Raw genomic sequence first — 218834 nt, 5'->3', positions numbered from 1 at the left:
AATACACCCCCTAGGGGCGGCGGCTCCGCAACAACAAAATACACCCCCTAGGGGCGGCGGCTCCGCAACAACAGCAAAATACACCCCCTAGGGGCGGCGGCTCCGCAACAACAAAATATATACCCCCTAGGGGCGCCGTCTCCGCAACAACAGCAAAATACACCCCCTAGGGGCGGCGGCTCCGCAACAACAAAATACACCCCCTAGGGGCGGCGGCTCCACAACAACAAAATACACCCCCTAGGGGCGGCGGCTCCACAACAACAAAAATATACACCCCCTAGGGGCGGCGGCTCCACAACAACAAAAATATACACCCCCTAGGGGCGGCGGCTCCACAACAACAAAAATGATACACCCCCTAGGGGCGGCGGCTCCACAACAACAAAATACACCCCCTAGGGGCGGCGGCTCAACAACAACAAAATACACCCCCTAGGGGCGGCGGCTCCACAACAACAAAATACACCCCCTAGGGGCGGCGGCTCCGCAACAACAACAAAATACACCCCCTAGGGGCGCCGGCTCCGCAACAACAACAAAATACACCCCCCTAGGGGCGGCGGCTCCCAAAAACAAAATACACCCCCTAGGGGCGGCGGCTCCGCAACAACAACAAAATACACCCCCTAGGGGCGGCGGTTCCACAACAACAACAAAATACACCCCCTAGGGGCGGCGGCTCCGCAACACCAACAAAATACGGGTGACCCCCTAGGGGCGGCGGCTCCACAACAACAAAAATATACACCCCCTAGGGGCGGCGGCTCCGCAACAACAAAGAAATACACCCCCTAGGGGCGGTGGCTCCGCAACAACAAAATATACACCCCCTAGGGGCGGCGGCTCCACAACAACAGCAAAATACACCCCCTAGGGGCGGCGGCTCCACAGCAACAACAAAATACACCCCTAGGGGAGGCGGCTCCACAACAACAAAAATATACACCCGCTAGGGGCGGCGGCTCCACAACAAAAATATACACCCCCTAGGGGCGGCGGCTCCGCAACAACAACAAAATACACCCCCTAGGGGCGGCGGCTCCGCAACAACAACAAAATACACCCCCTAGGGGCGGCAGCTCCGCAACAACAACAAAATACGGGTGACCCCCTAGGGGCGGCGGCTCCACAACAACAAAAATATACACCCCCTAGGGGCGGCGGGCTCCGCAACAACAAAGAAATACACCCCCTAGGGGCGGCGGCTCCGCAACAACAACAAAATACATCCCCTAGGGGCGGCGGCTCCGCAACAACAAAGAAATACACCCCCTAGGGGCGGTGGCTCCGCAACAACAAAAATATACACCCTCTAGGGGCGGCGGCTCCGCAACAACAAAAATATACACCCCCTAGGGGCGGCGGCTCCACAACAACAGCAAAATACACCCCCTAGGGGCGGCGGCTCCACAGCAACAACAAAATACACCCCTAGGGGAGGCAGCTCCACAACAACAAAAATATACACCCCCTAGGGGCGGCGGCTCCACAACAAAAATATACACCCCCTAGGGGCGGCGGCTCCGCAACAACAACAAAATACACCCCCTAGGGGCGGCGGCTCCGCAACAACAAAAATATACACCCCCTAGGGGCGGCGGCTCCACAACAACAGCAAAATACACCCCCTAGGGGCGGCGGCTCCACAGCAACAACAAAATACACCCCCTAGGGGCGGCGGCTCCGTAACAACAAAGAAATACACCCCCTAGGGGCGGCAGCTCCGCAACAACAACAAAATACACCCCCTAGGGGCGGCGGCTCCGTAACAACAAAGAAATACAACCCCTAGGGGCGGCGGCTCCGCAACAACAACAAAATACACCCCCTAGGGGCGGCGGCTCTGCAACAACAACAAAATACACCCCCTAGGGGCAGCGGCTCCGCAACAACAAAAAAGAAATACACCCCCTAGGGGCGGCGGCTCCGCAGCAACAAAAAATAAATACACCCCCTAGGGACGGCGGCTCCGCAACAACAAAAAAATACACCCCCTAGGGGCGGCGGCTCCGCAACAACAAAATATACACCCCCTAGGGGCCGCTGCTCTGCAACAACAAAGAAACACACCCCCTAGGGGCGGCGGCTCCGCAAACAACAAAGAAATACACCCCCTAGTGGCGGCCCCTGCTGGTGGACAAGCCCCCAACCTGGAACGCACAGCTCGGTATTTTGCCGTGCTCTCAGGAGTCAGAATTAGAATGTTTCGTGTTTTCAGGATATTTTTGCTCCTGTTGATGGATTTTTGTCTCCAATGAATGTGGTGTTGGGTTAGAGGACAGATATATATACGCACAGTATCTGACAAAAGTAAGTACACCCCGCAGTGACATTTGTGTAAATCTTTTCTTCTCTCTTTTCATGTGACAACACTGAAGAAATGACACTTGTCTACAATGTAAAGTAGTGAGTGTACAGCTTGTATAACAGTGTAAATTTGCTGTCCCTCAAAATAACTCAACACACAGCCATTAATGTCTAAACCGCTGGCAACAAAAGTCAGTACACCCCTAAGTGAAAATGTCCACATTGGGCCCAATTAGCCATTTTCCCTCCCCGGTGTCATGTGACTCGTTAGTGTTACAAGGTCTCAGGTGTGAATGGGGAGCAGGTGTGTTAAATTTGGTGTTATCGCTCTCACTCTCTCATACTGGTCACTGGAAGTACAACATGGCACCTCATGGCAAAGAACTCTCTGAGGATCTGAAAAAAAGAATTGTTGCTCTACATAAAGATGGCCTAGACTATAAGAATATTGCCAAGACCCTGAAACTGAGCTGCAGCACGGTGGCCAAGACCATACAGCGGTATAACAGGACAGGTTCCCCTCAGAACAGGCCTCGCCATGGTCCACCAAAGAAGTTGAGGTCACATGCTCAGCATCGTACGGATGAGTCTATTTCCCAAACGACGCGGGCCAGTGAAGTGTGGTCACAGCGGTACAGAGCCTTCCTGCAGGTGTCGGTCCAGTGGGGGTCAGTCAGTGTCTCTGCTGGGTGAGGGGGCCACTCCTTATCTACACAGGTCGTCAGATATGACCGAGTCGCAGCAAGCGGGATGTAAGACGTCTGGGCTCCCCAGTCACAAGGACCCCACTTCTACATGTGCTTCCTTTGGGGACTTCTTTCCTTCAGACCCTCTCTGGCCTCCTCAGATGTGAGCCAAGTGGTGTTCGGGTCCTCGTGGGGAAGTGTCCAGAGAAACGAATACACCGAAAACCATTGTCACTCGTTTAGACCGAGGATGACATCTAAAATACTATACCAGAAGGGGGATGGAGGAAGGAAGAGGGATGGAGAGAGGAAGAGGGATGGAGGAAGAGGGATGGAGAGAGGAAGGGGGATGGAGGGAGGAAGAGGGATGGAGAGAGGAAGGGGGATGGAGGGAGGAAGGGGGATGGAGGGAGGAAGAGGGATGGAGGGAGGAAGAGGGATGGAGGGAGGAAGAGGGATGGAGGGAGGAAGGGGGATGGAGGGAGGAAGGGGGATGGAGAGAGGAAGGGGGATGGAGGGAGGAAGAGGAAGGGAGGAAGAGGAAGGAGGATGGAGGGAGGAAGGAGGATGGAGGGAGGAAGAGGAAGGGGGATGGAGGGAGGAAGAGGAAGAGAGGAAGGGGGATGGAGGGAGGAAGGGGGATGGAGAGAGGAAGGGGGATGGAGGGAGGAAGAGGGATGGAGGGAGGAAGAGGAAGGGAGGAAGGGGGATGGAGGGAGGAAGGGGGATGGAGAGAGGAAGGGGGATGGAGGGAGGAAGGGGGATGGAGGGAGGAAGGGGGATGGAGGGAGGAAGGGAGGAAGGGGGATGGAGAGAGGAAGGGGGATGGAGGGAGGAAGAGGGATGGAGGGAGGAAGAGGAAGGGAGGAAGGGGGATGGAGGGAGGAGGGGGGATGGAGGTAGGAAGAGGGATGGAGGGAGGAAGGGGGATGGAGAGAGGAAGAGGGATGGAGGGAGGAAGGGGGATGGAGGGAGGAAGGGTGATGGAGAGAGGAGGGGGGATGGAGAGAGGAGGGGGGATGGAGGGCGGAAGGGGGAGGGAGGACGAAGGATGGAGAGAGGAAGGGGGATGGAGGGAGGAATGGGGATGGAGAGAGGAAGAGGGATGGAGGGAGGAAGGGGGATGGAGGGAGGAAGGGGGATGGAGGGAGGAAGGGTGATGGAGGGAGGAAGGGGGATGGAGAGAGGAGGGGGGATGGAGAGAGGAGGGGGGATGGAGAGAAGAGGGGGGATGGAGGGCGGAAGGGGGAGGGAGGAAGAGGGATGGAGAGAGGAAGGGGGATGGAGGGAGGAAGGGGGATGGAGAGAGGAAGAGGGATGGAGGGAGGAAGGGGGATGGAGGGAGGAAGGGGGATGGAGAGAGGAAGAGGGATGGAGGGAGGAAGAGGGATGGAGGGAGGAAGAGGAAGGGAGGAAGGGGGATGGAGGGAGGAGGGGGGATGGAGGTAGGAAGAGGGATGGAGGGAGGAAGGGGGATGGAGAGAGGAAGAGGGATGGAGGGAGGAAGGGGGATGGAGGGAGGAAGGGTGATGGAGAGAGGAGGGGGGATGGAGAGAGGAGGGGGGATGGAGGGCGGAAGGGGGAGGGAGGACGAAGGATGGAGAGAGGAAGGGGGATGGAGGGAGGAATGGGGATGGAGAGAGGAAGAGGGATGGAGGGAGGAAGGGGGATGGAGGGAGGAAGGGGGATGGAGGGAGGAAGGGTGATGGAGGGAGGAAGGGGGATGGAGAGAGGAGGGGGGATGGAGAGAGGAGGGGGGATGGAGAGAAGAGGGGGGATGGAGGGCGGAAGGGGGAGGGAGGAAGAGGGATGGAGAGAGGAAGGGGGATGGAGAGAGGAAGAGGGATGGAGGGAGGAAGGGGGATGGAGGGAGGAAGGGGGATGGAAGGGGGATGGAGAGAAGAAGGGGGATGGAGGGAAGAAGGGGGATGGAGGGAGGAAGGGGGATGGAGAGAGGAAGAGGGATGGAGGGAGGAAGGGGGATGGAGGGAGGAAGGGGGACGGAGGGAGGAAGAGGGATGGAGGGAGGAAGAGCGAGGGCACCAGGCAGCTACATAGTTACATCCATAGTTAGTCTGGTTAAAAAAAAAGACACAAAGTCCATCCAGTTCAACCAATAAAAGCTAAAGAAAGGCATCTGAGAAAAGGAGGTGGTCGGAGGGGAGGGAAAAACCTGTCATATCCCACTGACTACTACCAAATGAGGTGAACCCTAAATTGCTAAGGACCTGGCCTCCACCCAAGCAGCCCAGATTTGATTGATTTTATTAGGGCATTTTCGGCTCATATAGGTAAGGTAGGGTGGAATCAATCACAAACCTTCACTGCGAGACCATGGGAAGGTCAGGCTGCTTCTATTTGGATAGAATGACCTTTCAGCTGAGTGTTGGGAACAACTGTGCCACACATTCCCTAAAGGGGTATCTTAGGATCCATGTCCACAGACAGGCCTCCCGTATAATTTAACTCAGTGACCACTTCCCTCCGGAGTCTTTGAACAAGGCGGCGTGACCACGCTAACCGCATAAACCACCCAATCAGACTGAGTAGGGTAGATCAGTGGTTCTCAGCCTTGTCCTCAAGTACCCCCAACTGGCCATGTTTGCAGGTTTTCCTTTTTCTTGCACAGGTGCTTTAAAGTCAATGGCTTGGTATTTTATCAATTCCCAAAACATGGCCTGTTGGGGGCACTTGAGGACAGGGTTGAGAACCACTGGGGTCGATCATCGAGAGCCTTTGGGGAGTATAATGAGCTGTATGGAGAAATGTGAGTTGAATATATCGGTCTCTAGCCGATATTACCAGAGGAATATATTGCTGGATCTCTTCATCCTAGGCCTCAGCAGTAGGTATGCCACCTTACCAGGTATTAAATAAGCGAGTTCCCTTACCAGTGTCCTTACTAGAGATTGTAAGGTTCAGGGACGATAGGATCTTGTATGCATTGCTGGAAATAAGGAAACTCTCCACCGTGTGGGACGTCACCACAGTGGGAACCTGACTGCACTGCGTGGCGCAGCTATAAGTAGCGGGTAAACAGTTGAAACGTGACTTTAAGACTAAGGAAAGGGTAGCAGTTATCTGTTTTTTTAATAGCAAACCTGGCCCATACATGAGGATCGGGCATGGAGCGAAGATGCGGCAATCGGGGGTTACCCCAAAGTGGGGTGTGAGGAGAGATCGCGTTTGTTTCACCGATCGCTGACGTTATCTGTCCCCACACCCTGACTGTGGTACATATCGGAGTCGTCATGCTGGGATTCACTTTTCGGGCCTCTTAGGGGAAATTAGAGAGAAATAAAATTTTTAGGAGATTAATCCTGCCCTCCGGGGAAACTAGCAGGGATCTCCACGCCTGACACCTAAAAGAGAAGTATGGCTTTGTATTTTTTTCTCCTGATTAATACATACCTAGGTGGATGCAGCATCGGTCCCCCACCGATCGCTCGGTTCTCTCAGCTCCCCGATCAGAGAACTGCTAACTGTCAATCAGCAGCTCTCTGCTCTGCCCCCTTCTTGCTCACTGGAGCGCTGAGCTGTGGGGTGGCCGGCTCAGGCTCTCAACAGCTCGCTGAGAGGCTGAGCCGAGTGTCGGTCCAGGGACCTGGCGGATCCCGACTTCCATTGTCGTGATGACAAGGAGCCTGGACTGACTTCTATGATGTCAGCAGAGAGCGGATTTCAGCCTGCTCTCTGCTGAAAACGGGTCACAAGAATGTAGAATGAACCTTACTCCTGTGATCCATAGGAGAAGTACAGCCAAACAAGCTTTCCCGTACTTCTCTGGATATGCATTATCAGTTGAGTAACAGGAAAGATCTCCCTGGATTTCAATCCCCAAGTATCTAAACTTGAGACCCAGGTCAGGGGAGTCTGACTGGGCCCCTTTAAGCTTTATTTCCTTTACTGCCTCTGTGTAATGCAAATCTGGATTCCAGGCAACTGGTTCCTCATCTGTAGGCTTCTGCTGTTGTTTAGAGGCGTTGATTTGGCTCAAGCGCTGGTCAGCGGATCGGCCACCCAGGAATGTCCTTACCAAGATGCCCTTTTGGGGGTGATCGTCTTTTTTGGTGCTTCTCTAGACAAGATCATAAAGAACATCACTGGTTGTAAAAGTACTTTTCTGCTTCAGGCTTGGAAGAATAAGGAGCCATGTCTTAACTCTTGCCTCTCCATAGCGCACAAACATATTTCTTTCTCGGACATCACGGGACACAGAGCCACAGTAATAACTGATGGGTTATATAGGTACCATTAGGTATTGGACACTGGTCACACCCTAATCAGGAAGTTCAACCCCCTATATAATCCCTCCCCCTTGCAGGGATACCTTAGTTTTTACGCCAGTGTCTTAGGTGTTGGACGTGTAAAGATGTCCTGTGCTGAGCTCCAAAGGGAATATCCTAAGATCCTATACTGGGGCAAGCCAGGCGAACTGGATCCATTCAAAGTGTCTTTTCTAGGCCGAATTGGATGGTACCCGGGCCTCGTGTCCGAAGAAACGAGGTTTTACCTGTAATGATTCTCTTTTTAGAGAGCTGGACCCCGTAGATCAAAAAATGGCTTTAGATCTCCTAATTTCTGGCTGGGTGCTTTACAGGGCCAGAACTGCAGGATCCCCCTATTCGTAGGGGGCCCCAGTCTCTGACGGTTTTTTCAAACGGAGCCCACCGTGAGAGGTGAAGATTGAGTCTGTACAACAGAACCCTTCAGCTGGATAAGGTAAGAGGAGATTCCACCGAATTTTTGAATTCTAGTAGGTTTTCTCCTTTAAGGTAAATGCATGCTATGCCTATTGTGACCACCGGGGGCTGCCAAGAGCACATACCTTCTCATGCTGATTTCTGTCTCAGCGTTCCACGCTGTACAAGCTCCTCCGACTGGCTCCAGGTAGGATGGGATGGGGGTTTTCTCCTCTGGGACATTCCCCCCAGGCTAGGGGGAGGCCGCAAATGGGCTGTAAGACGGTTTTTACACCGCACTGTCACCGCCGCCAGGCCGCCATTTGCATCATGCAGGCTCCATCCCTGCCAGCCTCTCTCCTTCCTCCTCCACCCCCAGCCTTCCTCCATACTTATTCTGGAAGGGTCAGGCTCGCGCGGGAGCGCTCGTTTTCGAAAAAAACGAAAGGGGGGGGCGGGGCGTCAGCACAGCGTCAGCGTGCTCAGACGCCCACAGTGCCAGAAGCATGGCTACTTAAAGCACACTTTACAGATGCTCTGAGCCTTGGAGGGACAGAGAGCTGACAGTTGCATGTAAGGTGGGACACAGGCATTCTCCTAGGCTGCATTTACTAAAGTAACACCAGACTGGGCATTTGGTAGCAGGGCTTTTAGCCGGACTACATCGCTCAGCAGTCAGTGTTCATTTTGGATACCTCACACCTTGTTGCTTTGCACTATGGGTAGAAGAGGTTCAAGTACCCCCAGAACCAGAGACACTAGGGGATCTCGTTCAGGTTCTGAGGACCCCCTGTCTGCAGCATCCTCCCCCCCTGAGGGGCCAGGGATGGCTGGACAGGGAGAGCCATTGGGGTCAGGGGCTACACCTGCTTCTGGCATTTCAGCCCCTGTATACATTACACAGGAGGTTTTTTCCTCAACCATTAATGGTCTAGAGGAAAGATTAATGGCCGTGATTACAGCTACACTTGGTGGAAGAAAACACACTAGGCCTTCCTCTGTTCCCCAAGACCCTCAGGAAGAGGAACTCTGGGATAAAGGAGAGGAATCTCTTTCAGAGGATCAGGATGGGACGGATGATTCCTCTTCGGAGGAATCAGGTGGAGAGGGACCCTCTGTGACTTCCCAAGAGGAGAAAGTCTTAGTACAGATCCTTACTGGATTGGTCCGCTCCACATTTAAGTTGCCCATATCTGAATCAGTTAAAGAACCCTCTTCTTCTTTGGGGTCACTGAAGCCTCCTCTAACAGCACATGCTTTTCCTGTTCATAATTTACTTGAAAAGCTCATTTATTCTGAGTGGGATCACCCAGATAAGCGATTTCTTCCGCCGAAAAGGTTTTCAACACTTTATCCTATGGAAGAAAAATGTATTAAGATGTGGGGAATGCCGGCCATTGATGCGGCCATTTCCTCTGTAAATAATAGCCTGACTTGTCCTGTAGACAACGCTCAGATGCTCAGGGATCCTGTGGATAAAAAGATGGAATCCTTATTAAAGGATGTTTTTTCCTTAGCAGGATCAGTGGCTCAACCTGCAGTAGCAGCGATTGGAGTCTGTCAATACTTAAGAGACCATGTTAAGCAGGTCATCAAAGTATTACCTGAACAGCAGGCCCAGGGGTTTGCTAACCTTCCAGCGGCCTTATGTTATGTTGTTGATGCCATCAGAGATTCTATCATGCAAACCTCTCGTCTTTCACTTGGGTTGGTGCATATACGTAGAATCCTATGGTTGAAAAATTGGTCAGCTGAAGCACCATGTAAGAAGCTCTTGGCTGGGTTTCCTTTTCGTGATGCAAGGTTGTTTGGAGAAGACTTGGATAACTATATCAAGAGAATCTCTTGTGGGAAAAGCACTCTCTTACCTGATAAGAAGAAGAGTAAGCGTCCCTCTTTTAAACGGACTCTTTCCCCAGCGCCAGGGGCTTCAGCCTCCAGGCAGTCACGACGGCCTCCTCCGTCTGGGGCAAAAAAAAAAGAGTCAACCCCAGGAACAAAAGAAGTCCTGGGGGAAGAAGTCTTCTAGACAAAACACTAAGACCTCTTCATGAAGGGGCGCCCCCCGCTCGCTCGAGTGGGGGGAAGACTGCTACAGCTCTCAAAGCTCTGGCAGGAGGACTTCCGGGACAGATGGGTAATCTCCACGGTAACCTTAGGGTACAAGCTGGAGTTCCAAGAATTTCCCTCTCCTCGTTTCCTCAGATCAAGTGTTCCCAGAGACCCAGAGAAGAAGCAGTCGCTCCTTCTAGCGTTAGAGCGACTTTTGTCGCAAGAGGTCATCAGGGTGGTTCCCACAAGGATCAAGGATTGGGTTTCTATTCCAACCTTTTTACGGTCCAAAAACCAAATGGGGGTGTCAGACCCATTCTGGATTTAAGAGATCTGAATCGATTCTTAAGGATTCAGTCCTTCCACATGGAATCAATCCGGACAGTAGTCTCCATCCTAAAGGGAGGAGAATTTTTGGCATCGATAGACATCAGAGATGCATATCTACATGTGCCCATTTTTCCTGCTCATCAGAAGTTTCTGCGCTTCGAGATAGGAGGGCGTCATTTCCAGTTTGTGGCTCTGCCTTTTGGGATAGCCACTGCACCTCGTGTGTTCACTAAGATCTTGGCTCCTCCTCTGGCCAGATTAAGGGCTCATATAACTGTCATAGCATACCTAGACGACCTGCTCTTGATAGACCGGTCGGTAGCTTCCTTGAACGGGAACTTGAGGACCACGGTCAAGTATCTGGAACATCTAGGTTGGATCCTCAACCTAGAAAAATCTTTCCTAAAACCAGTAAGAAGACTGGAGTATTTGGGTCTGATCATAGATACAAGCCAGGAGAAAGTATTTCTTCCTCAGGCAAAGATCACTGCTTTAAGGGAGCTGATTCTGGCAGTCAGGACCAAAAAGGGTCCTTCTGTCCGCCTTTGTATGAGGCTGCTGGGAAAGATGGTGTCTTCATTCGAAGCAGTTCCCTATGCTCAGTTCCATTCAAGACTACTGCAACACAGTATTCTGTCAACCTGGAACAAGAAGGTTCAGGCATTAGACTTTCCGATGCACCGGTCACATGTGGTGCGTCAGAGCCTCAATTGGTGGCTCATACCCGAAAACCTGCAGAAGGGCAAATCCTTTCTACCGGTCACCTGGACGGTGGTAACAACAGATGCCAGCCTGTCAGGTTGGGGAGCAGTTCTGGAACAGTCTGCGGTTCAGGGGCTATGGTCCAAGACCGAGAGGACCCTACCTATCAACATTCTGGAGATCCGGGCGATATACCTAGCCCTAAAAGCCTGAACTATCAGGCTACAGGGTTGCCTGGTCAGAATCCAGTCCGACAATGCCACAGCAGTGGCTTATATCAATCATCAGGGAGGCACCCGGAGCCGAGCTGCTCAGAAGGAGGTGAACCAGATCTTAGCCTGGGCAGAGATGCATGTGCCATGCATATCGGCACTTTTCATTCCAGGGATAGAGAACTGGCAGACGGACTATCTAAGTCGCCAGCAGTTACTCCCAGGGAAATGGTCTCTGCATCCCGACGTCTTTTGGGCCATATGCCAAAGATGGGGGGTCCCAGATGTAGATCTCTTTGCATCCCGATTCAACAAAAAGATAGACAGATTTGTGGCAAGGACAAGGGATCCTTTTATGCATTCTATTTATGCATTCCCGCCTATTCTGCTACTGCCACAACTCCTTCGCAGGATCAGGCAGGAAAAGAAGTCGGTACTTCTGGTGGCCCCCGCTTGGCCCAGGAGGTTTTGGTATGCAGAAATAGTAAGGATGACGGTGGGTTCCCCGTGGACCCTACCAGGACGCCCAGACCTGTTATCTCAAGGTCCAGTGTTCCATCCTGCCTTACAAACGCTAAATTTGACGGTTTGGCTATTGAGACCCACGTTCTGAAGAGTCGTGGGCTTTCAGGTCCTGTCATATCTACCTTGATCAATGCAAGGAAGCCAGCTTCCAGAATGATTTATCATAGAGTCTGGAAAGCTTATATATCCTGGTGTGAATCCAGGGGTTGGCATCCCAGAAAGTATGTGATCGGTAGAATTCTTGATTTTCTATAATTAGGATTAGAGATGAAGCTGGCCTTAAGTACCATCAAGGGCCAGGTCTCGGCCTTATCAGTATTGTTTCAACGGCCACTTGCTTCGCATTCTTTGGTCCGAAGCTTTATACAGGGGGTGACGCGTCTTAATCCTCCGGTTAAAGTGCCCCTAAACCCCTGGGACTTGAACTTGGTTCTGTCGGGGTTACAGAAACAGCCTTTTGAACCAATACGTCAGATTCCTTTGGTCTTGCTGACAAGGAATCTAATTTTTCTGGTAGCCATTTCTTCTGCTAGAAGAGTATCAGAACTAGCAGCTCTTTCCTGTAAAGAGCCTTATTTGATTATGCACAAGGATAGAGTGGTACTGCGCCCTCATCCTAATTTTTTACCAAAGGTGGTTTCAGATTTTCATCTAAACCAAGACATTGTTCTGCCTTCCTTTTTTCCAGATCCCTGTTCTCCGGAAGAGAGATCTCTACATTAGTTGGATGTAGTAAGAGCAGTCAAGACCTATCTGGAAGCAACTGCTCAAATTCGCAAAACTGATGTTTTGTTCGTGCTGCCAGAAGGTCCCAGTAGAGGACAGGCAGCGTCAAAAGCTACCATGTCTAAATGGATTCGACAATTGATTATTCAAGCTTATGGTTTGAAACAGAAGATTCCTCCGTTTCAGATCAGGGCACATTCCACAAGGGCTATTGGTGCTTCTTGGGCAGTGCATCACCGGGCCTCTATGGCTCAGATCTGCAAGGCCGCAACCTGGTCTTCAGTCCATACATTCACCAGATTTTATCAGGTGGATGTGAGAAGGCATGAGGATATCGCCTTTGGGCGTAGTGTGCTGTGGGCAGCGGTACGAGGTCCTCAGGTCTGATTACACCCTACTTGGTTGTGGTTCCCCTCCCCTCAGGTAGCATTGCTTTGGGACATCCCATCAGTTATTACTGTGGTTCTGTGTCCCGTGATGTCCGAGAAAGAAAACAGGATTTTTTATAACAGCTTACCTGTAAAATCCTTTTCTTTCGATGGACATCACAGGACACAGAGGTCCCGCCCCTCTTCTAATACACTTATATTGCTTTGCTACAAAACTGAGGTATCCCCAGGAAGGGGAGGGATTATATAGGGGGTTGAACTTCCTGATTAGGGTGTGACCAGTGTCCAATACCTAAAGGTACCTACATAACCCATCAGTTATTACTGTAGTTCTGTGTCCCGTGATGTCCATCGAAAGAAAAGGATTTTACAGGTAAGCTGTTATAAAAAATCCTGTTTTTTCACAGCCAAGGTTCCTTCACAAAAGAAAAGTCCACTAAACCCATTGCCTCTTCTGGTTCCAAGTGTATCTTTCAGCTCAAAGCCTTCAAGTCCACAGATAAGTCTCTGCATGAAAACCAAAGAATTTCCGAACTCAACTTACCAACCAGCCTGCGACCAACCAAATTAACCTGTCTAACAGTATGCGTTAAAAACAGGGCTTACGCATGTATTTGCAAATGTGTGCAACTAAACCCCTGTTTTTAACGCATACTGTTAGACAGGTTAATTCGGTTGGTCGCAGGCTGGTTGGTAAGTTGAGCTTGGAAATTCTTTGGTTTTATTTGACATGCGTTTGCCCTTCCAGTGCTCCTTACTGTGAAGACCAGTTATAGGTGGGGGCAGTGACCTTTTTTTGTATTGTTTGCATGAACGTGAACCCTCCACTTCCATATCTTAAGGTTGTAGGTCGTCTTCTGTTGTTTGTGGACTATTAGCTGTCTCTTATCATTGACAAATTGGTCCTGGGGGTGGTCTACTTCCAGCACCTTCAGATTGCTTCTTTTCTCTCCCCCTCAGTGTCTGGCTGACGTGCACTCAGAGGGCTTCTGGATCAGGGGGTGATATCCCTGGTACTACCCTCCAAAAGGTTCAGGGGCTTCTATTCAAATCTGTTCACAATTCCGATGAAGAACAGTGTTCATCTAGTTCTGGATCTAAAGGCCCTGAACAGCTTTCTGAAAGTATGCAAGTTTCAGATGTCAGTAGCTTCCCTACATCAAGTAGATCTCCTGGCCTCAACTGATATCTAGGAATCCTACCTCCACATTCCTATCTACCAAAGCCATCAATTCCTCTGGTCCATAATGGGGGACCTTCATTACCAGTTCATAGCCCTTCCCTTTGGTTTGGCGTCGGTGCCACGGATCTTTACCATGGGCTCGAGTTCATGCTCTCCTGTGGCTCTGTGGGATCTCAATTGTGGGCAATCTGGACAACCTGCTCCTGTGGGTAGAGTCTGTGTCAGATCTGGAACTCGATCTTTCAATCACAATCAGGTCATTGGAGGACTTTGAGTGGACACTAAATCTTCGCAAGTCAGTCCTTCTTCCTTCTCCTAGCTTGGAGTACACGGGTCTTGTTCTGGATACGGGGGTGGTCAGAGTTTTTCTCCCACTGGAGAAACTTCAGAAGCTTCGCCTTCATGTCCTTTATCTAGCCTCTCTGTGGTCTCCATCTGCTTTTGCATGAAGGTCCTGAGGCTCAAGGTCCCTTTCTTCAGAGCGGTTGCTTATGCCCAACCCCACACCAAGCCCTTACCGTGAAAGATTCCGGCCAAGTGGAACAGGGTCCTGAGGTCACTGGACCAGGCCATTCACTTGTCTGACCTGGAAAATGTGTCTCTGTCTTGGTGAATTTGTTCTCCTCCACTGCTGTAGATTGTTTCTATGGATGCAAGATTGTTACTATGGGTGCCAGTCTCTTCAGTTGAGGGGGGGTGGGGGTGGGTCACTTTTTGGTTCAAGGTTGATGGACTCCAGAGGAAACCAGGCTTCCGATTAACATTCTGGAGATCAGGGCAACCCATTTGTCCCTCTCCATTAGTACAGCTCTTCTCGAGAGTTGCTCCATCAGGGTCCAATCGGACAATGCCAAAGCTATAGATTACATAATCACTGAGGCAGCACCAAGAGACTCGGCAGCTGCTCTGGAAGCATCTCGGATCCTCGATTGGGCTGATTTCCATGTCCCAACCTAGTCCTCAGTCCACATTCTGGCAACTGACAATTGGCGGCCAGACTATCTCAGTCTTTAGAATCTGGATCAAGGGGAACGCTCTCTACACATAGAGGTCTTTCACCAGATTCAGCAACGCTAGCGCACGCCAGACATGGATCTTTTTGCATCCAAACTCAAATGGCAATTTCCCAGGTGTTTGGCCAGGACGAGGGATCCCTGGGCCAATGCATCAAATGCACTGGTGGCTCTGTGGGACAACTACTCCCTGATGTATGCCTTTCCTCTGTTGAAACGTCTCCCCCTGGTTGTTGTGGAGGATCGAGAAGGAGGACATGTTGGTATTTCTGGTGGCTACAGATTGGCTATGTCAAGCCTGGTTCGCAGATCTTGTTCATCTAGTTGCCGATGTACCCTGGTGTCTTCTGCTTGGTCCAAACCTTCTCTCTCAAGGTTTTTTTTTTTTTACAAACTTGCGTTCTTTATTGAAACAGTATGCAGGTGTACATTGCATTAATTTCATGGTACATATAGCAGGCGTAATCAGCATATCATAGATAACAGTTGAGTCAAGGCCTTACAATTTTGGAAAACAGGCAAGGTGATGGGTATGCAACAGGTACATTTTTGTATATAAGCTTACTTGTTATACATCAGTAATCTCAGTTGTTATAATTTTCTAGCGTTGTTATCTTTCTATTTTTATTTAGGCAGGTGGTGTTTCATCTAGTTCATCACATGTGGAGGCTTCGTTTAGCCAAATATCCCATATCTTGTTATATTTGGTGGGGCATCCCCTGTGAGCATAAATTTCTTTTTTATATGGCAGGAGAGCATTTATCAGTGCAACCCATTCCTTGACAGTAGGCGGTATTGCTCTAAGCCATTTCTTTGCAATAAGCACTCTGGCAATGAACAATGTTTCCTGAAGAAAAATATGATGAAATTTGTCTGATTCAGGATCTGGGAATACTCCCAGTAGACACTGTTTCGGGCATAGAGTTAAAGGGGAGCCCATGTTATCATGAATAAATTTAACTATTTGGGCCCAGTAGTTTTGTATTATTGGACAAAGCCAAAGGAGATGAAAAAATGTTCCCTGAGGGCTTGCACATCTAGGACAAAGTGAGCTCTGGTTAGTTTTAAATTTGGCCAGTCGTGTGGGGGTCAGATATGTGCGGTGTAGGATAAATAGCTGCGTAAGGCGGTCTGATAGTTTATGTGAGACTTTTTTGCAGGCTTCTAGGGCTTCTTCCCATTCCTCATCCTCCATCTCACCCACGTCTCCCTCCCAGCTCTCCTTTAGTTTATAGGCAATTGTTACCGCACCAGGGCGTATTAAGCATGAGTAGAATATGGATATTAGCTTTTGTTGATCTGGGCCATTTATCACAGCCAGAATATCCAATTGTTCCAGGCTAGGTGGAGAGTTTTGGAATTGGGTCTGTAGAGCGTGGCGAAGCTGGAGGTATCGGAAATGCATAAAGTTAGGGAGCCCAAACTGGTCTTTTAGTTGTTGGAATGATTTCAGTACGGTCCCGATGTACAGGTCTGCCAAATAAACAACTCCTCTAGAGATCCACAGCTCATTATCAGGTAAATGTAATAGTTCGGGTAGGCCTGGGTTGTTCCACAGTGGTGTCTGACTGTGTGTTGAGGGAATTTTAAGTTTGCGTCCAACAATCTCCCATATCTTACAGTAGTTATATAGTAACTACTATATATACATATTGTGTTCTCTATTCTCTCTAAGAATAAGCTGGAAGGGGTGGATGTGCATTTTTGCAGCTTGAGAGCCTATTAAAAGCATGAACCGCTCCCTATCACCTTTATCAATATGAAAGAAGTGGGATAGCTGTGCTGCTAAGTAGTACAAGTTGTAGTCTGGCAGCGCCGTGCCCCCTAAATCAGTGGGGTTTTTCAGCACCTGCCAGGACAACTTGTGCCGTGCTTTTCCCCACACAAATGTGTTTAAAATCACTTCTATAGATTTGAAAAATCTCAGGGGTATATAGACAGGAGCATGCCAAAATACATATAGGAACTTGGGTAACAGTATCATTTTTGTCAAGTTTACTCGACCCATAATTCCCAATGGCAGTCTGGACCATAGCTGTGTTTTAGTTTTTAGTGTTTGAAATAGCGGTTCCAAGTTTAGTCTGATATAGTCTGCTGGGGTGCATGTGATTTTTATGCCTAGATATGTAAATTCACTAACGCGCATCAGTGGTGAGGATGTCTGTGTCTCTGTTGGGGCTCCAAGATCCACAGGGAGTATCTGAGACTTTTCCCAGTTAATCTTTAGACCTGAATAGGTTCCAAATTGCTTGATAAGTTTGAGGGCCGTTAACAGGGAGTCACCCGAATCTTCTAGGTATAAAAGCATATCGTCCGCATATAGACTGATCTTTTCAATCAGTGGACCCCGGCTCAGCCCCCCAACCCCGGGGTGTTCTCTCAATGATGTTGCCAAGGGTTCCACCGCCAAGGCGTACAATAAAGGGGAGAGGGGACAGCCCTGCCGAGTACCTCTAGTTAGCGGGAATGTCTGCGACGTTTTACCATTGATCAAGATCCTGGCACTTGGAGCTTGGTATAGAAGCTGGATCCAGCGGATGAATTTAGGGCCAAACCCGAACCTGGCCAGACACTCCCAAAGGTAGTCCCATTCGACAGAGTCAAATGCTTTAGCAGCATCTAGGGACACTACCACTCTGGTGCCCATTTGGTCGTGTCTGGCCTGTAAGTTCATATATAGCCTACGTAAGTTAAACGCTGTATTTTTTGTCGGCATGAATCCGGTTTGATCGGGGTGTATAAGACTCAGGATCACCTTATTCATGCGTAGTGCCAGGACCTTGGCCAATATTTTTATGTCTAATTGTAGTAGTGAGATGGGGCGGTAAGATTCAGGGAGTGTTGGGTCTTTACCCGGCTTTAGTATGAGTACAATAAATGCCTCATTCATTGATTTAGGAAGGGATCCAGTTTCGAATATATAAGTAAATAACGCGTGGAGTTTGGGGGTTAAAATCTCACTGTAGGTATCATAAAACTCCAGTGGGAGACCGTTGGACCCGGGAGCTTTTGAAGAGGCGAGATGGGACATGGCTTCCGCAACATCATCTTTAGAGATGGGCGCCTCCAGTATCTCTATTTGAGGACTTGTTAATTGTGTGAAGGCTACATTGGATAGGAAGTCTGTTATTTCTTGTTTTGATTTGTTAGTTTTGGACGAGTATAGAGAAGCGTAGAAGGCGCGGAACACATCGACCACCCTGTCAGGATCCTGTATCATAACTCCCGCGTGATCTCGTAGAGCGACAACAGTAGGTGGCCTGTGTTCCATATGAGCCAAGTAGGCCAATAAACGTCCCGCGCGCTCTCCACACTCGTACACTTTTTGTTTAATGTAGAATATTTTCCTTTCTGCTCTTTCAAAGTGAAGCCCATTCACTATACGCATTTGTATTTTTACCTGATTCGCTGTTTCGGTGGAGGGATGTTCTGAAAAGGCTTTGTCTCCATCTGCCATAGATAGTTCTGCCTGTCGGATAATGTCATTTGACGTTCGTTTGTGTCTGGTTATTTTTTGTGCTAAAAGCATGCGGGCGTGGGTTTTGAACATGTCCCAAACTAGGTCAAAAGAGGCTGTGCCAGTGTTGGTACGAAAGAAGAACTCCCACTCCTCCCCCAGATTCTCCAACCCCGGGACAACTGAGAGCCAGAAGGGGTTAAGTCTCCATGTGTAAGAAGAGGAGGGGGGGCCCACCTCAAGTTCTATCCAACAGGGGGTATGATCTGAGAGAATGCGGGGGGACATCCCTGTTTTTTTAAGGTTTGGTGCCAAAGTGTTGGATATAAGGATTAAGTCGATTCTCGACATTGTGTTATGTGTTGCAGAGAAGCATGTAAACGTTTTTGTTAAGGGGTGGCGGGACCTCCAGGCATCTATTAGTCCCATCTCATCAATTAATTTCCCGAAGCGTGTGGGAGAAGGTGTATTGTCAATCGGAGGTGTCAGGGAAGTCCTGTCTAGGTGGTTGTCTAATACCGCATTAAAATCTCCCATCCACAGGGCTGGGATTGTGGGGAATTGTGCCATAAAGTCTAATCCCTCATTGATGACGTTAAACTGGAACGGGGGAGGTATATATATTGCCAGCAAGAGTACTTCCAGTCCGTTTAATCTACAGTGTATAAACAGAAATTTGCCCTGGGGGTCAGACCTCAGTGTCAACATAACAAACTGCGTTGTTTTGGCTACTAATATCGCCACCCCTCTAGAATAGGCTGAGTATGGGGCCTGGTAAACCCATCCCAGCCAAGGTTTTTTAAGCGAGAGCATTAATTGACCAGTTAGATGTGTTTCCACCAGGACCATCACCTGCGCCTGTTGCGCCTTAAGGTATGTCATAAAGGCATTCCTTTTGGATTTGTCTCTAAGACCCCGAACATTCCACGCTAAGCATTTTAGAGATGACATAGCATTGTGATCAAAACATATGCATAGCCCTCGGCCTGCGTCGACCCGTCCCAGCAACCGGGTGTACCCGCCCAATATCGCTGGGAGGCGTCCATCAGACAACCCGAAAGCATGCGAGCAGGTCTATCATATATACTTCTACACATTCCTGCCGGATCTGCATACCTTAGTAAAGTGTCACGTGTTACCATCAAAACAATAAGAACGATAAACTTAAAATTAAACAAAACATTGTTATAAACTATTGCACCGATCTGGCTGGGCTCCCCACTCCCCCCGCACAAATATGCGCGGGAGATGTGTTCCCAGACAGACCAGGGAAACTTATCTTGTGTAACGTTTACAGTATAAACCTGTATTGAAATAGCGGGGTCCAATACGGTTCCCGCGACTAACGGAACAAACATCCGCTGAAAAGCCAGCAACAGTGTGATGAAAGCTATCTTCAGGAGTGGGCTTAACAAAAAAGGTGGTAGGATAAAAAAACATAAAACAGTCACTGTATGCCCAGTCATTAAACTTTTGGGTGGGGAAGAGCTCGAGGTTACTCTAGACAATCGACAATCACAGTATAAGGCTTTGGGGTGAACAAGGGTCTCAAGAGGCGAAAGCGATGTGTCCATTCTAGGAGCTTAGGGGAAGAAGGGGAGGAGAGCTTGATAGATGGGCACAAGCCTGGTGTTGGAAATTGTTGTGGGGATCTCCCTTTGGGCTCGTATAGAAAAGTTCTGCGTCCCTCAGCACGGCCGTGCTGAGGAGATCAGCAAAGAGTGCTATACGCTTGATAGTGCTCAACAGAGAATAGCTGTACAGTTGTACGAGTATTGTCTCCAGTGGGATGATTATAAGCAAACCAGCCTCTCCCAGCGCCCCGAGCCATAGAAAGTACAGTGCAGTGTGTGGGGAGATGTTGCAAGGGGGGTTGAGATACCTTATCTGGAAGCCGGACGGAGCGTTTTGTTAGAAAGGAAAGAGCTCCATGACCTTATCACAGCCGTGACAAGTTGGCCGGCAGGAGTAGCTATTCTCCCGGTGGTGGGCGGCGAGGGGCAGCTCGGTCCTCCAGCCATGTGAACACTGCCTCCGGGGTATCGAAAAAGTGAGTGCGATCATCCCCCACCACGCGGAGCCTGACGGGAAATAACATGGCGTATGTGTAGTGTCGAATCCGGAGTTGGCGCTTTGCTTCGGAAAAGAGCGCTCTTTTCTTCTGCACCTCCGCTGAAAAATCCGGGAACACCTTTATTTCGGAGTTCCTGAAGGGGATGTTGCCTTTTAGCCTTGTAAGGCGGAGGATAGCGTCCCGGTCCCTAAAGTTCAGGAATTTAGCTATAAATGTCCTGGGGGGTGCACCTTGCGGTGGAGGCTTTGCCGCTAAGCGGTGCGCTCTTTCTACCACGAATGACGTTGAGAATTCTGTTCGTCCAAAGGTAGAAATGAGGAGGTTTTCCAAAAATGCTGGGGGATCTGAGCCCTCCGCACCCTCTGGCAGTCCCACAAAGCGGAGGTTACACCTCCTCAGGCGGTTCTCCATGTCGTCCTGCTTGGATAGAATGGAGTGGAGTTGTTGCTGTATATGATCTGTGGCCTGCTGCAATGGCGGCATTGCATCCTCCACTCTGCTGATTCGAGTCTCCGTTTCCGTGACCCGTTCCCTGAGCTTTTGTAGATCCTGCCTTATGAGGGACACATCGATCTTCACCTCCTCTATCTTGCAGGTCAGGGAGCTTTTGCAATCTGATATTGCCTCTAGGACCCGGGCTGTATCATCCGTCGTTGGCTCAGAGGAGGAAGATGCATCGGCGCCATTTTCACCTGAGTTCCCCTTCTCCTTCAGCCGGTATTTGTCGAGTTTTGCGATTGATTCTGCCGTTTTTTTCGGCGGCGACATAGTAGCGGGAGGTCAGTAGGAGAATATCTAGCTGTATAGGGGTAGAAAGACTACTGAAGATTGCAGGATTTTGAGGCTACGGATATTCCCTCGAGCGGAGCTCCCGTGTTGTGCTCCTCACACCATGCCGGTCCAGGCCACGCCCCCCTCTCTCAAGGTTTGAACTTCCACCCTGCTTTACAGCCGCTGGCTTTAACGACGTGGCTGTGGAAAGCCAGATTCTGAAGGATAAGGATCTGTCTCTCAGACTGATATTTCCATGAGGCTTCGACCCCAGAAGTCCACCATCTGGAAGTTGTACTTTGCATATTGCAATCACTGGGTTTTCATCCCGCTAGTTCTCTGTGGCCCGCCTTTTGGCTGTTCTGCAAATGGCATGGACCGTCGGATGGCCCTGAGTATCGTGAAGGGCCAGGTTTCAACCCTGGCCATATTCTTCCAATCTTCTTTGGCTTCCTTCCCTGGTCTGTACCTTTATCCAGGGGGTCACGCGTGTTGTTCCATCAATAAGACCTCCTCTACCGCCATGGGGCCTGAAGTTGATTTTATCTACCTTGCAAAAGCTTGCCTTCAAGAATATCCAAGAAATTCCTGTCAGGACACTCTCGCCTTTCTGGTGGCCATCATTTTGGCATGTAGGGTCTCTCAATTGGCAGCAACTGTTTTTAGTGCATCATAAGGATATGGTGGTAGTTTGGTCTTGGTTGTCCTTTCTGCCAAAGGTGGAATCGGCCTTTCATTTAAATGAGGACATCGTCTTGCCCTCTCTGTGTCCCAGTCCTTCTTCTTTTCCTAAGGAAGTAGCTCATTATTTGGATGTGGTTCGGCCCATTAGATTATACTTCAAATTTACCACTTACATTTGGAAGACTGATTCTTTGTTCATCGTCATGGATGGTCCTAGGAAAAGACGAACAACTTTGGCATCCACAATTTCTAGGTGGATTCTCTAGATGGTGGTTCGAGCTTATGCCCTTCTGGGCCAGGAACCTTTTTTTCCCATTACATCGTTGTATGTCCGGTACTGTCTAGGTAGATGACTTGTTGTATGTATCATACTGTCTTGGTAGATGACATGTATGTATGGTACTGTCTGGGTACACGACATGTATGTCCAGTACTGTTTTAATAGATGACATGTTGTATGTATGATACTGTCTGGGTATATGATCCGAGAGGTCCCTTCAAGATTGTCCCACCACCAAGGGGGTGGCTTATTTGGAGAGATTGTGGTGCGGAGACTCTTTGCAGGGCTACTGACATAGGAGTAGTAAGATCCAGATAGGTTGAGGCAGGTGAGTAGTAGCCAGGTCAAATAGGCAAATGGCTGGTACGTATTATAGTCGTAGGCTCTCAAGTAGCTGAAAAGACCTGGCACTGGCCACTTCAAAAGCTGGAGCCTACAGTAAATACTGTTCCTGGTCAGAGGACATGCCCAGCATTGTTACTGGGAGCTCTGCAAGTCCCAGAGGTAGTAGAGATACTGGAATACTTGACATAGATCTTGTGAGTACTGGAGATCCTAGGAATTCTGGAAATCCTCGAAGATCCGGCAGGTATTCTGTGAGTAGTGGAGGTTCCAGGAGTCCCAGAACTCCTGGAAGACCTGGCAGGGATCCTGTGGGTGCTGGAGATCTTAGAAATTCTAAAAATCCTGTAAGACCTGACATGGATACTGTGAGTAATGGAAGTCACAGGAGTCCTGGAGCTCCTGAAAGACCCAGCTGGGATCCTGTAACTGGAAATCCTAGGAATTATAGAAATTCTGGAGGACCAGGCATGGATCCTTTACGTACTGTGAGTACTGGAGGTCTCCAGAGTCCTAGAAGACCTGACAGGAATCCTTAACAAGTGGTCAGTTGAGATAAGGCTAACAGTTTTTTCCAGTAGGATGGCAGTAATACACAGGGATGCTTCCATCTGAGGCTTCTGTGACAGGTGATTTGGTGATCTCTCTTCCAGGAAGACGATATATCAGAGAAGGATGGCTGTCTCTTGTACCGCCCAGTGGAGAGGAGGTCAAACATCGCATGCTCTTCCTCTTCTCTGATGTCCTGGCTGTCACCTCATCTTGTCACCCCTTACACCCCATCAACGCCCATAAATTCTGCTGTCAGGCGATCTACCCACTGAGAGAATGCCGGGTGGAGAGAGTCCTGGGCCACACCCAGAGCCAAGGAGGGCTGATCAGTGTGAGTGTTACCTCCTCTCCATAAACCTTCCTATATCACCCAACTCTTACCTCCTCCTTGTTACCACCACCACCTTATCTCTTACCTCCTCCTTGTTACCACCACCACCTTATCTCTTACCTCCTCCTTGTTACCACCACCACCTGATCTCTTACCTCCTCCTTGTTACCACCACCTGATCTCTTACCTCCTCCTTGTTACCACCACCACCTTATCTCTTACCTCCTCCTTGTTACCACCACCACCTTATCTCTTACCTCCTCCTTGTTACCACCAACTTATCTCTTTCCTCCTCCTTGTTACCACCAACTTATCTCTTTCCTCCTCCTTGTTACCACCACCACCTTATCTCTTACCTCCTCCTTGTTACCACCTCCACCTTATCTCTTACCTCCTCCTTGTTACCACCAACTTATCTCTTACCTCCTCCTTGTTACCACCACCACCTTATCTCTTACCTCCTCCTTGTTACCACCACCACCTTATCTCTTACCTCCTCCTTGTTACCACCACCACCTTATCTCTTACCTCCTCCTTGTTACCACCACCACCTTATCTCTTACCTCCTCCTTGTTACCACCACCACCACCTTATCTCTTACCTCCTCCTTGTTACCACCACCACCTTATCTCTTACCTCCTCCTTGTTACCACCACCACCTTATCTCTTACCTCCTCCTTGTTACCACCACCTTATCTCTTACCTCCTCCTTGTTACCACCACCTTATCTCTTACCTCCTTGTTACCACCTCCACCTTATCTCTTACCTCCTCCTTGTTACCACCACCTTATCTCTTACCTCCTTGTTACCACCTCCACCTTATCTCTTACCTCCTCCTTGTTACCACCAACACCTTATCTCTTACCTCCTCCTTGTTACCACCACCTTATCTCTTTCCTCCTCCTTGTTACCACCACCTTATCTCTTACCTCCTTGTTACCACCACCACCTTATCTCTTACCTCCTCCTTGTTACCACCACCACCTTATCTCTTACCTCCTCCTTGTTACCACCACCAACTTATCTCTTTACCCCTCCCCCATATCTCTTCACCCCTCCCCCTAATCTCCTCCTTGTTACCACCACCTTATCTCTTTACCCCTCCCCCTTATCTCTTCCTTGTTACCACCACCTTATCTCTTTACCCCTCCCCCTTATCTCTTTACCCCTCCTCCTACTTCTGCTGCTTTAACCCTCCCCCTTTTTCTCAGCTTTCTTACCCCTCCCTCTTATCACTTCCCCTTTTACCCCTTCCCTTATACCATTGCCTATTTACTTCCCCTTATCTCTGCCCCTTTATCCCTCTTATCTCTGTACCCTTACCCCTCCCCCGCTAGCGCTCTCCTTTTACCCCTCCCCCCTCTTACCTCTGCCCCTCTAACCCTTGTTCCTTATATCTTGCCCCCCATTTCTCTGGTCTCCTGGGAACACTCCGACTCCTCATAGTCTTTCTGTTCACAGCTGTCCTTCAAGAGGGAGAAACTTCTTCTGATGTCATCTGATCAACAGGACATGAACAGCTGGTATGAGTGTCTGCTGACCGCTGTGAGGTGGGTTAGATCCTCAGCCCGGACTTTATATTAATAATAATCTGTATATCTGTGTATAGTATTATTATATAGAGAGGAGTATTATTACCATGGTGATGTCTGCTGACAGCGAGGGGTGAGAATTAGAGACTCAGCCTGGATTTATATATAATATAGTATTATTACCCCAGTGATGTCATAGAGGATGTAGAGTGATGTGATCTCCATATCCGGATGAAGGAGATTAGAACACTCTGAGATGTCCAGAAATCTGCGCTCTCTCTGTGTTTATCATTCATCTGAAAGGAGAAGTTCGGGGGATGGACACATGGAGGGTGATACTCTCAGGTCCCTCACAGATGGTGGGAATTCCATGGAAGGGGGTAGATAGAGGGGTTAGTGTCAGATTGGAGGAGAACAATGGTTGATGGACAACTTTTGTGTCCTAGAAAACTCCGCTCAGAGGGAAGTTCAAGTGCCGGAAGATCACAGAGTCATCCAACGATTCCAGAGGAGCCACCAAACACTTCTGTACCACCGAGAGTTCCCAAGAGACGTCATGTAAGGAAATAGATCTATTCCTCTACTCATCCGTTCCTCTACTCGTCTGTCCCTCTACTCGTCTGTCCCTCTACTCGTCTGTCCCTCTACTCATCTGTCCCTCTACTCGTCCGTTCCTCTACTCGTCCGTCCCTCTACTCGTCCGTCCCTCTACTCGTCTGTTCCTCTACTCGTCTGTCCCTCTACTCGTCCGTTCCTCTACTCGTCCGTCCCTCTACTCGTCTGTCCCTCTACTCGTCTGTTCCTCTACTCGTCTGTTCCTCTACTCGTCTGCTCCTCTACTCGTCTGCTCCTCTACTCGTCTGCTCCTCTACTCGTCTGCTCCTCTACTCGTCTGTCCCTCTACTCGTCTGTCCCTCTACTCGTCTGTCCCTCTACTCGTCTGTTCCTCTACTCGTCTATTCCTCTACTCGTCTATTCCTCTACTCGTCTGCTCCTCTACTCGTCTGCTCCTCTACTCGTCCGTCCCTCTACTCGTCCGTTCCTCTACTCGTCCGTCCCTCTACTCGTCCGTCCCTCTACTCGTCTGTCCCTCTACTCGTCTGTCCCTCTACTCGTCTGTTCCTCTACTCGTCTGCTCCTCTACTCGTCTGCTCCTCTACTCGTCTGCTCCTCTACTCGTCTGCTCCTCTACTCGTCTGCTCCTCTACTCGTCTGCTCCTCTACTCGTCTGCTCCTCTACTCGTCTGCTCCTCTACTCGTCTGTCCCTCTACTCGTCTGTCCCTCTACTCGTCTGTCCCTCTACTCGTCTGTCCCTCTACTCGTCTATTCCTCTACTCGTCTGTTCCTCTACTCGTCTGTTCCTCTACTCATCTGTTCCTTTACTCTTCTGTCCCTCTACTCGTCTATTCCTCTACTCATCTGTTCCTCTACTCTTCTGTCCCTCTACTCATCTATTCCTTTACTCGTCTGTCCCTCTACTCGTCTATTCCTCTACTCGTCTGTTCCTCTACTCGTCTGTTCCTCTACTCTTCTGTCCCTCTACTCGTCTATTCCTCTACTCATCTGTTCCTCTACTCATCTATTCCTTTACTCATCTATTCATCTATTCCTCTACTCATCTATTCCTCTACTCATCTGTCCCTCTTCTCATCTATTCATCTATTCCTCTACTCATCTATTCCTGTACTCATCTGTCCCTCTACTCATCTGTTCCTCTACTCATCTGTCCCTCTACTCATCTGTCCCTCTACTCATCTGTCCCTCTACTCATCTATTCATCTATTCCTCTACTCATCTATTCCTCTACTCATCTGTCCCTCTTCTCATCTGTTCCTCTACTCATCTGTTCCTCTACTCATCTGTTCCTCTACTCATCTGTCCCTCTACTCATCTGTCCCTCTACTCATCTGTCCCTCTTCTCATCTATTCATCTATTCCTCTACTCATCTGTCCCTCTACTCATCTATTCCTCTACTCATCTATTCCTCTACTCATCTATTCCTCTACTCATCTGTCCCTCTACTCATCTGTCCCTCTACTCATCTGTCACTCTACTCATCTGTCCCTCTACTCATCTGTCCCTCTACTCATCTGTCCCTCTACTCATCTATTCCTCTACTCATCTGTCCCTCTACTCTTCTGTCCCTCTACTCATCTGTCCCTCTACTCATCTGTCCCTCTACTCATCTGTTCCTCTACTCATCTGTCCCTCTACTCATCTGTCCCTCTACTCATCTATTCCTCTACTCATCTGTCCCTAAACCTTCCTCAGAGTCTGGAGTCCTCCCTACTGATAATGCCAAAACAAGGCCTCAGACTACTACAGACCATCCACATACTAGATACCATCATCATCATCATTCCACCCATTCATCATCATCATCATTCCAAACACCTTCATCGTCAATATTCCATCCATCCATCATTTATCATCCGCCTCATTCCATCCATCATTATTCTATCCATCATCATCATCATTATCATTTCATCCATCTATTTATTTATCATCATCATTCCATCCATCTTCATCATCATCATCATTATTCTATCCATCATCGTTCTTTCCATTCTCAGCAAGATGGATTTGATTTTAATCATAATTTTTAAAGAGCAACTGTCATCCCCCTTCTCTGACTCGCTGTTGGCTCCTCCTCTGACCCGCTATTGGCTCCTCCTCTGACCAGCTGTCGACCCCTCCTCTGACCCGCTGTCGGCTCCTCCTCTGACCCGCTGTCAGCCCCTCCTCCTCTGACCCGCTGTCGGCCCCTCCTCTGACCCGCTGTCGGCTCCTCCTCTGACCCGCTGTCAGCCCCTCCTCCTCTGACCCGCTGTCGGCCCCTCCCCTGACCCGCTGTTGGCTCCTCCTCTGACCCGCTGTTGACCCCTCCTGACCCTCTGTTGGCCCCTCCTGACCCGCTATTGGCTCCTCCTCTGACCCGCTGTTGACCCCTCCTGACCCTCTGTTGGCTCCTCCTCTGACCTGCTGTTGGCTCCTCCTCTGACCCGCTGTTGACCCCTCCTGACCCTCTGTTGGCTCCTCCTCTGACCTGCTGTTGGCTCCTCCTCTGACCCGCTGTTGGCTCCTCCTCTGACCCGCTGTTGGCTCCTCCTCTGACCCGCTGTTGGCTCCTCCTCTGACCCGCTGTCGACCCCTCCTCCTCTGACCCGCTGTCGACCCCTCCTCCTCTGACCCGCTGTCGGCCCCTCCCTTGACCCGCTGTCGGCTCCTCCTCTGACCCGCTGTTGGCTCCTCCTCTGACCCGCTGTTGGCTCCACCTCTGATTCGCTGTTGACCCCTCCTGACCCTCTGTTGGCCCCTCCTGACCCGCTATTGGCTCCTCCTCTGACCCGCTGTTGGCTCCTCCTCCTCTGACCCGCTGTTGGCTCCTCCTCCTCTGACCCGCTGTTGGCTCCTCTGACCCGCTGTTGGCTCCTCTGACCCGCTGTCGGCCCCTCCTCTGACCCGCTGTCGGCCCCTCCTCTGACCCGCTGTCGACCCCTCCCCTGACCCGCTGTCGACCCCTCCCCTGACCCGCTGTCGACCCCTCCCCTGACCCGCTGTCGACCCCTCCCCTGACCCGCTGTCGGCCCCTCCCCTGACCCGCTGTCGGCTCCTCCCCTGACCCGCTGTCAGCCCCTCCCCTGACCCGCTGTCGGCCCCTCCCCTGACCCGCTGTCGGCTCCTCCTCTGACCCGCTGTCGGCTCCTCCTCTGATTCGCTGTTGGCCCCTCCTGACCCGCTGTTGGCTCCTCCTCTGACCCGCTGTTGGCTCCTCCTCCTCTGACCCGCTGTTGGCTCCTCCTCCTCTGACCCGCTGTTGGCTCCTCCTCTGACCCGCTGTTGGCCCCTCCTCTGATTCGCTGTTGACCCCTCCTGACCCTCTGTTGGCCCCTCCTGACCCGCTGTTGGCTCCTCCTCTGACCCGCTGTTGGCTCCTCCTCTGACCCGCTGTTGGTTCACCGACAGTTCCTATCACTTTAATAGGACAGCTGGTGATGGGGCGGTGACACAACAAGGTGAAGGGCGTGGCGGCAGCAGGTGATTGGACGCCCACTAGCAGGCGCTGCCGTGATGGATCTGAAATGACAGGGCTCTTTATATGGAAGGAAATATTCTTGCTGGTAATTAGAATCTTTAATATTTGCAAACAAAATGAAAGTTTTCTATTTAGAATAATAAGCTGTCAGAACCGATTCAATCATACAGTTTGTAGTGTACATAGAGGAATGTTCCTGAACTTTGTTTTATCTGATGATTTCTGTGACATTGTGTGATCAATGCAGTGCTTGTTATCTCAGCTTGGATTCATTGAATGAGTTTACCAAAAATGTAAATATTGCAGAATATACAGCCTCATGCTACATGACTAAGCTCCATTTCATGCTGAATAAACTAAATTATTAACCACTTCAGCCCCAGAAGATTTACCCCCTAATGACCAGGCCATTTTTTGCGATACTGCACTGCGTCGCTTTAACTGACAATTGCGCGGTCGTGCGACGCAGTACACAAAATTTACGTTCTTTTTTTCCCCACAAAGAGAACTTTCTTTTGGTGGTATTTGATCACTTTTGCGGTTTTTATTCGTTGTGCTATTAACAAAAAAAAGATCGACAGTTTTGAAAAAAAATAAATACATTTTTTACTTTTTGCAATAATAAATATCCCCCAAAAAAAATCTTCCTCAGTTTAGGCCGATATGTATTCTTCTACGAAAAATCGCAATAAGCAAACATTGATTGGTTTGCGCAAAAGTTATCACTTCTACAAAATAGGGGATATATTTATGGAATTTTTATTATTTTTTTTTTTTTTTTTACTAGTAATGGCGGCGATCTGCGATTTTTATCGTGACTGCGACATTGCGGCGGACACATCGGACACTTTTGACACATTTTTGGGACATTTATATAGCGATCAGTGCTATACAAATGCACTGATTACTGTTAAGGATGATCTCGGGCGTGTTCGCACACCACACGTGTAGAGCCCGCCAGGAAGTCAGCACTGCGGAGCGCTAATCACAGGCAGTCAGACATTTCCCGATCTCTGCGGACAAAATCTCACTGCTTGTGATTAGCGCTGTGCCGTCTTCCTGGCGGGCTCTACACGTGGGGTGTGCGAACACGCCTGAGATCATCCTTAATTACTGTATAATTGTGACTGGCAGGGAAGGGGTAAACACTAGGGGGCGATCAAGGAGTTAAATGTGTTCCCTTGTGTGTTTATAACTGTGGGGGGAGGGGAGTGACTGGAGGAGGAGAGAGATCACTGTTCCTGATCAGGAGGAACAGCAGATCTCTCTCTAACTCCACTGTCAGAACGGGGATCTGCCTGTTTTCATTGACTGATCCCCATTCTGTCTCTCTGTGGAGCGATCGCGGGTCGCCAGCGAACATCGACTCCGGCGTCACGCAGTGGGCACACCCCCTATACCCCTTAAAGCGACCACCATATAGCTACGGCGATTCCCGCACGGGCGCCAACCTGCTGCAGTATAATGACGCCGGCTGATCAGCGAGTAGTTAATGTACCCAAAATAGAAAACTATCTTTAGATTCTTACTCCAAAAGCATTTTATTTAAATAAATTTGATAAAAATCTAAAAAATGCAATATATCCGGATCGGTGGACCCCCCGGGCCCCACTTTGTGGGAACAGCCTATAACGTTGCTCCTGGTTCTGGATCCTGCGTGGGGCCCTCACCTTTGCACTTGGGGCAGCGGATCGAATTAGTCACAGGGTGCTATATAGGTGTCCAGGGTCACAGTCTTATCACAATGGAATAATCCAGTCCCTGAAGACCCCTTTGGGGTATTCCCACCACAACAGGCAAAGCCTGGACTCTATATACAGTCCAACATCACCCAGAACTAAGACCCGGTCACCCATATCTCTGACTCTGGAATACACGACTGTGTTTGGAATGTCTTCATCTGACATTAGCGGCAAGGATGGGAAGTGTTATCATAATGGGGGATTTTAATTATCCAGACATAGACTGGGCGGAGGGAACCGCGCATTCATTTAAGGCTCACCAGTTCCTTAATGTCTTGCAGGACAATTTTATGGGTCAGATGGTAGACGCACCAACTAGAAATAAAACATTACTAGATCTACTGATTACCAACAATACAGACCTGATCACAGATGTGGAAATACGGGGCAATTTAGGGAACAGCGATCACAGGTCAATTAGTCTCAGTATAAATCACACAAATTGGAAACATAAAGGGAACACAATGACACTGAATTTCAAAAGAGCCAACTTCCCTAAACTACAAACCTTGCTAAAAGGCATAAATTGGGATAAAATATTAGGAACAAAGAATACGGAGGAGAGATGGGTTTGCTTTAAGAGCATATTAAATAAGGGCATTAGCCAATGTATCCCATTGGGTAATAAATTTAAAAAAGCGAACAAAAATCCTGGATGGCTTAACTCCAATGTAAAAATGCATATAAAAGCAAAGGAGAAGGCCTTCAAAAAATACAAGGTTGAGGGATCATCCACAGCATTCAGAATTTATAAAGAATGCAATAAGAAATGTAAGGGTGCAATAAGGATGGCTAAGATAGAACATGAAAGACACATAGCGGAGGAGAGCAAAAAAAATCCCAAGAGGTTCTTTAAGTATGTAAACAGTAAAAAAGGGAGGACAGACCATATTGGCCCCATAAAGAATGAGGAAGGACATCTGGTTACAAAGGATGGGGAGATGGTGAAGGTATTGAATTTATTCTTCTCCTCAGTCTTCACGAGTGAATCGGGGGCTTCAGTAACCAAAACTGCAGTGTTTATCCTCAGGACACAACACAGGAAGCACCTCCATGGTTAACAGAGGACAGAATTAAAATTAGACTTGAGAAATAAATCACCGGGACCAGATGGCTTGCATCCGAGGGTACTTAGGGAACTCAGTCAGGTGATTGCCAGACCGTTGTTCCTAATTTTTACAGACAGTCTACTGACTGGAATGGTACCAGCTGATTGGAGAAAAGCCAATGTACCACCAATATTTAAAAAGGGCCCAAAAAACATCCCTGGGAATTACAGACCAGTTAGCCTAACATCAATAGTATGTAAACTCTTGGAGGGGATGATAAGGGACTATATACAAGATTTTAGTAATAAGAACGGTATCATTAGCAGTAATCAGCATGGATTCATGAAGAATCGTTCTTGACAAACCAATCTATTAACCTTCTATGAGGAGGTGAGTTGCCATCTAGATAAAGGAAGGCCCGTAGACGTGGTGTATCTGGATTTTACAAAAGCATTTGACACAGTTCCCCATAAACGTTTACTGTACAAAATAAGGTGCGTTGGCATGGACCATAGGGTGAGTACATGGATTGAAAACTGGCTACAAGGGCGAGTTCAGAGGGTGGTGATAAATGGGGAGTACTCAGAATGGTCAGGGGTGGGTAGTGGGGTGCCCCAGGGTTCTGTGCTGGGACCAATCCTATTTAATTTGTTCATAAATGATCTGGAGGATGGGATAAACAGTTCAATCTCTGTATTTGCGGACGATACTAAGCTAAGCAGGGCAATAACTTCTCCGCAGGATGTGGAAATCTTGCAAAAAGATCTGAACAAATTAATGGGGGAGGGGCGACTACATGGCAAATGAGGTTCAATGTAGAAAAATGTAAAATAATGCATTTGGGTGGTAAAAATCTGAATGCAATCTATAGACTGGGGGGAGAACCTCTGGGGGAATCTAGGATGGAAAAGGACCTGGGGGTCCTAGTAGATGATAGGCTCAGCAATGACATGCAATGCCAAGCTGCTGCTAACAAAGCAAACAGAATATTGGCATTAAAAAGGGATCAACTCCAGAGATAAAACGATAATTCTCCCGCTCTACAAGACTCTGGTCCGGCCGCACCTGGAGTATGCTGTCCAGTTCTGGGCACCAGTCCTCAGGAAGGATGTACTGGAAATGGAGCGAGTACAAAGAAGGGCAACAAAGCTAATAAAGGGTCTGGAGGATCTTAGTTATGAGGAAAGGTTGTGAGCTCTGAACTTATTCTCTCTGGAGAAGAGACGCTTGAGAGGGGATATGATTTCAATGTATAAATACCGGACTGGTGACCCCACAATATATAAATACCGGACTGGTGACCCCACAATATATAAATACCGGACTGGTGACCCCACAATATATAAATACCGGACTGGTGACCCCACAATATACAAATACCGGACTGGTGACCCCACAATATATAAATACCGGACTGGTGACCCCACAATATATAAATACCGGACTGGTGACCCCACAATATATAAATACCAGACTGGTGACCCCACAATATATAAATACCGGACTGGTGACCCCACAATATACAAATACCGGACTGGTGACCCCACAATATATAAATACCGGACTGGTGACCCCACAATATATAAATACCGGACTGGTGACCCCACAATATATAAATACCGGACTGGTGACCCCACAATATACAAATACCGGACTGGTGACCCCACAATATATAAATACCGGACTGGTGACCCCACAATATATAAATACCGGACTGGTGACCCCACAATATACAAATACCGGACTGGTGACCCCACAATATATAAATACCGGACTGGTGACCCCACAATATATAAATACCGGACTGGTGACCCCACAATATATAAATACCAGACTGGTGACCCCACAATAGGGAGAAAACGTTTTCGCAGAAGAGAGTTTAATAAGACTCGCGGCCACTCATTACAATTAGAAGAAAAGAGGTTTAACCTTAAACTACGTAGAGGGTTCTTTACTGTAAGAGCGGCAAGGATGTGGAATTCCCTTCCACAGGCGGTGGTCTCAGCGGGGAGCATCAATAGCTTCAAGAAACTATTAGATAATCACCTGAATGACCGCAACATACAGGATATATAATGTAATATGACATATAATCACACAACATACAGAGATATATAATGTAATACTGACATATAATCACACAACATACAGAGATATATAATGTAATATGACATATAATCACACAACATACAGGATATATAATGTAATATGACATATAATCACACAACATACAGGGATATATAATGTAATATGACATATAATCACACAACATACAGAGATATATAATGTAATATGACATATAATCACACAACATACAGGATATATAATGTAATATGACATATAATCACACAACATACAGGATATATAATGTAATATGACATATAATCACACAATATACAGAGATATATAATGTAATATGACATATAATCACACAACATACAGAGATATATAATGTAATATGACATATAATCACACAACATACAGGATATATAATGTAATATGACATATAATCACACAACATACAGAGATATATAATGTAATATGACATATAATCACACAACATACAGAGATATATAATGTAATATGACATATAATCACACAACATACAGAGATATATAATGTAATATGACATATAATCACACAACATACAGAGATATATAATGTAATATGACATATAATCACACAACATACAGGATATATAATGTAATATGACATATAATCACACAACATACAGGGATATATAATGTAATATGACATATAATCACACAACATACAGAGATATATAATGTAATATGACATATAATCACACAACATACAGAGATATATAATGTAATATGACATATAATCACACAACATACAGAGATATATAATGTAATATGACATATAATCACACAACATACAGAGATATATAATGTAATATGACATATAATCACACAACATACAGAGATATATAATGTAATATGACATATAATCACACAACATACAGAGATATATAATGTAATATGACATATAATCACACAACATACAGAGATATATAATGTAATACTGACATATAATCACACAACATACAGAGATATATAATGTAATACTGACATATAATCACACACACAGGTTGGACTTGATGGACTTGTGTCTTTTTTCAACCTCACCTACTATGTAATATTGCAAATCCTTTCAAAGGACACTAAAATCCAACCAATCAGAGTTCAGTGTCAGCTGGGTGACCAGGTGATACATCACACTATTGGGTGCACACTTTACCACCACCTCCTCCTCCTTGATCTCCTATAATGTCCACCTTCTTCCATCGATTGATTACAAGACGATCTACACCTGGGTCACCACATACTCCCCTCTGGACACCCTATACTTTGCACCCTAATCTCCTGACTTGTAGACACGTGCACTGCCGAAAAATTCATTCATTTTCCTTTCATTTGTTGTTTGTTTTTGTTTTTTTTTTGTTTTTCGGGCCATTTGTTATGATCAAAACTCGTTATTTTGAAAATCTGAAATAATAACTTAACTATTAAATTATAGCTATTGGAATTTCCTTTCAAATTTGGCTGTTAGTGAACGTAACAAATTTATCCGAAGTTACGAATTCGAAATAACGAATGCCGTATCTAAAGGAATGGAACGTAACTAATTAATAATAATAAAAAGTTATTATTATTGTTATTTATTATTATTAATTTGTTACGTTCCATTCTTTTGGATTGTGGCATTCGTTATTTTGGATAATTCGTAACTTCGGATAAATTTGTATCCGTTACCTTCACTAATAGCCAAATTTGAAAGGAAATTCCAATACCTATAATTTAATGGTTAGTAATAGTTATTATTATTAGTTAGTTCTTTCGGATTTTGGGCTTTCGGATTGTCATTCTTATTTTCGGACTTTTGAATTTTCAAATATTTCCGAATTAACAAATTTGTTGAATTTTGGCAATGGAATTTTTGGAATGAAATGAATTGCACATGTCTACTGACTTGTAACTTTGGTGGAAACCAGGCGAAAGGGAGACAACCCTAAACAGCAGATGAAGATTTGTTGTGCCACTCAGAGTGACATTGTGACCCTTGGAGCAAGTCCAAACACCGGCCGCAGCATCCCATTCTACTTCTGTTTCTGGCACACAACAAGCGGTCTTTGTGACTAAAGCAGAATTTTCTACATCTATCTATCAAGTTCTCGGACAGATTATGAAAGTGATTGTAAAGCTTCAAGTTTTTTTTTTTAAATAACAAACATGTCATACTTACCTCCACTGTGCAGTTTGTTTTGCACAGAGTGGCCCCAATCCTCTTCTGGGGTCCTTCGGTGGCTCTCGTGGCTCCTCCCCGCATCGTATAATCCCCTAGGAGAAGTGCTCTCCGGGGGGTTACCTTGTGCTCCCGAGTCCATCATTTGGCGTCCATAGACGCTAAATGTAGGACTTGGCCCTGCCCCCTGAATTCTATCCAATGGAAAAGGTTTTCACAAAGAAGTGGGGTGTTCATGTGTTTGATCCTGCCGTCTCTGACCTAAACAGACATCATACTGTAATCACTGAAGATGTTCCATCTTTTAAAGATTCTGTGGACAGAAAATGTTTTTAAAAGCTCTCTCCGCCCTGGCATGCCCAACCCTGCAACCATCTTTTACTGCTATTTCAGTATGTCACACTGCAACTAACCGGACCAGGACAATGGACAATCAACATGATCCTGGCATGCCCAACCCTGCAACCATCTTTTGCTGCTATTTCAGTATGTCACACTGTAACTAACCGGACCAGGACAATGGACAATCAACATGATCCTGGCATGCCCAACCCTGCAACCAGCTCTTGCTGCTATTTCAGTATGTCACACTGCAACTAACCGGACCAGGACAATGGACAATCAACGTGATCCTGGCATGCCCAACCCTGCAACCATCTTTTACTGCTGTTTCAGTATGTCACACTGCAACTAACCGGACCAGGACAATGGACAATCAACATGATCCTGGCATGCGCAGAGGGTAAGACCCAGCCTAGAGAATGGAAAATCAGCCCTTGTTGGTTGGAACTGATTGGGAATCCTGGAGAAATGATGAGCGTACTAAAATAATTTGTGCAAATCAATGCAGGGACGGCGTCAGCCGGAGTGATCTGGGACTCCCTGAAGGCCTATCTCAGAGGTCTTTTGATCCAAAAAGTGGCAAGAATGAAGGGGAAATCTAGAGAGTGGGAAAGTAGGAGGGAGGTGACACAGGCAGAGAGGCGATATGTCAAGGACCCAACCCCAGACAGGCAAAAGGAGTGGCTAGACAAGCAACACGCCTATAAAATGGCTATCATAAGGAAGTCAGAGAATAGGCGAATATTCCAGAGGCAGTGCCAGTTTGGAGAAGGGGAGAGAGTGGGGTGTATGCTCTCCCTGCTGATCAGATCTAACACCCCTCCCTCCACTGTCTTGGCGGATAGGACATCAAGTGGGGAGATTTCCACTGCTGCGACAGAGATAATGCATACATTTAGCGAATACTATAAGTCCCCGTATAAGTCTAATAGGGGAGACAGTGGGGAAAAAATGGAAGGTTTTTTTCAGGGAATAACAATTCCCACCCTGACAGAGAGGGACGAAATAGATATAGAGGCACCTGTGACTCTAGATGAACTACAGCGAGCAGTAGACGGGATGTCCAACCAAAAGTCCCCAGGCTCGGATGAAATATACAATCGATACGGAGAGCTATTACTTCCAGAATTATTGAAGACATTGGGATGGGCATTAACCAATGGGAAACTTCCCACTTCAATGTTTGAAGCCACTATTATCGTAATACAGAAGGAAGGGAAAGACCAATTAGATTTTGCTTCTTATGGCCTCATCTCATTATTATGCATGGATGTAAAAATCTTGGCAACAGTGCTAGCAACCCGTTTACATCGATATATCCAGAAGCTTATATACCCCGATCAGTCAGGTTTTATACCTAACAGGTCAACTAGTATCAATATTAGACGAGTCTTCTTAAATATGCAGATTACAACAGATAACATGGGTTCCAGGGCCATCCAAGGCCTTCAATAGCCTAGAATGGGACTATTTATGGAGGGTGCTAGAGAGATTTGGGTTTGGCCCCTCCTTAATTAGCTGGGTGAAAATATTCTACAGGGAACCAAGAGCAAAAATAAAAATCAATAATGAATACTCGGAACTGTTCCAATTGGGGAGAGGAACGAGACAGGGTTGTCCCCTGTCCCCCTTGTTCGCCCTCACGATGGAACCACTAGCTATTATGACTAGATCAATGTTCAGACATACAGGGGTTCTGGAGGCAGACAGAAGAGGATAGGATAGCACTGTTTGCGGATGACATCCTGTTCTTTTTGGGAGATGTTGAGAATTCATTAGATACAGTGATACAAATGGTTGGAGAGTTCGGGCACTTTTCTGGATTGGTTATCAATTGGGAGAAATCGGCTTTGTTGCCGGTTGACCCACTTGTAACCAGATACCGTCGGGAACTCCCCACCTAAAAGTAGTCACAAAACTGAAATATCTGGGGGTTTGGATCACGAGAGATGTAAACCAGTATGTTAAGGACAACCTAGCCCCCTACTACTTAATCTAAAGCAAAGGGGGGATATCTGGAGCAGTCTCCCTTTATCTGTAGCAGGACGCTGCAATTTAATAAAGATGATATGGCTACCGCAGATATTATACCTGTTCCACAACTCCCCAATTTGGATAAGCCAGAAGTGGTTTAAAAAAAATAGAATCCCTTTTTAGGGAATTAATTTGGAAGAAGGGCCAATGCAGGATTTGTTTGCAAACTATGCAGATACCGGTTAAACAGGGGGGTATGGCGGTCCCGCATCCAAGGTCATATTTTCTGGCAGCCCAGTTGCAACACCTAGTGGGCTGTGGAATCCCAGGAGGGGGGAACCCCATTAGCAGTATGTTGATAATAGGGGCCCCACATAGTATATTGGTGGAGGTATTAGAGATGGCGCCATGTCATATACAGAAGATGGTACCATGTCATACACAGAAGATGTCACCATGTCATACACAGAAGATGTCACCATGTCATACACAGAAGTTGTCACCATGTCATACACAGAAGATGTCACCATGTCCTACACAGAAGATGTCACCATGTCCTACACAGAAGATGTCGCCATGTCCTACACAGAAGATGTCACCATATCCTACACAGAAGATGTCACCATGTCCTACACAGAAGATGTCACCATATCCTACACAGAAGATGTCACCATGTCCTACACAGAAGATGTCACCATGTCCTACACAGAAGATGTCACCATATCCTACACAGAAGATGTCGCCATGTCCTACACAGAAGATGTCACCATATCCTACACAGAAGATGTCACCATGTCCTACACAGAAGATGTCACCATGTCCTACACAGAAGATGTCACCATGTCATACACAGAAGATGTCACCATGTCCTACACAGAAGATGTCACCATGTCCTACACAGAAGATGTCGCCATGTCCTACACAGAAGATGTCACCATATCCTACACAGAAGATGTCACCATGTCCTACACAGAAGATGTCACCATGTCCTACACAGAAGATGTCACCATGTCCTACACAGAAGATGTCGCCATGTCCTACACAGAAGATGTCACCATATCCTACACAGAAGATGTCACCATGTCCTACACAGAAGATGTCACCGTGTCCTAGACAGAAGATGTCACCATATCCTACACAGAAGATGTCACCATGTCCTACACAGAAGATGTCACCGTGTCCTACACAGAAGATGTCACCATGTCCTACACAGAAGATGTCACCATATCCTACACAGAAGATGTCACTATGTCATACACAGAAGATGGCACCATGTCATACACCGAAGATGGCACCATGTCATACAAAGAAGATGGCGCCATGTCATACACAGAAGATGGCACCATGTCATACAAAGAAGATGGCGCCATGTCATACACAGAAGATGGCACCATGTCATACACAGAAGATGTCACCATGTCCTACACAGAAGATGTCACCATGTCCTACACAGAAGATGTCACCATATCCTACACAGAAGATGTCACTATGTCATACACAGAAGATGGCACCATGTCATACACCGAAGATGGCACCATGTCATACAAAGAAGATGGCGCCATGTCATACACCGAAGATGGCACCATGTCATACAAAGAAGATGGCGCCATGTCATACACAGAAGATGTCACCATGTCCTACACAGAAGATGTCGCCATGTCCTACACAGAAGATGTCACCATATCCTACACAGAAGATGTCACCATGTCCTACACAGAAGATGTCACCATGTCCTACACAGAAGATGTCACCATATCCTACACAGAAGATGTCACCATGTCCTACACAGAAGATGTCACCATGTCCTACACAGAAGATGTCACCATGTCCTACACAGAAGATGTCGCCATGTCCTACACAGAAGATGTCACCATATCCTACACAGAAGATGTCACCATGTCCTACACAGAAGATGTCACCGTGTCCTACACAGAAGATGTCACCATATCCTACACAGAAGATGTCACCATGTCCTACACAGAAGATGTCACCATGTCCTACACAGAAGATGTCACCATGTCCTACACAGAAGATGTCACCATGTCCTACACAGAAGATGTCACCATATCCTACACAGAAGATGTCACTATGTCATACACAGAAGATGGCACCATGTCATACACCGAAGATGGCACCATGTCATACAAAGAAGATGGCGCCATGTCATACACCGAAGATGGCACCATGTCATACAAAGAAGATGGCGCCATGTCATACACAGAAGATGGCACCATGTCATACAAAGAAGATGGCGCCATGTCATACACAGAAGATGGCACCATGTCATACACAGAAGATGGCGCCATGACATACACAGAAGGTGGTGCTGTGTCCTACACAGAAGATGGTGCCATGTCCTACACAGAAGATGGCGCCATGTCATACACAGAAGATGGCGCCATGTCATACACAGAAGATGGCGCCATGACATACACAGAAGGGGGCGCTATGTCCTACACAGAAGATGGTGCCATGTCCTACACAGAAGATGGTGCCATGTCCTACACAGAAAATGGCGCCATGTCATACACAGAAGATGTCACCATGTCCTACACAGAAGATGTCGCCATGTCATACACAGAAGATGTCACCATGTCATACACAGAAGATGGCGTCATGTCCTACACAGAAGATGTCACCATGTCCTACACAGAAGATGTCACCATGTCCTACACAGAAGATGTCACCATGTCATACACAGAAGGTGGTGCCATGTCATACACAGAAGATGGCGCCATGTCATTCACAGCCCCCCTATTATCTTTGTTGGGATTATTGAGGAATGGGTTAGGGTCTGCACCATACCCGGGGAATACTGTATGTGATGGAGATGTACTGTTATCACCATTTTTCTGGAGCCTTTATATAGCTGCCCAACCATGGTAATTTATTAGCTGTATGCTTCCGGCGCCGTTAGGCTTATTGTGGCTTTTGCACACGGCTCACCGAACCTGGCTGTATGACTGGAGGCCACCATAGACTTACATTATCATTCCTGATCTTTCTGGAAATTTACTCAGAAATTTGTTTAGACTAATAAAGTTTTGTATATTTAAATAGTTTATTAGTGTAATGATGTGTGTGTTCCCTCTACAGGTCAACATGCTGAGAGAAGATTCTGGAAATCCAGAAGAAGCATCATGGAAGCGAATGAGAGTCACTGAGCCGTATGTATATTCCTTCATATCTGTGACATAAACGCAAAGGTCAGCTAAATTTATCAGGGCCCCTCCCCACAAGTCAGCTACAGGTAGGTCGGTCACCACATAAAACCGAATATTACCCAAAACATCACAAGACTGATCCCATCAGGAGGATTGGCAGACAGAAACAATAGGTGACTCAATGGGAATTCACACCTAGGAGGTACACAATAGGAGAAAGACAGATTACTCAGAACAGCGGGAGACCTCGGCATTGGGTTGTATGGAACCTTCTGCTTTAAGTCGAGGAGGAGGTTGATATTGGACAATGGTCAGGGGTTATCGGGGGATGGTCAGGCTTGATATTAGACAATGGTCAGGGTCTATTTGGGGATGGTCAGGGTTAATATCAGGGGGATGGTCAGGGATTATTTGGGGATGTAAGTGTTGATATGGGGGTATGGTCAGGGTTGATATTGGGGGATGGTCAGGGATTATTTGGGGATGGTAAGTGTTGATATTGGCCAATGGTCAGGGATTATCGGGGGATGGTCAGGGTTGATATTAGACAATGGTCAGGGATTATCGGGGGATGGTCAGGGTTGATATTAGACAATGGTCAGGGATTATCGAGGGATGGTCAGGGTTGATATTAGACAATGGTCAGGGATTATCGGGGGATGGTAAGGGTTGATATTAGACAATGGTCAGGGATTATCGGGGGATGGTCAGGGTTGATATTAGACAATGGTCAGGGATTATCGGGGGATGGTCAGGGCTGATATTAGACAATGGTCAGGGATTATCGGGGGATGGTCAGGGTTGATATTAGACAATGGTCAGGGGTTATCGGGGATGGTCAGGGTTGATATTGGCCGATGGTTGGGGTGGCTCACAGGTGGAGATCTGCCCTTTATTTGATTTGGCCGTAGTTCACCTCGGTTGGGGCTCCCAATGAAAATATCTCTTTTATGAGTTCTCATTGACTTTTATTTATTTTTTTTAGAGTTGAAGAAAAGTCGGAGCCGCAATCACAGGCCGATAACGGAGCGGGGTGGAGATGTGTCGTTCTATAACCTGTCTTCATAGCAATGTTGGGTGGAGGGGTGGTTTGCCGTATTCTCCTCCACAGTGAAGATCTGGAGGCAGATATCCGCTGACATCTGGACTGTGTGGAGCCCTGTCTGCCCTTCCCCCGGGGGGCTGTTACTCTGTATATAATACTCTTCTCTGATTGGACGCTGGGTGTATATAAATGACGGGTGCAGGGTGTATATAGTACTGATTGGGACCCTGCATGGCTATAGTCACCTTGTGGTGGACAACGTATGATCTTCTCAGATGTGGTGACAGAACAGGACTGAGGAAATACCATTTATCTGTAAAACATGTATACAAAATATTGTAATAAAATTCTGTCAGACATTTCAGTGTCACTTTGTCTTCTCTTATATTCCCGGCCTATAGGACACCGAGACTCCTCCCCCCCATAGACTTCCCCGAGGAACACCGACCACCCCCCCATAGATTTCCCTGAGGAACACCGACCCCCCCCCCCATAGACCTCCCTGAGGAACACCGACTCCCCCCCCCATAGACTTCCCTGAGGAACACCGACCCCCCCCCATAGACCTCCCTGAGGAACACCGACTCCCCCCCCATAGACTTCCCTGAGGAACACCGACCCCCCCCCCCATAGACCTCCCTGAGGAACACCAACTCCCCCCCCATAGACTTCCCCGAGGAACACCGACCACTCCCCCCATAGATTTCCCTGAGGAACACCGACCCCCCCCCCCCATAGACCTCCCTGAGGAACACCGACTCCCCCCCCATAGACCTCCCTGAGGAACACCGACTCCCCCCCATAGACCTCCCTGAGGAACACCGACTCCCCCCCCATAGACTTCCCTGAGGAACACTGACTCCCCCCCCATAGACCTCCCTGAGGAACACCGACTCCCCCCCCCATAGACCTCCCTGAGGAACACCGACTCCCCCCCATAGACCTCCCTGAGGAACACCGACTCCCCCCCCATAGACTTCCCTGAGGAACACCGACTCCCCCCCCCCATAGACCTCCCTGAGGAACACCGACTCCCCCCCATAGACCTCCCTGAGGAACACCGACTCCCCCCCCATAGACTTCCCTGAGGAACACTGACTCCCCCCCATAGACCTCCCTGAGGAACACCGACTCCTCCCCCCATAGACCTCCCTGAGGAACACCAACTCCCCCCCCCATAGACCTCCCTGAGGAACACTGACCCCCCCCATAGACTTCCCTGAGAAACACTTGCTGGAACTCCGGCTGAACACCGACTCCCCCCCCATAGACTTCCCTGAGGAACACCGAGACTCCCCCCCCCATAGACTTCCCTGAGGAACACCGACTTCCCCAAGGAACACCGACTCCCCCCCCCCCATAGACTTCCCCGAGGAACACCGACTCCCCCCCATAGACTTCCCCGAGGAACACCGACTCCCCCCCATAGACTTCCCTGAGCAACACTTGCTGGAACTCCGGCTGAACACCGACTCCCCCCCCATAGACTTCCCTGAGGAACACCGACTCCCCCCCATAGACCTCCCTGAGGAACACCGACTCCCCCCCCCCCCCATAGACCTCCCTGAGGAACACCGACTCCCCCCCCATAGACCTCCCTGAGGAACACAGACTCCCCCCCCCCATAGACCTCCCTGAGGAACACCGACTCCCCCCGATAGACTTCCCTGAGGAACACCGACTCCCCCCCCCCCATAGACCTCCCTGAAGAACACCGACTCCCCCCCCATAGACCTCGCTGAGGAACACCGACTCCCCCCCATAGACTTCCCTGAGGAACACCGACTCCCCCCCCCATAGACCTCCCTGAGGAACACCGACTCCCCCCCCCCCATAGACCTCCCTGAGGAACACCGACTCCCCCCCCCATAGACCTCCCTGAGGAACACCGACTCCCCCCCATAGACCTCCCTGAGGAACACCGACTCCCCCCCATAGACCTCCCTGAGGAACACCGACTCCCCCCCCATAGACCTCCCTGAGGAACACCAACTCCCCTCCCCCTAGACCTCCCTGAGGAACATCGACTCCCCCCCCATAGACCTCCCTGAGGAACACCGACCCCCCCCCCATAGACCTCCCTGAGGAACACCGACTCCCCCCCATAGACCTCCCTGAGGAACACCGACTCCCCCCCCCATAGACTTCCCTGAGGAACACTGACTCCCCCCCCATAGACCTCCCTGAGGAACACCGACTCCCCCCCATAGACCTCCCTGAGGAACACCAACTCCCCCCCCCATAGACCTCCCTGAGGAACACCGACCCCCCCCATAGACTTCCCTGAGAAACACTTGCTGGAACTCCGGCTGAACACCGACTCCCCCCCATAGACTTCCCTGAGGAACACCGAGACTCCCCCCCCCCATAGACTTCCCTGAGGAACACCGACTCCCCCCCCCCATAGACTTCCCCGAGGAACACCGACTCCCCCCCATAGACTTCCCTGAGCAACACTTGCTAGAACTCTGGCTGAACACCGACTCCCCCCCATAGACTTCCCTGAGGAACACCGACTCCCCCCTATAGACCTCCCTGAGGAACACCGACTCCCCCCCCCATAGACCTCCCTGAGGAACACCGACTCCCCCCCCCCATAGACCTCCCTGAGGAACACCGACTCCCCCCCATAGACCTCCCTGAGGAACACCGACTCCCCCCCATAGACCTCCCTGAGGAACACCGACTCCCCCCCCATAGACCTCCCTGAGGAACACCGACTCCCCCCCATAGACCTCCCTGAGGAACACCGACTCCCCCCCCCCCCATAAACCTCCCTGAGGAACACCGACCCCCCCCCCCCATAGACCTCCCTGAGGAACACCGACTCCCCCCCATAGACCTCCCTGAGGAACACTGACTCCCCCCCATAGACCTCCCTGAGGAACACCGACTCCCCCCCCATAGACCTCCCTGAGGAACACCGACTCCCCCCCCCATAGACTTCCCTGAGAAACACTTGCTGGAACTCCGGCTGAACACCGACTCCGCCCCCCATAGACTTCCCTGAGGAACACCGAGACTCCCCCCCCCATAGACTTCCCTGAGGAACACCGACTCCCCCTACTGGTGAAGTAATCCCAACAAGAACTTGTGAGTCCCCACCGGGGTAATTCAGACAGTTCTGATCAGTCGCTGGGATTCACACCGGCTAAAAGTGCTCAAAAATAAGCGCGTTGGAGAGGTAGAAAAAAGTTCAGAGGGCATTCACTTTATAAACAGATAAAAGTTTAATAAAAAGTTGCACTTACAAAAAATTACATAAAGTAGCACAAAAGTGCGAGCGTGCGGTACGGTCTGTGCTCTAAAATGTCACACTGCTAGCTCCTTGTCCGACGCGTTTCCCCTGTGCACAGGTGTCATGTGTATACAGGTGTATGAGGTGTATACAGGTGTATGGGGGTGTAAGGTGTATACAGGTATGTAAGGTGTATACAGGTGTAATGTGTATACAGGTGTAATGTGTATACAGGTGTATGAGGTGTAATGTGTATACAGGTATATGAGGTGTATACAGGTGTAATGTTTATACAGGTATATGAGGTGCATACAGGTATATGAGGTGTAATGTGTATACAGGTATATGAGGTGCATACAGGTATATGAGGTGTATACAGGTATATGAGGTGTAATGTTTATACAGGTATATGAGGTGCATACAGGTATATGAGGTGTAATGTGTATACAGGTATATGAGGTGCATACAGGTATATGAGGTGTATACAGGTATATGAGGTGTAATGTTTATACAGGTATATGAGGTGCATACAGGTATATGAGGTGTAATGTGTATACAGGTATATGAGGTGCATACAGGTATATGAGGTGTATACAGGTATATGAGGTGTATACAGGTGTATGAGGTGTATACAGGTATATGAGGTGTATACAGGTATATGAGGTGTATGAGGTGCATACAGGTGTAATGTGTATACAGGTATATGAGGTGTATACAGGTATATGAGGTGTATATAGGTGTAATGTGTATACAGGGGGTCCCCTAGTTACAAACATCCGACTTACAAACGACTCCTACTTACAAACAGAGGCAGACAACAGGAAGTAAGATGAAATCTACCCCTAGGAAGGGAAATTCACTCCTGTAAGTGCTATTTTGGGGAAAAGGTACCTCCACTGATGCTTTATCACCAAGGCTTGTTTCCACAACAACCCAAAATTTTCAAAATCCAATTGTCATTGGGACAGAAAGTGAGGTGAAATCTTCTGAACATGGGCACAGACAGCAAAACAAATGTTACAGGGGTGATAAACCTTCCCTATGCTATCCAAAAAGCTTAAAAATAGTTTTTTTGGCTGGAGCTACACTTAAAAAATGTACCTGTTCCGACTTACAAACAGATTCAACTTAAGAACAAACCTAAAGTCCCTAACTTGTTTGTAACCCGGGGACCCCCTGTACAGGTATATGAGGTGTAATGTGTATACAGGTGTATGAGGTGCATACAGGTGTAATGTGTATACAGGTTGTGACAGACTCACCCGGGACAGAGGCTTTTGGAGGGGACTGAATTCTAGCCTCTTGCTTACCGACTATGGGCCCTGGCATTTGAGGAAGCTACAAGCATTTAGTTATGTAATGCAAAAGGACATTATTAAGGAGGCCAGCTTGGGATGTTCTCGGCCAGCTTGGGACTCATATAGCAGATGTATGTGAAAGGAATTCTGATTAATGAGATCTGGAAAGCCCTGTGTGGCTTCTAATGCCGCGTACACACGGTCGGACTTTTCGTCTACAAAAGTCCAACGGACGCCGACGGACTAAAGCTGGTTGGTAATCCGATCGTGTGTGGGCTTCTCCGGACTTTCAGCAGACTTTTTCAGCCTCAAATCCGACGGACTTTAGATTTGAAACATGCTTCAAATCTTTACGTCGTAACTACGACGGACCCCAAAATCCGCTCGTCTGTGTGCTAGTCCGACGGACAAAAACCCATGCTAGGGCAGCTATTGGCTACTGGCTATGAACTTCCTTATTTTAGTCCGGTGTACGTCATCACGTACGAATCCGTCGGACTTTTGTGTGGTCGTGTGTAGGCAAGTCCGTTCGTTAGAAAGTCTGCTGCAAGTCCGCGGAAAGTCCGCCGGAAGTCTGTCGGACAGGCTGTCGGACTTTTGTAGACGAAAAGTCCGACCGTGTGTACGCGGCATAAGAGTATTTCACCCATTGTTGTTTGTGCTAATTAACCTTGCTATTGTATGAAGGAGTTCTGTGTTGATATTTATGATAATGTGTATTGTATAGTCGGTGAGCTAGGAGACGTGAAGTCTACCCTGAGAGGTCATATTTCGGAGTCCCCTAGTCTGGGTAAATGATTAGATAATTAGCTCATGTTAATTCTGTTTCTGGTTACAGGTGTATTGTTAGAGTAATATGAGCCGGAGGGAGGAACCTCCTCTTTTACTGTATATAAGATGTGTATACAGGTGTATGAGGTGTATACAGGTATATACAGCTATATGAGGTGTATACAGGTACATGAGGTGTATGAGGTATACTGTATATAGGTAAATGAGGTGTATACAGTTATATGAGGTGTATACAGGCAAATGAGGTGTATACAGGTATATATAGCTATATGAGGTGTATGAGGTTTATACAGGTATATGAGGTGTAATGTGTATACAGGTGTATGAGGTGTATACAGATGTAATGTCTATACAGGTGTAATGTGTGTATATAGGTGTATAAGGTATATACAGATGTAATGTATATACAGGTGTATGAGGTGTATACGAGTTTATATGAGGTGTGTATGAGGTGTATACAGATTTATATGAGGTGTATACAGGTATATGAGTTGTATACAGGTATATGAGGTGTATACAGGTATATGAGGTGTATACAGGTGTATGAGTTGTATACAGGTATATGAGGTGTATACAGGTATATACCTGTATACAGGTGTAATGTGTATACAGGTATATGAGGTGCATACAGGTGTAATGTGTATACAGGTATATGAGGTGTATACAGGTATATGAGGTGTAATGTGTATACAGGTATATGAGGTGTATACAGGTGTATGAGGTGTATACAGGTATATGAGGTGTAATGTGTATACAGGTATATGAGGTGTAATGTGTATATGAGGTGTATACAGGTATATGAGGTGTAATGTGTATACAGGTGTATGAGGTGCATACAGGTGTAATGTGTGTATATAGGTGTATGAGGTGTATACAGGTTTATATGAGGTGTATACAGGTTGAGTTGTATACAGGTATATGAGGTGTATACAGGTGTAAAGTGTATGAGGTGTATACAGGTGTATACATGTTCATATGAGGTGTATAAATGTATATGAGGTGTATACAGGTGTAATGTGTATGAGGTGTATACAGGTGTAATGTGTATGAGGTGTATACAGGTTCATATGAGGTGTATATAGGTATATGAGATGTATACAGGTCTATATGAGGTATAACGGTATATGAGGTGCACACAGGTGTAATGTGTATACAGGTATATGAGTTGTATACAGGTGTATGAGTTGTATACAGGTATATGAGGTGTATACAGGTTTATATGATGTATATACAGGTGTAATGTGTATACAGGTATATGAGGTGTAATGTGTATACAGGTATATGAGGTGCATACAGGTGTAATGTGTATACAGGTATATGAGGTGTATATGAGGTGTATACAGGTGTAAAGTGTATACAGGCATAGGAGGTGTAATGTGTATACAGGTGTATGAGGTGTATATAGGTATATGAGGTGTATACAGGTATATGAGGTGTATACAGGTATATGAGGTTTATACAGGTGTATATATATAGCTATATGAGGTGTATACAGGTATATGAGGTGTATACAGGTGTAAAGTGTATACAGGCATAGGAGGTGTAATGTGTATACAGGTGTATGAGGTGTATACAGGTGTATGAGGTGTATACAGGTATATGAGGTGTATACAGGTATATGAGGTTTATACAGGTGTATATATATAGCTATATGAGGTGTATACAGGTATATGAGGTGTATACAGATGTATGAGGTGTATACAGGTGTATACAGCTATATGATGTTTATACTGGTATATGAGGTGTAATATGTATACAGGTGTAATGTGTATACAGGTATATGAGGTGTATACAGGTGTATGAGGTGTATACAGGTACTGTATATGAGGTGTAATGTGTATACAGGTGTAATGTCTATACAGGTTTGTATGAGGTGTATACAGGTGTATGAGGTGTATACAGGTATATGAGGTGTATACAGGTGTATGAGGTGTATACAGGTATATGAGGTGTATACAGGTGTATGAGGTGTATACAGGTATATGAGGTGTATACAGGTGTATGAGGTGTATACAGGTGTATGAGGTGTATACAGGTATATGAGGTGTATACAGGTATATGAGGTGTTGTGAAGGAATGTGATGTAAATAATAATAATAATAATCTGAAAATGTCTATTTTCTTATGTGCATACATATTTTTCTCCTTACTCATTATATAAGTATACAGGTTTGCTCTGTTCCTATATTTTCTCAAGATGGCGGGTACCCCCTGCATCCCACACATCAGAAGAACGCGGAACTGAAGATAAAACCAAAGACAGTCAGACCTCGTTATGAAGATTCTCCATTTTCTTTTTCTATCTTAACCAATGAGATGTACCTATTAGACTGACATAGCAATGACGTATTTGTGTGTATAAAACATTAACACCGCCTTGAATAAATTAGAAGTGTAAAAAGTAACGGTGCTGAGCGTGTCTCAGAGTGTTTACTTTGTATGCATGCATATCAACACTTTCCAATTAGAGACAGCAGCAGATAACCTTGGGCTCAATTGGAGCTCTTAATCATTTCCATAACAGTGTATACAGTTATATGAGGTTTATACAGGTATATATAGCTATATGAGGTGTATACAGGTATATACTGGTATATGAGGTGTATACAGGTGTATACTGGTATATGAGGTGTATACAGGTGTAATGTGTATGAGGTGTATACAGGTATATGAGGTGTATACAGGTGTAATGTGTATGAGGTGTATACAGGTGTAATGTGTATACAGGTATATGAGGTGTATACTGGTATATGAGGTGTATACAGGTGTAATGTGTATGAGGTGTATACAGGTGTAATGTGTATGAGGTATATGAGGTGTATACAGGTGTAATGTGTATGAGGTGTATACAGGTGTATACTGGTATATGAGGTGTATACAGGTGTAATGTGTATGAGGTGTATACAGGTGTAATGTGTATGAGGTGTATACTGGTGTAATGTGTATGAGGTGTATACAGGTGTATACTGGTATATGAGGTGTATACAGGTGTAATGTGTATGAGGTGTATACAGGTGTAATGTGTATGAGGTGTATACAGGTGTAATGTGTATGAGGTGTATACAGGTGTAATGTGTATGAGGTGTATACAAGTGTAATGTGTATGAGGTGTATACAGGTGTAATGTGTATGAGGTGTATACAGGTGTAATGTGTATGAGGTATATGAGGTGTATACAGGTGTAATGTGTATGAGGTGTATACAGGTGTATACTGGTATATGAGGTGTATACAGGTGTAATGTGTATGAGGTGTATACAGGTGTAATGTGTATGAGGTGTATACAGGTGTATACTGGTATATGAGGTGTATACAGGTGTAATGTGTATGAGGTGTATACAGGTGTATGAGGTGTATACAGGTACTGTATATGAGGTGTAATGTGTATACAGGTGTAATGTCTATACAGGTTTGTATGAGGTGTATACAGGTGTATGAGGTGTATACAGGTATATGAGGTGTATACAGGTGTATGAGGTGTATACAGGTATATGAGGTGTATACAGGTGTATGAGGTGTATACAGGTATATGAGGTGTATACAGGTGTATGAGGTGTATACAGGTGTATGAGGTGTATACAGGTATATGAGGTGTATACAGGTATATGAGGTGTTGTGAAGGAATGTGATGTAAATAATAATAATAATAATCTGAAAATGTCTATTTTCTTATGTGCATACATATTTTTCTCCTTACTCATTATATAAGTATACAGGTTTGCTCTGTTCCTATATTTTCTCAAGATGGCGGGTACCCCCTGCATCCCACACATCAGAAGAACGCGGAACTGAAGATAAAACCAAAGACAGTCAGACCTCGTTATGAAGATTCTCCATTTTCTTTTTCTATCTTAACCAATGAGATGTACCTATTAGACTGACATAGCAATGACGTATTTGTGTGTATAAAACATTAACACCGCCTTGAATAAATTAGAAGTGTAAAAAGTAACGGTGCTGAGCGTGTCTCAGAGTGTTTACTTTGTATGCATGCATATCAACACTTTCCAATTAGAGACAGCAGCAGATAACCTTGGGCTCAATTGGAGCTCTTAATCATTTCCATAACAGTGTATACAGTTATATGAGGTTTATACAGGTATATATAGCTATATGAGGTGTATACAGGTATATACTGGTATATGAGGTGTATACAGGTGTATACTGGTATATGAGGTGTATACAGGTGTAATGTGTATGAGGTGTATACAGGTATATGAGGTGTATACAGGTGTAATGTGTATGAGGTGTATACAGGTGTAATGTGTATACAGGTATATGAGGTGTATACTGGTATATGAGGTGTATACAGGTGTAATGTGTATGAGGTGTATACAGGTGTAATGTGTATGAGGTATATGAGGTGTATACAGGTGTAATGTGTATGAGGTGTATACAGGTGTATACTGGTATATGAGGTGTATACAGGTGTAATGTGTATGAGGTGTATACAGGTGTAATGTGTATGAGGTGTATACTGGTGTAATGTGTATGAGGTGTATACAGGTGTATACTGGTATATGAGGTGTATACAGGTGTAATGTGTATGAGGTGTATACAGGTGTAATGTGTATGAGGTGTATACAGGTGTAATGTGTATGAGGTGTATACAGGTGTAATGTGTATGAGGTGTATACAAGTGTAATGTGTATGAGGTGTATACAGGTGTAATGTGTATGAGGTGTATACAGGTGTAATGTGTATGAGGTATATGAGGTGTATACAGGTGTAATGTGTATGAGGTGTATACAGGTGTATACTGGTATATGAGGTGTATACAGGTGTAATGTGTATGAGGTGTATACAGGTGTAATGTGTATGAGGTGTATACAGGTGTATACTGGTACTGTATATGAGGTGTATACAGGTATATGAGGTGTATACAGGTGTAATGTGTATGAGGTGTATACAGGTGTATACTGGTATATGAGGTGTATACAGGTGTAATGTGTATGAGGTGTATACAGGTGTAATGTGTATGAGGTGTATACAGGTATATGAGGTGTATACAGGTGTAATGTGTATGAGGTGTATACAGGTATATGAGGTGTATACTGGTACTGTATATGAGGTGTAATGTGTATACAGGTTTATATGAGGTGTATGAGATGTATACAGGTATATCAGATGTATATGAGGTGTATACAGGTATATGAGGTATATATGAAATGTATACAGGTATATGAGGTGTATACAGGTATATAAAGGAATGACGTGTGATAAGAAGTGTAATGATTGCACACACATCCCCCCCTCCCCCCATATAGTGATATACATCGGTTGGTGGCGGTTATAACGTTGGGTAGGAATGGGTTTCGGGGGGGTTTGATAAATATGATTTATCCCCATCTCCTGGTGACAGAACCTCCTCATATATATGTCTTTCTATTTTCTGAAAACATGGGAGGGGGGAGGGGTCACTGAGACAGGAAGTGGGGGGGATCTGTTAGATGGGTCGCCACGTGTTTCATCAGATTAGGCGACCCGTCAGAATGTGTAACGGAAGTGACATTCCGTCGATGCCATTTTGGTACACCCCGCACTCCTCCATAGTAAATATACACTGAGAAGGGGGGAGGCGGACATCTTGGTACACCCCGCACTCCTCCATAGTAAATATACACTGAGAAGGGGGGAGGCGGACATCTTGGTACACCCCGCACTCCTCCATAGTAAATATACACTGAGAAGGGGGGAGGCGGACATCTTGGTACACCCATCAGAGTTTTGCATTTTCCACTTATTTGTAACAACAAACTGAGGTTATATAGTGATTATATATATATATAGTGATATAAAGGACCAAGAATTCAGTTGGAATGTTTAGATGTTGAATTTTAAAAGCAGCGGCGAGTCTGCGGATCTCACAGGTTTACGAATCTGACAGAAAATCACTGCTTTTAGAATTCAACATTTAAACCTTCCACCTGAGTTCTGAGTCCTTTATATCACTATATATATCACTATATAACCTCAGTTTACAGTTACAAATACGTGCAAAATGCAAAACTCCGGTGGGTGTAACAAGATGTCCGCTTTCCCCCTTCTCAGTGTATCTTTACTATGGAGGAGTGCTGGGTGTAGCAAGATGGCGACGAAACGTCACTTCCGTTACATATTCTGACAGGTCGCCGAATCTGACGGAACACCCGCTGTACGCCGTCCTGGATTGTCTGTAAAGTAGAGATCGTTCCCTTCACCCGCAACCTTACTATGAGAAAGAGAGCAGCCATTTTATTGTAATCTTGGGAGGACCCGCCACGTTGTTGTAGTCTGAGGGGAGGAGACTGGTGGGAGGGGAGCCGCCATGTTGTTGTAGTCTGAGGGGAGGAGCCTGGTGGGAGGGGAGCCGCCATGTTGTTGTAGTCTGAGGGGAGGAGACTGGTGGGAGGGGAGCCGCCATGTTGTTGTAGTCTGAGTGAAGAGTGGTCCCGGGTGAGAAGCTCCTCGTCAGGTAATCTTCTCTTCTTACATTTAGTGAAGCGGGAGATTGTCAGTCTTAGCGGTGCCCCCCCCCTGTGTGCAGTGTATGTGGGGTCACCAGGAGTGAGGATAATAATAGAGATGTGTCCTCAGTACAGGAGAGGCGGCCATGTTGTTGTAGCCCAGTGATCTCAGATCCCCCAATAATGAGGGGACCCCCCCAGAGATAATGTGTGTGTATATATATATATATAGTGCCTAACTGTATATCCGTATCCCCCCCCATACACTCCACCAATCACAGAGCTCCTTCACTGTCATCTACAACCCCCCCAGAGGAACCCCCAATATCCTCTCCTGGGACCCCTCTATTCTCTATGTACAACCCCCCCCCAGAGGAACCCCCAATATCCTCTCCTGGGACCCCTCTATTCTGTATGTACAACCCCCCCCCCAGAGGAACCCCCAATATCCTCTCCTGGGACCCCTCTATTCTCTATGTACAACTCCCCCCCCAGAGGAACCCCCAATATCCTCTCCTGGGACCCCTCTATTCTCTATGTACAACTCCCCCTCCCCCCAGAGGAACCCCCAATATCCTCTCCTGGGACCCCTCTATTCTCTATGTACACTTCCCCTCCCAGAGGAACCCCCAATATCCTCTCCTGGGACCCCTCTATTCTCTATGTACAACTCCCCCCCCAGAGGAACCCCCAATATCCTCTCCTGGGACCCCTCTATTCTCTATGTACAACTCCCCCTCCCCCCAGAGGAACCCCCAATATCCTCTCCTGGGACCCCTCTATTCTCTATGTACACTTCCCCTCCCAGAGGAACCCCCAATATCCTCTCCTGGGACCCCTCTATTCTCTATGTACAACTCCCCCCCCAGAGGAACCCCCAATATCCTCTCCTGGGACCCCTCTATTCTCTATGTACAACTCCCCCCCCAGAGGAACCCCCAATATCCTCTCCTGGGACCCCTCTATTCTCTATGTACAACTCCCCCTCCCCCCAGAGGAACCCCCAATATCCTCTCCTGGGACCCCTCTATTCTCTATGTACACTTCCCCTCCCAGAGGAACCCCCAATATCCTCTCCTGGGACCCCTCTATTCTCTATGTACAACTCCCCCCCCAGAGGAACCCCCAATATCCTCTCCTGGGACCCCTCTATTCTCTATGTACAACTCCCCCTCCCCCCAGAGGAACCCCCAATATCCTCTCCTGGGACCCCTCTATTCTCTATGTACAACTCCCCCCCCAGAGGAACCCCCAATATCCTCTCCTGGGACCCCTCTATTCTCTATGTACAACTCCCCCTCCCCCCAGAGGAACCCCCAATATCCTCTCCTGGGACCCCTCTATTCTCTATGTACAACCCCCCCCCCCGAGGAACCCCCAATATCCTCTCCTGGGACCCCTCTATTCTCTATGTACAACCCCCCCCTAGAGGAACCCCCAATATCCTCTCCTGGGACCCCTCTATTCTCTATGTACACCTCCCCCTCCCCCCAGAGGAACCCCCAATATCCTCTCCTGGGACCCCTCTATTCTCTATGTACAACCCCCCCCCCCAGAGGAACCCCCAATATCCTCTCCTGGGACCCCTCTATTCTCTATGTACAACCCCCCCCCAGAGGAACCCCCAATATCCTCTCCTGGGACCCCTCTATTCTCTATGTACAACTCCCCCCCCAGAGGAACCCCCAATATCCTCTCCTGGGACCCCTCTATTCTCTATGTACAACTCCCCCTCCCCCCAGAGGAACCCCCAATATCCTCTCCTGGGACCCCTCTATTCTCTATGTACACTTCCCCTCCCCCCAGAGGAACCCCCAATATCCTCTCCTGGGACCCCTCTATTCTCTATATACACCTCCCCCCAGAGGAACCCCCAATATCCTCTCCTGGGACCCCTCTATTCTCTATGTACACCTCCCCCCAGAGGAACCCCCAATATCCTCTCCTGGGACCCCTCTATTCTCTATGTACAACCCCCCCCCCCCGAGGAACCCCCAATATCCTCTCCTGGGACCCCTCTATTCTCTATGTACAACCCCCCCCTAGAGGAACCCCCAATATCCTCTCCTGGGACCCCTCTATTCTCTATGTACACCTCCCCCTCCCCCCAGAGGAACCCCCAATATCCTCTCCTGGGACCCCTCTATTCTCTATGTACAACCCCCCCCCCCCAGAGGAACCCCCAATATCCTCTCCTGGGACCCCTCTATTCTCTATGTACAACCCCCCCCAGAGGAACCCCCAATATCCTCTCCTGGGACCCCTCTATTCTCTATGTACAACCCCCCCCCCCCCAGAGGAACCCCCAATATCCTCTCCTGGGACCCCTCTATTCTCTATGTACAACTCCCCCCCCCAGAGGAACCCCCAATATCCTCTCCTGGGACCCCTCTATTCTCTATGTACAACCCCCCCCCAGAGGAACCCCCAATATCCTCTCCTGGGACCCCTCTATTCTCTATGTACAACCCCCCCCAGAGGAACCCCCAATATCCTCTCCTGGGACCCCTCTATTCTCTATGTACAACCCCCCCCCCCAGAGGAACCCCCAATATCCTCTCCTGGGACCCCTCTATTCTCTATGTACACCTCCCCCCCCAGAGGAACCCCCAATATCCTCTCCTGGGACCCCTCTGTTCTCTATGTACAACCCCCCCCCCAGAGGAACCCCCAATATCCTCTCCTGGGACCCCTCTGTTCTCTATGTACAACCCCCCCCCCAGAGGAACCCCCAATATCCTCTCCTGGGACCCCTCTATTCTGTATGTACACCTCCCCCCCCAGAGGAACCCCCAATATCCTCTCCTGGGACCCCTCTATTCTCTATGTACAACCCCCCCCCCCCCGAGGAACCCCCAATATCCTCTCCTGGGACCCCTCTATTCTCTATGTACAACTCCCCCCCCCAGAGGAACCCCCAATATCCTCTCCTGGGACCCCTCTATTCTCTATGTACAACCCCCCCCCCCCCCGAGGAACCCCCAATATCCTCTCCTGGGACCCCTCTATTCTCTATGTACAACCCCCCCCAGAGGAACCCCCAATATCCTCTCCTGGGACCCCTCTGTTCTCTATGTACAACCCCCCTCCCCCCAGAGGAACCCCCAATATCCTCTCCTGGGACCCCTCTATTCTCTATGTACAACCCCCCCCAGAGGAACCCCCAATATCCTCTCCTGGGACCCCTCTATTCTCTATGTACAACCCCCCATAGGAACCCCCAATATCCTCTCCTGGGACCCCTCTATTCTCTATGTACAACCCCCCCCCAGAGGAACCCCCAATATCCTCTCCTGGGACCCCTCTATTCTCTATGTACAACCCCCCCCAGAGGAACCCCCAATATCCTCTCCTGGGACCCCTCTATTCTCTATGTACAACCCCCCCCAGAGGAACCCCCAATATCCTCTCCTGGGACCCCTCTATTCTGTATGTACACCTCCCCCTCCCCCCAGAGGAACCCCCAATATCCTCTCCTGGGACCCCTCTATTCTCTATGTACAACCCCCCCCAGAGGAACCCCCAATATCCTGTCCTGGGACCCCTCTATTCTGTATGTACAACCCCCCCCCAGAGGAACCCCCAATATCCTCTCCTGGGACCCCTCTATTCTCTATGTACACCTCCCCCCCCAGAGGAACCCCCAATATCCTCTCCTGGGACCCCTCTATTCTCTATGTACACCTCCCCCCCCAGACGAACCCCCAATATCCTCTCCTGGGACCCCTCTATTCTCTATGTACACCTCCCCCCAGAGGAACCCCCAATATCCTCTCCTGGGACCCCTCTATTCTCTATGTACAACCCCCCCCAGAGGAACCCCCAATATCCTCTCCTGGGACCCCTCTGTTCTCTATGTACAACCCCCCTCCCCCCAGAGGAACCCCCAATATCCTCTCCTGGGACCCCTCTATTCTCTATGTACAACCCCCCCCAGAGGAACCCCCAATATTCTCTCCTGGGACCCCTCTATTCTCTATGTACAACCCCCCCCCAGAGGAACCCCCAATATCCTCTCCTGGGACCCCTCTATTCTCTATGTACAACCCCCCATAGGAACCCCCAATATCCTCTCCTGGGACCCCTCTATTCTCTATGTACAACCCCCCCCAGAGGAACCCCCAATATCCTCTCCTGGGACCCCTCTATTCTCTATGTACAACCCCCCATAGGAACCCCCAATATCCTCTCCTGGGACCCCTCTATTCTCTATGTACACCTCCCCCTCCCCCCAGAGGAACCCCCAATATCCTCTCCTGGGACCCCTCTATTCTCTATGTACAACCCCCCCCAGAGGAACCCCCAATATCCTCTCCTGGGACCCCTCTGTTCTCTATGTACAACCCCCCTCCCCCCAGAGGAACCCCCAATATCCTCTCCTGGGACCCCTCTATTCTCTATGTACAACCCCCCCCAGAGGAACCCCCAATATTCTCTCCTGGGACCCCTCTATTCTCTATGTACACCTCCCCCTCCCCCCAGAGGAACCCCCAATATCCTCTCCTGGGACCCCTCTATTCTCTATGTACAACCCCCCCCAGAGGAACCCCCAATATCCTCTCCTGGGACCCCTCTATTCTCTATGTACAACCCCCCATAGGAACCCCCAATATCCTCTCCTGGGACCCCTCTATTCTCTATGTACACCTCCCCCTCCCCCCAGAGGAACCCCCAATATCCTCTCCTGGGACCCCTCTGTTCTCTATGTACAACCCCCCTCCCCCCAGAGGAACCCCCAATATCCTCTCCTGGGACCCCTCTATTCTCTATGTACAACCCCCCCCAGAGGAACCCCCAATATCCTCTCCTGGGACCCCTCTATTCTCTATGTACAACCCCCCATAGGAACCCCCAATATCCTCTCCTGGGACCCCTCTATTCTCTATGTACAACCCCCCCCCAGAGGAACCCCCAATATCCTCTCCTGGGACCCCTCTATTCTCTATGTACAACCCCCCCCAGAGGAACCCCCAATATCCTCTCCTGGGACCCCTCTATTCTCTATGTACAACCCCCCCCAGAGGAACCCCCAATATCCTCTCCTGGGACCCCTCTATTCTGTATGTACACCTCCCCCTCCCCCCAGAGGAACCCCCAATATCCTCTCCTGGGACCCCTCTATTCTCTATGTACAACCCCCCCCAGAGGAACCCCCAATATCCTGTCCTGGGACCCCTCTATTCTGTATGTACAACCCCCCCCCAGAGGAACCCCCAATATCCTCTCCTGGGACCCCTCTATTCTCTATGTACACCTCCCCCCCCAGAGGAACCCCCAATATCCTCTCCTGGGACCCCTCTATTCTCTATGTACACCTCCCCCCCCAGACGAACCCCCAATATCCTCTCCTGGGACCCCTCTATTCTCTATGTACACCTCCCCCCAGAGGAACCCCCAATATCCTCTCCTGGGACCCCTCTATTCTCTATGTACAACCCCCCCCAGAGGAACCCCCAATATCCTCTCCTGGGACCCCTCTGTTCTCTATGTACAACCCCCCTCCCCCCAGAGGAACCCCCAATATCCTCTCCTGGGACCCCTCTATTCTCTATGTACAACCCCCCCCAGAGGAACCCCCAATATTCTCTCCTGGGACCCCTCTATTCTCTATGTACAACCCCCCCCCAGAGGAACCCCCAATATCCTCTCCTGGGACCCCTCTATTCTCTATGTACAACCCCCCATAGGAACCCCCAATATCCTCTCCTGGGACCCCTCTATTCTCTATGTACAACCCCCCCCAGAGGAACCCCCAATATCCTCTCCTGGGACCCCTCTATTCTCTATGTACAACCCCCCATAGGAACCCCCAATATCCTCTCCTGGGACCCCTCTATTCTCTATGTACACCTCCCCCTCCCCCCAGAGGAACCCCCAATATCCTCTCCTGGGACCCCTCTATTCTCTATGTACAACCCCCCCCAGAGGAACCCCCAATATCCTCTCCTGGGACCCCTCTGTTCTCTATGTACAACCCCCCTCCCCCCAGAGGAACCCCCAATATCCTCTCCTGGGACCCCTCTATTCTCTATGTACAACCCCCCCCAGAGGAACCCCCAATATTCTCTCCTGGGACCCCTCTATTCTCTATGTACACCTCCCCCTCCCCCCAGAGGAACCCCCAATATCCTCTCCTGGGACCCCTCTATTCTCTATGTACAACCCCCCCCAGAGGAACCCCCAATATCCTCTCCTGGGACCCCTCTATTCTCTATGTACAACCCCCCATAGGAACCCCCAATATCCTCTCCTGGGACCCCTCTATTCTCTATGTACACCTCCCCCTCCCCCCAGAGGAACCCCCAATATCCTCTCCTGGGACCCCTCTATTCTTTTTTTTTTTTTTTTTAAATTTTTTATTTCTGCTTGGAACAGGGCCGCGTGGGCCTACATTATACAAAGTAACAATCAATACAGAGAGTAAATCAACATTGCTATATATCGGCTTATATTAATGGACCTGCCTCCTAAATCACTATCGTTATATATCATATAACATTAACAGGAGGATTTTGTGCTCAAATAGTGAGGTTATCGTCCGTATTTAGTAATCTCTAGTTGTGTTTCGAAGAGTGCGTGCCCCATCCCATTTCCCCCCCCCCCCCCCCCCCCCCCCCCCTCCCCCGCCACCACGTCCGAGGAAGATAAAGAAAGAGATGAAGAGACTAGTGTGGGGATCCCCTCGAGCATGGAGTGTCACAGGGATTTTCTCTTGGGTTCTTGTGAATTAGCTTTGACTGTTTCTGTAGGGAGCCTATGTCCCCCCGAGTGTCTGACCTTCGTCTGAGTATATAAAGATATTCCATTGTTGCCAGGTGTTAGTGAAGGCTTCTTGTCTGTTCTGTGCTGTGAGAATTAGGTCTTCCATTTGTTTTATTTCTTCTACTTTCTGTAGCCAAAGTTTTATGGATGGTGGGCATGTAGATTTCCATTGAAGTGGTATGCAAGCCTTGGCTGCGTCTAAGAGATGCCTTATCAGTGATTTTTTGTATATTTTCTCAGGTATATTAGTCGCATGTAATAGGAAGAACGCGGGGTCTTCCGGGATTATGCGTTCTGTAAATTTTTGGGTTATTCTTCTAATTTCTTGCCAGTACTGGGACAGTTTCGGGCAGGACCAGAAAATGTGTAGGAGTGTCCCTTTGTCAGTCATGCATCGCCAGCAAGTGTCAGGTGTTGTCGGAAAGAATTTGTGAAGTATTGTCGGGGTTCTATACCAACGTGTAAGTATCTTGTAGCTGGTCTCCTGGATTTTACTACAGATTGAGGATTTATGTGTAAACTTTAAAATGTATTGCCGTTTGGGTGTATTGAACTGACAGTTCAGTTCTGTTTCCCATTTGGCTAGGCCCGGTGGGACAAAATCCGTCTTTGGTGTGTTTAATAGGTTATATGCCAGTGAGAGTGTGTGTGTGGTGGGTCCTGTGCTGTCGCAAAGGTCCTCCAACACTGTAAGGGGTTTGTCGTTGGTGTTGGGTGGTTTTAAAGTATGTAGAAAGTGGCCCAGTTGCCGGGATCTCCAGAAGTCTAGGCCGAACCTACCTCTAGGGTCAGATAGTTCCGCTATCGTGTACCAACGTCCTCCTGTACTAAAGTGTGCTGCTTGATGAACCCCTGCTTCTCTCAGTCTCCGGAAAGTAATATCTTGCATGCCTGGTGGGAATTTGGGATTACCTAAGATTGGGTATAGAGGTGTGTTAGGTGAGGATAGCGACATTTTGGAAAGTAACCCAGCACAGACCTTGGTCGTGTTACCAATCAGTGGGTGGTGTTTCATCTCTGTTGGCAGGGTATCCTGGCACCATGGGGATCTATTCAGTGGGACTGCGCTTTGGTTTTGTTCTAGATGTGTCCACTGCTTGGTCTCTTGATGTCGGCACCAGTCTATTAGTCTCCCTATATGTACCGCTTGGTTATATGTCCTAATGTCAGGTACCGCAAGGCCGCCGTGTTGTTTGGGGAGTACCAGTAGTTGATGTGAAAGTCGAGGTCTCTTTTTGGCCCATATGAATTCCGTGAAGGTAGTTTGTATTTGTTTGAAATATGATGCGGGTATATGAATTGGTAGCGCCTGCATTAAGTATAAAAACTTCGGGAGTATTGTCATTTTTAGAATGTTACATCTTCCTATCCATGAATGTAATCCCGTGTGCCATTGGTTGAGTAGTGTTCTTACTGTCCGAAGTAATGGTGGGAAGTTCAGTTCATATAGTCTTGAGAATGTGCAGGGTATGAATGTGCCTAAATATTTCAGGGCCGTCTTTGTCCATTTTAGTTTAAAGCTAGATTGTAGGTGTGTGAGTTGGGAGTGCGGGATTTCCACCCCCATCGCTTCTGACTTATTAAAGTTTATTTTTAGGTTAGAGAGCGTTCCATATATCTTAAATTCTCTTAACAAATTCGGGAGAGAGGTTATTGGGTTGGTGAGCGAGAACATGAGGTCGTCCGCATACGCCGATACTTTGTATTGATTTTGTTTTACTGCTACTCCAGTGATATTGGGGTTTAATCGTATGTGACATAAAAAGGGTTCTAAGGAGAGTGCAAAGAGGAGAGGTGACAAAGGGCATCCCTGTCTGGTCCCGTTAGTAATTGGGAATGGTTTCGATAGTATTCCGTTCGCTTTGACTCTAGCTGACGGTGATTCATATGCCGCTGCAATCCACCTGATCATATTGGGGCCTAGTCCCACATGTTTTAGTGTAGCGAACATGAAGGCCCAATTAACACGGTCGAATGCTTTTTCCGCGTCCGTTCCTATGAATACGCTAGGAGTTTTGGTTTGTATGGCCGTGTAGAGTAGGTTCAGAACTTTGGTGGTATTGTCTCTGGCCTCTCTGAAGGGTACGAATCCTACCTGGTCTAGGTGGACTAGCTGAGGTACATGGGATTGGAGTCTCATGGCTATGATCTTGGTGAACAGTTTTAGGTCGGTGTTCAACAGTGAAATGGGGCGGTAACTTCCACAATAACTTGGGTCTTTCCCTTCCTTCTGGATGACCGATATCTGGGCTTGTAGGGTGGTGGTGTGTAGTCTTCCTCCGCTAATTAGTGTATTGAGTAGTTTCACTAAGTGGTCCCCCAGTGTTGGTAGTAGTGTCTTATAATATTGCAACGTGAGCCCGTCTGGCCCGGGGGCCTTCCCTGGTTTGGTGTTTTTAATGGCCAGTTGCAGTTCAGAGAGTGTGATAGGTTCTTCTAGTAAGTCTCGTGTCTCTGTTGGTAGGGTGGGCATGCAAGATTCGGTAATGTATTCGGATATCTGATCAGGTGTTGGCGTTGCTTCCTGTAGGTTGTATAGCGATTCGTAGAAGGATTGGAATTCCTGTGTTATGTGTTGGGGTAGAGTTGCCTTTTGGTTCGATGCCGAGTGAATAAAAGGTATATAGGAGGCTAATCTTTGGGATTGTAGGGATTGCGCCAACAGTTTACCGCACTTGTTTCCCGATTCGTAAACTTTCTTTCGCGTTATCTGGAGTGCTATTTTAGCTCTGTAATTAAGTAGGTCAGTTACCTGTGCGCGTATTACGTCAAGTTCGTTTCCTATTTGATTAGTCGGGGTTCGTTTGTGTCTTGTTTCGAGGTCTCTTAGTTTGTCTAGCAGTAAGGTTAATTGTGTCATTTTTTGTTTTTTGAGTCTTGCCCCGTGTTTGATTAATGTACCGCGTATTACTGCCTTGTGGGCTTCCCACACCAGTCCCACGTCGCATTCAGCGTCATAATTGGTCTGAAAATAGTTATTGATTTCTTTTGTCACGTCTGTGAGTACCTCAGGGTTTTGGAGCAGGCTCTCGTTGAGTCTCCATATTTTCCTTTGGGCTCTGTACAGATCTGTCAGGGAATACGTCAGGATGATCGGGGCATGGTCCGACCACGTGATGGAACCCAGGGAGGTGTCTTTTACTGCGTGTAGCTGGTCATGGGGGAGTAGAAAATAATCTATACGTGTGTACACGTTGTGTGGTCGAGAAAAGAAAGTATAGTCGCGTTCTCCGGGGTGAAAGAGCCGCCAGACATCGATTAGCTGTAGTGAGTGTAGTGCCAGTTGAATGGCTTTACGCATGCCCCGTGTGGTAGAGGATGTGCCTGTTGAAGTGTCAATCTCAGGGTATAAGGGGGTATTAAGGTCCCCTCCCACTATCAGCTGCCCCTCGGAGAATTTCCTCAATGTATTTAATTGTTTTTTGACAAAGGCATCTTGTTGAGTGTTCGGGGTATATAAATTCGCAATGGTTACCCCTACGCCTCCTATCCGGCCCTTAAGGAATAGAGACCTACCTGAGGGATCTGATTTGACATCAGTCAGAGACCATGGTATTTGCGCCGAGATCAAAATTGAAACTCCCCTGGATTTGCCCTCTGGGTTGGTGGAGTGGTATACAGTCGGGTAGTATCTGTTTTTCAGGATTGGGAATGTGTTTTTGCGGAAATGAGTTTCCTGTAGCAGAACTATATCCGCTCTCAGGCGTCTCATATCATGAAGTAACATCCGCCTTTTTTCTGGTACATTCAAACCTTTTGCATTTAAAGAAACGATCTTGATCTCAGCCATGCTCGAGGGGATTGAAATGTAAGCAGTAAAGAAGTATTTGGAGGTAGGAGACGGTAGTAGAAGAAGAGAAGGGAGAACAGGGGAGTCCGGGCAAGTAGAGGCAGAGATGAACTAGTCTCTATAAAACGACCAGCTCTCTACCTGTGAGCCAAGTATGTACCGAGGAAGTGCTCTCTCCTCGACACCTCAGGCCACTTGAGTGCAAATCTAAATTTTTTAGCAAAAGATATTTGCTATCACGCTCCCCAGGTCCCTGGGGGAATGAGCGTTGTCCTAGGTGGGGGTGTGTCTAGCAAGGGTTACCAGTGAACTCCCGGGACCCACCCGACCACTTTGCCTAATTCGTGTAGATGTATGTGGGTAATGACAAGACAGATATTTAGAAGTGATGCCTGTACGTTTGTGTTATATGTTGCTGAGGGGGAAAAAGCTCCCCCCCCTTCCCAGAGGCGATCACCTCGTGTATAAACATTCTTAAATTTAACAGAGTAAAACTTTTCCTTCAACTTAACTTATTGAAAAGGACAGACTAAGCACAAAACGATAATGTATTGCAGTTGTCATACATTCCCCCTTGAAAACTTCGGCATCCCCCCCCCCCTCCCCCCCGCCACCCCCCCGCCCGGGCCCCCCCCAGAGCAACCATCCGTGAGCAAAGGTATTGACAGTGTCTCGCCCATCTCTTTGTTTGGTTATCTGGAGTCTCAGTTCCCTGCCCCCCCATCTCACTCCTACATCCATTTGTACCTCATGGTTCCCCCAGGCAAACTCATCTTATGTGTATCATCAGATATAGTCCCGATTCACTGCATTCCATGGTAGTCTTTCCTCTCCGGTTACACAGTTGACCTGTTGTAAGTTGGTACTGTGTTGCCTGGGGTCTCTTGTCTGTATGATGGGGGTAAGAGTCCGATTCCGTCCTCTGAGGTCGGGGTGCCAGACCCAGAACGTGGGATATTATAATGCCAGTAGGAGCCGGAGGGACTCCAAAGCTGTTTTGAAAAAGACAGGTCTCAGGGGGAGGGCTGTGTCCCCCGCCCCCCGACAAGGGCGTCGAGTTTTTGCTGGCAACTCGGCCTCTGGCTCCGCTAAGTCCAGTCTTCAGCAGACAGGTCGCCTGAGCCAACTCCGTCGTAAGCCCTACGGGGTTCCGGTGAACCTCTATTGGTGTTGAGATTCCCTTGTAAGCGTCCCGGCCAGAAAATCGGGGGGGCAGGGAACGGGGGAGGGGGGGGGGGGGCACGCCCGGCATGATCTAAAACCAACCGATGGAGTGTTTCTTGTGTATTGGGCTGCTGGAGACCCCCGGGCCCCTCATAAAGTGTAAACCTTAAATAGCTCTTAGATGCTTCTCCTCGCAACGGGTCCCCGAGCAGAGTAAGAGTAGCAATCCAGGCGTGTAGGCAGAGGCGTCCCCCGGGGTCCTCCCCCCGCCCACCCATCGCACAGCAGCAGTGATCCGCCGCTATTCATCTGCATAGACCGGTTAGCGGTGTAATGAACGCCGAGGGGGCAATTGTCCGTCTAACATAACATGTTCTGGTAGTAGCATGACAATAAAGGTGCTGTCTGCCTTCAACTGAGATTGGAAAGTCAGCATAACAGTCAAGACTCACGTGTTCCATCTCTGGTGATAGTGCGAGAGCGGTCCCGATTCCTTTGCTGGCGTGGGGGTTGGGAGACTCTGCCGGCGGACGGGCCCATCCGGCCCATTGGCTTTGGGAGTCTCTGTAGCCAGTTTGGCACCTGGAAGGGTTCTGTCTCCAGGAAAATAAAGAGGTCCGGAAGATCCGCTGGTGTTCTCAGGGTGAAGGAGGACTGTGCAGACCGAAAAATCACCGCCAGGGGGTATCCCCAGCGGTAAGTACATCCCCGTCGTCTCGCCGTTTCCAGTAATGGCTTCAGCATTGCTCTGCGTTGTAGTGTTGCCCTGGAAATATCCGGTAGAATCTGAATTCTCGCGCCGTCAAAGTCAAGTTCCCCATGTTCCCAGGCTTTCTTCAATATAGCTTCTTTCTGAACGTACCTGTGTAGGCGGCACAGGACATCTCGCGGTCTGGCTGGATCTGCTGGTTTAGGGCCCAGTGTGCGATGTATGCGGTCGAATTCCAGTGTGGGTGGTTGGGCTCCCAGAACGTTATGGAAAATTGCTGTGACTGTTGCCACGAGATCCTCAGTGCCCGTCGCTTCGGGGATTCCTCGCAGTCTCAAATTGTTGCGTCGGCTGCGGTCTTCCATTTCTTCGATGTGAAGCTGCATCTCCTGGGTGACCATATCTTGGGCTGCTTGCGTTCTTTCTATTGCCTGCATTCGAGTGTCCAGTGATGCTACCGACGTTTCACCTGTTGTAACCCGTTCCGTTATGGAATGCAATTCAGTCCGTATTTCTTGTAAGTCTCTGCTATGTGCTTCCTCTATACGGACAATGAGAGCCTCTATATCTGCCCTCGTGGGGAGAGCTTCAATGTCCGCCCTCGTGGGGAGGGCTCTCAGCATGGTCCGGAGGTCTGCATCTAAACTATTTTGGCTGTGGGTTTGTTCTGCCATCGTTGGCCTGAAGGCTGCTGGCGTCTCCGTAAAGGGATCTTGTGTCAGTGATTGAGGCAGTGTATTCCCTTGCGATGGGTTGTGGAGTCGTTCCATATGTGACTCACGTGGTCCAGCTACAATGGCGCCTGGTGTTCGCCGTGGAGAGTCTCTGAAATACCGCTGTATGCTGGGCTGAGAGGTCCGATTTCGGGTTCCCCTAGTAGACGATCTTGTCCTGTATTGATTAGGGGTGCTCATGCCGTGCCCACCTAGATCTTGTGTAGTTAGTGGCTTCCGTAGAACGGGTCGGGCCGGGAGCTCTACTCCAACACGTCTCTACTCGGCCATTGCTAAGCCACGCCCCCCGGGACCCCTCTATTCTCTATGTACACCCCCCCCCCAGAGGAACCCCCAATATCCTGTCCTGGGACCCCTCTATTCTGTATGTACACCTCCCCCCCCAGAGGAACCCCCAATATCCTCTCCTGGGACCCCTCTATTCTCTATGTACACTTCCCCCCCAGAGGAACCCCCAATATCCTGTCCTGGGACCCCTCTATTCTGTATGTACAACCCCCCCCCCAGAGGAACCCCCAATATCCTCTCCTGGGACCCCTCTATTCTCTATGTACACCTCCCCCCCCAGAGGAACCCCCAATATCCTCTCCTGGGACCCCTCTATTCTCTATGTACACCTCCCCCCCCAGAGGAACCCCCAATATCCTCTCCTGGGACCCCTCTATTCTCTATGTACAACCCCCCCCCCCAGAGGAACCCCCAATATCCTCTCCTGGGACCCCTCTATTCTCTATTTACAACCCCCCCCAGAGGAACCCCCAATATCCTCTCCTGGGACCCCTCTATTCTGTATGTACACCTCCCCCTCCCCCCAGAGGAACCCCCAATATCCTGTCCTGGGACCCCTCTATTCTCTATGTACAACCCCCCCCCAGAGGAACCCCCAATATCCTCTCCTGGGACCCCTCTATTCTCTATGTACAACCCCCCCCAGAGGAACCCCCAATATCCTCTCCTGGGACCCCTCTATTCTCTATGTACAACCCCCCCCCCCAGAGGAACCCCCAATATCCTCTCCTGGGACCCCTCTATTCTCTATGTACAACCCCCCCCTAGAGGAACCCCCAATATCCTCTCCTGGGACCCCTCTATTCTCTATGTACACCTCCCCCTCCCCCCAGAGGAACCCCCAATATCCTCTCCTGGGACCCCTCTATTCTCTATGTACAACCCCCCTCCCCAGAGGAACCCCCAATATCCTCTCCTGGGACCCCTCTATTCTCTATGTACACCTCCCCCCCCAGAGGAACCCCCAATATCCTCTCCTGGGACCCCTCTATTCTCTATGTACACCTCCCCCCCAGAGGAACCCCCAATATCCTCTCCTGGGACCCCTCTATTCTCTATGTACACCTCCCCCTCCCCCCAGAGGAACCCCCAATATCCTCTCCTGGGACCCCTCTATTCTCTATATACACCTCCCCCCAGAGGAACCCCCAATATCCTCTCCTGGGACCCCTCTATTCTCTATGTACACCTCCCCCTCCCCCCAGAGGAACCCCCAATATCCTCTCCTGGGACCCCTCTATTCTCTATATACACCTCCCCCCAGAGGAACCCCCAATATCCTCTCCTGGGACCCCTCTATTCTGTATGTACACCTCCCCCCAGAGGAACCCCCAATATCCTCTCCTGGGACCCCTCTATTCTCTATGTACAACCCCCCCCCAGAGAAACCCCCAATATCCTCTCCTGGGACCCCTCTATTCTGTATGTACACCTCCCCCCCCAGAGGAACCCCCAATATCCTCTCCTTGGACCCCTCTATTCTCTATGTACAACCCCCCCCCAGAGAAACCCCCAATATCCTCTCCTGGGACCCCTCTATTCTCTATGTACACCTCCCCCAGAGGAACCCCCAATATCCTCTCCTGGGACCCCTCTATTCTCTATGTACAACCCCCCCCCCAGAGGAACCCCAATATCCTCTCCTGGGACCCCTCTATTCTCTATGTACAACCCCCCCCCCCAGAGGAACCCCCAATATCCTCTCCTGGGACCCCTCTATTCTCTATGTACAACTCCCCCCCCAGAGGAACCCCCAATATCCTCTCCTGGGACCCCTCTATTCTCTATGTACAACCCCCCCCCAGAGGAACCCCCAATATCCTCTCCTGGGACCCCTCTATTCTCTATGTACACCTCCCCCCAGAGGAACCCCCAATATCCTCTCCTGGGACCCCTCTATTCTCTATGTACACCTCCCCCCAGAGGAACCCCCAATATCCTCTCCTGGGACCCCTCTATTCTCTATGTACACCTCCCCCCAGAGGAACCCCCAATATCCTCTCCTGGGACCCCTCTATTCTCTATGCACAACCCCCCCCCCAGAGGAACCCCCAATATCCTCTCCTGGGACCCCTCTATTCTCTATGTACAACCCCCCCCCCAGAGGAACCCCCAATATCCTCTCCTGGGACCCCTCTATTCTCTATGTACAACCCCCCCAGAGGAACCCCCAATATCCTCTCCTGGGACCCCTCTATTCTCTATGTACAACCCCCCCCCCCAGAGGAACCCCCAATATCCTCTCCTGGGACCCCTCTATTCTCTATGTACAACCCCCCCCTAGAGGAACCCCCAATATCCTCTCCTGGGACCCCTCTATTCTCTATGTACAACCCCCCCCCCAGAGGAACCCCCAATATCCTCTCCTGGGACCCCTCTATTCTCTATGTACACCTCCCCCCAGAGGAACACCCAATATCCTCTCCTGGGACCCCTCTATTCTCTATGTACACCTCCCCCTCCCCCCAGAGGAACCCCCAATATCCTCTCCTGGGACCCCTCTATTCTCTATATACACCTCCCCCCAGAGGAACCCCCAATATCCTCTCCTGGGACCCCTCTATTCTCTATGTACACCTCCCCCTCCCCCCAGAGGAACCCCCAATATCCTCTCCTGGGACCCCTCTATTCTCTATATACACCTCCCCCCAGAGGAACCCCCAATATCCTCTCCTGGGACCCCTCTATTCTGTATGTACAACCCCCCCCTCCCCCCAGAGGAACCCCCAATATCCTCTCCTGGGACCCCTCTATTCTCTATGTACAACCCCCCCCAGAGGAACCCCCAATATCCTCTCCTGGGACCCCTCTATTCTGTATGTACACCCCCCCCCCCCCCAGAGGAACCCCCAATATCCTCTCCTGGGACCCCTCTATTCTCTATGTACACCTCCCCCCCCAGAGGAACCCCCAATATCCTCTCCTGGGACCCCTCTATTCTCTATGTACAACCCCCCCCCCCCAGAGGAACCCCCAATATCCTCTCCTGGGACCCCTCTATTCTCTATGTACACCTCCCCCAGAGGAACCCCCAATATCCTCTCCTGGGACCCCTCTATTCTCTATGTACAACCCCCCCCCCCAGAGGAACCCCAATATCCTCTCCTGGGACCCCTCTATTCTCTATGTACAACCCCCCCCCCCAGAGGAACCCCCAATATCCTCTCCTGGGACCCCTCTATTCTCTATGTACAACTCCCCCCCCAGAGGAACCCCCAATATCCTCTCCTGGGACCCCTCTATTCTCTATGTACAACCCACCCCCAGAGGAACCCCCAATATCCTCTCCTGGGACCCCTCTATTCTCTATGTACAACCCCCCCCAGAGGAACCCCCAATATCCTCTCCTGGGACCCCTCTATTCTCTATGTACACCTCCCCCCAGAGGAACCCCCAATATCCTCTCCTGGGACCCCTCTATTCTCTATGTACACCTCCCCCCAGAGGAACCCCCAATATCCTCTCCTGGGACCCCTCTATTCTCTATGTACAACTCACCCCCCCAGAGGAACCCCCAATATCCTCTCCTGGGACCCCTCTATTCTCTATGTACACCTCCCCCCCCCGAGGAACCCCCAATATCCTCTCCTGGGACCCCTCTATTCTCTATGTACAACCCCCCCCCAAGGAACCCCCAATATCCTCTCCTGGGACCCCTCTATTCTCTATGTACACCCCCCCCCAGAGGAACCCCCAATATCCTCTCCTGGGACCCCTCTATTCTGTATGTACACCTCCCCCTCCCCCCAGAGGAACCCCCAATATCCTGTCCTGGGACCCCTCTATTCTCTATGTACACCTCCCCCCCCAGAGGAACCCCCAATATCCTGTCCTGGGACCCCTCTATTCTCTATGTACAACCCCCCCCCAGAGGAACCCCCAATATCCTCTCCTGGGACCCCTCTATTCTCTATGTACAACCCCCCCCAGAGGAACCCCCAATATCCTCTCCTGGGACCCCTCTATTCTCTATGTACAAACCCCCCATAGGAACCCCCAATATCCTCTCCTGGGACCCCTCTATTCTCTATGTACACCCCCCCCAGAGGAACCCCCAATATCCTCTCCTGGGACCCCTCTATTCTCTATGTACACCCCCCCCAGAGGAACCCCCAATATCCTCTCCTGGGACCCCTCTATTCTCTATGTACAACTCCCCCCCCCAGAGGAACCCCCAATATCCTCTCCTGGGACCCCTCTATTCTCTATGTACAACCCCCCCCCCCCCCCCGAGGAACCCCCAATATCCTCTCCTGGGACCCCTCTATTCTCTATGTACAACCCCCCCCAGAGGAACCCCCAATATCCTCTCCTGGAACCCCTCTATTCTCTATGTACACCTCCCCCTCCCCCCAGAGGAACCCCCAATATCCTGTCCTGGGACCCCTCTATTCTCTATGTACAACCCCCCCCAGAGGAACCCCCAATATCCTCTCCTGGGACCCCTCTATTCTCTATGTACACCTCCCCCTCCCCCCAGAGGAACCTCGAATATATCCTCTCCTGGGACCCCTCTATTCTCTATGTACAACCCCCCCCCCCAGAGGAACCCCCAATATCCTCTCCTGGGACCCCTCTATTCTCTATGTACAACCCCCCATAGGAACCCCCAATATCCTCTCCTGGGACCCCTCTATTCTCTATGTACAACCCCCCCCAGAGGAACCCCCAATATCCTCTCCTGGGACCCCTCTATTCTCTATGTACAACCCCCCATAGGAACCCCCAATATCCTCTCCTGGGACCCCTCTATTCTCTATGTACAACCCCCCCCAGAGGAACCCCCAATATCCTCTCCTGGGACCCCTCTATTCTCTATGTACACCTCCCCCTCCCCCCAGAGGAACCTCGAATATATCCTCTCCTGGGACCCCTCTATTCTCTATGTACAACCCCCCCCCCCAGAGGAACCCCCAATATCCTCTCCTGGGACCCCTCTATTCTCTATGTACAACCCCCCATAGGAACCCCCAATATCCTCTCCTGGGACCCCTCTATTCTCTATGTACAACCCCCCCCCAGAGGAACCCCCAATATCCTCTCCTGGGACCCCTCTATTCTCTATGTACAACCCCCCCCAGAGGAACCCCCAATATCCTCTCCTGGGACCCCTCTATTCTCTATGTACAACCCCCCCCCAGAGGAACCCCCAATATCCTCTCCTGGGACCCCTCTATTCTCTATGTACACCTCCCCCTCCCCCCAGAGGAACCCCCAATATCCTCTCCTGGGACCCCTCTATTCTCTATGTACACTTCCCCCCCAGAGGAACCCCCAATATCCTCTCCTGGGACCCCTCTATTCTGTATGTACAACCCCCCCCCAGAGGAACCCCCAATATCCTCTCCTGGGACCCCTCTATTCTCTATGTACACCTCCCCCCCCAGAGGAACCCCCAATATCCTCTCCTGGGACCCCTCTATTCTCTATGTACACCTCCCCCTCCAGAGGAACCCCCAATATCCTCTCCTGGGACCCCTCTATTCTCTATGTACAACTCCCCCCCCCAGAGGAACCCCCAATATCCTCTCCTGGGACCCCTCTATTCTCTATGTACAACCCCCCCCCCCCCCCGAGGAACCCCCAATATCCTCTCCTGGGACCCCTCTATTCTCTATGTACAACCCCCCCCCCCCCGAGGAACCCCCAATATCCTCTCCTGGGACCCCTCTATTCTCTATGTACAAACCCCCCCAGAGGAACCCCCAATATCCTCTCCTGGGACCCCTCTATTCTCTATGTACAACCCCCCCCAGAGGAACCCCCAATATCCTCTCCTGGGACCCCTCTATTCTCTATGTACAACCCCCCCCAGAGGAACCCCCAATATCCTCTCCTGGGACCCCTCTATTCTCTATGTACAACTCCCCCCCCCCAGAGGAACCCCCAATATCCTCTCCTGGGACCCCTCTATTCTCTATGTACAACTCCCCCCCCAGAGGAACCCCCAATATCCTCTCCTGGGACCCCTCTATTCTCTATGTACAACCCCCCCCCCCGAGGAACCCCCAATATCCTCTCCTGGGACCCCTCTATTCTCTATGTACAACCCCCCCCAGAGGAACCCCCAATATCCTCTCCTGGGACCCCTCTGTTCTCTATGTACAACCCCCCTCCCCCCAGAGGAACCCCCAATATCCTCTCCTGGGACCCCTCTATTCTCTATGTACAACCCCCCCCAGAGGAACCCCCAATATCCTCTCCTGGGACCCCTCTATTCTCTATGTACAACCCCCCATAGGAACCCCCAATATCCTCTCCTGGGACCCCTCTATTCTCTATGTACAACCCCCCCCAGAGGAACCCCCAATATCCTCTCCTGGGACCCCTCTATTCTCTATGTACAACCCCCCCCAGAGGAACCCCCAATATCCTCTCCTGGGACCCCTCTATTCTCTATGTACACCTCCCCCTCCCCCCAGAGGAACCCCCAATATCCTCTCCTGGGACCCCTCTATTCTCTATGTACACCCACCCCCCAGAGGAACCCCCAATATCCTGTCCTGGGACCCCTCTATTCTGTATGTACACCTCCCCCCCCAGAGGAACCCCCAATATCCTCTCCTGGGACCCCTCTATTCTCTATGTACACTTCCCCCCCAGAGGAACCCCCAATATCCTGTCCTGGGACCCCTCTATTCTGTATGTACAACCCCCCCCCCAGAGGAACCCCCAATATCCTCTCCTGGGACCCCTCTGTTCTCTATGTACAACCCCCCTCCCCCCAGAGGAACCCCCAATATCCTCTCCTGGGACCCCTCTATTCTCTATGTACACCTCCCCCCCCAGAGGAACCCCCAATATCCTCTCCTGGGACCCCTCTATTCTCTATGTACACCTCCCCCCCCAGAGGAACCCCCAATATCCTCTCCTGGGACCCCTCTATTCTCTATGTACAACCCCCCCCCCCCAGAGGAACCCCCAATATCCTCTCCTGGGACCCCTCTATTCTCTATGTACACCTCCCCCCCAGAGGAACCCCCAATATCCTCTCCTGGGACCCCTCTATTCTCTATTTACAACCCCCCCCAGAGGAACCCCCAATATCCTCTCCTGGGACCCCTCTATTCTGTATGTACACCTCCCCCTCCCCCCAGAGGAACCCCCAATATCCTGTCCTGGGACCCCTCTATTCTCTATGTACAACCCCCCCCCCCAGAGGAACCCCCAATATCCTCTCCTGGTACCCCTCTATTCTCTATGTACAACCCCCCCCCCCCAGAGGAACCCCCAATATCCTCTCCTGGGACCCCTCTATTCTCTATGTACACCTCCCCCCCCAGAGGAACCCCCAATATCCTCTCCTGGGACCCCTCTATTCTCTATGTACAACTCCCCCCCCAGAGGAACCCCCAATATCCTCTCCTGGGACCCCTCTATTCTCTATGTACACCCCCCCCCCCAGAGGAACCCCCAATATCCTCTCCTGGGACCCCTCTATTCTCTATGTACACCTCCCCCCAGAGGAACCCCCAATATCCTCTCCTGGGACCCCTCTATTCTCTATGTACACCTCCCCCCCAGAGGAACCCCCAATATCCTCTCCTGGGACCCCTCTATTCTCTATGTATAACCCCCCCCAGAGGAACCCCCAATATCCTCTCCTGGGACCCCTCTATTCTCTATGTACACCTCCCCCCCAGAGGAACCCCCAATATCCTCTCCTGGGACCCCTCTATTCTCTATGTACAACTCCCCCCATAGGAACCCCCAATATCCTCTCCTGGGACCCCTCTATTCTCTATGTACAACCCCCCCCCCCAGAGGAACCCCCAATATCCTCTCCTGGGACCCCTCTATTCTCTATGTACAACCCCCCCCCAGAGGAACCCCCAATATCCTCTCCTGGGACCCCTCTATTCTGTATGTACACCTCCCCCCCCAGAGGAACCCCCAATATCCTCTCCTTGGACCCCTCTATTCTCTATGTACAACCCCCCCCCAGAGGAACCCCCAATATCCTCTCCTGGGACCCCTCTATTCTCTATGTACACCTCCCCCCCCAGAGGAACCCCCAATATCCTCTCCTGGGACCCCTCTATTCTCTATGTACAACCCCCCCCCCAGAGGAACCCCCAATATCCTCTCCTGGGACCCCTCTATTCTCTATGTACACCTCCCCCAGAGGAACCCCCAATATCCTCTCCTGGGACCCCTCTATTCTCTATGTACAACCCCCCCCCCAGAGGAACCCCAATATCCTCTCCTGGGACCCCTCTATTCTCTATGTACAACCCCCCCCCCCAGAGGAACCCCCAATATCCTCTCCTGGGACCCCTCTATTCTCTATGTACAACTCCCCCCCCAGAGGAACCCCCAATATCCTCTCCTGGGACCCCTCTATTCTCTATGTACAACCCCCCCCCAGAGGAACCCCCAATATCCTCTCCTGGGACCCCTCTATTCTCTATGTACACCTCCCCCCAGAGGAACCCCCAATATCCTCTCCTGGGACCCCTCTATTCTCTATGTACAACCCCCCCCAGAGGAACCCCCAATATCCTCTCCTGGGACCCCTCTATTCTCTATGTACACCTCCCCCCAGAGGAACCCCCAATATCCTCTCCTGGGACCCCTCTATTCTCTATGTACACCTCCCCCCAGAGGAACCCCCAATATCCTCTCCTGGGACCCCTCTATTCTCTATGTACAACTCCCCCCCAGAGGAACCCCCAATATCCTCTCCTGGGACCCCTCTATTCTCTATGTACACCTCCCCCCAGAGGAACCCCCAATATCCTCTCCTGGGACCCCTCTATTCTGTATGTACACCTCCCCCTCCCCCCAGAGGAACCCCCAATATCCTGTCCTGGGACCCCTCTATTCTCTATGTACACCTCCCCCCCCAGAGGAACCCCCAATATCCTCTCCTGGGACCCCTCTATTCTCTATGTACAACCCCCCCCAAGGAACCCCCAATATCCTCTCCTGGGACCCCTCTATTCTCTATGTACACCTCCCCCCCCCGAGGAACCCCCAATATCCTCTCCTGGGACCCCTCTATTCTCTATGTACACCTCCCCCCCCCGAGGAACCCCCAATATCCTCTCCTGGGACCCCTCTATTCTCTATGTACAACCCCCCCCAAGGAACCCCCAATATCCTCTCCTGGGACCCCTCTATTCTCTATGTACACCCCCCCCCAGAGGAACCCCCAATATCCTCTCCTGGGACCCCTCTATTCTGTATGTACACCTCCCCCTCCCCCCAGAGGAACCCCCAATATCCTGTCCTGGGACCCCTCTATTCTCTATGTACACCTCCCCCCCCAGAGGAACCCCCAATATCCTGTCCTGGGACCCCTCTATTCTCTATGTACAACCCCCCCCCAGAGGAACCCCCAATATCCTCTCCTGGGACCCCTCTATTCTCTATGTACAACCCCCCTCCCCCCAGAGGAACCCCCAATATCCTCTCCTGGGACCCCTCTATTCTCTATGTACAAACCCCCCATAGGAACCCCCAATATCCTCTCCTGGGACCCCTCTATTCTCTATGTACACCCCCCCCAGAGGAACCCCCAATATCCTCTCCTGGGACCCCTCTATTCTCTATATACACCTCCCCCCATAGGAACCCCCAATATCCTCTCCTGGGACCCCTCTATTCTCTATGTACACCTCCCCCCAGAGGAACCCCCAATATCCTCTCCTGGGACCCCTCTATTCTCTATGTACAACCCCCCCCCCACAGGAACCCCCAATATCCTGTCCTGGGACCCCTCTATTCTCTATGTACAACCCCTCCCCCCAGAGGAACCCCCAATATCCTCTCCTGGGACCCCTCTATTCTGTATGTACAACCCCCCACAGGAACCCCCAATATCCTCTCCTGGGACCCCTCTATTCTCTATGTACACCCCCCCACAGGAACCCCCAATATCCTCTCCTGGGACCCCTCTATTCTCTATGTACAACCCCCCCCAGAGGAACCCCCAATATCCTCTCCTGGGACCCCTCTATTCTCTATGTACAACCCCCCCCAGAGGAACCCCCAATATCCTCTCCTGGGACCCCTCTATTCTCTATGTACAACCCCCCCCAGAGGAACCCCCAATATCCTCTCCTGGGACCCCTCTATTCTCTATGTACAACCCCCCCCAGAGGAACCCCCAATATCCTCTCCTGGGACCCCTCTATTCTCTATGTACAACCCCCCCCAGAGGAACCCCCAATATCCTCTCCTGGGACCCCTCTATTCTCTATGTACAACCCCCCCCAGAGGAACCCCCAATATCCTCTCCTGGGACCCCTCTATTCTGTATGTACAACCCCCCCCAGAGGAACCCCCAATATCCTCTCCTGGGACCCCTCTATTCTCTATGTACACCTCCCCCCAGAGGAACCCCCAATATCCTCTCCTGGGACCCCTCTATTCTCTATGTACACCTCCCCCTCCCCCCAGAGGAACCCCCAATATCCTCTCCTGGGACCCCTCTATTCTCTATGTACAACCCCCCCCCCCAGAGGAACCCCCAATATCCTCTCCTGGGACCCCTCTATTCTCTATGTACAACCCCCCCCAGAGGAACCCCCAATATCCTCTCCTGGGACCCCTCTATTCTCTATGTACAACCCCCCCCAGAGGAACCCCCAATATCCTCTCCTGGGACCCCTCTATTCTGTATGTACAACCCCCCCCAGAGGAACCCCCAATATCCTCTCCTGGGACCCCTCTATTCTCTATGTACACCTCCCCCTCCCCCCAGAGGAACCCCCAATATCCTCTCCTGGGACCCCTCTATTCTCTATGTACAACCCCCCCCAGAGGAACCCCCAATATCCTCTCCTGGGACCCCTCTATTCTCTATGTACACCTCCCCCCCAAAGGAACCCCCAATATCCTCTCCTGGGACCCCTCTATTCTCTATGTACAACCCCCCCCCAGAGGAACCCCCAATATCCTCTCCTGGGACCCCTCTATTCTCTATGTACAACTCCCCCTCCCCCCAGAGGAACCCCCAATATCCTCTCCTGGGACCCCTCTATTCTCTATGTACACCTCCCCCCAGAGGAACCCCCAATATCCTCTCCTGGGACCCCTCTATTCTCTATGTACAACCCCCCCCATAGGAACCCCCAATATCCTCTCCTGGGACCCCTCTATTCTCTATGTACACCTCCCCCTCCCCCCAGAGGAACCCCCAATATCCTCTCCTGGGACCCCTCTATTCTCTATGTACAACCCCCCCCCAGAGGAACCCCCAATATCCTCTCCTGGGACCCCTCTATTCTCTATGTACAACCCCCCCCCCCCCCAGAGGAACCCCCAATATCCTCTCCTGGGACCCCTCTATTCTCTATGTACAACCCCCCCCCCAGAGGAACCCCCAATATCCTCTCCTGGGACCCCTCTATTCTCTATGTACACCTCCCCCTCCCCCCAGAGGAACCCCCAATATCCTCTCCTGGGACCCCTCTATTCTCTATGTACACCTCCCCCTCCCCCCAGAGGAACCCCCAATATCCTCTCCTGGGACCCCTCTATTCTCTATGTACACCTCCCCCTCCCCCCAGAGGAACCCCCAATATCCTCTCCTGGGACCCCTCTATTCTCTATGTACACCTCCCCCCAGAGGAACCCCCAATATCCTCTCCTGGGACCCCTCTATTCTCTATGTACACCTCCCCCCAGAGGAACCCCCAATATCCTCTCCTGGGACCCCTCTATTCTCTATGTACAACTCCCCCCCAGAGGAACCCCCAATATCCTCTCCTGGGACCCCTCTATTCTCTATGTACACCTCCCCCCAGAGGAACCCCCAATATCCTCTCCTGGGACCCCTCTATTCTCTATGTACACCTCCCCCCCCCGAGGAACCCCCAATATCCTCTCCTGGGACCCCTCTATTCTCTATGTACAACCCCCCCCAAGGAACCCCCAATATCCTCTCCTGGGACCCCTCTATTCTCTATGTACACCCCCCCCCCAGAGGAACCCCCAATATCCTCTCCTGGGACCCCTCTATTCTGTATCTACACCTCCCCCTCCCCCCAGAGGAACCCCCAATATCCTGTCCTGGGACCCCTCTATTCTCTATGTACACCTCCCCCCCCAGAGGAACCCCCAATATCCTGTCCTGGGACCCCTCTATTCTCTATGTACAACCCCCCCCCAGAGGAACCCCCAATATCCTCTCCTGGGACCCCTCTATTCTCTATGTACAACCCCCCACCAGAGGAACCCCCAATATCCTCTCCTGGGACCCCTCTATTCTCTATGTACAAACCCCCCATAGGAACCCCCAATATCCTCTCCTGGGACCCCTCTATTCTCTATGTACACCCCCCCCAGAGGAACCCCCAATATCCTCTCCTGGGACCCCTCTATTCTCTATATACACCTCCCCCCATAGGAACCCCCAATATCCTCTCCTGGGACCCCTCTATTCTCTATGTACACCTCCCCCCAGAGGAACCCCCAATATCCTCTCCTGGGACCCCTCTATTCTCTATGTACAACCCCCCCCCCCACAGGAACCCCCAATATCCTGTCCTGGGACCCCTCTATTCTCTATGTACAACCCCTCCCACCAGAGGAACCCCCAATATCCTCTCCTGGGACCCCTCTATTCTGTATGTACAACCCCCCACAGGAACCCCCAATATCCTCTCCTGGGACCCCTCTATTCTCTATGTACACCCCCCCACAGGAACCCCCAATATCCTCTCCTGGGACCCCTCTATTCTCTATGTACAACCCCCCCCAGAGGAACCCCCAATATCCTCTCCTGGGACCCCTCTATTCTCTATGTACAACCCCCCCCAGAGGAACCCCCAATATCCTCTCCTGGGACCCCTCTATTCTCTATGTACAACCCCCCCCCGAGGAACCCCCAATATCCTCTCCTGGGACCCCTCTATTCTCTATGTACAACCCCCCCCCGAGGAACCCCCAATATCCTCTCCTGGGACCCCTCTATTCTCTATGTACAACCCCCCCCAGAGGAACCCCCAATATCCTCTCCTGGGACCCCTCTATTCTGTATGTACAACCCCCCCCAGAGGAACCCCCAATATCCTCTCCTGGGACCCCTCTATTCTCTATGTACACCTCCCCCCAGAGGAACCCCCAATATCCTCTCCTGGGACCCCTCTATTCTCTATGTACACCTCCCCCTCCCCCCAGAGGAACCCCCAATATCCTCTCCTGGGACCCCTCTATTCTCTATGTACAACCCCCCCCCCCAGAGGAACCCCCAATATCCTCTCCTGGGACCCCTCTATTCTCTATGTACAACCCCCCCCAGAGGAACCCCCAATATCCTCTCCTGGGACCCCTCTATTCTCTATGTACAACCCCCCCCAGAGGAACCCCCAATATCCTCTCCTGGGACCCCTCTATTCTGTATGTACAACCCCCCCAGAGGAACCCCCAATATCCTCTCCTGGGACCCCTCTATTCTCTATATACACCTCCCCCCAGAGGAACCCCCAATATCCTCTCCTGGGACCCCTCTATTCTCTATGTACACCTCCCCCTCCCCCCAGAGGAACCCCCAATATCCTCTCCTGGGACCCCTCTATTCTCTATGTACAACCCCCCCCATAGGAACCCCCAATATCCTCTCCTGGGACCCCTCTATTCTCTATGTACACCTCCCCCTCCCCCCAGAGGAACCCCCAATATCCTCTCCTGGGACCCCTCTATTCTCTATGTACAACCCCCCCCCCAGAGGAACCCCCAATATCCTCTCCTGGGACCCCTCTATTCTCTATGTACAACCCCCCCCCCCCAGAGGAACCCCCAATATCCTCTCCTGGGACCCCTCTATTCTCTATGTACACCTCCCCCTCCCCCCAGAGGAACCCCCAATATCCTCTCCTGGGACCCCTCTATTCTCTATGTACAACCCCCCCCAGAGGAACCCCCAATATCCTCTCCGGGGACCCCTCTATTCTCTATGTACACCTCCCCCCAGAGGAACCCCCAATATCCTCTCCTGGGACCCCTCTATTCTCTATGTACAACCCCCCCCCCCCAGAGGAACCCCCAATATCCTCTCCTGGGACCCCTCTATTCTCTATATACAACCCCCCCCCCCCGAGGAACCCCCAATATCCTCTCCTGGGACCCCTCTATTCTCTATGTACAACCCCCCCCCCCCAGAGGAACCCCCAATATCCTCTCCGGGGACCCCTCTATTCTCTATGTACACCTCCCCCCAGAGGAACCCCCAATATCCTCTCCTGGGACCCCTCTATTCTCTATGTACAACCCCCCCCCCCCCAGAGGAACCCCTAATATCCTCTCCTGGGACCCCTCTATTCTCTATATACAACCCCCCCCCCCAGAGGAACCCCCAATATCCTCTCCTGGGACCCCTCTATTCTCTATGTACACCTCCCCCCAAAGGAACCCCCAATATCCTCTCCTGGGACCCCTCTATTCTGTATGTACACCTCCCCCCCCAGAGGAACCCCCAATATCCTCTCCTGGGACCCCTCTATTCTCTATGTACAACCCCCCCCCCAGAGGAACCCCCGATATCCTGTCCTGGGACCCCTCTATTCTCTATGTACACCTCCCCCCAAAGGAACCCCCAATATCCTCTCCTGGGACCCCTCTATTCTGTATGTACAACTCCCCCCCCCCCCCAGAGGAACCCCCAATATCCTCTCCTGGGACCCCTCTATTCTCTATGTACAACCCCCCCCAGAGGAACCCCCAATATCCTCTCCTGGGACCCCTCTATTCTCTATGTACACCTCCCCCCAAAGGAACCCCCAATATCCTCTCCTGGGACCCCTCTATTCTGTATGTACAACTCCCCCCCCCCAGAGGAACCCCCAATATCCTCTCCTGGGACCCCTCTATTCTCTATGTACAACCCCCCCCAGAGGAACCCCCAATATCCTCTCCTGGGACCCCTCTGTTCTCTATGTACAACCCCCCCCCCAGAGGAACCCCCAATATCCTCTCCTGGGACCCCTCTATTCTCTATGTACAACCCCCCCCCCCAGAGGAACCCCCAATATCCTGTCCTGGGACCCCTCTATTCTCTATGTACAACCCCCCTCCAGAGGAACCCCCAATATCCTCTCCTGGGACCCCTCTATTCTGTATGTACAACCCCCCCCCCCAGAGGAACCCCCAATATCCTGTCCTGGGACCCCTCTATTCTCTATGTACAACCCCCCCCAGAGGAACCCCCAATATCCTCTCCTGGGACCCCTCTATTCTCTATGTACACCTCCCCCCAGAGGAACCCCCAATATCCTCTCCTGGGACCCCTCTATTCTCTATGTACAACCCCCCCCCAGAGGAACCCCCAATATCCTGTCCTGGGACCCCTCTATTCTCTATGTACAACCCCCCCCCCCAGAGGAACCCCCAATATCCTCTCCTGGGACCCCTCTATTCTCTATATACACCTCCCCCCATAGGAACCCCCAATATCCTCTCCTGGGACCCCTCTATTCTGTATGTACACCCCCCCAGAGGAACCCCCAATATCCTGTCCTGGGACCCCTCTATTCTCTATGTACACCTCCCCCTCCCCCCAGAGGAACCCCCAATATCCTCTCCTGGGACCCCTCTATTCTCTATGTACACCTCCCCCTCCCCCCAGAGGAACCCCCAATATCCTCTCCTGGGACCCCTCTATTCTCTATGTACACCTCCCCCCAGAGGAACCCCCAATATCCTCTCCTGGGACCCCTCTATTCTCTATGTACAACTCCCCCCCCCAGAGGAACCCCCAATATCCTCTCCTGGGACCCCTCTATTCTCTATGTACAACTCCCCCCCCCAGAGGAACCCCCAATATCCTCTCCTGGGACCCCTCTATTCTCTATGTACAACCCCCCCCTAGAGGAACCCCCAATATCCTCTCCTGGGACCCCTCTATTCTCTATGTACAACCCCCCCCCCCCCCGAGGAACCCCCAATATCCTCTCCTTGGACCCCTCTATTCTCTATGTACAACCCCCCCCAGAGGAACCCCCAATATCCTCTCCTGGGACCCCTCTGTTCTCTATGTACAACCCCCCCCCAGAGGAACCCCCAATATCCTCTCCTGGGACCCCTCTATTCTGTATGTACACCTCCCCCCCAGAGGAACCCCCAATATCCTCTCCTGGGACCCCTCTATTCTCTATGTACAACCCCCCCCCCCCCCGAGGAACCCCCAATATCCTCTCCTGGGACCCCTCTATTCTCTATGTACAACTCACCCCCCCAGAGGAACCCCCAATATCCTCTCCTGGGACCCCTCTATTCTCTATGTACAACCCCTCATAGGAACCCCCAATATCCTCTCCTGGGACCCCTCTATTCTCTATGTACAACCCCCCCCAGAGGAACCCCCAATATCCTCTCCTGGGACCCCTCTATTCTCTATGTACAACCCCCCCCAGAGGAACCCCCAATATCCTCTCCTGGGACCCCTCTATTCTCTATGTACAACTCCCCCCCCAGAGGAACCCCCAATATCCTCTCCTGGGACCCCTCTATTCTCTATGTACAACCCCCCCCCCGAGGAACCCCCAATATCCTCTCCTGGGACCCCTCTATTCTCTATGTACAACCCCCCCCAGAGGAACCCCCAATATCCTCTCCTGGGACCCCTCTGTTCTCTATGTACAACCCCCCCCAGAGGAACCCCCAATATCCTCTCCTGGGACCCCTCTATTCTCTATGTACAACCCCCCCCAGAGGAACCCCCAATATCCTCTCCTGGGACCCCTCTATTCTCTATGTACAACCCCCCATAGGAACCCCCAATATCCTCTCCTGGGACCCCTCTATTCTCTATGTACAACCCCCCCCAGAGGAACCCCCAATATCCTCTCCTGGGACCCCTCTATTCTCTATGTACAACCCCCCCCAGAGGAACCCCCAATATCCTCTCCTGGGACCCCTCTATTCTCTATGTACACCTCCCCCTCCCCCCAGAGGAACCCCCAATATCCTCTCCTGGGACCCCTCTATTCTCTATGTACACCACCCCCCAGAGGAACCCCCAATATCCTGTCCTGGGACCCCTCTATTCTGTATGTACACCTCCCCCCCAGAGGAACCCCCAATATCCTCTCCTGGGACCCCTCTATTCTCTATGTACACTTCCCCCCCAGAGGAACCCCCAATATCCTGTCCTGGGACCCCTCTATTCTGTATGTACAACCCCCCCCCCAGAGGAACCCCCAATATCCTCTCCTGGGACCCCTCTATTCTCTATGTACACCTCCCCCCCCAGAGGAACCCCCAATATCCTCTCCTGGGACCCCTCTATTCTCTATGTACACCTGCCCCCAGAGGAACCCACAATATCCTCTCCTGGGACCCCTCTATTCTCTATGTACAACTCCCCCCCCCAGAGGAACCCCCAATATCCTCTCCTGGGACCCCTCTATTCTCTATGTACAACTCCCCCCCCAGAGGAACCCCCAATATCCTCTCCTGGGACCCCTCTATTCTCTATGTACAACCCCCCCCCCCCCGAGGAACCCCCAATATCCTCTCCTGGGACCCCTCTATTCTCTATGTACAACCCCCCCCAGAGGAACCCCCAATATCCTCTCCTGGGACCCCTCTATTCTCTATGTACAACCCCCCCCCCCCAGAGGAACCCCCAATATCCTCTCCTGGGACCCCTCTGTTCTCTATGTACAACCCCCCTCCCCCCAGAGGAACCCCCAATATCCTCTCCTGGGACCCCTCTATTCTCTATGTACAACCCCCCCCCCCAGAGGAACCCCCAATATTCTCTCCTGGGACCCCTCTATTCTCTATGTACAACCCCCCCCCCAGAGGAACCCCCAATATCCTCTCCTGGGACCCCTCTATTCTCTATGTACAACCCCCCCCCCAGAGGAACCCCCAATATCCTCTCCTGGGACCCCTCTATTCTCTATGTACAACCCCCCCCAGAGGAACCCCCAATATCCTCTCCTGGGACCCCTCTATTCTCTATGTACAACCCCCCCCAGAGGAACCCCCAATATCCTCTCCTGGGACCCCTCTATTCTCTATGTACACCTCCCCCTCCCCCCAGAGGAACCCCCAATATCCTCTCCTGGGACCCCTCTATTCTCTATGTACACCCCCCCCCCCAGAGGAACCCCCAATATCCTGTCCTGGGACCCCTCTATTCTGTATGTACACCTCCCCCCCCAGAGGAACCCCCAATATCCTCTCCTGGGACCCCTCTATTCTCTATGTACACTTCCCCCCCAGAGGAACCCCCAATATCCTGTCCTGGGACCCCTCTATTCTGTATGTACAACCCCCCCCCCAGAGGAACCCCCAATATCCTCTCCTGGGACCCCTCTATTCTCTATGTACACCTCCCCCCCCAGAGGAACCCCCAATATCCTCTCCTGGGACCCCTCTATTCTCTATGTACACCTCCCCCCCCAGAGGAACCCCCAATATCCTCTCCTGGGACCCCTCTATTCTCTATGTACAACCCCCCCCCCCCCAGAGGAACCCCCAATATCCTCTCCTGGGACCCCTCTATTCTCTATGTACACCTCCCCCCCAGAGGAACCCCCAATATCCTCTCCTGGGACCCCTCTATTCTCTATGTACAACCCCCCCCCAGAGGAACCCCCAATATCCTCTCCTGGGACCCCTCTATTCTGTATGTACACCTCCCCCTCCCCCCAGAGGAACCCCCAATATCCTGTCCTGGGACCCCTCTATTCTCTATGTACAACCCCCCCCCCCCAGAGGAACCCCCAATATCCTCTCCTGGGACCCCTCTATTCTCTATGTACACCTCCCCCCCCAGAGGAACCCCCAATATCCTCTCCTGGGACCCCTCTATTCTCTATGTACACCTCCCCCCCCAGAGGAACCCCCAATATCCTCTCCTGGGACCCCTCTATTCTCTATGTACAACTCCCCCCCCAGAGGAACCCCCAATATCCTCTCCTGGGACCCCTCTATTCTCTATGTACACCTCCCCCCCAGAGGAACCCCCAATATCCTCTCCTGGGACCCCTCTATTCTCTATGTATAACCCCCCCCAGAGGAACCCCCAATATCCTCTCCTGGGACCCCTCTATTCTCTATGTACACCTCCCCCCCAGAGGAACCCCCAATATCCTCTCCTGGGACCCCTCTATTCTCTATGTACAACTCCCCCCAGAGGAACCCCCAATATCCTCTCCTGGGACCCCTCTATTCTCTATGTACAACCCCCCCCAGAGGAACCCCCAATATCCTCTCCTGGGACCCCTCTATTCTCTATGTACAACCCCCCCCCAGAGGAACCCCCAATATCCTCTCCTGGGACCCCTCTATTCTCTATGTACAACCCCCCCCAGAGGAACCCCCAATATCCTCTCCTGGGACCCCTCTATTCTGTATGTACACCTCCCCCCCCAGAGGAACCCCCAATATCCTCTCCTGGGACCCCTCTATTCTCTATGTACAACCCCCCTCCAGAGGAACCCCCAATATCCTCTCCTGGGACCCCTCTATTCTCTATGTACACCTCCCCCCAGAGGAACCCCCAATATCCTCTCCTGGGACCCCTCTATTCTCTATGTACACCTCCCCCCAGAGGAACCCCCAATATCCTGTCCTGGGACCCCTCTATTCTCTATGTACACCTCCCCCTCCCCCCAGAGGAACCCCCAATATCCTCTCCTGGGACCCCTCTATTCTCTATATACACCTCCCCCCAGAGGAACCCCCAATATCCTCTCCTGGGACCCCTCTATTCTCTATGTACACCTCCCCCTCCCCCCAGAGGAACCCCCAATATCCTCTCCTGGGACCCCTCTATTCTCTATGTACAACCCCCCCCCAGAGGAACCCCCAATATCCTCTCCTGGGACCCCTCTATTCTCTATGTACACCTCCCCCCCCAGAGGAACCCCCAATATCCTCTCCTTGGACCCCTCTATTCTCTATGAACAACCCCCCCCCCCAGAGGAACCCCCAATATCCTCTCCTGGGACCCCTCTATTCTCTATGTACACCTCCCCCCCCAGAGGAACCCCCAATATCCTCTCCTGGGACCCCTCTATTCTCTATGTACAACCCCCCCCCCAGAGGAACCCCCAATATCCTCTCCTGGGACCCCTCTATTCTCTATGTACACCTCCCCCAGAGGAACCCCCAATATCCTCTCCTGGGACCCCTCTATTCTCTATGTACAACCCCCCCCCCCAGAGGATCCCCAATATCCTCTCCTGGGACCCCTCTATTCTCTATGTACAACCCCCCCCCCCCCAGAGGAACCCCCAATATCCTCTCCTGGGACCCCTCTATTCTCTATGTACAACCCCCCCCCAGAGGAACCCCCAATATCCTCTCCTGGGACCCCTCTATTCTCTATGTACACCTCCCCCCAGAGGAACCCCCAATATCCTCTCCTGGGACCCCTCTATTCTCTATGTACACCTCCCCCCAGAGGAACCCCCAATATCCTCTCCTGGGACCCCTCTATTCTCTATGTACACCTCCCCCCAGAGGAACCCCCAATATCCTCTCCTGGGACCCCTCTATTCTCTATGTACACCTCCCCCCCCAGAGGAACCCCCAATATCCTCTCCTGGGACCCCTCTATTCTCTATGTACAACCCCCCCCAAGGAACCCCCAATATCCTCTCCTGGGACCCCTCTATTCTCTATGTACACCCCCCCCCCAGAGGAACCCCAATATCCTCTCCTGGGACCCCTCTATTCTGTATGTACACCTCCCCCTCCCCCCAGAGGAACCCCCAATATCCTGTCCTGGGACCCCTCTATTCTCTATGTACACCTCCCCCCCCAGAGGAACCCCCAATATCCTGTCCTGGGACCCCTCTATTCTCTATGTACAACCCCCCCCCCAGAGGAACCCCCAATATCCTCTCCTGGGACCCCTCTATTCTCTATGTACAACCCCCCCCCCCAGAGGAACCCCCAATATCCTCTCCTGGGACCCCTCTATTCTGTATGTACACCCCCCCCCAGAGGAACCCCCAATATCCTCTCCTGGGACCCCTCTATTCTCTATGTACAAACCCCCCATAGGAACCCCCAATATCCTCTCCTGGGACCCCTCTATTCTCTATGTACACCCCCCCCAGAGGAACCCCCAATATCCTCTCCTGGGACCCCTCTATTCTCTATATACACCTCCCCCCATAGGAACCCCCAATATCCTCTCCTGGGACCCCTCTATTCTCTATGTACACCTCCCCCCAGAGGAACCCCCAATATCCTCTCCTGGGACCCCTCTATTCTCTATGTACACCTCCCCCCAGAGGAACCCCCAATATCCTCTCCTGGGACCCCTCTATTCTCTATGTACAACCCCCCCCCCCCACAGGAACCCCCAATATCCTGTCCTGGGACCCCTCTATTCTCTATGTACAACCCCTCCCCCCAGAGGAACCCCCAATATCCTCTCCTGGGACCCCTCTATTCTCTATGTACACCCCCCCACAGGAACCCCCAATATCCTCTCCTGGGACCCCTCTATTCTCTATGTACAACCCCCCCCAGAGGAACCCCCAATATCCTCTCCTGGGACCCCTCTATTCTCTATGTACAACCCCCCCCAGAGGAACCCCCAATATCCTCTCCTGGGACCCCTCTGTTCTCTATGTACAACCCCCCCCCGAGGAACCCCCAATATCCTCTCCTGGGACCCCTCTATTCTCTATGTACAACCCCCCCAGAGGAACCCCCAATATCCTCTCCTGGGACCCCTCTATTCTCTATGTACAACCCCCCCCAGAGGAACCCCCAATATCCTCTCCTGGGACCCCTCTATTTTGTATGTACAACCCCCCCCAGAGGAACCCCCAATATCCTCTCCTGGGACCCCTCTATTCTCTATGTACACCTCCCCCTCCCCCCAGAGGAACCCCCAATATCCTCTCCTGGGACCCCTCTATTCTCTATGTACACCTCCCCCTCCCCCCAGAGGAACCCCCAATATCCTCTCCTGGGACCCCTCTATTCTCTATGTACAACCCCCCCCCCCAGAGGAACCCCCAATATCCTCTCCTGGGACCCCTCTATTCTCTATGTACAACCCCCCCCAGAGGAACCCCCAATATCCTCTCCTGGGACCCCTCTATTCTCTATGTACAACCCCCCCCAGAGGAACCCCCAATATCCTCTCCTGGGACCCCTCTATTCTCTACGTACACCTCCCCCTCCCCCCAGAGGAACCCCCAATATCCTCTCCTGGGACCCCTCTATTCTCTATGTACACCTCCCCCTCCCCCCAGAGGAACCCCCAATATCCTCTCCTGGGACCCCTCTATTCTCTATGTACAACCCCCCCCCCCAGAGGAACCCCCAATATCCTCTCCTGGGACCCCTCTATTCTCTATGTACAACCCCCCCCTCAGAGGAACCCCCAATATCCTCTCCTGGGACCCCTCTATTCTCTATGTACACCTCCCCCCAGAGGAACCCCCAATATCCTCTCCTGGGACCCCTCTATTCTCTATGTACACCTCCCCCTCCCCCCAGAGGAACCCCCAATATCCTCTCCGGGGACCCCTCTATTCTGTATGTACACCCCCCCAGAGGAACCCCCAATATCCTCTCCTGGGACCCCTCTATTCTCTATGTACAACCCCCCCTCCCCCCAGAGGAACCCCCAATATCCTCTCCTGGGACCCCTCTATTCTCTATGTACACCTCCCCCTCCCCCCACAGGAACCCCCAATATCCTCTCCTGGGACCCCTCTATTCTGTATGTACACCCCCCTAGAGGAACCCCCAATATCCTCTCCTGGGACCCCTCTATTCTCTATGTACACCTCCCCCCAGAGGAACCCCCAATATCCTCTCCTGGGACCCCTCTATTCTCTATGTACAATCCCCCCCACCCCAGAGGAACCCCCAATATCCTCTCCTGGGACCCCTCTATTCTCTATGTACAATCCCCCCCACCCCAGAGGAACCCCCAATATCCTCTCCTGGGACCCCTCTATTCTCTATGTACACCCCCCCAGAGAAACCCCCAATATCCTCTCCTGGGACCCCTCTATTCTGTATGTACACCCCCCCAGAGGAACCCCCAATATCCTGTCCTGGGACCCCTCTATTCTCTATGTATAACCCCCCCCCCCCCAGAGGAACCCCCAATATCCTCTCCTGGGACCCCTCTATTCTCTATGTACAACCCCCCCCAGAGGAACCCCCAATATCCTGTCCTGGGACCCCTCTATTCTCTATGTACAACCCCCCCCAGAGGAACCCCCAATATCCTCTCCTGGGACCCCTCTATTCTCTATGTACAACCCCCCCCCCAGAGGAACCCCCAATATCCTCTCCTGGGACCCCTCTATTCTCTATGTACACCTCCCCCCAGAGGAACCCCCAATATCCTCTCCTGGGACCCCTCTATTCTCTATGTACAACCCCCCCTCCCCCCAGAGGAGCCCCCAATATCCTCTCCTGGGACCCCTCTATTCTGTATGTACACCTCCCCCCAGAGGAACCCCCAATATCCTCTCCTGGGACCCCTCTAATCTCTATGTACACCTCCCCCCCCCAGAGGAACCCCCAATATCCTCTCCTGGGACCCCTCTATTCTCTATGTACACCTCCCCCCCCCAGAGGAACCCCCAATATCCTCTCCTGGGACCCCTCTATTCTCTATGTACAACCCCCCCCCAGAGGAACCCCCAATATCCTCTCCTGGGACCCCTCTATTCTCTATGTACAACCCCCCCCCCAGAGGAACCCCCAATATCCTCTCCTGGGACCCCTCTATTCTCTATATACACCTCCCCCCAGAGGAACCCCCAATATCCTCTCCTGGGACCCCTCTATTCTCTATGTACAACCCCCCCCAGAGGAACCCCCAATATCCTCTCCTGGGACCCCCCTATTCTCTATGTACACCTCCCCCTCCCCCCAGAGGAACCCCCAATATCCTCTCCTGGGACCCCTCTATTCTCTATATACACCTCCCCCCAGAGGAACCCCCAATATCCTCTCCTGGGACCCCTCTATTCTCTATGTACAACCCCCCCCCAGAGGAACCCCCAATATCCTCTCCTGGGACCCCTCTATTCTGTATGTACACCCCCCCCCCCAGAGGAACCCCCAATATCCTCTCCTGGGACCCCTCTATTCTCTATGTACACCTCCCCCTCCCCCCAGAGGAACCCCCAATATCCTCTCCTGGGACCCCTCTATTCTGTATGTACACCTCCCCCCCCCCAGAGGAACCCCCAATATCCTCTCCTGGGACCCCTCTATTCTCTATGTACACCTCCCCCTCCCCCCAGAGGAACCCCCAATATCCTCTCCTGGGACCCCTCTATTCTGTATGTACACCCCCCCAGAGGAACCCCCAATATCCTGTCCTGGGACCCCTCTATTCTCTATGTACACCTCCCCCCAGAGGAACCCCCAATATCCTCTCCTGGGACCCCTCTATTCTCTATGTACACCTCCCCCCAGAGTAACCCCCAATATCCTGTCCTGGGACCCCTCTATTCTATATACACACACCTGCCCCCCCCCCAGAGAAACCCCCAATATCCTCTTCTGGGACCCCTCTATTCTCTATGTACACCTCCCTCTCCCGCCCAGGGCAACCCCCAATATCCTGTCCTGGGGACCCCTTTATTCTCTATGTACACCCCCCCCCCCCAGAGGAACCCCCAATATCCTGTCCTGGGGACCCCTCTATTCTCTACGTACACCCCCCCAGAGGAACCCCCAATCTCCTGTCCTGGTGACCCCTCTATTCTCTATGTACACCCCCCCAGAGGAACCCCCAATATCCTGTCCTGGGACCCCTCTATTCTATATATACACACCTGCCCCCCCCCCCCCCCCCAGAGGAACTTCCAATGTCCTGTCATGAGGCCCCTCTATTTTCTATGTGCACCCCCCCCCCCACCAAGGAACCCCACATTCCAGTGGTAGATTCCTCCTAGTAATAATTGGGAGGTCTCCCTCAGATCAGTCAGGAGGTACAGAGCCGGTCACCTTCCAATGGTAGATTCCTCCTAGTAATAATTGGGAGGTCTCCTTCAGATCAGTCAGGAGGTACAGAGCCGGTCACATTCCAGTGGTAGATTCCTCCTAGTAATAATTGGGAGGTCTCCTTCAGATCAGTCAGGAGGTACAGAGCAGGTCACCTTCCAGTGGTAGATTCCTCCTAGTAATAATTGGGAGGTCTCCTTCAGATCAGTCAGGAGGTACAGAGCCGGTCACATTCCAGTGGTAGATTCCTCCTAGTAATAATTGGGAGGTCTCCCTTAGATCAGTCAGGAGGTACAGAGCCGGTCACCTTCCAGTGGTAGATTCCTCCTAGTAATAATTGGGAGGTCTCCTTCAGATCAGTCAGGGGGTACAGAGCCGGTCACCTTCCAGTGGTAGATTCCTCCTAGTAATAATTGGGAGGTCTCCTTCAGATCAGTCAGGGGGTACAGAGCAGGTCACCTTCCAGTGGTAGATTCCTCCTAGTAATAATTGGGAGGTCTCCTTCAGATCAGTCAGGAGGTACAGATCCGGTCACATTCCAGTGGTAGATTCCTCCTAGTAATAATTGGGAGGTCTCCCTCAGATCAGTCAGGAGGTACAGAGCCGGTCACCTTCCAATGGTAGATTCCTCCTAGTAATAATTGGGAGGTCTCCTTCAGATCAGTCAGGAGGTACAGAGCCGTTCACCTTCCAGTGGTAGATTCCTCCTAGTAATAATTTGGAGGTCTCCTTCAGATCAGTCAGGAGGTACAGAGCCGGTCACATTCCAGTGGTAGTTTCCTCCTAGTAATAATTGGGAGGTCTCCCTCAGATCAGTCAGGAGGTACAGAGCCGGTCACATTCCAGTGGTAGTTTCCTCCTAGTAATAATTGGGAGGTCTCCCTCAGATCAGCCAGGGGGTACAGAGCCGGTCACATTCCAGTGGTAGATTCCTCCTAGTAATAATTCTGAGGTCTCCTTCAGATTAGTCAGGAGGTACAGAGTCGTTCACCTTCCAGTGGTAGATTCCTCCTAGTAATAATTTGGAGGTCTCCCTCAGATTAGTCAGGAGGTACAGAGCCGGTCAAATTCCAGTGGTAGATTCCTCCTAGTAATAATTTGGAGGTCTCCTTCAGATCAGTCAGGAGGTACAGATCCGGTCACATTCCAGTGGTAGATTCCTCCTAGTAATAATTGGGAGGTCTCCTTCAGATCAGTCAGGAGGTACAGAGCCGGTCACATGCCAGTGGTAGTTTCCTCCTAGTAATAATTGGGAGGTCTCCCTCAGATCAGTTAGGAGGTACAGAGCCGGTCACATTCCAGTGGTAGTTTCCTCCTAGTAATAATTGGGAGGTCTCCCTCAGATCAGTCAGGAGGTACAGAGCCAGTCACATTCCAGTGGTAGATTCCTCCTAGTAATAATTGGGGAGTCTCCTTCAGATCAGTCAGGAGGTACAGAGCCGGTCACGTTCCAGTGGTAGATTCCTCCTAGTAATCAATGGGAGGTCTCCCTCAGATCACTCAGGGGGTACAGAGCCGGTCAAATTCCAGTGGTAGATTCCTCCTAGTAATCAATGGGAGGTCTCCCTCAGATCACTCAGGAGGTACAGAGCCAGTCAAATTCCAGTGGTAGATTCCTCCTAGTAATAATTGGGAGGTCTCCTTCAGATCAGTCAGGATGTACAGAGCCGGTCACACTCCAGTGGTAGATTCCTCCTAGTAATAAATGGGAGGTCTCCTTCAGATCAGTCAGGAGGTACAGAGCCGGTCACATTCCAGTGGTAGATTCCTCCTAGTAATAATTGAGAGGTCTCCTTCAGATCAGTCAGGAGGTACAGAGCCGGTCACACTCCAGTGGTAGATTCCTCCTAGTAATAATTGGGGAGTCTCCTTCAGATCAGTCAGGAGGTACAGAGCCGGTCACACTCCAGTGGTAGATTCCTCCTAGTAATAATTGGGGAGTCTCCTTCAGATCAGTCAGGAGGTACAGAGCCGGTCACATTCCAGTGGTAGATTCCTCCTCGTAATAAATGGGAGTTCTCCTTCAGATCAGTCAGGAGGTACAGAGCCGGTCACATTCCAGTGGTAGTTTCCTCCTAGTAATAATTGGGAGGTCTCCTTCAGATCAGTCATGAGGTACAGAGCCGGTCACCTTCCAGTGGTAGATTCCTCCTAGTAATGATTTGGAGGTCTCCCTCAGATCAGTCAGGAGGTACAGAGCCGGTCGCCTTCCAGTGGTAGATTCCTCCTAGTAATAATTGGGAGGTCTCCTTCAGATCAGTCAGGAGGTACAGAGCCAGTCACATTCCAGTGGTAGATTCCTCCTAGTAATAATTGGAAGGTCTCCCTCAGATCAGTCAGGAGGTACAGAGCCAGTCACATTCCAGTGGTAGATTCCTCCTAGTAAATAATTGGGAGGTCTCCCTCAGATCAGTCAGGGGGTACAGAGCCAGTCACATTCCAGTGGTAGATTCCTCCTAGTAATAATTGGGAGGTCTCCTTCAGATCAGTCAGGAGGTACAGAGCCAGTCACATTCCAGTGGTAGATTCCTCCTAGTAATAATTGGAAGGTCTCCCTCAGATCAGTCAGGAGGTACAGAGCCGGTCACACTCCAGTGGTAGATTCCTCCTAGTAATAATTGGGAGGTCTCCCTCAGATCAGTCAGGAGGTACAGAGCCGGTCACATTCCAGTGGTAGATTCATCCTAGTAATAATTGGGAGGTCTCCTTCAGATCAGTCAGGAGGTACAGAGCCAGTCACATTCCAGTGGTAGATTCATCCTAGTAATAATTGGGAGGTCTCCTTCGGATCAGTCAGGAGGTACAGAGCTGGTCACACTCCAGTGGTAGATTCCTCCTAGTAATAATTGGGAGGTCTCCTTCAGATCAGTCAGGAGGTACAGAGCAGGTCACATTCCAGTGGTAGATTCCTCCTAGTAATAATTGGGAGGTCTCCTTCAGATCAGTCAGGAGGTACAGAGCTGGTCACATTCCAGTGGTAGATTCCTCCTAGTAATAATTGGAAGGTCTCCCTCAGATCAGTCAGGGGGTACAGAGCTGGTCACACTCCAGTGGTAGATTCCTCCTAGTAATAATTGGAAGGTCTCCCTCAGATCAGTCAGGAGGTACAGAGCCGGTCACATTCCAGTGGTAGATTCCTCCTAGTAATAATTGGAAGGTCTCCCTCAGATCAGTCAGGGGGTACAGAGCTGGTCACACTCCAGTGGTAGATTCCTCCTAGTAATAATTGGAAGGTCTCCCTCAGATCAGTCAGGAGGTACAGAGCCGGTCACACTCCAGTGGTAGATTCCTCCTAGTAATAATTGGGAGGTCTCCCTCAGATTAGTCAGGAGGTACAGAGCAGGTCACATTCCAGTGGTAGATTCCTCCTAGTAATAATTGGGAGGTCTCCTTCAGATCAGTCAGGAGGTACAGAGCCGGTCACACTCCAGTGGTAGATTCCTCCTAGTAATAATTGGGAGGTCTCCCTCAGATTAGTCAGGAGGTACAGAGCAGGTCACATTCCAGTGGTAGATTCCTCCTAGTAATAATTGGGAGGTCTCCTTCAGATCAGTCAGGGGGTACAGAGCCGGTCACATTCCAGTGGTAGATTCCTCCTAGTAATAATTGGGAGGTCTCCCTCAGATCAGTCAGGAGGTACAGAGCCGGTCACACAATGTTCGGAGAATGATGAACACTTCCTTACAGTGGCAGAATAGACTCAGCTGGGTCTGTAGAGAACTTCCCCGTTCTGTGCCGTCTGTGACTCCCATCCTCCATCTCTCCGTAATTCATCATCTAAAGATGTGGTCAGCCTCTCCTCCCCCAGACATCCTCTGCTGAGACTCTTCAATATCTCGGTCCTTTGGCTTGACTCGTGTCTTTGTCCTCAGATGCTGAAGACCTCACCATGGCTCAGAGAACTGGTTATCTTGGCACAAACTTGGTTAGAATTAGAGCGGTTAGTATTATTGGTTTAAAAATGTGTTATTCTCACCACTCTCATCCCCCCTTTTCTTCCCTCCTCATTACAAACTGGAGGAAGACATGCAGGGTTTAGAATGGTGCAGAATAAAACAGTGAAATAGCCTATGATACTTTTACCTTCTTATACACCTGTACACACACTTCCAGAAACTCTTTGGACCTGAAAAGATACTTATAAACAAAGGTTATTACTCTATCCTTCAAAGAATGGTAAACAATACAACATTCGTGTACATCGGTAAATTGTCACTGACATTCCACAAAACCGATAATAACTAAACCCTCTGTAAATCTTACTTTCACGTTTTTTTGTGTTTTTTTTTCCTAAAATACAACAGCCGCGACATGCAAGAGGGCTGTCACGGGAGGTTCAAACATCTTGTTACCACATACAAACAATGAAACAAAGACAAACATTTAGATACAAATGTGGGGGAGATATTTCATAGTTCCCAAAAACGAAAATGAAAAATAAAAACAAAAATGACCAGATGGAATGCTGCCTTCGCTCTTTTAGCGATAAAAAAAGAATACAATTTGAAAGGCACGAGAGCATTTCAAAATCTTTGCATGGACCAGCCACACAAAGTTCAAAAACAGGCCTGTGTATTTTTAATCACACAAATGTATACTACGCACCCATCAACTCACTCAACATTACAGATTTCTGAAGACACAGTCGCGCAACATCAACTCCAGAGGGATACCCAAAATAGTATCCTTGGACCACCTATGTCAATCTTTCTGGGGTTTAATGGCCTTTTCCTCAGAACTCAGATTTCATGTATTATGTAGCTGTCTGACTGGGGTGCATGGACGACCTATTGCCCATGACGATTCAAATCGCTTTTTTTGGCGAACTCTGCGTCCAGAGAACCCTGCGCTTTATTTTCGGAGCGATTATGGTTTGCGCCTTTATCACCATAATCGACCCCCGCATTCCGATTATTATACACGGCCTGAGCGGGGCTGTTAGCGTACTACTCCTCACGTTTATGCTAATACAATCACGAACTGGAATTCCGACTATTATACACGGCCCGACCAGTCTCACAATATACAGCCCTCTAAACGTGTTTGTCCGACAACTACAAAAACACCATGAAATCCTTCGCTATTCAAAACAAAAACAATCTTATGGCTTCTCTCTGTACCCAGATATTACAACAATAACTTGGATGCCTCCTGTTTGCTCTCTACACAAAACTGTATTACAGTATAAACCTTCATTTAATATAAAAATGATTTTGTCTTTCCAAACACAAGTCAAAAGATGCCAAGCCCCTCCCACCAACTTCCTGTTGCATACCTGAGTAGGAAGAGGGAGGGGGAGGGGAAGCCTCAAATAGCTTCATATTTTGTCTATCAAGACATTAGAAAAATCTATGGCTAACATCAACAGATAAAAACTCTTTGTCCCGGAGTGGTTGGAATAAGCCCCCATATTGCAAATGGGAGGGAATCCCCCTTGACTCACATATCCCCTAGGAAAACCAAAAGTTTTGACGGAAATACCACACAACAGTGTAACAAAAAGCCAAAAACTGAAACTCCTGCAAAAAGATGGCTGAAGGAGTTCTTTTTCCTTCCACGGCAGCCACAAAAAAAATGGCACCATTAACACATGAAATTTAGTTGTTGATCCCGCCAAAATCTAGATTTCTTCACTAGAAACATAAACTTCTTTAAAACAACTGGAATAAAACCTAAATGATTCTACTGGAACTGGAATTCAGTACAAAACCAGAGATATTTCACTCGAGACTAAAATCAGCAGAAACAAAAAGGCAGTTGCAGCAATTGAAAAATGGTCCACGGCAAAATGGTGAATGAAACCCGGACTACAGAAAAATGGCCGACATTAACAAATGACAAGACAAACCAGGATTTCTTCCTACAAAAACTGACTATACAATTTAAACACCAATTGAGTCACCAATATTAACACTTATCCCTAGACAAACACTTTAGGCTATGTCAATTAGGGCCTATACTGAAATATAGGTATATTTAACGAAACAATATTGGGTGGCACAGTGGTGTAGTGGTTAGCACCCCCGCCCAGCAGCAAAAAGGGCAGCTGGCTTGAATTCCAACCATGACACCACCCGCCCGGTCTCTGCATGTCCTCCCTGCGCCTGCGTGGGTCTCCTCCGGGCACTCGGGTTTCCTCCCACACTCCAAAGACTTGCTGGCAGGCCAATTGGCCTCCATCCAAAATTGGCCCTAGTACATGAATGCAAACCGGGGACCCCGGACTGCGGGCTCCCCGAGGGCAGGGACCGACGTGAGCATACGATGCACGTGTGGAGCCCTGCGCAAACCGATGGCACTATATGGGTACCTTTAAACTAATATGAGCATCTCAATGAGACACAATGCACAGGGACAACAGCAGACACACACCCACACTCAGGATGGACTGATGTCTCCACTCAAACCCCACGAACCATGCAATTATGTAATATATCCAAAACGCCAAAGTTACATAAAACATGAAAAAAGTCTTAAACAATACACTCTTGTCGCAAATACAACACAATATCTAACTCTGAGAGTTAGAAAGTCAACAGAAACTCCCCCCATGTTATTACCTAGAAACCTGAGACCCCCCACAGGGTGTAAACAGCTCCTATTGTGATGTCCCAACAATACATGGGCACTTGGATATGCGACAGGCATTTCAACTTAAAACCAAACCCTTTAAACATATTTTTACACTTATGGGGACATGTGACTTGGTCCCATACAAAGGTAAAAATCACAATTCATCCATTTCTATTTCTCATATACATCACAAACATATCACACAGCATACAATTACACAGCCTTCTCAGTCATACACAACATACAATTACACAGCCTGCTCAGTCATACACAACATTCACTTTAGGTTTGTATTAAATGGGACCTATAGAGGATTTAAATATAGGTGCTTCCCCAAATAATAGACCTACTTACAATGACAAAAGTATAACCTATAATAAAAGTCCCGTCATTATACAGAGAGCGACAAAAAAACAAAAACATAAGGTTCTTTGCCTGGCAGATCTTACCTCATACAGCGGACAGAGAATCAAGATCCCAAACACAGAACAGCAAAAATGTTCAAAAAACTTGAAGTATGGTTGTCTTACCATAGGCCGGCCTTTGCTGGTTCTGGTTCTGGAGGTCTCTTCCCCCTCGAGGTCCGCTGAATTTAGAAGATCTGTTGGCTTCCTTTCTGGCTCGCCATTAATGTCAGGGAAAATCTAAACTTCTCCCTATAAGCATATAATTTCTTTGCGCTTAAAAGCACAAAAAGCTCTCTTATATAATGCCGGGAAAGCGCGCTCATTTATCTCTCCAAGTAACACAAACAGACGTTGGTATCACTTCAAGCTCCGTGTAAAATCCTGAGCAAAATAGCCAAGTGGCTTTTATTTATACTAAACACATGGATAACAAAAGAGGCTGCTGACTTCAGAATCAGCCAATCAGACACTTGTATTCATTCAAAAGAACCAATGACACACATGCATATAATCAAATATAAAAGCAGTAGTGACGAGTGCAGACGGTGGTGTGCAAAACCATGCAGCAAGCACATGGCTTTGAACACAGCCGTGTGCACATTCCCACTGCTACCAGTGATGCGAGCCGTACTATACCATGGCCCAGTGGGCCATAATATTGTATGGTTATACTATGGTTCCCAAGGTACGCAAACTTGTTTACTTAGGAGTTGAAATGCAGTCGCCATGGAGTGGCCAGTTCCTTGGAGAGACATAAACAGACATCCTTAAAAAGGTAAACAGATCCGCCGTGTCCACGGGAAGGTTTCCGCATCCAATGGTCTTCCACCAGCATCTGTATGTGCGAATACCCTCACATGAGAGTATTGCAGCAAAACAGACACTGGGGGGCATCTGACAATATACATAAATAACATTTTCCACAACAATTCCTCCTAGTAATAATTGGGAGGTCTCCTTCAGATCAGTCAGGGGGTACAGAGCCGGTCACCTTCCAGTGGTAGATTCCTCCTAATAATAATTGGGAGGTCTCCTTCAGATCAGTCAGGAGGTACAGAGCAGGTCACGTTCCAGTGGTAGATTCCTCCTAGTAATAATTGGGAGGTCTCCTTCAGATCAGTCAGGGGGTACAGAGCAGGTCACCTTCCAGTGGTAGATTCCTCCTAGTAATAATTGGAAGGTCTCCTTCAGATCAGTCAGGAGGTACAGAGCCGGTCACATTCCAGTGGTAGTTTCCTCCTAGTAATAATTGGGAGGTCTCCCTCAGATCAGTCAGGAGGTACAGAGCCGGTCACATTCCAGTGGTAGTTTCCTCCTAGTAATAATTGGGAGGTCTCCCTCAGATCAGTCAGGAGGTACAGAGCCGGTCACATTCCAGTGGTAGTTTCCTCCTAGTAATAATTGGGAGGTCTCCTTCAGATCAGTCAGGAGGTACAGAGCCGGTCACATTCCAGTGGTAGTTTCCTCCTAGTAATAATTGGGAGGTCTCCCTCAGATCAGTCAGGAGGTACAGAGCCGGTCACATGCCAGTGGTAGTTTCCTCCTAGTAATAATTGGGAGGTCTCCTTCAGATCAGTCAGGAGGTACAGAGCCGGTCACATTCCAGTGGTAGTTTCCTCCTAGTAATAATTGGGAGGTCTCCCTCAGATCAGTCAGGGGGTACAGAGCCAGTCACATTCCAGTGGTACATTCCTCCTAGTAATAATTGGGAGGTCTCCCTCAGATCAGTCAGGGGGTACAGAGCCGGTCACACTCCAGTGGTAGATTCCTCCTAGTAATAATTGGGGAGTCTCCTTCAGATCAGTCAGGAGGTACAGAGCCGGTCACGTTCCAGTGGTAGATTCCTCCTAGTAATCAATGGGAGGTCTCCCTCAGATCACTCAGGGGGTACAGAGCCGGTCAAATTCCAGTTGTAGATTCCTCCTAGTAATCAATGGGAGGTCTCCCTCAGATCACTCAGGAGGTACAGAGCCGGTCAAATTCCAGTGGTAGATTCCTCCTAGTAATAAATGGGAAGTCTCCCTCAGATCAGTCAGGAGGTACAGAGCCGGTCACACTCCAGTGGTAGTTTCCGCCTAGTAATAAATGGGAGGTCTCCTTCAGATCAGTCAGGAGGTACAGAGCCGGTCTCAATCCAGTGGTAGATTCCTCCTAGTAATAAATGGGAAGTCTCCCTCAGATCAGTCAGGAGGTACAGAGCCGGTCACACTCCAGTGGTAGATTCCTCCTAGTTATAATTGGGAGGTCTCCTTCAGATCAGTCAGGAGGTACAGAGCCGGTCACATTCCAGTGGTAGATTCCTCCTAGTAATAATTGGGAGGTCTCCTTCAGATCAGTCAGGGGGTACAGAGCCGGTCAAATTCCAGTGGTAGATTCCTCCTAGTAATAATTGGGAGGTCTCCTTCAGATCAGTCAGGATGTACAGAGCCGGTCACACTCCAGTGGTAGATTCCTCCTAGTAATAAATGGGAAGTCTCCCTCAGATCAGTCAGGAGGTACAGAGCCGGTCACACTCCAGTGGTAGTTTCCGCCTAGTAATAAATGGGAGGTCTCCTTCAGATCAGTCAGGAGGTACAGAGCCGGTCTCAATCCAGTGGTAGATTCCTCCTAGTAATAAATGGGAAGTCTCCCTCAGATCAGTCAGGAGGTACAGAGCCGGTCACACTCCAGTGGTAGATTCCTCCTAGTTATAATTGGGAGGTCTCCTTCAGATCAGTCAGGAGGTACAGAGCCGGTCACATTCCAGTGGTAGATTCCTCCTAGTAATAATTGGGAGGTCTCCTTCAGATCAGTCAGGAGGTACAGAGCCGGTCAAATTCCAGTGGTAGATTCCTCCTAGTAATAATTGGGAGGTCTCCTTCAGATCAGTCAGGAGGTACAGAGCCGGTCACACTCCAGTGGTAGATTCCTCCTAGTAATAATTGGGAGGTCTCCCTCAGATCAGTCAGGAGGTACAGAGCCAGTCACATTCCAGTGGTAGTTTCCTCCTAGTAATAATTGGGAGGTCTCCTTCAGATCAGTCAGGAGGTACAGAGCCGGTCACCTTCCAGTGGTAGATTCCTCCTAGTAATAATTGGGAGGTCTCCTTCAGATCAGTCAGGAGGTACAGAGCCGGTCACATTCCAGTGGTAGATTCCTCCTAGTAATAATTGGGAGGTCTCCCTCCGATCAGTCAGGAGGTACAGAGCCGGTCACATTCCAGTGGTAGATTCCTCCTAGTAATAATTGGGAGGTCTCCTTCAGATCAGTCAGGGGGTACAAAGCCAGTCACCTTCCAGTGGTAGATTCCTCCTAGTAATAATTGGGAGGTCCCCTTCAGATCAGTCAGGGGGTACAAAGCCAGTCACCTTCCAGTGGTAGATTCCTCCTAGTAATAATTGGGAGTTCTCCCTCAGATCAGTCAGGAGGTACAGAGCCGGTCACATTCCAGTGGTAGATTCCTCCTAGTAATGATTTGGAGGTCTCCCTCAGATCAGTCAGGAGGTACAGAGCCGGTCACACTCCAGTGGTAGATTCCTCCTAGTAATAATTGGGAGGTCTCCCTCAGATCAGTCAGGAGCATAGGTGTGTGCACAGGGTGTGCCAGGTGTGCCTGGGCACACCCTAATTGCCTTGTGTGCTGCATATTCCCCCCTGTTTTGAACACTGATATTTCATCCCCCCCAAAAAATGTTACACAAGCCCAAAAATTTGGGGAAAAGAAAATTAACTAAATTACACTGTCCACTGCCCTACTGACACCATCAGTACATATACACATGCATATGTATTTAAGATTTGGGGTGCACACCCTAATGCAAGAGGCTGCGCACACCTATGGTCAGGAGGTACAGAGCTGGTCACACTCCAGTGGTAGTTTCCTCCTAGTAATAATTGGGAGGTCTCCCTCAGATCAGTCAGGAGGTACAGAGCAGGTCACCTTCCAGTGGTAGATTCCTCCTAGTAATAATTGGGAGGTCTCCCTCAGATCAGTCAGGAGGTACAGAGCAGGTCACATTCCAGTGGTAGATTCCTCCTAGTAATAATTGGGAGGTCTCCCTCCGATCAGTCAGGAGGTACAGAGCCGGTCACATTCCAGTGGTAGATTCCTCCTAGTAATAATTGGGAGGTCTCCCTCAGATCAGTCAGGAGGTACAGAGCAGGTCACATTCCAGTGGTAGATTCCTCCTAGTAATAATTGGGAGGTCTCCCTCAGATCAGTCAGGAGGTACAGAGCAGGTCACCTTCCAGTGGTAATTTCCTCCTAGTAATAATTGGGAGGTCTCCTTCAGATCAGTCAAGAGGTACAGAGCCAGTCACATTCCAGTGGTAGATACCTCCTAGTAATAATTGGGAGGTCCCCTTCAGATTAGTCAGGAGGAACAGAGCCGGTCACATACCAGTGGTAGATTCCTCCTAGTAATAATTGGGAGGTCTCCTTCAGACCAGTCAGGAGGTACAGAGCCGGTCACATACCAGTGGTAGATTCCTCCTAGTAATAATTGGGAGGTCTCCTTCAGATCAGTCAGGAGGTACAGAGCAGGTCACACTCCATTGGTAGATTCCTCCTAGTAATAATTGGGAGGTCTCCCTCAGATCAGTCAGGAGGTACAGAGCCGGTCACATTCCAGTGGTAGATTCCTCCTAGTAATAATTGGGAGGTCTCCCTCAGATCAGTCAGGAGGTACAGAGCCGGTCACCTTCCAGTGGTAGATTCCTCCTAGTAATAATTGGGAGGTCTCCCTCAGATCAGTCAGGAGGTACAGAGCCGGTCACATTCCAGTGGTAGATTCCTCCTAGTAATAATTGGGAGGTCTCCCTCCGATCAGTCAGGAGGTACAGAGCCGGTCACATTTCAGTGGTAGATTCCTCCTAGTAATAATTGGGAGGTCTCCTTCAGATCAGTCAGGAGGTACAGAGCCAGTCACATTCCAGTGGTAGATTCCTCCTAGTAATAATTGGGAGGTCTCCCTCAGATCAGTCAGGAGGTACAGAGCCGGTCACCTTCCAGTGGTAGATTCCTCCTAGTAATAATTGGGAGGTCTCCTTCAGATCAGTCAGGAGGTACAGAGCCAGTCACATTCCAGTGGTAGATTCCTCCTAGTAATAATTGGAAGGTCTCCCTCAGATCAGTCAGGAGGTACAGAGCCAGTCACATTCCAGTGGTAGATTCCTCCTAGTAAATAATTGGGAGGTCTCCCTCAGATCAGTCAGGGGGTACAGAGCCAGTCACATTCCAGTGGTAGATTCCTCCTAGTAATAATTGGAAGGTCTCCCTCAGATCAGTCAGGAGGTACAGAGCCAGTCACATTCCAGTGGTAGATTCCTCCTAGTAAATAATTGGGAGGTCTCCCTCAGATCAGTCAGGAGGTACAGAGCCGGTCACACTCCAGTGGTAGATTCCTCCTAGTAATAATTGGGAGGTCTCCCTCAGATCAGTCAGGAGGTACAGAGCCAGTCACATTCCAGTGGTAGATTCATCCTAGTAATAATTGGGAGGTCTCCTTCAGATCAGTCAGGAGGTACAGAGCCAGTCACATTCCAGTGGTAGATTCATCCTAGTAATAATTGGGAGGTCTCCTTCGGATCAGTCAGGAGGTACAGAGCCGGTCACATTCCAGTGGTAGATTCCTCCTAGTAATAATTGGAAGGTCTCCCTCAGATCAGTCAGGAGGTACAGAGCCGGTCACATTCCAGTGGTAGATTCCTCCTAGTAATAATTGGAAGGTCTCCCTCAGATCAGTCAGGGGGTACAGAGCTGGTCACACTCCAGTGGTAGATTCCTCCTAGTAATAATTGGAAGGTCTCCCTCAGATCAGTCAGGAGGTACAGAGCCGGTCACACTCCAGTGGTAGATTCCTCCTAGTAATAATTGGGAGGTCTCCCTCAGATTAGTCAGGAGGTACAGAGCAGGTCACATTCCAGTGGTAGATTCCTCCTAGTAATAATTGGGAGGTCTCCTTCAGATCAGTCAGGGGGTACAGAGCCGGTCACATTCCAGTGGTAGATTCCTCCTAGTAATAATTGGGAGGTCTCCCTCAGATCAGTCAGGAGGTACAGAGCCGGTCACACAATGTTCGGAGAATGATGAACACTTCCTTACAGTGGCAGAATAGACTCAGCTGGGTCTGTAGAGAACTTCCCCGTTCTGTGCCGTCTGTGACTCCCATCCTCCATCTCTCCGTAATTCATCATCTAAAGATGTGGTCAGCCTCTCCTCCCCCAGACATCCTCTGCTGAGACTCTTCAATATCTCGGTCCTTTGGCTTGACTCGTGTCTTTGTCCTCAGATGCTGAAGACCTCACCATGGCTCAGAGAACTGGCAGATCTGAGGAAGAATTCCAGGTGAAGATTAAAGAGGAGGAGATCCCTGTAGAGATCCACCCAGGTGAGTGGTACCCATGTGATGTCTTCTGCCCACTGTCTGTAGTATTAATGGAGGACCACAGAGGAGGTCAGGAGTTCTCCCTTACCCCACCCCCCTCTACTAGATACAGGCTCTAGATGCATCCTCCTTCCTTTTCCCCCTCTTCATTCTGTCCCTTCCCCCTCTAATCTCTGCCCCTCTTCCCCCTCCTCTCCCTGCCCCTCTCCCTCCCCCCCTGCTCTCTATGCCCCTCTTCTTCCCCCCCCCTCCTTTCTATGCCCCTCTTCTTCCCTCCTCTCTCTGCTCCTCCCCCCTCCTCTCTCTGCCCCTCTTCTCCCCCCCCCCCTTTCTATGCCCCTCTTCCCCCCCCCCCCCCCCCCCCCCGCTATGTGCCTCTTTTTTCGCTCTCTCACTCCCATTGTATTTCTTCAGGAACCTCCATGACTCAGAGAAATGTCAAATTTGAGGAAGAGGAGGAAGAACTCCATGTAAGGATTAAAGAGGAGGAAGTACCTGTAGAGATCAGCACAGGTGAGTAATATATGTGGGTTCTCTGAGGCTCGCCATCTTGAATATGTGATGGATTTTGTTATATACGTAAGTAGTGGCGGGTTGGGGGTCAGAGGTTGTCTGGTCCTGAATAGAGGTGGGCAGAGGGTCAGAGGTGGTCTGATCCTGTCCTGTAAGTGGTGGGCTGGGGTTAGAGATGGTCTGGTCCTGTAATACTGGTGGGCTGGGGGTCAGAGGTGGTCTGGTCCTGTAATAGAGGTGGGCTGGGGGTCAGAGGTGGTCTGGTCCTGTAATATAGGTGGGCTGGGGGTCAGAGGTGGTCTGGTCCTGTAATAGAGGTGGGCTGGGGGTCAGAGGTGGTCTGGTCCTGAATAGAGGTGGGCTGGGGGTCAGAGGTTATCTGGTCCTGTAATAGAGGTGGGCTGGGGGTCAGAGGTGGTCTGGTCCTGAATAGAGGTGGGCTGGGGGTCAGAGGTTATCTGGTCCTGTAATAGAGGTGGGCTGGGGGTCAGAGGTGGTCTGGTCCTGTAATAGTGGTGGGCTGGGGGTCAGAGGTGGTCTGGTCCTGAATAGAGGTGAGCTGGTGGTCAGAGGTGGTCTGGTCCTGTAATAGAGGTGGGCTGGGGGTCAGAGGGGGTCTGGTCCTTTAATAGAGGTGGGCTGGGGGTCAGAGGTGATCTGGTCCTGTAATAGAGGTGGGCTGGGGATCAAAGGTGGTCTGGTCCTTTAATAGTGGTGGACTGGGGGTCAGAGGTGGTCTGGTCCTGTAATAGAGGTGGGCTGGGGGTCAGAGGTGGTCTGGTCCTGAATAGAGGTGGGCTGGGGGTCAGAGGTGGACTGGACCTCTAATATAGGTAGGCTGGTCCTGAATAGAGGTGGGCTGGGGGTCAGAGGTGGCCTGTTCCTGAATAGAGGTGGGCTGGGGGTCAGAGGTGGTCTGGTCCTGTAATAGAGGTGGGCTGGGGGTCAGAGGTGGTCTGGTCCTGTAATAGAGGTGGGCTGGGGGTCAGAGGTGGTCTGGTCCTGTAATAGTGGCAGGTGAGAGTTGGGGTAGTCTGGTTCTGTAAAAGTGGGGGTTGGGGTGATCCTGCAATGGTGGGGGTTGGGGTGGTCTGGTCCTGTAATGGTGGGGCATTTGGGGTAGTCTGATCTCCTCCATGTTCATCTAGTCTAGAGGAGAATAGTGAATGGTAGTTCTCTGATCTCCTCCATGGTCTTCCAGTCTAGAGGAGAATAGTGAATGGTAGCTCTCTGATCTCTCCATGTTCTTCCAGTCTAGAGGAGAATAGTGAATGGTTGCTCTCCGATCTCCTCCATGTTCATCCAGTCTAGAGGAGACTAGTGAATGGTAGCTCTCTGATCTCTCCATGTTCTTCCAGTCTAGATGAGAATAGTGAATGGTAGTTCTCTGATCTCCTCCATGTTCTTCCAGTCTAGAGAATAGTGATTGGTAGCTCTCCGATCTCTCCATGTTCTTCCAGTCTACAGAAGAATAGTGAATGGTAGTTCTCCGATCTCCTCCATGTTCTTCCAGTCTACAGAAGAATAGTGAATGGGAGTTCTCTGATCTCCTCCATGTTCATCCAGTCTAGAGGAGAATAGTGAATGGTAGTTCTCTGATCTCCTCCATGTTCATCCAGTCTAGAGAAGAATAGTGAATGGTAGTTCTCTGATCTCCTCCATGTTCATCCAGTCTAGAGAAGAATAGGGAATGGTAGTTCTCCGATCTCCTCCATGTTCATCCAGTCTAGAGGAGTATAGTGATTGGGAGCTCTCCGATCTCCTCCATTTTAATCCAGTCTAGAGAAGAATAGTGAATGGTAGCTCTCTGATCTCTCCATGTTCTTCCAGTCTAGAGGAGAATAGTGAATGGTAGCTCTCCAATCTCCTCCATGTTCATCCAGAGGAGAATAGTGAATGGTAGTTCTCCGATCTCCTCCATGTTCATCCAGTCTAGAGGAGAATAGTAAATGGTTGCTCTCCGATCTCTCCATGTTCTTCCAGTCTACAGAAGAATAGTGAATGGTAGTTCTCTGATCTCCTCCATGTTCATCCAGTCTAGAGAATAGTGATTGGTAGCTCTTCGATCTCCTCCAGGTTCATCCAGTCTAGAGGATAATAGTGATTGGTAGCTCTCCGATCTCCTCCATGTTCATCCAGTCTAGAGAAGAATAGGGAATGGTAGTTCTCCGATCTCCTCCATGTTCATCCAGTCTAGAGGAGTATAGTGATTGGGAGCTCTCCGATCTCCTCCATTTTAATCCAGTCTAGAGAAGAATAGTGAATGGTAGCTCTCTGATCTCTCCATGTTCTTCCAGTCTAGAGGAGAATAGTGAATGGTAGCTCTCCAATCTCCTCCATGTTCATCCAGTCTAGAGGAGAATAGTGAATGGTAGTTCTCCAATCTCCTCCATGTTCATCCAGTCTACAGAACAATAGTGAATGGTAGTTCTCCAATCTCCTCCATGTTCATCCAGTCTAGAGAAGAATAGTGAGTGGTAGATCTCTGATTTCCTCCATGTTCATCCAGTCTAGTGGAGAATAGTGAGTGGTAGATCTCTGATCTCCTCCATGTTCTTCCAGTCTACAGAAGAATAGTGAATGGTAGTTCTCTGATTTCCTCCATGTTCATCCAGTCTAGAGAAGAATAGTGAATGGTAGTTCTCCAATCTCCTCCATGTTCATCCAGTCTAGAGGAGAATAGTGAATGGTAGCTCTCTGATCTCCTCCATGTTCTTCCAGTCTAGAGGAGAATAGTGAATGGCCGTTCTCTGATCTCCTCCATGTTTATCCAGTCTAGAGGAGAATAGTGAATGGTAGCTCTCTGATCTCCTCCATGTTCATCCAGTCTAGAGGAGAATAGTGAATGGTAGTTCTCTGATCTCCTCCATGTTCATCCAGTCTAGAGGAGAATAGTGAATGGTAGCTCTCTGATTTCCTCCATGTTCATCCCGTCTAGAAGAGAATAGTTTATAGTAGCTCTCTGATCTCCTCTATGTTCATCCAGTCTAGTGGAGAACAGTGAATGGTTGCTCTCCAATCTCCTCCATGTTCATCCAGTCTAGAGGAGAATAGTGATTGGGAGTTCTCTGATCTCCTCCATGTTCATCCAGTCTAGTGGAGAACAGTGAATGGTTGCTCTCCAATCTCCTCCATGTTCATCCAGTCTAGAGGAGAATAGTGAATGGTAGCTCTCTGATCTCCTCCATGGTCTTCCAGTCTAGAGGAGAATAGTGAATGGTAGCTCTCTGATCTCTCCATGTTCTTCCAGTCTAGTGGAGAATAGTGAATGGTAGCTCTCCAATCTCCTCCATGTTAATTCAGTCTAGAGGAGAATAGTGAATGGTAGTTCTTTGATTTCCTCCATGTTCTTCCAGTCTAGAGGAGAATAGTGATTGGTAGCTCTCCGATCTCTCCATGTTCTTCCAGTCTACAGAAAATAAGTAAATGGTAGTTCTCTGATCTCCTCCATGTTCACCCAGTCTAGAGAAGAATAGTGAAAGTTCTCCGATCTCCTCCATGTTCATCCAGTCTAGAGGAGAATAGTGCATGGTAGCTCTCTGATCTCCTCCATGTTCTTCCAGTCTAGAGGAGAAAAGTGAATAGTAGCTCTCTGATCTCTCCATGTTCTTCCAGTCTAGAGGAGAATAGTAAATGGTAGCTCTCTGATCTCTCCATGTTCATCCAGTCTAGAGGAGAATAGTTTATAGTAGCTCTCTGATCTCCTCCATGTTCATCCAGTCTAGTGGAGAATAGTAAATAGTTGCTCTCCGATCTCCTCCATGTTCTTCCAGTCTACAGAAGAATAGTGAATGGTAGTTCTCTGATCTCCTCCACGTTCTTCCAGTCTAAAGGAGAATAGTGATTGGTAGCTCTCCGATCTCTCCATGTTCTTCCAGTCTACGGAAGAATAGTGAATGGTAGTTCTCTGATCTCCTCCATGTTCATCCAGTCTAGAGAATAGTGATTGGTAGCTCTTCGATCTCCTCCATGTTCATCCAGTCTAGAGGATAATAGTGATTGGTAGCTCTCCGATCTCCTCCATGTTCATCCAGTCTGAGGAGAATAGTAAATGGTAGCTCTCCGATCTCTCCATGTTCTTCCAGTCTACAGAAGAATAGTGATTGGTAGCTCTCCGATCTCCTCCATGTTCATCCAGTCTAGAGGAGAATAGTGAATGGTAGTTCTCTGATCTCCTCCATGTTCATCCAGTCTAGAGAATAGTGATCGGTAGCTCTTCGATCTCTTCCATGTTCATCCAGTCTAGAGAAGAATAGTGAATGGTAGCTCTCTGATCTCCTCCATGTTCATCCAGTCTAGAGGAGAATAGTGGATGGTAGCTCTCCAATCTCCTCCATGTTCATCCAGTCTAGAGGAGAATAGTGAATGGTAGCTCTCCGATCTCCTCCATGTTCATCCAGTCTAGAGGTGAATAGTAGCTATCTGATCTCCTCCATGTTCATCCAGTCTAGTGGAGAATAGTGAGTGGTAGTTCTCCAATCTCCTCCATGTTCATCCAGTCTAGAGGAGAATAGTGTATGGTAGCTCTCTGATTTCCTCCATGTTCATCCAGTCTAGTGGAGAATAGTGAGTGGTAGTTCTCTGATCTCCTCCATGTTCTTCCAGTCTACAGAAGAATAGTGAATGGTAGTTCTCTGATCTCCTCCATGTTCATCCAGTCTAGAGAAGAATAGTGAATGGTAGTTCTCCGATCTCCTCCATGTTCATCCAGTCTAGAGGAGAATAGTGATTGGGAGCTCTCCGATCTCCTCCATAGTCATCCAGTCTAGAGGAGAATAGTGAATGGTAGCTCTCTGATCTCCTCCATGTTCTTCCAGTCTAGAGGAGAATAGTGAATGGTAGTTCTCTGATCTCCTCCATGTTCATCTAGTCTAGTGGAGAATAGTGAATGGTAGTTCTCTGATCTCCTCCATGTTCATCCAGTCTAGTGGAGAATAGTGAGTGGTAGTTCTCCGATCTCCTCCATGTTCATCCAGTCTAGAGAATAGTGAATGGTAGCTCTCTGATCTCCTCCATGTTCTTCCAGTCTAGAGGAGAAAAGTGAATAGTAGCTCTTTGATCTCTCCATGTTCTTCCAGTCTAGAGGAGAATAGTAAATGGTAGCTCTCTGATCTCTCCATGTTCTTCCAGTCTAGAGGAGAATAGTAAATGGTAGCTCTCTGATCTCTCCATGTTCTTCCAGTCTAAAGGAGAATAGTAAATGGTAGCTCTCCGACCTCCTCCATGTTCTTCCAGTCTACAGAAGAATAGTGAATGGTAGCTCTCTGATCTCCCCCATGTTCATCCAGTCTAGAGGAGAATAGTGAATGGTAGTTCTCTGATCTCCTCCATGTTCATCCAGTCTAGTGGAGAATAGTGAGTTTTAGTTCTCTGATCTCCTCCATGTTCATCCTGTTTAGAGAAGAATAGTGAATGGTAGCTCTCTGATTTCCTCCATGTTCATCCAGTCTAGAGGAGAATAGTTTATAGTAGCTCTCTGATCTCCTCCATGTTCATCCAGTCTAGTGGAGAATAGTGAATAGTTGCTCTCTGATCTCCTCATGTTCATCCAATCTAGAGGAGAATTGAATGGTAGCTCTCTGATCTCCTCCATGTTCATCCAGTCTAGAGGAGAATAGTAAATGGCAGCTCTCCGATCTCTCCATGTTCTTCCAGTCTACAGAAGACTAGTGAATGGTAGTTCTCTGATCTCCTCCATGTTCTTCCAGTCCAGAGGAGAATAGTGATTGGTAGCTCTCCGATCTCTCCATGTTCTTCCAGTCTACAGAAAAATAGTGAATGGTAGTTCTCTCATCTCCTCCATGTTCTTCCAGTCTAGAGGAGAATAGTGAATGGTAGTTCTCTGATCTCCTCCATGTTCATCTAGTCTAGAGAATAGTGATTGGTAGCTCTTGGATCTCCTCCATCTTCATCCAGTCTAGAGAATAATAGTGATTTTTAGCTCTCCGATCTCCTCCATGTTCATCCAGTCTAGAGAATAGTGATTGGTAGCTCTTCAATCTCTTCCATGTTCATCCAGTCTAGAGAAGAATAGTGAATGGTAGCTCTCTGATCTCCTCCATGTTCATCCAGTCTAGAGGAGAATAGTGAATGGTAGCTCTCCTATCTCCTCCGTGTTCATCCAGTCTAGAGGTGAATAGTGAATAGTAGCTATCTGATCTCCTCCATGTTCATCCAGTCTAGTGGAGAATAGTGAATGGTAGTTCTCTGATCTCCTCCATGTTCTTCCAGTCTAGAGGAGAATAGTGAATGGTAGTTCTCTGATCTCCTCCATCTTCATCCAGTCTAGAAAATAATAGTGATTTTTAGCTCTCCGATCTCCTCCATGTTCATCCAGTCTAGAGAATAGTGATTGGTAGCTCTTCGATCTCTTCCATTTTCATCCAGTCTAGAGAAGAATAGTGAATGGTAGCTCTCTGATCTCCTCCATGTTCATCCAGTCTAGAGGAGAATAGTGAATGGTAGCTCTCCTATCTCCTCCATGTTCATCCAGTCTAGAGGTGAATAGTGAATAGTAGCTATCTGATCTCCTCCATGTTCATCCAGTCTAGTGGAGAATAGTGAGTGGTAGTTCTCCGATCTCCTCCATGTTCATCCAGTCTAGAGGAGAATAGTGTATAGTAGCTCTCTGATTTCCTCCATGTTCATCCAGTCTAGTGGAGAATAGTGAGTGGTAGTTCTCTGATCTCCTCCATGTTCTTCCAGTCTAGTGGAGAATAGTGAGTGGTAGTTCTCCGATCTCCTCCATGTTCATCCAGTCTAGAGGAGAATAGTGTATAGTAGCTCTCTGATTTCCTCCATGTTCATCCAGTCTAGTGGAGAATAGTGAGTGGTAGTTCTCCGATCTCCTCCATGTTCATCCAGTCTAGAGGAGAATAGTGTATAGTAGCTCTCTGATTTCCTCCATGTTCATCCAGTCTAGTGGAGAATAGTGAGTGGTAGTTCTCTGATCTCCTCCATGTTCTTCCAGTCTACAGAAGAATAGTGAATGGTAGTTCTCTGATCTCCCCCATGTTCACCCAGTCTAGAGAAGAATAGTGAATGGTAGTTCTCCGATCTCCTCCATATTCATACAGTCTAGAGGAGAACAGTGATTGGGAGCTCTCCGATCTCCTCCATGTTCATCCAGTCTAGAGAAGAATAGTGAATGGTAGCTCTCTGATCTCCTCCATGTTCTTCCTGTCTAGAGGAGAATAGTGAATGGTAGTTCTCTGATCTCCTCCATGTTCATCCAGTCTAGTGGAGAATAGTGAATGGTAGTTCTCTGATCTCCTCCATGTTCATCCAGTCTAGTGGAGAATAGTGAGTGGTAGTTCTCCGATCTCCTCCATGTTCATCCAGTCTAGTGGAGAATAGTGAGTGGTAGTTCTCCGATCTCCTCCATGTTCATCCAGTCTAGAGGAGAATAGTGAATGGTAGTTCTCTGATCTCCTCCATGTTCTTCCAGTCTAGAGGAGAAAAGTGAATGGTAGCTCTCCGATCTTTCCATGTTCATCCAGTCTACAGAAAAATAGTGAATGGAAGCTCTCTAATCTCCTCCATGTTCATCCAGTCTAGACGACAATTGTGGATAGTAGTTCTCCGATCTCCTCCATGTTTATCCAGTCTAGAGGAGAATAGTGAATGGTAGCTCTCTGATCTCCTCCATGTTCATCCAGTCTAGTGGAGAATAGTGAATGATAGCTCTCCGATCTCCTTGTCTTTCTGTCCAAAAAAGCACTTGGCAATTTAAAGTGGATTGTACATGATAACTCAAGGTCCTGCTATTTTTAAGCTCCGTCCCATGCAAACCATGCAAAGTGACACCTAATATTACAGAGTTTGTGTTCTCTGTAGGTGGATACATAGAGGGACATCCCACTCCTCATCACCCTGGAGGTCCCGTGAACATGGAAGATGGCCTGACACAGAATTTTCAGGTATGTGGCATTTAGGGTTAGGTAACTGACCTTTAACCCGGCTTTGCCACACCCCACTTTTTATAAGTGGCCTGACAATGTTTGCACTATTTCACTTTCATTGTATTATTATTTAATGTATTTATTTCTACGATGGGGGGTTTTGTTTGATCCCCATGGTCTGAACAGTCACTTTTTGAATGAAGTGGTACGATCGGTGGCTTATTAGCGACTGATCATTGCTACCTCACAATTTCAACATTACTTACATGGCTCTTAACACGATCGTGTGCACATTCCCACTGCTACCAATGACATGAGCCGTACTCTATCATGGCTCAGTGGGCCATAATTTTGTATGGTTATGCTATGGTTCCCATGTACGCAGATCTGCTTACTTAGGAGTTTAGATGCGCTCGCCATGGAGTGGCCAGTCCCTTGGTGAGGCATAAAAAAACATCCTTAAAAGAGCAAACAGATCTGCCGTGTCCACGGGAAGGTTTCCGCAGCCAGTGGTCTTCCAGCCAAGTTTGTATGTGCGAGTACGCTCACATGGGCGTATTAAAGCAAAACTGACACTGGGGACATCTGACAACATACATTAACAAACATTTCCACAACAGTTCCTCCTCTTTGTCATATGATCCCATGTGTCCCTCGATGAATCTTGATCTTCTTACACCTGGAAATGAGTCAGTCCTTACAGTCCATACGAGTTCATAACACGGCTTGACTTGTAGACTCTTTTCTTCAGGAGGGATGACTTATATAGAGGACACGACATGGTGAGCTGTAGTAATCGCCGGTCGGTCTGGGATCCTCTGTGTCTCGTACGTGGGCTGGGCTTCGGGGCGTCTCATCTCGGTGAGGAAGATGTGGTCATCTGCTCAGTCTCTATTCACTCATCCAATCAGGCAACAGGAGCACCTCATCACGACATATAGAAGGAATAGTAATAAAAACAACATGAGTATATATACCCCTACTTCCTTCAACTATGATCCGATGGAAAATAAAAAATCCCCAAAGTTTCACAAACCCTTAAAAGGGTTCCAACCTTCACTAGCTATAGCTCTGGCTTTGCCTTGTTGGGATCTAGCCTTATCCATATGGGTCTGAACTTTGTCATTAGTATCCTCAATCCAGGTACAACAATCTTTACCTATGATTTCACAGAAACCCCCCTTTAACTGTGGGATCTTCCTTGTGGCTTCAAGAGTTACATTAAACATCCCATCCACACTGGATGAGAAACTGTTCAATCATTTCATAAGCTCAGCCCCCACCCTGTACAAGCAGGAAACCATGCCCAGACTTGGTCAGGGTTGGTGAACAATTCCCTTCTAGCTGTCCCTGCCATTCTCACCTTCTCTCGCACCATCAGATCCTCACGATCGGCCATGTCATAAGATGATCGGACGAGTTTCACAAGGACGCATGAACCTCATGCATTACCTTATAAGCTGTAGAACCGCATAAATACCAAACTAAAGTTGAAGCACACTTGTGGGCTATCTAGTTGTCCGATACCAAAACTGGCAAAAAGCAGAACTATTGTTAAAATTATAACTAATTTTACCCTCTAGAAATGTATCGTTAAATTCTATTGACAAGTGTCTGGATTCTACTAGTTTGTCAAAACTCCTCATGCCAATATGAACATCCTATATATCATGTACCACTGTCATCGCTGGGGTACTAGAGCTCGGTGGAGACTCAGAGTAGACCCAACTATGTGTCCTGTTTGCTTTCTTAGCTAGTTGGAAAATACACTTTAAAAATATGAATAAACAAAGATACTCCTCATTCTTTGGTGTAGTTGAGCAGCTTCTTGCAGTGGCTGGCATGGACCCAGTTGTCTCGTCCCTCAAGCTTCTTTACAACGACCCAGTCACCTGGTTGGAAGGAATGTAAACCAGTTATTGTGTCGGGGTCCAGAAAGGACTCATGAACCCTCTGGTGGACCTTTTGAAGTTCATGTTACAGTGACTGCACCTACCCCATCAGCTGAGAATGTAGGCGACAACTGCTGAGGAAAGTACAACCCCGTTTTTGGTTGACCTCCAAACAAACCTAACTCAATGACTGTGGTCACTGCGTGGCTTACCATCTGGGGTGTAATACCTGGAACCATTGCCAAAAAGGTTCTTAGCATCTGGGATGGGAGCTTCCTTTACCAGACTGCTGATTCAAATTCCATCAAAGAAAGACAGTCGTGGAACATGTCATCCTACTAGGTCACAAACTTGGCTAGAATTAGAGCGGTTAGTATTATTGGTTTGAAAATTGTCATTCTCACCATTATCATTCCCCCATTTTCTTCCTCATTACAAACTGGAGGAAGACACGCAGGGTTTAGAATGGTGCAGAAATGAAATAGCCTATGATACTTTTACCTTCTCAGGCGTGTGTATTTATACATGTGTACAGCTATCTACATACACCTGCTTTCTATGTACACACACTTTCAGAAAATCCTTGGACCTGAAAAGATACTTATAAACAAAAGTTATTACTCTATCCTCCATCTTTAACCTGCAACAAAAAATGGTAAACAATACCACATTCATGTACATTGGTAAATTGTCACTGACATTCCTCAAAACAGACAATAACTAAACCCTCTGTAACTCTTACTTTCACGTTCCTACAAAAATGCAACACTCGTGACACGTAAGAGGGCTGTTGTGGTGAGTTCTAACATATTCTTGTTACTACATACAATGAGAAGACTAAAACATGAGACAAACATTTAGATACAAATGTGGGGGAGATATTTCATAGTTCCCAAAACAAAAATGAAAAAACAAAACAACAAGATGGAATGCTGCCTTCACTCTTTTAGCGATAGAAAAAAATACAATGGGAAAAACACGAGAGCAGCTCCAAACCTTGCATGGACCAGCCACACAAACTTCAAAAACAGGCCTGAGAATTTTAACCACACAATGTGTACTACACATCCAGCCCACTCATCATTACAGATTTCTGAAGCCACAGCTGAACTACTTCCAAGGTATTTTTATTCTGGAGTCCCCTTACCACCATCAAAAGTACCTTCCAAAGGAATACACCTTACTGTACCCTCTGACCATATCTGCCAATCTTTAAAGGGTTTAATGGCCTTAGCCCCATACCCAGATTTCATGTATTGTGCAGCTGTCTGACTGGAGGGGAGCCTTCCTCCCCATCAAGGACAACCAATTGCCCATGACGATTCGAATCGTTTTTTTTCGGCGGACCCTGAGTCCAGAGAACCCTGCGCTTTACTTTCGGAGCGGTTATTGTTTGCGCCTTTATCACTATAACTATATGGCCCCCGCATCCCGATTATCATACACGGCCTGATTATCATACACGGCAATCTGTATTGCCCTCTGCTGAGGCTGCCAATTCAGTATAGGATTGCACCTGCGCTTTGAGGGCCTGGGAGGTAGAAGAGAGCTTCTCCTCTTCCCCTGATTCATCTGACTGCACCTGATCCTCAGATAGGGATATTTCCTCATTATCAGAATGCTAATCTGATAGGAAACCCAAAGCAGAAGGAGGGGATGTACCCCTTTTTCTGCTATTTTTTAAGGAAGCTGTGACAAAGGTAGTAATCCTTCCTTCTAAACCATCCAATGCAGTCTTCAAAGCGTCTTCTGTGACATAAACAGGGACTGAAACATTGGGAGAGGCTGCAAAACCTGACAGGGGTACAGACTCATCCTGTGAGGCTGCCTCCAGTCTTGCAGGAGGGGATGGTATCCTGCAGGCATGTCCAGAACCCCTAGATGTAGGCGGTGATCTTCTGGTGCCTCTTTTACCTCCCCCTGAAGCCCTCTTATGAGGAGACATAGTCCTAAGCTATAAAGCAGCGGTACTAGTGTAAAGAGCAATCACTGTTGTGCTATAGTCTTACAATATAAATATTAGCTGCAAACTGCACAACCTGATGCCGAGTAGGTGTCTTAGGTTTGCCTGGATCCGATCCACTGAGATGCTTACTGCCCACAGCTCTGTGTCCCACTGCTTACAGGAGCTCTGGCGCCATGGGCTTTAAAAAAATGGCCACTTTGCGCCTGCGCACTGGCTCGCCGTGCATGGCACCACAACCTCGCCCCTTCCCCACCGACCCTGCCGTAAAAGTGCGCACGCGCATGCGTAGGACTATCATGGCGGCAGCCAGGGCGAGGGGGGAGAAAGGAGACCCCCTGAGGACTGCGTGGGATCCCCCCCTTTCAGTTTATGTGGTAGAGCCTGCAGCAGAGGAGGTGAGCGGCTTCTTTGACCAGCTTCACTGAGCGTGTATCCTGGAAGGCATATAAGTAAACACCAGGTATGTCTCTTACTCCCTTTAGTGGCGGAAACCAGGTAAGACATACAACTACTCACAGAAGGTAATCCATAATGTGTAAACTTTAAGTGGTGGTCCACCCTAAAAAAAAAAAAAGTAATGATTGTGCCTAAAAAAAAATTAAAAAAAACATTTGGATATTTTTTTTTTTTTACTTACCTCTGAATGGCTGTTGCTAGGGGTTCTCTCGTAGTCTGCCTCTTCCAGTGCCTGGGCTGGTGACATCACTTCCCCCTCGGCACAGGAAGGGCTCAGCTCTGCTCCCTCCCTCCTGTCAATCATCTGGGACCCATTACAGGTCCCAGGTGACTGAGCGGCCAATCACGGTGCGCGGCGCTGCTCGCGCATGCGCAGTGGGTGCCAGGCTGTGAAGCCACAGCCCGGCGCCCACAGTTGCAATGCCGGCGCCGCCTAACGGAGGGGGAGACGAGCAGGACTTCGATCCCCCGCATCGCTTGACCCAGGGACAGGTAAGTGTCCAATTAAAAGTCAGCAGCTGCAGTATTTGTAGCTGCTGACTTTTAATTTTTTGATGGGCCCTCCTCTTTAGGATTGTCTTCACTTACCTTATCCCCACCGCAGGAACTGCTGAGAACAGACAGATTCCAGCCTTCACCCATCACGGTGGTAGTGTTGGGCCAACCTTCAGGGTTCTGGGTTCCTACACACAGGTTCCTCTTCCCTGGACCTGTAGAAGACTCTTTTCGTGCCACTGTTATATTAGTACACCAAAGCCTGGATCCCAGAACCCAGACCTCCAAGGAGAGACATTACAGGTAAAACCTCGTTTCTTCTTATCACGAGGCCCGGGTACCATCCATCTTAGGCGTTTTAGTATTGGCCCGAGGTATGGATCCAGTTGTATAGCTCCTAGGTCCTTGCAGAGACCATCAAACAGAGCTTTCTTCTTAGCACATCTTCAATGTGACCAACCACCTTAGACACTGGCGAAAAAACGGAGGTACTCTCCATATGGGAGGGGTTATATAGGGGAGGAACTCATCTTGTAATTAGGGTTACCAGTGTCCAATCACCTGAAGGTACTATCTAACCCACTACGTAATTACCAAACCTCTGTGTTCCGTGATGTATGAACAAGAAATGTAGTTCCAAAACATCTGGGATGCCAAGGTTCGCCATCACTGGCCTAGACCATCTTTATGTAGAGCAACAATTCTTTTTTTCAGATCCTCAGAGACTTCTTTGCCATGAGGTGCCATGTTGTACTTCCAGTGACCAGTATGAGAGAGTGAGAGCGATAACACCAAATTTAACACACCTGCTCCCCATTCACACATGAGACCTTGTAATACTAACGAGTCACATGACACCGGGGAGGGAAAATTGTTAATTGGGCCCAATTTGGAGATTTTCACTTAGGGGTGTACTGACTTTTGTTGCCACCGGTTTAGACATTAATGGCTGTGTGTTGAGTTATTTTGAGGGGACAGCAAATTTACACTGTTATACAAGCTGTACACTCACTACTTTACATTGTAGCAAAGTGTCATTTCTTCAGTGTTGTCACATGAAAAAATAGAAGAAAAGATTTACACACATGTCACTGAGGGGTGTACTTACTTTTGTGAGATACTGTAAGTGAAACGCGTCTACCTAGACTACTTGCTGGTGTCCTATGGTGTTACCATAGGAATCTCAATAAATGGCAATTGAAACTTACGTGAGGTGCAGCTGTTTCTTCTTATTTTCTCATGGAGGAGGAATTCTACAAAAATAGGGTTCTCTGCCTGTCTTAGACATTTCCTACTTGAATAAGACCCAGACAGTCCTGATGGATGAGGTCACGTTTGAAGACGGCATGGATAGGAGGTTATAGGCCATATGAAAGGCATCCTTCTCTCTGCTAGGTACAGCTTGCGGTGACTGTGGTGGGAATTTGCTAAGCCCTCAAAGTTGGGGCATTTCTTTATCGTACATCACGGGACACAGAGCACCATAGTAATGACTATCTGGGTTATACGCTACCTTCAGGTGATTGGACACCGGCAACCAATAGTAAGAAAGTACCTCCCATATAACCCCCTCCCCCATGGGAAGTACCTCAGTTTTTTCGCCAGTGTCTTGAACGTGATGGTCATGGCTGTTGAAGCTCTTCAATGATGTCCCAGTGAGGACGTTATAATCATTCCATCAATCCATTCGGATGGCACAAAAGCTAAAATGGATGGTACCCGAGCCTCGGTGCAAGAGCGAGGTCTTGCCTGTATTGTGTCCTATATGGCACTGGACCCTTGTAACTGTATTCCTGGTCTATTACTTTCCCAAGGTAACCAGAAGGGTGCTTTACAGGCTCAAGGGTGTGGACCCCAAGTAAAGGGGGACCCAGTCCTTGAAGGTCCACAGAAGCCCAACCCGCCGTGATGGGGGAAGATTGGACCTGTTAAACAGGTCCTGCAGCGTGGATCGCTGAGTACTCCCTTTGGGATACCTAAACTGTCTCCCCCTCTAAATTGCTTATACTATGTGGGGCCTCTAGGGGCTGGGTGCACTCTGTGTCTTGGTGTATGGCCGGAGTTACAGACTGACAGGCGGCGGTGTGCGCGCCTTGAACAAGCACGTGTGCCGAGGGTGTTTGGCGTGCATGTAGCGGATCGCGTGTGTTTGCGCCGCAAGTGACCGTGGGCGTGCACGTTTCGGCGTGCATGCGCAGTTGGCGCCAAACGTCAGTGGTAAGCAAAGTCTTCCAGAAAATGAGGTGCGGGGAGCAGGGCAAATCAAGGGACAAGTGTTCCTCCTTTAAAATCAGGAGACCAACCTCATGTTGCTGCAGCCTCAGCCTCCCCTGAAAGACCTGCGGCATCTGGCCTGGCTGAGCCATTGCACTTGTCAGGCATTGTGGCCACTACCATTGTCCCTGCCTCGGCTTATGTTACTAAGGATGACATCAGCCCTAGCTAGCCTTGAGGGCAAAATAGCGGGTATGATTGCCACAGTAACACAGGGAGGGAAAAAACGTAATAGATCTCCCTCTCCTGAGTCTGGCCCCAGTGTAGACCCACTTGAGCGCCAGGACTCTCATAGCCAGATGGGTCCATGTGATTTGGAACCAGATTGGGCAGAGGATTTGGAGGAAGTGGCCGTAAAAGACAGGGAGGAAGGAGAGGCTGAGGAATCTGGTTGGAGGAACCTCTTTCAGCCTCCCATTCCCAAAGGTTGTTTATCCAGTCTCTTGCTGAGATGGTGAGAGCTGGGTTTAAGTTACCCCCGGTTCAGGAGCCTGAACTCTCCTGTTCCCCTTTAGGATCCTTGCGACCTCAGCAAGGTTCCCAGGCGTTCCCTTTGCATCTGTTATTGGAGCAGGTGATTTACGCTGACTGGGATCACTCTCACAGGATATTCCTGCCTTCAAAAAGGTTCTCTTTATTGTATCCTATGGAGGAAAATTCAGAAAGAAGTGGATAAGAACTTTGGTTGATGCTGCCATTTCTTCAGTGAATAAAAGCCTAACCTGTCCAGTGGATAATGCCCAAGTGTTTAAGGATCCGGCTGATAAAAAGGTAGAATCCTTGCTGAAAGCCTCCTTTGCGGTGGCTGGTTCAGCAGTGTAGCCGGCAATTGTGGCTATCGGTATTTGCCAGTCCTTGAAGGACCATTTTAAGAGGTTGGTTAGGAACCTACCTTCTCAGGAGGAATCTACCAAGGAGTTGTCGGAGCTTCCTCATGCTTTATGCTTTGCAGTAGACGCATTGAAAGACTTGATCCAGCAGATGTCTCGTTTCGCACTACTGTCAATACATATATACGCAGGGTCTTATGGTTAAAGAACTGGTCAGCCGAATTGCCATGCAAAAGGCTGCTCTCGGCTTTTCCCTTTCATGGAGAATGCCTATTTGGGGAGGATCTGGATAAATATATCCAAAAGATCTCAGGAGGAAACAGCGCCTTGCTTCCTGTTAAAAGGAGGAAAAAGCAACCTTCCTTTAAGATTCCCAACGCTCCAGGGCCGAGTGGTTCTTCTCCCAAGCGTTTTCGACAACCACAGCCGTTTGGATTTAAAAGGCCTCAGGGTCAGAAAAAACCCTGGACTCAAAAATCAGCCAAACCTAACTCCAAGTCTACCTTGGAGCTCCCCGCCCCCGCTCTTATGGGTGCGGGGGAGACTACGTCTATTTTCGGAAACTTGGGAAAGACTGGTGCAGGACGAGTGGGTCTTTTCCGCTGTAACGCTGTTACAAAATAGAGTTCCAGGAATTTCCTCCGTCTCGGTTTCTGGGCTCCAGAGTTCCAATAAATCCAGAAAAGAGAAAATGTCTGTTCCTGGCCTTGGAGCATCTGGAAAAGCAGGGGGTAATTGTCAAGGTTCCGCACGAAGAAAGATTCAAGGGGTTTTACTCAAACCTTTTCACAGTGCCGAAACCAAATGGAGAGGTAAGGCCTATTCTGGACCTCAAGGCTCTCAATCAGTTTCTAAATGTCCGATCCTTCCGTATGGAGTCGGCTCATTCAATGATGGCGTCCCTGAGGAAAGAGAATTATTTAGCATTCATAGACATCAAGGACGCGTACCTACATGTACCAATCTTCGGTCCACATCAAAGGTTTCTGCGCTTCGCAGTGGAAGGGCTTCATTTCCAATTCGTGGCGTTGCCATTCGGTCTAGCCACGGCCCCCCGGGTATTCACAAAGATTCTGGCCCCGGTGTTGGCATCCCTAAGGTCTCAGGGAATCTCTGTGGTAGAGTATTTGGACAATCTTCTGCTAAAGGATCAATCTCGCCCTGTCTTAGTCCAAATTGTAACCAGAACAGTTCAATTTTTGGAACTCCTAGGCTGGGTCCTAAATGTGGACATATCAGGTCCTGGTATACCTGGGCTTGAACTTGGACACTACTCAGGAAAAAGTGTTTTTTCCTCCCTTAAAGGTCAGCTTCATATTGGAGCTTGTCCGGATTTTAAAAAGAAAAAGGAGGCCTTCTATTCGGCTGTGCATGAGGTTACTGAGCAAGATGGTTTCATCTTTTAACGCAGTCCCTTACGCACAGTTCCACTCCAGGCTGTTCCAGAATAATATCCTGGAAGCCTGGAACAAGGCCGCTCATGCCTTGGATTGTCCCATATCTCTATCCCCACAAGTAAGACAGGTTCTCTCTTGGTGGTTGAGAGCCAGCAATTTGAGAAGTGGAAAATCTTGTCCACCTATAACCTGGAGGGTGGTAACCACAAACGCCAGACATCTTGGCTGGGGAGCAGTCCTGGAGGAAGCATCAGTCCAGGGAGTATGGTCCCAAGCAGAAAATACCTTGCCCATCAATCTCTTGGAGATTCGGCAGCCTGTTTAGCTCTGCTCTTCTGGACAACCAGGTTACAGGGTCTTCCTGTCTGGGTCCAGTCTGACAACTTCACGGTGGTAGCAAATATCAACCACCAAGGAGGCACCAGGAGCCAGGCGGCCCAAAAGGAGGTGAACCATATTTTAGTTTGGGCAGAGAAGCATGTGCCGTTTCTTTCGGCAGTGTTTATACCGGGTGTGGACATTTGTCAGGCGGACTTTCTGAGTCGCCGGGGGAGTGGTCCCTTCATCCTGAAGTGTTTCTTTAGATCTGCCAGCGCTGGGGAACCCCAGATGTAGATCTATTGGCGTCCAGATTCAATGCCAAGCTGGACAGGTTTGTATCCAGGACTACCGATCCACTCGCTGTTGAGACGGACGCATTAGTGGTTCCTTGGAATCAGTATTTCTCTGATGTATGCCTTTCCTCCGGTTCAAATTCTGCCGCGCCTGCTGCACAGGATACAGGAGGAACAAAAGCCGGTAATCCCAGTGGCCCCAGCTTGGTCCAGGAGACCTTGGTACACAGAGACTGTGAAATTGGCAGTGAAGGACTCATGGTTCCTTCCATGCTGTCCGGACCTGCTGTCTCAAGGACCCATATTCCATCCTTCTTTACTGTCGCTAAATTTGAGGGCTTGGCTATTGAAACCAGAATCCTGAAAGACAGTGGTATTGGGGGTTTAGTCTGGTCTACCCTGATAAATGCTAGAAAACCAGTCTCTAGAAGTATTTACTATAAAGTCTGGAAGTCATACATTTCCTGGTGCAAAGGAAAAAAATGGCACCCTCACAAGTATACGATTGGGGAAGGGTTCTTGCCTTCCTGCAAACGGGGTGGATTTGAAGCTAGCTTCGGGGACAATTAAAGGGCAAATTTCGGCCTTATCGGTTTTCTTCCAGAGACCAATTGCTTCCCATTCTTTAGTGCGAACCTTTGTTAAAGGGGTGACACACTTGAGGCCGCCGGTTAAACCGCCCTTATGCCCCTGGGACTTGAATTTGGTTCAATCAGTAATGCAGAGCCAACCCTTTCAGCCTATTAGGCATATTCCTTTAATCCTATTGACTAGGAAATGGGTCTTCCTGGTGGCTATAAGTTCGGCAAGAAGGGTGTCAGAATAGGCCATCCTTTATGCAAAGAACCATTTTTTATTTTACATCAGGACAGAGTGGTCATGCTGACCCACCCATCCCCCACCGGATCTGCTGTTGCTCCACCCATCCCCCACCGGAGCTGCTGCCCCACCCACCCCCCACCGGAGCTGCTGCTGCTCCACCCATCCCCCACCGGAGCTGCTGCTGACCCACCCATCCCCCACCAGAGCTGCTGCTGCCCCACCCATCCCCCACCGGAGCTGCTGCTGCCCCACCCACCCCCCATAGGAGCTGCTGCTGCCCCACCCACCCTCCACTGGAGCTGCTGCTGCCCCACCCACCCCCCACCGCAGCTGCTGCTGCTCCACCCATCCCCCACCGGAGCTGCTGCTGACCCACCCATCCCCCACCGGAGCTGCTGCTGCTCCACCCATCCCCCACCGGAGCTGCTGCTGCCCCACCCATCCCCCACCGGAGCTGCTGCTGACCCAACTTCAATTTGCACATTCCCTCTGCACTTGCTGGCAATGTATTCACAAAGTGGCTTCACTGTATTTTTATGGATTTTTGTAAACAGAGTGAACTTTATAATATGAAGACTTTGGAATTCATTAGATGACTTTATGTATCAGTGATCTTGTGTTGAGGTTTGCAGCACAGACACGGGTTTGGTATCATTTTAATAGCGCAGCATTTATTTTTGTATTTATTTTTAAGGTGACTTGTGTCACTTTTTTTGCTTAGTTTTGTGCGCTGGATAATATTTCTAAATATAATTTTTTTCTTTGTTTAGTAATTCTGAAAATTATGTATTTTCATACGCAGCCATAAGGTGGCACTCTCATGTTCTTTTCACATTTCCAGAGTTTCCTTATCTTCTCTTATATTTTATTAAGGTTGGAAAGAAGATCAAAGCTGAAGTGAAAGAGGAGGTGGAAGAGATTAAAGTGAGGGGCTACAAGCTGTGTAAGGAAGAGGAAACATCTATGGAGATCGGCACCGGTGAGTGATATACAAAGGAGGCACAATTCACCAAGATATAACACACGTTTTACCACTGAGCTATAACACACGTTTTACCACTGAGCTATAACACACGTTTCACCACTGAGCTATAACACACGTTTTACCACTGAGCTATAACACACGTTTTACCACTGAGCTATAACACACGATTTACCACTGAGCTATAACACACGTTTTACCACTGAGCTATAACACACGTTTTACCACTGAGCTATAACACACGATTTACCACTGAGCTATAACACACGTTTTACCACTGAGCTATAACACACGTTTTACCACTGAGCTATAACACACGTTTTACCACTGAGCTATAACACACGTTTTACCACTGAGCTATAACACACGTTTTATCACCGAGCTATAAGACATGTTTTACCACTGAGCTATAACACATGTCTCATCACTGAGCTATAACACGCGTTTTATCACTGAGCTATAAGACATGTTTTAGGTCACCAGCAATTGGAGAGCTGACATAAGCGACTGTGACCGTTCTCACCAGGAGAATACCTGAGATGTCACATATCCTGGGACTGTGACCGTTCTCACCAGGAGAATACCTGAGATGTCACATATCCTGGGACTGTGACCGTTCTCACCAGGAGAATACCTGAGATGTCACATATCCTGGGACTGTGACCGTTCTCACCAGGAGAATACCTGAGATGTCACCTATCCTGGGACTGTGACCGTTCTCACCAGGAGAATACCTGAGATGTCACATATCCTGGGACTGTGACCGTTCTCACCAGGAGAATGTCTGAGATGTCACATATCCTGGGACTGTGACCGTTCTCATCAGGAGAATACCTGAGATGTCACCTATCCTGGGACTGTGACCGTTCTCACCAGGAGAATGTCTGAGATGTCACATATCCTGGGACTGTGACCGTTCTCACCAGGAGAATGTCTGAGATGTCACATATCCTGGGACTGTGACCGTTCTCACCAGGAGAATACCTGAGATGTCACATATCCTGGGACTGTGACCGTTCTCACCAGGAGAAAACCTGAGATGTCACATATCCTGGGACTGTGACCGTTCTCACCAGGAGAATGTCTGAGATGTCACATATCCTAGGACTGTGACCGTTCTCACCAGGAGAATACCTGAGATGTCACATATCCTGGGACTGTGACCGTTCTCACCAGGAGAATGTCTGAGATGTCACATATCCTGGGACTGTGACCGTTCTCACCAGGAGAATACCTGAGATGTCACATATCCTGGGACTGTGACCGTTCTCACCAGGAGAATGTCTGAGATGTCACATATCCTGGGACTGTGACCGTTCTCACCAGGAGAATACCTGAGATGTCACATATCCTGGGACTGTGACCGTTCTCACCAGGAGAATACCTGAGATGTCACATATCCTGGGACTGTGACCGTTCTCACCAGGAGAATGTCTGAGATGTCACATATCCTGGGACTGTGACCGTTCTCACCAGGAGAATGTCTGAGATGTCACATATCCTGGGACTGTGACCGTTCTCACCAGGAGAATACCTGAGATGTCACATATCCTGGGACTGTGACCGTTCTCACCAGGAGAAAACCTGAGATGTCACATATCCTGGGACTGTGACCGTTCTCACCAGGAGAATGTCTGAGATGTCACATATCCTAGGACTGTGACCGTTCTCACCAGGAGAATACCTGAGATGTCACATATCCTGGGACTGTGACCGTTCTCACCAGGAGAATACCTGAGATGTCACATATCCTGGGACTGTGACCGTTCTCACCAGGAGAATACCTGAGATGTCACATATCCTGGGACTGTGACCGTTCTCACCAGGAGAATGTCTGAGATGTCACATATCCTGGGACTGTGACCGTTCTCACCAGGAGAATACCTGAGATGTCACATATCCTGGGACTGTGACCGTTCTCACCAGGAGAATGTCTGAGATGTCACATATCCTGGGACTGTGACCGTTCTCACCAGGAGAATACCTGAGATGTCACATATCCTGGGACTGTGACCGTTCTCACCAGGAGAATACCTGAGATGTCACATATCCTGGGACTGTGACCGTTCTCACCAGGAGAATGTCTGAGATGTCACATATCCTGGGACTGTGACCGTTCTCACCAGGAGAATACCTGAGATGTCACATATCCTGGGACTGTGACCGTTCTCACCAGGAGAATACCTGAGATGTCACATATCCTGGGACTGTGACCGTTCTCACCAGGAGAATGTCTGAGATGTCACATATCCTGGGACTGTGACCGTTCTCACCAGGAGAATACCTGAGATGTCACATATCCTGGGACTGTGACCGTTCTCACCAGGAGAATACCTGAGATGTCACATATCCTGGGACTGTGACCGTTCTCACCAGGAGAATACCTGAGATGTCACATATCCTGGGACTGTGACCGTTCTCACCAGGAGAATGTCTGAGATCTCACATATCCTGGGACTGTGACCGTTCTCACCAGGAGAATGTCTGAGATCTCACATATCCTGGGACTGTGACCATTCTCACCAGGAGAATACCTGAGATGTCACATATCCTGGGACTGTGACCGTTCTCACCAGGAGAATACCTGAGATGTCACATATCCTGGGACTGTGACCGTTCTCACCAGGAGAATACCTGAGATGTCACATATCCTGGGACTGTGACCGTTCTCACCAGGAGAATGTCTGAGATGTCACATATCCTGGGACTGTGACCGTTCTCACCAGGAGAATACCTGAGATGTCACATATCCTGGGACTGTGACCGTTCTCACCAGGAGAATACCTGAGATGTCACATATCCTGGGACTGTGACCGTTCTCACCAGGAGAATACCTGAGATGTCACATATCCTGGGACTGTGACCGTTCTCACCAGGAGAATACCTGAGATGTCACATATCCTGGGACTGTGACCGTTCTCACCAGGAGAATACCTGAGATGTCACATATCCTGGGACTGTGACCGTTCTCACCAGGAGAATACCTGAGATGTCACATATCCTGGGACTGTGACCGTTCTCACCAGGAGAATACCTGAGATGTCACATATCCTGGGACTGTGACCGTTCTCACCAGGAGAATACCTGAGATGTCACATATCCTGGGACTGTGACCGTTCTCACCAGGAGAATACCTGAGATGTCACATATCCTGGGACTGTGACCGTTCTCACCAGGAGAATACCTGAGATGTCACATATCCTGGGACTGTGACCGTTCTCACCAGGAGAAAACCTGAGATGTCACATATCCTGGGACTGTGACCGTTCTCACCAGGAGAATGTCTGAGATGTCACCTATCCTGGGACTGTGACCGTTCTCACCAGGAGAATGTCTGAGATGTCACCTATCCTGGGACTGTGACCGTTCTCACCAGGAGAATACCTGAGATGTCACATATCCTGGGACTGTGACCGTTCTCACCAGGAGAATGTCTGAGATGTCACATATCCTGGGACTGTGACCGTTCTCACCAGGAGAATGTCTGAGATGTCACATATCCTGGGACTGTGACCGTTCTCACCAGGAGAATACCTGAGATGTCACATATCCTGGGACTGTGACCGTTCTCACCAGGAGAAAACCTGAGATGTCACATATCCTGGGACTGTGACCGTTCTCACCAGGAGAATACCTGAGATGTCACATATCCTAGGACTGTGACCGTTCTCACCAGGAGAATACCTGAGATGTCACATATCCTGGGACTGTGACCGTTCTCACCAGGAGAATACCTGAGATGTCACATATCCTGGGACTGTGACCGTTCTCACCAGGAGAATGTCTGAGATGTCACATATCCTGGGACTGTGACCGTTCTCACCAGGAGAATACCTGAGATGTCACATATCCTGGGACTGTGACCGTTCTCACCAGGAGAATACCTGAGATGTCACATATCCTGGGACTGTGACCGTTCTCACCAGGAGAATGTCTGAGATGTCACATATCCTGGGACTGTGACCGTTCTCACCAGGAGAATGTCTGAGATGTCACATATCCTGGGACTGTGACCGTTCTCACCAGGAGAATACCTGAGATGTCACATATCCTGGGACTGTGACCGTTCTCACCAGGAGAATACCTGAGATGTCACATATCCTGGGACTGTGACCGTTCTCACCAGGAGAATACCTGAGATGTCACATATCCTGGGACTGTGACCGTTCTCACCAGGAGAATACCTGAGATGTCACATATCCTGGGACTGTGACCGTTCTCATCAGGAGAATGTCTGAGGTGTCACATATCCTGGGACTGTGACCGTTCTCACCAGGAGAATGTCTGAGATGTCACATATCCTGGGACTGTGACCGTTCTCACCAGGAGAATGTCTGAGATGTCACATATCCTGGGACTGTGACCGTTCTCACCAGGAGAATACCTGAGATGTCACATATCCTGGGACTGTGACCGTTCTCACCAGGAGAATGTCTGAGATGTCACATATCCTGGGACTGTGACCGTTCTCACCAGGAGAATACCTGAGATGTCACATATCCTGGGACAAAAAAACACAAAAAACAAACAAAGGCGCCTCTAAGTGCAGAAGATAAACAGTTTTAATGCCCCAACTGGGTTAAAAAACACTTACAAAATAGGAGTAATAATCAGGCACATCGTGGGTAAAGCTGCATTGAAAGAGGTCACGGTCAGAGGAGGCCTTCAGAGAGGATGGATGTAATCACTGACAGCAGCGGTGTGTAACAGGAAGCCGCTGTGAAGCCGGCGTCGTCAGCGTGGAAAGACGGCGAACCTGGAAGTGATGTCATCCGCTGAGCGGCTCTGTAACCAGCCTGAACCGCAAGCAGACAGCCAGAGAGGGGATGTGATGTCATCAGTAAGGGACGCGTTTCGGAACCGTCAATCGTTCCTTTTTCAACCTATGGCTATACTGATGACTGGGGAAGATATATATACACACACACTCACAGTGGATTGGCCAAGAGTGTATATATATCTTCCCCAGTCATCAGTATAGCCATAGGTTGAAAAAGGAACGATTGACAGTTCCGAAACGCGTCCCTTACTGATGACATCACATCCCCTCTCTGGCTGTCTGCTTGCGGTTCAGGCTGGTTACAGAGCCGCTCAGCAGATGACATCACTTCCGGGTTCGCCGTCTTTCCACGCTGACGACGCCGGCTTCACAGCGGCTTCCTGTTACACACCGCTGCTGTCAGTGACTACATCCATCCTCTCTGCAGGCCTCCTCTGACCATGACCTCTTCCAATGCAGCTTTACCCACGATGTGCCTGATTATTACTCCTATTTTGTAAGTGTTTTTTAACCCAGTTGGGGTATTAAAACTGTTTATCTTCTGCACTTAGAGGCGCCTTTGTTTGTTTTTTGTGTCATTGTAGACTCTGCTTCAGTCTTTTAAAGTTGCAGCCCTTTTTGCTGAAGATCATCCCACCATTCCCATCATCCTTACCAACACTTTCTCCTTGTATTTTGGACTGCCTACCTCTAATAGAGACATTATCTGGACTACGTTAGTCCTGTGCGCCCTATATAATTTTTTTTAAATTTTTTTTTATTTCTACATATCCTGGGACTGTGACCGTTCTCACCAGGAGAATACCTGAGATGTCACCTATCCTGGGACTGTGACTGTTCTCACCAGGAGAATACCTGAGATGTCACCTATCCTGGGACTGTGACCGTTCTCACCAGGAGAATACCTGAGATGTCACATATCCTGGGACTGTGACCGTTCTCACCTGGAGAATACCTGAGATGTCACATATCCTGGGACTGTGACCGTTCTCACCAGGAGAATGTCTGAGATGTCACATATCCTAGGACTGTGACCGTTCTCACCAGGAGAATACCTGAGATGTCACATATCCTTGGACTGTGACCGTTCTCACCAGGAGAATGTCTGAGATGTCACCTATCTTGGGACTGTGACCGTTCTCACCAGGAGAATACCTGAGATGTCACATATCCTGGGACTGTGACTGTTCTCACCAGGAGAATACCTGAGATGTCACATATCCTTGGACTGTGACCGTTCTCACCAGGAGAATACCTGAGATGTCACATATCCTGGGACTGTGACCGTTCTCACCAGGAGAATACCTGAGATGTCACATATCCTGGGACTGTGACCGTTCTCACCAGGAGAATACCTGAGATGTCACATATCCTGGGACTGTGACCGTTCTCACCAGGAGAATACCTGAGATGTCACATATCCTGGGACTGTGACCGTTCTCACCAGGAGAATACCTGAGATGTCACCTATCCTGGGACTGTGACCGTTCTCACCAGGAGAATGTCTGAGATGTCACATATCCTGGGACTGTGACCGTTCTCACCAGGAGAATACCTGAGATGTCACCTATCCTGGGACTGTGACCGTTCTCACCAGGAGAATACCTGAGATGTCACATATCCTGGGACTGTGACCGTTCTCACCAGGAGAATACCTGAGATGTCACATATCCTGGGACTGTGACCGTTCTCACCAGGAGAATACCTGAGATGTCACCTATCCTGGGACTGTGACCGTTCTCACCAGGAGAATACCTGAGATGTCACATATCCTTGGACTGTGACCGTTCTCACCAGGAGAATACCTGAGATGTCACATATCCTGGGACTGTGACTGTTCTCACCAGGAGAATACCTGAGATGTCACATATCCTTGGACTGTGACCGTTCTCACCAGGAGAATACCTGAGATGTCACATATCCTGGGACTGTGACCGTTCTCACCAGGAGAATACCTGAGATGTCACATATCCTGGGACTGTGACCGTTCTCACCAGGAGAATACCTGAGATGTCACATATCCTGGGACTGTGACCGTTCTCACCAGGAGAATACCTGAGATGTCACATATCCTGGGACTGTGACCGTTCTCACCAGGAGAATACCTGAGATGTCACCTATCCTGGGACTGTGACCGTTCTCACCAGGAGAATGTCTGAGATGTCACATATCCTGGGACTGTGACCGTTCTCACCAGGAGAATACCTGAGATGTCACATATCCTGGGACTGTGACCGTTCTCACCAGGAGAATACCTGAGATGTCACCTATCCTGGGACTGTGACCGTTCTCACCAGGAGAATACCTGAGATGTCACATATCCTGGGACTGTGACCGTTCTCACCAGGAGAATACCTGAGATGTCACATATCCTGGGACTGTGACCGTTCTCACCAGGAGAATACCTGAGATGTCACATATCCTGGGACTGTGACCGTTCTCACCAGGAGAATGTCTGAGATGTCACATATCCTGGGACTGTGACCGTTCTCACCAGGAGAATACCTGAGATGTCACCTATCCTGGGACTGTGACCGTTCTCACCAGGAGAATACCTGAGATGTCACATATCCTGGGACTGTGACCGTTCTCACCAGGAGAATACCTGAGATGTCACATATCCTGGGACTGTGACCGTTCTCACCAGGAGAATACCTGAGATGTCACATATCCTGGGACTGTGACCGTTCTCACCAGGAGAATACCTGAGATGTCACATATCCTGGGACTGTGACCGTTCTCACCAGGAGAATGTCTGAGATGTCACATATCCTAGGACTGTGACCGTTCTCACCAGGAGAATACCTGAGATGTCACATATCCTGGGACTGTGACCGTTCTCACCAGGAGAATACCTGAGATGTCACCTATCCTGGGATTGTGACCTGCAGGCCGGGAAAAGGGGGATGAGCTAGCACCCCCCATATCAAAACCATTCCAGGCCACATGCCCTCAACAAGGAGGGCACTTTCTCAGGTGGGACCTTTTCTCCATGTTGATGAGGACAAGGGCCTCTTCCCCACAACCCTGGCCTGGTGGTTGTGGGGGTACGGGGGTTAGCTTATCAAAAACATTGGGGGCATGTTTGTTTGTTTTTTAAATAAAGGAATTGTCAAAAACTGTTATGTGTTTTGACATTTTTTTTTGGTGAATGAGTAGGGGTACCATGTTCTCCATAGTCATCCACATGGGGGATGGGACCTAGGGCCTCCTTCTTGAAGGGGCTGCCAGACCCCAATGAGCTACCCCTGCACCCCCACATCCACCCCCCCTTCCTGCAGCACATCTCCCCTCCTGCAGCACATCTCACCTCCTGCAACACATCTCACCTCCTACAACACATCTCCCCTCCTGCAGCACATCTCACCTCCTGCAACACATCTCACATCCTACAACACACCTCATCTCCTGCAGCACATCTCACCTCCTGCAACACATCTCACATCCTACAACACACCTCATCTCCTGCAGCACATCTCACCTCCTGCAGCACATCTCACCTCCTGCAACACATCTCACATCCTACAACACACCTCATCTCCTGCAGCACATCTCACCTCCTGCAACACATCTCACATCCTACAACACACCTCATCTCCTGCAGCACATCTCACCTCCTGCAGCACATCTCACCTCCTGCAACACATCTCACCTCCTACAACACATCTCACCTCCTACAACACACCTCACCTCCTACAACACATCTCACCTCCTACAACACACCTCACCTCCTACAACACATCTCACCTCCTACAACACATCTCACCTCCTACAACACATCTCACCTCCTACAACACATCTCACCTCCTACAACACATCTCACCTCCTACAACACATCTCCCCTCCTACAGCACATCTCACCTCCTGCAGCACATCTCACCTCCTGCAACACATCTCACCTCCTACAACACATCTCCCCTCCTACAGCACATCTCACCTCCTGCAGCACATCTCACCTCCTGCAACACATCTCACCTCCTACAACACATCTCACCTCCTACAACACATCTCCCCTCCTACAGCACATCTCACCTCCTGCAACACATCTCACATCCTACAACACACCTCATCTCCTGCAGCACATCTCATCTCCTGCAGCACATCTCACTTCCTGCAGCACATCTCCCCTCCTGCAGCACATCTCCCCTCCTGCAGCACATCTCCCCTCCTGCAGCACATCTCGCCTCCTGCAACACATCTCCCCTCCTGCAGCACACCTCACCTCCTGCAACACATCTCACCTCCTACAACACACCTCACCTCCTGCAGCATATCTCACCTCCTACAACACACCTCACCTCCTGCAGCATATCTCACCTCCTACAACACACCTCACCTCCTACAACACACCTCACCTCCTGCAGCATATCTCACCTCCTACAACACACCTCACCTCCTACAACACACCTCACCTCCTGCAGCATATCTCACCTCCTACAACACACCTCACCTCCTACAACACACCTCACCTCCTACAACACACCTCACCTCCTACAACACATCTCACATCCTACAACACACCTCACCTCCTGCAACACATCTCACCTCCTACAACACACCTCACCTCCTGCAGCACACCTCACCTCCTGCAACACATCTCACATCCTACAACACACCTCACCTCCTGCAGCACACCTCACCTCCTACAACACATCTCACATCCTACAACACACCTCACCTCCTGCAGCACATCTCACCTCCTGCAACACATCTCACATCCTACAACACACCTCACCTCCTGCAGCACACCTCACCTCCTGCAGCATATCTCACCTCCTACAACACACCTCACCTCCTGCAGCACACCTCACCTCCTGCAGCACACCTCACCTCCTGCAGCCTCTTTCGGCCGCTTCCTGTCTCCATTCACTCACTTTGCCTCTTTTCTGTCTTCTTATGTCTTTACAGATGGACAGTACACAAGGTATGACATAAACAGAGCTAATAAAGGGGGAATCCTAGCCCTCTGACTGGAGGAGTGTCATGTACTGAGCATGTGCAGATATATTTCTGATTGATGTTGGAATAGGTGAAGCAGTTCCATCCATAGTGCTGTCCATGATCTATGGTGATATGATGCATCCAACACTGGCTGTGTCCTGGGAAGGGGCTCCTATCTCATAGTAATGATAATCCATGCTAGTGTAGTGGGGTGGAGCTGTCAGAGCTGGGGGTAGTAGGGTGGAGCTGTCAGAGCTGGGGGTAGTAGGGTGGAGCTGTCAGAGCTGGGGGTAGTAGGGTGGAGCTGTCAGAGCTGGGGGTAGTAGGGTGGAGCTGTCAGAGCTGGGGGTAGTAGGGTGGAGCTGTCAGAGCTGGGGGTAGTAGGGTGGAGCTGTCAGAGCTGAGTGTAGTAGGGTGGAGCTGTCAGAGCTGAGTGTAGTAGGGTGGAGCTGTCAGAGCTGAGGGTAGTAGGGTGGAGCTGTCAGAGCTGGGGTTAGTAGGGTGTAGCTGTCAGAGCTGGGGGTAGTAGGGTTGAGCTGTCAGAGCTGGGGTTAGTAGGGTGGAGCTGTCAGAGCTGGGGGGAGTAGAGTGGAGCTGTCAGAGCTGGTGGTAGTAGGGTGGAGCTGTCAGAGCTGGGGGTAGTGGGGTTGAGCTGTCAGAGCTGGGGGTAGTATGGTGGAGCTGTCAGAGCTGGGGGTAGTAGGGTGGAGCTGTCAGAGCTGGGGGTAGTGGGGTTGAGCTGTCAGAGCTGGGGGTAGTAGGGTGGAGCTGTCAGAGCTGGGGGTAGTAGGGTGGAGCTGTCAGCTGGGATAGTAGGGTGGAGCTGTCAGAGCTGAGTGTAGTAGGGTGGAGCTGTCAGAGCTGAGTGTAGTAGGGTGGAGCTGTCAGAGCTGGGGGGAGTAGAGTGGAGCTGTCAGAGCTGAGTCTAGTAGGGTGGAGCTGTCAAAGCTGAGTGTAGTAGGGTGGAGCTGTCAGAGCTGAGTGTAGTAGGGTGGAGCTGTCAGAGCTGAGTGTAGTAGGGTGGAGCTGTCAGAGCTGAGTGTAGTAGGGTGGAGCTGTCAGAGCTGAGTGTAGTAGAGTGGAGCTGTCAGAGCTGAGTGTAGTAGGGTGGAGCTGTCAGAGCTGGGGGTAGTAGGGTGGAGCTGTCAGAGCTGGGGGTAGTAGGGTGGAGCTGTCAAAGCTGGGGGTAGTAGGGTGGAGCTGTCAGAACTGGGGGAAGTAGAGTGGAGCTGTCAGAGCTGGGGGTAGTAGGGTGGAGCTGTCAGAGCTGGGGGTAGTAGAGTGGAGCCGTCAGAGCTGAGTGTAGTAGGGTGGAGCTGTCAGAGCTGAGTGTAGTAGGGTGGAGCTGTCAGAGCTGGGGGTAGTATGGTGGAGCTGTCAGAGCTGGGGGTAGTAGGGTGGAGCTGTCAGAGCTGGGGGTAGTATGGTGGAGCTGTCAGAGCTGGGGGTAGTAGGGTGGAGCTGTCAGAGCTGGGGGTAGTAGGGTGGAGCTGTCAGAATTGGGGGTAGTAGGGTGGAGCTGTCAAAGCTGGGGGTAGTAGGGTGGAGCTGTCAGAGCTGGGGGTAGTAGAGTGGAGCTGTCAGAGCTGGGGGTAGTAGGGTGGAACTGTCAGAGCTGAGTGTAGTAGGGTGGAGCTGTCAGAGCTGGGGGTAGTAGAGTGGAGCTGTCAGAGCTGGGGGTAGTAGGGTGGAGCTGTCAAAGCTGGGGGTAGTAGGGTGGAGCTGTCAGAGCTTAGTGTAGTAGGGTGGAGCTTTCAGAGCTGAGGGTAGTAGAGTGGAGCTGTCAGAGCTGGGGGTAGTAGGGTGGAGCTGTCAGAGCTGGGGGTAGTAGGGTGGAGCTGTCAGAGCTGGGGGTAGTAGGGTGGAGCTGTCAGAGCTGGGGGTAGTAGGGTGGAGCTGTCAGAGCTGAGTGTAGTAGAGTGGAGCTGTCAGAGCTGGGGGTAGTAGGGTGGAGCTGTCAGAGCTGGGGGTAGTAGAGGGGAGCTGTCAGAGCTGGGGGTAGTAGGGTGGCGCTGTCAGAGCTGAGTGTAGTAGGGTGGAGCTGTCAGAGCTGGGGGTAGCAGGGTGGAGCTGTCAATGCTAAGTGTAGTAGGGTGGAGCTGTCAGAGCTGAGTGTAGTAGGGTGGAGCTGTCAGAGCTGAGTGTAGTAGAGTGGAGCTGTCAGAGCTAAGTGTAGTAGGGTGGAGCTGTCAGAGCTGGGGGTAGTAGGGTGGAGCTGTCAGAGCTGGGGGTAGTAGAGTGGAGCTGTCAGAGCTGAGTGTAGTAGGGTGGAGCTGTCAGAGCTGAGTGTAGTAGGGTGGAGCTGTCAGAGCTGGGGGTAGTAGGGTGGAGCTGTCAAAGCTGGGGGTAGTAGGGTGGAGCTGTCAGAGCTAGGGGAAGTAGAGTGGAGCTGTCAGAGCTGGGGGTAGTAGGGTGGAGCTGTCAAAGCTGGGTGTAGTAGGGTGGAGCTGTCAGAGCTGGGGGTAGTAGAGTGGAGCTGTCAGAGCTGGGGGTAGTAGGGTGGGAGCTGTCAGAGCTGGGGGTAGTAGAGTGGAGCTGTCAGAGCTGGGGGTAATAGGGTAGAGCTATCAGAGCTGGGGGTAGTAGGGTGGAGCTGTCAGAGATGGGGGTAGTAGAGTGGAGCTGTCAGAGCTGGGGGTAGTAAGGTGGGAGCTGTCAGAGCTGGGGGTAGTAGAGTGGAGCTGTCAGAGCTGGGGGTAGTAGGGTGGAGCTGTCAGAGCTGGGGGTAGTAGAGTGGAGCTGTCAGAGCTGGGGGTAGTAGGGTGGAGCTGTCAGAGCTGGGGGTAGTAGGGTGGGAGCTGTCAGAGCTGGGGGTAGTAGGGTGGAGCTGTCAGAGCTGGGGGTAGTAGAGTGGAGGTGTCAGAGCTGGCGAAAGGGAGGTGGAGCTGTCAGAGCTGGGGGCAGTAGGGTGGAGCTGTCAGAGCTGGGGGTAGTAGAGTGGAGGTGTCAGAGAAGGGGGTAGTAGGGTGGAGCTGTCAGAGCTGGGGGTAGTAGGGTGGAGCTGTCAGAGCTGGGGGTAGTAGGGTGGAGCTGTCAGAGCTGGGGGTAGTAGGGTGGAGCTGTCAGAGCTGAGGGTAGTAGGGTGGAGCTGTCAGAGCTGGGGGTAGTAGAGTGGAGGTGTCAGAGAAGGGGGTAGTGGGGTTGAGCTGTCAGAGCTGGGGGTAGTAGGGTGGAGCTATCAGAGCTGGGGGTAGTAGAGTGGAGCTGTCAGAGCTGGGGGCAGTAGGGTGGAGCTGTCAGAGCTGGCGAAAGGGAGGTGGAGCTGTCAGAGCTGGGGGCAGTAGAGTGGAGCTGTCAGAGCTGGCGAGAGGGAGGTGGAGCTGTCATAGCTGGGGGTAGTAGGGTGGAGATGGGTGTAGTAGAGTGGAGCTGTCAGAGCTGGGTGTAGTAGGGTGGAGCTGTCAGAGCTGGGTGTAGTAGGATGGTGGTGTCATAGAGGAGGGTAGTAGGGTGGAGCTGGGTGTAGTAGGGTGGAGTTGGGTGTAGTAGGGTGGAGCTTTCAGAGCTGGGGGTAGTAGGGTGGAGCTGTCAGAGCTGGGGGTAGTAGGGTGGAGCTGTCAGAGCTGGGGGTAGTAGGGTGGAGCTGTCAGAGCTGGCGAGAGGGAGGTGGAGCTGTCAGAGCTGGGGGTAGTAGGGTGGAGATGAGGGTAGTAGGGTGGAGCAGGGTGTAGTAGGGTGGAGTTGGGTGTAGTAGGGTGGAGCTGTCAGAGCTGGGGGTAGTAGGATGGAGCTGTCAGAGCTGGGGGTAGTAGGGTGGAGCTGTCAGAGCTGGGGGTAGTAGAGTGGAGCTATCAGAGCTGGGGGTAGTAGGGTGGAGCTGTCAGAGCTGGGGGTAGTAGGGTGGAGCTATCAGAGCTGGGGGTAGTAGGGTGGAGCTGTCAGAGCTGGCGAGAGGGGGGTGGAGCTGTCAGAGCTGGCGAGAGGGGGGTGGAGCTGTCAGAGCTGGGGGTAGTAGAGTGGAGGTGTCAGAGAAGGGGGTAGTGGGGTTGAGCTGTCAGAGCTGGGGGTAGTAGGGTGGAGCTATCAGAGCTGGGGGTAGTAGGGTGGAGCTGTCAGAGCTGGGGGCAGTAGGGTGGAGCTGTCAGAGCTGGCGAGAGGGAGGTGGAGCTGTCAGAGCTGGGGGTAGTAGGGTGGAGCTGTCAGAGCTGGGGGTAGTAGAGTGGAGCTATCAGAGCTGGGGGTAGTAGGGTGGAGCTGTCAGAGCTGGGGGTAGTAGGGTGGAGCTATCAGAGCTGGGGGTAGTAGGGTGGAGCTGTCAGAGCTGGCGAGAGGGGGGTGGAGCTGTCAGAGCTGGCGAGAGGGGGGTGGAGCTGTCAGAGCTGGGGGTAGTAGAGTGGAGTTGTCAGAGAAGGGGGTAGTGGGGTTGAGCTGTCAGAGCTGGTGGTAGTAGGGTGGAGCTATCAGAGCTGGGGGTAGTAGGGTGGAGCTGTCAGAGCTGGGGGCAGTAGGGTGGAGCTGTCAGAGCTGGCGAGAGGGAGGTGGAGCTGTCAGAGCTGGGGGTAGTAGGGTGGAGATGAGGGTAGTAGGGTGGAGCTGGGTGTAGTAGGGTGGAGCTATTTTTATTTTGTTGGAGGATGGATTGTGATTGGAGATTGCTGTGATATTTGTAGATCGGTGACTCGGGACATGATGGGGGCGAGTGGTGGAGGTCACGTCCTTCCCAAACCTCTAAGCCGTGAAGAGAAGGTGAGTACCAGGAGCTCATCGTTTATATTAATGGTCATGGGAAGGTGGGGCCGGGGGGGGGATGGCACTACACGGTGTTCAGTAATACCAGTACATGGTTGTGACAAGGTGCTTCCTTCCACCAAACATCGCCTCCTGCCCTCCAAACCCTTCCAGCAGATGGAGAGATAATACCAGCCTTTTTTCTCCCAATCATCGTATACAGACAAGGTCTGAGGTAAAATCCAAAGGAATGACTCTTTATTGAATCTCGGACACAGAATTTATACCCCACAGGAGGACACCCCCCTCCTGATCATATCACCCCAACAATACAAACTGTACACAGGAATATAATCACCATAGCCAAGGAACAGCCAACATATACTATAAACATTACGGTAATTACACAACTAGCCACCTAGGTGACTCAGTGCCCACCCAGATTATTCAGCACCAAGCCCCCCCCCCCACACATTATCATCAACATCCCATAACGGTCCAATAACAAGGTATAGTGGTCTGCAAGAGATGAGCAGACTGGCAGAAACAATAGGTGACTTAATTAACAATGGCACTGCGCCCTAGGAGGCACACAACGGGAGAGACACACATTTGTGTATTCTGTGCTTTTATGAAAATTTTATGAAGATGTATTTAATATGTATTGTCATAGAGTCTCCCAGTGTTAGTTCTCCTGCAGCCCACTCTGAAGAGCGGACTGGGGCAGACTGACGCTGGTTGAGATCCGTTTGGTAGTGAAAAGCTCCTTGGAGATGTAGAGAAGTGTTTGCATAGTGGGGATATGTCCGCCAGCGAAGGGCCCCTGTGTGATGCACAGAACGATCCTGTGCCCAACATGGCAGCCTCACTGTGCCCAACATGGCAGCCTCACTGTGCCCAACATGGCAGCCTCACTGTCATTGCAGCCTCACTGTGCCCTATCACAGGTATGGGGTTAGGAGGAGGCGGGGCTGTGTGTGACAGCGAGCAGAGCGGAGGCAATTTGATGTAAGCTGTAACAGTGTGCTATACCGCTCTGTAATCCCGATGGGGCCCCATGTGCATCTGGGGCCCCTGGGCTGTGCCCGCTTGGTAAGATGGCCCTGCTTGTAACCAGTTTTATATCCAGGTACATACCATCACATCAATGCCAAAAGACCTCAATTTGTAAATGAAGCATGTATGGGGTACTGTGTCCAATGCCTTACCAAAATCTAGATATACCATGTCCAAATTGCAGCTGAGCTCCTCATAGAATGTCACTAGGTTGGTCTGGCAAGAAAAGTCCTTCATAAATCCATGTTGGTTTCCACTAATGATACTATTGACGTGGAGATTTTGCTATACGCTACGTGTAATCCATGTCGCCTGCCCTAATAAACGCCCTTTCATCCTTTTGGTATAATGCATCTTAATAAACCCATCTCCCGCATTTCCCCATGGTCATGGTCCTCACATTCTTAGCTCCACCGCCCGACCAACTGACCCTGGAGCTCTGTGTTCTGTTTATTTACAGTACTTAACAAGAGAGCTTGATGGTTTCACAATCGACCAATCAAGCACAGGTATTCCTTCAAACAGGAGGAGTTATACAAATCTCAACCAATGAACAATGACTAGGGGAGTTTATGGGTGTGTCTGGGCGGAGGCAGTGTGTATGATTTCCCGCCCCCTGTACCTGTAAGCCATCATCTCCAGCTAGACAAAGGAAGCCGCATGGCTGGTCCTGAAATCATGGACGTTGTCCCCGACCATAACAATTCAAAGACTCCCGTTTTCACCGTTGACGTGAATCCTTATTCTGCGTTGTTCAGAGAACATCACATCCCCGGATTATACTACCGTCCCTGTGGGTAGGAGATTATCTGCAGGGGCACGCCATGACCCCCCCATGTGTTGATCAGACATACAGGGGTGACACGAGCGTACATCCCCTCATAACCGATGTCTTTGCAGTGTAAACACATCCCCCCCCCAGACGATCGTCTGTGCATCGCACAGGGGCCCCTTCGCTGGCGGACATATCCTCACTCTGCAAACACTTCTCCGCAACCTCAGGAAGTTTTCCACTACCAGAAGGGACTCAAAAAGCGTAAGTCTGCCCCAGTCAGCTCTTTAGAGCAGACTGCAGTAGAACTAACACTGGGAGACACTATGACAATACATATTAAAAACATCTTCATAAAATTTCCACAACAGTTCCTCCTGTCATATGCTCCAATGTGGCCCTCGATAAATCTTGATCTTCTTCTACACCTGGAAATGAATCAGTGCTTACAGTCCATATGAGTTCATAAAAAGGAAAACACGGCTTGACTTGTAGACTCTGTTCTTCTAGGAGGGATGACTTAGAGGAGGACATGAAGGCAGGTCGGTCTGGGATCCTCTGTGTCTTGTACTTGGGTTGGGCTTCGGGGCGTCTCATCTCAGCGAGGAAAAGGTGGTCATCTACTCAGGCTCTGTTCACTCATCCAATCAGGCAACAGTAGCACCTCATCATGGCATATAGAAGGAATAGAAACAAAAATAACATGAGTATATATACCCCTACTTCCTTCAATCATGATCCACTGAAAAATAAAAAATCCCCAAAGATTCCCAGACCCTTATAAAGATTCCAACCTTCACTAGCTATAGCTCTGGCTTTGCCTTGAAGGGATCTAACCTTATCCATATGGGCCTGAACTTTGTCTCTAGTATTCCCAATCCAGATATAACAATCTTTACCTATGAGTTCAAAGAAACCCCTTGGATGCCAACAGATAATTATGGGCCATCTTTTAATAGAAGGGTCTTGATCTGCTGTTGTTCCTGTGGGATCTTCCTTGTGGCTTCAACAGTTACACTGAACATGCCATCCACACTGGATGAGAAATTGTTCAATCATTTCTCAAGCCCCCACCATGTACAAGCAGGAAACCATGCCCAGACCTGGTCGGGGTTGGTGAACAATTCCCTTCTAGCTGTTCCTGCCATTCTTTTTTTTTCTCCAACAAAGTTTTTTATTGTGAATCAGAATGCGTACAAGTCATATCATTTGCATAAATTTATACATGTATACATTGCAATGTAATTGTACGTATAATAAAGATGGTTACATACATGAATGGTCTGTGGTACGTTTCTTCTGATGTTCTCTATTGATATTATCGTTTAATGTAGGGTATGATTATAGTATTTTCATTGAGGGGAGGTATTTCTCCAGTGCGAAGAAATTTACAGTGGTCATGAGCAGGTTTCCGAGTCCTGTAGCCATCGATCCCATATTCTATTGTATTTGTCTGGGCACCCTCTATTGATGTATATCACCCGTTTATATGGGAGTGTCCCATTTACCTCTGCTTTCCATTCTTTAGTCTCGGGTGGTAAGGGACGCATCCATTTCCTAGCTATTATCTTTCTGCATGAAAACAGGGTCTCCTGTAGAAATACCTTGGTGTATTTTTCCAGTGGGTTCGGGAATACACCTAACAGGCATTGTTTGGGGTCCAGTGTCACAGGTGAGCCCATGTTGTCATGAAGGAAGGTTACTATCTGTTTCCATAGGCCCTGTATCTGTGGGCATGACCAGAGGAGATGGTAGAACGAACTCTCTGTGGACTTACACATTGGACACAATGTTGAGCAGTTGTGTTTGTATCTGGCTATCCTATGCGGGGTTAGGTATGTACGGTGTATTATATTTAATTGTGTCAACCTGTCTGATAGTTTGGGAGATACTTCTTTACATGTGTCCAATGCTTCTTCCCATTCCTCATCTTCTAGGTTACCCAGATCCCTTTCCCAGCGGGATTTGAGGCCGTATGCTATTTTTGTGGCTATTGGGATAGTGAGCATGTTATAGAAACAGGAGATTAATTTTTTTGGGTCTATGTCTTTTATGATTGCTATTAGAGGATTGGGGGCTGACTGTAGTGGGAGTTGTGGAAATTGTGCCTGTATTGCGTGTCTCAATTGGAGGAATCTGAATACCATATTGCTGGCCAGATGGAACTCTTCTTTAAGGGTGTCAAAACTTTTAAGGGTTCCGTTTGACCAGACATGGTGCAAGTAGAGTACACCCCTCTCCATCCAGGGTCTCGGGTCATGGATATTGTGGAGCTCTGGTAGGCCTCTGTTACACCATAAGGGAGTGAAGTCGTTATGTCTGGGTATATTGAGTTTGTTGTTTGCGAGTTCCCAGATGCGTCTGTATTGGTACAACAGGGATGTTTTGTGTGTGTTACCTTCATTGGTCCTAGTGCCCATGGTGAGAGCATATATGGAATCTGAGGTTCCTTGGGCCCATTGTGGGCAGAGTAGCATCCGGAATCTTTCACTGTCCACCTTATCTATATGGTAAAGTTGGGAGAGTTGGGACGCAATATAGTAGTGATTAAGGTCTGGAAGTGCTGTACCTCCCATGTCTGTTGGGTTTTTGAGGGTTTGCCATGCAATCTTGTGTCTATTTTTCCCCCACACAAAGGGCTTGAGAAGGGACTCCATTATTTTAAAGTGTTTTAGAGGTATGTATGTTGGGGTATGCCAGAGTATATATAATATTTTAGGGAGTAGTATCATTTTTATAAGGTTGATGCGGCCCCATACTCCTAAGGGTAGTCTAGTCCACGATTGTGTTTTAGTTTTAATAAGGGAATATAATGGTTTAATGTTAAGTGTTATATAGTCTGCTGGATTTTTGGAGGTATTTATTCCTAAGTATTTAATTGTGTCTACTCTTTGTAATGGTAGGGTGGCTTGGAATTCCGTGGGTGGGAAAGTGTCTATTGGTAAAACTTGGGATTTCCCCCAGTTTATTTTGAGGCCCGAGAATTTCCCAAATCGTTCAATTGTCTGAAGAGCCCGGTGGAGGGAAGGACCTGGGTCCACCAGGTATAATAATGTGTCATCAGCGTACATGCTGATTTTTTCTGTGAGGGTTCCAGTTTTTAATCCTATGATCTCTGGGTCTGTCCGGATAGAAATAGCCAGTGGTTCCGCAGCCAGAGCATACAGTAGTGGGGACAATGGGCAGCCCTGTCTCGTGCCTCTGTGGAGGTCGAACTTCTGAGACGGCCATCCATTTGCCACCACTCTGGCCGCGGGGTTCTGGTATAGTAATTGTACCCATTGAATGAAGTTTGGACCAAAACCATATCGTTCAAGACAGCACCAGAGGTATCCCCACTCAACCGAGTCGAAAGCCTTGGCTGTATCAAGGGTGACTATCACTCTTGTGCCTACATTCTCATGTATAGCCTGCAGGTTTATAAATAATTTCCGTAGGTTAAAGGAAGTGTTACGTCCCGGCATAAAACCTGCCTGGTCAGCATGTATAAGGTTGAGTATCACTTGATTGAGTCGCATGGCTAGAATTTTGGCCAGAATCTTAATATCGGCCTGTAGTAATGAGATAGGGCGGTAGGATTCCGGGTGACCCAAGTCCTTGCCCGGTTTAGGTATCAAGACAATTGTGGCCTCACCCATAGAGGATGGGAGGGTGAATTGTTGAAACATGACATTATAAAGGGTAAGCAGTTTGGGGGTGATTATTTCATTGTAATGTGAGTAAAATTCTATGGGTAACCCATCTGAGCCAGGGGATTTAGATTTGGCAAAACTTGCAATTGCGGTGTCTATTTCTTCTTTAATGAGAGGGGCCTCTAGAAGCTCCCTTTGTTCAAGCGTAAGTTGAGGGAATGCTACTCCTTCCAGAAAGGGGATCATATCGTCTGGTCCCTCTTGGGTCCTAGAATTGTATAAGTCCATAAAGAACTCCCTAAATTTAGATGACACAACACGAGGATCTGTGATTTTTTGCCCCTCTGGGCTATGTAGTGCAATTACCACTGGGGGTTTGTCCTCATTTCGAGCTAGAAACGCCAGGAGTTTTCCAGCTCTCTCACCCTGCTCAAAATACTTCTGTTTGGCAAAAAATAATTTCTGTCTTGCTTTTTCGTATTGGAGTTGGTTCATGATCCTAGATTGTAGTTTTAAGTGGGAGGCGTTAGCTTGGGATGGGTCATTTTGATATGTGTGTTCTATGCGTGAGAATTCAGTCTCCGCCTTCTCATATATATCTGATGAGTTTGCTTTGATCTTGTTGATGCGAGTTATTAGGGTAGCCCTGGCGTGTATTTTAAAAGTTTCCCATACTATCAGGAAAGAGGCAGAGTCTGTGTTTTCTCGGAAGAAGGTCTCCCATTCGGCTGACAAGTCGTCATCCTCTGGCAACAACGTCAGCCAGAACGGATTTAGGCGCCATGAAGTTGGTGGTTTATCTATATGGAAGGTGAGGGTGATCCAGTATGGAGCGTGATCCGAGAGCAATCTAGGACCAAACTCTGTCTCAAGGAGACGTGCTAACAGATTTTGGGATATAAAAATAAAATCAATTCTTGACATGGTATTGTGTGTTGCTGAGAAGCAGGAGTATTTACGCGTGTGCGGGTGTTTATGCCTCCAGGTGTCCATCAAGTGAAAGGGTGAGAAAAGCCTGGCTAGTTTAGTATCCCCGGGGGGTTTGTAGCAAGTGGAGTTGGTCTCAGTCTGTCCAGTTCCTCATTAAGTGTACTATTGAAATCTCCCATCCATATTGTCTGAGCTGTTGGGTATTTTGCTATAAAGGAGATTCCCTCTAGTAGTATGGAAGTGGAAAATGGGGGAGGGACATAGACAGCCAGGATCAAGAAGGGTTCCCCGTGTAATTTAGCGGATATAAATATATATCTACCTTGTGGGTCAGTGTGTAGCTCGCATAATTCAAAGTGCACTGTTTTTGCGATAAGTACCGAGACACCTCTCGAGTGTGTTGTATGGGTCGAGTGGAATGCCCAACCCACCCACGGGCGACGCAGTGTCATCTGAAGTCTACCCTCTATGTGGGTCTCAACCAGGGTCACCACATCCGCTCTTTGCTTTTTAATAAATGCGAGGGCTGCCGCCCGTTTAATTTTATCACGTAATCCCCTCACGTTCCATGTAAGGAACTTCAGTGATATTCTAGGCATTGTTGTTTGTGCCTATATATTAGTATGTTAATGTAGCTTTTAGCCCCATTGTGGCGGGGCGATGTAGGATGGTTAAATAGCAGGGATGGGTGATACAACATATTGTATTTGTCCAGTAGACACCCGATGGAACCGGGACGTGTTGGTGTTGTAGACGTAGCAGTTAAAGTGCGCACATTTAAGTTCAGTTTTTCTTTTAAGTTCAGTTTTTCTGTTCCTGCCATTCTTACCTTCTCTTGCGCCATCAGATCCTCACGATCGGCCGTGTCATAAGATGCTGGAACGAGTTTCACCCGGACGCATGAACTTCTTGCATTAGGGGGAATTACCTTATAAGCTGTAGATCCGCATTAATACCAAACTAAAGTTGAAGCACACTTGTGCACTACCAAGTTGTCCCGATACCCAAACTGGCAAGAACCAGAAGTATTGTTAAAACTATAATTAATTTTACCCTCTGGAAATGTATCATTAAATTCTATTGACAAGAGTCTGTTTGGAATTTTTACTAGTTTGTCAAAACTCCTCATACCAATCTGAACATCATATATAGAAATAAATAAAAACATGATAACTGTTCTGCACAGCAAATAGTACATAAGGTATCAATACCAAAACTTGATCTATGATTGCAAAAGGATATGGAGAGATACCAAGTAGCTAAAATAAATATATTAAAAAAGTATGTTAAAAAAATATACTATGTTACATTTAACACCCGCAGCAATCTCTAGCTGTTACTCAAACATTTAAACATACTGCACTTGTTTAAAAATCACTCGCAAAGATATAAAAACTTATCAACTCATAAAGTAAGTATCTTAAATAACAAATACACAGAGGCAATAAACAAGCAACATTAAAAGATACACAAATATATAAATATATATAAAACACAGAGTGCATTGGATCATTTGTTGGAGATAAAACAATTAAGGGGCCTTACTCTATCCTTCATCTTTAACCTGCAAAGAATAGTAAACAATACATATTTGTGTACATTGGTAAATTGTCACTGACGATCCCTAAAACGGACAACAACGAAACCCTCTGTAACTCTTAGTTTCATGTTCCTACAAAAATACAACATGCACGACACATAGGAGGGCTGTCGCAGTGGGTTCTAACATATTCATGTTACTACATACAAACAATGAAAAGACTAAGACATGAGAAAAACATTTAGATACAAATGTGAGGGAGATATTTCATAGTAAAAAACAAAAAAACAACCAGACGGAATGCTGCCTTCACTCTTTTAGCAATAGAAAAAAATACATTGGGAAAAACACGAGAGCAGCTCCAAACCTTGCATGGACCAGCCACACAAACTTCAAAAACAGGCCTGAGAATTTAAAGCACACAAATGTGTACTACACATCCATCAACTCACTCATCATTACAGATTTCTCAAGCCACAGCCGATACTTCCAAGGTATTTTTATTCTGCGGTCTCATACCTCCAGACATCAAAAGTACCTTCCATATTTAAGGGGTCTCATGTCCGGAGCCCCAAACCCAGACCTCATGTACTTTGCAGCTGTCTGACTGGTGTGGAGCTTTATTTTTTTCCTCCAACACATGGACGGCACATTACCCATGACGATTTGAATCGCTATTTTTGGCGAACTCTGCGTCCTGAGAACCCTGCGCTTTACTTTTGGAGCGATTATTGTTTGCGCCTTTAACAATATATTCGCCCCCCGGAATTCTGATTATTATACACGACCTGACCGGGCCTGCTAGAATACTACTCCTCACGTTTATGCTAATACAATCGCGCAGCGGAATTCCCACTATTATACACGGCCCGACCAGTCTCACAATATACAGCCTTCTAAACGTGTTCATCAGACAACTACAAAGCACCACAAAATCCTCCACTATTCAAAACAATATTATGGCTTCTATCTGTACCTCGATATTACAACAATAACCTGGATGCCTCCCGTTTACTCTCTACTCAAAACTGTATTACAGTATAAAACTTCACAAAACAACTGGAATTAAATTTAAAAACCAAAGTGATTTCCATTGTCCTTCCAAACACAAGTCCCTTTGTGTCAACATGTTTGTTTCAAAAGACCCCAAGCTCCTCCCACCAACTTCCTGTTGCATACATCCTGCAAAGAACTTCCTCTTGTCTGCTCAGCTTTAAAAACCCATCTAACTGGTGTATTTACATATCAATGGACAGGAAGTGGGAGGAGGCGGGGGAGCCTGGCTTCCCTGAACTTCATATTACACAAAAGAAATAGCTATGCTACCCCCTGTGGACTTTATCAACATTTCTAAAAAAACCTTTTGTCCAGGAAAGGGTGGAATAAACCCCCATATTGCAAATGGGAGGGAATCCCCCTCGACTTCCATATCCCCTGGGCAGCCAGACCACAAGTTTTGAGACCGAAATACCACACAACAACAACGCAACTAAAGCCAAAAACTGAAACTCCTGCAAAAAGATGACTCAACAAACACTGAAACCTGGCCCAAAAGCAGAGCAATTCCACCCAAAACACAGCAGACGCGAATTGGCAGTTGCAACAAACAAATCAAGCCACGACAAAATGGCAGACAAAAGCTGGGCCACATAATGACTACAACAAAAAGGTCAACGACAATCGGACCACATGGTGATGAAATCCAGACTACACAGAAATGTCAGACGAAAGCCGGGCCACATGGTGACTAGAACAAAATGCCCGACGACAATCGCACCACATGGTGATGAAATCCAGACTACAACTAAATGGCCGACGAAATCTGGGCCACATGCTGACTACAACAAAATGGCTGACGACAATCCGACCACATGGTGACATTAACACATAAAATGCAATTGCTCATCCCGCCAAAACCATTACAAATCAAAATTTCTTCACTAGAAAACCAAGATTTTTCCCCACAAAAACTGACTACAGGAATAAAGACACCAAATGAACACTTAACCGTAGACACACTTCAGGCTACATCAACTAGGGCCCATAGGCCAACCAAACAGCACATCCCTAACTGCCAACGTTACATAAAACACAAAATAACACAGCTCAAACATACACTTGTTTCCTAATAAAGTTCATATACTTCAGCTTCCACAGGAAGAAGACACTGAGAAAGACAAACATCGATCGTTGCATGCATGATCTTTTCATTTCAAAACAATAGAGCTCCCCCGCACTATTGCTTAGAAACCTGAGACCATCCACCGGGCGTGGCCCTTTCAACAAACAGCTACCATTGTAAATGATGTCCTAGTAATGTATGGCCGTCCTTACCCCCTCAGCCACATGGCCACTTGAATATGCGGCAGCCATTTTCAAAAGCAACTTCAAAACAAAACCTTTTCTAAACGACCATCAAAGTTCACTAAATCATTTGTAGGTGAAAAATATTATTACATTTATGGGGACATGTGTTTTGCATCAGTTAAACAATATACACAACTGGCTTGTTGGTCCCATACATAGGTAATAATCACAATTCATACATTTCTATTTCTCATAAACTTATTACACAACATACAGTTACACAAACATTTTAGGTTGTATTATATGGGTCCTATAGAGGAGGTAAGTATCCCAAACAAGAGACCTATCTACAATGACAAACATACAACTAAAATCCCGCCATTATACCAAAAGATGAAAAATTAGTTCTTTTGCAAAGCAGAACCTACCTAACACATCAGACAGAGAGAATGTACTCCTTTGTCTCAGGACAACAAAGTATTTCAAATAGTTTGATGTCCTGGACTGGGATCCGCTCTCCCCCCTCCTGATCCGATGTGATGGAGGTTCTGTTCTCTCCATAATATCCCTGGCTCACCATCTGACGCAGAGATTTTGCTATATGCTACGCGTAATCCATGTCTCCTGCCCTAATAAACGCCCTTTCATCCTTTTGGTATAATGCATCTTAATAAACCTGTCTCCCGCATTTCCCCAAGTAAACAGACATGGTCATGGTCCTCACATTCTTAGCTCCACCGCCCGACCAACTGACCCTGGAGCTCTGTGTTCTGTTTATTTACAGTACTTATCAAGAGAGCTTGATGGTTTCACAATCGACCAATCAAGCACAGGTATTCCTTCAAACAGGAGGAGTTATACAAATCTCAACCAATGAACAATGACTAGGGGAGTTTATGGGTGTGTCTGGGTGGAGGCAGTGTGTATGATTTCCCGCCCCCTGTACCTGTAAGCCATCATCTCCAGCTAGACAAAGGAAGCCGCATGGCTGGTCCTGAAATCATGGACGCTGTCCCCGACCATAACAATTCAAAGACTCACGTTTTCACCGTTGACGTGAATCCTTATTCTGCGTTGTTCAGAGAACATCACATCCCCGGATTATACTACCGATCCTGAGGATGGGAGATTATCTGCAGGGGCACGCCATGCCCCCCCCATGTGTTGATCAGACATACAGGGGTGACACGAGCGTACATCCCCTCATAACCGATAATGTCTTTGCAGAGTGCACACATCCCCCCCAGACGATCGTCTGTGCATCGCACAGGGGCCCTTCGCTGGCTTTTTGCCAATCAGCTGGTACCATTCCAGTCACTAAACTGTCCTTAAAAATGATGGATAACAGTCTGGCTATGACCTGGCTACGTTATTTGAGAGTTCTCAGGTGTAAGTTATCTGGTCCTGGTGATAAGGTTTTCTAGTCTTATTTGAACAATTGTCTCTGTCAGCCGTACATTCAGTATAATGAGATAAACATTACTGTCTTGTTTAGTATAATATGACCAACTTCCTCTGACCAGCCATTATGGGGTGAATATGCTGTGACCTCCCCTTTTTACTATTAATATATTTGAAAAGCTTTGGGGTTTCTCTTACTTTCCTCATCAATGTGTCTCATGTAATCTATTTTAGCTGCCCTGATCGCGCTCTTGCATTTTTATTGCACTTTTTGTAGTTTTGGAATGTTGACCCTTTAGCCTTATATTTATCAATGAATGTTTTTTTCCCATTAACCGCTTGCCGACCGACACACACATATATACGTCGGCAGAATGGCACAGGCAGGCAAATGGGTGTACAGGTACATCCCTTTAAATTTGCCGCCTGACGTGGGAGTGTGCCCGCGGGGCCCGGGAACTCCGGCGGCCCGCGATTGCGGTGTGGAGAGGTAGAACAGGGAGGTACCTATGTAAACAAGGCATTTCCCCGTTCTGCCTTGTGTCATGACAGAGAGCCACTGCTCCCTGTCATCGGGAGCAGGGATCGCTGTCATGTCCTAGGTAGCCCATCCCCCCACAATTAGAATCACTCCCTAGGACACACTTAACCCCTTGATCGCCCCCCTATTGTTTAACCTCTTCCCTGCCAGTGTCATTTACACAGTAATCAGTACATTTTTATAGCGCTGATTGCTGTATAAATAACAATGGTCCCAAAATAGTGTCCGATGTGTCCGGCATAATGTCGCAGTCATGATAAAAATCGCAGATTGCTGCCATTACTAATAAAAAAAATGGATAATAAAAATGCCATAAATCTATCCCCTATTTTGTAGACACTATAACTTTTGCGCAAACCATTCAATATACACTTATTGCGTTTTTTTTTTTAACAAAAATATGTAGAAGAATACATATCGGCCTAAACTAGGAAAAAATGTGTTTTTTTATATATTTTTGGGGGATATTTATTATAGCAAAAAGTAAAAAATATTGCTTTTTTTTTTCAAAATTGTTGCTCTTTTTTTGTTTATAGTGCAAAAAATAAAAACCGCAGAGGTGATCAAATACCACCAAAAGAAAGCTCTATTTGTGGGAAAAAAAAGAATGTCAATTTTGTTTGGGTACAATGTCGCACAACCGCGCAATTGTCAGTTAAAACGACTCAGTGCCGAATCGCAAAAAGTGCTCTGGTCAAGAAGGGGGTAAAATCTTCCGGGGCTGAAGTGGTTAATATGCCTTTTTTATGGTAGTATTTAGCCACCCAGGTTTAAATGTTGTTCTTTTATATATGTTGCCCAGTGGAATGCACTGACAGATGCTATTGCTTAATATGTCCTTAAAGTACTCTTCCTTCTTTTCAGTGTATTTTTGTTTGAAGAATTTGATCCCATTTAATGTCATGCAGTATGGAGCGCAGCTTAGTACAGCTGGAAAAATCGTGTACTTCTCCTTCCCCATGAGTCCTATAAGTCCTATCATTTATGGCAAACCTGATTACTCTGTGATCACTGTTACCTAAATGATCTGTTCCACATCTGCATTCAGCTTTGTGTTGTTTGTAATTAGTAGGTCCAGCAGAGCATTGTCTCTGGTTGGGGAGTCTACTATTTGACTCATAAAATTGTTCTGCATTAGAATTAAGAAATGATGATCCTTAGCTGAGTCAGCAGCTTCACCTTCCCACTCAATATCAGGTTAATGGAAGTCCCTTTTGATTATAACATTGAACTGCCTCCCTGTCATCTCTGACTGTGAAAGGAGATGATACTCCTCCTCCTTAACATAAAGGGAACTATAGCATTCACCCAAAACAAATTCACATTTGTTGGAGCTAGAACAGTATGAAGAAGGTAGCTGTTGGTTGGGGTAGGGACAGGCAATATGGGGAAGAGAGCTGTTTGTTGGGGGGAGGAGCAGACAGTATAGGGAAGAGCAGTGTTGGTTGGGGCAGGAGAAGGATGTATGAGGAAGAGGGCTGTTGGTTGGAGCAGGAGAAGGAAGTATGGGGAAGAGGACTGTTGGTTGGGGCAGGAGAAGGATGTATGGGGAAGAGGACTGTTGGTTGGAGCAGGAGAAGGATGTATGGGGAAGAGGACTGTTGGTTGGGGCAGGAGAAGGATGTATGGGGAAGAGGACTGTTGGTTGGGGCAGGAGAAGGATGTATGGGGAAGAGGACTGTTGGTTGGGGCAGGAGAAGGATGTATGGGGAAGAGGACTGTTGGTTGGAGCAGGAGAAGGATGTATGGGGAAGAGGACTGTTGGTTGGGGCAGGAGAAGGATGTATGGGGAAGAGGACTGTTGGTTGGGGCAGGAGAAGGATGTATGGGGAAGAGGACTGTTGGTTGGGGCAGGAGAAGGATGTATGGGGAAGAGGACTGTTGGTTGGGGCAGGAGAAGGATGTATGGGGAAGAGGGCTGTTGTTGGAGCAGAAGAAGGATGTATGAGGAAGAGGGCTGTTGGTTGGGGCAGGAGAAGGATGTATGGGGAAGAGGACTGTTGGTTGGGGCAGGAGAAGGATGTATGGGGAAGAGGACTGTTGGTTGGGGCAGGAGAAGGATGTATGGGGAAGAGGGCTGTTGGTTGGAGCAGGAGAAGGATGTATGGGGAAGAGGACTGTTGGTTGGGGCAGGAGGAGGATGTATGGGGAAGAGGACTGTTGGTTGGGGCAGGAGAAGGATGTATGGGGAAGAGGGCTGTTGTTGGAGCAGAAGAAGGATGTATGAGGAAGAGGGCTGTTGGTTGGGGCAGGAGAAGGATGTATGGGGAAGAGGACTGTTGGTTGGGGCAGGAGAAGGAGGTATGGGGAAGAGGACTGTTGGTTGGGGCAGGAGAAGGATGTATGGGGAAGAGGACTGTTGGTTGGGGCAGGAGAAGGATGTATGGGGAAGAGGACTGTTGGTTGGAGCAGGAGAAGGATGTATGGGGAAGAGGACTGTTGGTTGGAGCAGGAGAAGGATGTATGGGGAAGAGGACTGTTGGTTGGGGCAGGAGAAGGATGTATGAGGAAGAGGGCTGTTAGTTGGGGCAGGAGAAGGATGTATGGGGAAGAGAACTGTTGGTTGGGGCAGGAGAAGGATGTATGGGGAAGAGGGCTGTTGTTGGAGCAGAAGAAGGATGTATGAGGAAGAGGGCTGTTGGTTGGGGCAGGAGAAGGATGTATGGGGAAGAGGACTGTTGGTTGGGGCAGGAGAAGGATGTATGGGGAAGAGGACTGTTGGTTGGGGCAGGAGAAGGATGTATGGGGAAGAGGGCTGTTGGTTGGAGCAGGAGAAGGATGTATGGGGAAGAGGACTGTTGGTTGGGGCAGGAGGAGGATGTATGGGGAAGAGGACTGTTGGTTGGGGCAGGAGAAGGATGTATGGGGAAGAGGGCTGTTGTTGGAGCAGAAGAAGGATGTATGAGGAAGAGGGCTGTTGGTTGGGGCAGGAGAAGGATGTATGGGGAAGAGGACTGTTGGTTGGGGCAGGAGAAGGAGGTATGGGGAAGAGGACTGTTGGTTGGGGCAGGAGAAGGATGTATGGGGAAGAGGACTGTTGGTTGGGGCAGGAGAAGGATGTATGGGGAAGAGGACTGTTGGTTGGAGCAGGAGAAGGATGTATGGGGAAGAGGACTGTTGGTTGGGGCAGGAGAAGGATGTATGAGGAAGAGGGCTGTTAGTTGGGGCAGGAGAAGGATGTATGGGGAAGAGAACTGTTGGTTGGGGCAGGAGAAGGAGGTATGGGGAAGAGGACTGTTGGTTGGGGCAGGAGAAGGATGTATGGGGAAGAGGACTGTTGGTTGGGGCAGGAGAAGGATGTATGGGGAAGAGGACTGTTGGTTGGAGCAGGAGAAGGATGTATGGGGAAGAGGACTGTTGGTTGGGGCAGGAGAAGGATGTATGGGGAAGAGGACTGTTGGTTGGGGCAGGAGAAGGATGTATGGGGAAGAGGACTGTTGGTTGGGGCAGGAGAAGGATGTATGGGGAAGAGGACTGTTGGTTGGGGCAGGAGAAGGATGTATGGGGAAGAGGGCTGTTGTTGGAGCAGAAGAAGGATGTATGAGGAAGAGGGCTGTTGGTTGGGGCAGGAGAAGGATGTATGGGGAAGAGGACTGTTGGTTGGGGCAGGAGAAGGATGTATGGGGAAGAGGACTGTTGGTTGGGGCAGGAGAAGGATGTATGGGGAAGAGGGCTGTTGGTTGGAGCAGGAGAAGGATGTATGGGGAAGAGGACTGTTGGTTGGGGCAGGAGGAGGATGTATGGGGAAGAGGACTGTTGGTTGGGGCAGGAGAAGGATGTATGGGGAAGAGGGCTGTTGTTGGAGCAGAAGAAGGATGTATGAGGAAGAGGGCTGTTGGTTGGGGCAGGAGAAGGATGTATGGGGAAGAGGACTGTTGGTTGGGGCAGGAGAAGGAGGTATGGGGAAGAGGACTGTTGGTTGGGGCAGGAGAAGGATGTATGGGGAAGAGGACTGTTGGTTGGGGCAGGAGAAGGATGTATGGGGAAGAGGACTGTTGGTTGGAGCAGGAGAAGGATGTATGGGGAAGAGGACTGTTGGTTGGGGCAGGAGAAGGATGTATGAGGAAGAGGGCTGTTAGTTGGGGCAGGAGAAGGATGTATGGGGAAGAGAACTGTTGGTTGGGGCAGGAGAAGGATGTATGGGGAAGAGGGCTGTTGTTGGAGCAGAAGAAGGATGTATGAGGAAGAGGGCTGTTGGTTGGGGCAGGAGAAGGATGTATGGGGAAGAGGACTGTTGGTTGGGGCAGGAGAAGGATGTATGGGGAAGAGGACTGTTGGTTGGGGCAGGAGAAGGATGTATGGGGAAGAGGGCTGTTGGTTGGAGCAGGAGAAGGATGTATGGGGAAGAGGACTGTTGGTTGGGGCAGGAGGAGGATGTATGGGGAAGAGGACTGTTGGTTGGGGCAGGAGAAGGATGTATGGGGAAGAGGGCTGTTGTTGGAGCAGAAGAAGGATGTATGAGGAAGAGGGCTGTTGGTTGGGGCAGGAGAAGGATGTATGGGGAAGAGGACTGTTGGTTGGGGCAGGAGAAGGAGGTATGGGGAAGAGGACTGTTGGTTGGGGCAGGAGAAGGATGTATGGGGAAGAGGACTGTTGGTTGGGGCAGGAGAAGGATGTATGGGGAAGAGGACTGTTGGTTGGAGCAGGAGAAGGATGTATGGGGAAGAGGACTGTTGGTTGGGGCAGGAGAAGGATGTATGAGGAAGAGGGCTGTTAGTTGGGGCAGGAGAAGGATGTATGGGGAAGAGAACTGTTGGTTGGGGCAGGAGAAGGAGGTATGGGGAAGAGGACTGTTGGTTGGGGCAGGAGAAGGATGTATGGGGAAGAGGACTGTTGGTTGGGGCAGGAGAAGGATGTATGGGGAAGAGGACTGTTGGTTGGGGCAGGAGAAGGATGTATGGGGAAGAGGACTGTTGGTTGGGGCAGGAGAAGGATGTATGGGGAAGAGGACTGTTGGTTGGGGCAGGAGAAGGATGTATGGGGAAGAGGGCTGTTGTTGGAGCAGAAGAAGGATGTATGGGGAAGAGGGCTGTTGTTAGAGCAGGTACAGACAGTACAGGGAATGGAGCTGTTGGTTGGAGCAGGAGAAGGATGTATGGGGAAGAGGACTGTTGGTTGGGGCAGGAGAAGGATGTATGGGGAAGAGGACTGTTGGTTGGGGCAGGAGAAGGATGTATGAGGAAGAGGACTGTTGGTTGGGGCAGGAGAAGGATGTATGGGGAAGAGGGCTGTTGGTTGGGGCAGGAGAAGGAGGTATGGGGAAGAGGACTGTTGGTTGGGGCAGGAGAAGGATGTATGGGGAAGAGGACTGTTGGTTGGGGCAGGAGAAGGATGTATGGGGAAGAGGGCTGTTGGTTGGGGCAGGAGAAGGATGTATGGGGAAGAGGACTGTTGGTTGGGGCAGGAGAAGGATGTATGGGGAAGAGGACTGTTGGTTGGGGCAGGAGAAGGATGTATGGGGAAGAGGACTGTTGGTTGGGGCAGGAGAAGGATGTATGAGGAAGAGGGCTGTTGGTTGGGGCAGGAGAAGGATGTATGGGGAAGAGGACTGTTGGTTGGGGCAGGAGAAGGATGTATGGGGAAGAGGACTGTTGGTTGGAGCAGGAGAAGGATATATGGGGAAGAGGACTGTTGGTTGGGGCAGGAGAAGGATGTATGGGGAAGAGGGCTGTTGTTGGAGCAGAAGAAGGATGTATGAGGAAGAGGGCTGTTGGTTGGGGCAGGAGAAGGATGTATGGGGAAGAGGACTGTTGGTTGGGGCAGGAGAAGGATGTATGGGGAAGAGGGCTGTTGTTGGAGCAGAAGAAGGATGTATGAGGAAGAGGGCTGTTGGTTGGGGCAGGAGAAGGATGTATGGGGAAGAGGACTGTTGGTTGGGGCAGGAGAAGGATGTATGGGGAAGAGGACTGTTGGTTGGGGCAGGAGAAGGATGTATGGGGAAGAGGGCTGTTGGTTGGAGCAGGAGAAGGATGTATGGGGAAGAGGACTGTTGGTTGGGGCAGGAGGAGGATGTATGGGGAAGAGGACTGTTGGTTGGAGCAGGAGAAGGATGTATGGGGAAGAGGACTGTTGGTTGGGGCAGGAGAAGGATGTATGAGGAAGAGGGCTGTTGGTTGGGGCAGGAGAAGGATGTATGGGGAAGAGGACTGTTGGTTGGGGCAGGAGAAGGAGGTATGGGGAAGAGGACTGTTGGTTGGGGCAAGAGAAGGATGTATGGGGAAGAGGACTGTTGGTTGGGGCAGGAGAAGGATGTATGGGGAAGAGGACTGTTGGTTGGGGCAGGAGAAGGATGTATGGGGAAGAGGACTGTTGGTTGGGGCAGGAGAAGGATGTATGGGGAAGAGGACTGTTGGTTGGGGCAGGAGAAGGATGTATGGGGAAGAGGGCTGTTGTTGGAGCAGAAGAAGGATGTATGGGGAAGAGGGCTGTTGTTGGAGCAGGTACAGACAGTACAGGGAATGGAGCTGTTGGTTGGAGCAGGAGAAGGATGTATGGGGAAGAGGACTGTTGGTTGGGGCAGGAGAAGGATGTATGGGGAAGAGGACTGTTGGTTGGGGCAGGAGAAGGATGTATGGGGAAGAGGACTGTTGGTTGGGGCAGGAGAAGGATGTATGGGGAAGAGGACTATTGGTTGGGGCAGGAGAAGGATGTATGGGGAAGAGGACTATTGGTTGGGGCAGGAGAAGGATGTATGGGGAAGAGGACTGTTGGTTGGGGCAGGAGAAGGATGTATGGGGAAGAGGACTGTTGGTTGGAGCAGGAGAAGGATGTATGGGGAAGAGGACTGTTGGTTGGGGCAGGAGAAGGATGTATGGGGAAGAGGGCTGTTGGTTGGGGCAGGAGAAGGATGTATGGGGAAGAGGACTGTTGGTTGGAGCAGGAGAAGGATGTATGGGGAAGAGGACTGTTGGTTGGGGCAGGAGAAGGATGTATGGGGAAGAGGACTGTTGGTTGGGGCAGGAGAAGGATGTATGGGGAAAAGGACTGTTGGTTGGAGCAGGAGAAGGATGTATGGGGAAGAGGACTGTTGGTTGGGGCAGGAGAAGGATATATGGGGAAGAGGACTGTTGGTTGGAGCAGGAGAAGGATGTATGGGGAAGAAGACTGTTGGTTGGGGCAGGAGAAGGATGTATGGGGAAGAGGGCTGTTGTTGGAGCAGGAATAGACAGTACAGGGAATGGAGCTGTTGGTTGGGGCAGAATTAGACAGTATGCAGAGCCTGAGGATGATGAGGGTGGCTTCTTGCACAGTTCCTGCCCAAACACCCCTGCAAGTTAAGACATGGCCTGCAGGTGCAATGGAGGGGCACAGGTGCCAGGGTTCAGACCCCGGAGACTAGACATTTGGAGTTTTCGTATCAGGTGAGCATGGATATAGCTGGTGGTAAACTGTAGATATGCCAATAGTTATGTAGTATGGTATGGAGTACTAGTACAGTTGTATAGTATATAGTTATGTAATATAGTGTAGAGTACTAGTACAGTTGTATAGTATATAGTTATGTATTATGGTATGGAGTACTTGTACAATTGTATAGTATAAAGTTATGTAGTATGGTATGGAGTACTTGTACAATTGTATAGTATATAGTTATGTAGTATGGTATGGAGTACTTGTACAATTGTATAGTATATAGTTATGTAGTATGGTATGGAGTACTAGTACAGTTGTATAGTATATAATTATGTAATATAGTGTAGAGTACTAGTACAGTTGTATAGTATATAGTTATGTAGTATGGTATGGAGTACTAGTACAGTTGCATAGTATATAGTTATGTAGTATAGTGTAGAGTATTTGTAATTCATTTCTTTCCATGTTTCTTTTTTTGGTTTCTTTATAGTTAGAAATACTTAAACAAAAGTTGTTGGAAAAGAATAGGTTCCCTTGGGTGGAGGGGGGCTGCTTTCCTAGTAACCCCAGACGAGATCCCAATAACCCCGATCACATGGTGGACATAGACACACATAGGATTGGTCACACAGACTGGTGCTCCTGCGGGAATTGTATCCCATTACCTACAGGACGAGAGTCCATCTGCTGCATGGAGATCCATGAAATCCGGCCTCATCTGGAAGGAATTTCCTGCATAACCCAACATCCGTATTTTCCGTACTTATGTGAAAATAAAGACTTTGCCCAAATTCACCAGAACATGATGTACGGCCTGCGCTCCAAAATTCCAAAGGAAAAAGACAAGAAAAGGTGGGTCAGGCTGCGTTCTAGTCATTTCTGTAAATGACCGTGTTATCAGATAAATAGTAGACGAAATGGTGTGTGTGTGTGTGTGTATATATTATATATATATATATATATATATATGGATATCTAGATATATATATCTATATATAGATGTATACTGTATTTGTGTATTTTTATGTAGTAGTGTGATGGCAGCCTCCAGCTCTGTACACGATCGCACTTTCCTAGTCTTACAGTACAGGACACAGGCGCATAAGTCATTACAACTGGGTTATATGCTGTCACCTTCTGGTGATTGGACATTGGCAAAAAACAAAGCTGCAGGGACATCCCTCTGTTTAACCCCTCCCACTCCCAGCTGCAAGGACATCCCCTATATACCCCTCCCACTCCCAGGTGAAGGGACATCCCCCTATATACACCTCCCACTCCCAGCTGCAGGGACATCCCCTATATACCCCTCCCACTCCCAGGTGCAGGGACATCCTCCTATATACCCCTCCCACTCCCAGGTGCAGGGACATCCCCCTATATACCCCACCCACTCCCAGCTGCAGGGACATCCTCCTATATACCCCTCCCACTCCCAGCTGCAGGGACATCCCCTATATACCCCTCCCACTCCCAGCTGCAGGGACATCCCCCTATATACCCCTCCCACTCCCAGCTAGCCTCAGGTTTTTGGAATGGGTCGCTTTACTCTGTTAAGAGAAGCTTACCCTCTTTTATGGAGATTTCTCTCTCCGGGTGATGATATTCCTAGACGATTCTTCTATCAATCCACTTCACCATAGCCACTGAGGCCCCTTATGCTGCTTCCGAATCAGTTGACTCCTTGACAGGGCGTTGAGGGACCATATGTGGACTCCTCTAGCTAGAAGATGCCTATAATATTGCTTCATGCTTTTGACCCTGCTGTGGGCACTACCCTTGGCATGTAGGATTACTGTGGCTTTATGCTGGGCCTCTGCCTCTTTGCAGGCTGGACTTTGACATGGCAACATCTCCTGGTACTCTGCTGTGGACACTACCCTTGGCATGTAGGATTACTGTGGCTTTATGCTGGGCCTCTGCCTCTTTGCAGGCTGGACTTTGACATGGCAACATCTCCTGGTACTCTGCTGTGGGCACATTATAATGGTGATGGTCACACTACCTGAGTTACTAACCCTGCAAGTGCTTGGCACCGAGAAAAGTCAAACAGGAAGGCAAATTTTCTGGAATGAACACATTTGAGACTTTATATGTGGTTTTCATTTGGGAAAGTTTATTCACTACAAAATTGGATGTTAAAAGCAAGCGAATTTTGAAAGTATTCTTGAACGACATTTGTCAGATTAATGTTCTGAGAATTTTTGTGCGAGTGTTTAATTCATTCACAAATCTTAGTGTATGGCCAGCTTAGGCACAGGGATAAGGGTCAGATGGACTAGCTTGTCCAGGCTCAGCCTTTAGCACCATTTGGGATGTTAGTTTGTTCATTCAGTACCCTCTACTCTTCCTCACTCTCATCCATTACCTTCCTCTGGCCCGTCTGCCATATCTGCTTCCTCTTTTCTAGCTAGAGAAGAATTTTCTGCCACAATGTCAGAATTGATAAACATAATTTCCGACCTTATAGAGGCAGTATACAACAGCAGAGGAAGTGAAGAATGATCCCTCAACTTCTGAGGAATCGGGAAAAGGTGACAGGTCTGTAACAGAATTGATCCAAGCGAAAGGATACCATAGCTACCCTTATTGACGCTGTACGCTCTTTCTTAGCACTGCAGCAGCATGAATCTGCTGTAATGAGGTTCTCTACTGAATAATCATTATGGGGGTCCCTTAACCAACTTATACTCCTTTGAAACATTTTCCTCAATATTATCCCATGTTCATATATCCCATAGATAAAATGTTAGAGGCCCTCCTTGAAGCTCTCTTCCTTGGCAGACCTTGCTATGCAATGTGTAATGGTACCTATAGCATTTTGCCAGACCATTGCTGTCTGAACTAAGAGCATAGCTCAAAATCTTCGTTCCATCATTACGGCTGCCTCTGTCCACAGTCAGTTTGACATTTTACCTATCCCCTTAAATGACTGCATGAATTACTTGGCAGATACACTTCACCAAATCTCCAGAATGAGTCTTCTCTCCATCCACATACACAGGATTCTCTGGCCTAAATGCTGGAAAGCTGAGCTCCAATGAAAGAACTGCATTGAGCAGTTACCCTTTAAGGGTTAACGCCTGTGTTGTCCCCCCTTGGCTAAGTACATCAAGGAAATCACAGAAGGTGAGCATACACTCTTCACCCAGAAGAAGAAGGCCTGTGCTTCTACAAGTAGCTCTCTTACTTTTGAGGTTTGAAAAGGTTCCCTTTCATTCTTCTCAGTTTTCAAATGTAAAGTCTAAGACAAGAACCTCTCCCCAGTGATGGCGTACCCTCACTTATCAGAGTGGGAGTGTCTGTTGGCTTTCTGGTTCCAGAAAATTTTAGACACCTTGGTCTAGTGTGTCACTTCCAGGGAGCCACAGACTGGAGTTTTGAACGCTGCCCCTTCCCTTTATGCTTTCAAACATTACCTATTCCTCATCATGGATCTGCTTGCTGCTGTAAAGCAGCTCTTGTCTGAAGGAGTCATTACCCCTCTGCCAATAGAAGAATTTTTTCAAGGTTTCTCTTCAAACCTTTTTATGGTTCCTAGACCAAATTGAGAAGTCCAGCCCATTCTGGATATGAACACTCTACTCGTACCTAAGGGTTCAAAAGTCCTGCATGGAAAAATGCCAGGGCAGTCATTGCCACCTTCCTTCTGAGAGGTTTTCTAGCCTCAGTGGACATTTTGGATCCATACTTACACATTCCCATATTTCTTCCTCATCAATGCTATTTTCATTTTGCAGTAGGCAGTCAGTATTACCATTTGTTGCCCTTCCCTTTGGTGCTTTGGGACTGCTCTTTGCTCAGGGTGTTCATGTAGTAGGGTAATCGGATAATCTTCTGTTGAAGGACCAGTCATTCCCTGTCCGTGTTAGCCAACATACAACAGACAGTGCAGACTCTGCAAAGCTTTGGTTAGATCCTCAATTTGAGGAAGCCATCTTTGGACCTATCCCACAGATTGGAGTACCTGGACCTAATGCTAAACCTGAACCTGTCCAGGATTTTCCTGCCTCAAGACAAACTTCTGACCCTTCATTCTCATGCCTGGGCCCAGAGGAGGCCCTTGATTCATGTTTGCATGAGGGTCTTGGGTCTCATGCTTGCCTTCTCTTAGGCTGTGTAATATACCCATTATCACTCCAGAACGTTGAAATTCAACATTCTGGCTGCATGGGCTATTCTATGCATCTGATCTCAAAGCCCAGACTCCCTGTAGCATGGTGAATTTCCAACCCAGAGTTGCAGTTAGGAAAGCCCTCTCTTCCATAGTCGTGGAAGATACTCATGACCAATGACAGCCAGTCAGGCTGAGGAGCAGTCCTGGGCACCTATTTGGTGCAGGGGACTTGGTCAGAGGAAGCTTGCTTTATCAACAATCTACTCATGGCAATCCGATTGTCCCTTCAATGCTGGGCTCCTCTATTGCAAGGACAACTGATGAGAATCAAGTGAGCTACATCAGTCATCACAGAGGTATCAAAAGCCAGGAAGGGAACTTTATCCCTTTTACATTCCGACCTTGTCTGCCATCCACATCTGATGCATGGAATATTGGCGGGCGGGCTTTCTCAGTCATCAGCGCTTGGACTCAGGGGAAAGAACTCTCTATCCGAAGGTGTTTAAAGGTGTTTCCCTTTGCCACAGGTTCAGGACACCGGATGTAGATCTGCTGACATCTAGATTCAACAGCAAAGTGGGCAGGTTTGTCACCATGTTCAGCGACTCTTGGATCTTTGCAGTGAGCACCTTGGTGTCCCTTCAGATTCCCATTGCCTACTTTGGAGGATCCACATAAAGGGCATGTGATAATCCGTATAACACCGAATTGGCCCAGGGGGATGTGGTACCCAGACACCCACAACTTCTTGCAGACATTCCATGGGGCCTTCCAGATTGTTTGTTTGGACATTCTGTTCCAAGGGTCAGCGTTCTTTCCTGCTTCTCAGTCACTGGCTTTACCAGCATAGCAATTAAAGCAACAGTCCTGAGGGCCTTTCAGATTCATCCCTACTCTCTTCCGGACCAGGAAGTGACAGAGAAAATTGAGTACTGTCCGTGATACTTTTTTTATTTGCACTAACATACAATTTTTCAGGACAAGCTTTCGGGGTATGTCCCCTTCTTCAAGGTCCAAGCAGTACTGATTCACAAATTTTTAAGCAGAATGTTAAAGAAGAGAAAAAAAAAAAAAAGAGAAAACCAAACACATACAAATCAATGGTAATAAAGGTAGCAGCAGAGTTAGTGAGATAAGACAGAGGGAGAGCTAGGGGGGAATGCAGGGGGGGGATACTAATCACAGAGTGGTCGTAAAACTTTAGCATAATGTGTAAGGAAACCAATATCTAAATTCAGGCCATTATTCTTCGTGTCAAAAAGAAGTATCATTCTTAGTTCAAACGTTTTCCTTTCCTGGATAGTTCTGAAATTCCCTTTAAGAACTAAGACATTGAGGTCTTCTATGGTGTGGTCCGATTGTGAGAAATGATGTCCCACAGGGGTGCATAAACTGTCTTCTTTATGTTCTTTGATGGTATGTCTGTGGTTTTCTCTTTTTTTTTTCTCTTCTTTAACATTCTGCTTAAAAATTTGTGAATCAGTACTGCTTGGACCTTGAAGAAGGGGACATACCCCGAAAGCTTGTCCTGAAAAATTGTATGTTAGTGCAAATAAAAAAAGTATCACGGACAGTACTCAATTTTCTCTGTCACAATTGCACTACGGCTACAATCAAATCAAGTAGGACCAGGAAGTAAATTTCTCACAAAGTCTATCATAGCACCTGGAATTCCTGTGTTGTTTTCATCCTAGAAAGGTACTCTATGGGATATACTATGTATTTGGCCCCTCTCTCCCTAGGTAATGCCACAGATCTCCTTTTGTCCCCTTGGACCTCAATCTGGTTCTTTTGGCACTGGAGAAGCCTGCTTTTGAACCTATTAGGATTATTCTCTTGTCTCACCTGTCTCTTAAAGTGGCCTTTCCTGCAAGGAGCCTTGATGCAGAGAGTGTCTGAGTTAGTGGCCTTTTCTTGTAAGGAGCCTTTCTTAGAGCTACACAAGGACAAGGTTGTCTTAATGCCAAAAGCCTCTTTTCTTCTTAAGATGGCCTCTGCCTTCCCCCTTAACCATGATATTGTCCTTCCTTCTATATGTCCTTCTCCAACATCCATCTCTCCACTGTCTTGCTGTTGTGTGCGCTATGGGTTTACCTCTCAACCATAGCCTTTTTAGACAAATTCCCTCTTTGTGCTTCCTAAAGGTTCCCGCTGGGGCCTCCCTACCTCCCACACCATCATTGCTGCGTGGATAAGAAAAGTTATCATCAGAGCCAATATTCTGAATGATAGGGTCCCCTCCTTACCTGCTAAGCCACATTATCAAATCTGAAATAAATATGTAAGCTGCGCTTTCAAATACACTCTTCACATTATATATATGTGATAACCAAAGTGCAAATATAATGTGAATCACACCCCGTGGTACATCCAGTAACTAGTGACTGTAAAAAGTGACAATAGTGCAACAAATAGTTATAAAAAAATGAACATATAAATTAAAATAAATAATCACACTAGTAAAAAGTGCTATAACGTGCATCCATATGGTGATAGGTTGTATCAAAATTATTGTTCATAAAATCATATAGTGTTCATAAAAATATATAGTGTTCATAAAATCATATAGTGTTCATAAAAATATATAGTGGACTCAATCCACTAAAACATATAGATGAATAAAAATTGCTTCTATGTGCATATGTGTCATCCAATTATTTCAATTCAAAAGTGCTTCTAAAGTCCATGCTATTTGGAAACTGCTGTGTAGATAATCCAAAGCAAGCCACAGTGATCACACTCAGGTGCCCCCCCCCCCCAGGTATTAAACGCTCACCTCTGAGCGTGTGACTTTACACTTAAACTTAGTCAATACACGCCTGTGAACCACCTCTGGGGCTCTGCAGTTTTTACCCGACTCCTGGACCCGTCAGCACTATACCTTGGTTGAGTGAAAAAGGACTGGATGGTGTAATAACGTTTTAACAGTTTATCAGTCACATAAAACCCCCCTATGGGGTACTCACATAATATAGGTGCGCCAGTGCGATTAGCCTAAAAAGTTCAGGCTGGACTTCTCCTTTTAAGGCCTAGATCTTCCTTCCTTCCTAAGGTGTGGTCTCTGCTTTTCATCTTAACCAGGACATTGTCTTCCCTCTTTGTGTCCAGCTCCAGTTCACTAGAAGGTGATTCCTTTCCAATGTCTGAATTTGGTTTGAGCTGTTTGAGTGTATCTCTCTCTGTCATTTCTAGGACTGTGAGTGTTCCTTGACATATTAGAATTGGGCCTTTGTTTCCCAGGTCTGTAAGCCTGCCACCTGGTCTTCTCTTCACATTTGTTACAAGTTATACATGTCAGTTTTACAAGTCAGTCCTGCATTTTTGTTCTGTGTTGGGTCTGTTGCCTGTCTGTTGGCCATGTTCTCTCCCCTTAGTTGGGCTGCTTTTTGACTTCTCGAAGACTTTGTGTTCCTAAAGAAATTAAGATTTTTGTATTCACCATGAAATCCCTTTCTTGGAGTCCATTAGATGCCCTCTATGGCTTAGATTATGTTCTTGGTACTTCTTTGCTACTAAACTGTGGCATGCTGGTAGTAGGAGGAGTTATCCAAGGGGCTGGACTACTGTTTTTTGGTTTGCCAATGTCCAATTCTCCTCCAGGCAGCAGCAAAACCTGAAGGTTATCTTCCACATTCTGAGAACACCCAGCTGTTGTATTTCCCTGCTTCATGCACTATGATACACATGATAGACTTCTGATGGTGATACACATGATCGACTTCACATGGTGGTACACATGATAGACTTCTGATGGTGGTACACATGATAGACTTCACATGGTGATACACAGGATAGACTTCTGATGGTGATACACAGGATAGAATTCTGATGGTGGTACACATGTATTACATGCCACACAGTGGTACATATGCGATACATAGCACATGGTGATACACATGATAGACTTCACATGGTGATACACAGGATAGACTTCACATGGTGATACACATGATAGACCTCTGATTGTGTTACACATGATAGACTTCACATGGTGATACACAGGATAGACTTCTGATGGTGATACACAGGATAGACTTCTGATGGTGGTACACATGTATTACATGCCACACAGTGGTACATATGCGATACATAGCACATGGTGATACACATGATAGACTTCACATGGTGATACACAGGATAGACTTCTGATGGTGGTACACATGATAGACCTCTGATTGTGTTACACATGATAGACTTCACATGGTGATACACAGGATAGACTTCTGATGGTGGTACACATGATAGACCTCTGATTGTGGTACACATGATAGACTTCACATGGTGATACACAGGATAGACTTCTGATGGTGATACACATGATAGACTTCTGATGGTGGTACACATGTATTACATGCCACCCAGTGGTACACATGCGATACATAGCACATGGTGATACACATGATAGACTTCACATGATGGTACACATGATAGACTTCTGATGGTGATACACATTGATAGACCTCCGATTGTGGTACACATGATAGACTTCTGATGGTGGTACACATGTATTACATGCCACCCAGTGGTACACATGCGATACATAGCACATGGTGGTACACATGATAGACTTCTGACAGTGGTACACATGTTGTACATGCCACCCAGTGGTACACATGCGATACATAGCACATGGTGGTAAACATGCCACACACAGCAGTACATGTGAGGTATAATGCACATACTGTTCATGGCACACGGTTCTTTTATGTGATACTCATGCAGCACACAACACAAGGTGGTACACATGCAGCTTTGATGTTGATTACTTTTTTCCTCATTCACAACTATTAGTGATGCTGTCCAAAGAGAAATGTACCATGAACTATGAATTCTACATATGGCGATCTCTTGACCCAAAAGACAATAGTGTGTAGATCTGTATTATGTTTCATCGTCTCATTTCACATCACATAACATGCCTGGTGTGTTCTCATATTCTATGTATTTTGTTCTTCAAAAGGGCCCTCAGAAAGGCGGCTTATCAGGCATTCAGTGTGTGGATCCACGGAGCACTTGGGAAGAAAGAAGAGAGACCGATCCCGGCATGTACCGTACACCGAGTCCGATTGGCCTTCCTAGGTCCAGACTACGCCACGTCTTACAAGGATTATCCAGCTGAGCACATGATCTTCAGTTAAATCCCGGGAAACTCTTACATAGTTTTTGTCTAGATCCTGTTAGAGAGATTTTCCAGTGCTTCCTGTCTTAGATGAAGCCATCTATCCCCTAGAGGGACACAGAGACATGAAAACACTTCCCTACTCCATACAGAACAATATACAATGTGGTTGGAGTTGGGCTTGAGAGTAAATGATGCAAAGATTAGTTTTGCTGATCTTTGGCCTGATTCCCAGGGCTGATGTGCTGCTAATGAGGTGGACAATCTCCCTGTATTCAAATAATAAAGAAAAAGAAAACAACATATGCGCTTGGCCAATATTTATGTTATAAACTTCTGCAACCCAATTGTCTGAATACTAGACTACTAAAAACGTGTATAAAAAATGGTGCGCTGTTCCTTTAAGTGTTATTATAACAATGTGACAATTACTAAGTGAATCACTAATTGCCACCAAAAAAATGGTGTATATACAAGAATAGAGCGCAAGTGCAAAAAATAATTACAAACCTAGAATATTAAATCATATACATCAATAGACGATCAAAGTCCATTGGATCAACTCATGTGGTATAAATATATGTAACCACAGTCCAATATAAATGTGCCGAATAAATAAAGTTCTCATGGACAAAATTCCACTTCATAAAGTGCTCCAAACAGGCTCCTTAGAGTCAGAAGACAGCCTCTTACCAGATCAGATCTGTAACTGAGATCCATTCAATCTGGGATCCATCCTATATGGGATCTGAGATCCATACTATCTGAGATCCATACTATTTGGGGTCTGAGATCCATACTATTTGGGGTCTGAGATCTAAGCTATCTGGGATCTAAGATCCATTCTATCTGAGATCCATACTATCTGGGATCTGAGATCCATCCTATCTGGGATCTGAGATCCATACTATTTGGGGTCTGAGATCCAGCCTATCTGGAATCTAAGATCCATCCTATCTGAGATCCATACTATCTGGGATCTGAGATCCATCCTATCTGGGATCCATCCTATCTGAGATCCATCCTATCTGGCATCAACCCTATCTGGGATCTAAGATCCAGTCTATCTGGGATCCATTCTATCTGGGATCTGAGATCCATACTATCTGGGATCTGAGATCCATACTATTTGGGGTCTGAGATCCATCCTATCTGAGATCCATCCTATCTAAGATCCATACTATTTGGGATCTAAGATCCATCCTATCTGAGATCCATCCTATCTAAGATCCATACTATCTGGGATCTGAGATCCATACTATCTGGGATACATCCTATCTGGGATCTGAGATCCATCCTATCTGGCATCAACCCTATCTGGGATCTAAGATGCAGTCTATCTGGGATTCATTCTATCTGGGATCTGAGATCCATCCTATCTGGGATCTGAGATCCATCATATCTGGCATCCACCCTATCTGGGATCTAAAATCCAGTCTATCTGGGATCCATTCTATCTGGGATCTGAGATCCATCCTATCTGGGATCTGAGATCTATTCTATCTGAGATCTATTCTATCTGGGATCTGAGATCCATTCTATATGGGATCCGAGATCCATTCTATCTGGGATCTGAGATCCATCCTACCTGGGATCTGAGATCCATCCTATCTGGGATCTGAGATCCATTCTATCTGGGATCTGAGATCCATCCTATCTGGGATCTGAGATCCATCCTATATGGGATCCGAGAACCATTCTATCTGGGATCTGAGATCCATTCTATCTGGGATCTGAGATCCATCCTATCTGAGATCCCATTCTATCTGGGATCTGAGATCCATCCTATCTGGGATCTGAGATCCATTCTATCTGGGATCTGAGATCCATCCTATCTGGGATCTGAGATCCATACTGTGACAGTCCTAGCTGGGAGAGAGGCTTTTGGAGAGGACTGAATGCAAGCCTTTTGCCTTTTGATTATGGGCCCTGGATTTTCAAGGGAACAATACTCTTTGTGAGGTGAAAGAGAAGTCCAGTCTGAACTATACTAGTTGGACTCAGTCGTGTATATATTGTATGTTTGATTCTGTTGTGGACTCTTTGCTGTGATCATTTGGGATGTGTGTCCCTGTAGAGGGAGGGGGGATTCCTCCAGCAGCCCCCCTGCTGATAAGATTACTGAGGAGAAGTCTGAACACACCTGACCTGTGTGTCCATTGTCCTTGGACAGTTTAACCCGCCCTCTTTTACAAGGGTGGGGGGGAGAGTCTCTGAGTTATTTTATCTGTTGTGTCCATATGTGATAATAAAACAGTCCATGTTAGCAGTGAAACAAGTCTCGTCTTGTTTTGTGCTCAGAGAGGTTGGAATATCTGATATCTGTATCCAGACTGGGAGGAATTAGTATATGACGGAAGCACTCAAGCGGAGTGTGGGACGTTCTGTGACACATACTATCTGGGATCCATCCTATCTGGAAACCATACTATCTGGGATCTGAGATCCATCCTTTCTGGCATCCATACTATCTGGGATCTGAGAACCCTCCTATCTGAGATCCATGCTATCTGGGATCTGAGATCCATACTATTTGGGGTCTGAGATCCATCCTATCTGGGATCTAAGATCCATCCTATCTAAGATCCATACTATCTGGGATCTGAGATCCATCCTATCTAAGATCCATACTTTCTGGGGCATGGCCAAGACCGGCATGTGAGAGGAAGTTTTTCTCACAGCTCCACTTCAGCACATTGAATTGATCCTTTCCCAGCAGCGATCCGGTGCCAAAAAACGGCATTCCAGCTGGCTACCGACCCGCTCACCCTCCCGGACCATCCACCGGCCCTGTGCACAAGAGGGAAAGCAAAGAAAAAGGAGGAAAACATGACCTCCGAAATCCAAGATGGCGCCGCCGCGGCCCTGGCACAGCGCACACAGAGGGGATATGAAAAGCACAAAGATGCGGCTAGTAAGAAGGCACAGAAGCTACAGGGTAAGGAATTCCAGAGAGATATGATGTACTATGCCCAAAAGATGGGGGGGCTCCGAGCGCAAGAAGCAGGGGGGTCTGCATCATTGTCCCAGGCAGAAGCACATGAGATGGGAGAGCTGGACACAATCTATGCTGACATGCAGGGAGAGGTGGATGATGCAGCAGAGCGGCCCCCTCCTCTATACACAGACACAGACAGTGAAGAGACTGAGCAGCCAACTCTAGCTGACATACTTAAAGCTGTGCATGTCTGCACAGCTTCTGTGAACACTCTCAAAGAGCAATTTGGAGGGCTGAGAGAGGATGTATCCTTGTTGAGACAAGATTTACAGAAAATTAGAGAACGTACGACTGCTGTGGAAAGCAGAGTAAGTGATATTGAAGACAAACTCCCGCCAGTGGCTCGGGAAGCACATGCGGCCTATCAACTTGCTAAAGACACCAACAACAGAGCTGACGACATGGAAAATCGCTTAGGACGCAATAACATACGCATCGTAGGCCTGCCGGAGAAAACGGAGGGTAAGGATGCCACCACATTCATAGAGTCCTGGCTGATCGAGGTATTTGGAAGAGAAGCCTTTTCCCCGTTTTTCACAGTAGAGAGGGCGCACCGAACTCCAGGTCGCCCGCTACAACCAGGAGCCCCCCCCAGACCTCTTCTTGCCCAGCTTATACACTACAGAGACAGAGAAGCGGTGCTGAGGAATGCAAGAGAAAAAGCTAATGTCCAGGTGAATGGGGTCAGAGTGTCGTTCTACCCTGACTTCTCTGCAGAGGTACAAAAACTCAGAGCCAAGTTCTCTGATGTGAAGAGACGCCTACGGGCTCTGCAGCTTCCATATGCCATGCTGTACCCGGCTAAGCTGAGAGTTACCGCCGACAGACAGGCTCACTTCTTTGAATCAGCCCAAGATGCAGCTATGTGGCTTGACCGTAATGAACAGGCCTTAAGACAAGGAGACAGAGAAGATGAGGACAGACCTGCATGACACGCATAAATGCGGAAGTCTTCTGGAACCCCAACATATAGCTTTAAAGTGAATCTATCAATAGCTCACTTATTCCCCTTTAGGGCTGATATTCTCCGTGGGATCCTGCAGTTTGTTATTATAAATACCCCCTTTTTTACTTTGGAGAATGTTTTTGCTTTATGCTGCTGGGAACTTTGATATAGTTACACAAACAGTGAGCTATCTTGTGAAGTATGCAAGAGAAAATGCGTTCTTTCTACGTGAGAGATAAAGCGAGCAAGCCATGTTGGCTATGGTTTCAACTTCAATTGTATGGGCGTGTCCTGTTGACAGCCTGGTTTTGTTTTTTCTTTTTTTTCTCTTTTTTCTACGTTTTTTGCTTATACCAAAGAATACACTACTGAAGATTCCTATGCTGGAAGTGCTGAATATTACCAATATTAGTCACCGATGTCACTGACATGCGATCTAGGTATGTTCTTTCTGACCGGAAACGGAAAGCGTGGCCCTGGAACACACCACATACATGGGGAGAGGATCCTCTATTATCGTTTTGCCCATCAGAAGTAGCTGAGATCAGGAATTGGGTGGCCATGATTCCCGAACTGCCTTACTCCTCAAGATCATGCAACGATTTGCCCAATGGCTGAACTGCCAATAATTTCATGGAACGTCAGGGGCTTAGGTTCCCCTCTTAAGCGAATGATGATTTCCTCATGTCTGAAAAAATATCACCCTATGATTTTGTGCATGCAAGAGACCCATTTAACAGCTGAAACTAAATGTTGTCTTAAATATGCCTGGGTGGGGAAAGCATATCACTCCACCCACACCTCATATTCAAGGGGTGTGAGTGTAATGAGACATGGCTCTATAGACTACCAATAATTTGATACATGCATAGATACTGAGGGTAGATATGTTTTCTTGCATTGTAGGATTGGGATGCTAAACTGTATACTGGCATGTGTGTATGTGCCCCCGCCATTTACGGTGGCGGTACTACGGTTACTGCTCACTTATCTTGAAGGTAGACTGGATCTGCCGTTGCTGATTGTGGGGGACTTTAATTGCTGGCTGAGTCCTTCCGCGGACAGGCACCCTAGTTTTGAGGTCCCTGTCACGCCGAGGGACTCCCCATTGCTTAGACTGCTTAATGAGGTTGGTTGGATAGACATATGGAGACACAGACACCCGGGTGAAAAACAATTTTCATGTTTTTCCAAAACTCATGGGACATTGTCCAGAATTGATTTAGCTGTGGGTAACCTGGCCATGCTCCCTTCCGTCTCGGAAGTGATATATAAGCCACGTAGTGTCTCAGATCATTCACATTTAGTGATTTCCATGATTATATCCCCGAAGTCCGTGTTACCTAGAACCCCATGGAAATTTAATGCCTTCTGGCTAAAATTATTTTTATCCCAGAATGAGATGGAGCGGAGCATGGGAGAGTTCCTTAATGATTGGGAGTTCCTGCAGTCTCCGATGGAACAATGGGATGCCTTTAAGGCCTATTTGAGAGGCTTACTTATTTCAGAGATAGGTAGAGTGAAAAAGAATTCTTCAGAGCATAAGGAGGAACTTGAGAGGCAGGTTGGGACCCTGGAGGAGGCCTATATACACACACCGACAGACTCGGCTAGGGAGGCATGGCAGTCAGCTCAATCTGCGTATGAGCGGTTGCTGTCCTCCACAGCGGAGAAAAAGCTGTTCTTCTCCAGGCTGGCGTTTTATGAGGAAGGAGAAAGTACGGGGCGTCTTTTGGCTAGGATAGCTAACGCTCAACAACGCTCCCCTGTAATAGGAGCCATTAAAACACCAGAGGGTAGGTTGGTGAGCTCCCCTGACCTTATACTAATGGAACTGGCCAAATTTTACAAAAATCTGTATCTTCCGACGGGGCAATATACCTCGGAGGAATTGGCAGATTATTTTGGTGACATTGACTTTCCACAACTCACAAGAAGTCAGAAGGAGGATCTGGATGCTCCTCTTACCTTGGATGAGTTACAAGATGCACTAGCAGCTTTCCCCAACTGCAAGGCCCCTGGGGCGGATGGGATTCCCATAGAGGTCTATAAGCAATACGCTGACATCATTTTGCCAAAGCTACTAATGGTTTTCAATTCTTCCAGGGAAAATAGACGTTTACCCCCCTCCATGACCACAGCTAACATAGTACTTATACTGAAGCCCGGAAAGGACCCGACAGATCCAGGTTCTTATAGACCCATATCCCTTTTGCAAAGCGATATTAAGCTTCTAGCTAAGGTACTTGCGATGAGGCTGAATGGAGCCATTACGGCCATCATACACCCTGACCAGGCGGGGTTCACACCTAATAAGTCTACGGCTGTAAACTTAAGACGGCTTTATTTGAATATGCAATCTGCGGCGGATAATCTGGGACAGAGGGCTCTACTCTCATTGGACGCTATGAAGGCTTTTGATAGCGTGGAGTGGGAATACCTGTGGGGAGTGCTTGGACGCTTCGGATTTGGTGATGTTTTCATCTCATGGGTACGTCTGCTGTATCACAGCCCGCAGGCTGCCATTAGGGCATCGGGGGCTATGTCACACACATTCAATTTGGGGAGAGGCACGAGGCAGGGGTGTCCCTTGTCACCCCTGCTGTTCGCGCTAGCTATAGAACCCCTAGCCATTAAAATAAGAGCCAATCCTGATGTTGTCGGATTTCGATATGGCGACAGGCAGGAGAAATTGATGTTATATGCCGACGATACCATGATTCTGCTTGGTGATGTGGACAAATCTCTCAATGCAGCTATGTCAACCATATTGGAGTTTGGTCGATACTCAGGACTCCAGATTAACTGGACCAAATCCTCCTTGATGCTCATTGATGAAGGGAGCACTCCCCCTGACAATAGTGTAGTACCTCTAGCCACCTCGTTCAGATACTTAGGTATTCAAGTGACGCCTAGGATCAGAGAGTATGGTATATTAAACATATCCCCATTGCTACAAAAATTCAGAGAAAGGATTAAAACATGGAATTCACTCTGTCTGTCGGTCGCAGGCAGGGTGAATTTGATTAAAATGATTCTTATGCCCCAATTGCTATATGTACTTCATAATACACCCATGGTAATAACTCTTAAAACTTTCCGGATTATTAATTCCTTGTTCAGACTACTAATTTGGAGAGGGCGCTCTCCAAGGATTAAACTCGAGCACCTCCAACGCCCTAAGGACGAGGGAGGGCTCGCCCTTCCTAATCCCTTGCTCTATTATATAGCTGCGCAGCTGCAGCATCTGATAGGTACAATGTACACTGGTGTAGAGAAAGAGAGACCTACAAGTAGCTCCTCAGAAATGGTAATGCTGCATACAGTTAAAAAAGATTCGGTCCCGACGGCCTTGGAGGCCATGAACTTTGGGAAATCTAATAAGAAGTACCCGACCTATGACTTAATCCAAAAAATATGGTCTAAAACTAAATATATGCAGGGGGTGACAGGATTCACAGACTACAGCCCAATATGGTTTAATGACACATACCCAGAATTAGCTAAGATGCAGAATGGGGCGATATGGAGAAGATATGGGGTGCGGTATATTAGGCAGATTTTCCAACATGGGAAACTACACACATTTGAGACCTTACAGAGGTTATTTGCACTACCACAGTCTATGAGGTTCTACTACTTGCAATTAAAACATGCAGTAGGGGCACAGAGTAAATCTGCGGACTGGGTTTCTTCACATACACCAGTGTTTAATGTGATTGCAGGAGCCAATAATACCAAAGGGTTTATTTTACAGTGTTATAGTATGTTACTGCAAAGCTTTCTAAATAAACATCCTTTGGGAATGCTCGCTAAGTGGGAGAGAGATGTTGGCCCGTTGGATGGTGATCAGTGGGAAGAGGTGTTACAGGCCGTGCCCACATGCTCCTTGAATGTTACACACAGACTGACACAATTGTATATCATATTAAGAGTTTATTATACCCCTCATAGGTTATATGCTATGGGCCTTAGACCCACCCCGCTATGCACTAGATGCAAAAGGGAACATGGGGACCCGATCCACCTACTATGGAGGTGCCCAAAGCTTCACCCCTATTGGAAAGGGGTGGTGGACACTGTCAATAGGGTATTTCAGGTCACTTTGCCTACAAATCCCAAGCACTGCTTGCTCAATGTGATAGATGAACTGGGATGGGAGGAATGTACTAAAGTGGCAATTACCAAAGCTGTATTCCTGGCACAGAAACTGATTATGAAACATTGGATCTCAGAAGAGCCTCCTGCTCTTAAAGAATGGATTAATGCTGTTGGGGATATGTTAAGAAAAGACAAGGTAATCTACCAACATAGAGGCTGCCCACAGAACTTCGAGAAACTCTGGGGACCAAGGCTGAATGTTCCGGGGCTTGCCCCGGTGGATTTGGTCGTGGGCAGACTGCTGGGATTGGGGACATGAGACCCTAAGTATTAGATAGTAAAGGCTACCTTATCTAGGTATAGTGCCTTATGTGGTTCAATTACTTCTTTTGCTTTTGTTAAAGTTGGTGCCCTCAGTTGGCCAATTGGTTTATAATATGCAGTTGTGTGTAAAGAATAAACTGATATTCATTGGTTAGGGTGGTGATTTGGGACAGGTTAGTTAAATAATGCAGCCAGTTGGACACACAAATGTAGAATGTCTGGCAGAAATAAGTATTTCAGAATGTAAATGTGAAGTCGGTATGTGTATGTTTTTATATGTTTTTCTCAATAAAATATTTTTCTGGATAAAAAAAAAAGATCCATACTTTCTGGGATCTGAGATCCATACTATCTGGCATCAACCCTATCTGGGATCTAAGATCCAGTCTATCTGGGATCCATTCTATCTGGGATCTGAGATCTATCCTATCTAGCATCCACCCTATCTGGGATCTAAGATCCAGTCTATCTGGGATCCATTCTATCTGAGATCCATCCTATCTGAGATCCATACTATCTGGGATCTGAGATCCTTCCTATCTGAGATCCATCCATATCTGGGATCTGAGATCCATCCTATCTGAGATCCATACTATCTGGGATCTTAGATCCATACTATCTGGGATCCATCCTGTCTGCAAACCATACTATCTGAAATCCATACTATCTGGGATCTGAGATCCATCCTATCTGGGATCTGAGAACCCTCCTATCTGAGATCCATCCTATTTGGGATCCATACTATCTGGGATCTGAGAACCCTCCTATTTGAGATCCATACTATCTGGGATCTGTGATCCATACTATCTGAATTCCATACTATCTGGGATCTGAGAACCCTCCTATTTGAGATCCATACTATCTGAATTCCATCCTATCTGGGATCTGAGATCCATCCTATCTGGGATCTGAGATCCATACTATCTGGTAAGAGGCTGCCTTTTTATTCTAATGAGCACTTTATGATGTGGAAATTTATCCATGAGCGCTTTATTTATTCGGCACATTTATATTGGGACTGTGGTTACATATATTTATACCACATATGAGTCGATCCAATGGACTTTGATTTTGATCGCCCATTGATGTATATGATTTAATATTCTAGGTTTGTAATTATTTTTTGCACTTTATCCTTGTATATACACCATTTTTTGGCGGCAATAAGTGATTAATTTAGTAATTGTCACATTGTAATAATAACACTTAAAGGAACAGCACCACAATTTTTTATACAAATCTCCCTGTATTATAATGAATGTCTATGATTGGCAGTGCTGGAAATTTGGGGAGGGGCTTGTTTATGAACTACCCCACTAATAAGGTTGGTGTTTGTCAGCGAGGATCTGCAGCCAGAAGTGGAAATGGACCCCAGCAGATTCTCTAATGATGAAGCTTCTGTAATTCTTATCTGCAGTAAAACAGTTATGTCCGGATTCAAAACCTGAGCAACGTTTCCCTTCTTTCAGGTTTTTTGGACATAAAATGGATAACATTTATCCAAATGTAGTTTTGAAGGTTTTGTTGGAATGTAAAACCATAAGAAATGTTGAGAACATTGGTATGTGGCTGTTAAAACGTTTCAATAAAACATTATCTGTATTTTGTGAAATGTTTATTTTTATTAAAACTCCCTCAGTTTAGAGTGATTGGGCTTTGCTGCAACCCCCGAACCATAGTCCACAAGCAACATCTCTGCTCATAGGTCAGATGTTTCAGCATAGGGGAGAACACACATTACCTGGCTTTTCTGAAAACAGTGTCTTCATAATTCTCATAAAAGGTAGTAGAAGTTGGTCTCATGTATATAGAGGTCATGGTAGATCTAGTAGTAGTTGGCTTCATGGTCATGGTAGATCTAGTAGTAGTTGGCCTCATGTATGCAGATCATGGTATATCTTGTAATAGTTGGCCTCATGTATATAGAGGTCATGGTAGATCTAGTAGTAGTTGGTCTCATGTATATAAAAGTCATGGTAGATATAGTAGTAGTTGGTCTCATGGTCATGGTGTATCTAATAGTAGTTGGCATCATGTATGCACGTCATGGTATATCTAGTAGTAATTGGCCTTATGTATGCAGGTCATGGTATATCTAGTAGTAGTTGGCCTTATGTACGCAGGTCATGGTATATCTAGTAGTAGTTGGCCTCATGGTCATGGTGTATCTAGTAGTAGTTGGCCTCATGTATGCAGGTCATGGTATATCTAGTAGTAGTTGGCCTTATATATACCGGTCATGGTATATCTAGAAGTAGTTGGTCACATTTAGCTGGACTTGTTCTGTATGGTCAAAGAGGTTTTGTAGTTTTACTTCTTCACTTCTAATGAATGGCAGAAAGATACCCCAAATTTATATCTACACAAGTAGCAATGACACTTTCATCCAATCACCATAAGATGTGTAGATGTTGATTGTCCAAGAATAGAATGGGAAGCGTGATAGCCATGGAACACCCCTGTTCTAGTTACATCATCCCAGCTTTGGTGTCAGGATGTCTGCATAGGTGTCAATCCATTCAATTACATGGCTGAAGGTGTGAATCATCCAATCACCGGGGTAGACATGTTAAAATGGCGTTATAAGTGGAGGACATGGAGTCAAGCTCTTCAAATCTTTCAATGAACAAATTATGGATTGGCACTGATGATCTGTACTAATGGGCACTGATAGGCAGCACTGATGGGCACTGATTTGCGGTATTTATGAGCACTGATAAGGCAGCACTAACACTGATAGGTGGCACTGAGGAGCTGCACTAATGGGCACTAATAGGTGACACTGGCACTGATGAGCTGCACTGATAGGTGACACTGGTACTGATAGGTGGCACTGGCACTGATGAGCTGCACTAATGAGCACTGGTAGTGATAGACCTAGGAGGCACTGACAGCCGCCCCCCCCTCACAAACAGTTAACCCACTTCAACCAGAGCCAGTACACTGAGCTGCACTTATCTGCCCCACTTCCCCAGCCCCATGCAGAGGCAGCGCTTACTTGTTCTTGTACTTGTACGGCGTTTCCTCCTCCTTGCTTGCAGCGGCACCGCCCACACTCCTTTTCCACCAGCCTCTCGGACCAGCCTCTGGATGATGTCGTGCAGCCCGGGACGTCAAGGGGAGGAGCGAGCTCAGCCTCGGTGCACTAATACAGAGGCTATGCAGCGCAGCGTTCTCTGCAAGGCAATGCATGTAGCGGCTGCCGCCATGGGCCGGCTCACTGTCTTGAGCCTATAATCCAGCTGTCTGGCGAGACTACAAGGCAATGTAGTGGCTGGTGGCCGGCCGTTAATTGTGTGTAAAATCTATAATCTGACCCTGGGAAGAAGAGCCACTGACGAGCGCCCCCCTCTAATGGCGCCTATGGCACTTGCCATATGTGCCATACCCTGGATACGCCACTGACTAGATAGACCATGACTTGGATACAGGAGACCAACTGCTACTGAATATACCATGACTTGAATATATTGCTACTGGATATACCATGACAGGAGAAAAAACACTTGTAGATATACTGTACCATGACCTGGATACCTGGGAGAACCCTCACAGACATTCTCATTAAACTAATACAAAACAAATGTAGAGTTCCAGGCTATTTTGTAAAATTACATTTTCAAAAGAGAAGGTACCCCGTCAGATTTCCTCCCACTTTATTGTATACAGCAGGTGTGTGTGTATATATACAGTGTATATATATATAGAGAGAGAGAGAGATACTATATATATATATTTATAGTGCTCAGCATAAATGAGTACACCCCTTTTGAAAAGTAACATTTTAATCAATATCTCAATGAACATAAGAACACTTTCCAAAATTTTGACAAAACTTAGTTTAAGTAAGGTTAATAATATCTTCAGTTTTACTGAAATTAGTTGATTCAAAAATGAATACATCCCACAACAAAAACACCTCCATCTAGTATTTGTATGACCTCCATGATTTGTAAGGTCTTCTAGGCATGGAAGATATATTCCAACATCAATCTTTTTCCATTCTTCGAATACGACCTCTTTTAGAGCCTGGATTGTGGATGGAGAGTGATGCTCAATTTGTCTCTTCAAAATCCCCCATAGGCAATCCCTGATTGGGTTCAGATCAAGAGATGGACACTGAATAACGTTCACCGTTCTTCAGAAATACAACAGTGGCATTAGATGTGTTTTGGATCATTGTCATGCTGGAAAAGTGCCCAACAACCAAGGGCACGGAGTGATGGTCGCATCTTCTCTTTCAACATAGAGCAGTACATCTGTGAATTCATGACACCATCAATGAAATGCAGCTCCCCGACACCAGCAGCACTCATGCAGCCCCACAGAAGGACACTGCCACCACCATGTCTCACAGTAGGCACCATGCATTGTTCTTTGTACTCCTCACCTTTGTCACTCCATACAGTTTTGAAGCCATTAGTTCCAAAAACATCTATCTTGGTCTCATCACTGAGTACGGAGTCCCAGTAGTCTTCTTTTTAACATGGGCCCTGGCAAATTCTAGGTGGGCTTTTTTGTACATGGGCTTTAGGAGAGGCTTCCTTGGTGGACAACACCCATGCATGCCATTTCTCTGCAGTGTATCCCCTATTGTGTCACGGGAAACAATCACCCCAGTTTGACGTTCTACGTCTTTAAATAACTGTAGTGACCTTGCATGGCAATTTTTTTCAACCCTTCTCATCAGAAGACACTTCTTCCACCTTCCGTGAACATCTCTGTGGAATGGTTGCAGTTCCATCTTTGTATTCTGACTGATAAGTAAAGCTTTGCTGATCTTCTTGTAGCCTTCACCTTTCTTGTGTAAAGAGATTATCTTTTTTCTCAGGCCTTGTGACATTTCCCTTCCATGTGGTGCCATTGCTGACAGCATATAATGGGCGGGGTTTTCTTTGTTAGGTAACGCCCTTTTATAATCACCTGTCTGCTGGACACCTGTTTAATGAATGAGTTCACTCACCTGTAGGTGAATTCTTGTTAATTAGAATTTTGTTGTCTAAAATTTAGCTTTGCTCCTAAGGCTTGGTTCACATATAAGCCACATGCGGTTCATGGCAGAGGTCCGATGCATCCTGTTTCACCGAATTTTGGGCTGAATTCAGACCTGAAACGGATCAAAAGATGCACAGCAGTTTTGTGCAAAACGCACTGTACTCACTGCAGAGATATGTGAACTGGTCATGCACAGTTAGGCAGTCAGTAGTAGAGGCAGGGTCCAGAGACAAGCTGGGGTCATACACAGGTACACAGTCAGAAGTAGAGGCAGGGTCCAGAGACAAGCTGGGGCATACACAGGTAGACAGTCTGAAGTAGAGGCAGGGTCCAGAGATGAGCTGGGGTCATACACAGGTAGACAGTCTGAAGTAGAGGCAGGGTCCAGAGACAAGCTGGGGTCATGCACAGTTAGGCAGTTGGTAGTAAAAGCAGGGTCCAGAGACAAGCTGGGGTCATGCACAGTTAGGCAGTCGGTAGTAGAGGCAGGGTCCACAGACAAGCTGGGGTCATACACAAGTAAGCAGTCGGTAGTAGAGGCAGGGTCCAAAGACAAGCTGGGGCCATGCACAGTTAGGCAGTTGGTAGTAGAGGCAGGGTCCAGAGACTAGCTGGGGTCATGCACAGTTAGGCAGTCAGTAGTAGAGGCAGGTCCAGAGACAAGCTGGGGCCATGCACAGGTAGACAATCGGAAGTAGAGGCAGGGTCCAGAGACAAGCTGGGGTCATACACAGGTAGACAGTCTGAAGTAGAGGCAGGGTCCAGAGACAAGCTTGGGTCATGCACAGTTATGCAGTTGGTAGTAAAGCAGAGTCCAGAGACAAGCTGGGGTCATGCACAGTTAGGCAGTCGGTAGTAGAGGCAGGGTCCACAGACAAGCTGGGGTCATGCACAGTTAGGCAGTCGGTAGTAGAGGCAGGGTCCACAGACAAGCTGGGGTCATACACAAGTAAGCAGTCGGTAGTAGAGGCAGGGTCCACAGACAAGCTGGGGTCATGCACAAGTAAGGAGCCAATAACAGAAGTATGGTTTGGAGATGCCGGGGTTATACACGGGAGATCGGACAGGAGTGAGGTCAAGCAGCAAGCTGAGGTTAAGATCAGGAGAAATTCAAGGAGATATCCAGGGACAAGTGGCCATGCACAGGTAGACAATCGGAAGTAGAGGCAGGGTCCAGAGACAAGCTGGGGTCATACACAGGTAGACAGTCTGAAGTAGAGGCAGGGTCCAGAGACAAGCTTGGGTCATGCACAGTTAGGCAGTTGGTAGTAAAAGCAGAGTCCAGAGACAAGCTGGGGTCATGCACAGTTAGGCAGTCTGTAGTAGAGGCAGGGTCCACAGACAAGCTGGGGTCATGCACAGTTATGCAGTCGGTAGTAGAGGCAGGGTCCACAGACAAGCTGGGGTCATACACAAGAAAGCAGTCGGTAGTAGAGGCAGGGTCCACAGACAAGCTGGGGTCATACACAAGTAAGCAGCCGGTAGTAGAGGCAGGGTTCACAGACAAGCTGGGGTCATAGACAAGTAAGCAGTCGGTAGTAGAGGCAGGTCCAGAGACTAGCTGGGGTCTTGCACAGTTAGGCAGTCGGTAGTAGAGGCAGGGACCAGAGACAAACTGGGGTCATGCACAGTTAGGCAGTTGGTAGTAGAGGCAGGGTCCACAGACAAGCTGGGGTCATGCACAAGTAAGGAGCCAATAACAGAAGCATGGTCTGGAGATGCCGGGGTTATACACGGGAGATCGGACAGGAGTGAGGTCAAGCAGCAAGCTGAGGTTAAGATCAGGAGAAATTCAAGGAGATATCCAGGGACAAGTGGAGTCAGCAACAGGTAGTAAAGCAGCAGGAAGTACAGGAACAAGGAGCACAGGTAGGTGAAGATCATCCAGCGATTATTGGTCACCAATCCGTCACTTAAATAGGGCGGTTGGCACCAGTATTGTGCGTAGACATGCGCCATTGCACAGATGTGTGCACATTAATGCGCCAATGTGTGTGTCTACGCAGGTTGCTGGTATGAATTCTCTTTCTGAATGCTGGGTGCATGCTCACTTCCCCTAGAGTCCTGACGCCTAGGCATCCCAGACATATGGGGGAGAATGGTTGGTTTTGTTTCATGACTCCTTACAATCTCTTGGTAAATGGTTTCAGGGAGGAAAGTTGCCCCCATCTCAGGGCAATCAATGGACAGTGCTGATAACTGTCTCAAACGGCTCTTTCCTCACTTGCTGGGGTCACAATGACTGACTAAAGTTCAATTTCTTGTGTAATGGGGATCCCCAATGACTATACAGTTCATAGGCTGTACGTAGTGAGATGTATTTAGGTATTTGGTACGTATGCTACATTAATCTAAAAATATCATTTCATTTAAAGCAGACTGAAGCCATCTTTGCACAAAAACTCAATTTCTGTAGCCAAACCCAAAATGTTTAAGCAAATTTGCTTACTCGCCCACCATTCAGAGAGCTGCACATGAGCCGATATCAGTAACCCTAACCCCTCACACAGTCTGTCTGACCTTCATTCCTGGTGGAAGGAACTTCCTGAGATAGGGGCATCATCATCATTATTATGAAAGCCTGCACTGCATGTGTCACCCTTACTTCCTGGCCCAGCAGTTGGACAGATTCGTCATTGGATCTGGTGCCAGGACAAGGCAGCCTCTTCTGCCAGACCTTCAGCCCTGCTATGATTGCAGCACATGGGGGTATCTGGGGATTTGTCCCCCACCTGATCAGTTACTCCATGTGTATGGGTCATTATTGTACCGGCTGAGAGGACAAGACTTTTTCAGGATTGTAATATTCTCAGGCAGATCACAAGGAAGAACATGAAATCCTGTTTATATGGTTTGTCATGCTGGTTCCCTGACTTTAATTTTTCCGAGCCATGGATTGGATCATTGACCCAATGTTGAAGCCAGAAATAATTCCATTCTCAGCATGTGAATCAGCTATTATAAAGATATAAGGAAGGTCAGTCATTATCTGAACATGTTAGGGAAACTGTGCTCTTGAAGGCCACTATATGGAATGAGATCCTTCCGTATGTACCAGAGAGGAGGAGATAGTCTTACAGAAGAGAGCCACCTTTAGTGACCATGTGATAAAGCAATACATAACATATGAACACAACATCGTATAACACTTCCATGCAATGTGACATGTCCCAGCACAGCTGATGTTGTCTCTTGCAGTTCCCATGATGTTATGATAGGTCGCTTCCTCCAGGACCCCTAATCACTGGAACATTTCTATATCCCATCCTTATCTATGCAGAGACCTCTTCATCATCCTCTACAAGAGGTCCTCTTCATCTTCCTTCTTATCCATGAGAGTACCCCATCCTTATCTATACAGAGACCTCCGCATCATTCTCTATGAGGGGTCCTTATCATCTTCCTTCTTATCAATGAGAGCAGCCCATCCTTATCTATTCAGAGACCTTCTCATCATCCTCTACAAGAGCTCCTCTTCATCTTCTTTCTTATCCATGAGAGTACCCCATCCTTATCTATGCAGAGTCCTCCTCATCATCCTCTACAAGAGGTCCTCTTCATCTTCCTTCTTATTCATGAGAGTACCCCATCCTTATCTATGCATAGACCTCATCATCATCCTCTATGAGGGGTCCTCTTCATCTTCCTTCTTATCCATGAGAGTACCCCATCCTTATCTATGCAGAGACCTCCTCATCATACTCTACAAGAGGTCCTCTTCATCTTCCTTCTTATCCATGAGAGCACCCCATCCTTATCTATGCAGAGTCCTCATCATCATCCTCTATGAGGGGTCCTCTTCATCTACCTTCTTATCAATGAGAGTACCCCATCCTTATCTATGCAGAGACCTCCTCATCATCCTCTAGGAGGGGTCCTCTTCATCTTCCTTCTTATCCAAGAGAGCAGTCCATCCTTCTGTATAAGGCGCCCTCCCCATCATCCTCTATGAGGGGTCCTCCTCATCATCCTCTATGAGGGGTCCTCTTCATCTTTCTTCTCACCATTAAGAGTAGAAATGGAGAAATCCCTCAAGGGCTGGGACTATAGCGGCACTGGTAGATTAAAGTCAAAGAGGTAGTAAGAATTGTAAAAATATAAAATTTTATTACAAACTATATATATACAAAACATCAAGTGAAAATGGTGTATGACAACCATACATGAATATAGTAAAGATTAGATACAGACATCTAACGCGTTTCGAGACTCCTTCAGAGGTGTCTTCAATATACAGTACATACAACTTTCTGCAAGATAAAATTACATATTGATATCTGATATCCAAATACATATATATATATATCAGCATATACATGAGCAGAACCATAATGTGACTGCACTCACCCAGATTTTTGAGTGATAAATCATATCATGAAGCTTAAGAACATGCATCAGCGGGCCATGCGTTGTTATTCCCTGGCACCCAGCCTGATGTGAACACTCAGAACTGGCCCGCAGAGATCCCCCCAGTATGCCGTCTGAAGAGACGGGGACTGTGTGATGATAGAAGATGGATATAACCCCAAATGGGTACTTGGATCTAAAGAGGGAAAATGGCATGTAAATGTATGTGTTAATGCACCCAAATATGCAGATGTATGGTGACATGTATACCACAGAAAAAATCCCCCATGAGTCAGCAAGTACCTACCAGTGGGACCACTTTAGTGTATAGTGCAGAAAATCACTGACCCAACATAGTCCAGACTGAAGATAGTCCTGAGTCAGTTGTTTGGTGATGAAGCCAGGTGGTCAGTATTTCCAAGCTCAAAAAGCGAGTCCACACTCGAAAATATGTGTATAGGAATAGCGATGACTGCCATCGCAGGATACACATGACTACAAATCCATACGTAGTGTCATAAATGGGTATAGAGAGGGGACTTAGCCTGTATGAGCTTCAGAGAGATAGACACACGTCCAGCCGATCATAGAACTCTACATAAAGATAGCTGCTACCTGGATGCTTAAGGGGGAGGGAGAGCCAACACCCAACCCGATGTGATCATAGGTCCACTCAGAACAGGCCTGCAGCAATTTCCCCAGGATACAGTCTGAAGAAACGGGGACTGTGTGATGTTGGAAGATGGGTATACTCCCAAATGGGAACTTGGATCTAAAAGGGGAAATGGCATGTAAATGTATGTTAATGTACCTAAGTATGCAAGTATATGGCAAAATGTATACTATGGAAAACCCCCATGAGTCAACAAGTACCTACCAGTGGGACCACTGTATAGTGCAGAAAATTACTGCACCAACATGATCCAAACTGAAGATAGTCCTGTGTCAGTTGTTTGGTGTTAAATCCAGGTGGTCAGTATTTCCAAGCTCGAAAAACGAGTCCACACTGGGAAATATGTACATATGAATAACAATATGGAATACATGTATATCCACTGTGATGACTGTCATCGCAGGACACATAAATATAAGTCCATACATATTGTCATAAACCCTTAAGAGTACACCATCCTTATCTATGCGGAATCCTCCTCATCATCCTCCATGAGGGGTCCTCTTCATCTTCCTTCTTATTCATGAGAGTACCCCATTTATATCTATGCAGAGTCCTCCTCTACGAGGGGTCCTCTTCATCTTCCTTCTTATTAATGAGAGCAGCCCATCCTTATCTATGCAGAGACCTCCTCATCATCCTCTACGAGGGGTCCTCTTCATCTTCCTTCTTATCCATGAGAGTACCCCATCCTTATCTATGCAGAGACCTCCTCATCATCCTCTACGAGAGGTCCTCTTCATCTTCCTTCTTATTCATGAGAGTACCCCATCCTTATCTATGCAGAGACCTCCTCATCATCCTCTATGAGGGGTCCTCTTCATCTTCCTTCTTATTCATGAGAGCAGCCCATCCTTATCTATGCAGAGTCCTCCTCATCATCCTCTATGAGGGGTCCTCTTCATCTTCCTTTTTATCCATGAGAGTACCCCATCCTTATTTATGCAGAGTCCTCCTCATCATCCTCTATGAGGGGTCCTCTTCATCTTCCTTTTTATCCATGAGAGTACCCCATCCTTATCTATGCAGAGACCTCCACATCATCCTCTATGAGGGGTCCTCTTCATCTTCCTTCTTATATATGATAGTACCCCATCCTTATCTATGCAGAGTCCTCTTCATCATCCTCTACGAGGGGTCCTCTTCATCTTCCTTCTTATCCATGATAGTACCCCATCCTTATCTATGCAGAGACCTCCTCATCATCCTCTACGAGGGGTCCTCTTCATCTTCCTTCTTATTTATGAGAGCAGCCCATCCTTATCTATGCAGAGACCTCCTCTACGAGGGGTCCTCTTCATCTTCCTTCTTATCCATGAGAGTACCCCATCCTTATCTATGCAGAGACCTCCTCATCATCCTCTATGAGGGGTCCTCTTCATCTTCCTTCTTATCCATGAGAGTACCCCATCCTTATCTATGCAGACACCTTCTCATCATCATCTACGAGGGGACCTCTTCATCTTCCTTCTTATCCATGAGAGTACCCCATCCTTATCTATGCAGAGTCCTCCTCTATGAGGGGTCCTCTTCATCTTCCTTCTTATCCATGAGAGTAGCCCATCCTTATCTATACAGAGACCTCCTCATCATCCTCTACGAGGGGTCCTCTTCATCTTCCTTCTTATCCATGAGAGTACCCCATCCTTATCTATGCAGAGACCTCCGCATCATCCTCTACGAGGGGTCCTCTTCATCTTCCTTCTTATTCATGAGAGTACCCCATCCTTATCTATGCAGAGACCTCCGCATCATCCTCTATGAGGGGTCCTCTTCATCTTCCTTCTTATTCATGAGAGTACCCCATCTTTATCTATGCAGAGACCTCCGCATCATCCTCTATGAGGGGTCCTCTTCATCTACCTTCTTATTTATGAGAGTACCCCATCCTTATCTATGCAGAGTCCTCCTCTACGAGGGGTCCTCTTCATCTTCCTTCTTATTCATGAGAGCAGCCCATCCTTATCTATGCAGAGTCCTCCTCATCATCCTCTATGAGGGGTCCTCTTCATCTTCCTTCTTATTCATGAGAGCAGCCCATCCTTATCTATTCAGAGTCCTCCTCATCATCCTCTATGAGGGGTCCTCTTCATCTTTCTTCTTATCCATGAGAGTACCCCATCCTTATCTATGCAAAGACCTCCACATCATCCTCTATGAGGGGTCCTCTTCATCTTCCTTATCCATGAGAGTAGCCCATTCTTATCTATGCAGAGTCCTCCTCATCATCCTCTATGAGGGGTCCTCATCATCTTCCTTCCTATTTATGAGAGTACCCCATCCTTATCTATGCAGAGACCTCCTCGTCATCCGCTATGAGGGGTCCTCTTCATCTTCCTTATTATCCATGAGAGTACCCCATCCTTATCTATGCAGAGACCTCCTCATCATCCTCTTCGAGGGGTCCTCTTCATCTTCCTTCTTATCCATGAGAGTACCCCATCCTTATCTATGCAGAGACCTCCTCATCATCCTCTACGAGGGGTCCTCTTCATCCTCCTTCTTATCCATGAGAGTACCCCATCCTTATCTATGCAAAGACCTCCGCATCATCCTCTATGAAGGGTCCTCTTCATCTTCCTTCTTATTCATGAGAGTACCCCATCCTTATCTATGCAGAGTCCTCCTCTATGAGGGGTCCTCTTCATCTTCCTTCTTATCCATGAGAGTACCCCATCCTTATCTATGCAGAGACCTCCTCATCATCCTCTACGAGGGGTCCTCTTCATCTTCCTTCTTATCCATGAGAGTACCCCATCCTTATCTATGCAAAGACCTCCGCATCATCCTCTATGAAGGGTCCTCTTCATCTTCGTTCTTATTCATGAGAGTACCCCATCCTTATCTATGCAGAGTCCTCCTCTATGAGGGGTCCTCTTCATCTTCCTTCTTATCCATGAGAGTACCCCATCCTTATCTATGCAGAGACCTCCTCATCATCCTCTACGAGGGGTCCTCTTCATCTTCCTTCTTATCCATGAGAGTACCCCATCCTTATCTATGCAGAGACCTCCTCATCATCCTCTATGAGGGGTCCTCATCATCCTCTATGAGGGGTCCTCTTCATCTTCCTTCCTATTCATGAGAGTACCCCATCCTTATCTATGCAGAGTCCTCCTCCTCATCCTCTATGAGGGGTCCTCTTCATCTTCCTTCTTATCCATGAGAGTACCCCATCCTTATCTATGCAGAGTCCTCCTCATCATCCTCTATGAGGGGTCCTCATCATCCTCTATGAGGGGTCCTCTTCATCTTCCTTCCTATTCATGAGAGTACCCCATCCTTATCTATGCAGAGTCCTCCTCCTCATCCTCTATGAGGGGTCCTCTTCATCTTCCTTCTTATCCATGAGAGTACCCCATCCTTATCTATGCAGAGACCTCCGCATCATCCTCTATGAGGGGTCCTCTTCATCTACCTTCTTATTTATGAGAGTACCCCATCCTTATCTATGCAGAGTCCTCCTCTACGAGGGGTCCTCTTCATCTTCCTTCTTATTCATGAGAGCAGCCCATCCTTATCTATGCAGAGTCCTCCTCATCATCCTCTATGAGGGGTCCTCTTCATCTTCCTTCCTATTCATGAGAGTACCCCATCCTTATCTATGCAGAGTCCTCCTCATCATCCTCTATGAGGGGTCCTCATCATCTTCTATGAGGGGTCCTCTTCATCTACCTTCTTATTTATGAGAGTACCCCATCCTTATCTATGCAGAGACCTCCTCATCATCCTCTACGAGGGGTCCTCTTCATCTTCCTTCTTATACATGAGAGTACCCCATCCTTATCTATGCAGAGACCTCCGCATCATCCTCTATGAGGGGTCCTCTTCATCTACCTTCTTATTTATGAGAGTACCCCATCCTTATCTATGCAGAGTCCTCCTCTACGAGGGGTCCTCTTCATCTTCCTTCTTATTCATGAGAGCAGCCCATCCTTATCTATGCAGAGTCCTCCTCCTTATCCTCTACGAGGGGTCCTCTTCATCTTCCTTCTTATCCATGAGAATACCCCATCCTTATCTATGCAGAGACCTCCTCATCATCCTCTACGAGGGGTCCTCTTCATCTTCCTTCTCATCCATGAGAGTACCCCATCCTTATCTATGCAGAGACCTCCTCATCATCCTCTACGAGGGGTCCTCTTCATCTTCCTTCTTATCCATGAGAGTACCCCATCCTTATCTATGCAGAGACCTCCTCATCATCCTCTACGAGGGGTCCTCTTCATCTTCCTTCTTATCCATGAGAGTACCCCATCCTTATCTATGCAAAGACCTCCGCATCATCCTCTACGAGGGGTCCTCTTCATCTTCCTTCTTATCCATGAGAGTACCCCATCCTTATCTATGCAGAGACCTCCTCATCATCCTCTACGAGGGGTCCTCTTCATCTTCCTTCTTATTCATGAGAGTACCCCATCCTTATCTATGTGGAATCCTCCTCATCATCCTTTCTATGAGGAGTCCTCTTCATCTTCCTTCTCATTCATGAGAGTACCCCATCCTTATCTATGCAGAGTCCTCCTCTATGAGGGGTCCTCTTCATCTTCCTTCTTATCCATGAGAGTACCCCATCCTTATCTATGCAGAGACCTCCGCATCATCCTCTATGAGGGGTCCTCTTCATCTTCCTTCCTATTCATGAGAGTACCCCATCCTTATCTATGCAGAGTCCTCCTCATCATCCTCTATAAGGGGTCCTCATCATCCTCTATGAAGGGTCCTCTTCATCTACCTTCTTATTTATGAGAGTACCCCATCCTTATCTATGCGGAATCCTCCTCATCATCCTTTCTATGAGGGGTCCTCTTCATCTTCTTTCTTATTCATGAGAGTACCCCATCCTTATCTATGCGGAATCCTCATCATCATCCTTTCTTTGAGGGGTCCTCTTCATCTTCCTTCTTATTCATGAGAGCAGCCCATCCTTATCTATGCAGAGTCCTCCTCTACGAGGGGTCCTCTTCATCTTCCTTCTTATCCATGAGAGTACCCCATCCTTATCTATGCAGAGACCTCCGCATCATCCTCTATGAGGGGTCCCCTTCATCTTCCTTCCTATTCATGAGAGTACCCCATCCTTATCTATGCGGAATCCTCATCATCATCCTTTCTTTGAGGGGTCCTCTTTATCTTCCTTCTTATTTATGAGAGTACCCCATCCTTATCTATGCAGAGACCTCCGCATCATCCTCTATGAGGGGTCCCCTTCATCTTCCTTCCTATTCATGAGAGTACCCCATCCTTATCTATGCAGAGTCCTCCTCATCATCCTCTATGAGGGGTCCTCATCATCCTCTATGAGGGGTCCTCTTCATCTTCCTTCTTATCCATGAGAGTACCCCATCCTTATCTATGCAAAGACCTCTGCATCATCCTCTATGAGGGGTCCTCTTCATCTTCATTCTTATTCATGAGAGTACCCCATCCTTATCTATGCAGAGTCCTCCTCATCATCCTTTCTATGAGGGGTCCTCTTCATCTTCCTTCTTATTCATGAGAGTACCCCATCCTTATCTATGCAGAGTCCTCCTCTACGAGGGGTCCTCTTCATCTTCCTTCTTATTCATGAGAGCAGCCCATCCTTATCTATGCAGAGTACTCCTCATCATCCTCTATGAGGGGTCCTCTTCATCTTCCTTCTTATCCATGAGAGTACCCCATCCTTATCTATGCAGAGACCTCCACATCATCCTCTATGAGGGGTCCTCTTCATCTTCCTTATCCATGAGAGTAGCCCATCCTTATCTATGCAGAGTCCCCCTCATCATCCTCTATGAGGGGTCCTCATCATCTTCCTTCCTATTTATGAGAGTACCCCATCCTTATCTATGCAGAGACCTCCTCGTCATCCTCTATGAGGGGTCCTGTTCATCTTCCTTCTTATCCATGAGAGTACCCCATCCTTATCTATGCAGAGACCTCCTCATCATCCTCTACGAGGGGTCCTCTTCATCTTCCTTCTTATCCATGAGAGTACCCCATCCTTATGTATGCAGAGACCTCCTCATCATCCTCTATGATGGGTCCTCTTCATCTTCCTTCTTATCCATGAGAGTACCCCATCCTTATCTATGCAGAGACCTCCTCATCATCGTCTACGAGGGGTCCTCTTCATCTTCCTTCTTATCCATGAGAGTACCCCATCCTTATCTATGCAGAGACCTCCTCATCATCCTCTACGAGGGGTCCTCTTCATCTTCCTTCTTATCCATGAGAGTACCCCATCCTTATCTATGCAAAGACCTCCGCATCATCCTCTATGAAGGGTCCTCTTCATCTTCCTTCTTATTCATGAGAGTACCCCATCCTTATCTATGCAGAGTCCTCCTCTATGAGGGGTCCTCTTCATCTTCCTTCTTATCCATGAGAGTACCCGATCCTTATCTATGCAGAGACCTCCTCATCATCCTCTACGAGGGGTCCTCTTCATCTTCCTTCTTATCCATGAGAGTACCCCATCCTTATCTATGCAGAGACCTCCGCATCATCCTCTATGAGGGGTCCTCTTCATCTTCCTTCCTATTCATGAGAGTACCCCATCCTTATCTATGCAGACTCCTCCTCATCATCCTCTATGAGGGGTCCTCATCATCTTCTATGAGGGGTCCTCTTCATCTACCTTCTTATTTATGAGAGTACCCCATCCTTATCTATGCAGAGACCTCCTCATCATCCTCTACGAGGGGTCCTCTTCATCTTCCTTCTTATACATGAGAGTACCCCATCCTTATCTATGCAGAGACCTCCTCATCATCCTCTATGAGGGGTCTTCTTCATCTTCCTTCTTATCCATGAGAGTACCCCATCCTTATCTATGCAGAGACCTCCTCATCATCCTCTATGAGGGGTCCTCTTCATCTACCTTCTTATTTATGAGAGTACCCCATCCTTATCTATGCAGAGTCCTCCTCTACGAGGGGTCCTCTTCATCTTCCTTCTTATTCATGAGAGCAGCCCATCCTTATCTATGCAGAGTCCTCCTCCTCATCCTCTATGAGGGGTCCTCTTCATCTTCCTTCGTATCCATGAGAGTACCCCATCCTTATCTATGCAGGGACCTCCTCATCATCCTCTACGAGGGGTCCTCTTCATCTTCCTTCTTATCCATGAGAGTACCCCATCCTTTCTATGCAGAGACCTCCTCATCATCCTCTACGAGGGGTCCTCTTCATCTTCCTTCTTATCCATGAGAGTACCCCATCCTTATCTATGCAGAGACCTCCGCATCATCCTCTATGAGGGGTCCTCTTCATCTTCCTTCCTATTCATGAGAGTACCCCATCCTTATCTATGCAGACTCCTCCTCATCATCCTCTATGAGGGGTCCTCATCATCTTCTATGAGGGGTCCTCTTCATCTACCTTCTTATTTATGAGAGTACCCCATCCTTATCTATGCAGAGACCTCCTCATCATCCTCTACGAGGGGTCCTCTTCATCTTCCTTCTTATACATGAGAGTACCCCATCCTTATCTATGCAGAGACCTCCTCATCATCCTCTATGAGGGGTCTTCTTCATCTTCCTTCTTATCCATGAGAGTACCCCATCCTTATCTATGCAGAGACCTCCTCATCATCCTCTATGAGGGGTCCTCTTCATCTACCTTCTTATTTATGAGAGTACCCCATCCTTATCTATGCAGAGTCCTCCTCTACGAGGGGTCCTCTTCATCTTCCTTCTTATTCATGAGAGCAGCCCATCCTTATCTATGCAGAGTCCTCCTCCTCATCCTCTATGAGGGGTCCTCTTCATCTTCCTTCGTATCCATGAGAGTACCCCATCCTTATCTATGCAGAGACCTCCTCATCATCCTCTACGAGGGGTCCTCTTCATCTTCCTTCTTATCCATGAGAGTACCCCATCCTTTCTATGCAGAGACCTCCTCATCATCCTCTACGAGGGGTCCTCTTCATCTTCCTTCTTATCCATGAGAGTACCCCATCCTTATCTATGCAGAGACCTCCTCATCATCCTCTACGAGGGGTCCTCTTCATCTTCCTTCTTATCCATGAGAGTACCCCATCCTTATCTATGCAAAGACCTCCTCATCATCCTTTCTATGAGGGGTCCTCTTCATCTTCCTTCTTATTCATGAGAGTACCCCATCCTTATCTATGCAGAGTCCTCCTCTATGAGGGGTCCTCTTCATCTTCCTTCTTATCCATGAGAGTACCCCATCCTTATCTATGCAGAGACCTCCGCATCATCCTCTATGAGGGGTCCTCTTCATCTTCCTTCCTATTCATGAGAGTACCCCATCCTTATCTATGCAGAGTCCTCCTCATCATCCTCTATAAGGGGTCCTCATCATCCTCTATGAGGGGTCCTCTTCATCTACCTTCTTATTTATGAGAGTACCCCATCCTTATCTATGCGGAATCCTCCTCATCATCCTTTCTATGAGGGGTCCTCTTCATCTTCCTTCTTATTCATGAGAGTACCCCATCCTTATTTATGCGGAATCCTCATCATCATCCTTTCTATGAGGGGTCCTCTTCATCTTCCTTCTTATTCATGAGAGCAGCCCATCCTTATCTATGCAGAGTCCTCCTCTACGAGGGGTCCTCTTCATCTTCCTTCTTATCCATGAGAGTACCCCATCCTTATCTATGCAGAGTCCTCCTCCTCATCTTCTATGAGGGGTCCTCTTCATCTTCCTTCGTATCCATGAGAGTACCCCATCCTTATCTATGCAGAGACCTCCTCATCATCCTCTACGAGGGGTCCTCTTCATCTTCCTTCTTATCCATGAGAGTACCCCATCCTTTCTATGCAGAGACCTCCTCATCATCCTATACGAGGGGTCCTCTTCATCTTCCTTCTTATCGATGAGAGTACCCCATCCTTATCTATGCAAAGACCTCCGCATCATCCTCTATGAGGGGTCCTCTTCATCTTCCTTCCTATTCATGAGAGTACCCCATCCTTATCTATGCGGAATCCTCCTCATCATCCTTTCTATGAGGGGTCCTCTTCACCTTCCTTCTTATTCATGAGAGTACCCCATCCTTATCTATGCAGAGTCCTCCTCTATGAGGGGTCCTCTTCATCTTCCTTCTTATCCATGAGAGTACCCCATCCTTATCTATGCAGAGACCTCCGCATCATCCTCTATGAGGGGTCCCCTTCATCTTCCTTCCTATTCATGAGAGTACCCCATCCTTATCTATGCGGAATCCTCATCATCATCCTTTCTTTGAGGGGTCCTCTTCATCTTCCTTCTTATTCATGAGAGTACCCCATCCTTATCTATGCAGAGACCTCCGCATCATCCTCTATGAGGGGTCCCCTTCATCTTCCTTCCTATTCATGAGAGTACCCCATCCTTATCTATGCAGAGTCCTCCTCGTCATCCTCTATGAGGGGTCCTCATCATCCTCTATGAGGGGTCCTCTTCATCTTCCTTCTTATCCATGAGAATACCCCATCCTTATCTATGCAAAGACCTCTGCATCATCCTCTATGAGGGGTCCTCTTCATCTTCATTCTTATTCATGAGAGTACCCCATCCTTATCTATGCAGAGTCCTCCTCATCATCCTTTCTATGAGGGGTCCTCTTCATCTTCCTTCTTTTTCATGAGAGTACCCCATCCTTATCTATGCAGAGTCCTCCTCTACGAGGGGTCCTCTTCATCTTCCTTCTTATTCATGAGAGCAGCCCATCCTTATCTATGCAGAGTCCTCCTCATCATCCTCTATTAGGGGTCCTCTTCATCTTCCTTCTTATCCATGAGAGTACCCCATCCTTATCTATGCAGAGACCTCCACATCATCCTCTATGAGGGGTCCTCTTCATCTTCCTTATCCATGAGAGTAGCCCATCCTTATCTATGCAGAGTCCCCCTCATCATCCTCTATGAGGGGTCCTCATCATCTTCCTTCCTATTTATGAGAGTACCCCATCCTTATCTATGCAGAGACCTCCTCGTCATCCTCTATGAGGGGTCCTGTTCATCTTCCTTCTTATCCATGAGAGTACCCCATCCTTATCTATGCAGAGACCTCCTCATCATCCTCTACGAGGGGTCCTCTTCATCTTCCTTCTTATCCATGAGAGTACCCCATCCTTATGTATGCAGAGACCTCCTCATCATCCTCTATGATGGGTCCTCTTCATCTTCCTTTTTATCCATGAGAGTACCCCATCCTTATCTATGCAGAGACCTCCTCATCATCGTCTACGAGGGGTCCTCTTCATCTTCCTTCTTATCCATGAGAGTACCCCATCCTTATCTATGCAGAGACCTCCTCATCATCCTCTACGAGGGGTCCTCTTCATCTTCCTTCTTATCCATGAGAGTACTCCATCCTTATCTATGCAAAGACCTCCGCATCATCCTCTATGAAGGGTCCTCTTCATCTTCCTTCTTATTCATGAGAGTACCCCATCCTTATCTATGCAGAGTCCTCCTCTATGAGGGGTCCTCTTCATCTTCCTTCTTATCCATGAGAGTACCCGATCCTTATCTATGCAGAGACCTCCTCATCATCCTCTACGAGGGGTCCTCTTCATCTTCCTTCTTATCCATGAGAGTACCCCATCCTTATCTATGCAGAGACCTCCGCATCATCCTCTATGAGGGGTCCTCTTCATCTTCCTTCCTATTCATGAGAGTACCCCATCCTTATCTATGCAGACTCCTCCTCATCATCCTCTATGAGGGGTCCTCATCATCTTCTATGAGGGGTCCTCTTCATCTACCTTCTTATTTATGAGAGTACCCCATCCTTATCTATGCAGAGACCTCCTCATCATCCTCTACGAGGGGTCCTCTTCATCTTCCTTCTTATACATGAGAGTACCCCATCCTTATCTATGCAGAGACCTCCTCATCATCCTCTATGAGGGGTCTTCTTCATCTTCCTTCTTATCCATGAGAGTACCCCATCCTTATCTATGCAGAGACCTCCTCATCATCCTCTATGAGGGGTCCTCTTCATCTACCTTCTTATTTATGAGAGTACCCCATCCTTATCTATGCAGAGTCCTCCTCTACGAGGGGTCCTCTTCATCTTCCTTCTTATTCATGAGAGCAGCCCATCCTTATCTATGCAGAGTCCTCCTCCTCATCCTCTATGAGGGGTCCTCTTCATCTTCCTTCGTATCCATGAGAGTACCCCATCCTTATCTATGCAGAGACCTCCTCATCATCCTCTACGAGGGGTCCTCTTCATCTTCCTTCTTATCCATGAGAGTACCCCATCCTTTCTATGCAGAGACCTCCTCATCATCCTCTACGAGGGGTCCTCTTCATCTTCCTTCTTATCCATGAGAGTACCCCATCCTTATCTATGCAGAGACCTCCTCATCATCCTCTACGAGGGGTCCTCTTCATCTTCCTTCTTATCCATGAGAGTACCCCATCCTTATCTATGCAAAGACCTCCGCATCATCCTCTATGAGGGGTCCTCTTCATCTTCCTTCCTATTCATGAGAGTACCCCATCCTTATCTATGCGGAATCCTCCTCATCATCCTTTCTATGAGGGGTCCTCTTCATCTTCCTTCTTATTCATGAGAGTACCCCATCCTTATCTATGCAGAGTCCTCCTCTATAAGGGGTCCTCTTCATCTTCCTTCTTATCCATGAGAGTACCCCATCCTTATCTATGCAGAGACCTCCGCATCATCCTCTATGAGGGGTCCTCTTCATCTTCCTTCCTATTCATGAGAGTACCCCATCCTTATCTATGCAGAGTCCTCCTCATCATCCTCTATAAGGGGTCCTCTTCATCTTCCTTATCCATGAGAGTAGCCCATCCTTATCTATGCAGAGACCTCCTCATCATCGTCTACGAGGGGTCCTCTTCATCTTCCTTCTTATCCATGAGAGTACCCCATCCTTATCTATGCAGAGACCTCCTCATCATCCTCTACGAGGGGTCCTCTTCATCTTCCTTCTTATCCATGAGAGTACCCCATCCTTATCTATGCAAAGACCTCCGCATCATCCTCTATGAAGGGTCCTCTTCATCTTCCTTCTTATTCATGAGAGTACCCCATCCTTATCTATGCAGAGTCCTCCTCTATGAGGGGTCCTCTTCATCTTCCTTCTTATCCATGAGAGTACCCGATCCTTATCTATGCAGAGACCTCCTCATCATCCTCTATGAGGGGTCCTCTTCATCTTCCTTCTTATCCATGAGAGTACCCCATCCTTATCTATGCAGAGACCTCCGCATCATCCTCTATGAGGGGTCCTCTTCATCTTCCTTCCTATTCATGAGAGTACCCCATCCTTATCTATGCAGACTCCTCCTCATCATCCTCTATGAGGGGTCCTCATCATCTTCTATGAGGGGTCCTCTTCATCTACCTTCTTATTTATGAGAGTACCCCATCCTTATCTATGCAGAGACCTCCTCATCATCCTCTACGAGGGGTCCTCTTCATCTTCCTTCTTATACATGAGAGTACCCCATCCTTATCTATGCAGAGACCTCCTCATCATCCTCTATGAGGGGTCTTCTTCATCTTCCTTCTTATCCATGAGAGTACCCCATCCTTATCTATGCAGAGACCTCCTCATCATCCTCTATGAGGGGTCCTCTTCATCTACCTTCTTATTTATGAGAGTACCCCATCCTTATCTATGCAGAGTCCTCCTCTACGAGGGGTCCTCTTCATCTTCCTTCTTATTCATGAGAGCAGCCCATCCTTATCTATGCAGAGTCCTCCTCCTCATCCTCTATGAGGGGTCCTCTTCATCTTCCTTCGTATCCATGAGAGTACCCCATCCTTATCTATGCAGAGACCTCCTCATCATCCTCTACGAGGGGTCCTCTTCATCTTCCTTCTTATCCATGAGAGTACCCCATCCTTTCTATGCAGAGACCTCCTCATCATCCTCTACGAGGGGTCCTCTTCATCTTCCTTCTTATCCATGAGAGTACCCCATCCTTATCTATGCAGAGACCTCCTCATCATCCTCTACGAGGGGTCCTCTTCATCTTCCTTCTTATCCATGAGAGTACCCCATCCTTATCTATGCAAAGACCTCCTCATCATCCTTTCTATGAGGGGTCCTCTTCATCTTCCTTCTTATTCATGAGAGTACCCCATCCTTATCTATGCAGAGTCCTCCTCTATGAGGGGTCCTCTTCATCTTCCTTCTTATCCATGAGAGTACCCCATCCTTATCTATGCAGAGACCTCCGCATCATCCTCTATGAGGGGTCCTCTTCATCTTCCTTCCTATTCATGAGAGTACCCCATCCTTATCTATGCAGAGTCCTCCTCATCATCCTCTATAAGGGGTCCTCATCATCCTCTATGAGGGGTCCTCTTCATCTACCTTCTTATTTATGAGAGTACCCCATCCTTATCTATGCGGAATCCTCCTCATCATCCTTTCTATGAGGGGTCCTCTTCATCTTCCTTCTTATTCATGAGAGTACCCCTTCCTTATTTATGCGGAATCCTCATCATCATCCTTTCTATGAGGGGTCCTCTTCATCTTCCTTCTTATTCATGAGAGCAGCCCATCCTTATCTATGCAGAGTCCTCCTCTACGAGGGGTCCTCTTCATCTTCCTTCTTATCCATGAGAGTACCCCATCCTTATCTATGCAGAGTCCTCCTCCTCATCTTCTATGAGGGGTCCTCTTCATCTTCCTTCGTATCCATGAGAGTACCCCATCCTTATCTATGCAGAGACCTCCTCATCATCCTCTACGAGGGGTCCTCTTCATCTTCCTTCTTATCCATGAGAGTACCCCATCCTTTCTATGCAGAGACCTCCTCATCATCCTATACGAGGGGTCCTCTTCATCTTCCTTCTTATCCATGAGAGTACCCCATCCTTATCTATGCAGAGACCTCCTCATCATCCTCTACGAGGGGTCCTCTTCATCTTCCTTCTTATCCATGAGAGTACCCCATCCTTATCTATGCAAAGACCTCCGCATCATCCTCTATGAGGGGTCCTCTTCATCTTCCTTCCTATTCATGAGAGTACCCCATCCTTATCTATGCGGAATCCTCCTCATCATCCTTTCTATGAGGGGTCCTCTTCACCTTCCTTCTTATTCATGAGAGTACCCCATCCTTATCTATGCAGAGTCCTCCTCTATGAGGGGTCCTCTTCATCTTCCTTCTTATCCATGAGAGTACCCCATCCTTATCTATGCAGAGACCTCCGCATCATCCTCTATGAGGGGTCCCCTTCATCTTCCTTCCTATTCATGAGAGTACCCCATCCTTATCTATGCGGAATCCTCATCATCATCCTTTCTTTGAGGGGTCCTCTTCATCTTCCTTCTTATTTATGAGAGTACCCCATCCTTATCTATGCAGAGACCTCCGCATCATCCTCTATGAGGGGTCCCCTTCATCTTCCTTCCTATTCATGAGAGTACCCCATCCTTATCTATGCAGAGTCCTCCTCGTCATCCTCTATGAGGGGTCCTCATCATCCTCTATGAGGGGTCCTCTTCATCTTCCTTCTTATCCATGAGAGTACCCCATCCTTATCTATGCAAAGACCTCTGCATCATCCTCTATGAGGGGTCCTCTTCATCTTCATTCTTATTCATGAGAGTACCCCATCCTTATCTATGCAGAGTCCTCCTCATCATCCTTTCTATGAGGGGTCCTCTTCATCTTCCTTCTTTTTCATGAGAGTACCCCATCCTTATCTATGCAGAGTCCTCCTCTACGAGGGGTCCTCTTCATCTTCCTTCTTATTCATGAGAGCAGCCCATCCTTATCTATGCAGAGTCCTCCTCATCATCCTCTATTAGGGGTCCTCTTCATCTTCCTTCTTATCCATGAGAGTACCCCATCCTTATCTATGCAGAGACCTCCACATCATCCTCTATGAGGGGTCCTCTTCATCTTCCTTATCCATGAGAGTAGCCCATCCTTATCTATGCAGAGTCCCCCTCATCATCCTCTATGAGGGGTCCTCATCATCTTCCTTCCTATTTATGAGAGTACCCCATCCTTATCTATGCAGAGACCTCCTCGTCATCCTCTATGAGGGGTCCTGTTCATCTTCCTTCGTATCCATGAGAGTACCCCATCCTTATCTATGCAGAGACCTCCTCATCATCCTCTACGAGGGGTCCTCTTCATCTTCCTTCTTATCCATGAGAGTACCCCATCCTTATGTATGCAGAGACCTCCTCATCATCCTCTATGATGGGTCCTCTTCATCTTCCTTTTTATCCATGAGAGTACCCCATCCTTATCTATGCAGAGACCTCCTCATCATCGTCTACGAGGGGTCCTCTTCATCTTCCTTCTTATCCATGAGAGTACCCCATCCTTATCTATGCAGAGACCTCCTCATCATCCTCTACGAGGGGTCCTCTTCATCTTCCTTCTTATCCATGAGAGTACTCCATCCTTATCTATGCAAAGACCTCCGCATCATCCTCTATGAAGGGTCCTCTTCATCTTCCTTCTTATTCATGAGAGTACCCCATCCTTATCTATGCAGAGTCCTCCTCTATGAGGGGTCCTCTTCATCTTCCTTCTTATCCATGAGAGTACCCGATCCTTATCTATGCAGAGACCTCCTCATCATCCTCTACGAGGGGTCCTCTTCATCTTCCTTCTTATCCATGAGAGTACCCCATCCTTATCTATGCAGAGACCTCCGCATCATCCTCTATGAGGGGTCCTCTTCATCTTCCTTCCTATTCATGAGAGTACCCCATCCTTATCTATGCAGACTCCTCCTCATCATCCTCTATGAGGGGTCCTCATCATCTTCTATGAGGGGTCCTCTTCATCTACCTTCTTATTTATGAGAGTACCCCATCCTTATCTATGCAGAGACCTCCTCATCATCCTCTACGAGGGGTCCTCTTCATCTTCCTTCTTATACATGAGAGTACCCCATCCTTATCTATGCAGAGACCTCCTCATCATCCTCTATGAGGGGTCTTCTTCATCTTCCTTCTTATCCATGAGAGTAGCCCATCCTTATCTATGCAGAGACCTCCTCATCATCCTCTATGAGGGGTCCTCTTCATCTACCTTCTTATTTATGAGAGTACCCCATCCTTATCTATGCAGAGTCCTCCTCTACGAGGGGTCCTCTTCATCTTCCTTCTTATTCATGAGAGCAGCCCATCCTTATCTATGCAGAGTCCTCCTCCTCATCCTCTATGAGGGGTCCTCTTCATCTTCCTTCGTATCCATGAGAGTACCCCATCCTTATCTATGCAGAGACCTCCTCATCATCCTCTACGAGGGGTCCTCTTCATCTTCCTTCTGATCCATGAGAGTACCCCATCCTTTCTATGCAGAGACCTCCTCATCATCCTCTACGAGGGGTCCTCTTCATCTTCCTTCTTATCCATGAGAGTACCCCATCCTTATCTATGCAGAGACCTCCTCATCATCCTCTACGAGGGGTCCTCTTCATCTTCCTTCTTATCCATGAGAGTACCCCATCCTTATCTATGCAAAGACCTCCGCATCATGCTCTATGAGGGGTCCTCTTCATCTTCCTTCCTATTCATGAGAGTACCCCATCCTTATCTATGCGGAATCCTCCTCATCATCCTTTCTATGAGGGGTCCTCTTCATCTTCCTTCTTATTCATGAGAGTACCCCATCCTTATCTATGCAGAGTCCTCCTCTATGAGGGGTCCTCTTCATCTTCCTTCTTATCCATGAGAGTACCCCATCCTTATCTATGCAGAGACCCCCGCATCATCCTCTATGAGGGGTCCTCTTCATCTTCCTTCCTATTCATGAGAGTACCCCATCCTTATCTATGCAGAGTCCTCCTCATCATCCTCTATAAGGGGTCCTCATCATCCTCTATGAGGGGTCCTCTTCATCTACCTTCTTATTTATGAGAGTACCCCATCCTTATCTATGCGGAATCCTCCTCATCATCCTTTCTATGAGGGGTCCTCTTCATCTTCCTTCTTATTCATGAGAGTACCCCATCCTTATTTATGCGGAATCCTCATCATCATCCTTTCTATGAGGGGTCCTCTTCATCTTCCTTCTTATTCATGAGAGCAGCCCATCCTTATCTATGCAGAGTCCTCCTCTACGAGGGATCCTCTTCATCTTCCTTCTTATCCATGAGAGTACCCCATCCTTATCTATGCAGAGTCCTCCTCCTCATCCTCTATGAGGGGTCCTCTTCATCTTCCTTCGTATCCATGAGAGTACCCCATCCTTATCTATGCAGAGACCTCCTCATCATCCTCTACGAGGGGTCCTCTTCATCTTCCTTCTTATCCATGAGAGTACCCCATCCTTTCTATGCAGAGACCTCCTCATCATCCTATACGAGGGGTCCTCTTCATCTTCCTTCTTATCCATGAGAGTACCCCATCCTTATCTATGCAGAGACCTCCTCATCATCCTCTACGAGGGGTCCTCTTCATCTTCCTTCTTATCCATGAGAGTACCCCATCCTTATCTATGCAAAGACCTCCGCATCATCCTCTATGAGGGGTCCTCTTCATCTTCCTTCCTATTCATGAGAGTACCCCATCCTTATCTATGCGGAATCCTCCTCATCATCCTTTCTATGAGGGGTCCTCTTCATCTTCCTTCTTATTCATGAGAGTACCCCATCCTTATCTATGCAGAGTCCTCCTCTATGAGGGGTCCTCTTCATCTTCCTTCTTATCCATGAGAGTACCCCATCCTTATCTATGCAGAGACCTCCGCATCATCCTCTATGAGGGGTCCTCTTCATCTTCCTTCCTATTCATGAGAGTACCCCATCCTTATCTATGCGGAATCCTCATCATCATCCTCTATAAGGGGTCCTCATCATCCTCTATGAGGGGTCCTCTTCATCTACCTTCTTATTTATGAGAGTACCCCATCCTTATCTATGCGGAATCCTCCTCATCATCCTTTCTATGAGGGGTCCTCTTCATCTTCCTTCTTATTCATGAGAGTACCCCATCCTTATTAATGCGGAATCCTCATCATCATCCTTTCTATGAGGGGTCCTCTTCATCTTCCTTCTTATTCATGAGAGCAGCCCATCCTTATCTATGCAGAGTCCTCCTCTACGAGGGGTCCTCTTCATCTTCCTTCTTATCCATGAGAGTACCCCATCCTTATCTATGCAGAGACCTCCGCATCATCCTCTATGAGGGGTCCTCTTCATCTTCCTTCCTATTCATGAGAGTACCCCATCCTTATCTATGCAGAGTCCTCCTCATCATCCTCTATGAGGGGTCCTCATCATCCTCTATGAGGAGTCCTCTTCATCTTCCTTCTTATCCATGAGAGTACCCCATCCTTATCTATGCAAAGACCTCCTCATCATCCTCTACGAGGGGTCCTCTTCATCTTCCTTCTTATCCATGAGAGTACCCCATCCTTATCTATGCAAAGACCTCCGCATCATCCTCTATGAGGGGTCCTCTTCATCTTCATTCTTATTCATGAGAGTACCCCATCCTTATCTATGCGGAATCCTCCTCATCATCCTTTCTATGAGGGGTCCTCTTCATCTTCCTTCTTATTCATGAGAGCAGCCCATCCTTATCTATGCAGAGTCCTCCTCATCATCCTCTATGAGGGGTCCTCTTCATCTTCCTTCTTATCCATGAGTGTACCCCATCCTTATCTATGCAGAGTCCCCCTGATCATCCTCTATGAGGGGTCCTCATCATCTTCCTTCTTATCCATGAGAGTACCCCATCCTTATCTATGCAGAGACCTCCTCATCATCCTCTGCGAGGGGACCTCTTCATCTTCCTTCTTTTTCATGAGAGTACCCCATCCTTGTCTATGCAGAGACCTCCGCGTCATCCTCTATGAGGGGTCCAGGTCTATGAGGTGGTCGGTGTCCCAGTGTTTTTATTGATCTGTGTAGTGGGGGAGAGAGGTGATCGATTTCCTGGTGTTTTTATTGATCTGTGTAGTGGGGGTGGGGGAGGTGACCGGTGTCCCGGTGTGTTTATTGATCTGTGTACTTGGTGGGGGCAGGAGGTGACCGGGGTGTCCTGGTTTTTATTGATCATCGGTCTCTTCACAGGGGGATGGCATGGCCAGAGACGTGACCCAAAGTGATCTGATAGCAGCAGTGCAGAAGAAGCCGGAACTGTGGGACCCCGAGTTTCCCAGATACTCCGACCGCGTCCAGAAGAAGAAGGCATGGGAGGAGATCTTTAAGAGCCTAACACCGAATTGGGACCTTCTGAGTAGAAAGCAGAAGGAGAATAGAGGTAAGTACACACCTTGGTATGTCAGCATGTTGTATAGAGAACCCTGAGCCTGGTCACGTCTGACCGCGGGATACAATAGCGCAGAGCACGCACAGTCCATGTTTTCATGTCTATTAGTTCCAGGCGGACAAAGGTAAGTGAGATGCCAGAATTCCCCCACTGTGTCCGGTGAGGACTGACCGCTCAGTGAAGGATATAGATCCCCTGTGCTGATTGGTCTGTCACTGAAATGAACCAATCAGCATGCAGTGTATTGAGTGATGCATTACCAGCCTGTGTTGAGGTAAGTGAGCCACGAGGGTACCAGCATTTCACAATCTGAGATAAGATTGTCCTCATTTCAGGGAAGGATTTGAGCACACGATGGCGCTCACTGCGCGACCGTTATCGGCGGGAACTGACAGAGGAACGTTTGGCGGTTCAGAATGGAACTCCAATCCGTACAAAGAAAAGGCATCCATATGCCAGAGAGCTCACTTTTCTGCGGAGAGCCATGGAGACAAGGGAGTAAGTATTGCGTATTTCTTGTAGTACTGGGGTCCTGGGTCTGAACTCATCCTGGACTCTATCTGCATGTGGTTTGTATGTTCTCCCAACTGGTTTCCTCCCACACTGTAATGGTAATGGGATCCTCTAGCCCTGGTATGTTTGTGTGGACCCCTATATCGAGGGCTGGGCCCCGTGTGAATGAAGATTATGTGAAACCATGGATGGCCCTATGTTGTAGGCAACAAATCCTCCCTGTGGGCAACTTCAATGACTCGGCCGCTTCCTTGCAGCTCACCCCTTCCCCCTTTCCTTGCAGCTCACCCCCTTCACAGCCTTGCAACTCACCCCCTTCACAGCCTTGCAACTCACCCCCTTCCCAGCCTTGCAGCTCACCCCCTTCCCAGCCTTGCAGCTCACCCCCTTCACAGCCTTGCAGCTCACCCCCTTCACAGCCTTGCAGCTCACCCCCTTCACAGTCTTGCAACTCACCCCCTTCCCAGCCTTGAGGCTCACCCCCTTCCCAGCCTTGCAGCTCATCCCCTTCGCTTCCTTGCAGCTCACCCCCTTCGCTTCCTTGCAGATCACCCCCTCCGCTTCCTTGCAGCTCACCCCCTTCACTTCCTTGCAGCTCACCCCCTTCACAGCCTTGCAGCTCACCCCCTTCGCTTCCTTGCAGATCACCCCCTCCGCTTCCTTGCAGCTCACCCCCTTCACTTCCTTGCAGCTCACCCCCTTCACAGCCTTGCAGCTCACCCCCTTCGCTTCCTTGCAGATCACCCCCTCCGCTTCCTTGCAGCTCACCCCCTTCGCTTTCTTGCAGCTCACCCCCTTCACTCCCCTGCAGCTCACCCCCTTCGCTTCCTTGCAGCTCACCCCCTTCGCTTCCTTGCAGCTCACCCCCTTCACAGCCTTGCAGCTCACCCCCGTTGCTTCCTTGCAGCTCACCCCCTTCACTTCCTTGCAGCTCACCCCTTCCCTCATTCCTTGCAGCTCATCCCCTTCACAGCCTTGCAGCTCACCCCCTTTTCTTCCTTGCAGCTCATCCCCTTCGCTTCCTTGCAGCTCACCCCCTTTGCTTCCTTGCAGCTCACCCCCTTCGCTTCCTTGCAGCTCACCCCCTCCGCTTCCTTGCAGCTCACCCCCTTCACCTCCTTGCAGCTCACCCCCTCTGCTTCCTTGCAGCTCACCCCCTCCGCTTCCTTGCAGCTCACCCCCTTCACCTCCTTGCAGCTCACCCCCTCCGCTTCCTTGCAGCTCACCCCCTTCGCTTCCTTGCAGCTCACCCCCTTCGCTTCCTTGCAGCTCACCCCCTTCACCTCCTTGCAGCTCACCCCCTTCCCTTCCTTGCAGCTCACCCCTTCCCTCATTCCTTGCAGCTCACCCCCCTCGCTTCCTTGCAGCTCACCCCCTTCATTTTCTTGCAGCTCACCCCCTTCATTTTCTTGCAGCTCACCCCCTTTGCTTCCTTGCAGCTCACCCTCTTTTCTTCCTTGCAGCTCACCCCCTTCATTTTCTTGCAGCTCACCCCCTTCCCTTCCTTGCAGCTCACCCCTTCATTTTCTTGCAGCTCAACCCCTTCCTTGCAGCTCACCCCCTCTGCTTCCTTGCAGCTCACCCCCTCCGCTTCCTTGCAGCTCACACCCACCCCTTCCATGTAAATCACCCCTTTATTGCTGCTCGTCCCCACTCCTTTCTTGCAGCTCACCCCCTTCCCAGCCTTGCAGCTCACCCCCTTCATAGCCTTGCAGCTCACCCCCTTCATAGCCTTGCAGCTCACCCCCTTCGCTTCCTTGCAGCTCACCCCCTTCGCTTCCTTGCAGCTCACCCCCTTCGCTTCCTTGCAGCTCACCCCCTTCACTTCCTTGCAGCTCACCCCCTTCACAGCCTTGAAGCTCACCCCATTTGCTTCCTTGCAGCTCACCCCCTTCGCTTCCTTGCAGCTCACCCCCTTCACAGCCTTGCAGCTCACCCCCTTTTCTTCCTTGCAGCTCACCCCCTTCGCTTCCTTGCAGCTCACCCCCTTCACAGCCTTGCAGCTCACCCCCTTTTCTTCCTTGCAGCTCACCCCCTTCGCTTCCTTGCAGCTCACCCCCTTCGCTTCCTTGCAGCTCACCCCCTTCACAGCCTTGCAGCTCACCCCCCTTGCTTCCTTGCAGCTCACCCCTTCCCTCATTCCTTGCAGCTCATCCCCTTCACAGCCTTGCAGCTCACCCCCTTTTCTTCCTTGCAGCTCACCCCCTTCGCTTCCTTGCAGCTCACCCCCTTCACTTCCTTGCAGCTCACCCCCTTCACAGCCTTGCAGCTCACCCCCTTCGCTTCCTTGCAGCTCACCCCCTTCGCTTCCTTGCAGCTCACCCCCTTCACAGCCTTGCAGCTCACCCCCTTCACAGCCTTACAGCTCACCCCCTTTGCTTCCTTGCAGCTCACCCCCTTCGCTTCCTTGCAGCTCACCCCCTTCGCTTCCTTGCAGCTCACCCCCTTCGCTTCCTTGCAGCTCACCCCCTTTGCTTCCTTGCAGCTCACCCCCTTCCCTTCCTTGCAGCTCACCCCCTTCCCTTCCTTGCAGCTCACCCCCTTCACAGCCTTGCAGCTCACCCCCCTTGCTTCCTTGCAGCTCACCCCTTCCCTCATTCCTTGCAGCTCATCCCCTTCACAGCCTTGCAGCTCACCCCCTTTTCTTCCTTGCAGCTCACCCCCTTCGCTTCCTTGCAGCTCACCCCTTTTTCTTCCTTGCAGCTCACCCCCTTCGCTTCCTTGCAGCTCACCCCCTTCACAGCCTTGCAGCTCACCCCCCTTGCTTCCTTGCAGCTCACCCCTTCCCTCATTCCTTGCAGCTCATCCCCTTCACAGCCTTGCAGCTCACCCCCTTTTCTTCCTTGCAGCTCACCCCCTTCACAGCCTTGCAGCTCACCCCCTTCGCTTCCTTGCAGCTCACCCCCTTCGCTTCCTTGCAGCTCACCCCCTTCACAGCCTTGCAGCTCACCCCCTTCACAGCCTTACAGCTCACCCCCTTTGCTTCCTTGCAGCTCACCCCCTTCGCTTCCTTGCAGCTCACCCCCTTCGCTTCCTTGCAGCTCACCCCCTTCGCTTCCTTGCAGCTCACCCCCTTCGCTTCCTTGCAGCTCACCCCCTTTGCTTCCTTGCAGCTCACCCCCTTCATTTTCTTGCAGCTCACCCCCTTCCCTTCCTTGCAGCTCACCCCTTCATTTTCTTGCAGCTCAACCCCTTCCTTGCAGCTCACCCCCTCTGCTTCCTTGCAGCTCACCCCCTCCGCTTCCTTGCAGCTCACACCCACCCCTTCCATGTAAATCACCCCTTTATTGCTGCTCGTCCCCACTCCTTTCTTGCAGCTCACCCCCTTCCCAGCCTTGCAGCTCACCCCCTTCATAGCCTTGCAGCTCACCCCCTTCATAGCCTTGCAGCTCACCCCCTTCGCTTCCTTGCAGCTCACCCCCTTCGCTTCCTTGCAGCTCACCCCCTTCACTTCCTTGCAGCTCACCCCCTTCACAGCCTTGAAGCTCACCCCATTTGCTTCCTTGCAGCTCACCCCCTTCGCTTCCTTGCAGCTCACCCCCTTCGCTTCCTTGCAGCTCACCCCCTTCACTTCCTTGCAGCTCACCCCCTTCACAGCCTTGAAGCTCACCCCATTTGCTTCCTTGCAGCTCACCCCCTTCACAGCCTTGCAGCTCACCACCTTTTCTTCCTTGCAGCTCACCCCCTTTTCTTCCTTGCAGCTCACCCCCTTCGCTTCCTTGCAGCTCACCCCCTTCACAACCTTGCAGCTCACCCCCTTTTCTTCCTTGCAGCTCACCCCCTTCGCTTCCTTGCAGCTCACCCCCTTCGCTTCCTTGCAGCTCACCCCCTTCACAACCTTGCAGCTCACCCCCCTTGCTTCCTTGCAGCTCATTCCTTCCCTCATTCCTTGCAGCTCATCCCCTTCACAGCCTTGCAGCTCACCCCCTTTTCTTCCTTGCAGCTCACCCCCTTCACAGCCTTGCAGCTCACCCCCTTCGCTTCCTTGCAGCTCACCGCCTTCGCTTCCTTGCAGCTCACCCCCTTCACAGCCTTGCAGCTCACCCCCTTCACAGCCTTACAGCTCACCCCCTTTGCTTCCTTGCAGCTCACCCCCTTCGCTTCCTTGCAGCTCACCCCCTTCGCTTCCTTGCAGCTCACCCCCTTCGCTTCCTTGCAGCTCACCCCTTCCCTCATTCCTTGCAGCTCACCCCTTCCCTCATTCCTTGCAGCTCATCCCCTTCACAGCCTTGCAGCTCACCCCCTTCGCTTCCTTGCAGCTCACCCCCTTCGCTTCCTTGCAGCTCACCCCCCTTCGCTTCCTTGCAGCTCACCCCCTTCACCTCCTTGCAGCTCACCCCCTTCGATTCCTTGCAGCTCACCCCCTTCGCTTCCTTGCAGCTCACCCCCTTCACAGCCTTGCAGCTCACCCCCTTTGCTTCCTTGCAGCTCACCCCCTTCGCTTCCTTGCAGCTCACCCCCTTCGCTTCCTTGCAGCTCACCCCTTCCCTCATTCCTTGCAGCTCATCCCCTTCACAGCCTTGCAGCTCACCCCCTTTTCTTCCTTGCAGCTCACCCCCTCCGCTTCCTTGCAGCTCACCCCCTTCACCCCCTTGCAGCTCACCCCCTCCGCTTCCTTGCAGCTCACCCCCTTCGCTTCCTTGCAGCTCACCCCCTTCACCTCCTTGCAGCTCACCCCCTCCGCTTCCTTGCAGCTCACCCCCTTCACCTCCTTGCAGCTCACCCCTTCATTTTCTTGCAGCTCAACCCCTTCCTTGCAGCTCACCCCCTTCACCTCCTTGCAGCTCACCCCCTCCGCTTCCTTGCAGCTCACCCCCTTCGCTTCCCTGCAGCTCACCCCCTTCACCTCCTTGCAGCTCACCCCCTCCGCTTCCTTGCAGCTCACCCCCTTCGCTTCCTTGCAGCTCACCCCCTTCACCTCCTTGCAGCTCACCCCCTTCGCTTCCTTGCAGCTCACCCCCTTCGCTTCCTTGCAGCTCACCCCCTTCGCTTCCTTGCAGCTCACCCCCTTCTTTTTCTTGCAGCTCACCCCCTTCCCTTCCTTGCAGCTCACCCCCTTCGCTTCCTTGCAGCTCACCCCCTTCACCTCCTTGCAGCTCACCCCCTTCGCTTCCTTGCAGCTCACCCCCTTTGCTTCCTTGCAGCTCACCCCCTTTTCTTCCTTGCAGCTCACCCCCTTGCCTTCCTTGCAGCTCACCCCTTCATTTTCTTGCAGCTCACCTCCTCTGCTTCCTTGCAGCTCACACCCACCCATTCCATGTAGATCACCCCTTTATTGCTGCTCATCCCCACTCCTTTCTTGCAGCTCACCCCCTTCGCTTCCTTGCAGCTCACCCCCTTTGCTTCCTTGCAGCTCACCCCCTTCTCTTCCTTGCAGCTCACCCCCTTTGCTTCCTTGCAGCTCACCCCCTTCTCTTCCTTGCAGCTCACCCCCTTCACTTCCTTGCAGCTCACCCCCTTCCCTTCCTTGCAGCTCACCCCCTTCATTTTCTTGCAGCTCACCCCCTTCCTTGCAGCTCACCCCCTCTGCTTCCTTGCAGCTCACCCCCTCCGCTTCCTTGCAGCTCACCCCCTCTGCTTCCTTGCAGCTCACCCTCTCCGCTTCCTTGCAGCTCACACCCACCCCTTCCATGTAGATCACCCCTTTATTGCTGCTCATCCCCACTCCTTTCTTGCAGCTCACACCATGTCTTTTTCCTGCAGCTGACCCCTTGCCACTTCCTTGCAACTGACCCCTTGCTTGCAGTTCACTGCTACCCCTTTCCTGCAGCTCTCCCAACGCTCCTTTCTTGCACCTCACCCCACACCCCCCTTTTGCTTGCAGTTCGCCCCACCCCTTCCTTGCTGCTCCCCCACCCCTTGCTTGTAGTTTACTCCTGCCCCCTTCTTGCAGCTCCCCCCCAAACCCCTTTCCTGCAGCTCAGCCCCGCCCCTTTCCTGCAGCTCACCCCCGCCCCTTTCTTGCAGCTCATCCCTGCTCATTTCCTGCAGCTCACCCCATGCCCCCACCTTACAGGTCACCCCCGCCCCCTTCTTGCAGGTCTGATGAGTGTACCTGTAGGTGTCTGCACAGCCCATTTATTCTATAGAGACAGCAGTTGGTCAGAGGCAGGATAAGGCTTCCATTTACATCATTGGTGTCCTGATATTTTTTTGTGATCTTTCCTTGGAACTTTTATTAATACAGAGCAACTTCCAACCTGACTGGGGAAGAGGAGGAAAGCAAGGCTGGGCACTCCAATCCAGGGACACCTACTGAGCCAGAGGAGGCTTCCAGCTCTGCTCCATGCACACCGCAGGTATATCAATATCGATCTCTCTGTCATCTGTATATCTATCGCTTGAACCTATCCATCTCATCTCTCTACATCTCTTCCTGTCTATCCATCTCTATCCAGACAAATCTATAGAAATTGCTTTATTTCTCTAGACTCCACAGAGAGTACAAAAGGCCAGACAGCCAGCGACAGCCGGCCTTCGATGTGCCCGCCGTCAGCAGAGGACGTCTCTTTCCTGTAATGACCAAATCCTGCGACTTGTGAAGGAACTGACAGAGCGGCAAACATCTCTACAGCCAGACAATGATATTTTCCGGAATCTCAATGACCCCCGGGTGGTGTTTTGTCGCAGTCTCCTACCACTCCTACAGCGTCTCCCTGATGACCGCGAGATGCAGGCCAAGGAAGATATATATACCTACCTTACAGCATGCATTTCTACTCAACGGAGAGACCTTCCACCCCCTCGGATGCATCTCTCCACCATACCTACCGTCACCTCCACTTGTCCAGCTTACGTTCAGGAGCCCTCTAATTGCAGCACCCTTCCTGAAAACCATGTGCAGCCCTAGTCACCTTCCCCCCAAAATACCAGTCCAATTCCATTTCAACATCTCTACCAAGTGCCCCGTGAGACCTTCACAGTCCCCAACAGACTTCTCTCAGCCCTGCAATCCATTCAGCACTCCACTTTCCCCTCATTACAAGAACTTGTAATGTTGGCTTTTTTTTTATTATTATTTGATATACTTTGTTTTATACGAGTAATAAATACAAACATGCTGTGTCCCCATAAGCGATCGTCTTCCCAATGGCATTTGTTTTGCTTTTTCTCTGACTGTCTTCTATTTAAACCTGATTAAAATAAAAAATGCCCTTTCATTGGGGCCCAATGTACTGCAAGGGTTAAATGCTTGTTAAGTCTGGGGGTAGAGGAAAAGACTGTAATACCTGGGAGGAGCGGAGAGGACGGTGTGAGGTCAGTGATGGAGCTGGGGGCAGACTTGTTGTGGATAGATTTGTATGTTGTTAGTATTTTGAATTTTATTCCTTGAGTGATTGAAGGCCATTATAGAAATTGATGGGGGGGGCGACACTGAATGGAAGCCATTGGAGGGATTGGCAGAAGAGGAAGGAGGCTGAATGGAGACCAATGGAGGAATTTGTAGAGAGGGGTGGAGGACACTGAATGGAGACCAGTGGAGGGATTGGTAGAGAGGGGTGGAGGACATTGAATGGAGACCAGTGGAAGGATTGGTAGAGAGGGGTGGAGGACACTGAATGGAGACCAGTGGAGGGATTGGTAGAGAGGGGTGGAGGACACTGAATGGAGGTCAGTGGAGGGATTGGCAGAGAGGAGTGGAGGACACTGAATGGAGACCAGTGGAAGGATTGGTAGAGAGGGGTGGAGGACACTGAATGGAGGTCAGTGGAGGGATTGGCAGAGAGGGGTGGAGGACACTGAATGGAGACCAGTGGAGGGATTGGCAGAGAGGGGTGGAGGACACTGAATGGAGATCAGTGGAGGGATTGGCAGAGAGGGGTGGAGGACACTGAATGGAGATCAGTGGAGGGATTGGCAGAGAGGGGTGGAGGACACTGAATGGAGGTCAGTGGAGGGATTGGCAGAGAGGAGTGGAGGACACTGAATGGAGACCAGTGGAGGGATTGGCAGAGAGGGGTGGAGGACACTGAATGGAGGTCAGTGGAGGGATTGGCAGAGAGGGGTGGAGGACACTGAATGGAGATCAGTGGAGGGATTGGCAGAGAGGGGTGGAGGACACTGAATGGAGGTCAGTGGAGGGATTGGCAGAGAGGGGTGGAGGACACTGAATAGAGACCAGTGGAGGGATTGGCAGAGAGGGGTGGAGGACACTGAATGGAGACCAGTGGAGGGATTGGCAGAGAGGAGTGGAGGACACTGAATGGAGACCAGTGGAGGGATTGGCAGAGAGGAGTGGAGGACACTGAATGGAGACCAGTGGAGGGATTGGTAGAGAGAGGTGGAGGACACTGAATGGAGACCAGTTGAGGTATGGGCAGAGAGGGGTGGAGGACACTGAATGGAGACCAGGGGAAGGACTGGCAGAGAGGAGTGGAGGACACTGATTAGTAAGGATACATTGAGAAGGGGGTGTAACGACATATTCGGCAACTCATCGCAGTTTGCTACAGAAGTGACGTTCCGTTGCCGCCATCTTGCTACACCCAGCACTCGTCCACAGTAAGGATACACTGAGAAGGGGGAAAGCGGACATGTTGTTACACCCACCGGAGTTTTGCATTTTACACTTATTTATAACAGTAAAGTCAGTTTCTATAGTGAAATACGGGACTTACAACTCCGTCTGGCTACTTAGATGTTGAATTTTAAAAGCAGCGATCTTCTGTCAGATTAGCAAACCTATGAGATGAGCAGGGTTGCCGCTGCTTTTAAAATTCAACATCTGAACATTCAGGCGTAGTTGCAAGTCCCGTATTTCACTATAGAAACTGACTTTACTGTTATAAATACGTGTAAAATGCAAAACTCCAGTGGGTGTACCAACATGTCCGCTTTCCCCTTCTCAGTGTATCCTTACCCACTTAAGGACCAGCCTCGTTTTGGATTTTAGGTGTTTACATGTTTAAATCAGGTTTTTTTGCTAGAAAATTACTTAGAACCCCCAAACATTATATATTGTTTTTTTTTTTTCTAACACCTTAGAGAATAAAATGGCAGTCAATGCAATACATTTTTTTTTGCACCGTATTTGCGCAGCGGTCTTACAAGCGCACTTTTTTTGGAAAAAATGCACTTTTTTGAATAAAAAAATAAGACAGCAGTAAAGTTAGCCCATTTTTTTTTATATTGTGAAATATAATGTTACGCCAAGTAAATTGATACCCAACATGTCACGCTTCAAAATTGCGCTCGCTCGTGGAATGGCGTCAAACTTTTACCCTTAAAAATCCCCATAGGCGACATTTAAAAAATTCTACAGGTTGCATGTTTTGCGTTACAGAGGAGGTCTAGAGCTAGAATTATTGCTCTTGCTCTACCGGTCACGGCAATACCTCACATATGTGGTTTGACCACCGTTTTCATATGCGGGCGCTACTCACGTATGCGTTCGCTTCTGTACGCGAGCTCGGCGGGACAGGGCGCTTTAAAAAAAAAAAAATTTTCTTATTTATTTTATTTATTTTTTCACTGTTTTTTGTAACAAAAAAATTTGGATCACTTTTATTCCTATTACAACGAATGTAAACATCCCTTGTAATAGAAAAAAGCATTACAGGTCCTCTTAAATATGAGATCTGGGGTCAAAAAGTCCTCAGATCTCATATTTGGACTTAAATGCAAAAAAAATAAATAAATAATTGTCGTTTGAACAAATGACAAAAAAATATATGTCTTTAAGACAAATGGGCGGAGCTGACGTTATGACGTCACTTCCGCCCTCCTATGGTATGGATATGGGTGGGGGCCATCTTAGCCTCACTCGTCTCCATACCCAGGAAGTGACAGATCCCGGAGTCGTCGGTTGTGGCGGAGGGCGCGGGAGGAGCGGCGGGATGGGGGTGGCACCTCTCCCGCTGCCGATAACGTTGATCTCGCGGCGAATACGCCACAGAGACCACCATTATCAGAAACATGACTGGCTCCTGTAAAGATGGATACCTCGGTTGTGGCAGCAGCTGCTGCCGTTACCGGGATATCCACCTTCAAAGTGCCGACGTATATGTACAGGAGCCGGTGTCTTGCCGAGAATGTTCCCTCGGCGGATAAGTTCCCCCCTGTACTGCGCAGGCGCAGCGCCTGCGCAGTACATACTACTGTCAGCTGCCGGAGATAGCCGAAGCTCAAATGCTTCAGTCAGCTGTACACGGCGCCTGCGCTCTGGGTCCAGGTTCCTTCCCCACCATCCAAGTGGACCTAGAGGGGGAATCTAAAAGTGCCGAGCGCAGCGAGGCCGTGCCCGAAGCGTGGCGAGCGAAGCGAGCCCGCGAGGGGCCCTCTTACAGGCGCCGTGTACAGATGATTTTCAGCTGTTCTGCTTCGGCTATTTCCGCCGATACCTACTGCGCAGGCGCAGTAGAGGGGGGAACTTATACGCCGAGCGGAACTTTCTCGGCAGAACACCGGTCCGTAAGTGGTTACTGTGGACAAGTGTGGGGTGTAGCAAGATGGCGGGGACGGAACGTCACTTCCGTAGCAAACTGCGATGGGTCGCCGAATATGTCCTTACACCACAATACCGACCAGTGAAAGCATCAGATAATGTGACGGAAGTGACGTTACACACAATACAAACACCGAGGCGGCAGCGTGCACACGACGGGAGTTACAATGGCAGCTGCTCTGGTCATGCACAGTACATTAAACAGAAAAGTCCTCATGGCCGCCATTTTCTTGAAGATCAAAGCAGTTTTCTCCCATATAATGGACTTGGAGAGGAGAGGACTGGGCATGCGCTGTATCTCATGCAAACACTATGCTGCCACCTACTGGCTGCACCTGGTAATGCTCACACTGATTTTCTATACACGGATTATAACTGGTACTCTGTCGCCGCCTTGTGGATGAATGTGGTAGCACACTATATGATAGTAAAATGCTGCCATCTGGTGGCAGAACCTGGTATGACTCCCTCTGAAGGTCCTGCATAGAATATTATCTTTCCCCAATACAATCCGGGCCGGGAAGGAGCACAATGTGTCACGTCCACAGCAAACAACATTTTATTGAGGATCTCCTCATTTTGAAAATAACAGAAGAACTTTCTGCTTAGAGAAGCTACTAATCTGGGATATCTGAGTCCGCCGTCTAGGCGGCCAATTCATTCTTCTCTAGGGTTAGGGTTAGATGGGTTAGGGGTTAGGGTTTAGGGGTTGGGTTTAGGGTTATGGTTTGGAGTTAGAGTTTAGGGTTAGGGTCTAAGGGTTAGGGTTGGGGTCAGGGTCAGGGTATAGGGTTTGGATTAGGGTATAGTAACACAGGGGATTCATACCAGATCCAACCACAAGGGGGCAGAGTGTCAGTAATATTATATGTATAATAACACGGGGGAGTCATTCCAGGATTATCCACAAGGGGGCAGAGTGACAGTAATATTATATATATAGGAACACAGGGGGAGTCATACCAGATCCAACCACAAGGGGGCAGAGTGACAGTAATATTATATGTATAGGAACACAGGGGGAGTCATACCAGATACAACCACAAGGGGGCAGAGTGACAGTAATATTATATGTATAGGAACACAGGGGGAGTCA

General features: G+C 48.7%; 2 protein-coding genes across 8 annotated transcripts; both read left to right on the top strand.

The window, feature by feature from the left end:
• Positions 1-23019: 23019 nt before the first annotated feature.
• Positions 23020-42813, top strand: ARHGEF39 (Rho guanine nucleotide exchange factor 39). Its single transcript, XM_073617211.1, has 5 exons — positions 23020-23301; positions 24764-24852; positions 25281-25392; positions 41342-41412; positions 42395-42813. Exons 1-5 carry the CDS (start codon positions 23020-23022, stop codon positions 42462-42464), a joined length of 624 nt encoding a protein of 207 aa, XP_073473312.1. The 3' UTR covers positions 42465-42813.
• An 11289-nt stretch (positions 42814-54102) lies between these two features.
• LOC141124065 (uncharacterized) lies at positions 54103-214469 on the top strand. 7 transcript variants are annotated; one of them, XM_073612155.1, is made up of 12 exons: positions 64687-64797; positions 96450-96517; positions 105827-105925; positions 106337-106435; positions 114272-114354; positions 125956-126061; positions 135753-135768; positions 140396-140471; positions 206583-206772; positions 207117-207279; positions 213482-213593; positions 213725-214469. In XM_073612155.1, exons 3-12 carry the CDS (start codon positions 105844-105846, stop codon positions 214142-214144), a joined length of 1347 nt encoding a protein of 448 aa, XP_073468256.1. In that variant the 5' UTR covers positions 64687-64797; positions 96450-96517; positions 105827-105843; the 3' UTR covers positions 214145-214469. The 7 variants fall into 7 exon arrangements, with proteins under 7 accessions (XP_073468253.1, XP_073468259.1, XP_073468258.1 ...); XM_073612156.1 differs by having other exon boundaries at positions 64756-64822; XM_073612152.1 differs by lacking the exons at positions 64687-64797; positions 96450-96517 and adding an exon at positions 54103-54235.
• Positions 214470-218834: the final 4365 nt, after the last annotated feature.

The sequence above is a fragment of the Aquarana catesbeiana genome, linkage group LG01 (assembly GCF_042186555.1).
Source record: "Aquarana catesbeiana isolate 2022-GZ linkage group LG01, ASM4218655v1, whole genome shotgun sequence".
NCBI lineage: Eukaryota > Metazoa > Chordata > Amphibia > Anura > Ranidae > Aquarana > Aquarana catesbeiana.
The sequence above is the reverse complement of the archived record's forward strand: the minus strand, read 5'-3'. Positions and strand labels throughout refer to the sequence as shown.

What these genes read in the sequence shown, in the direction of transcription:
- ARHGEF39 (XM_073617211.1), top strand. Translation starts at nt 23,020, where the DNA reads ATGCTTCCATCTGAGGCTTCTGTGACAGGTGATTTGGTGATCTCTCTT. An exon ending in TGTCTGCTGACCGCTGTGAG is followed by an intron (nt 24,853 to 25,280) that starts GTGGGTTAGATC and finishes TTTGTGTCCTAG; the next exon opens with AAAACTCCGCTCAGAGGGAA. An exon ending in CGAATGAGAGTCACTGAGCC is followed by an intron (nt 41,413 to 42,394) that starts GTATGTATATTC and finishes TATTTTTTTTAG; the next exon opens with AGTTGAAGAAAAGTCGGAGC.
- LOC141124065 (XM_073612152.1), top strand. Translation starts at nt 105,844, where the DNA reads ATGGCTCAGAGAACTGGCAGATCTGAGGAAGAATTCCAGGTGAAGATT. An exon ending in CCCTGTAGAGATCCACCCAG is followed by an intron (nt 105,926 to 106,336) that starts GTGAGTGGTACC and finishes GTATTTCTTCAG; the next exon opens with GAACCTCCATGACTCAGAGA. An exon ending in CTGCTCCATGCACACCGCAG is followed by an intron (nt 213,594 to 213,724) that starts GTATATCAATAT and finishes TTATTTCTCTAG; the next exon opens with ACTCCACAGAGAGTACAAAA.